Source organism: Clarias gariepinus, chromosome 9 (genome assembly GCF_024256425.1).
Source record: "Clarias gariepinus isolate MV-2021 ecotype Netherlands chromosome 9, CGAR_prim_01v2, whole genome shotgun sequence".
NCBI lineage: Eukaryota > Metazoa > Chordata > Actinopteri > Siluriformes > Clariidae > Clarias > Clarias gariepinus.
In genome coordinates this window covers 8467050-8747351 of record NC_071108.1, presented here as the reverse complement: position 1 = coordinate 8747351, position 280302 = coordinate 8467050, and the positions used below count along the sequence as shown (strand labels likewise).

At 38.8% G+C, this 280302-nt stretch overlaps 8 protein-coding genes and 1 long non-coding RNA gene across 20 annotated transcripts; 5 read left to right on the top strand and 4 right to left on the bottom strand.

The window, feature by feature from the left end:
* Nucleotides 1-49446: 49446 nt before the first annotated feature.
* On the top strand, nt 49447-84145 carry pde4d (phosphodiesterase 4D, cAMP-specific; the record flags this gene model as incomplete). Its single annotated transcript, XM_053504516.1, has 15 exons — nt 49447-49528; nt 60652-60843; nt 61269-61305; nt 61548-61624; nt 62031-62080; nt 66761-66873; nt 75981-76074; nt 76234-76409; nt 76888-76986; nt 77121-77285; nt 79074-79173; nt 81298-81452; nt 81550-81672; nt 83198-83380; nt 83666-84145. Coding segments are annotated over exons 1-15 (2103 nt in total), but the record flags the coding sequence as incomplete, so codon positions are not given.
* A 5159-nt stretch (nt 84146-89304) lies between these two features.
* On the bottom strand, nt 89305-97092 carry rab3c (RAB3C, member RAS oncogene family). Of its 3 annotated transcripts, none has more exons than XM_053504452.1 (5): nt 97083-97092; nt 94055-94276; nt 92583-92701; nt 91927-92051; nt 89305-89857 (listed from the first exon to the last, which is right to left on the bottom strand). In XM_053504452.1, the coding sequence occupies exons 2-5, from the start codon at nt 94274-94276 to the stop codon at nt 89667-89669; spliced, it is 657 nt and encodes a 218-aa protein (XP_053360427.1). In that variant the 5' UTR covers nt 97083-97092; the 3' UTR covers nt 89305-89666. The 3 variants fall into 3 exon arrangements, with proteins under 3 accessions (XP_053360427.1, XP_053360426.1, XP_053360428.1); XM_053504451.1 differs by lacking the exon at nt 97083-97092 and adding an exon at nt 95438-95551; XM_053504453.1 differs by lacking the exon at nt 97083-97092 and adding an exon at nt 94686-94708.
* Nucleotides 97093-97317: 225 nt separating this feature from the next.
* anapc7 (anaphase promoting complex subunit 7) lies at nt 97318-105644 on the top strand. Its single transcript, XM_053503378.1, has 11 exons — nt 97318-97577; nt 97901-98087; nt 99173-99292; nt 99388-99499; nt 99616-99769; nt 99960-100102; nt 100218-100335; nt 102951-103147; nt 103278-103502; nt 103639-103789; nt 104461-105644. The coding sequence occupies exons 1-11, from the start codon at nt 97477-97479 to the stop codon at nt 104648-104650; spliced, it is 1698 nt and encodes a 565-aa protein (XP_053359353.1). The 5' UTR covers nt 97318-97476; the 3' UTR covers nt 104651-105644.
* Nucleotides 105645-105831: 187 nt separating this feature from the next.
* Nucleotides 105832-142632, bottom strand: atp2a2a (ATPase sarcoplasmic/endoplasmic reticulum Ca2+ transporting 2a). Of its 2 annotated transcripts, XM_053503377.1 has the most exons (21): nt 142116-142632; nt 137192-137209; nt 136999-137081; nt 133424-133528; nt 132488-132626; nt 121555-121635; nt 121324-121409; nt 120627-121091; nt 117273-117361; nt 117064-117166; nt 116370-116501; nt 116127-116246; nt 115793-116011; nt 115301-115636; nt 114898-115118; nt 114479-114681; nt 113192-113277; nt 112894-113027; nt 111567-111684; nt 109312-109432; nt 105832-106454 (listed from the first exon to the last, which is right to left on the bottom strand). In XM_053503377.1, exons 1-21 carry the CDS (start codon nt 142231-142233, stop codon nt 106441-106443), a joined length of 2991 nt encoding a protein of 996 aa, XP_053359352.1. In that variant the 5' UTR covers nt 142234-142632; the 3' UTR covers nt 105832-106440. The 2 variants fall into 2 exon arrangements, with proteins under 2 accessions (XP_053359352.1, XP_053359351.1); XM_053503376.1 differs by having other exon boundaries at nt 105832-109432.
* A 1782-nt stretch (nt 142633-144414) lies between these two features.
* Nucleotides 144415-169373, bottom strand: ift81 (intraflagellar transport 81 homolog). Its single transcript, XM_053504931.1, has 18 exons — nt 168890-169373; nt 166635-166738; nt 165525-165705; nt 164851-164940; nt 164310-164375; nt 164065-164175; nt 163794-163878; nt 163274-163437; nt 161819-161911; nt 160652-160795; nt 154770-154919; nt 150348-150476; nt 149288-149377; nt 148426-148512; nt 148241-148312; nt 148052-148137; nt 146704-146749; nt 144415-146047 (listed from the first exon to the last, which is right to left on the bottom strand). Exons 1-18 carry the CDS (start codon nt 169031-169033, stop codon nt 145865-145867), a joined length of 2025 nt encoding a protein of 674 aa, XP_053360906.1. The 5' UTR covers nt 169034-169373; the 3' UTR covers nt 144415-145864.
* A 574-nt stretch (nt 169374-169947) lies between these two features.
* On the top strand, nt 169948-204977 carry fnbp1a (formin binding protein 1a). 6 transcript variants are annotated; one of them, XM_053504868.1, is made up of 18 exons: nt 169948-170176; nt 173734-173849; nt 179008-179064; nt 179641-179788; nt 183978-184040; nt 184589-184693; nt 185411-185425; nt 188821-188949; nt 189037-189183; nt 191387-191566; nt 195270-195452; nt 196279-196299; nt 197120-197229; nt 197370-197502; nt 198282-198409; nt 198569-198708; nt 200681-200839; nt 202535-204977. In XM_053504868.1, the coding sequence occupies exons 1-18, from the start codon at nt 170102-170104 to the stop codon at nt 202540-202542; spliced, it is 1917 nt and encodes a 638-aa protein (XP_053360843.1). In that variant the 5' UTR covers nt 169948-170101; the 3' UTR covers nt 202543-204977. The 6 variants fall into 6 exon arrangements, with proteins under 6 accessions (XP_053360843.1, XP_053360842.1, XP_053360841.1 ...); XM_053504867.1 differs by lacking the exon at nt 202535-204977 and having other exon boundaries at nt 196279-196293; nt 200681-200970; XM_053504866.1 differs by lacking the exon at nt 202535-204977 and having other exon boundaries at nt 200681-200970.
* An 8061-nt stretch (nt 204978-213038) lies between these two features.
* On the top strand, nt 213039-214745 carry LOC128530610 (uncharacterized). The gene is made up of 2 exons (XR_008361139.1): nt 213039-213123; nt 213811-214745. It is a non-coding gene; the product is annotated as an uncharacterized LOC128530610 (long non-coding RNA).
* Nucleotides 214746-215096: 351 nt separating this feature from the next.
* Nucleotides 215097-217791, top strand: pierce1 (piercer of microtubule wall 1). The gene is made up of 3 exons (XM_053503312.1): nt 215097-215332; nt 217312-217387; nt 217472-217791. The coding sequence occupies exons 1-3, from the start codon at nt 215175-215177 to the stop codon at nt 217655-217657; spliced, it is 420 nt and encodes a 139-aa protein (XP_053359287.1). The 5' UTR covers nt 215097-215174; the 3' UTR covers nt 217658-217791.
* A 2686-nt stretch (nt 217792-220477) lies between these two features.
* LOC128529788 (tight junction protein ZO-2) lies at nt 220478-279646 on the bottom strand. Of its 4 annotated transcripts, none has more exons than XM_053503309.1 (23): nt 279420-279646; nt 247007-247060; nt 244003-244127; nt 243766-243868; nt 243131-243665; nt 242073-242176; nt 240185-240338; nt 236431-236542; nt 235220-235335; nt 234214-234277; nt 232442-232592; nt 231962-232070; nt 230248-230467; nt 229413-229591; nt 228432-228527; nt 227501-227580; nt 227075-227285; nt 224769-224869; nt 224196-224420; nt 223097-223249; nt 222457-222795; nt 222285-222370; nt 220478-221858 (listed from the first exon to the last, which is right to left on the bottom strand). In XM_053503309.1, the coding sequence occupies exons 1-23, from the start codon at nt 279474-279476 to the stop codon at nt 221681-221683; spliced, it is 3552 nt and encodes a 1183-aa protein (XP_053359284.1). In that variant the 5' UTR covers nt 279477-279646; the 3' UTR covers nt 220478-221680. The 4 variants fall into 4 exon arrangements, with proteins under 4 accessions (XP_053359284.1, XP_053359285.1, XP_053359283.1 ...); XM_053503310.1 differs by lacking the exon at nt 279420-279646 and adding an exon at nt 268486-268507; XM_053503308.1 differs by lacking the exon at nt 279420-279646 and adding an exon at nt 256747-256841.
* Nucleotides 279647-280302: the final 656 nt, after the last annotated feature.

The following is a 280302-nucleotide window of genomic DNA, read 5'->3' as shown; positions in this document are numbered from 1 at the left end:
TCCCCTCCTTTCCAAGTACGTGTTCAGTTGTTTTATTAAGAACATTTTTTATGACACGGCACATTCTCTCAGCAGTGCTACCTTTTTCCAGCGACTCCAAAAAACTAAATTCATTTTCCATCTCCACCTGGTATCGTTCCTGTTTATACAAGCTTACCCAAAATTAGTTTTATACCGAGTTCATCATGATGTTTCTTCATATGTCACAGCGGAAAAAGAGTCGACGGGATCATTCTCGTCTGCCGACCGCGGTCCAGGAGAACTGCTGTGTCAGATAGTGCTATTGACCGGGCGCACTGTTCATCTGTCATAGATACAGGCAGCATGTAAAAGAATTATGGCTAATGGGATATGAATCTTTTTAGGTTTATTATTTGAGTTACTGTAGATTTGCCTGATTCTTTTTTTTCCCCAAATTATTTCTAGATCCACGATTTCCAGGCCCTGCTCCAAGTACCATCTATCAGTGAAATTATGCATGGAACATATAATAGATGTCACATTTTAGGCCACAGCACCACTAGTCACCAAGGCAGTTTTCTCAGCAGTGAATTAATTACAACATCCTCTTAGAGTGCCAGTAGCATTGACATTTCTGTGATAAATGCCGTGGTGGTGGTGGTGGTGGTGGCATTCCAGCAAAATGAAGCTTGTTTAATCTACATTTGTATTTGTTAGCGGTACATTAAAATGATTTTTGTCGTAATTCTTAGTTTTTTGGCAGGGGTGGTTTACTCTGGCTGGCGTAGCGTGGCATGAGGAGCACTGCTGGATTTGAAGGAGAACGTTTTGCACACTATAAAGATTTTAAATGTTACTGCAGGTCCAGGTCACATCAGATCACTTTTATTTAACGTACATGGTTTATTTAAGGTCAGTCAGTATTAAAGGAAGTGCGCAGTAACATCATGTTATTCCTGTTTGCAGTTACATAAAATATTATGTAAGTCAGAAATATATAAAAAATATAAAAAATAAAAAAAACAGTAAAAGAGAAACATTTATTTTCGGGGCGGTTTGATCCACAGACTTGCTTTCCTAGTATTAATAGGCAAGTCATTAACTAAAGTGGCTTTTTAATAATCATAATTTACCCCTTTTGTTCAAGGTCTAGTTGGACGGTTCCATAAGCGTACTCTGTGGCAGATTGCTGTCTCGAGACATTACACACTCCGTCTGATAGGATAGCTTTATGTGCATACTGGCCATTGAGGGACAGTAGATCAATACACACCCGGGCAACAGATCGATAGTCAGCAGTGCTTCAAATTCCCTTTTGACATTTTTGTCTTCTCCATGTGGATCAAGGGATTTTTATTGTCTACTTCAGCATTACATTCTGAGAGCCCTGTGGAAGTTCAGTATCAGGCTAGCCTGTGGTTTTGTCCTTATCTAGCCTGGTGGGGGGAATCCCATGGATTTTGCTTGTTATTCAGCAAGATCTGTAAGAATTTTGTAATGACGATGTTGCAATGAACAACAACATAATGAATGTACAGTAGCCTTCAGGTTTCTTTTAGTTCATTATTCTCACCATCTGTTAATTATCATATTTAAACCCAGTGTTTTTAATTTTCAGACTTTTGATATTTTCAAAATCTGGTTTAAACATTATACCAATCAAAGCAGTTGATCAAACAACCTGCTCAACTACTAACTAGCGTGTGACCAGTAGTTACGAGGGTTAGTCAAAACCTCATAAACCTCCTGCCAAAAGAGTGTTATCTAAATGATTTTGGGTTATATTCAACTCTTTCAATGTTAGAGATGTTGTTGCACATCTCTTTGTTTAGGTCCTGTTGAATAGAGGTTTGATGAGATTTTTGGAAATCATTTGATCTCATTATCATCCATATTCTATTTCACCTACAAATAACTCTATAAAACTACAACAGGCTCTCAATCACGTACACTTTGTCTTACTACTCTCTTCTAGGAAAAAAGAGTGATTTGCATAAGCTTACTCAAGGTCGATGATGATGATGATGGGGATTTTTATTTTTTTTGTACTGTACATGGTTATTGTTTGTCAGAGAACAAGCTCATATTACTGAATTTTTTGCTCTAATGGCCTGAAAAATTACATTTTTACAATTAAATAGAGTGATATTTTTCATGCCCTGGCTTGCTGTGCAAAATCTCGCTGGTATATTATGTCTTCTAAGTTTATGATTAACATACCAAAGTGTTATCAAGCCTTTAGGAAAACTTTCCCGACTGCAGTAATGAAAAAGCAACAGAACTTTTGATTTGTTTGTGTATATCAAGTGCACGAGTTAAATAAGCCTTGATGGTCCCGTGATCATCACCTCTTATGTTGTTACTTCACAAACGCTTTTTAATCAAGTCTCTTTCAGCTCCACTGGGCCTAAGGTCTCTGTTAGTTTGTTATGTGGTTTGTAATTGAATTTTCGCTGCCCTTGATTCTGCTGATGGTGCCCTGTGCGAAGGCCACAGCTCTTAGAGGGGAGGGGGGACAAAAGTGGAGAAAAGAAAGTGGCCTTTCAGATAAGAGATTATAAGAAGAGAGGATGTGATTAATAGCTACTAAATGAGAGGAAGAGAGTGAAGGAAAATAGCCACCTCTCATCCTCATCATGTGCTTGTAGTGTCGGATTCATTAGATCTGGCTCTTATCAGAACAGCACAGAGCACTGAGAGGAACCTGCTTCCCCATATGAGCTCTCTCTCTTTCTATCTCTCTCTCCTCTCTCTCTCCTGGGGTTTTGGAGCAGGTGTTGGAAATGTTATCTGAAGACTGTAGACTGTGGACGTGGCCATGCATTTCTTATTCTCTGGAGTCATATTATTATAAACATGTGGCACTAAACTGCATACCACAGTTTAAGCCAAACCAGCAAAAAAAAAAAAAAAAGATATGAAATAATGGAATAGACTTTAACATGTGGATACTTTTGATTTCGCTTCAGGGTAGGGTTAAGGTCGGGATTTTTGGTGCAGAGCTTCATTAAGAGGTGTTACAACCAGAAACAAATGATGGATTCTCTGGTTTCCTCAAACTCTGAAACACCCTCATTAGCTGGATTGATTGCTGTAAATTGCCTCTAGGTGTGGACGAGCCTGTGGATGTGTGTGTGTGTGTTTGTGTGTTGCACAGTTCTGGCGTTCTGTCTTGCATCCAGTGTTTTAAGGATTGGAAGGAATGTTATACCTCTTCTGCATACATGATCTTACAGATGCCCACCACTGGCCTAGTGTTGACGTGATGGATGGATAGATACTTTATTGATCCTGAAAAATAATTTCAAACATCCAGTAGCAAGGATAGTAACACAGTAGGCATACAGTCACAATTGCAAATCTCTAGTCATATACAGTGTAAAGTCAACCAAAAAGAAAACAAATAATAAGTATGCATGTGGGAGCTGACCCATGCTTTAGTAGAAATGTCGTTGTGGGTCTTTCGGCTGCTCCAGACAAGGGGTTGCTACAGCGGAACATCCGATCCGCACATACATGTTTCGGCCGGATGCCCTTCCTGATGCAACCCTCCCATTTTATCCGGGTTTGGGACCGGCACTGCATTCAGCGGCTGGGGTTTGGGCACTGGCTGGGAATCGAACCTGGGCTTTTCGCAAGGCAGGCGAAACACCTACAGTACCACTGAGCCCCCATTGCCCCCATGCTTTAATAGAATGATTAAAAGGAAATAATATATAAAATATATAGGAAAAATATAGACGAATATGTTCAAATATTGGCAGTCATGTAAACGTAAATAAGAAAGAATATTGGCAGTGGAGAGCATAGTGCAAATTAAGATGTAAAACTGAGTTATAGTAAATAAAAGTGACAGTAGTGCAAAAAGTGAGTGTGCAAGACTGGGGAAATAAAAGTCAATGCAGATTAGGGTGTGATGAAATATGACCGAAAAGTGAGTCTGTTACGATGGAGAGCTCCATGTCTAACCATAGATGAGTAGATGTTGAGGTACCATCACGACCAAGAATCCCAGTCATGTCCCCAGGCACCGTAAAGAGGTGTTAACCCCGCATATGTCCCTGGGAACAAAGGATTTCCTGAGTCTGTCAGTAGAGCAGCTCTGTGAAAGAAAAGTCTGTCACTGTACATGCTCTTCTGCTTGGCCAAAGCTCCATATAGTGGGTGACTGCCAGGGGACATGGAGAATGCCAGCCCATACAACCAGAGAGACCACAACCAGTTCGGTTCTCTTGGACTCTCAGCATAATATGGATTGGAACTTGTGACCTACTGTATAGATGACATGGTAAAAGTGTTTCTGTTCTCTACATTAAACATAAAGAAGCCAAAAACAAAACACGATGGCTAAAAAAACGTTCTTGCAGGGCGTGTCGCCAGTTGCTGTCCCTCATGAAAAATCAATTATTCTCTCCTCTTCTCCGTCTGCCTGCCCGGCATGAACGTATGAGAGTGCAGGTGATGACATCAGACCCGTCATACATCAGTGAACATTTCACAAGCACTCTTCTTATGGACACGCACTCCGGTATTCTCGTGCTCTGTCCACAGTGAACATACTCGAATGGCGACAAGCAGTTGAATTACAAACCAACAGGAGTGATCAATTTAACACTTAATTTGCTCGTATTTTTTTATTGGCAGCTTTCAAAAGTCACCCAGTGTCATGCTACTGTAACTAATGACTGTGACTTAGTCGGCTTTCTAAACAAATTTAGGTTTAGGATTAAGATTAAATTATTTGTCAAATTTACCTTACAGTACAGTGAAATGATTTTGCTAACGTTAGTGAAGGAACATCGACAAATGACACAAAAGTTAAACGTTCAAAAATCTCTCGTGTCCGTTCAAACCTGCCTCTTCTACCGTACATCACATGCCTCCGATACAAAGACTGAGTTGTTTCAGTCGGGTGTTCAGTCATCGTTGTTAGGTAACACAAGCAAAGTGCAGCTCAGTAGGTTCTTGTACTTATGACTCTATTTTAAAACCGCACGGCTACATGAGTTCACCTGGTTGCGTAAAAAAAAAAAAAAAAAATTTGGCTCATGAAAAGACTTTATTTGGCTTCTTATTATTTTGAGTTTAGGATCCAAATTCTCCTAAAGATTTATGTTTCTGAAGAGCCCTGTCTTATATAAAATGTTCCTTTGTTAGTCAGAAACACAGTAATGAAATGGCAGAAGAACAAACCCTGGCCAAATGTGCACAGAAATCACAATTATATGATTAGATAATTATATAAATATCACATCTACATATTTACTTGTCACATCTTCACATTTAGTTTTCTCTTGTTGTTTATTAGCGCAGTCATTGCTTTATAATTAGTCACTATCGTTATTTCGACATAACAGCTGAACATGGAGCAGTTACAGAATAGAAGGTTGATCGTCTGCCAGTGGGAGACGAGCATTTCTGGCAAAGTGACACTACACGCTCGGAGAAAAGATTCCATGTTGTTCTCTTCTGCAAATAAAACACGAAAATACCTCAACACTCTCAACTACAGGAGAGAGAACGAGAGAGAGAGAGAGTGATAAGCGAGCAAGCGAGAGCACATATAAGAGCTGTGTGGAGGAGGAAGAGCAAGCGGGTGGCTTTTGCCCTGTTCTCTCTCTCATACCTCAGATCCAGCAGGCAACGATTCAGTGATGTTATTGCACCCCTGCTCTCTACCTGCACCCAAACCTCCAAAAACCTTCGCTTCTGTTCTTCTGGGTTACGCAACACTGCTATTTTTAATGCCTCAACTAAATCTCTGCTTTGGTTGTTGGTTGTTTTTTTTTGTTGTTGTTGTTTTTTTCTCCTTCCCTATGGGAGAATGGCGCTTGGTAAAAAAAAAAAAAAAAAAAAGGCAGAAATAAGAAATGATTGATTTTACACATGCAGTGACACGGTGGCTCAGTGGTTAGCACTGTCGCCTTGAACCTCTGAGTTCGATTCCTAGCCAGGTTTGATTTCTGTGGTCATGGAGTTTGCATGGAGTCTGCACAGTCCAAGGACATGCAGATTAGGCTACTAGCCGTTTCCAAATTGCTCGTCGTAGGTGTGTGTGCTCTGCGATGGATTGACACCTCATCCAGACTGTACTTGGCCTCGTACCCCAAGTCTCCAGGGATAGGCTCCAGGCCCCCTGCAACCCTGTATACAAGATTAAGTGGTATAGATGATGAGTGAGTGAGTGATTCACACACACACACACACAAAAAGAATTGGTTGTGTATGTGGTCCAAGTGTTTTTTTTGTTTGTTTGTTTTTTTCTTGACATAATAATAAGTTAAAGATAAAAATCACACGGGTGATGTACAGTATTATTTTTCTGCTTCTGTTCGGGAGGTGGATTGTGGGCGGATTATATATACATGACTTTCTTGAGTGTTTATCTGCTAGTGTGTTTTTCACTTTCAGCCTTTTTTGTTGTTGTTGTTTTTATGATTTGGTTTTGTGCGTTATATAAATATAAAAAACACTGCACTGCCTTTTGCTCTAAATTAGTTTGCACCACTTCTCTCACACTAGTGTTCACGCTACTAGGGGCAAGGATAGTGCCGATTCGTCGTCCATGTACTGCACAAGCACAACGCAGGACCCTGATTTCAGCAAAATTGGCACACGACAATGTGACAACAAAACAAGCCATATTTTTTTCTTAAGCGTTAACAGTTAACAGGGCTGTTATTCGTTTAAGGCTCTCGATATTGAATTACAACTTCAGCATCCTGACATCACAGTTTCTCCTCACTGTTTCTCTTTATTAGTGCCTGATAACTATGAAGTTGGCGTCTTTAAACAGGAAGATGTTTGGCAGATAGATTATACTGTCCTCATATTAGGATCATACAAGGATATACAGTACCAGTCAAAAGTCTGGACACACATTTTAATTGTTTGGTAATATTTTTTTCTTCATTTTGGAACAATACTGGAGATTTCCAAACTATGAAGTTCAGGGTACAACGTAATTAATTAACACAACAAAAGCAAGTCAGGTGTTATTTTGGGACAATAAGGTCTGCTGTTCTGGGACAGTTCTTGCAAGAACCGTACTGTCAAGTGCATTTGCAAAAACCATCAAAGTTTGTCCAAACTTCACATCAAGGTGTGTGAAGGTACCAGTACTACGTATATACTCTCATATGAAGGTCAGGGGTTAAAGCCCCAGCATCGCCAAGTTGCCACTGTTGAGCCCTTAAGCAAGGCCCTTAACCCTGTCTGCTCCAGGTGGCGCTGTATCCTGGCTGACCCTGTGCTCTGACCCCAGCTTCCTAACTGGTATATGTGGAAAAAAAAATTATTTCACTGTGCTGTAAGGTACATGTGACAAATAATATTAATAACTGTTTTACAGTGTAGACGATGGAATTAGAAGGTGCGTCCAAACTTTTGACTGGTGTATAAACCATGTAGTTGAGAGAAAATGTCCTGTTTTTTTTTTTTTTTACTACAAGGGTCTCAGGAGGTTAAATACTGATATAAAGAAATAATCATATAAAATTGTTTAAAATTAACGAAATTTATTATTCTGATGCAACAAAGTGCAAGGACAACTGACGTGGGATGACGTGTTAGTATCAGCGAGCGTGGTCATTAAAATGAGTGCACGATTCTGTACCTCAAATCACAGATGAAATGTCGACCCTGACAAGTGTAGGTGCTTTAGTGCTCAAAGAAATCCATTGCTTCTTTGCATGCCGACTTTACTGCTCCACACACATGAATTTTTAATGACCAAGCTTGCTGATGCTATCTGTCTTCTAGCTTTGTGAGTCGCTGATTTGATTAGATTTTTGGCCATTCCGATTTTTAATGCAAGATATAAAAATAAAGTATTTTGTGTCCACCAGAAAGTTTTTAGTGCGCAGCAGATAATTGTATGTTGTTTTTTAACACTAGTCCCTTTAGGGGATCTGTATCAAACAGCTGCTTCTTACAGGTAGTAAATCTTTTTAGCATTTAATAAATATTAAAATGCTGTTTTTCTTGTGTTGTTCAGTGTTTAAAAGATCCGTCTCGTACAAAGTGATAATCTACGTAAAAAAAAATATATATATATAATATATATATTCTATTACGTCTTTGCTCCAAACTCCAGTCCAGTGGTTGGTATTACAACTTAAACCAAGTAATATTTGCAGAAGATGCACATGGGTTGTTTTTTCTGTAAAAGCTGCATTATATTTTTAAGGAACATATCAATTTTTAACTATTTAATCTCTCCGTTAAAGATACAGTTTAAAGACTTTGCAGAGGTTGTATCAGGGTTCCTGTGCTGAAGGAAGATGCTGTAGTTCCTTCCTTTGATATTGTGATGAAACAATAATTCAGTGCAGTCTATTTCGCTTTGTGATATATCACACGAACATATATCAGGCTTCCAGCACGTAGTATCACACAGTATTCAATTTCATTATCCAACTAATTCCCAAAACCTGGATGTGTTTGTATCCATAGCAACTACTCTGGAATCGTAATAATCGCTGGTCAGGACCGGTATCTCTCATTTATAGCGTGATTACCTCAAACCCTGTGGAGACCACACAAAGGTTCATGATCCAAAGGGAAATACAGGGAGCAATCCAATGTTAGTTGATTTCTCAGATTAAGCATCTTTAATATTAGAAATTCTCTTCGGATTGCATTTTCAGCAGACATCATTCAAAAGTCTGTAAAAGAACCGGACACGGACGAGCTTTTTTCAAAGTTTGCTCATCAAGTTGCTGTTATTATTAGTAACGGTTGCATCAGGCTGTGTTGTAAATCATTTGCTGCAGTTCACAGCCTCACAGTTTAAGTGCCACTTAAGCTTCCATGACTACTTCTTGTTTCAGCCTGTACCTGTAGACCCCAATGCTCCAACCGCCAGTTAATCCATCAAGCACAGGAGAAGGGATGATTGCTCCGTGACACTAATTGCGCCTTCTTGCGACCGTGTCACGGCTCGCTTTCTCACAGCACTGACACCTGAGGTGTGACACAGTTTGTTTTGGTCACTCTCGGCCCCTCGGCTAATGCGATCTATTGCTTAACTTCGTTCTATTAACTATAAACATCCTTGCTGTTTGTTTGCACGCTAATGATGTTAAAGATTTGCTAACAAAAAAAAGCGAAAGCTGTAATGGATTGATTAAGGCCTTTAGGGGGTAAATCTGATGTTGTCTGTTAATCGTTACAACTTAGTGTTGCATACGGAAGATATTTCGATATAATTTAGCCTTACAGTGTGACAGCACAGCTACTCATTCGATGGCTTGTTGCTGGGGTTTGCTTGCCTGAAGGACTTGATGAATGTGTTGTTCCTCTTCAGAGCTTATTTTCCCGAATGCTTTTTAACCACTTCGAGCAGGCGTTTAAAGTGAAATCTGCTGTATAATTTTCAAATGATCTTCGCCGCACATTGAAGAGCTTCTGTCCATGTTTAAATCTTCTGCTAAAACGAAAACACACCATAGCTTTTTATGATTTTTCAGCGACTGTTAAACAGTCACGTGAAAGTTTTTTTTTTTATCTTATAGAAAGGCACATAGCCAGTGATTCTATTATTAGGCTGACTTTATTTACCTCGTATTTGACAGGATAAAATAGATTATTTAAAAAAAAATAAGTTCTTAATATTCATTGCAGTAGTCATGCAATATTCTGCATCACTGTTTATTTTTTCTGCTTCAGAACCCAGAAAATCTAAATGTTTGTGTAAATGTTTCAATGCTTGCTGTAATTATTTCTGCCTGCTTAAAACCAAATTTGATTTAATTAAGTAGGATTTTTTTTTTATGGAGTTCTAAAAGTAACCAGCAGGGGAACTGATTAGATATTTTGGAAATGATCCAAGCAGAGTTAAGGTCGCAGTAAGGTCAGATGTCTAAAATGTTTTTTCTCTCTTATTTTATTAGGATGGGACTCACCAGTCACCTCCCAATATGATATCATGTTACCTCGGAGTAAATTCAATTAAAATTATGATTCTGTAATTATTGTGATTTTATAAAGTCGATATTACATTTTCCTGTGATTTTGTTACAATTTTAAACCTTTAAAATGTTTAATGATCAAATACAAGAGTTTAACATTTTACTGGGCAGCACATATGTCTATTATTATTTCTATAATGGCGACGTTTTATCACCTCAAATGCCTCCAGAGTTTAAAACTCAACTTGCCAGTGAGCGTGCAGGGTGAGTGGCTGCAGGCATGCAGCGATTGTCGTGATTTTCAACTAATTCACTTGTGGTGTTTTGAGGCTTGTGTAATAAGTGGGTATGAGACAAATTTGCTCACAAAATTTGAAGAAAAATGCAGATTGATGGTGTTTTAATGTGCATGATTTTATATAATGCCATGCCATAAAAACGTGTTTCTGTTGCGCCTCTCAGAAGCTTCTGCACTCGGTTATACTGTATCTGAGGCTGAATGGCCGATCACCAGTCATAGCCTTTCAAACTGCAAACCAGACCAAGACATCCCTATCTCTGATTCAATGCCATTTCTGGCACATATTTGCAATGAGAAAGACTACACGTGTTGGTGGCACAGGCGCCTGGCAGTACATCAGTATCAAGTACGACTTTTTGACTTTTTTTTTTATCCTGTAAATTTCACGAGTTAAGAAATATCCTGGTTGTGTATTATTATTTTTTATTTTGTTACAGTTGTAAACAAACTTGTAGGATCCTGTAGAATTCTAGAGGAACTGCGTCTTTTTACTACCTTAAATTTAATCATTCAAACAGAATAAAAACATGCTAAATATCAATTTTGCAGTCCATGTGGTGGTACATGAATTGCCACACGAAAGTGTTTTGTTCCACCCATCTCTACTGATCTGATCATCCACATGTTAAGCAAATGATCACATGATCTATTGTGTTTACATGCAGTAAAAGTGAAAATACTTGGACAACAGGTCTACAAGTGAACAAAATTAGGACGTATTAATCCTTAGTACATCAGGAATTAATTAAGTGTATGGATAATATGGTGTAGATAGTATGGCGCCAAAACATACAGTATTGAAACTTGCGCGTGTTGAACGCGCATGTGCGGTGGTCGACGGGGCATAGCTCTAGCCGCACGTGTTCCCAGTAGTGAAAAGGAAGTTATGCTGTGTAGTTATATTCTGCAAATGGGTCTCTCGACGAAGGAAAGAGTATTCATAGTTGAATATTATTTCCGCTCATATGGAAGTGATCATGAATGGGGACCAAGTTCGAAAAAGGTGGCAGAACAATTTTCAGAGAGATTCAATAACACTGCACCAAGTAATACAGTTATGCTGTCTATTTTTTGGGAATTTCGCCATCCTGGTTACGTACTGTACTGTGTCAACATTATGCGAGTCTCCTTTAGCAGAAGTTTGCAGCAACCTTGTTGTCGGCGCACACACACTTTGAACATTTACAGGTATGTTATTAGGTACCATATCATGGTAAATCAACACGCTAATAGTGTGTATTTTTTTTTATTGAGTAATAAAATCACAGATGACAAGGTAATATTGTTTGTCTTTTCATTTCAGTACTGTATATTTTGGCGCATGCTGGGTATGAATAATGATTAATAACGATGGTGGATATCCTGTTATTTCTTTTCTGCTCATTGATGTATCCTGTCTTTGAAAATCCAAATAAACATCATTTACTGTACATTTTGTTTTTGTATACCATGTTATTTAGCATTCACAGCTTCAGCGCTATTATTAACTCTTCCATAAGTAAGTTAGCTAGTTTTTTTTTCTGAATAGAAAATATTGCCAATGCAGTCACTGCCAAACCCTTGAAGCTATGCAGCTCCGGCAGCTGCTTGTTCACTCATTCATCATCCGCCATTCCTCCACAAATAAGCCGTCTTTATCTTCGTCTGTCTCTTTCAGAGCTCGTAAACAATGTGCGGTGGAAGGCAAATGCCACAACAGATACGCAGTCTGTCACACACAACAGCTGGAGTAACGATGCTCTGTAGGGCCATTGTGCTAAAGTCTTTCGTTTACAGACAGCATTTGTTTCCTACTCTGGCTCTACCTGAAATCTCAACGACACCTGTGAGACCCTTATGATAAGGACATGAAGTGCAACCTGTGCCTGTAAATGAAACTAGTGCCAGCAGCAAGGAAACCATAAGCATTGGAGACAGATAGGGAGCACTGGTGCAATGCAGACAGTCTATTTCAGGAAGCCGGTAGACTGGCGAGTGACGGAGGGAGTGAGTGAGATCAAAACCCAGTGGGATTCTTATTCTGAACTTCTAAACTCGCTTGCATTAGCTTCCCTGCTGATTTCTCATCAAGTCTTATCTCCATATCAAAGGTTTGTAGTTTTGTCATGACGGAATAGAGGTAACGCCTGTCCTCATCGGTGAAGTACACAGTGGAAACAGCTGGCTTTTTTGGTCTTAATAACTGCTAGAAATGAAAAAAAAAAGAAGAGGTTGGTTAGGGGAAAGACTATAGCATTTATAATGTAACAGGAATGAACTGGTTGCTGATGTTGCACAACCTTAAATGTAACTATAAATGGACACGTATATATTTGTTTATAATTATAGTATAAGTGTGATGTTTTTTCAATCATTCATATAAATTTAAATGTTTGTTCAAAAGGAAAAAATACTGATTGTTTTCCTATAGGATCATATGGCATTTTGTTATACTACAGAATTTCTGCACTTAAAACTGTTATACAAAGTAGGTAGTAAATCGCACATTGTGATCCTGTTGATCGCGCAGCCACCAATATCCAGGAGCGAAAGTCATTTTGGCCGTGCATGGCATACTCACTTGCTTTTGACAATAGAAATAGAACTCATTGTTGTATGACAGCATGAAAGGAATAAACTCAGCAGAAGTCTGTGAGGTTTCTCAATCACCACTGAATATATAAAACAGTAAAATATGATATAGAATATTTTTTTATTATCAGCCTCCATTGAAAGAACTGAACAATCCATCCTGCATTTCAATGAAAAACCAGCCTGATGCAAGAGACCATAAATGCTGATTAAGCAGCACAATACAGGATACACTTCAGTTTGATCTGGCAAAATAACATGAATATCCTAAGTTGCTGAGAAACTTTTAAAGCTGCATTAACGCTAATGAGAACTGAGTAACACTTCTCAGGCGAGTCTGAGGTGGGTAACTGCTGGTCGGAGGCGGGTAAACACTGGTCGGGGGTAGGTTACTGCTAGTCGGAGGTGGGTTACTGCTAGTTGGGGGTGGATAACTGCTAGTTGGGGGTGGATAACTGCTGGTCGGGGTGGGTAACTGCTGGTCAGAGGTGGGTAACTGCTGGTCAGGGTAACATTTACCCATGTTGGTCAGAGGTGGGTAACACTGGTCAGAGGTGGTAACTGACATTTCAGAAATGTAGGTAATGTGGAAATGCTGTTTACGTGTTTAGCCTCCACTACAGCCCAGCTTGGAAACATAACTGAGATTTGGGATAGGGCAATTTCAGGCCATTAAACCCCTGTGCTCTCAGCCTCAATACACACACACACACACACACACACACACACATACTAAATAATCCATATTTTATTAACAAGCTGAGTCACTCGACCTAAATGCATTTATGTTTGCATTATTTGAGAAATTAAACTTATTTATTGAAATTCCTAGATGTCAAAACATTATTAAATAAAGGATTTTAACTTAAAAAAAAAAATTATATTACAGCCTCTACTGTACTATACGTGATTGCACATCCATGCATGCTGCAGCCTGAGCTGCTTCCTACCGACCCTCGCTTGCTTTGGCTCGTGCCCCAGCGACTTAATGTGCAAAGCAGAGCGTACTGAGGGCTGACCGAAATCGCCTGCAGTTGCGGATCATTGATATTTTAAATCTCCATCTGCTGAGTTCTGCTTTGGGGAAACAGCATTATGTGAAGAAGGATTCGGCTAATGCTGTAGGCTCTGCATTTATGCGCCAATGAAATTATCCTTTTTGCCAAATCCGTTTGCGGCAGACGAGTGGATAATGCTCGTCTGTCAAAATCACTATATATCTGACTTGGAGGATCATCGATGGTGTGATGGGAAGGCAACGTTTAATTACTTGTGATAAAAAATGGCTGCCAAGTACTCTAACTGGCACAAGTCAAGAGATGTTTATACAGTATAGTATAGAGTCCTTGACTAAGACTTTTCCTCCAAACGTTGGTTTAGTTAAACGAGTCACCAGGTCACAGTTCTCAATAATGGAAATGAACGCTCATGTGGTTCAAACTATTTGCCCCCGAACAGAGTTATTACATCTTAAACATGGGATTTTACCATGCTGGTGGTTTATAAACATCCACCATGTATTTCTTTCAGAAATGTGATCTCTGATGCCAGCCATCCTTCTTGCTAACTGCAGGTCAGTGCTGTCTCTGAAAACAAATCATCGTCTCTTTAGAAATAGCAGAATGTGATATTACAGCTTATGTCCCAGTGTTCTTTAATGGAATGTCTAAGGGACGTGAGAGTACGCATTAATATTTATTGCTCATATCCGTCTACACGAACCAGATGCCCAGGTGGTGTTAAAAAGAGTGGAAATGAAAAGATGGACGATCAGATGAAATGAAAGATTAAGGTCTGGTGAAGAGAACGGGGGATGTTTCTGCCCCCTGAGATGAATCGTCTGATAGATTTCAGAGGTCTACAAGACTAGAAAATGGGCGATAAGAGGCGGAGGTTTGGGAAAGGGGGATTAAACACATCCTGCATGGGCCTGCCATGTTCTTGGAGATGTCTTTGCTGAGGTAAGAGCAGAATCCGGAGAGAGGATCAGCAATCCAAAAGAGCCAGAGTTCAACATTCAGTCTCTTTAGCAGGTCAAAAGGTTGACGGCATGACGCCAGGGAAAGCGAAGCGAGCTCTTTTTCCTGGCCTCGCTAAGCCCTGCGGTTTGTTTACCTCGTATGCCGTGCACGTAAAGGCACGCACACACACACTGGTAGACAGGGAAGGAGGAGGCCGAGTGGAGGAAGTGCTTCGTCATGGCCCTGGTGAACTCGCGTGTCTGCTCTCGGGGCCGCGAGGGGGAAAATGACTGGCGACAGGAAAAAACAAAGCGGTGTTATCGTCACTGGGACATGCGGCAGGAATCCGGCAGGGTTTCCGCCAAAACAGCGGCATAGAAACCGTGTTACGGGGACCTCTAGTTTACGTCATATGATAGCGTAGTTCTGGTCAGTGATTTGTTATTTGATTTGATTGTGGTTTATGGGAGGAGGAAGGTGTCGAGATTCGCAGCGGATCGACTTTTTAGGAAAATCAACTCAAGTGTAATGAGTTTTCCATGGTGTGGATGTGTGGCGTTGAGCTGCACCCTGCTGCATGATTTTCAGAGCAGGGAATCTGACAGCGAGAGGCATTTCCCTCAGGTCACACAGATCTCTACCACCTGTGACCTTATGAAGCGTGGCAGCCCTTGCAGGGTGAGAGAGAGGAGGATGATACACTTGAGTGATTTCCCATTCAGAAGACATTCCTGGATTTGGTGAGAGAGAGTGTGTGAATGTGTGTGTGAGAGAGAGGAAAATCTGTCGAATTTCTCAGTATCCTCATGCATGATGAACAGAAGTTTCAATCGTATTTCTCGAGATGTTTAAGTGGGCAGTTATATAGTGGTAAGGGTTATACAAGTAAGAACTTTTTATTTTTTTGACCTTGTGGGAACATTTGTCTCGTCCTCATAAAGAAACCCTTTTTTTAAAATGCAAAAATAAAAGATGCAAGCAGGTTTGTTTTTGTTGCTGGGGTTAAGCTGTTTTTTAGATATAGGTGTGGCATACCATTAATTAGACTCATTAATGATCAGGTCAAAAAGTCCTCACAATGCTAGTTGAAGCATGCGTGAGTGTGTCTGCCTAGAGCTCGATGTTTGCCATGCAGCGTATATTTACCGTTTAATGCTGAAGTGATTTCCTGCCATCGTGATTTCGCTGCAGCATTAAACGCTGAGCGGCTTTTGCAGCCCGAGTGTAAATCAAACACAGATTAGTACGGCTGATTAGCATTTCATCAGTACGCGGCTCCTCGCAGCACCTCTGTAACGCTCTTTGCGTAAGCCTGCATAGGAAAGCCGGTCTGTCCCTGCCCAGATTTTAACATCTGTGTTTTGGAAACATTTCATTCCTATGCTTGACATTCTGTTGTGATTTAGGAGGGCATGTTACTGGTTTCCACGTCGGTCTCCATATGTGTGTATTCACACACTTTTCCAGACTCATAGGTAATGATATAAATGATGCATCGATTTATTCATTACAACAAATTGATACATTGATTAGTTGGCATTTCTGACATGACCTCAATACGAAAGCTTTGGATATCATTCAATATCTGACACTGCCGCATTACTGATGTCTGCACAGCAGCCAAACAGAACATAAATATGTAATCCTGTGTTTATAATTTTTTTTCTCTCCACAAAACACTGGATATTAAAATGATAAGCATTTGACTTCCATTTTCACAGTTGGTTAAAATATTTGGGTCAGCATTTAAAATGGATTTTGTTTGTGGGCGGGGCTTATAATTCAAGCTTTGCATTTGTATTAGTGAAATTTCATCTGAACTGTACAATGGAACTTTGGATTACGAGCATAAATCAATCTGGAAGTAAGCTTGTATTTCAAAACACTCGTAAATCAAAGAAAATAAAGCAAAAATTTCCATAAGAAATAATGAAAACTCAAATTATTCGTTCCACAATCCAAAAAAATAAATACATAAAAAATAATTATTACAAAATAAAAAGTACAAATAAAATAAATAGACATGCACTTTACCTTAAAAAAAAAAAATAATAATCTCGCTTGTAAGGGCGAGAGTGTGTGTGTGGAGGGGCATGTGTCAAATTACGCACACGCACACATAACGACAGGCTGAAACAGAGAGGAAGAAAATGAATCTTTAACCTCACTAATAAGACTTTCTTTTGCTTTACATGTGCACACACGTGTGTTATAAGAAACAGTACACGCACGCTGTACACACGCGCTTGCAAACACAAAATAAAATATGTTTCACGCGCACACAGGTGGTCACAGTGTTATAGTAAACATACACGCGTGCACGGATGTTGATTATACCAGTGAGAGTAGTGCACTAAGACCCAGCAGGGAAAATGATTAGCCACAATTTCACAGCGTAAGAGAGAGAAAAATCGTTGGCTCAGTTGTGATCCCGCGATGCTCGGGTCAAAACAAGAAGCGCATGCGTGCTACATGATACTCGGTACTCGTAAACCAAGACTTGCTTGTTTTCAAGGCAAAATTGATTTAAAAAAATCTTTGCTCGTCTTGCAGAACACTCGCAAACCGCGTTACTCACAATCCGAGGTTCCACTGTAATTTGTTTCGGCAACAATGTAACACCTAGGTAGCTATAAGGTTCATCCATGTAGTTGTTTTTATTCTTTCTTCATGGTGACAGCTCTTGATAGTGGAACAGTAAAAAAGTAGGCTATTTGCCGGTATGACGTCTAATGGTGCAGGAATGCAGATTTTTTTTAGCCACACCCGCATAAAGTCATAAGTCACTGCAGTCAACTATTAGCTAACAATGAAATTTGGTTTCATACTGTATGTCAATAATACAGCCCTGTTCCTGGCAGCATGTAGTAAGAATAAGTAAGAATAATGACGGATGCGCATTGCATTCACAGAAAAACAAATGGAGAAACTGTCATAATTTTGACTTACTAACTCATAATAGTTAGTCATAAGTCATAATTATTAGTTAATAAGTCATAATTATGAGATGTTCTCAGATTGTGCTTCTGTAGTGACGGAACAAAAATGAACTAATCACATGCTACAGTTTACAAGTTTGCTAGACCGGACAGGGCATCAGCTCTCCTTTTCACACTTCTCTAATCGAACCACTAGAAAAAAAATAAAATATGACTTCAAAGTAGAGCTTGATTGTCGCATACCTATTCTTCTTTATATCTTTATGCACGTGTACTTTACTTGTCAACCCAGATCTCAGGGTTTAGTTGGGTTCAGTTTCAGAGACGCATGTTAAACACTTTGTCTAAAGCTGCAATTACTGCCAAGGCTGAACCTCGTGCCAGAAGCCATCAGCTTTGGGTTCGAAATATCTTAGTACTAGCGGAATTTGAGGCGCCATAAGTTTTCCCATGAGCCCTTGAAACACCAGGCACAAAACAACAACAACAAAGTTTTTATACCGACCCTTGACCATATAACATGTTGTGGCCTGTCACGGTTCTTGTCCTTATCTGCACTTCTCTTTCGTTACCAAAGATGCTCATGGTGTATATACGAAAAAAGCTAGTTGTGGTTCTCTTCTTTCCAGAACCAGCAAAGCAGACCTTAGTTTTGTCGATGCATGGGTATGTTTATGTCCTGTGTTTTTGGCCAATGCTCTTAGAAAGGAATTTTTTCTTGCAAGCTTTGTTGTTATGAAAGTGGTGTTTAATAGTTGATTTTGCAACTTGGCAACCGCAAAAATCAATAAAACTGTGAACTTTGGGCTCCTTTTCCCTCCTTCAACATTCTGAATCATCCTCCTAAGGTCATCCATGCCTTGTTTCTCTTGTGATGTGTTTTAAGTATCTTTGATGCAAAAGCAGGTTAGAGTCCCGGGTTTAAAATGCTAAAATGTTAAACGCTATGAGTCCTGTTTGTGATCCACAGCGGTCACCAGTTGTAACATAAAGGTTTGTGTACTAGAGAGCGGTTTGGATGTTATATATTTACTTTTATATAATGATTACATAATGATCTTTTCTCATTTTCATTATTAGACTGCAAAAAATGACATTAGCAAGTACAATATTTCCAAACCCAAATCTCTCTCTCTCTCTCTCTCTCTCTCTCTCTCTCTATATATATATATATATATATATATATACTCAGCAAAAAAAGCAACGTTCCTTTTTCAGGATTGTGTAGTTCAACAATAATGTTGTAAAAATCTAAATAACTTTACAGATCTTCATTGTAAAGGGTTAACACAATGTTTTCCATGCATGTTCAATTAACCATAATCAATTAATTAACATGCACCTGTGGAATGGTCGTTAAGACATTAACAGCTTACAGAAAGTAGGCATTTAAGGTCACAGTTCTAAAAACTAGAGACTTGTCCACCGACTGTGAAAAACACCCAAAGAAAGATGCCCAGGGTCCCTGCTCATCTGCGTGAACGTGCATTAGGCATGCTGCGGGGAGGCATGAGGACTGCTGATGTGGCTAGGGAGATAAATCGCCATGTCCGCACTGTGAGACGCCTAAGACAGCGATACAGGGAGACAGGAAGGACAGCTGATCATCCTCGCAGTGGAAGACCACGTGTAACAACACCTGCACAGGATCGGTACATCCGAATATCACACCTGCGTGACAGGTACAGGATGGCCACAACAACTGCCCCGTGTTAAATACTTTAAATTTCATACAAATATTCGACAACAATTTCCAAACTTGTGGCACTTCTTTAGCACTTAATATATTATGATGCACATTGTTTATCCTTATCTGCACCAGTGCTGCACCATTTCATATTTTTTTTCATCTCTGTGTGCTTCTTTGCATTTGTGATCATTTAGGACTTGTCTTCACCCGTGCCCTCTAATTTCGTATGTTCTCCAATTGTGTTCATCTGCCTTCAATCCATCCTTGATTAGTTTGCCTGTTTATACCCTCTGGTGTCTTTGTTTTTCACAAAGTCTTATCTTTGCATTTAGTCTTGTTCCTGCATTTTTGTTCCTGCTTTCTTTCTCTCTCTCTCTCTTGTTTGTTCTTCAGTTAATGGTTATGGATGATTTTTATTGACTTTGCCTGTCTGTGTTTTATTAGAAATGCTAATAATTATGACACCATTTGGTGGATTTGCCCTCAATAAACAAGCCGCTGCGCATGTGCCCTTGTGCCTTGCCTTACATCTGTGCTTGTTAGAATAATAGAATATGTGTTATCTTGTTGCTGTATCTTCTTCCCATGTATTTATTCTTTGCACACGGTCATTTGGTAGATGCTTTTATTTTCAAAGCATCTTACACTTCAGATACAGTCCAAGCAGTTTAAAGTAACCAGTAGGGGCGGGTAACAGTTAGTGCTGCGACTCATAGATGGACTGTAGATTTGGTTAGAATATTTTTTTTGACATTGATTTTTTTTGTTTTGTTAACACTAACTTTTATTATAAAAATGACAAAAAATGTCCAATATGCATTGAAATATTGTGTAACTTGTATTGTGTTTTTAAATGTCATGTCTCATACAAAGCAATATTTTTCCCCCTCTGCCAGTCATCTGCTTCACACTCCAGTCCTATAGGTGGCAGTATTGTACTAACTGCACATAAACTTAGAAGTAGAATATTCTCTAAATATGCAAAAGCAATTTTTTTTTGACAAACATTTAAAAAAATATATTATTACCAATATTGTTCTGCATGGTTTATGATTCAGAAATTAAAAAAAAAAGCTCATCAGTCATTATTTTTCTATTTAATCTATATTTTGTTAAATTGCATTTTAGGCAGACAATTTCAAAGAATTCATCAGGTTTAGAGAATTTCACACGTAAAAAATTGACCTAAATAGTTCAGAAAGTGTGAATCAATTCTGAATCTTAAGATAAATGAGTCCATTTATCAAAATATAGATTAAATATAAAAATAATGACTGTGCAGTCATTTATTTTCAAATCATAAACAATGCAGAACAATATCTGTAATAATTTTTTTTACAAATAATTTTTTTTTTAAATTGCTACAACCAGAAGTTTGAATATTTTAATACATTCGCTTTAAAGTCTCTGACCTGGAAGACCTTATTGATTTAAGCATAATAAGCTCTAAAGCAGCCCGAGGCATCACTTTAACAGAAACAGAGCTCCAATGTCAGCTGAAATGTTAGAGTTCCACGACTTCCTCCTTGTGGATGGTTGTTAGCAGCAGTGTGTGTGTGTGTGTGTGTGTGTGTGTGTGTGTGTGAGGCGTACCACGGCATATCTCACTCAAAGCATCATCACGTCCCCTTTTCCCAGCATCGGGAGGCTGATGCTGCTACTGAACTGATCAGAAACAGAAAGATCTGGTTCTGTCTAGGTGTAGAACAGAACTGCTGTGTACATGTATACAATCGTCTCTTCCTGCCCTTTTCACCGTTTCATCGAAAAAAAGTGTATAACGATCGTTGGTTAGGCCCCTCGGGTCGCTTCTGTTCTGCTGTTAATAAGAGCACGGACCTCTAACCTACTCATTATACTGTTGTTCAGGCTTGACGATTAACGAATAGTTGATTTGACTTGATTTAAATAAAAAACAATTCATTATATACAAGGGCAAAAGCTACAATAATAAATACTCTATGCTGTATTTCTCAACTAATTTTAAACTGAATTATCTCTTATATATATTTTATTTTATAATTCTGCACATAATTCAAACTTATAGCATTCCTCTAATCTGTCCAAAAAAGCAGCAGCCTATTTTTCCCTCTCTGTAATGCACTTAAACCGCGGTATGTAATCCCCTGGCTGTGGATTTGCAGAAATGCTGATTCCATCGAAAATATTGGAACACAGCACTGCCAGGCCTGCTGCTTCTCCCCCTCTCTCTCTCTGCGCCGAGAAAGGGGGCTCGGCTGCCGATTGATGCTTTATTGAAACTGCCGCTTCCCTTCTTGACAGCGCAGTGGGCAGATGGAGTGGGTGTAGTGCTGTTAGCTGTGCTCACAATAGGAACATGGTGTCAGCACAAATCTGCAGGCAACAATCACTCCTGTCCAGTGCTGCCATGCTTTAGAAAGATGGAGGAGAGGTAAAGACTGGAGATGCTCCCGTTTTACCCCTGAAAGGTTTCACCATTAAGATTAAGACATCATTAAAATTTCATCTTGTCCAGCAGCTTTATAATGCCTGCAGGCTCGGTTGTGGCTGGTGCAGCGCTCGGCGTCCTGTTACTAGAGATAACGACGAAACAGGCAAATGTGGCATCGGCGCTCCGGAGAGTGCGAGTAATTAAACCAGATTAGATGCTGCTCCAGTCAGCGCAGGCGTCAGCGTGAGATGGAATTAGTATTCCCCGTCTCCTCTCTGCCCTTTCTCTGCAGTTGTGTAAAGCTCAGTATCTCGTTAAATCTCTCCAAACAAGCAGGAGCATTTTAATTTGCAGACACACGGGGCTCATTTTTGCACACCCCTATGACGGAGACACCAAAGGAATCTTTGTCAAAACTTTTCCAAGTTGTTCACAGACTAGTGTGCTGTGTGAATTTGGATGCTTTTTTTTTTTTTTTTTTTTAAATCAGCTCCTGTGTATTGAACTTATTAATGGAAGCTTTAATGACACACGTCTTTGTGATAAACCCCCCCACAGGAGTGAATTAGCCCGGAGCCTGTGTGACCTTTTCAGGATAATCGCACTGGTGCTGCTTGACTCTTTGGACAAAAGGAAAAACGTTAAGAACTTTTTGCAGGATGGTTTGTGTGGAGTCTCAAAGCAGCTTGTCATACTGTAAGCTGCATGGATACAACATTAGGCGCATCCACCAATAAGAAACTGGTTATTGTACTGAATCGGGTACACTGAACAGTTTGATGGACGTGAAGTGGTCCGTCGTTGGCCAGACAGGTATTGTGAAGGCCGACATTCACACACAGAGTCTAAAGCAAGAGAGCATGAAGAATTATTCGCTCGGTTGTGATCACGTGATCCTCGGCAGACAATGCGTATACGTACTACAGTGTTGTGTATAGCGCGTTATAATAAAGTAACGCGTTAGGGTACTTGGATTACTTTTTTGATGTAACCTAACGCATTAGCATTACGCATTAGGGCCGCCAATTAAATATACTATATACTATTCAAGGTACTCAGTTTTTTAGTTATATTTTTTTTTATTGTAATCCGTTATTCTAACAATTTATGTAATTCGTGACCCAGGCAGCAGTGATTCCATTACTGTGTGTGTGTGTGTGTGTGTGTGTGTGTGTGTGAAAGTTATCCTACAAGCCCCGCCCCCCCCAGTAGCCCACCCCCTCTCTGTTATTCCTGCTGTTAGTAGTTAACAGATTATTGGCCAAACTTTGAGTGATGATGGTAGAATAATTATAAAGATCTTGACTAAAACAACAAGTATAAGGAATCACAAAAGAGTTTTCATTTTCTGCAATAGAAAAGTACCCGAACTAGTTACTTTTATCAGAAGGTAATGCTGTAATGTAACTGATTACCTTTTAATGACAGTAATTTTGTAATCTTATTAGTTACTTTAAAAAGTAACATCCCCCAACACTGACGTACTACTCGTATTGGATGACCTCGCTTGTTTATCAAGTTTTAAAAAAATATCGTTTTTTTGTGCCTCTTGCAAAACATTTACTTGCAGTCCAAGGTTTTACTGTACTCAGTTCAATGCACAGAAATACTTTGGTCTGTCAGGTGGCAACTCCACCTAGAGAAATGTGTAGGGTTATTTGAAGCAGCAGACAAAGCACCCACAAGCTGCATACTCAGTTGATGTGAGGGTGAGCTAGATTTGACAGGAACAAGACATCGGTGGCGTCTTTGATTGACACGGTAATTTGAATGACCTGGTTGGGAAGGAAATGACGCATGGGAATGAACAACTCCTGTCAGTTGTGATGGGCATAATGCCACAAGTTATTCAAGGGTATCATGGTGAATTAGTTTCTCCCGACTGCCTTACCACGGAAACAGACACGTAAAAGGTTCTGCGGAAGGAGGCGAGAATCCCCCGTCTCCAGTTCATCTGAAGCACCAATTGCATCAAATACCTTTGCTGAGATTGAGTGGCGCTTGTAATTGAGCTTTAGGTCGAGCATGAGAGAGCTGCTGGGACTCAGCAGGATGTAGGAAAGCAGGTTGATTGCTCTGGGTTCTCAGACTAGCAGAAGTCCACTAAAGGTCTGTTACCTCATGTGGGACGTACAGCATTGCACTTTAGCCATATCCTGCTGAGTGAGCTGAACTCACCACACTCAACAAGGCTTAAACTTCAACCTGTAAGTAATGTTTCAGGGTACGAATGAGACATGAAGGAATGTTCTTTAGATTTGACCGGGTTTGTGTACAGCTCTGCTTTTCTTGAGTAGTCTAAAGGAACTAACCATAAAAAACAGACTACTGTTAAAAATACTCCAAATTATTACAACAAATAAAAAATAAAAAAACAATATCCAAAGGTAATTTATGTTCTGTTTTTCTTTATTTTGTTAAAAATGTCTCCTGGCTTTTTAAGCACACATGAGACTGTTATTAGGTAAGAGAGTGTTAAAGAAGTACCAAACCAATAAAACAATATACAGTAAATCGCTGGCATTAGTGAATGTGGAAAGATTAACTTGCATCCTACACATCATCTGGTTATGCATGGACCAGACAGCTAAATGTAAAAATATGACTAATATCTGTAACTTGAGGAAAATGAAGGTATAAGGGCTTGTTTAGGCTAATTGATGTGCCCAAATTGCCTGTTCTGGAGTTAATAGCATGTGTGTCCTTGACAGCTTTAAGTTCAACACACTGAGTTTTTGGCTTTAACCTCGATTGAGTGATTAAAATTTGAGCTTGAGTCGTGACACAACAGAAAGCCACTTGGTCTAAGTGTAGTGATGCCACAGCCAAATGTGCTTGGAAGCCAACAGAGGAAAAAATGTCCTGCGCTCTCTTAGTGGGAAGGGTGACATTCACTTTCTCCCGTCAATCATAGCTAGGCCATTGTGAGCCTATGTGTGTAGAGAAGGATAGATATAACCTTCCTTCAAGTGTTTTCCCTGCCCTGTGATGCAGCATGAGCTCGACGCTGCGACAGACTTTACGTCCCTGAGGAAAATTACTTCGACTCTGCCCAAGATTAAAAACAAGCCGCTACCTCCTGCGCAGATGGAGAAGCCGGACAACACCGAAGATTATATTCCCACGCCGCATTAACACACCGTTTCTGTTCATCACTTCTTCCTCAATGCTTCTTCATGCTCATTTTACTTCCAAAGATTAATATACAGAAGATAGAGGCATGCAGGTGGCTGCTACTGGTGTGGAATTGTGGGTAGTGATGAAGGAGTAGTAGTTGAAAGAGATGAAGCAGTGGAGAGCGGCAGTGGATTTGAGAGAGCTTTTATGTTCTAATTACAATTTTCCTGATGATTAGTAATTACCAGTCGCTGAGTCACTAATAACTGAATGTGACCTGTGATAATGTTTTTTTGAGCTGTTCTTCTAGAGCCTTGTGGATTTTAGCTTGATACACCAGCACAGATCACATTGCTGTTATTAGTCATGATGGAAGGATGTCGCTGGTGTGATTCTTTTGGCTTTGACCCAGAAGTCATGTAGTTAAGCATAGTGAAGCAAGTTAATGAAAGTTAATCAATCACTTCACAGCCTTCACACAGCGTGAGTTAAACGCTATAATCCCTGGATATTAGTGATGGGAATCGGTAACCATTTCTCAATTGACAGTCGAATAATAATCAGTTTGAGCGCACAGTACAATGCTTTTTGCACCCGCCGTGTTTGCTGCAAATCTTGCCGATTTTGCACATCAAGCTCTTTTTGTTAAGGGTTTCCTTCATTCATGGTTCACTTGTGTCATTTGTCTATAAAACCAAAGAACGGCCACATCCAGGAGAAAATCTAATAACAGGACACCTTGAGACACACCGTCCACTATTTAACGCAACCAAGTTGTGAGCAGGTATAAGCATGCAGTTACATATCAGTTGCCTGGGTAAGCAAAAAAACATGGTGCAGTTTATGATTAAAATTAAGATTTAAATCGTTCGCTTGAAGTACACAGGAAATTGGCTGATCAAAATGTATGATCATCCCATCAATAATGGTCATAGTAACTGCCATCACTTATTCGCCATTGAATATATAAACAAATAGTTTCTTGGGAAACAACATACATTGCTGGTAAAATATTAGGAACCCCAGCCCTCGAGCTGATTTTAAACCTAAATGAAAAGCATGCTTAATTAACTTGGCCTATTCTTACTCTTGGGACTTGTTAAATCTTGTTAAAGCTTTCATGATCCTTAATCGTTCATGCAATTATCAAACCAGCCAGTCACTGTCAGCAGTGCATGCATAACATTGTACAGAAACCAGTCATGAGTTTGTGTTCATATTTATATACACAAAGAGAGTATTAAAAAAATTACTAAGATTACTATTAAAAGTACTTATTTGAGTTTCTGTAGGTTTTTTGTCTGTTTAAACCAGCTTTAGATTTTTTTTATAAGGTGTAGACACTGGAAAGGTGAAAATCCCTGGAGATTAATTGCATTGGTATAATAGCCTTTCTGCCACCATTAAGCATGTGATAGTCAGACACTTTAGTCAGTTTTTTAAATTCTGGAATTTGACATGGATATTGTACAATTTACTGATTCCACATGGTAACAGAATAATTAATAAATATGATAATTTCATGCATTAATGGACATGATATTCCTAATCATGGGTCAGGCTGCTTTGTATCCTGGAAGTAGTCTAGCTTTTAAGGCTACTGAGAAAAATGCATAAATATTCCAATGCATTTGGAATAAAAGTGTTGTTCTGCACAATGCATAAAATAAAATATTTTTAATTCACCTTTCGGGCGTTTTATGGACAAAAGAACGAAACATTAAAGCAGTAGAATTTATCTTACGGAAAGTAACAGAAAATAAATTAGCTCAAATCTAATATAGTAAGATGCCGGGCTTCTCATTTTCTTTTCTTTACACTGTAATTTTCTTTAAAGGCCATGAAACTCATCCATCACACTAGACATTTGGCAAAATTACATTGTGTTTCCTTATGATGCTGTTCATTTAATCAGCTAGAGACGACTGACATTTGAGCTACCTTATCCAGTTTTATGTAGGCTTTTTTCTTTCTAAAGCATTTAGTCTCCATTTAAAATAAAAACAACATTGTGCAATCAAAGTGTTTTGACCTTGCAATGATATTCTTTAATTTCCTGTAAAGCTACTGTAATGCGTTAAAATGATAAAACAAAATATTCCAAAATATTTAATAGAGGTGGTCTAACGTCTAAAGTCAGAAACGCTTTAAACTGTTCACACAGTGGCAGGCAGCACAGCATCTGTTTGGTTGGAGCACATTTACTATTTACTGTTTTAAGTTTGTTTAGAATTGTAACAAAACCTAAAAAAAAAACAAAGTAAATATCGAATCAGGATATTTATGAAATTGGGATAATAAAAGAACCGCAATACAGATTGAATCGGAGCCTACAGTGGGCATCATGATAATATCATATTGGGTGGCCCTTAGTGATTCTCATCACTAACATTTTATAAAAAGTTATAAAATATATATAATCTATATTTCAGCATTAACATACTATGTTGTACTAAGTTATTCCAACTGTTGCATTAATACATTTTTTTCATGATCATAACGTAGCATGCCATTGTTTTGCTTTTTTAGCGAACTGCCTTGTAGTGTATGCGTCACTCTTACTTCAAAACAGTGGCTTATCAGGTCACATCACACTGCTCCCTTCCTGTTTCTGAAAAAAAAAAAAATTCATAAGGTTAGTATCAGGTTCGTTATGCAGTAAAGATACATTTCACCATTTATTATATAAATAACATGTGATTACATTTATCCCATGCATTTTCTTTAACGAGATCTGTCGAAAAATGTGAACCAAGTGACTTCATTTTCTGCTTTTTCTGCTGAACGATACAGTACCTTACTGAAAAATTACAGCGGTTAGTTTGAATCCCACTGCAACCCAGGTGTCTCTGCTGGACCTGGGAAACATTTAATGTAAATTTGATAAAACAGAAGAACAGTTCATTGTATCTAACATAACTGAAGTGACTTGTTTATGCCTGTGCCTCGGTCACATGACTGTAAATCCAGTCTGGCAGCTTACACTTTTCCAACATACACCAATGACGGAGTGATCCGTTCATGGCCAAATGCATGCTGTGATATCCCCTTCTCAATCTTGTTGCTCTGTGAATCCTGTCACGTTGCTTTAATGGTTCCATTTCCAAAAGGCTGAACTTCAATCTCCTGTGCCGTCGTAAGCCGATCTGTCCGAGGTGATATCCTTGTGTCAAAGCCTGGAGCTGTCTGTGCCAATACCCTTAGTTACCTCCCGTAGCTTCCTGTGTATATTACAGAAGCTCTGTTATTGTGGTAATGACGATGACTGTAACTATGACTAGGCAGTATGATTTACTAAGATCCCAAATAAATGAACAATTTGCATGCACAGATAAGTCTGCAGTTTATAGACACGATGCATTAGGAAGAATAATTGACTTTAAAGTCCAATGCAAATTAGGGGATAATATTTAAATGTGGTCTTTGTGAGTGATTAATGTTCTCGAGTTGCTATAATATTACCTCTCTACTGTATAAAAGCCAATGATCTGAATACAATATGGTGTACTGTACATGCGAATGAAAAGAACAAAACGCTTTCCTGTAAATATGGTTTGGAGAAGCGAAATTAAAACAAACTATACTGTAATATCAAGGCAGCATTTTGAGAAACTGTTAAGATACTAAAACATGAGTTTAGAATTTTAACCAAGTTGTGATTTGTAACACTTGCCTTTTGTATATACTTTAAGCCTTAATAAATCATACTGTGAGTGGTAAAGCAGTATATTTGCATAGCCACCCACTGCGTTTTGCACATTTAGGAAGAAACACCCCAAAGTGAATATCTATTAAGGGACATGTTATTTTTCTCACATTAAAGATGCAATTTGTGTAGCCATGTTTAGTAACTCGGCTTACACAATCCTTTATATATATATTTAGAGCAGCAAAAGGAAAGCCCTATAAAAAGCAGTCAGACATTCATATTTATATTTATCTCTTCACAGTTACATATATGAAAAATAATTTATATATAAAATAATGATATAAATGCTGGGTATAAACTGTAATAAAAGGAACATAAAGGAGAAAACGAAACTGATTAAAAACGACAGCTCGAGACTCACATCATTCTATACCGCTTAATCCTGTATTGAGGGTCGTGGGGGCCTGGAGCCTCTCCCAGGAGACTTGGGGCACGAGGCAGGATACACCCTGGACAGGGTGCCAATACATCAGTGCATAACAAGCAATTTGGAAAAGCCAGTTAGCCTAATCTGCAGGTTTTTGAACTGTGGGAGGAAACCGGAGTACCCGGAGGAAACCCAGCAAGGGGAGAACATATGAACTCAATTCACATAAACAGGAATCGAGCCTGGCCGGGAATCAAACCCAGACCCTAGAGGTACAAGGTGACAGTGCTAACCGCTACACCACCGTGCCACCTAGCTCCAGGCTTTTATCCAAAAATAATAATAACAGGTAAAACTATAGCTTTTGCGCTGTTATTTTCTGCGGCTGGTGAAAACCCTTTGGGAATATTCTTTTATGGTCCAAAGTGTGTGTTAGTGTTCACATGCGTCTCTTGTCAGTCATTTTATAGGTGCTGTTTTGAATTTCCTGAGCATCCCTTCACTTTGCCACAACTCACCCTTGGGGGGGGAAAGTGTCCCTAGGAAACTATTTAAGAGCAATAAAAGGAATAAAGTCAGAGTAAATGCTGGCGGTGCTTTTTCATAATGGAGTATTTATTTCCGATTTAGGGGATGCAAGATCTGGGCTGTTTAAATGGCTTGCTTTACATCATGTCTTTTTTTTCTTCTTTTTTTTTCTTTTTTTTTAAATTCATTATTAAATCAGTGAAGTGACCATCCTTAAAATCTGTACAGGCTGAATTTTGATGGGATTTTTTTTTTTTTTTTTTTTTGCATTTTACTTGTTTTTCAAGCTGGTGTCTGTATGCGCCTGAGTCATGAGTCATGACTGTCCTGATTAATGTCGCCTCCTCGTTAGCATGCTAAGCCTAGTTGAACCAACAGAGGTTTAGGATGCACATGGATATACATAGGTGGGTGTATCTTGATACATTTTGACAAATCCTGAATAATACTGTTTTAAAGTTTACAAAAATGCTGAGATCTAAGCATATTGCTTTTCACTGTATACGCATTGCTACAACTTTCGGCTGCTCCCATTAGGAGTCACAACAGTGAAAATTCCTTTGTTCGCATTTGATTTGACGCAGGTTTTACACCACAGCACTCCCAGTGCACTAACTTGCACAACCCCAGTGGCTTGGTGTATGGTGCATTGGTTTGGAACCGAACCCAGACATATGGTCAAGCACTGAACCACCAATGCGAAGTTTACATAGTGCTAAATATTTAAAATAATTTACCTATCAGCACAAAAAGTACAAATTATTTCGTTTTGCTGGTTGTAAATTCTTTTATTGTTATTTTGTCTGTGTTTAACAAAGCCTTCTTTGGATATATGTTATTTTTTTTTATTTACTATTTGTTTTTTTCCAATATTAAAGATTGATATACCATTAATAGGATAATAACTTTTTTATACTGTTTTGAATTTATATTGGTTTAGCCTTTTTTACACAGTCAAGTGTCGCACATAAAATTACAAGACAAATAACAGCTAAATAAATACCCGATATATATATAAAGTTAGAAAGCCTTATTTATCAAAAAGCACCAAAAGTAAGTTAGACCTCTCTGAATTAAAATTCGGTGAATCTATGACATGTACCGAATCTTATCCAAGAAACAAATCATATGGATGGGACTTGTTTGTCCAGCGCATCCCATTGGTGCTTGATTGGATAAATCCTTGATTGGATTTGCTGAGGTGCACTGGTGTTCTGGTGCCTTTGTGTTGTGGCCAGCATTAACCTTTTTAGCGATTTGTGCTGCCTTGGTTTTTCTGTGGGATTGGACAGGTCTGACTAGCCTTTGGTCCAGGCATGGGTGAGCCTTGAGTGCCCATGCTCCTGTCACCAGTTTATACTGGTATATAGCTGGTAATTGCTGTTGTTTAGTTTGCCTGGTGGTGGTGTTCATGTTTTGGCGGATTGGAATAGATGTAAGTCTTGATTTTATTAGATATAGCATGAAAAACCTGGAAGCTTACTCTAATATACTCCAAGGTATTCCTCCTCCCTTCTCTCTCTTTATCATCCCCTTATTGTTTGTAGACCTTTTCATACTTTCTTATGCCACAGATTCATGTCGCCATTAAAAAAAAAAAACGTGAGTAGCCTTGGCAACAACTGAACAGCATTTGACCACGCTTGTTGCTTAAATTCTTCTTTGTGAAAAGATTATGGAAGAAGCCTTGCTACAGACATGAAAAACATTTGCTTCTGAATTCATTCCCGTGGCAGCCATGGACACCATTTGGCTATTATGTGACTGGAGAGTAAGGGAAAAAAAACAGCATTTGTCAATTATATGTCTGGATAACAAGAAAAAAAACATGACTTTACGTTTGAGGGACAAAGTGTGAACATTCTGTTTGCTTTCAGTTCACGACTTCTTGCGTCATGGTTTTTAACTAGAATAGATCGAGACAAGGGTTTTGAGACTTTTTTTTTTCCCTCTTACATCTTATGTGTCATTGCCTTGTCAAAAAGAACAGGTTTTTGGTACAGTTAAGAAATAGCTCGATTTCAAGTGCGCTTCGAAAAACTTCATCCGTATTGAATTCATTGTTTTGTCTCAGTAGAATTCTTGCCATACACGATGCATGCATTTACTGGTGGTAAAGAGGTTGCTTTTGAAAAAACAAGCATTTCACAATGCATTTGCAGTTATTCATACAAATGAAGCTTTAGCTAATTAAGCATGCATACATTTGCATTTGTTATCGCCCCAAAAATAGTCTTTTGATGTTATTAGAACTGAATATCCTTCTAATCAGGGATAGGTGTGAAAAAGATTTTTTTTTTTTTTAAATAGGTTGAGATAATGTGTTGGTTGTCAGTGGGGGGAAAAAGTAAATACACATTTTTCTGATTACATTATATTTTTTCATTACTATGGTTTAAGACAGTAAAGATCTGTAAAGCTCTTTATACAGTATAACAATTGCCTCTTTTATGTTAAGACTGATCTGCCTTAATCAGAAAAAAACTGGTGACTCTGCTGTGTTTACTGTAAATCAATGCAGAGTTTTATTGATTGATCTTCTTTATCCTATGACGAAACCTTTCTCTCCTGAAAAGCGTGCTCGCTATCAGGATAATTCCTTCCTCATCCAAAGGGCACAAAAATCCCTGCTTCGACTGGTATGGATGCAAATGGAAATAGTGTAAATTATATGCTAGCGCCTTCAATTCATTAGAGCTGTCAATCATACCTGTAGCTTGACTATCGGTTGTCGAAATGTCATCAAATATAAAAATAAAAAACATAACCTGTTTTCCCTGTTAAGGGTTTAAATCGGTTTAGTCCAGTTCAGTAGGTGGCAGTATTACACCTAAACTCAAAAGCACACATAAGCTCAAAAAAAGAAGAAGTTATACTCTCGCAAAATATGAGTATTTGCGGAAGATGCACGAGATGGGAAATCTTGTCACTTTTAGAATATTTAAAATTTGTTCTTAAATAAATAAGTTATAAGGTGGAAATAGATTGTAATCAGAAAACTGCTCAAAAGGTTAAAAACAAACAACAACAACAACAATAACAAAGGTTAGAATAAATTGCATCATTAATTAAATAGCACAGCTCTACAAGTCGTTAGGCCTGAACCCAATTTACCAAATGACAAGTCTGGCAACTTGTCCAGGCCCTGCCTTTATACGCACCTGTTTAAAGCTGTTTTTTTTTTCATGCCTTTGTGCTTATTGTAGGACATTTAAAACTCGCAGGTTTTGCAACAGTGCCTGGTGCTGCTCTGGTGAACCCTGAATAATCTAGCTGGCAGCCAGTATAATTAAGTCACGTTGGTCTATTAAATTTTTTCTTCTCCGAGTGAATATTGCTTCCTGTCTGGTCAGCTCTTGCTTTTCTATTGCATCAGAAAAGGAAAATAAAGTGAATCATTTTCTTCTGTTTTATTTGAATAATCATGCTCTTGCCATGATGAATGGTGTGCCCTTTAGGGCATCCCAAAATCTCCCGAGTTTACATCCATTCTGCAGCCGAAAGTCGTAAAATCCGGCTTACCGGATACGTTTGAATTTTCTCTCCGCGTTAATTCTCAAGTGGTTAGTGCAATTATGCATGCGAGGAAGCAAACTGCCTCACTTTGATCTTCTTCAACTCAGAGTAGAAGGTAAGAAGTTACCTTTTTAATTATATCTTTGCAATTTATGGGGCCCTGAAATAGATTCATAATGGCTGTTATTATCCCCGATGTTTCTGTCTTATTAACCTTAAAAAGCGTATTAAAAATGCACATTTAGAATATATCATAAATATCCAGAGATCTATTAATGATGTGTCGAATGCAAATCGGAATGACCGTCTTTTATAATGATTATTTAGCCTATTATGAATGTATCTCATTTTGCTTCGCTCAAGGACATAATGGAAGAAGCGCAGGGATATCAGTCGCTGCTTGACCTATGACCCAATTGTTTTGAGCTATGATGTTTAGATGGTTATGAGCTAGTAAGTTCATCTTCAGGGAAGTGGGAAACAGTTGTATTCAGTAGAAATGGGGCGTCTCTTATGGTAGCATCGCTTTTATGATACTGAATATAATCTTAAAGACAAAATGTGTTGACACGTTTGTTTTCACACTGTATGTTGGTAAACAACTGATATGATATGGTCCATAGCACTGGTTGAGACTTTGTGTTAAGGAAGCATTACCACATCTTGCCTTCTAGATGGAATAAGACAGCAGTGAGGTCACTGTATTGGAACATGTACAAACAGATCTGACAGTGGATTCTGTTATACTAATTGAATCCTAACCACTGCTGTCCAGGGAATTGTTTTGCTCTGTGTGACACGCTTTAAGCCAGAGAGAGAATTAGGTGGATACTCAGGCAAATGAGAACGCACATACACACAAAGACAAGGGAGTAATCAGATCCAGATGAATCCTGGCTATAGACCAGCATGTTGGCCACGTCATCAGGCCATCAGGTGCACAGCACATGCTCTCCTCCAGACTAATTATGCATTCCTTCTGCCTGGGCAGGCCCGCACATAGCTGCCTCATGCAAACCTCACAAAGGTCAAAAATAAACATCTTCTATCTCACGTAAGGTGTCGGATGTACAGTATGTTAAACACACCAGTTATCATCCTCAGGAGTGGGTAATTGAGAAGTCAAAAAAAAAAAACAAGTTTGTTTTGACTGAGTAATTAATGCCTAAAGCTGCCAGTAGAGACTCTCTGACATGATGCCAGCTGGCTGATCTTGAAAACCTTGTGTGCACCTGGTGCCGAGCCCTGGGGTTTGGACTTTGAGGCTTTTGAAATAACCAAATTAATCATGCTGCATTATTAATACTGTGATTTTTTTTTTTTTTTTTTACTCTTATCTGTCAGGATGGTGTATGCATGCGTGTGTGGCTGTAAGAGGTGACTGATGATGATGTTGATGGCGTACTTTCTAGCCAAAGTAGTCAAGCTGGCCTAAGGACAGATCTAATTTATGACCTGACCAAAGGGCTCCTTTAGGGCATCTTGCATCGAGAGCGAGAGGAGTGTTGTATAAAGCAGATAAGCCATCCGATGTCTCATCCCTGGCTGAAGCTGTGAGATTACCTGTCGCTTCTCCTCCAGCTGCTCCTGATCAGTGATGGATAAATTCATCCAGCTCTCAAAACATGCATTTCATCTTCAAGGAAGAGCAGGATACCCCTGAAAATGTGCTCCTGCACATGTGTAAGCCACACTGAACACCGCGTGAGCTATGATTAATTCTGGTGGTTGCTTGGCCGGTTTGCTGATCAGAGTATTATATATATATATATATATTATACTGTATGATGAAGATTATTTTTAGTTCTTAATTGTGATTTGTTGTAAGGAATCATTACGTGGTGTAAGGAGTTAATTTAATATTTTTGGAAGGACTTTTCAGTGTAAGCTTAAAAACACCATGTCTAAGTGTATTTGACTTAATGCCTGTTTAAGGACCAATTGTTTATATCTACCACATCATACAGGATAACAGGTATTAAATGTACATTTTGTCCCTGAAGTTGATTCTCCCAAAGTTTTGTCCCGGATGCAGCAAATATGAGTAAGCATAAGAATTTAAACAACTTTGACTAGAAGAACAGGGACAGAGCCAAAGTCCAAACCCCAATGTGATGCTTTGGGCAATGTTCCGTTGGGAAACCTTGCTTTCTGCTATTCATGTGGATGTTACTTGGACACATACAATACAGTACCACCTACCTAAACATTGTTTCAGACCAAGTACACCCCGTGATGGAAACGGTATTCCCTCATGGCAGTGGCCTCGTTCAGCAGGATAATGCACCCTGACACAATGCAACAATGGTTCATGGATGGTTGTTATAGTATGACAATGAGTTCAACATGGTGGCTCTGCCTCCACATTCTCCAGATCTCAATCCAATCAGTATCGGATGGATTGATGGATTGAAGTTGATAGCACCTTAGTTTTACAGAGTGCTTAACTAATTGGTTGTTTATTCAGTTTTTTTTATTTTTATAAAATCATTCTGTTTTTTGTTACTTGTGTATTATTAGTCTTAGATTATTATTATTATTAGAAGAGCTGTTACTATAGAAACAATAACCTCTTATTATAAGTGCATTAATGTACAGCTATCATTTACAGTGTTACAGCCAAACCTACTGTCAGAGTCATGCTGTTTTGGGGAAACAATCAGCACCTTCTGATTTGAGAATTTAACATTGATTGCCCTGGACTCCTCCTTCTGTATGCTCCAAATACTGAGACTCAAAACGTGGAATACAAACCTTTTTCTTTCTGTCTTTCTTTCTTGCATTTCTGAGCATGTGTCCAGAGTCCAGTTATTACACCTGATCATATTTTTCACCAATCGTCAAGTCGAGCCACAGAGCAACACTCTCAGCTGGTGACAGATTGCTCTCTAGTGGTGATAAAAAGAGTGGCTGTATAGAATCTTGTATAAAATAACATGCATAATGCCTTGTGCTCGAAGCCTTGATAGCATCACTTATCTCTACAGGGAGTCAGTTTCTACTTCTGCTCGCATGGTGGATATCAGATTTCATATGGCTGTTTGGGCTGTCTTCAGAGTGGAGTATATTTGGTTGCATTTCCATATTAATCTTGCTATTTTAATAAGACATACAGTACAGCAGATGAGATTATTGCTCAGGTAATATGTGGCATGGTCATGTTTAATGAATTGAGCGTGAAAAAAAGTGTGAAAAAAGTGACACCATTTGCTTTTATGGTATGTTGAAAATGTGAATTCATTCAGAAAGTACATGTTAATGAAGTTATTACGGAAAGTGCCAAATTTCCACCACAAGGCAATTCTGCAATGCCGGTGGGGGTTAAACCAGAGTACCCTGAGGAAACCCACTAAACACAGGGAGAACATGTAAATGTAAATGCATGGGTCAAAAACTTTACCAAAGTGACACACTCTCTCAGATCAGACTTCAGACAGATCAGGCTAGCAAGATTTCTACAGATTTTGGTAGCCTGACTGTTTTTTCCTTTTTACTGCATTGCTGTTTCATGGAGGTGTCAGAACTGTATCAGGTTTAATGTCACAGTAGAAGAGTTTTATTGAGATCAAAGGCCAAAATACTACATTTTTACTCCGTATATCAAAATTCCATGACCTTGCTTTGACTAACCCTCTTGCTAGTGCTCTTTGTAATACCTTGTTGAGTTTCCCAGTACAAACATATTCTATATTCCTCATATTCCGTATGTATGAACTAGACAGTAGAGCGGCACTTAAAATGTATCCAGAAACTGGTCTACTCTGAACTCACAGGTGGTTTGAAATATATAATGAGATATCGTCCAGCTGAAAGTGGCCCCGCCATCTCCGACTGGCCCCCTGCAGAGGTAATTAAGGTTGTGTGAGCCTCAGGCATGAAGTACGATGGGCACTCTTATTAAAGAGCCTCCACTTGAGAGCTATCTGTCACCAGCTGAGAGTGTTTCTCTGTAGGGGTTCTTAAAGATTCCAATAACCTGAGTGCAATATAACAAAAAAAAAACTTGTTTTCTATTTAAAGTTTTGAGCAATGTTTATTTAAAATTGCTGTTTATCACAGCGCTGAGTACAGAACCTGTTGTCCGTAAACTGCGATGTGGATGATGCTTTGGAAATTAAGTTTAAGGCATGCTGTTGTAGTCTGTCCCTGTGCACTGCTCTACTGCTCTCTGGTGGTAATGTAGAGAAATGCATGTTCTGTGTAAATGATGGTGAAACTAAGATTGAGAGGTTTATTCTCTTTTTAAGATTGAGCTAGAACATCAACTGGGAAAATGCGAGGATGGTGCAAAATGAGCTGAAGGTTCAACTGCATTTTCATAATATAATGTGTATTGAGTCGTACAGACCTTTCATCGTTATAAATATAAGGCATCGTCAGAAATGTGCAGATCTTGCAAAAGCATGACCTTATGGTAAATAGTGACTTTATAACCTGCCATCATGAATATAATGAGGATCCTTCAAGTCAAACCATGACTTTTGATGACATTTGTCATGAATTTACATTTACAGCATTTGGCAGACGCCCTTATCTAGAACGACTTTTTTTTTAATCTCCTTATACAGTTGAGACAGTTGAGGTTAAGATCCTTGCTCAAGGGCCCAAAAGTGGCAACTTGGTGGTGCTGGGGTTTGACCCTTCACCCCCCAACCCATATGTTGTGAATTGATATTTAAATAAGATTTCATGCACAGTAAGGTGATTAGACTCACCCACAAGTAAAATTAATGACGATCCTGGGCGATGGTGGTTCAGAGCCACTGCAGTCGTCATTCCCATGAGCATTTAACAAGTCCAAACCCGTAATTCTTGCAAATCAACAGATCAGAACAACAGAAATCAACTTTTCGCCAGAAGAGACGTATCTGTCTGTGTAAACTGTACACACAGTCATTCATGAACACCACTTGCACATTACAGGAACTAAGCTGGGAGTTATTGCTTCATCTCCCATTTAGTCCTGACCTTGGAGTTTCCCAGGGTCCATGATCCCACTGCTTGCTTCAGGGAGGCAGTGGGATCATGGCTCGAGCATAGTAAGACAACGTTCTACCTTTGATGGTATCCAAGCTTTAGTGAAAAGCTGTGATGAGATCATTAGTGTAGCAGGGGATTATTTAGAGAAATAAAGGTAGTTTTAACTGTGTTCTGCACAATTAAAAGTCCAGGTTTGAATTGAACACCGCTTGTATATCCTTTGCTTAACTAAAAAAAGCTGGAGATTAGTCATGGTTTTAGCAGCTATTAGTGCCAACAGAACTGACACACAAGTGAACACGGTAGTGAAAGTGAGGAAATATTAAACAAATAAAGAGAATAATTATTTAACATCGGAACACTTTGGTTATACACACCTATTGGTTCATATGAGTCCTTAGATAGACAAAAAAAAAAGCCTGCTTAGCATTTATTTTTCCAAAAAAATAGTATTTAATTAGGTGCATAATTTGTTGAATAAAGTCAGATTATATTAAGGAGAAATATCCATAAACCCGGTGTTCCTGCAACAAGATGCTGAAGCAATTATCTATAGTGCTGAGGTGAGCTGTGTTCACGTCTTTGCCCTGGAAATCGCCCCAAAGGTCATCTAAGTTCCAATTATCATCCCCGCTAGCGCTGCTGCATTCTGAGGGCGAAAGAGCATCAATTCAAGTCCTGCCTAGAAGTCCGTGTCCGTGTTGGTGTCTAGATGATGTGCGCATAAAACATGAGCCTACAGAGCTAATAGCAGACTCGCTGCGGTGTTCCTTAAGAGCCTTTCCCCTGCCCAGATTAAAACCCACTTCTGATGCGTCCTCATTATTTAAGACGTGATAAATTCACGCACAGCTACACGCAGCGCAATCCATCATGATCCAGAATGTATAATTCAATGTTTTTGATGCCAAAAAGCCACCGGACTGCTTTTTGTACACTAAATTGACTCTAAACAGAATTGAAGTGGCAGCAGGATCGGGCACGCTGGATTGATAATGTTCCCCGTGTACGTCACTCTCGCCTCTCTTATTAGACGCAAGGACTTGCGGATATAAAAGCCTTTAACAGATTGCTGTAAATCAAGTTCCAAGAACATGAAGTAGTGCTGCTCACACACCTAGATGCAGATGCAGGGCCACACACACCCTTAAACTGCCTGCCATCTCTTCATTAAGTCCCTAATTGTTATTAGTGCTCTAAAACTTGGCAATTTACACTCTCTTATAGACTCTCATGATGCTGTGCGCTCTCTCTCTCTCTCTCTCTCTCTCTCTCTCTCTCACACACACACAAACACACACCCTCCCTCCATCCGCCTGCATTTTCTCCTGCTCTTTCTCCCACCCCCAGTCTGCCTGGAAGAGACGCAGCCTTTGTCGCCTGGGAGCCTGTATCCATCCGGTCGTTCATCACTCACAGTCCTGTCGTCAGCCAGCGATGAGTCTGCCGGTGAGCTCGGAACTCTGTTCCCTGGAGAGAGTCGCCCGCTACCGCAGCGCCTGCATCAATGGCTCTCCATATGCCATTAACAAGCCCATTGACATCAAGGGCCGAAGAAGATGGTAAAGATGACTTCTACAAAGTAGACTGAGTGGCTTGAGTGATGTGCTGCGTTACTCAGGGGTGTTTAGTGGCATGTACAGTAGTATGTATCCGAGGGTTCATTTCTATCCTTTAGAACTTGATGTGGACTTTTTGGGTTTCCCAAATGTCCGGTTTTCTTGCATCGTTGCTGCGTGAGCTTTGCCTGGCGCCAGGTTCTAGTGCCGTCCTCACTGGGCGGATTTATCGGACCTCTCAGCTAGAAGCGCGGCTTCCTGGTCGGCTGATTTACGACCCACTTTGATCAGCGACAGACGGCGCATTAATTTGAACGGAACGCGAAACTCCGTTCGAAAGGCGATATCAGTTCTGCCACAGAGCTGTCAATAATCGTTCTCAGATTCCAGTTTAAATAAAGTGCTCGTGGCGGTATTGATTTCCAGGAGGCTTTTTTTAGCCTTGCTTCATGCTCAACACCGTCTTGTCTCTGCTCATGAGGGGTTGGACATAATGTCACCAGGGGTAATAATCACCGTTGCTCCACTGATATTGGACTTCGTTATATTGGAGTTGGAAATGTGGGTCATGGGTTTGGTGCCACGATCGTGTTATAATAGCGCCGTCTCAGAAACTGTTCAGTTGTTTGCATGGGGAAAAAAAAGGCATGGGTCAATATCGGAGGTGCACACTGAAAGACGATTTGTGCGTGTATGTGTGTGTGTGTGCTTAAGCAATGTCCAATTGAATGCTGGGCAACAGTGCAGATATCAGATATGTATCCAATGCTACCGTTATTAAAATACACACATTGCCAGTCCAGTTATCGGGCTATTTTTCAGCGGTTTTATTTGAATTATTTGTTGTTTGCATTTTGACGAGCGGCTGAGTACAAGCATGATTCTTGACCATCTATTACTTTTGGTGCACATTTTAGTCATCGCATAGTGTATATCCAGCTCCTGTTAGTAGTGTAATCAATAATAGGAAGCAGGGAGCTATTAGCCTGTGAGGAAAGCCAGTGTGTATCGTGCTGCTGTCACACAGATATGAGCTGAACATATATGTAGTATGAAGATAAGCCATACATTACTAATGTACACCATCTGTTCTTTGTAAGGTAAAGCCAGAGATGAGTAGGTGTTACTTAACTTAAATAATTAAACTATAAATCTTTGCTATGTTGCATTATTAATAATTATTCGATTTTGCATATTTTGCAAATGAAAAAATTGTTGTGCATTACCATTTACAGAGTAAGGAGGCAGATACGACACAGTGCTGGAATAATCCAGTACTAGAGCTGCGGAGCCGGATTGGATGGAAGGATTTCCATCGTTGAATCAAAAGTGTGGTTTTAAGCTTAGTTCGCTGTAGCCATGCTTTTATTAATCAGCGCTGCGCAATATACCATATGTTCATGATTATTGAAAATCAAATCCTCCTCCGTAATACAACAGCCGGTATAATGCATTTCATTTAGGAGTCCACATGAATGTTGAATGTGTTATTTCCAGGTCGAGGCCGGACGAGCTTACGCCTAAGGCGATGGGACCATTTTTAAAAATGTCAGAGGTTAGACAGGTCACTGAGAGAACGCTCGCTCGCTCAAGTGGGGATGTTCTACAGAGGGTGTGTAGGCGAGTTAAGGCAAAGAGGTTAGCGCGTGTCCTTCGCTCAGCTTCTGTTCATTACGCGGCCGCTTGTTGATCTGACACAGTTATTCCTTCTGAGCCGTGCTGATTTCTCGCCCCTCGTTTGCCGGCTGTACTGACGAGAACCGGAGCTAGAGAACATCGAGAAGGGTGGAAAACACCAGGGTGGGGGTGCGAACCGACAAACTGACAACAGGATGCGACAGTATATACTGCTAGTCAGACCTTTTATTTAGAATTAACAACTGTATCCTGGTCAGGGTTTCTTTAACAGAAGGACTCGCTGTGAGGCCGGACACCATGTGCACACACATTTACACACTCATTAACACCTGGGGCAATTTAGCGGAACTAAGCTATATATAAGAGGTGAAATAAATCAGGAGAAAACTCACACAGACGGGGGAGAAACAAACAAACCTCTATGCAGTATTAAAACCGTGGACCTGGGACGTGTGAGATGATATAGCTAAGAAGATTCCCATATTTGAACCAAAAAAAAAAATACACATAATGCAGATAATGCTTATAATTATAGGCAAAGGTCGTAAGCAGAAACGTATGTAAATCCATAACAATACAACTATCTTGAACTATCTATGACAGCACTGTCTTTATGACTGTAAGAGATTTGTTATGCGTGTGCTTTCCAGCTGTTACATGCACAGTGTATCTAGTAAATGCAGAAATAACAGCAAAAGTGTAATCCTGTTTCCATTGATTAATCTTTACTAACTGCTTTATCCCGGTCAGGGTTGCAATCGATCCGGAGCCTATCCCAGGAATACTGAGCATGAGGCAGGAATACACCCTGGATAGATGCCAGTCTGTGTCATCGATTTTTGCCTATTTTATGTGCTTTAAAGCCCCTTTGATTAATAATCTACTTTAAATTAATTTTCTGTGTTTAGAAACAGAAAAATAGAAATAAAAATAAAAGAATAGTTTGAGAATTGAGAAATTCAAGCACAATTAATCGCACAATGATCTAAATCGTCAGACCAGTCCTTGTTCTACAGAGATGATGTTTTGGAGTGGAAGTAAAGAAGAATATAAATCCTAAGATACACATGTATTTGATTATGGGAGCAAATCACATGTAGGTGGAAAAATATCAGCAAGGAAAGAAAAAAAGTCTCTTTAAGTACATGAGATCTGTCAGATCCCCATAATAAACAGACATTTTGCTAGTGAGATGATGGAGTGGTTTTTGTTTTCATCTCCTGGGGTCACACGAGTGCTGTTCACTGTGGTACTCTATGTACTGTACCTGCACTAATCTGAGTCGACTGGCTTATTTCAAGCTCACACAGGTTCAACAGGTACCTTCCAGAGGTGCACAGGTTGTTCTGATCAACCAGGTCACTGTCTAACCTTTACACTAAAGTCCTGAAAAGGATCAAGTTACTGAAGCCATCTCGCTTTCACTTTTCAGCTCAGGCTCCTGTTTCATATTCTAATCCAGCAGGAACATTAGGTCAGGCAGCCGGACGGTTGCCTTGTGCTTGGTTCTGAGCGATGAGCTCCGGGCCGCATCAGTGAGACAGTCAGTCATAGTAGCGGGTAGGTTTTGGTTCTGTTGACGTGAAGACACCTTGTCCTTAATGACTAATGATGTGTTTGTGGTGCATTCTAAGAGGTCATCCATTGATTCAGAAGATGTAAAACGAAGATGTCACACTTTTATAAGAACAGCACTGGAGTCCTGCAACAGTGCAGTAGTGTTAGCTACTTGTGCAGGTATATATTTAGACACTGTATTTACATTGCAATATTAATCAAAACGTCACCTATGTATCGGGATATCATATCGGCTGGTAACTGGTGATTCCCATCACTAATGCTAACCAGTGTTACTATTAGCAAGGACTTTTATGATGCACTTGGATGTTTAACTGCTTGAATTCTAGAAATTCTTCTTATAATAGCTGATGAAGAAAAGGATGAAGGTGAAGAAGCACTGGGGGCGTGTCTATAAAATGATTGACAGAACCAGCTACAGCAACACTTGTTCTAAAACAATGATCTAAATTATATATATATATATATTTTAAATAATTTTTAGATACAATGTCTTAAGTAAATATTCAATGCTTTCTGTTTTGTTAGATTTTTTTTTGTTATTGTAACGCATGATATCACAAATAATAATAATCAAATTAAAGAAACTTAAATGTTAAATGTGCATAAGTATCCTTACCCCCTTCTATTAGCTTTGCATATAATCTAGCCACTGTAATGTCATGCAACAGATCCTTAACTGGATTGGGGTCTGGGACTTGACTAAGCCGTTCCATGAATTTTTCTTTAAGCCGCTCGAGTGTGGCCTCAGCTGTATGATCGGGGCATCGTCCTGCTGGTTGGTGATCCTTCATCACAGTATTAAATCTCTGGCAGAGGCTGGAAAAAACTATTCGGTATTGAAGGAAAGATGGATTGCCCGAAATCCAGGGCTATTCTTCAGGGAAAACCTGTTTCACTCTGCCACTGAAAAGCGTCCCTATAGCACGATCATGTTAAAACCGTGCACGCTGTGGAACGGAGCTCTCGGGGTGATGGAAAGTGTAGGGTTTACCATGATGTAGAATTAGTTAAATGTTAGATTCATCCAACCACAGAACCTCCTTCCATGTGCTTGGGGAGTCTGCAACATGCTGTGTGGGGAACATCGAATATGCTCTTATTTTTTATTTTACTGGCCACTTTGTTGAATCGCTTCCCTTTTTGCCCGGTCTGTGAGTACTCTTTTCACTCTTTGGTGCCATGTTCTTGAAATTGTATGTTTGTATTTTTTTATTTTTGTGAAATGTTCAGAGTTTAAGGTTTTTATAACCCAACCCTGACCTATACCTCTCCACAACTGTATCTCTGACCTGTTTCTAGAGCTCTTGGTCTTCATGATGCTTAGTAAGTGGCGTTGCAGACTGCTGAATGCCGGCCAATTAATTAGCAAATTAATGAAACTGACATTCAGAATCTCTAATCGGCGCAATCATTCCCATGTCAATTATTATAATACTGTCCGCACTGTGTATGTACCATCCTTTAAAAAACATACTATTACATGTGCAGTCACATGACTCCGCCATGTCCCGGAAAACTCTTTCAATAAAAATAAAATATCCCAGTTTTAGTATTTTTTTTTTTTACAGTTTACAGTTCAAATCTTGTAAAAAAAAAGAAAATAATAATAATAATAATAATTGTAATTAAGATAAAATGTTTAATTAATCATGCACATGATTTTTTTTACTGACATCATGTGATGGATCATGTGACACTACAGTGGTGTAGTGTTTAGTACTGTTACCTTGCACCTTTAGGGACAAGGTTCGATTCGTTTGTATGTTCTCACCGTGCTTGGTGGGTTTCCTCCCACAGTTCAAAGATATGCAGCTTAGGCTACCTGGTGTTCCCAGATCACCTGTAGTGTGTGAATGAGCATGTGAGTGAGTGTATGTGTGTGTGTCCTGTAATGGATTGGTACCTTATTCAGGGTGTGCCCGCCTCGTGCCCTAAGTCTCCTGGGATAGGCTCCAGGCCCTTTTAGGGTTTCATTGCGAAAGGATGTGAATACATATACATTAAAAAAAAAAATTTATTCCACTTAACCAATTAAACAATCTGAATAAAAAATCCATTAAAATCTTTTGGTATAATGCAACAACAGCAAAAAAAAAAAAAAAAAAAACACTGAAGGAGTGTGTGTGTGTGAACATTTTTGCAAGATACAGTGCTTTTCACCATATGTATTAGTAATAACTTAACTTACATAAGGAAGAACTTAATATATTCATTAGATTTTACAATCACATTCAGTTTTTCCGCAGGTTGTTTAGTGCGTCACTGAGCTCTTGCTGGTCGTTTGATTTGTCATCAAAAAGCTAATGTCTTAAAAATCCTAATGTCGATATGATCCTTTTATCATTTCACCAACCCCTTGTTTTAAACAATAAAACTGGTGGTTCATTCATTCTTTCTCAGTAATCCCTTTATCCCGATGCGAGTGGCTCTGGATCTTATCCATACTGTACCTATTAATGGTGTTACACTAATGATGTGACACACCTTTAAATGGTGCTCACTGTTGTACATAGTGTTGTAATGTTTATTGCATTGCTTTGTGTGAGTCTGGCGTTTCTTCCCTCCAACCAAACCCGACACACTTTTTAAAAATAAAATAAATACTCCTGTAATCCCGAAGGGAAATAAGTGTGCACGTAATCCGCCATCTTTAGGCTTCTAATGCAGAGAATTCTTTTTAGTACAGTTTCAATTCTGCTGTATTTACAAGCTTATTGATCTGTTAATGATGCATGTACAGAGGAATAGTGACTAGGATAAAGCTGAGATGGGAGAGCCCATTGTGTTCACTAGAGTCTACACTAGACCATATAAGGACACTGGGATTTGATGGGATTATAGCGAGAGGTCAGGGGATAGTGACGTGCATGGCTCTGTCACACAAACGTGGAGTTAGGTCAGAGGATTTTAGTGCAAATCTAGTCCAGAAGCTCAGGCAGTCTCTCTTTCGCTCTCACTGTTAGACTGATGGCAACTAGCTTTAAAAATGAGCTCTCCTAAAGGCAAGAAGAGGAAACGCTACTTCAAGTCCCACAGGTACGCCCGGCTCCGTCACGCATTCACATGCTGCGTTACATTTCATTTCTGTATACAGTATTTCTCTGTCTGCTTTCGGAACGGGTTTATTCGAGTTGAAATCTCTCTGATGAGGTTTACATATGGACAGAAGATAAGATACGAAATAGATGTTGAAACATTTAAAGTATCTTTTTTTTTTTTAATGTTGTGCATTTTTAGTTGGTCTTTAATTTAAAAGTTATTGTTTAGCTGTTTTATTGTTGTGAAGCTATTCCTAGTTTTCAACACAAGAGGGCAGTGTCACACGGCAGCTATAGTAAAGGCTTCTTTCCTTCAGTGTTTTGCAGATTCCTGTTAATAGAGTCTGTGGAAACTTTGAGTCTTTCACAGGATTCAGTATATCAGAGCAGTGTCCGCGTCAGTGTCTGATCTGAACAGGGTCCGTGTGGCGGCAGGTTTGGATAAGCAGTATATCATTTTAAGAAGAAAAAAAAAATACAGGAGGACAGATAGGCCTAGGCGTCTGGTTCTGCCGGATTTTGTAACAAGGCGTAAAAAAAGATATACTTATTTAATTTGGTATTAGAATAATGAGTTAATTTAGTCAGTTTGAGATGTAGTGTGTTTATTAGGGTGACGTTAATATTATTAATCTGTAAAAACAAGGAAAATAATATGTTGGCCTTGTCATTGTTCTATTTACGTTTGAAAACTTTGAAACTGCAGCAAATTTTCAAAGGCATTCATTAAACATTACTCACCGAGCCATTTCACCCACATCATAAGTGAATCCGGGCGTGTTTACGATCAGCGTTCCCAGGATCCACCAAGATCCTGACCGGGATAAAGCGATTAAACAAGGTGTGACTGCTGCTTGGGTGGAATAATCGTAACTGTGTGTGTGTGTGTGTGTGTGTGTGAATAAGCCTGAACATCCTTGACATCGTAGTTGGCAGTAATGATTTCTGCTCATTAAGTCACTTTTTAAATTGTTTATATGATTTTATTATAAATAGTTGATATGTGTGTTTTAGTGCGCTTTATCATAACTTATCACAAATACATGTACTGAAAAGTATTGTTCATTAATACTGAAGTATTGGCACCATGGAGGTTGTTTGCTTGTACTGGTTTGCAGACCTAAAGCTGGTTATCTAACCTCTGATAGACTTGTGTTAAGCTCAGATCCTGGACAAACCCCCATATCGTAGTTACAGACGCCTCTCTTATCCGCAGCTTATTTCCCCAGACTCAGCATTGTACGCGTCAAAGAGCCCTGTAAACACCACCACATGCTCGTCATCAACTGACTGACGCATGTTGCTAACAGATGAGAGTTCCTTTAATGGATCTGCGTCACCATGAAGGACTCCTACTGGTTCCTGAGGTTTATTCGGGGTGACAGGTGGAGATGAGGTTGAAGAGCATAACTAGATCATGCAAGAGGTCGAGCAGATTTAAAACTAAGGACGGTTTGTGTCCCTATGTGGTACAGTAGTGTGAAAATAACATGTTACTGTAGACTACAGTATAACCTTGTATTAGATTCCACTTTTTATGCTGAAAACTTTTCGGGTGGATTTTAAGAACCGCAAATGCACACGCATAAGCAAGTTTTAAAAAATGTAAAATGTCATCTGTTGAATTTTAACATGAATTAATGTTTTTTTCATGGTAATTTTTTTTATGATATAAGTAGCTTCTCTTCCTGGTCCGATAGCGATGAAACAAAACCTATACTTTACTTCAAGCTCGGCCGAGTACAAGTTTGCTGTGAAAACCCCATTAGAATTCGTTCAGTGTTTTTCACATGATATGTGCACAAACAAACAGATACAGGGCACAGAGGTAAAGAAGGTGCAGGACTTTAAGTACTTAAGGTCAACGGTCCAGAGCAACGGAGAGTGTTCAAAGGAGGTGAAGAGGCGGGTACAGGCAGGTTGGAATGGGTGGAGAAAAGTGTCAGGTGTGTTGTGCGATAAAAGAGTATCAACGAGAATGAAAGAAAGGTGTACAGGACAGTGATGAGACCAGCGATGCTCTACGGCTTAGAGACAGTATCGCTGAAGAAAAGACAGGAAGCAGAGTTGGAGGTAGCAGAGCTGAAGATGTTGAGGTTCCTTTGGGAGTGACAAGGATGGATAGGATCAAGAATGAGTTTATCAGAGGGACAACCCACGTTAGATGTTTTGGAGATAAAGTCAGAGAGGCCAGATTGAGGTGATTTGGACATGTTCAGAGGAGAGATTGTGAATATATCGGTAGAAGGATGCTGAGGTTGGAACTGCCAGGCAGGAGGTCTAGAGGAAGACCTAAGAGGAGATTTATGGATGCAGTGAGAGAGGACATGAAGTTAGTTGGTGTGAGAGAAGAGAATGCAGAGGATAGGGTTAGATGGAGGCAGATGATTCGCTGTGGCGACCCCTGAAAGGGAACAGCCGAAAGACAAAGATGATGTACACAAACAGACGAACAGCCAAAAATGATAAAAACCATCACCACGTGCTCTATCACTAATCCTGCGTCTCTGCATTTGTTTAGTTTTTTAAATAGTTTCATGGTGATGAATAAAAACGTTGGCAATGAAAACATTAATAAGCTCATTTGTCCAGTTATTCGCTGTTAGATAATTAGCTGAAAATGGTAAAATTACAAAATTAAATCATGCAGTTGTAGTCGCTATAGTTGCTAAAGTTGTGTAATACAGCTTTATTTACACAGAGCAGGGTTAATCTGGGGAGGAGAATAAAGATTTGTGTCATGTTTAGACAAGAGATTTATTATGAACCCCTTTAATCCCTGGCTTTGTTTACACAGCAGGGCAAATCAGAGTTATTTCCTAAATACCATTATACAACAGCCCTGCCGAATGGGTCAGAAGGTGGTGTTTAATGTTTATAATAAAAGTCATTATTTGAATAATGGAATAATTATAATAATGGAATTTCCTTCAGAATCAGTAAGGTATATATTCTTTATCCCTCTATCTACAGTTTGTGTGTGTGAGTGTGTGTGTGTGAATATGCCTTGTGGTTCCCAGTAGCCTGACGTCTGTTTTTTTTCCCCCTAATTATTATTAATTTATCAATAGATCTGTTCATTTGGTTGTCTCATTCATTACAAAGAGATAAAGGCAGGCAAAATCTGTCAAGAATGTCCAGGAATCTACATTCAAATATTATTTCATTTATTCACTTATTTTATTTTACTTCATGCCGCTTGAGTCATCTATAACAAAACTTTTTTTTAAACAGTATTCATGAGAAAGCTCTGATGCGCTGCAGGCTATTATTCTGGGATTCCTTGTCACCCGAGAGGAGCTCAGGGGTCCTGCGGCACGCGTGCTCGGCTCGTGTTTCTACAACACTCTACAGAACAACAGTGTTCACTGCAGTCATCTGGGGGAGAGGCAGAGAAAGACAGAAGGAAGGGTAGGAGTGGGTAGGAGTGAGTAAGAGATACCAGAGGTGGGAGAGAGACAGATAGAATGATGGGCGGGAGAGAGAGAGAGAGAGACCTGGGAGAGAGTTAGAGGGAGGGGAGAGAGAGCACAGATTGGACGGGTTCTCACACACTGTAGTAACACTGGGCGGAGAGAAAACACCGTAGTTCAATGAGACAGGGGTGGTAGGTAGAAGTGTGTGTATGAACAGACGAGTGTGTGGAGGCGCTGGGAGTTAGGAACGAGGAGCAGAGACGTCCGGGCAACATGAGCATTGTTATGAAGCCTCGCTCGCGCTCCACCAGCTCACTGAAATGCATTGAATGGTAAACTTTTCCTCTTGATGTGGGGTTTTGCCTTCGATTGGATTATTTCTCGCTCCGCTGTCTCAGCATGCTGTCTCAGCCCTTCTCTTATCTCCTCTCTCTGTCTTTTTTTTTCTCTTTTTTAACCAGTTGTCTAAATTTCCTTGTGTTGTAATTGTCTGTCTGCTTCCTCCGGTTTCATCCCCTATTCGTAAAAACATAACCTTTTTCCTGGGATTTTCACATTCCTGGCATTGTAAACCCCCCCCCTCGCTTTGAAACACTCTCAGTGTCACACACTCACGCGCTCAAACACAACACTGCCTTTGGCTGCTCACCGAGTGTTGAGTGTCATATTAGCTAGTTTTATAGGCGAACTGCGGAATTAACAGTCACTTCTCTCTCCAGTTAATTAAGTCCGTGCCGTGCGGTTAATTACACTTAAGTGCTCAGCTGCTCCCGGTGTTCTGTGTGTGTGGTAGCGTTCGCAGACGTGTGGTCCGCGCTGCGTTTTCGACATCACTCCGGGGTGCGAGATGTTTCTGTGTTAGCACACTGGGACCGCCGAGTGCTGTTTACACGCTGGAGGCCAGATAGCTCGGCCTCTTTCCTCCTGCCCCATCTTGTTCCTTATCTCCTTGTGCTTATTATAGACTCGGCAGGAGTGCTTGTTGGCATAGCGGAGTTTATCTTTTGTGATTGCCGTCGTGTCTGAATGAATTGTTATTCACTTAGGCTCGCGATAACAGGCAAATAAAGGGTTTCGTGCTGTTACGGAAAAGCATTGTTGTCAGGCTGTTCTCCTTACAGACATCCAAGCGCATGTTTTTTTTATTTTTATTATTAGATATTCGCAGACGAATCGTAGATTGTTATGTCTGCATGGTTTGCGTTTATGTGTACGGACGACACGCGCGGAATGGGGAATGCTGCTTGTGGAATGCAGAATGTCGTCACTATTAATGAAGTCTTTAAGCTATGTAAACTTTGGGCAGGATGTGTTTGATGGAAGAGTGTGCGTGCGTCTGTGTTATTCATGCATGTGCAAAGGTCACGAGGTTATGAGGGAGGGGTGACTCCCTGGGATAGTTTGGCAAGGCGCTGCGGTGGAATTAATTTCGGACGTCTGCTGTGTTAAATTCTTTTGTCTTGTGCTGTCGGACATTCTTGGCAACGTCGTGCAAACAACAACAAACAATCATAAAGACTGAGCAGAGATTATTTTGGCTTGATATTAAAGCTTTAAAAATGTTACTGTAGTGCCTAGTAACTTATTGTTTACACTGCAGTTGAGGCATATTTGTCCCAGTAATACTTTAAAAGTCATAAGAAAACTCATAAAGAGTTATTTTTATGGCTACAGTGAATATAATGCCAGTCGAAAACTTTATATTTGCGTCAAAGTTGTAGCTAATCGAATGCAGACTCGATACATCAATATTTAGGCTTGAAAAGCTACGCATATTCAGAGTGGGGTTGTGTATTCACTTAATTAGATTTTCCAGGCTTCTTGATCAGATTATGCAAATCACCTGCATGCACTTCATGCCCCTGTGGTTGCCAGATGTTTCTTAAGCAGAAGTCACGGAGATGTATTTATTTTCAGCGTCTAGACCACCATGATTAAAAACAAGCACATGCCTTTAAGCCGGACAGATCAAGGGCAGAAAACGCCGACTTAAGAAGGTATTGTTCTCTTTGTTGTAAAATGCGAAGTGGTCCAAAAATAAAAGGAAAAAGAGGAGACAATCGGAAAATACAGCAAAATAAAGACAGAAGAAGGTTATAGCAACAAAATAGAGTTGTTGAAAGTCACATCATTGACTGGAAACCTCGCTGTGTCACTCACAATCGCTTGAATTGCCCTAAACAGGTTTAAATATTAAATATGCATTCAATTCTCACTACATACTCTATGCATGCTCAATATGCATGCTATTCTGTATTCAGTTCTCACACCATACTGTATGCACGCTCAACTCCAAAGATGGCTCGTGTTTAATTACAAGACATAGTGGAGTGTCTAAAAAGTTTTAGACACTTATAGACACATTTAGGCTCTTAAAAAAAAAAAGTAAGGACTAAGGAAAAAAAGAAAGCTGATTAGTAACGTCTAAAGCCACGCTACTGTACATTGTATATCATTTCATGAGCAGTGAGTATGTTTTATCAGTTTATCTCACGGTACAATACTCCTAGATACGCAGATATTGTACTCATGCTTTTATTGTGGCACGAGCGCTCGTCAGACGTCTGCCTCTGCTTGTGACTTGGCATCGGACAATCTTCTCAAACAGCTATTAGTCACTTGCTTTATTACTACAGTGACGTAAGATTGTGTTGAGGTATTGAGTCTATCTGTGTGCCAAAACAGAATAAAACCCAAAACATTGTGTATCTACTGTACTGTATATACGCATTTATTGATTCTAAAGGACAGTATATGATGGGAAGCTGATTAGCATCTGGCTCCAAATTTCCTCCAAATACTATGTGTGCAAGCGTTAAACACTGCTAAAGAGTTAAGCTGTGGCTGTCTATGATCTGGGATCCTGATTGGGTTTTTCCTGACAGGATGTGACCAAACCCATTCCCTCCTGGAAGAGATTAGGTTACGACGCTCTTAGAAAATTGTTCTGAGATTTGTATCAGAAAAGGAGGAGTTTTTTTTTTCCTTTCACAAGATCAGATCGTGAGTGTTGTGCTGTCAAGGATTTTCAGAATAAAAACGTGAAATAAAAAAGTGGAAAAACTTTCTCATGTTTTGGAGTTAGGCTTACCGTATTACCTTGATGAGATTTGATTCCAAAATATTTTTTGGAATTGTTTGTGATTTTTTTTGCCAGCGTCAGCAAACTAAACCGCACTGAATTCCTTTCGTGATTTTATCGTTTATTTCGGCGTCATCCATGAGGTTAAATGCGCAACATAGCATTTTCCAGTAGTGAACACATGCCTGAAAAATCTTCAGGAATAGCTAACCGATGCCATATGTGTGATTTCTGTTTTATTGGGTATTTATCTTTTGCAGAAGGCACATTTTTCGCAACGATTGTCACAAAAGAAAAGAATAGACGAGAACAGAACACAATAGATCTCTGCATGCAGGCATTACAGTATATTTATATTTGTAATACTCATTCTCAATATCTTCACCCCAATGCAAATGTGGGTGAAGAATATTTATATATGGGTGTACAAACTTTTGCACTTTGTGCCCTTTAGTGTTTTATATTTTGCTTTCAAAGCTTCGGACCTTCCCATATTTTTTATGCAGTTTTGTGGAATATTTCTCCAGACTTCATGAAGGAATTTTTTATTTATTTATTTATTTATTTTATGGCTGTTGTGTTGTGTTTGTGTTTGGCTTTTAATTTCCGTCCAGTTCCTGTACCTAACCGTTTTGTGTAAGTCATACAGCGATCTATGCATCAATCAATATAAGAAAACCTTTCTACCTTTAAGTACCAATAAAGAACCAGTAAGAAACAGGTACAGACGATAAAAGATACTGGTGATGCTGATTGCTGAGTGGTTAGAACTGACGAGAGGGGAAAAAAGGTTGCTGCTGAGGTTGTTATGTAAATAACCAATTTTTAAATTGTATCTTTTTGTGTGTATATATATATATATATATATATATATATATATATATATATATATATATATATATACGGGGCAAAGTGTTGACATCAGTTATTAGCCAGGGAAGTTGCTTTTACAGCACCTCTTAACTGTTAAGTTATAGTGTGCACATAAAGATACTTAAAGGCGTAGGAAGCGATTCTAATCTAATACACCTTTTGGCAAATTCAGTGAATGACTCCTTAACTGTCTGCTAGCATTTTTGTTAAAGCCTGTGCAACACTACACTGTTCCAGCCAATCAGCAACAGGGGGCAGTCGTGCTCCTGCACAGGGCGGGGGAGGGGAAAGGGCGGGGGAGGTGTTGGTGTTGCTGCCTTGGGTGTGTTGAGTTCAAATGTCAACAGTCTTTCTCCAATATGGCCGACTTCTCCTCTAATGCATGCTTAATGTCATCTCTAGACTCTAACGTTCCAGTCTCTATCCAACAATATTTGTAAAAATGTTAAAGTGTACAAGTTAAGACAGGAAAGTCTGAATCTTTTAAAACTTTTATAACATTCAGATTCATTTGAACTAAAACTGTGTGTTAAGTTGAATTATTACAAATGCATCAGTCTTTTCGAGCTGTTTTTCTCAGTGTGAAGTCTGAGAATTAGGCCACAAGAGAATCTAAAGCCACTGAGAAGTTTCTTTAAAGACGAGCTGGGCGATCTGTGGTTTTCTAATTGTGTAACAGTTATGGAACCCAAAACCCCCTGTTATCAAATGTATCATGTCTATATATAATAACAACTGGGATGTTATGACACATTTCATTTAAATGGTTTTGTGGGTGGAAAGTTTATCATAGAGATTTTTTTTAATTATAATATTTCGTAAGGTTTATTTTTATACTGAGAGAGTGCATATAAAAAAAAGCAAACAAAGGTTTCTATATTTAGAACTTTTACAACTTCTATCTTTTATAGTCTTTCTGTTTTATTTAATGTTTTTGTCCATGTAGAACAGTATAATACACCACCTAGCCAAAAAAAGTCACCCCCTCTCATATTCATTTGGCACACTACTGTATGTGGTGGTCATTCGGTACATTCAGGTCGTCAGCTGACTTCATTTTATTGCCACATAACATTGCTGGATCTAGACCTGACCACCTGAAGCAACCGCAGATCATAACACTGCCTCCAGAGGCTTTACACTGGACAGTGTTGCATGATTTTGCGTTGCTTCATACGTTTCTCTCCTTACCCTGACACGCCCATTACTCTGGAATATGGTCATCTTGACTCATCAGACCTCATGATCGTATTCCATTGCTCCAGAGTCCAATCTCCAATCCCTAGCAAACAGAAGGCTTTTTTCCCTGATGAGTCTCACTAACAAGTGGTTTTCTTCTGGCCACACAACAGTTTAGTCCCAATCATATGAGCTCCTGTTGCCTTGTTTGAGTGAAAAAGTGTTTACTTCTCTATTAAGCATAGCTCTTTATAGATTTATACTGTTTTTTTTTTTAAACACAAAGTATTTAAGCTCGTAAGTCTCTATTCACTTTTTTTTTTCAACCACATTTCTTTGGGGAAGTTCCAAAGAATCCACTATCCTTACAGATTATAATAATGTGTTGGATGGTTATTAACCCAATTCCAGTCGTTTCAAGTCTGAAATGGTGAGGGTTATTTTTTTATTATTATTTTATAATAATGATAATAATGCAGAATGTGCTCATACCTGTGTCAGGGCCATTCCATTCCTTTGCTGTTAATTCTAATTCCGATCTGTTAGGCGGGAGGTCAGGGTCAGGCTGCACTGTAATCAAATGGAGAAGACGTTTCACTCGGTGTGCGCTCCTATCAGGATTCGGAGCTCTCAAGGTGAAGACACTGAAAGAACAAACAGTGCCACGTTTTAAGCCGGTCCAATTATTTATGTGCGTTTATGTGTAACAGAACCCAGAATGAAATCTGAAGTAATTCTTGTTTGAGGAACATGCAGAGGCCATCACTTCACTTTTCACAGTGATGAAGTGCAATAAAACGGAGAGAAGGAAAAGGAGGCCGAGATAGACAGAAGGAACAGTGTGTTACTTTTCTCCTCCTCATATTTTTTTTTTTTTTTTTTTTTGCAAAGTTGCAACTATTAGTTTTAAAGGTCATTGTGGTATTGTCTGTGGAAAAACTGCAACGTCTCTGAGATCATTCTGGTTTCAGTGCTGCTCCTGAGGAACTCTTGCTTGATTTGTGTGTTAGTGAAGACATGAACGTTGTCAGTTAGATATATTAACGATGATTAGTGTAATGTTTTTTGTATGATTATAAGGAATTGAACATAACAGGCAACAGGGAAGTGTGCTGCATACAGTATCAACCCCAAAGTAAAGTTATCATTTAGTAAGAGCATAACTTAAAGGATTTTGTTCGTCTTACATCACAGCAGTTTGTGAAGGATTACTGTGATAGAAAATGACTCAACACGGTCTAATAAGTCAGGCTTGAGAGTTCGGCAGCCCTGTGGTATAATTTAGCAATATCACACGAGAGAAGGTGCTGTTGTACTGAATATCAGAACAGCTGATACATTTTGTACACCAGTTCTACAAACATCAACTAATAATAATTAGCTTTTTTAATTTAATCAGTTATCTGAATCTATAGTTCTATATAGTGTAGCGTTAAAGCTGTTGAAGGACAGTTAACAGTCCTTAGGACAAACATCCCAGTGCTGTCCTTCTCATGGAATGGTTGTATAAAAGATTATATAGGGTTATAATGTTATATAGACTGTTTTATTGAAATAAAAATATCACACATGCATTCTCAGGTTACATCACCACAGATTTGTGATATAGACCTAATTTCATGTCTGTCTTCTATACCACTTTTGTCATCAGTATGTGAATCGTATGAATTTACTGTACTTTTACAGCATATACTGTACAGCAAAGTCAGCTTTTTATATCGACTTTACTGCTTTGTTATTTGGGGCGCTAGAGACCCCAATGTTAGAATGAAAAATAAATGCATTGAATAAAAAAAAAGTAAAGGTTTTGTATTTTATCTGAAAAACTATCTGAAAAAATATGTGTGTGTAAAAGAAAGTCAGCTTTACTCTCACATCCAGACACATCTAAATGTACTTCTGTTTTAGATTTAGGTTCTCTAAGCCCTTAAACAGAAGTTATGCATAAATCTTTATAAGGAGTTTCTGGAGCACAGTATGATTCCAAAATTGTTGTTTACTGGCAGATCAGTCATTAAATATCAGTCTGACAAAACTATGTTCAGTATGTTTTTGTAGCTGGTAAAGGCTCTCTGGGGTCTCAGGGATATGCAGGGTAAATAGAAATGTGTGTTTGTACAACACAAGTCAAGAAAGCTAATGGATGCCAGTTTAGCAATGCAACCCCTGTCACACTTGCCGCAAAGGCAACAATAGGGCCTAGAAAGTAATGCCATCGGTACGTTAATTGTTTAATAAATGATCAGTCTGTTTCCGCCAAAAAGGACACAAAACTAAATCAGAACTATGTTGTCATCCAGATTACTTCTATTGTAGCAATCCACTTTTTATTTTAGCTTTTCTTCGGTATAACGCAGGAGCAAACTTCAGGTACTAAGAACCTCTTGCCTGAACATGTACGTTTCATTTTACTGCTAAAGCAATTCCATAAACACTGCTCATTGAAGAAGAACAACCAGCGCCAGCTCAGGCATAACGCATGCAGAAGGATGTGGTTGTGTAAGCAGATAAGTCTCTGCTGCATGCCTCATAGTAGACTTAAGCTTAATTGTTTTTAGCGAATTTTTCACTGAGCTCAGTCGTACCGCTCGTTAAGCCTGCCGTCATCCCCGTAGTAGTGACGTCCACAGAGGACCCCTGCACGTGACCACATTTTTGTTCTCTCAGCACTCAGGCCCATTGTTTTGCTGTGTCTCAACACATCCGACTGAGCGGATTAGTCAGTATTATCCAACAGTAGCCTGAACTGCGCCCGTTTGTGTAATCACGGTGACTACAGGCCTGAGGTCTGCCAATGAGGTAAGCGAAAGACGGAGAGACGTCCTGCCACATCACGCTCTACGTCAAGCCAGAGGGAATCCCAGGAGCTTTGGGATTGTACTAATGCTCTCTGGGTGTTCTGGGTCAGCCCAGGTAGCTCCGGTACAGCTGGTTACCAAGGAGACGAGCACCGGTTACGAGGAAGTGCGTCTTAGGAAGATAAGCCCAACTATTAAAAAGCAGTAAACTTCACAGGTCTGACATGTCCTGCAGTGTTTGATTACACAGGAACTTCACTGGAGCAGTGATAACCCTTTTAATTATTTATCACTGAGAATGTCAATAGTGTTATTGTCCCCCAAGTGTACTGCATGTGGCATGTTCGTGACTGCTTTTGAGAAAGCCAGAGCAGCGGTTTTTTATATATATATACATATATATATATATACAGTACCGTACTGTGCGAAAGTCTTAGACACCATATTATATGCTGTACCAATTTAGTTATATATGTTTATCATTTCTGCATTATGAGCAAAATCATTCATTAATTTCATATATAACTTAAAAATTCATAAATAAATAACATTACAGGAGAATATATGCATGGCTGTAAAGAAATAAATATAGTACAAGACAGACCAGTTTTCAGATGGAAACAAAAAACCTAATGTACGCTATTTTAATTAAAATAGAAAGTCATCATTTTTAAGTTATATAGGGAAATACTGAATGATTTGTACATAATTATGCAGACATCATAAACATATATAACAAAATTGGTACATCATATAATATGTTGTCCAAGACTTGTGTGTGTGTGTGTATGTATGTGTGTGTGTATATATATATATATATATATATATATATATATATATATAGAGTTGGTTTTATATTGTTTTAAAAAATCTGACTCAAAATATATTTATTAATAAAACTTAAAATGATAAAATATTTTAATACTATAATTACATAAATCAAAATTGAATGTTTTGTTTATATGGACATAAGTAACCAATTTAAGTTTCTATTTTATCAATATTAAATGAAGAGGAAATAGACAGGATACAGTTTTTATTTCTTTAGATGTTTACTTCCTGATAAAAAAAAAAAAAACTCCTTAGCCACACTGCTGCTTAATGCTTAATTGTTTGAAATATTAAAGCGTCAAAAGTTTGGACACAGCTCAAGATCAAGTGTTTGGATTTTTTTTCTCCATGCTAAAACAATACTGAAAATTTCAAAACTATGAAATAACACTTGTGGCATTACGTAGGTAATCGAGTAAACATTCTAATGATTAAGTTCTTGCAAGAACAGTATTGTCATCCTCATGTCCTTATGAAGACCTTCCCAGGAAAGCAAGACCAAAAGCAAGACCTACCTCTGCATACCTTCTATCTATCTATCTATCTATCTATCTATCTATCTATCTATCTATCTATCTATCTATCTATCTATCTATCTATCTATCCATCCATCCATCCATCCATCCATCTATCTATCTATCTGTGAGACCTGTCTTTTCTCGATTGATCACTACAGCTGTGAAGGTATTACTGAATTGCTTGTGACTGATGTATTTGTTAACATCATCCTGTAACTCCACGATTAGGCACTGAAGGTGCTGTCAGACGGCCATTACAATGAGAGCCAGTCATGCATGTTTAGGTCTCAGAATGTTACAATCGCTCATTTTTTTGAAATGCAACTAAATTCTACTCATCGTTTATTGGTGTAATTTTTGAGGCCATGTTTTGGTGGTGTTTAGTGACTTAAGCTTTCTTGTGCTCGAACTTGGACTTAAAGTATACAGAGTGTTTTGCCACTGCACCTCATTGGATCTCTAACAGGTTTTATAAATAGTTTTTTAAAAATATATAAATGCGGAGATGATCATACTGCTTTTAAGCCAACACATTTATCTAACGCAAATCTGTACCGTGGAGAAAACACTTATCTGTAGCTCATGCTGTCGATGATTCTTCCTGAGAACTGACGTTTTACGTACATTTGTTATAGCTCTTCTATTATGATTTAGTTTTTGTGAAATAGTCCACTTCAGTATATCTCAGGTATAAATGTTGAATATGTGGTAAGCACATTGCACACATGCACAGCATGGTTTAAAAAATAACAAAAAAAATAATATTGTTTAAGAAAACTTACTGAATTACAGATTGAGACTTTCCGTATTTAATAATGGTGTCTAGGGGAAGGCAAAAGTCACCGAGAAAACGTGATGCGTGCACAAAAACCTCATTGTTGAGTCGAAGATAAAACAGAAATGCTGGATAAAGATGGTTTATTCAAAGTTTCAGCTCCTTAGTGTCTGTTTGTATCTGTTCGCTTATAGAAAACAAGGGGAAAATTCCCACACATAATATTGACCTCTGGGATGTCTTTTGATTATTTTATCAAGACATTTCTCATGGTAAAACTGAATAAGAGGGATGAAGAGGAACGACAGTCATTTGTTTTCTGCCAGTGGTTTATGAGAACGTGGAAATTTCAGACGAGTTTGCTATGTCCCGCATTTTACTGTAAATATGTGGTGCACTGGCCGGGTCTTGGAATTAACTCTTGTCTCGGTCATGACTTTACTAATAATTCATCATCTGCTGTATCATCGCAACCGAATTCACAATATTGAAATATGCTATTGTGAACACACTGTACGTGTTGCATCCACTAATTGTTATTGTATCGGCGTATTGTACAATGACAACACCCGGAAGGACGGATCTTGGCCTCAAACAGGATCACGAGTTGTTGCTCAGGCTCGGAGGTTGCCTCAAGTAGTCTCGGTCTTGAGACCAGTCTTTTTCAGAGGGCACGGTAGACTGAATTTTTACTCTGACAGAGTGGACTCTGGATTTTATTTTTAGGCCTGTGAAGGTACAGTATCATTAACTCGCCTGTGCATTGACCGGTTTATTTAACATCATTATTGAGACTCCACACTTTGGCAGTGACGCTGCTGTTTCTTCACAATCGCCGGTAGTGAAAACAAAACACCGTACGTGTTGTTAGCAACTAATTGTTATTCTATCTGCGTATTGGCGATGACGACACCTGGATGGATGGAACTTGACTTCACACAGGGTCATGGGTTTGTTAGCCAGAGTCTGAGGTTGCCTTTTGTGTCTCTTATCCAAACACTCCACTGACACACTCGCATTCCTCAATGACAAACAGCCCTGCAAAGTCACCAGATCTCAATCCCATAGCAAAACCAGTGGGTTTATTTGGAGCATAAAGTATGAGCAAAGAAGAATGCATGATTTATTTATTTTTCCCATGACATGCAGTTTTTTGTTTGTTTTGCTTCCTGGTAGGTTATGTAAGGAATAAAACTCAACAGGACAGGCTGTTACTGGTACATTCTGTCAGTGAATCTTTGTCCACACTTACTGTACATTAATGCAGCTACAAGTAGTCACTTTATTACCGGCCCTTCTTCCTCCCTATTGCACTTCTCAAGACAAACAATGCATGTTAAGAATTTTTATGCAAACCAAAGATCTTTATTTAAAGTCTATCTCCGATGTGTTTTCACAGTTTCGACGTGGATAATGGCACATCGTCAGGACGCAGCCCATTGGACCCGATGGCCAGCCCCGGGTCGGGTCTCATCCTGCAGGCCAACTTCGTGCACAGCCAGAGGAGGGAGTCATTTCTGTACCGCTCCGACAGTGACTATGACCTCTCGCCAAAGTCCATGTCGAGAAACTCCTCCATCGCTAGCGACATGTAAGTGGAAATGCTAAAGATACTCAGCATGGTGATATAGTGCGTCCCATATAGCGGTGGGTCCCAAATAATAAGTATTTACCTTAAATGAAATGCGCTTGATCCAAACGTGTAAATAACATGATGTACGGTATAAGCCTCAGGAATAAATATCTCCAGGAAATAACCTGAACATTGTTGTGCACATGTAAATAGGAGCTCATATTTGAATATTATGCTTACTAGTAATAAAGTCCTATCCCTGGCTGTGAAATGTTTGAGAACCCAAGCTGTATAGTGCGTAGGATTTGTTTGATTCTGTCGTTATTTCAATGGAATATCAACCTTTTCCATTTAAAACACTGGATCTTACAGCAATTATTGGATAAAAATGTTTGTTGGTGTAAACTGCTATTTACTTATGAAACCCTTTTTTCACCTTGTAGACATGGAGATGACATGATTGTTACTCCTTTTGCACAGGTAAGTCAATGCCGTATGCTGTTTTAGGGATTTTCCTCTCTTTTTTTTCAATCTCCAGTCTGAATTTAGCTCAGAAGTCTACTCCTGCACATTAATAACTGCTGAATGTTATTATTTCTTCAAACTTAAAGTTGGCTGAAAGGTTAATAATAGTGTGTTTTTTGTATCTTTTAACTATGTACAGTACAGTATGCATGTACTTTGAATACTTGCATCATGTTTCGTCATGTTCTTCCCATCAGGTCCTGGCTAGCTTAAGAACTGTACGGAATAATTTTTCAGCACTGACAAATGTGCAGCAAGAAAGAACCTCCAATAAGTAAGCAAGCAGACACCTCATTGATTTATTAACTACACCCCATTCCTGGATTAACCAGATCTACTGCTTTTTTGTGCCAGAATAAATATAACAGTGATTCCACTTGAACTTTTGATAATGACTCAATAGATGAAATGTGGAAGGAAAAATATTTATACCAAAGTTGCCGCCTTGGAGCAAGTTCCTCATTGTTAGCACATCACTCCGATAAACAAAGCTTTAGGAACTTTGACTCTCTTGAAGCGCTTTCCTCACATAAACTGATATTAGTGCAAACAAGAAGCAGCTTAGAGTTTTCCTGATTTGTAGAATTTAATGTTCAGCCATGAAGTGTTTTGTTGTTGTTGTTGTTGTTGTGTTTTTTGGTCTGTTGCACCCTCTTACATGTGCCATTTCTTTCCATCAGGAGATCACCTATGTGTAACCCTCCTCCCATCACAAAGACCACATACACAGGTGCGGTATCTTCAACCATTCTTTTAAGATGTCATGTTTCCTGCCTGCATGTGTGCGTCTGTAAGAAATTCGCAAAAACAAATCTGCTGTGATGATGAATAGCATGCATGGTTTCCTGGCCAGATGTGTCGTCTGAAACTTTAATTCAAGAGGAAGTGTGAAAGCACAACGTTCTTAGTATGAATACAGCAGGGCCACCCAAAGTTTATCACACCTGCATGCTCTCCTTATGACAGCACTCCGTGTCACCTGGTGCTACAGCATTTCACACTTTTCTTCTCACTGCTTGGACTTTCTTCATTCAACTCTTTGTAAAACTGAGAATAATCCTGCTGCTGCTGCTGGAAAAGCACTTTAATACCACGCTTATTACGGTATAAAAAATGCGTTCTAAAACCAAAGGGAGGAAAAAAACATTCATAATCTGTGGATTACATTAACGAATAAAGCATGACAGGCATTTCCTTGTTATGGGAAATTAAACCAACAACAGGAAGGTGTTTTACAAACCATTTTCCAGTTAATGCACTGACGCCGGTGTCTCCCTCTATTCTAAAAAAGAAAAATTTTTCTTAAAGAAATATTTGTCACAGCAAGGTCAATACTCGCTGGTTTTGTTATAAGACAATAAATCTGTCTGCTATTTAAGGCACTGTAAATGAGCTGTTACTGTGGAAACGATACGATATTAGTACAAGCACCTAAATAGAAACGTGAGATTTGACATGCAGCCAGAACTATTGTAGAGGCTGCCGTTATTGAAAATTAATCAACCCTTTACGAGAATTCTGCAGTACTAGGAAATTACATTATTTACTGCTTTAGTAAGTATTAACTTACCATCATGGAGTTATGCAGAGATTAAGTGTATTAATGGAGTTATGCAGAGATTAAGGGTTCGATTCCTGCCTGAGGTCTGTGTGCCTGGAGTTTGCATGTTCTCCCCGTGCTTAGTGGGTTTCTTCTGGGTGATCTGGTTTCCTCCCACAGTCCAAAATACATGCTGAGTAGGTTATTTGGTGTAACCAAATTCCCTGTAGTGTGTGTGTGTGTGTGTGTGTGTGTGCTATGTGATGGATGAGCACCCAGTCCCAAGTGCACTCTGCCTCGTGTCCCGGATCCCCTGGGATTGGCTCCAGGCCTCCCACAACACTGTACAGGACGAGCGATTTAGAGAATGAGTAAGATGACCCAAATATATTCGGATCTTTTAGTTATTTCCATTTAAGCATTTGGAAAAAAAAATACTTAAGAGATTAGTAGACTAGTTGAGAACAGTTTTTACTCACAAATGGAATAAATATAGGTTAACATAGGTGATTTATTTAGCTTATTTGATTTATTTTAACCAATATAAACTAAAAAGATGTTGATATTTTAAGGTTAAGGGCAATGATTGTTTATGTAAGCATAATTTATTGTAAATTGAAATAAAATATCTAAAAATTAGAATTATGTACAACTCGAATTTCCCAAAAATTATCCCTTAATTGTCCGGTTTTGATTTTCCCTGTACGACATTGACATCACTGTCAGGAAGTGATTGAGTGAGTGATGATGCACAGACTGCGGTGTTTTAATGTATTTCAAATAAAGAGCAGATACAACCAGCGCAAATCAACTTGTCTAGAAAAGAAATCTAACTAAAAGTAAATATATGTAGATCTGTATAAAAACATCAAGATGTAAAGAAATTGATCAATAATAGTTAAAGATATATTTTTTAATGATCCTGAATTTCACTTGAAAATGGAAAATAATTTAAAAATATTATTTTTTATTATTATTATTAATTATTTAAAATCCAATGATTGTGGGCTAGTTTTGAGGATTTCTGTAAAGAGAAACTGTGATTTTAGTCTAAAGCCGTTTTTATATTCGGTATGAGACTCACTCAGCTACGTCAAATATATAAGTGAAGGGTCATGCCATTAATGCACCAGGAGTGGGATAAATATCCTAATGGATTACAAGCGAGTGTTGAAGCAGGTATTACCCTTGATATCTGGCAATAATCGATCAACAACTTTCTTAAAAGCAATAAAAGTGCCTATTTTTGGACATACCCCTAAAGTAACTGCTGTAAAATCTCTCCGACACCAGAAGCCAGACAGAGGCAGTGATAAGAAACGCCTCTTCACTGACTGATGGACTCATCGATTTATGACGGACCTGGCATTGTATTGATTAGCTCATGTTCCTAAGGCTATTTATAGCACATTTAAAATAGGATCCTGGAGTAAAGATGATGACCGATATCTGGTTGAATATGCATCGAGCAACAATCGAATCTCAGCATTCTCTGCTTGTATGAGCACAACGATTAGGTCAGGGGTGTCATGATCCGAGTCCGACTGTGTCCACCTGAGGACAGTTGGCTTTAGGAAAATTGTTCCTTTGAAAAAAATATATATATGACTATCAGATTGCAAAATGCATAACCAGATATGTTATTCGTTCAGTTCAAATGACTTTTATTTGTGTATTGCGTTAAACAATGGGAATTGTCTCAATGCAGCTTTACAGAAATAAAAATGTATGGATCTCTCTCTCTCTCTCTATATATATATATATATATATATATTATGTAAGGGAAAAAAGTCTAAACTATTATTATCAGGTGGTACAGTGACGTAGTGGTTAGTTACAGCTCCAAGGTCATGGGTTGGATTCCCGCCTCAGATCTGTGTGTGTGTGTGTGTGTGTGGAGTCGGCCTGTTCTCCAAGTGCTTGGTGGGTTCCTCCCACAGTCCAAAGACATGCAGATTAAGTTAACTGCCGTTCCCAAATTGCCCACAGTGTGTGAACGAGTGTGTGCCCTGCAGTTAAGTAGTTAGACGTACTTCGTTAGATTTGTTAGAAAGAAGTGTTTAAGTTGTTAGTGACACATTATTCTGTCTAGACCCCAAAAAAAAAAGTCGAGTAGTTACCGCAATTTTTCTCTTGTTCTGACTGAACATGGACAAATGAAGAGGAAATGTTCGATTCCAGTACATGCTCCCTTAGTTTTACACCAGAGCTACCAGCAAGAAAGTCTATCTGAACTAAACTCCTGCTTAAGGACATTAGCAAAAACGTCAGGTGCCACACTGTGTTTCAGGGAAATTGAATGAAATCTCATTTCTGAGCAGCTTTGGTGTCGTTACCTTGATGAACTCTGAGCCAGTAGTGCGGTATATTCAGAGTCCCTGATCCGGATTGTCGTGATCCAGTCCTGAATATAGTAGCGGCCGTGCTGTCCACGGAGCCAGTGGCCTCGCTCGCGCTGGTGTCTGGTGTCGCACTAAGCATGAGAAGAATGCCATTGACGTCAGTGCAGTCCCTTTCAGATTGTGGCACCCCAGTCCTGCGTAACAGAGAGAGAGAGAGAGACAAAAAGAAAGGAAGGAAAGAAAGTGACGGGGATAATCTGAGCTTTGTTAGATCAGTGAACATGTGCTATACTCGTCAGTCCCAAGACCATATACTGCATACTGTAGCTAACTAATTAGATTACATTTTTCTGATTCTTTTTAAAATAAAATTAATTAGGATTGTCTGTTCAGTCATGTGTGCAGAATTCTCCTTACCATGAATCCACATTTGAAACTGAAACACCTAGGGTGTGTTCTTCATTCTTACTGCATTATGTTTAGAGAAGATGGGTTCGGTTTTAATTATCTGGACATGATTATAGGACGCTATCCTCTGTACTGTACGCAGCAGATTCCTCCTCCCGTTCCCTCCTCACGGAATCCTGTAGACTCCAAGCCATAGTTTGGTTTCAGCTTGCTCTCTCCTTCCACGGCGCAGCACTGGCAGCCTTCAGGCTCCTGTTTTAGAGGGAAGCTCTGCTCACGTTCGGCTAGCGACGCGCCACGGCCGCCCCCCGCACACACAGGGCATCCGCTGTGCTAGGACACACACACACACAGCTGACAGACTTTCCGTTTCCCCCCCCCCCCCCCACCCCTCGTCTCTGATGCTTCATCCCTTATTGCAGCTGGAAGACTAGAGACAGAAGAGACCGCTCATCTGTTGGTGTCAGCCTTTCATACACTGTGTGTGTGTGAATGTATGGATGTACGTCCGTGTGTCTTGCTCAGACATCATGTTTTAGCCGTTGTCGTGGGCTGGTCCTTGTGAATGTAAAGCTTGTGGATGTGAAGCAGGAGCTGCTGGGCAGAGATGGGCCTGCTCACAAGCAGCAAGCAACTCCAGCATTGGGACACTCGCTCTGCGCTTAACAGCACGTTGGACCTTAGATCCCTGGATACATCGCTGTGTGTGTGAGTGAGTGAGTGCGTGCGTGTGTGTGAGAATGTGTGTATCAGTTTTGCCCTATGTCTTTGTGTGGCCCCTTTTTGTGTTTTCCTTAGGGATATACTGTTCCCTTCACCTCATGAGATTCGACCGTGTCCTGTGGCTTCACTTTGCCACTTGAGGATTACCATTCTGACTGAGATATATTCTGTATATTTTTACTTGGGATTTTTTTTTCTTGTTTTTTTTTTTTGGCTCAAATTGGGAGCCTTGACGTTCACCGTGGAGGGTCTGAGCACAGCATGAAGAACCACCCATGCGTCCGGCCGGGACACCCCACCATGACGCTGTATGGCCGTTTGGGCCCTCTGCTGGGAGCCTCAGCTAGTCCACTGAAGGGCCTCAGAACTGACCCCTCACTCCCCTCTCTCCCTGCAGAAGAGGCCTACCAGAAGCTGGCCACCGAGACGCTGGAGGAGCTTGACTGGTGCCTAGACCAGCTGGAGACCCTGCAGACCCGGCACTCGGTCAGCGAGATGGCCTCTAACAAGGTAAGCCTGGCACCTTTGTTGCTTTATTTGCTTTATTTCAGCTGGGCTTTAATTGGCTTTGGTTATGGGTTTTAATGCCACAGAGTGCTGCAGGTGTCACAGAACAGTTCTTGTGAGTTTTTCATGTCTCTGACTCTCAATAAAACCATTAACAGGTTCAGTCACATTATCCTTTACGTTCAGATCGCTGCCCGGTTTGTGACCTTCCTAATGCACGGCGGTCGCCTGGTCACCACATTTTTTTGGACCCACCACTATTACCTGTCAGTAACCTCATTTCCCCACAGCACACACAATCAGTTCAAGGCCTGGTCGCTGCATCTGTGAGTGTTTACCTGCGTGTGTGTGTTTTCATCTGTGTCGTGCCACTTCGCATAGTGAAGCCCTTGTTTCTGTAAGCCCAAGCCTTGCTCGAAGTGTTTACAACAGGGGAAACGAAAATCGCTTGTCTGCTGCACTGAGCATGCTCACACTCTCCATCAGGGTTTAAGCACACATGCAGCATGCTAATCAGCCCGAGCCAGTCAGCTGCGCCACAAAACCACCGCTCCAAATCCCAGCGTTTAATCATGCCAACGATGGTGCACATACTGTATATACGGGCAAGTATCTTACAGAAGTGGTCACCCATTAGTGTAAGGACACCTAGCATTCACGTCTTGTTGTTTCCACTTCGGCTGCCTGTACCACCCCCCCCCCCCCCACATCACGTATCCATGGTAACGCACAAGGCCTGTCGGGTTGCTTTGTTGCTCAAGCCCGCCAGCAGCAGCAGCAGCACTACATAAATCCAGTATACAATACAGTACCGATAACGGTGTCAGCTTTAATTGGTGCTTTATTTTTTTCAATCAGATACTGTTTGGGAAGTGACAAACTGCATGAGCATTTAGCATTTTCCAGTTAAATGGATGCATATGTGTGTGTTATGTACATGTATGTTGTTAGGGCCCATATTAACTAATTCAGTAATGATGGAGGGTTGGAATGTATATACTGTACTGGACTGAGAGTGTTTTTTTTTTTTTTTTTGTTCTGAGCAATAAACAGTGGGGGAATGTGGGATACAAAAGGGTGAGTGTTTTGTGATCCTAGTAAGAGGTTTCCATTCATTTACAGTATTTATTCATTCATACATTCATTCACGTATATTCTATATCAAATTTAATGCCAGTCAGGGTTGCTGTGAATCCAGAGCTTATTCCCGGAACAAAGCCTGAGTCAGGAATACATGTAAGTGTGATGTTGTGGGGCAACATGGACACACACATTCACTTTTGTAGGTAATTTATCACCGCTTTTTTTTTTAACCAGCTGACATGTTTTTGGGAACTCAGGGGAGAACATGTGAAGAACATGTGAAACTCCACAGACAGTAACTAGAGCTTAGGATTAATGAGTTTGCTTTGAAACTGTAGACATGAGTGGCATTTGTGAAAAGTCCTGAACTGTTTAGTTGCTACCGTGTATTTATGAGATTAGTTCATAAAGTCATTATTTTGCACAAAAGGTTGTATTTACAGGCCATCTTATTGAATAAGAATTATTGGCACGGTTACAGGAGGTGACCACCTATAGGAGATTTTGAAGCAGTGTGTTCTACAACTTTACATATCCTGAGGGAATATTGTCTTTAGAAAGAGTCTGTGCACTGAAGATGGTGACTCAACTTAGTAAAAAGCTTTACATTGTTGTCGATTTGCATCTGATAACCATCTATATGTACAGTCCCTTGTAAAAGCATTGGTTTTGCAATTAACTGAAAATTAATGATGTATATGAATATTCAGACAAAACAACAATTTGCAAAGTCTTGAAAAAGCTAGAAACCATTGGTGTACTAACGAGCAGACCTCGAACAGGACGGCGATACGTTTTAAGAGCCTAAAAACAACTGTCAGTGACATCAACAGCATCCTCCACAGGGCGGGGGTGAAGATTTTACAATCCACTCGAGGGCAGTGTTATAGACCACAAGAGGCAAACCACTCATCAGTAGGAAGGATCAGAAGGCTAAACTGACATTCAGAAAAAAATAAAGAGGAGCTGCAAAAGTTAAGGAACTAAAATTAATCTCCATTGAACGTACAAACCCTTTTGGTCAGGCCCAGTAGAGATAGCTTCATAATAAGGCTTTCATGGGATGGGCTGCTTCTAGGACAGGCTAGCTAATCTTTACTGATGATGGATGATCTCATGATGAGAGCAGCAGAAGAACATTCCGAATGCCAGGTTACAGAGACATACATGCAGTCTAATTGGGGGGAAGTTGAAATCATGCAGCAAGAAGACGAAAACACTGCCAACACAACTACAGACTTCATCAGGAGGAAAAGTGGAAGGTTTTAGAACGACTTACCATGAAGGATTGACTTGCCGAGTCAGTCATTAGATCTTAAACTAAAGGAGCAGCATTTCTTCTCCTGAAGAGGAAACTGAAGCGAGAGAACCCTAAAAATCAAGCATGCAACGGAAAGAAGCTGCTGTACAAGCCCTGGAAGAGCATCACAAGAAGAATGCAATAGTTTCGTGATGTTACTGGGTATCTGATGTGGTGCAGTTATGTGTTGATGGTGCAGTAATGTATTCTTATTTACTCTAATATAGGACTCTGCAATGTTTAATATGTTTTTCTATTATTTAAGGTGTCATGTTATGAGTTGTTTAACACAGCTTCTTTAGATGTAAATATCAGGGAATTTGTCTTATGTTGATCTTTGAATATTACAAGTTTCCAATATATAGTAAAAGCAAAAACATTGACGTTGTTGTTCCAATACTTTTGGAGAGACTGTGTGTATACATGGGTGACTTTTGGCTTATGCATGTGTGACTGATGTATAATACCCTCCACGTAGTGGTTAGCACAGTGGCCTCGCATCTTTAGGGTTGAGGTCTCGATTCTCGTCTCAGGTCTGTGTGCATGAAATTCCTCCAGTCCCACAGTCCAAAGATATGTAGATTAGGTTAATTGGCGTTCCCAAATTGCCCATGTGGGTGTGCGTTAATGTACATACCATGTGATGGATTGACACCCTGTCCACCATGACCATGTATACTAAATTAGCAGAAGAATGAAATGAATTACTATATAGAAGCACTCTTGTTTGGATTTGGACTATCCTTTACATCAGGATGGTTGTGGGATGATTGATGCGACATGGGGTAAAACAAAATGCTTCTCGTTCGAACTTCAAGAAACAGCTGAACTGTTGCGCTGTGAGATTTGGTCTTTTCCCTCATTGATTCCCTCATTTTGATGTAATGGTCTACTGTTCCAGATTTTGGAATATTGCTTTAATTGTAAGTTTGGAATTGTAATTTTTAAGCTTATTTATATTTTTATATAAATTGATATTTGATTTTTTCCATTATGATGAATGAAAAGCAAACTTGCATGTGTGCAGCCTCATATTTATATGCCATGGAAATACAGTAGATAATGAACAAAGACACTGAAAAGATTCTTGAAGCCTGAAAGCTAATTTAACAGATGGAATAACTGTTTGCGTTATTTAAAATATTCTTTAAGGATATCAGAAATGTTGTCACATACTGTATAAGAGAAACAGAATCAAAGCTGTTTATTAGAAAGAGAAGTTAATATAAACATATAGTGTATAATGTTTATTCATTTCGCTCATTAAGAATGTCAGTACTTGTGGGGTTGACTGTAGTGTGTGAGTGTAAGAGAGAGAGAAAGAGAGAGATTGTGTATGAGCATGTATACGTGCGCTATAGAAGTCAGGCTTTTAGACACTGACATTTATACTAAACAGATTCCATACACATTTCCTGTCAGTGGAAAAGCGTTCCGTTAGGAAAGTAATATTTCATTGACATTATTACATAAAGTCTCTATCTCTGGACTTTGACTTGTTTATGGAGTTTATTTTTAAATCAATGCCACACATTCAAAATAGAGTTGCTATTTAGATCTCAGTCTACAGGAAAAACATTTACAGAGAAATCACAGCTAAGAATTGGCTCACTTGTGGGTTCTTTTTTCCCCCCTTCGCCACCAAGAGTGAGTGTTTTAACACCTTGCAGATATTTCGACAATAGAAACAACACACACACACACACACACACACACATGCACTTGTCCGCATGAGCCCACACCGCCCGATTATGACTGGCTCATCTGCTCCGGGAAAGTTGTAAATGAGGCAGCGTTCTATTGCCATCTCCGAGGGAGCCGAAGTGTGAAACAATCCCACGTCACCCTGTTCGGCTCATCCTCTTCCTTTACTGTCCACACTATTGGAAGGAACTATTCTGGGACCACCGAAAGGCCGTAGCCGATCATTACAGGATTTGCTTTTACAGTATAATCTCTAAACTCTCAAAATCCAGCTTTTTTATTTAGTTATTCCTCTTGAAGCATATTGTTCTGCAACTACAGTGAAACATATGAAAACAATATTTGTAGTTTTGAGAGTGAAGATTAAAGCTAAATCTTGAATTGCTATTGGTTCCTGTTAGTGTAATGATGGATTTGAGCTCCAGGTTCAGTCCAGAGTGTTCACACTAAGGTTTAAATGTACTCCCTGTGTCTGTCTGGGTTGACTCTGGGTTTTCCAGTTTCATCCCGTATGCTAAAAAACATGCTCATCAGTACTTTGACAAGTTGCCCCTAGGTGTGAATTTGAGGTGTGAATGTATAGGTGTAGGTACATGTCCGTGATGGAATCACAACCTATTCCCACTTCAATCCCAGGATAGGCTCTGCATCCACCGTAAAGGATAAAGCACTTATTTAAAAAAAATATTATTATTTTTTCTTTTTTTTAGGTAACTTTAACATTTCCATCTATTTGTATCTTACATTCCTCTTTTGAAATTTCCCTGCTGTGGGACAAATAAAGGGATATCTTAAAAAATTCCAGAAAGAACTTCAGTTCATTGTATATACTCCATTTTATCTATATCAAATGTCTTCTTTACTCAATAGCTTGTTATATTTATAATAATATACTGTATGTGCTTACATAATTCTCCTTCCTTGGACCATTTTTGGGGGAGGAAATAAGTGCATCACAGCAACACTCCACAAGAAATCACCATCACACTTTGGCCCTCGTCAGAGTCGAATCCTTACTCATGCTTTGAGAACTGACTATTCTTCATATTAAATTAAATGATGTGGATTAAGTTTAAGACGTGGAAAGAAATGCTTTACTTTACTTTAATGCTTTAAAGTGCCTAAATAAGCTATTTAAAAACTGGTTGTTTATGTAACAACCTCAGCAGCAAGCTCATTTCTCCTCTCGTCTGTTCCAGCCACTCGGCGTTCAGCATCAGCAGTACTGTACACTAATCACAGGCCTTATCATCTGTCATACTCCGCACCTGTTTCTTCATCTTATATCTATTTGCTTGAATGATTTCCAAGTCACTGTGTGGCTTAACAAATAAAATAGATTAATCTGAGACGGGTCAGGTACAAGGAGTAGACTGAAAATGAGAACCAAAGTCCTTCAGGAAGCCGGGAGAAATATTCCTAAATACTACATAAAAATACGGGAAAGTCTGACTCTTTGGTGGCAAAATAAAAAAGAAATAAGGGGTAGCTCGAGAAAAGCATACTGTATATCTATCCCATTTATGTAGATGCCATTGTGTTGAGAAAATCAGTGTTATTTATTTCACCTTTCAGTGGTTTCAGTGTTATGGCTTATTTATATATTTAGTGTTAGCCAAAAAAATAGAACCCGAGGCTATAAAATTAAGACTAAAAGAAGACCAGGCATTTTTCTTATTATTAGTGTTTATATTATTCTATTTATTTATTCTGGTCCATGCCCATGATAGCCTCACTCTTCTGTTCTTAGATGACCAGATTGAAACCTGACGTGTCCTCCTGCTATTGTAGCCCATTCACTTAATTTATTTACTTTATTTAATTACGTAAATGTAATTAGTATTTGCAGATATATGCGGTCAATTCCTAAATATGTTAAGTAAAAACTTAAATTACAAAATGCCACTGATATTAGCACTCTGTCCTGGATTTGTGGCTCTAGTGAGCATGTAATTGCTGGTTTTGGATTACATACAGTAGGAAAAAGCAAAGCTGTCCAAATTCTAAATTGTTTATGAGGTTTATGGAGTTGTGCATCTAAACTAAACATGATCGTAATTGTCAGTTAATTATAACATCTGAGTTGAAGAGGATTAAAAAAAACCTTGCTTTGTTTTGATTTTAATTCCAAATTCCCAATTGTAGCTCCAACATCACGTCTGACTTTATGGAGACAAGCTAGTTCTGTTTCTAGTGCCTTCGTGTTATCACAGAACAGAACAAGTCTCATTTAGTGACGTCATCATAATAGCTTCTCACATATGCTCTCTGACTCCCCACATGAGCGAGACTTGTGAATCTTCCTCCTCTCGCTGAATATTTAATACCCTAGGATGAAACAATACCTACGTTTCAGTTCTGTCGTGCTGATTACTGACACTTACACACACACACACACAAAGCATCATCGCACTATTGCACCGTCTCCAGTACTCCATGTTCATTTGCTCATTAGCAGGTATCATGGGGTTTGCTTGGAGCGCTCCGCTTTGAGCTGCACAGCTCCAGGGAAGAGGGACAGGGCTGGACCGAGAGAGAGAGATCCCGCCTCTCAGATTTGCATAGCCCTCAGCCTGTCCAATAAGCTCGAGCAGCTTCCACAGCCTCATACTCGGAGTGTGCGTGATTGGCAGCCGAGCCGAGCGGAGGCTGCAGCCTGAGCTGCTCTCACCTGAATGATGATGGTGTGAAACAGAGCCTTATTTGGAAGATGTTGACGGAGGGTCCTCTGCCTCTCAGGCATGAGCATCTCTGAGTTCACTGTGTGCTTTAGAAAGATGCTTTCGGCTCACACGATTGTCTGTATTACCTGGAATCCGGCCCAGCTGTATACGGGATGAATGCAGGATTCTTGTGTTTTCATGATGATTGGAGAAATGTCTGGACCGTGCTGCTGTTCTAGCTTGTTGTGGACGCCCGAGAAGGAATATTCTAGTCACAACGCGTTGATCAAATTGTTGTTTTATTGTAATTTTCATCTCTCCAGCTAAGCTGTGCTATTTTTATCTATTATCCGGACAAGCTTGCTTCTCAAAATGCCTGAGGCAAATTACTTGCTTACCGTTTCTTGGGGATACATAAAGGTAAGCTGGTCATTGACACGTCGTTTCATAATGAGAAGAATCTATTTTTAATTCCTAATGATTCTATAGACTTGTTATATCAAACGCGGATGATTGTTTTTTTTCTGCTTTGTATTTACACCATCGTCAAGCGCTAGCTGCATAAACATTTCATAACAGATGGACCAATAGAAATGAATTCTCGTTAAGTTCATCAGATTTGAGTCCTTCAGTCCTTTCGGTCGTGACTTAGGCATGTGCATGTCATCACTGATGCTTATCGTAGTCCATGTTTTTGCTTCTGATTCAATTTTAATACTGTACAGATGAAAACTTGATATTTACATCAACAAAATGCATATAATAAAAAAATAAATAAGTATATTAATAATAAGACATTGTAGATTGCAGTGTTTCTGACTCACGACCTGGTTAAATTTCCCAAGAAGCATTGATAAGGGAATAATAATGTACTAATAATTCATTTATACTGTGTGGATATATTATTTTATACAGCTAAATAAACTGATTTATTGATGGAGAATTAATCTCGCTTGCTGCTACTTATGTTGGGATGTGAATGTACGACACCTTTTTTAAATCATGTTATTCAGTGATTACTCAGGAGAGTAACAAATAAGGGAAAATAGGCGCTACAGAAAAGAGTAAGGAATGTCAGGGAAAGATGTAGCGGGCCAAATCTTTAAGTCTCGTCATAAAAAAAAAAGAATGAAAGCGAGATCCATGGAGAGGAACTGGAATTTACTCCGAAGTCGTGATCCACCATCAGGCCCTGAGAGTTACGAATAAATTGAGTGTTTTTCCCCCCTTTTGTCTATTAATTTGTACCTTTTGAGAGACAAAGTTTGTTTTATGACAGAGACACTCTCAGAACTATATGGTCCTGATATGTGGATGTGTGAGACACTGATTTGATCAATTTAGTGAAACGTTTATACCCAGCATTAGAGGGTTTGTTCGTTTTCCTGTAAATTAGTTCCTCTGAGATAAAAGTTTTTTTTTTTATGATAACAAAAAAGATACAGAGATCCCCGGGTGTGTAAAGGAATCTTGACCCAGTGTTACACTGTAAATTGAAATGGTGTGTATACAGTATACTGTATGAAGTAGTAGCTCAGACCTGAAAGGTTTTCTTATGAAAATGAAAAGTATAGCACAGACAGAAAGCAAGGTGAATGTGTAAACGAGCTGATTTATTGATTGATTGCCGCCTGTTATGTATGTACAGTACTGTTTTAAATGTTCGAGCCCTTTTTATTCGCTTTTCACACAACTGCTGTTGTTTCTCAAATAATGATTCTAAATGAACAACCAAATGTTGTTGTTTATCTTGCTAGTCTCTAGCTGAGTCCTCACTGCTGCCATTTCTATATCGCACTTCCCACACAGTTTTTTTTTTTTTTCCTGTCATGTAAATTGTTTGTAATGGTTCTCATTCCTCTGTGCCTAAAAATTATTTGAAGCTGTCGTTCATTTTATTTTGCTTTTCTCTATTGGTGCCCATGTAGTCTTGCATTGCTGCGTGTTTTTTTTTTTTTTTTTTTTACACAAGGCCTGCTACCCCGTGATGGAGCGTGTCACTGTGACCTCGTTTTTTTTATTTGTTTTGTTTTTTACGTCTGAGATAGTGCAGATTCCATCTTCTTGTGTTTTGGCTCGTCTGAGGAACTCGGCCTTGAGTATCCAGACCATCTGGAGCCTAACAAGTCTTTGAAAATAAGAACAGCACAAGATTATGTTTTGGTCCTTATCTTGCTTTTGGTGGACTGGGAGCAACAAATACCTTTCCATGTGATTTAATAAGATGTCAGTTTTATTCATATCAAAATTCACCTGCCATTTCAATAGGAATTTAAATAAGTTTGTAGTTCATGTGGAAAATGTTTGGAATAACTGTGTATGTGGCAATGTTTAACCCTGCGTGTCATGTGCCATCACAGTTCAAGAGGATGTTGAACCGAGAGCTGACCCACCTGTCCGAAATGAGCCGCTCTGGAAACCAGGTGTCCGAGTACATCTCTAATACTTTTTTAGGTAAGTGTGGTGACTAGGGTCATGCGCATGTTCATAACCTTGTCATGATGCCGTGAGCCATAGTGTAAGGAGCAAGCAAAGCTTACAATAATATATGCTATTTTTAGCTTTACTTTTACACTTGTGTGTGTATGCGCATATATTTGCGTGCCTTCACAGACAAGCAGCACGAAGTGGAAATGCCGTCTCCACAGTCACAGAAGGACAAGGAGAAGAAGAAGCGGCCGATGTCCCAGATCAGCGGCGTAAAGAAGCTCACTCACAGTTCCAGCCTCACGAATTCCAACATCCCTCGCTTCGGAGTCAAGACCGACACAGAAGAAGCACTGGCCAAGGTGTGTGTGTCTGTGCCACTCGGCAGAAAAATGATGGATGCAGTGGCGTCTAGTGGAATGAAACCTTACTTTAGACTAATCATTTTTGTCATTCCTCAACTGGGGGTGTTTTTTTTTTTTTTTTTTTTTTAAATAGGTGGCCAACCTCAGCCCTTGAGAGCTGCAGCCATGTATGTTTTTTAGTTACTCACTTCTAAGTACCTGGATCAGGTGTGTTCAGTCAATCGAAAGCAGGAAGGAGTGGGCCAGACAATGTGAATGGGTATCTATCAGCTTTAGCACCTGATCCAGGCTTCTGGTCTTGAGGACCAGGGTTGGCCATCCATGTGTTGTTTAATCTGTATGGAAAATAGTGGATAATCCCGTCTACTTCAGGGATTTGAGGAAATTATCGACAATAGATCAGCAGATGCGCTCACTTTTTTGTTTTTCTTCTCTACAAGTATAAAACATCACGTTTGTTGTGTTTCCATTGCAGGAGCTTGAAGATGTGAACAAATGGGGCCTTAATGTTTTTAAAGTCACCGAGTTCTCTGGCAACAGGCCTTTAACAGTTATGATGCACACAATATTCCAGGTGTGTACCTTTTATTTTATTTGTTGTTTCATTTGTTTGAGTTTCTCAGTTGGCATTGGCGATAGTTACTGCTTGTGGTTCAGTTTTTTAGTTCATCTTCATGTTTTTTTTCCCCTCTGTCTGCTACGTTACAGGAAAGAGACTTATTAAAAACGTTCAAAATTCCACTCGACACTTTTATAACGTATCTGATGACGTTAGAAGACCATTACCATAGCGATGTTGCCTACCACAACAACATCCATGCTGCCGATGTGACTCAGTCCACTCATGTGCTGCTCTCCAGCCCTGCTCTCGAGGTACTACACAACACTCTCCAGCCCTGCTTCAGTTCATCTGGTTTAAGATACCAACTTAGATGAAGAAAGTTAAGACTTATTTAATGGGTTTCCAGCAGCAGTTATTCACCAAACGCTTAAATAAAAAAGAAAAAATCAGGAAATTGATTACGTTTATTTGAATAAATCTATATTGTATCTAAAATATAACTCCACACTTGGTTTACTTAGCACACTTATGATGCTTATCTGGTATCTTTTGTTTTTCTACCTTATTGCATGTGTGGAAAAAGGAACAGATGATTTTAGGAAAAAGCATCTCTTTGTATGAACAGCAATGTTGCTCGAAGAATAGAATAACGTATAATTTGCAAAAAATAAATTTTTCAGGTAAATGGTTTCATACAAAGTGGCATGAGTACCACTCATTAACAGCCAGTAACCTTTAGTCCAAACAAGCAAATAATATAAGTCATTATGGATTACAATGATGTGAAACACTAATTAGGTTTACACGGACAATATTTCCTCAATCTGAAATCGAATTGAAATCATTCTAATTAGAGACTTAACTGGTTACAGGGACTCTGATCCAATAATCCACAAAGCATTTAATCAGAATATATATTTTTGGAGATGCGCCAAGCTTTTGATCTGCTATAAATATAGCAGAAGAACAAGATTTTTTGAACAAGGTTCCCATTTTTTTCCACTAAATTCAGTCTCATCTGTGGTTGATTAAAGGATTTACTACATGTGTAATGGTCAGCCAATCAGTGAGTCCCAGCGGATGGAAGAGAGATGTTCTCAAAGACTTTGTGGATCAGGAATGGAAGCTTAATTTTTGTCCCCAAAAAATGTATTATATCACCTAATGGTGCTTCCTTATAGGGCAAACATCCGCAGTAAGAATCTGTTAAGAGAAAAAACGGGTGACATGTTTACATGACTATTATTTACCTATTGAGCAGATTGTGAGTGGTTTACTGTACAAAACCCTTGTCATTCTGATTGAAAATTCATTCCGATCAGACCAGATTGGGTCAGACTGTTCCGACCGCTGTGTGTACGTGATGCAGTTTTATTCTGATTGGATCTGATTCTTAGTGGAATATTAGAGTCCATGTAAATCCACCTGTTGTGGAATTTATTACTAATATTATACAATGCAGACAAATTGTTTGTAAGTAGCTTCTGTAATCTTTAACGCTGTCCTGTCCTCATTATGTCTCATCAGAATATCATTCTGAAGGTTGTTCCAGCCATTAGTAATTAGTAAACTGTTTCACTTTAAAGTATACAGTTGTAGAAGAGGAATAATTTATTATCGCACTATCCAAGAAGAGGATGGGTTATTTTAAGGATAGAAATCTGGATTATCTGGAAAGCTGCTTTCTCGTTTCTATTCTTGAAAACATATATATACTATACACACGCAATTGAACAGAATAAAACTACAAGGAAAAAGCATTTCAGTTAATAGATTGTGTATGAAAAGAAATCCAACTGTCATGTCATGTGAACCTTCTCAAGTGATTTTTTTATTTTTTTATTGTCGGATTACTTAAGTAGGTTTTGCAAGGTAGCGCTTATTTCTGTGCATGTGCACACACTTAGAGTTGGTTAAAGTAGCTTCATTATACTATGCTGTAATAACACACTATTGTGCCGATTATCTGCTGGTTGCATTTCTCTGTCTTAGTCTTCGAAATGTGGTTGTGTTGTGTTCTTTTGTAATTTTTTCATTTTAGTGAAGTGAACAAACTCTTTTTTTTTTTCTTCTCCTCTTCTCTCTGTTTCGTTCAATAGGCTGTTTTCACAGATTTAGAGATTCTTGCTGCCATATTTGCCAGCGCAATACATGATGTCGATCATCCTGGCGTCTCCAACCAGTTCCTCATTAACACTAGTAAGTTGTATGCTGTCCCCTGCCCGCAGCGCAGCGCATCAAGCTGACAGAGTGAGAACAGGCTTATCAGTCCAGATATTGTCACCATGACCCACTATCTATTTGTGTCTCTGCCTCTGTCCTCTAAAAATAAACCTAGTATGGACTCCAAGCTGCCGCTCTTAGAATATAACCGCTCTAAAATTGCACTTTTGTCAAATGTTCCATGCCTTTTTTGGCCTACATAGAGTGTGTGAAATATTGCAGCTTCTAAGATGAGTTCGTTTTTCACGTGCGCCAGCTGTGTCATTAAGTCAAACAGCTGTCGGTACACGTGACCAACATGATGAAGATGGCTGACGAGAGTGACAAGTCTCACGTGTTATGCCATTACACAGGGTCCTTTTGCTCTGAGCCAAGCACAACGCACTGTACTCAGCTTAGCAGCTTTTATTATGTAAAGGTCAACGATGGCGAAGATGGTGTGGTCATCGCTTGAGAACATGTTGAGTATTAACGTTGTACAGAGGAAGAGTTACACTACCAACATGTACGTGTTTGCGCACGTTCTCCTTTAGTGGTTTTTCTCTGTACATCAATACAAAAGACGTCTAAACTATGAACATACGTGTGGATTTTTATAGCAAAAAAAAAAAACCAACAACCCATAATATGTTTTGTATTTCAGATTGTCCAAAGTAGCTACACTTAGCTTTGATGATAGCTTGGGACCCCCGTGATATTCCTTCATCAGATTTACAAATGTTTTCCAGTTTACAGGATGTCTTATCAAGAGCTCATTTGTGATATTTCTTACCTTCTTAATGTGCATCAGACAATCTGTTAGTGCTACTACAACTACTATACAAATCCATATTATGGCAAGAAACTCAATTAAGTGAAGAGAAAAGACAGTCCATCATTACTTTAAGAAATAAAGGTCGGTCAATCCAAAAAATCACAAGAACTTTGTATGTATCCCCAAGTGCAGTCATGGAAACTGGCTCTCATGAGGACTATCCCATGAAATGAAGACCAAGAACTATCTCTGTTGCAGAGGATAAGTTTATTAGAATGACCAGCCTCAGAAAGCGATGATTTACAGCACCTCAGATTAGAGGCCCCTTAAATGCTTTTTAAAGTTCAAGCAGCAGACATACTGTATTTCAACATGCACTGTCCAGAGGAGACTGCAGAAGTCAGACTTTTATGGTTAAATTGTAGCAAAGAAGAACAAGCAGAAGAGATTTCCTTGGGCCAAAAAACATAACAAATGGACATTAGATGTGGGAAACTGTGGAAAACTGTCCTTTGGTCAGATGGGTCCAAATATGAATTTTTTGGTTCTAACCACCATGTCTTTGTTAGATATACGTAGAGAAGGTGAACAGCTGGTTCCTGAATGTGAAGCATGAAGGAGGTGTGATAGCATGGGGGGGTGCTTTGCCAGTGACACTGTTGGTGACTGTTGGTATCCGGCATGGCAACCGCAGCATTTTGTAGCGAAATGCCATGCCATCTGGTGGAACCATCATTTTTTCCAACAGGACAATGAACTCAAACACGCCTCTAGGTTGTAAGAGCTGTTTGTTCAAGAAGGAGAGTGATGAAGTGCTGTATTAGATGACCTGACCAAGAAAGACACAATCTCGCCATCTAATTCCAACTGAGGTGGTTTGGGATAAGTTGGACTGGAAGGTAAGTGAAAGGCAGCCAACAAGTACTCAACACCACTGGGAACTCCTTCAGGGTTGTTGGAAAACCATTCCAGGTGACCCCATGTGGCTGCCTGATAGAACGCCATGAGAGTGCCAAGCTGACATCAAAGCTAAATGTAGCTGCTTTGAAGATTACTTTGTTCTGGGTTATTTAACACATTTTTGTCGACTACATAATTCCATATTTGTTCTGTTATAATGTCAATGTCTTCAGTATTAGAATAAAAAGTTGAAAAAAAAAGACAAAACACTGAATAAGAGTGTGTTTCCTGGTACTGTTTGTCTGTTAATAAAAAAAAAAGTTATGCCCATATTTGCATTATTTTTGGGAGAGCTACAAAATACGCATACACTGGATGATAACATAAATGTTTCTAAAATGTGTCATTTATGTGTCATGGTTTATATGTTTGTTTGTTTTTCTCAGATTCCGAGCTGGCTCTTATGTATAACGACTCGTCTGTGTTGGAGAACCATCACCTGGCTGTGGGCTTTAAGCTTCTGCAGGAGGAGAACTGTGACATCTTCCAGAACCTCACCAAGAAACAGAGACAGTCGCTACGCAAGATGGTCATCGACATTGTGAGTCACACACTATTTATCTGCACTCTATCTCGTTATTAGTGCTGTCATTACAGCCGAAGGGCTTTTTAATGAGTGTCCTTTGGGTCATGTGCAGGTTCTGGCGACAGACATGTCGAAACATATGAATTTACTGGCAGATCTGAAAACCATGGTGGAGACAAAAAAAGTGACCAGCTCTGGAGTTCTTCTGCTGGATAATTATTCAGACAGGATACAGGTTAGTTATATACACAACACTGGCAGTGTTATATACATGATAGGAGTGTGATGGATTACGATTTCAAATAACATCTTCAACTCTCAGGAGGCATAAGCAAGGCCAGACAGCATTTCTGCATTTCTCACTCTCATAGCTACAGACATGTCCTATTAGCTTTACTGTAGTTAATAAATAATTTCAAGTGGTTAGATAGAAAAGAGTTACAGTGGAGCCTTGGATGAAGAGCATAATTCGTTCCGGGAGTGGGCTCGTATTCCAAAACACTCGTAAACCAAATTGAATTTTCTCATAAGAAATTAGGGAGAATTATAGAAATTCTAGTGGTTAGCACTGTTGCCTTGCACCTCCAGGGTTCGGGTTTGATTCGCACCTTGGGTCTGTGTGCATGGAGTTTACATGTTCTCCCCATGCTTAGTGGGATTCTTTGCAAAGTTTTATTCCGGCTAACTGCTGTTTCCAAATTACCCATAGTGTGTAAAATAAGTGTTTGCATGTGTGTGCCCTGCGATGGATTGGCACCCCATCCAGGGTATTCCCTGCCTCATGCCCTAAGTTTCTTGGAATAAGCTTATGAAACATTTTAATTCAATTTAAGTCCATTTTGTTTATATAACACTTTGTGACATTGTACAGCAATAAAAATTCCAGTTACAGTACGAAAAAATGCAAAAATGATTTATTTAGATTTATAAGTTCATCATTTACGATAAGGAAGAAACATCAAGACTCAAAAGTGAACCCGCTGTCATTCGTGTGATACCAAACAGTGTGACCATAAACAGTGTGACCCCTCTATAACTACATACTAAAAGCTATAAAGCTATAACCACTTTGTTGAGGTTTTTGACCAGCTGTTCGCTTATCGAGACTCTGGGAAACAAAACTGTTCACAGCAATTTCAGTCCTTAGTGACTACAGTCATAAGTCGTCACCATGCGATATCCAAGGCCATAATTATGAACATTACAATAGGTGGAACTATGTTCAGTTATACGGTACAGACCATATGGGGACATCCTTAGCAGCAGTCTGCATGTGATGAAACTCAAAACCTGAAATAGGGCATCAGGATGGATCAGGCACTTCTGGAGGGCAAAAAAGGTCAGGATTACTGGGAACTCAGGAGTGCCCTGTGTAACTTGACCTGAGAGAGGTAAAAGAGATGTGCAGTCAGGGGGGAGGAAAGGGAAGAAACCATGACGACAGTCTTTTCCTTAGACGGTCCTTCCCTCACCATCCTCTTTTTGTCCTCTTTCTTGAAATTAATAAGATAAAAGGTCACAGCTTGTCATGTCACAAGAAAAGGCACAAAGTCCTGTGTTCTGAAGACTTCCCTGTGTCAAAACCCTACAGCTTTTCTTCAGACCGCTATGAAGCTCTACCACTGGAAACTTACTAAAAATAGCTAACCACTTTCTGACCAATCAGTATAGTGAATTCAACAGCACTGAGAAACCTAAGGGACAGTACAGAAGCATCATTTGAGTTTGATCGTCTCGTTTTTGGACTGCTTGTGACTCAGGTGCTACAGAACATGGTGCACTGTGCAGACCTCAGTAACCCCACCAAGCCCCTGCAGCTGTACCGGCAGTGGACAGACCGCATCATGGAGGAGTTCTTCAGCCAGGGAGACCGCGAGAGGGAACGTGGCATGGAGATCAGCCCCATGTGTGACAAACACAATGCTTCAGTTGAAAAATCCCAGGTAAGAGGCCAATGACCTGTAGAATTTTATACCCAATTTTGACCACAAGGTGGCGAAGTCATTATGTTTCTGGGACATCTGTTTGCCACAAGATTTTTTTTCCTAGCATCATATCTCAGGAGCGCACATTCCAGGCAGTCATCATAGAGTTATATATGATTATGTAATGTTGGCAATTTCTACCAGCTAGTCAGTTCAGTAATCTTCACAAAGTCTATATAGGTGTAAAAATTTGTTAAATTAAGCTTTTAGGGTTCCCACTGAATTGTGTTCATTCTCCTCCAGGTGGGCTTCATCGACTACATCGTGCACCCGCTGTGGGAGACGTGGGCAGACCTAGTGCACCCCGATGCCCAGGACATCTTGGACACGCTGGAGGACAACAGGGAGTGGTATCAGAGCACTATCCCACAAAGCCCGTCCCCCGCACTGGACACAAATTCAGAGGGACGGCGCACCACCACCCACGACAAGTTCCAGTTCGAGCTCACGCTGGAGGAGGACGGCGAATCGGACACTGAGAAGGACAGCGGCAGCCCTCCAGATGAGGATGAGGATGAGGAGGAAGAGGATGAAAACAGCTGCAGTGACTCTAAAACCCTTTGCACACAGGACTCGGAGTGTACCGAGATTCCTCTGGATGAACAGGTGACTGAGGGCGAGGAGGTAGGAGAGGAGCAGAGAGAGGAAGAGGCGGAGATATCAGAACCCTGTGTTTTAGTGGAACGGGAAGAGGAGGAGGAAGATGAGGAGGAGGAGGAGGAAGAGGAGGTGTTAGAAGAAGAAGAGGAGGAGGAGGAGGAGGAGGCGGAAGAACAGGACACTGCCAATACGTAACACAGTATGAGACAGCATCCGGACTTCTTTTATACTAGACATGAGAGCCACTTATTTATGGATAAGCTGTAGGGTTTTTCATATTTTTATGTTTTATTTTTGTGTACGTGTGTACTGTACATCCTTATCCGAAAATGTATATTCATTTTCCTGTCGTCATCACTGACATCATGCATATGGTCCTCGTTTTTATTTTTATTTTTTTACCTTTATCCATGACTAGTGTATTACCCGTTTTTGTACTCAGGAAAGTCTTTTCCACGCACACATTAGAAACAAAAACGTTTTTTTTTTGTTTGGTTTTTTTTTGTAATTTGTGAATATTTCTGTTTTTAAATAGGGTGGTATTCAGAAAACAGATTCATGTAGTTTTCATGTTTATTTGCCAAAAACAAAAAATCCATCCATCAAACTATCTGTTTTTTTTTACTTGTCGTTTGATGGGAGCTTCATTGCATGGAGACACATGCGGCTGGTAGACGTTCACTACACAATTTGAATGTTATTTCTTCCTCAAAGTCTAGATCTACTTTATTTGCAGTGCTTAGTGTAGATAGACTTTCATTACCAAAGCTAATAGAAATGACTCATGGCACAAGGAAATCTAAAAAAAAAAAAAATTACAATCGGCAACTGCCAAAGATTTTTTTTTTTTTTTTTTTTTTTTATTGTACGTGTGTGAGAGACGTCTTTGTAAAATCACCTATTTGTTCCTAATTCCATGGAAAGAATGCTCGATTTGGTACCGTTACATAGTAACTGACACAAATTGTGTTTTTTTTTTTTTAATTAGTTTTTTTCCCTTCATTGTTGCATAGACAAGCCTTAAAATTTTGTTGCGTGTCAAAACATGAACAAGCTTCCTGTTTCTTCATCTCTAACGGAAATTTTTAATTAATTAAAGTTGATTTATAAACATACCGATAAGACGGCACATCCAAAAAAAAAAAAAAAAGGTTTTCACTCTTAGGTCTTAGGTCAGGGTTGTTTGTTTGTATGACGATTTTCTGTTCAGATGTCGCTGGTGCCGAAACAAAACTTGCTTCTAAATGTCTCTCTGTTGCTCTGTTTTATATCCATTAACCGGACCCTGTATTAGGAACACCTGCACACGTTGCTTGTTCGTGCGAGAATCCCATCAGACAATCATGCAGCAGCAGCACAATGCATAAAATCATGCAGACACGGATCAAGCGCTTTAGTTAACAATCAGATTAAACATCAGATCTGATTTCAGCAACTTTAACCGTTGCTGGTGCCAGAAGGTCCAGGTTTCTTTTTTTTTTCTTTTTTTTTTAAGAAACTGCTGATCTTTTCAGAAACAAAAAAACATCCAATAGTGTTCTTTGTTTTACACACCATTCAAGATGAAACTAACCTTAACTTAAGCATAGTTTCTAGCTTTTTCCGACGACTTCTGGGTCGGATCGAAAGCCTGCACCCACATGGGCCTCTTTTTGGATCCAGTTTGACATCCCTGGTTTAGATGATTGTGGGGGAACGAGTCTGAGCAGAAGCACTGATGTTCGGCATGTAAATCATACTCAAAAGTGTTGAGTGTTCAGTGCTCAGTGTGTTATAAACACTCATTAGTTTGAGATTCAGCAGGAACCTTCACAGCAGTGTGCGTTAATGTTTATAGCTGGTTTAGATGAGCCTTAGGCTGAAGGCCAGCAGGTTGTCATTGTCAACGCCGTCGTCGTCCTCTTCGCTCCTAATGTGACTTTCTGCTCAAACATGCACTCATCTGCTGCACCTTGAAACCTTTTTTTTTTTTTTTTTTTTTTACATTAGTTTGCGATTATGAGCCTCTAATTTCTGTTATTTTGATTTCTACGCCTGTAGCATGGCGAGATCAAATCCAACCGTAGCAGCAGAACGCTGACGAGCGAGCACATGTGAGTTTATTTTGATTCAAATGCAGTAACTATAATGTCATCATTTGTTTTTCTTTCTTTTTTTTTTTTTACAAATAAGACAAAATGTATAGACACCCTGCATTTAGGAACAGCCCGTCCTTGAACTTTAGATTTCGTGTCTCATTGCCAAATGATTTCTCTCTCTCTCTCTCTCTCTCTATCTGCTAATCCTCAGCCAGGTTCCTTGCTTTCAGTGGTTTCTCATTTCTGTCTGTTTACATGTATTTATTGTGCTGTACAGTACATACTATTGTTCTTACCATGTTGTAAATGATTCTATCATCCCTAATGGTGATGGTGTTGCTGTATTACAGAACTCTTATTGAGAGAATGTTTTATTCTTATTCAGTATATTAAGGACCCATCTATAAACATCTCCTTTGAGATTGTTTTGCGTGGAAGAGTGAAGAAATCCAATGTTTTTGATGTGTTTTCTTTCTTTAGAGAAACAGCAGTCCCTTGGCCAGAGGGTTGTGCCTTAATAAACTTTTTTATTTAAGTTTCTAATCTTCTTGCTGCACTAAAGGAAAAAAATACACATACTGGCTGGAAATTGACCTTAATGTATTTTAATATTCTTTATTTTTCCCTTATTTTAAGTGTAAGAGATTAATATTTTTTTTTTGTGAGTTGATGAAAAAAGGCCAGTATGGAGGAACATTTGGTGTCTAAAAGTATATCACCACATTTGGCAGCACACTGTAATGCTGGGTTTTTTTTGTTTGTTTTTTAACAGATCGGATTGATGTGTTTTTATAAGCTGTCAACATATTATTATGTGCTTAATTATGGAAATATGTGATTTTTATATATATATATATATATATATATATATATATATATATATATATATATATATATAAAACTATACAGATCCTCTGGAAGTATTAGAAAAGAAAAGCTCATATTTTTATTATTATTATTTTTTTGTTTTGTTTTTGCTACACGCTGAAATTTGAGTGTAAAGCAAGAGATCAAAGTTTGAGCTTTCATTTCCTTGTATTTACATCTAGATGTGTTAAAGCATGACACCTTTGGCGCCAGACCATCATTTTTATGTAAGCAAAAGTATTGGAACATACAGTCGTCAAGTATAGAACACTTAACATTCGGGTGCATATCGTTTGCTTTGCAAAAACTGCGAGTTAATCAAGCCGGTCTCACCGACTTCACCAAACTGTTGGGTTCTTCTTTCGTGATGTTTGTTTTGGAGGTTTTCTCTCTTCAATCTCCTCTTCAGCATGTGAAACTGGTTTAATATCCGTTGGCCAGTCTAAAATCTTCCAGTTTTTCCACCCTGATGAAGTCATAAGTCCCTTGCGGAATGATAAAGTTCTTCAAGATTAGATCGAATGCATTTATCTCAGAACTGTCTGACAAAATGTTTCTGTTCATGTCCGCAGGCCTCAGTAAAGCTTAGCGAGCCTTCTCTGGTAGCAGTCATAAAATCCCAAGCCATGACGAGACTCATATGGTTTGAGCGGAATCTTTCGGAATCTTTACGCAGCTCATCTCTGTATTTCTTTTGAGAATTCCAATCTGTCCTTTTAGTTCTAACTGCTAATGCGTGATTTTTATGCGTTCCAATTTTTGTTTTTTTTGTTTTTTAAAAAAAAAGGGATTTTGATATCTTGGTTATTGGTGATGTCACTGACTGTTTTGGGGGGTTTTCCTTCACTGGCTGTCGCAATGAGTCTGTCATCTTCTTATTTTCTGTTTTTTTCCATAATGGAGATCCGGTTGTCATTGCACCAGTGTTTTTTGTTTTTTTTTCAATACATTCCAGACTGTTGTATTGCCTATGTTCGGTGCTTGTACGATGGCTCTGATGGATTGATTGTTTTTCCTTTTTTTCCTCACCTATAAATGGCTTGATTTTCTCCCACAGACCGCTCAATCCATTTAGAGCTCAAAACCAGAGCTCAATCCATTTAATTAAAACCTTTAATAAAACAATCAAGCTAACAGGGCACATCTGGGCAACAAGAAACACCTGTCAGACATATGTTTTAATGTTTGTGATTACTTGAAAAATAGGAAGGTCCAAAGAGAAGTTTAACACATGTAGACGTAAATATAAGGAAATGAAAGATGTGTGTGTGTGTTTTATATATATATATATATTGTTTATTGGATTCCTTATTTATGACATTATATATATATATATATATATATGTTATTCCAATACTTTCAGAGGGACTGGATGAATGTGTGCCAAAGCAGAATTGGAAAGCTCTAACTCTGTCAAAATATCTTTGTTTTTGTTTGTTTGTTTGTTTCAGTGAGACTGACTGGATTTTCAGTCTCCGCTAATAATTCATTTTACCTGAAAACTAGTTCATTACAAAATACAGTTTTGATGACATCTGTGTAACATGCAATATGAAAGCAAACACTTTGCATTTCCATTGGGGACATTTAGTCTTTTTAATTTTGGAAAAGGATGGAATGTCTATATAAACTCCAATCCTTGGGTGGAGACTAATTTTGACACATATACTGTAGATTCCTAATTGCCCTAAATGGATAGAATCAGTGGCTCCTTTCCTTTTTTGTCTCATGCCATCTTTTTACATCATCAGAATAATAATAAAAAAAAAACGTTAAAAAAATTAGGGATAACTATTTTTTGTTATGTGACTTGAATGCCAACTTATCTGGAGGTTTCACAAGACAATGTAGTTGTTTAATGGATTCCTTATTTATGACAGTCTATTGGATAGAACTGTAGAAGTTAAACTTGTAAAAAAAAAATAAAAGTTAAAAATGAATAAAAATGTTTTATATGCACCAGAATAAATGAAAGCATGGGTTGACTGCATACGTCTGTGCTGCCTCTTTTTGTTCTGAAATCGTGCTCTGATGTGTAGGGTGGTGTGTAATGAAACGCAAACGTCAGAAAGTGGAAGGGAATCAGTTCTCTTTAAGCTTTATACTGAATATCTTAAGGCCACATTTATTCATGTATAATGACACAGCTTTTAAATACATATACGTACAGTAGTAATAGATTTCAATCGACAAAACACTTGTTAGTTAGAATATAACAAAGGCTTACCAATTATATATGTACATTAGGTAGAAAGAAAGCAACACGCGCACGCACACACACAAGTAATTCCCCTGAGGCGAGTGGGAATAAGCACAGCTGCTATTTCAGTTCATGGCTTCTTTTCATCTTACATGACAAACAGCATATTCCACTGTTGTCGATCTGCAATTAGCTAAACCTCAATGCATAAGATAAGGCTTTTACAGTGATAGAATCACACATCTCTCGCTTTCTCACCGTCATAGTTTGGCACCTTTAGTCTTTTGAGCAATAGTAATTTAAACCGCAAGTTCCATATTGATAGTCCTAATCTAGCGTTCGAGATTAGAGACAGTAAAAAGTTCTGCAAATCTTCTACCCAGTCTACAATTTGGCCTTTAGGTTTGGTGATATATTTTTGTCTTTGAAAGATTGGCAACAGCACAGAAATCCAACACACACACACACACAAACGTACACACAGCCTAAGCAGGTATCACTAGCAGCTGCACTCGGACTGCTGGGGCGGTACAGCGTTGTCAGTCAGTTTGGTTGTAGGGGTTCCGGTGGTTTCAGCCGGGTTGCTCTCAAGGCTGTCGGCCATTTTATCGCAGATGACGTCCACCAGGTACTCGAAAGTCTGCTTGACGTTAATATTGTCCTTTGCGCTCGTCTCAAAGAACCCAAAACCTTCAGAAAGAAAGAAAGCAGTACAAGGAATAAATCATGGTTTGTCAATCTGATCTAACCCCCATCTCTATTTATTTTCTACCTCACTTGGATTAGGCAGCTTTCACCCACTAATGTAATAGTGAAGTCTAACACATGCACCCTCCAATTCACATGAAGCCAACCAATCACGTGTCTTCCAACTGCCGGGTCACAAGGCGCAACACTTTGTACACATACTGGGAAAGCACAATCCACCCTCATCGAACTCACATGAACTACCAGAGGTTGAGTTGCCGACCTAATTTATAAAGGAATGTTCAGTATTTAAAGTCACACTACACATGTGATTAACTTAACTTCCTGTCTGGCCCATCCTGATTAAAATGTCCGGTCTGCAGTTCACATCATATAGGTGGGTAAATTTCCTTTTATGTAAAGAGGTCATGGCATAGGCTTTTCAGTAATGTAATGTATAAAGCTAGAGATACATTGCATGACTTTCACACTCCCAAAGGTTTTTGAAAGACCTGAAGTATACACCAACTGACTGGCTTCTTCAGAACAAACAAGCGAACATGTATGCAAGACAGGCAGCAGCAGTTGAATTTTTTCCCATCTTGTATGGCCGTGATAGGACCTTGGGTCAACATTCACATGCGCATTTACACACTACCGGCAATTTGCAAACACCACTTAGGCTAATCTCTATGTCTTTGGACTGTGGGAGGAAACCAGAGAACCCGGAGGAAACCCACCAAGCACGAGAAGGACATGCAAACTCTATGCACACAGACCCGACACAGGATTCAAACCTAGGACCTGGAGGTGCAAAGTGCCACCATCTGTGATGAGAAAATAAGAAAACTAAAAAATACATTTGGGTAGATGTGGATGGGTCCGCATTTCCTTTACTTCCTGTATCCTGCCCATGATCCCGCCTTCACTATGTTTATTGGCTGTTGATACTATGCATTCGCCAGTCGAGTCACTGTACACTCTGTCCAGAGTCAGCTCTGAAAAAACACCCATTTTATATCCTCTGATCTCAGGAGGAGTCTGTTCTTATTCTGTTCTTCTCACACACTTGACGATTCAAGTCTATACCCCGCCTACACTTACAGATTTCTGTGCCAACGTACTACAGCAAGTTCCCCCAACTAGTGCCGACTGGTGCAGACTAGGACGACCAAGCCTCACCCAGTGCTAAAGTGGGGTTTAAGGGACCTTCGAGCAAGGATGCGGGAAGCAGCGTACTGCAACAACTCATTGAGACCAACTTTGAACTTTGTAGAAATATTAAAATTTACCACATTTGAAACTGTCAGAACATACCATGCAAGAGGGTATAAGTTATACCCCTGGGGTGCAAGAGGTGCCCAAATTTGACCCATTGACATATTATGGTGAAGGTACCCCACACTGAAACAGGAAGTGCTCACAGTTGCGTTCCCTGCTATGGTACTGTAACTTCCATAGCAACTTTAAAACAGAACCCAGTTGTGGATCCCATTGTCATAGAGATGACATGGAGGTGGGCTCATTTTACTCAGGCAACTAATCAGTCTCTCAGGATCATTATGAAGCTGTCAAGCCATGCCCTAGCAACCACCTTAGCAACTGATCTCACAGACCCAGTTTTATAGACTATCATTATAAAAGTTTTTCCACAGCGAGCACCACTCACATTTTTTTTCAGAAAATAAACCTGTCTAGTGATTTTTTTTTTAATTATTATTATTAATTTTATTATTAAAAGATAGATACCTTACATGTATGGAGTTTAGATTTCCAGCACCTGTTTTGCAAATACTTACCCAACGTCCCTTCCCTCAAGTTTCGATGAAACATTGTCATACCTCATAATTGATATCGTACTGTAGATAGGTACACCTAGGTAATATTTATCAAACATCTGTTTTTCTTCAGGTGTTATTCTTGTGTATATGCTTGTATAAATCCACTTCTAAATCTACTTTTGGTGTTTCAATAGGTTTATCCAGGTTTCGCATCCTCTATTTTAGCTGCTTCAGAGCTCTTTTTGCCCCAGTTACCTTACACAGCACACTGATCAGGACTGTTTCTCTCACCCAGCTGTTCTGCCAGGAGTCTTCCACTGTCCACAGACACTATCCTCTCCTCCTCCATGTCACATTTGTTTCCAACTAGGATCACCTGGGCATTGTCCCATGAGTAAGTCTTAATCTGAGTCGACCTAAGAGCACACAAAAGACAGCGACGCATTATTTGTAGGACTTGTGTATGTCCCAGCATCAGAGAATTAGCAGATTAGCAGCTGTGCATTGATTCATTTTTTTTTTCTGACTGTAATTTGATCATAATATTCTATGCTAAAAAAAATAATAACTCACTCACTCACTCACTCGTACCGCTTATCCAGTACAGGGTTACGAGTCTCTGGCAATCTCTATACGATGACTTAAGACACAGCTGTTTTTTCAATATTTGGGTTAATTTGCTAAAAAAAAAAAAACTTTCCAACAGTGTTCGGTACTTAGCTAGTAATCTAGTTACCCAGTATAAAGATGTATCCAATAAGAGAAACTTCAAAGCATTTTCGTAAGTCGCTTTGGATAAGAGCCTAAATGTAATGTAATATAATGAGTGGTTAGGTAGATGGATGGGTGGATGAACTGATGGTATAGTGGGTCTGGGGAGGGTGGACAGAAAAATGGATGGGTAAATAAACTAAACCTTTCTGGACTCTTCAGAAGTCTTAACCCACCAGTCTTGCACAGCAGCGAAGGACTCCTCATTAGTGATATCGTACATCAGGATGAATCCCATGGCTCCACGATAGTAAGCTGTAGTGATGGTCCTGTAGCGTTCCTGGCCCGCTGTGTCCTGCACAAAAGACACAGTCACTATTAGTGCTTCTTCATTTCTCATTGTGTTTACCATTCAATGTAGGAAACTGATCTGAGGTACTTAGGGTAAGATATTATAGGCTAGTAAACCTGCAGCACAATGTTACCGTATGAGATCTAGAGAATTTGGAAATTAATTCACCACCCTAAACTCATTGCTGTGTTCCTAAAACTATTCTCAAACAGAGTGGCAGGACACAATGTCCTCCTGAAATACAGTAGATCACTGTCGCGTAGCATCCACATGAAAGGCAGGTCCCAAGATTTCCCAGCAGAACATTGCCCAAAGCATCACACTGCCTCTGCCAGCTCACCTTCTTCCCATAGGGCATCCTGGTGCTTTTTCTCTCCCAGGTAAGCAAAGCACATACACCCAGCCATCCACATGAATTAAAAGAAATTATTAAAAGAATTCATCAGGCTAGGTCACCTTCTACTATTGTTCTCCAATTTGTTCAGTTCTGATTCTTATGTGCCTATTGTAGGCATTTTGGGTGGTGTGCAAAGGTCCCACAAGGACTGCGGTTTTGAACTTGCTCAGATCCAGATGTCTAGCCATCACAATACGGCACATGTCAAAGTCAATAAAATCCTTACGCTTGCCCATTTTTCTGCTTCCAACACATCAATCTCAGGGATAAAATAATCACTTGCTGTTTAATATATTCTACCCACTTGTAGGTGCCTTTATAACAAGCTAATCAGTGTTACTCACGGTACATATACATAATGTTGAACACGTACATACAGATTGCATAATTAAGTAAATTTATCTGAGAGAAATAATTTTAAAAGAAAATAACCCAGATTCATTATCTTATTTGAACAGATGGACACCCTAGCACTTATTGTAAAACTAAAACTCAGGTCATTACAGTGGCACTTGTCTGTCTTCAACAGTGAAAAGGCTAAAAAGAAGACAAACTGCTGTGATCTGGCCCACCAGGCGCTTTGCATACACTATGACTGATAACAAGATGTGAGGCCAGGATATGGCCATCTGCAGTAGATCCTTATCTCTGTTTTCATAAGCCATGTTTTCCTTGACGTAGCCCATACGGCCCCTGTGGTTAATTTTATATTTAATATGTTCCTTGCTTACAAATTGTTCTTATGTTCAGCTTATTTTCATTAGTATATAAGTATTTCATATATATATATATATATATATATATATATATATACTTTAATTTAATAGATGGATGGACAAGTTTTGGTGGCTTTGTTTGGATAAAATTACCAACACATCCAGTCTAGTCGGTCTTAATAGAAGTATTAAATAATTCTAGATGTGTTTCTAAGGTGAAGAGATGTAACCCTGGTACTTTACCCAGATTTGCAACTTGATGCTTTTGTCGTTCCTGTACACGGTTTTGACCCTGAAGTCGATCCCCACTGTGCTGACGAACGCTGATGTGAATGAATCATCGGCGTAGCGAAACAGGAACGACGTTTTACCGACGCTGCTGTTCCCGATGATTAACAGTTTAAACATGTAGTCAAAGTTCTGATCCGAGTTATCCTTCTGTTTGCTGTCTTGAGTGGCAGCCATCTTTAAGAACAAAGAGAAAACAAAGGAAATGTGGTCATGGCTGACAAGAGACACAAAAGCAAGACTCTGGTAATGGTTTCATTTGGTAACAATGATGATCCTGTACATTCACTGATATAAAAATACAATTACTGCAGCACAAAGGACCCTTTATTCATTAATCCTCAGGAATTGTTTTTTTCTGGTTGCTGTCTGAACCAAAATCCAGAGACTTTGGGATCATTTGAGATGGGAATACACCTTGGTTGGAAATTTTGTATTTTGCAATGCACCACCATGTACACACACACACACACACACACACACTTAATCACATTCAAGAGCAATGTAGGCCTTTAAACACTGCAGAAAAAGTGATCCTATTATCCTGGATTGGGTCTAACTTTCTGAAGTAATATAACAACCAAACCTTTCCAAAAGTTAATCGTAGTGAACCTTATCGGTTTGTGGTAATCTGCTGCTTAAATACGTTTTAATGTTACCCTTAAAACGCACGACTTTAACCGCATTTTTTAATGTTCGTTACTCAAGTATCGCGATATTCCACGGTATCGCACGCGGACCAAACCGGAAATGCGTTAACGCTTCTCCCCATTTATTGACTTGGTGTTGTATTTCAAACCCACATGATAATATGAAGAAATCGATTAAATTATTTAGACACATCTTCTCACATGCGTTTTACTGAACAACAGTTAATAGTGTAGTGACGGAACTCTCTCAGGCAGATGAGGAAGTCGAGTTAAACCCCGCTGAGCGCTGGCCGGAGATTCAGCACCGGGAGCTGTCCGCGTTATTACCAGCAACAGCTCGAATAATTAACCGTAAAACAGTCAAAATCCCAGACTTTTACTAAACATACCAGATTTCTCTACTGCAATCGCCAGGCGGTGTTTCACTCTGGGGATTTATAGACCTTTTTAATAAAGGTATCTTGAATCATAGAGAAATCCTTTGTGTTTCTATTGAGCACTGTATTCTCTCAGGTTAGAATAAATAATTTGATTGCACAGACTACATCTCATGTACTAAGTAAAATCAGCATGCGTATACTATTTCTTTATATAATTACATACATAATTCACTGTGTTTATCTCCTATTTACAAAAAGCTACCGCCTCCCAGTTTCGACAAAAAAGACATCATATTCATCCTCCTTACCTTCCCATATAAATCCATCTCCAGGTTTAGACAGAAGCTGAAAAAACAGATGTTTCAGTTTAACACTGCTGCTTTTTTTGGAGCAGGTGGAGTCGGTCTCTGGAATAGATCTTAAATGCAGACTGATCCTCGCCTCGCACGTCACTAGCCCTCTCTCCCTCCCTCTCTCTCTCTCTCTCTCTCTCTCTCCACCCAAACCCATTCAAGCCAGCGCTTTACAGGAGGAAATGGGTGCTGTCCCCAGCTCGAGTTGCGTGTTCTGCACTGCGTTTGCGCACCGATTTGCCAGAGACTAACCACAGGAGCGCACTTCCGCTGATAACTGGGTGGCAACTTTCCCTGTAGGCGGAATTTATTTATATTTTACAGTTCTCTCTATAAAAAGGCAACCTCCTAAGATGTAAACTTGTATATATTTGGCACACTTTTCTCAGTAATCCGAGTATCCATGCATCCATCCGTCGATCAAGGAATCTCTTAAATCTAACTACTGTAATAGAGTGAGTGTTCACCTATCCACTAGATGGCAGTAGTGAGTAATACTAAGGATAGGCATGTTAAGAATAAAGCTGAGAGCAAGCGGCTGAATGAGAGAAGCAGAGTGCGCGTGTGATTATTATTATTTTTTTTTTTGTGATAACGTTTCCATGGTTTTATCTTTGCCAATAAAGACAGAATTTACAGAACTGTCGGCTCGGAGTTACTACAACTACCATGCTGCACTAGAGAGTACAATTAAACTAAAACTTTTTTTTTTCAATATAATAAAAAGGGGGAGGCTAGGCTAGGCAACATAAAATATAATATAAAATTATACAGGATTGTACTGAAGTTGTTATGCACTTATGTAAATATGTAGTTATTTATATTATCCCTAATTATTATATAATAATCTAAAAAAAATCTAAAGTCAAACTAAAATATTTTGTAGAATCTTTCATTTTTTTCTTCTACATCAAGAGTAGATGCTTTAAACAGCAGGTTTGGAGCCGCCTAGTGGACAAACACAGTAAACGCTTAGTGGTGTAATTTTAAAAATGACTATAGGACAAACGTCAAATAGAAAAAAATGCACAGTGCAGCCAGTTCTTTTTGTGGCAATTCTCGTTTTGCAACGCTGACTTCTAAAATAGATTTTAAAAACCGTTTTACATTTATAATAGAGATGAATCGGTCGATCAGCCAGAGACTACAATTGTCTGACTAGTCTCAAAACACTGCGAGGGCTAATTAGTCAAAAAATCACTACTCAATCCTGCAGGTGGCGCACTCTGACCTATTCACACATTTCCTAGGAGTGAATTATTTGTGATTTTTATTTAGAAATAATAATTATGGCAGATGACATGTATATGTGTAGTGTGTGTGTGCTGCTCAGTAAAAATGTAGCTTTTAATTTAAATGATTGTTATTTAAAATTATAAGTAATTAAAATTGTTTAAACTTGTATTTGAAGTTAATTGTACTGTTTAAATGCTTCGCTTGGTTTTTAACTGGGAAAACCCATTGTTATAAGGGACTGGCTGCATCTAATTAATTAATTAATTAATCAAATAATTAAACTTTTTTAAAGGTTTAGAATTGTTACAAAATCGGAGGGAAATGTAATATTGAATCGGCATATGTATAAAATTGTGATACTTACCGAATCAGAATCAGAATCAGTATTTTCCATCGAATCGACACCTGGGTCTCGTGATGACATCGTGCCGGTGATTCTCACTCCCTAGTTTACTCCCACATTATATAGAACAAGCTCTCTTTTAAGATGTTTTTTTTTTCCTCGTACTTGCTGATTAAAAGCGAGCCACGCTCTCGTCTGGTAGGTGGCGGTACTGCGCCTGAAGCTGGCTTTCGACCCGCCATTAAATAAAAGAAGAAGAAGAAAAAGAACCAGAAGAAGAAGTTTCCTGTTCATAAATATCAACGTCGCTGCCATTTTGAAAGTGTCGTGTTTATGTTCCCGCTTTGCGATTAGCCTAGCCGCTCGATTACATCTTTAAACAACTTTAGCCGTTAAGTCAGTGAGAGATTTCAGGATGAACGTTATTGATCATGTGCGGGACATGGCGGCCGCGGGCCTTCACTCTAACGTGCGGCTCCTGAGCAGCCTGCTGCTGACCATGAGCACCAACAACCCGTAAGTGTTCGGGCTGAACCGTCCGCCAGCCGCTGCATCTGCTAGGAAAAAGCTTCTGCGTTTAAATGTCGCGTAGTGTTTAGTTTTATCAGAACAGCGAGCCAGTAACCTGCTAGCTAAGTTAGCTGTCATTAGCGTAACCTGCTAGCTAGCAGTAAAATGTTTACAGTTTGTTTCCTGTTTTAGTTTAAACACTTAGTGGAAGCTGAACTTAAGGAACAGTTAATATCTTGATTTTAAAAAATGGACACTTTTGGACACTTTGAGAATCTAGCATTAGAGCTAGTGTGTGAGTGTGTGTGACGTGTGTTTTTGTCCCACAGGGAGCTCCTCTCTCCTGCACAGAAGTACCAGCTGTTGGTTTACCACGCAGACTCCATATTCCATGATAAAGAGTACAGAAATGCAGCCTGCAAGTACAACATGGCCCTGCAGCAGAAGAAGGTCCTCAGTAAAACCTCCAAAGTGCGTCCATCCAGCACAGGAGGCTCCTCTTCTGTCCAAACCCAGGTGAGCTGCTCACTGCTGCTGGTTAGACCAGTGTCTCCTCATCCTGCACCACACACACACACACGCGCACACACCGAAGTATTTTAAATCTCATCGTCAGCTCATGAGTTTGCAGTCAACAGGCAATAATACCAAAACCTGGATTAATATTTAGTTAGATGAACAAACATCGCTTGGTCTGTCCGCTGTGCTTCGATAAGATTACTGATAGGAGAGACATTCTTATAAAAAAGTTTCTATTTATTAACTGTGAAAGACTTTTTACATGTTTGGAAAACACCTGTTATCTGTTACTACAAAGAACATAAACTGTTTGAAGACGTCCTCATAAAATCCAGACGAACAGAGAGTGGAAGTTGTATAGATGTCTGTCCGGGAAGTGTTAGCTCAAGAGAGGGGGAGAGGATAAGAGTGAGATGGTGAGCATGGGAGAGTTAATGCTTACTTACTTTTTCTCTCTCTTGCTCATCGTCTATACTGCTTTTTCCTGTATACAAGGTTACAGGGACCTAGAGCCTGTCCCAGGAGACTTAGGACACGAGGCGGGGTACAACCTGGACAGGGTACCAATCCATCGCAGGGCACACACATACAGGCAAACAATCACAAGCTCATTCATACATTACAGGCAATTTGGAAACACCAATTAGTCTAAACTTTGGACTGTGGGAAGAAACCAGAGCACCCGGAGGAAACCCAAAAGGCACAGGGAGAACATGCAAACTCCATCCACACAGACCCCAAGGTGGGAATCGAACCTAAACCCCGGAGGTGCAAGGCAACAGTGCTAACCACTAAGTCACCGTGCTGCCAGAATTAACACCTTAATGTCAAATCCAAATTGACATAATGTAGCATGGACAATTTAACACATTAATATCAGATAAGAGATGAAAAACAAATACACTCTACTAGTCAAATGTTTGGATGCACCTTCTAATTCCATGGTCTTTCCCGATTTTTATTTCTGTCTACATGGTAAAACAAGAGTAGCATACAGTAGAAAATGCATTGTGTTTTATTACATGATGAATAGAATCTCTCAAGTTGTTGTATTTGTAGAATATTTTGTTTTTCTTTTGTAGAACTTGCCTTCAGAGATTGAAGTGAAGTACAAGATTGCAGAGTGCTACACCATTTTGAAGCTGGACAAAGATGCTATCTCTGTTTTGGACGGGATTCCCTCAAGGCAGAGGACTCCCAAGGTGTTTCTGCATTTTCTTTAATAAACCTAATAATGCTCAGTGTTTCACTATGCAGTTTACTCACCTCATTATGTTTGATGCTTAAATTCAAATAGATCAATATGATGCTGGCGAACCTGTACAGAAAGGCTGGACAGGAACGATCAGCGGTCACAAGCTACAAGGAAGTCCTGAGGCAGTGTCCTCTCGCACTCGATGCTATTATTGGTGTGTGACTATAAGTTTCTTTTACAGACAGTGTTAATGACATAAACTTGGGAGTCTGTAGGTCTAAGTATTAAATACTTCAGTAAGATGAGCTGTGTGTATTGGGATTTCTGCAGGGCTGCTGTCCCTGTCTGTGAAGGGAGCCGAGGTGGCCTCCATGACCATGGATGTGATTCAGACTATTCCCAATCTGGACTGGCTTTCTGTTTGGATCAAAGCATACGCCTTCATCCATGGAGGAGATAATCACAGAGCTATCAATACCATCTGGTGAGGATATAGACTTTATCCAGCTTCTAAAAGGTTATCTTAAAGAAAACTCTTAATGACTAGGATGTTACACTTCCTGTTTTTTTTTTTTTTGTTTGTTTGTTTGTTTGTTTTTGGGACAATAATATATTGCATTTGGGCAGAGTTAAAATTGTGAGTTTTTGCTTTAAATATTGACGTTTTCCTGCAGCTCCCTGGAGAAAAAGTCTCTTCTGAGGGATAACGTGGATCTGTTGGTGAGCCTCGCAGACGTGTACTTCCGAGCCGGAGACACCAAGAACGCCATCCTGAAATTCGAGCAGGCTCAGATGCTTGACCCATATCTCATTAAAGGTAGTGTACCTTTGTAATGTCTATGCCGTGGCTCTGTGTAAATCATTCTGCTTTACATCAATCGTGCTATGGCAGCTGAATACTGATGAAAGCGACATGTCGTGCTGGCTGTTAGGTATGGATGTATACGGCTACCTCATGGCTCGAGAAGGACATTTGGAAGATGTGGAGGTTCTTGGCGGTCGACTGTTTAACATCTCGGATCAGCATGCGGAACCCTGGGTGATATCTGGGTGAGTAACAGCTGACCTCTCCAAACATCCTCCCATCCTATGAGACATTAAGACATTTCAAGGTAAAAGTGAGTTTAATCCCTTTACATCATGACTTGTGTGAGTACCCAAACGTGGAGTCTACTTGGTGAAAGGGACATTGTGATTTAACGTTATTTGTTATGGAACATATTTGGTTATATTGTACCCAGTGACATAACTGTATGTATTGATTTACCTCCAAAATATTAGGAATGAATAATTGAGGTGGTCTCATAAGGTAGAACGTTGTCAAATAGGATTAAATCGACATACTTGTGTGTGAGAGTTTCTGCCAGAGTTTACATTACCACGGTGAACAGGAGCCTCTCTGAATTGGAAGTCTTTGAGAATTTTTTTAAGATAAACTGTTTGTAAAGCCATAGCTGACGGAATAGAATAAAAAAAAAATCTAATTAGTTGATTAACTTTTTCACCACTAGAAACTGAAATCTCCATTCAAGTATCTTATTAAATATGTTCACTATGTAAAGGGATATAATGGCAGATCTATAGTCTCCATTTACAGTCAAGTAGTGTATATAATTTAATAATGTATGTTATTTGAACCACATCAGGACTTGCTAAAACTAGTTTGATCTGGTGTAATGGTCTTAAGTAAATTTAACTCAGAATGACAGGCTAACACTTTGGCCACTATTTTGAGGTCTATGTGAATAAAGTGATTAGATGATATGATGCAGAATTAAATTTTTCCAATAATCTGACTAATAGAGGTGTTCTGGAAAGAATTAGGCATGAGGTTATTTTCAAAATGACTATTCATTACCACCATAAAGATGGGAGCGAGTTCAGACCAATAAACCAGTCTGTCAAAAAAACTGTTAATTTTTTATAATGCACAGATGGCGGTATAAAGGTTTGCATAGAAATTGTTCAAACCAATATATGTAACTGGATCATATGAAATTGTTCCCTCAGCAGTCTTAAGTCTTAATAGACCTTCCAGCTTGATCACAGTTCTGCGTGGGTGCACATTTTCTAAGCTTTTGTCTAAGCTCTTGTGTCTCTGGCTATTGTGTCTAATTCTTTTATTTCTTTTTTTGTCTATTATTATTATCAATTATATTGATGTATAGATTTTTTTTATTTCTTTATAAAAACAATTCTTTTCTTTATAGGAACAATTAAAAAGCATATACCTTGATACCTGGATGCTGTTCTGTTCGTGTGACACTCTTCTTAAACTCCATGAAGAGAGAATGCTGTTTTTATAGTGAAGGACCTGTCCAAGTTACCATTCATCATTCAGTTAAAATCTTTCATAAATTAATTTAGTTTCTTCTGTAGTTGTACTGTAGCTACAGTACATTTTCCTTCTCGATTTTTCTTGTGTGTGCTATCATTCACTTTAGGGCGGCCATGAGGTTGGCACCGTGCCGTCTTTTCTCCCTTCATTGCGTATACCTGCTTCCTGTTACATGCGATTCCTTTAATTGGGTTGGACATGTAAAAGTAAAGAGATGGATAACACTGATTGCTGAGAGTAAAGAAAAATTAGGTTATGACTATAGATCCTCCTGGCTCTGTAATACACCATAACCCCTCAGAACCCTCGATTAATCCAAGAGATGGGGTCCTTGTATTATATGCTCCAGAGCATAACCATAATTTGACGCCACGCTGTCGAATAGAAGAATCCTCCCTGTGTAAGCAGTAGAGTTTCCCTGGATAGCCGAAGCCCTTGTACATGCCAAAGTTTTGATCACTGCTACAAATTGTTGCTGTTTCCTAAGTATTTCCACTGACATGTCTGAGAAGAAGCCAGATGTGGTCTGTGTTTTCTTAGCAGCTTTTAAAACAATCTCCTTCACAAGGAATATAAAGAACCTGAGCAATAACACTCCTTGGTGTTTTTCGGTGGTGGAAGAATGAGAATCATAGTGCACTGTCACTTTCAATTGCAGGGATGTGTGCGAAAAAGGCAGCATGGTTTGTAGGTATTTAATCAAAATACTTTTTTTTTTTTTTTTTTTTTTTCTTTTTCAACAATCTTTTGTTGTTGTTGCCTCAGTTTTTCGCATGCTGTGGGTCTTGGCTTAAATAAAGCTTTAAAAGGCTGCAGTTTTTTATAATTATCCATCTGGTTGTTGAAAGAATTTCCTTGTTTCTTTCTTGAACAGATTGTTGGTGACCCTTCCAGTTAGAGAAAACTGTTCATTTATGGTTTTAATTTGTTGTCTTAGCTAGTTTTGTTAATTTATGTTGGATGTAGCACCTTTTGTCCTGTAGGAATGTTTTGTTTCACTGTGTGCTAAACTACTACTTGAAAGCCTACTTAACTTGACAATTTTGTGAGACATAATTTCAATCTGCCCATCGATGTTATCTAAAGAATAGTATGTACCGTTAGTCTTCTCCCCCTCATGCTGCACTGGAGTGTTGGTGGTGGTGCTCTCTTTATTTGTCTGGGAACATGGGGAGGAAATTCTTCTTCTCTTCCACTCTCCACTGTTTGTTTTGTTGGACCATAAAAAGAAAAAAAAATGTATATAATTCAGACCAGATAAACGCAGTTTATTTTGTTTAGTTTTTTTAAATCATCTCTCATGCTCTTTTTGTGTTTTGCCCTGCAGCTGCCACAGTTTTTACAGTAAGCGCTACTCTCGTGCACTGTACCTGGGGGCCAAAGCCATTCAGCTGAACAGTAACAGCGTGCAGGCTCTGCTTTTGAAGGGTGCCGCCCTGCGTAATATGGGCCGAGTACAGGAAGCGATCATTCACTTTAGGGAGGCAATGAGGCTGGCGCCGTGCCGCCTGGACTGCTACGAAGGTAAGCTCTTCACTTGCTGAGATTATATAGAATAAAATGGATGATCCTTTGTTTTCCCGCAATAAACGCAGCACATCTGTCGGATCCATATCTGATGTGGTTTGTTTACATTTTTGACCTGGGTTTTTAGGACTGATTGACTGCTATCTGGCATCCAATGGTATCCGTGAGGCAATGGGAATGGCCAATAACATCTATAAGACTCTCGGTGCCAACGCCCAGACACTCACTATCCTGGCCACTGTGTGTCTGGAGGACCCCATGACCCAGGAGAAGGCCAAGACCCTGCTGGACAAAGCCCTCGCCCAGCGGCCAGACTACATCAAGGCCGTCGTGAAGAAAGCAGAGCTCCTCAGTGCGTGATAACTTGATATGAAATATCTATAATATCATTGGTTCATGTGTGTAATGCTTCCAAACGGAATAAACACTAGTGGGCATGCTGTTGTAGGAAAATAGTTAATGACATTCTGTGTGTTTGTTTTATTAAGGTCGAGAACAGAAATACGAAGAAGGCATAGCACTTTTGCGAAATACACTTGCCAATCAAAGTGACTGCATGCTGCACAGAATGCTTGGAGATTTTCTGGTCGCTGTTAATGAGTACCAGGAGGCCATGGACCAGTACAGCATAGCACTGAGGTAATCTTATCTTCTTTTACAAACATTATAGATTTTTTATTCATTTTGTTTAAAAAAAAATTAATAAATAAATAAATTCATATACCTCTTCCTTTATCCAGTCTGTTAATCACGTGTCAGCAGCATCGACATTTAGATACAGGCCAAGAGCGTTGTTCATATTAAGCATTAAAATAGAATAGAGATCGAATGTTTCTTTGTTTTTGTGTTTTTTTGTTTTTTTAACTGGTGGTTGATGCCAGACAGGCTTGGCTTGAGGATTTCAGAAAAAAAAGAGTTTTTTTTTTTTTTCCCCCTCCAACTTAAGAGTGGCACAAAATGGTGTGAAACACAAACAACATCCAGAGAGCAGGATGGAAATGCCTCGTTAAGAGAGGACAGAGGAGATCTGCTAGTTCGAGCCAGTCTGGTTAAACACCACATTAAGTAAATATGTGGCAGAAAAAGGCAGATGGGCTAAGACAGAACAGAAAAGCAGAAGACCGTATCAGTTTCCACTCTCATCAGTAAAATAAAAAAAATCTTCAGCTTTTTAGGATTTTTTTATTAATAATATTAATTATACATCTTATGTATGCAGGAAATGTTTGCTTAGGGTTTTCATACAAAACACAGATATGTACTCAAAAGCATCTTTTTTTTTTTTTTTTTTTGTATTCCCCCTCCCATAGCCTGGATCCAAATGACCAGAAGTCCCTAGAAGGTATGCAAAAGATGGAAAAAGAGGAAAGCCCTACAGACGCCACAGTGGAGATTGACGGTGACGACATGGAGGGCAGCGGAGAGGAAGGCGACCTCGAGGGCAGTGACAGCGAGGCAGCGCAGTGGGCCGACCAGGAGCAGTGGTTCGGTATGCAGTGAGCGGCAGCACTGATCTTGGATCAGCCTCTTCCTGCCTCGTTTCATCACTCAGCAGGATTTACAAAAAAACTGATCCTAGATCAACGCTTAACTCTGGTGGAGTTTGAAATATCTTTAGGAGTCTGGTCTACAGAAAGTGTTGCAGCGCCTCCTGCAGGCTGGGAGCCATATCTGCACACCCCAGAGCACTGGAAAGCCTGATGTATATCCGTGCGTAAACATGGACAATACGGGAGATGGTGCAGAATTGTAAAGAACAGATCTGACGCTTGGGAACGTTTGAACCGCTGTGTATCAAAAGCAATGCCTTGCATCAGGTTTGTCTTTTGTCCTTACACTGGTCATGTGACTGTACACGACTCTGCTCTGCATCAGTGCTTCAGATTAGAATCTAATGTCCATACTTCTGTTTTGAGCACCTCGGTCACTTTTCTAGTTCTGCCATAGCAAGATCTCTCAACCTTAAACCACACAGCTTTTGCTGTTGGGGGTTACAGCAAAGCTTAAGTGTTATCACTTATATTTGAGCTCATTGATATATATTTTTTTTTAATAAAATGCATTCTAACTGCTCTGGCAATATTGCCCTATGACATCATACTCGGATTCATCTGCTAACAACTTATGTGATTTATACAACAAACTAGCACCAGATTATAAACCTGCATACATACATATATTTAGTGTAAACGTATTTACTGTGGACCTTTCCTTTATCTTGTGCTAATTTTGACAGCCTTTTTCAGCCACAAACAGCATTTTTTTTTTAACATCCATGTTTCCTGATGTCATCAAGTAAAGAACCATACAGAAGAACAAACCGCTCCACAAAGAGGAAACATTTGAGTCAGCATATTAATCAAGTTAAGGTCATGTAGCCTAAAGTGCTCTTTGTGGTGTTACTTTTTTATTGTAATGTTTATAACAATATTGTGAACTGTGAATAATACTATTTTTCAATGTTAATGAATAAATCATGACCGATTCGTAAGTAGCTGACACTCCTTTTTAAAAAACAAACAAACAAAAAAAAAACATTAACTTGTGTAATCAGTTTCCTTTAAATTTTCTATAGAGCGGTTTTGAAGCTCAACTGTGGGTGCTGGCAGGATAAAGTAAGATTTGCACTGTTCATGTATTCATTTATTGTTGATCCTGATAAAAAAAAAAAAGACTTGTGCTTTCATTTATTATTTTATTAACCACAAATCCTTATGATAATTACAATATTAGACACTGGTTAAACAGTGTCATGCCGTCATGTAGTCGTCACAGGAACAAAAACCCCCATCACGCTCCTTCATGCCGAAACTTATCCGGTCTAAAACAGGACGCAGATCACTGTGACTTGTAAGGCTTATCCCCTTCGCACAATCATTTGGTTGATCTACACATCTCGCAAAATAAAATAAGTCCTTTTGCAAAAAAACAACAAAAAAAAAATAACAGGTGCCTGTCACTAATGACAATTGGTATTTAAATACATACATTTAAATTAAGTATTGCTGTGCTATACAGAAGCATTTCACCAGCATCATGTTTGAATAGCTTAAAGGGACATGCACCCTGATTTCCCTTAATATTTCACTCATTTTAGTCTCTTTTCCATAGAACCTTTCACTCCAATTAACAATTAAAAAATGAAAATAAAAAAATAACTATTTTTTTTTCTTTAGCACTTGGCACAGTTGGCATGCAGGTCATGAGCGATGTGGTTTTGCTTAAAATACTCAGCTAAACTAACAAAACCTTTACAGCTTCTGCAAGGATTACTGAGAACCAGGCCAGGCTTACAGGGCCCGTGCTGAGGAGGGGGAGAGAGAGAGAAAAGGAAAGATTAAAAAGGATGATCAAATGATAAATGAAAAGAAAGAATGTTTTGTTACAAAAGCTTTAGTGAAAGACTGAAGAATGGAATCATTTAAAGATGTATCATATGCATTGCTGATTAAAATACATCATTCTTTTACATCATAGCGCTTTAAAATGTAATGTTCTCTACAAAGGTTGCCAGGTCTGCAATGTTCCTCTGGAACTTAAAATTAAGCACGTGATTTATTTTTCCATAGTGCTTTTGAATTCTTAAATATAACTATATGAAGCCCAATGCTTCATTTCTTATGAAATAAAATAGAAAGGTGTAGTTTTTTAAGGGAAAAGTTACTGACCTCCATTATGATGAGGATTAATAGGGATGTTTATAAAAACACCAATTTGAGATACGATTTATTTTTTTAAAAATATGGTGTAACTTTATAAGTACTACATATGGAGTCGTAATACGGAGTCTAGTATAGACTTTGTAATGCGTCAAATTCTGTGTCTGGGAATAGTTACATTAAGATCTGGCAACCCTGTCTCTCAAGTCTGTGCAACTAGATAGTATTTTAAATAATGAAAATGCAGGCTCAGGATTAATAAGAGTATAGTGGTGAGGAGGTGCAGGAGCAAAAAGTTAGAAGAGTTATGTTCTTACACTCAGTATGGCAAAGCAACGGGAGAAAAATCAACTTTATCACGAAGCATGCTTATAAATTGAGAGCCAATGGGGGAAAAAGCAAAATCTATCAAAAACTATCTCAAGTAACACATCTAGCTGACCTTTTCTAATGGCAGGATTCTCAGAATTCTCTAAATCCCTAGAGACGTTTGTGCTGTGGGTATTTGTTTCAAACTTTTTTTTTCATTTACATAACATGTACATAGAAACACAGCATTTTTTACCTACAAGTAAAGCCACAGTATTGTGCACGTTTTCCACAACCTCGAAAGGTCATGGAATAAAATACTCAAAATACAGAAAAAAAAATCCTACTTGCAAGTGATATTCTTCATCCTTCTAAATAACTAAGTTAAAGCTTGGAAAAAGAGCTTTTCCGAACTTTAAAGGTTTAGGCTGTAATATCTAAGTGTTGACACACGGTGCCTTATTAAGAAAAAAAAGGAAGATCAAATTATTGGCCAAGCAAAGAAAACATTAAAATGATGGTAAAGGACTGTCCAACACCTGAAAGATAGTGCTGAACTATTAACTGCTTAGAAACCAATAATAAAGGGCCTGATTTAGAGATCACTTAACGCTTGGTGAAGTAGAAAAAAAAAACAGTGAAAGGTAGAGCATTTTCATTCTCCACACAATGTGGAGGGCTCACAGGATTTGGACTAAACAGTTGTATGGCCATAAGAAAACCAATGTTATTCAAAAAATAATTTAAAAAAAATGGCATTTGGTAGAAAGCATAAAAATTTTCACTTTGAAACAATGGAAAAAGGTCATGTGGTCTGATGAGTCCAAATTGACCCTCTTCCAGAGCGATGGGCATGTCAGGGATAGAAGGGAAGCACATGAAGTGATGCATAGTGCACAATGTAGAAGCCTCTGGAGGCAGTGTTCTGGGGTCCGGTCTAGACTCAGCAACGTTATGTGACAATAAAATCAAGTCAGCCGACGACCTGAATGTACTGAATCACCAGGTTACCACATCTATAGTTTTTATTCCCTGATGGCACGGGCATATCAAAGTTACAGGCGGTTCAACAAGGTATTAGTGTAAGTTTGTTTGTTTGTTTGTTTGTTTGTTTGTTTTTTGGGGGGGGCAGTGTAGAATAATAAACAGCATTTTCATAGCTGTTTTAAATGAAAATATAATTCTGATACTGTCATGGAAATAAAATGACATGTTTCTAAATTACACCATTCTCTTTATAGATAGTCCAGAAATGAGCTCCACCCCGAGTCAGAACAGAGCTACTCTTCTTAAAGAAGCAATCCACAAGGTTTAAAGTAAGAGGGTGGGGTATGCTGGGTACGGAAAAGGCATATCAGGGTTTTCAGTGCAAGTGCCATTTGCATCTTCAGGGTTAAAAAAATTACAAAGTGCCCCTTTAAAGATAATGAGTTATGCTGGTTTTCTGAGGGGAAAACTAACAAGAATCTAACGAAAATCTGAGTAAAAGTTAACTAGAAGGAAGTGGAACTGAGGTAGCTGAATTCTGCCAAATGCAGAAAGTAACATTTTGTTTTTTAAAAAAAGTACCGTGATTGTACTTCAAAATCTCATAAATTAGACAGGGGCGATTAAAAAGAAAAAAAACAAAACAATATAATCTAGTATATATAGATATATGTTTTTTTACTGTACAGGATTAAGTCATGAAAACACACACTGTCCCAGTCCATCTTGTGGAAAGCAAGGACGTCCGATGGGTCCTTACCCTTTCTGAAAACTAGCTAATAAATATATTAATCCACTGGTTACTTCTAACATCTCATAATAATATAGCTGTAATATATTTATATATAAAAAGAATTCATGTGTGTTTTTAATGCAACAGTTACAGCAATGAATAATAAGTCACTCTTAGAGCTAATTATAAAAACACCAAACATACAGTATGCAGATTCCTGTGCAAACATTCTCTTGGATTAGATTAATCGTGTTTCTGGGTTAATGTGTAGTGGTCGTGTGTTAGCGTCACCGCAGACCTCAGTCAGTGATCGGTCAGTCAGGAATACCGCAGCGAGCGGCCGGCATTAGTGTCCGTGCTGTACAGCCACACCACCAGGGGGAGACAGATAGCTATAAAGGGCCAGGAGATGCCCTGGACACATGCAGACACACTCCAGCTCTCTTGCTGTGCCCCCACAGCTAAATCTTTACCCGGCTCTAGGTAGTTCCTCGCCACAAACTTGAGCAACTCGTCCAACAGGATGACGGGCACGGAGATCTTCAGCACCATCAGCCACTGGGTCAAGTTCAGAGGGGTGATCTGGAAGATGACCTGAAATGAAGAGGAGCACAAGAGAAGCATCTTTCACAATGGTCTCTATGTTTATCAAAACACTTCACTAACATTGCACAGCCTTAGTTAAAGCATAATGCCTTGAAACAGTATGTTTTATAGGCTAACTTATATTTATGTTACTATTTAACATGTTAATAATTAGTTTATGGCTACTGATATTTTGCAGGCTACCATGACGTCAGTTACAACAGTGGACTGCAGGAGCGGCGTTAACCAACATTAGGCTACTATGTTTTTTTTTATTGATAATTCCATTCGAGATGTATTTCAGAGCCAATCAAATTACAGAAAGATGGTCTGATGAATACCTGATCATATATGGGGTTAGCTGTGGTGGATTTTGAAACTTATTCAAAAGAGAAACAAGCATGTGAATGGATGAAGAAGGTAATAAGGATGTTAATGTGCAGAAGTTTGAATTGTTATAATAACATGATTACCTCAGACGGTGTAAAAAATATGTGATTCCTCATGGATTTGATGGCGTTCGGTATCTTTAGCAATAGCTCATTCAGTCTTTCTACTGCAAACGAGACAATGCTCTGGAATATGCTGTGCTTTACACTTCATAGAACGATTTGCGGTAACGTTATTGTTTCAAGCTTTCTCATTAACAGCTAAGTAACTGTTTTTGGGTTGAATCGCAAATGATGTGAAATGGAAAGCTAGTGCGCTATATGTAGAGGGTACAATCCCTTGTTCCACACACCAAATAATGCACTTGATCAGGAGTGAGAGAGGGATTTGGGATTCAGCCTTGTATTAGAAGCTAATTAGCCGTGAACCACAACACGGATAATTCACAGGCATTTTGGAATGACATGAAGCGATAACACAGGAGACTGAAGTGTTGATTAAGATGACATAACGTTATCAGATGTGTTCTTGCTGAAAGTTCTGTGACTGGGTGTGTATGTGGGTTTTGGAACTAGCCTCAAATAAGTATCATCCCTTTTGCCATCCAGAAATAGACACGACCATGGTGGACAATCACATCGAAAAGCCATGCTAAAAATGTCAATAAAGACATAAAATAAGATAATTTGATGTGGTTACAGTTTGTAGTTGTACTTCCTGATTCCACTTTTTATAACCGCTACAGACTCTGAAGACAGGAGAAGCTGTTTCAATGTTAACACAAAGATTTAATGTTGTTCATGTTTTTTTTCTCTATATTATTTTCTTCTTTTTTTAAGTCAGATCTCCAGTTAAAACCAAGAAAGGGTAAATAAAATGCAATGATCTGTAGATCATTTTAGAGGACAATGTCTCTACAGGACTGTTTAAATGCATGCCTGGAAGGCCAGTGTCCAGTACAGTTTAGTGATTCTTCTGCTCAAACACAGCCGATTTCAACAAATCTGTAAATTAGCAGGTTCACTGAGTGGGTTTTGGTGCTGGTGAATTACAAAATGTGCAGTAAACTGGTCCTCCAGTAATGGATTTGAACAGGCCTGATCTAATGTATCTACCCTGTAGCTAGTTATTACTCGGATGTGCTGGCTTTAGCTTAATAATTGACATAAGTGCTTATGATTGGTCATAGAGCATAGGGCATAGAGCATCTGGTACAGTACATTTTGGTGAAAATAAATACTTTCCTGGTCTGAATCAGGCCCACAGCCCTGCAGTTGATGACTAATGCCATATTTATTATAACCATAGCAAACTAATGTCATGGTCAATTCCCCTTTCATGCCTCATTGACTCAGAATTTCTTACTGTGTGTATATTGGATGTGATGTCAACCATATCCTTTAAAGGTATAAAAGCTAAAACTAAGTTAATTCAAATGTATGGCATTTAAAAAATAAATAAATAAAGACATTTAAAGATGTATATAAACCTTAAAACTCTGCTGTGAAGGGGTTTGTTTCTGTCTTATAAATATATAGGATACGGGATGTAGATTTTATATAGATAAAATATATATATTTAGTACATGCGTCTTATAATTTTTTTAATATATACACATATGTATAAACTGTATATATAGTACATGTGTCCTATAATATAATAAAACAATATAACCCTGCCTGAGCTAGACTCAAATCAGTCATGCTGTCGATCCCCTCAATTTTCTGTTTGTTCTGTCCACCATCGTTCTTACCGGCAGAGGCTCGACGTAGAGGATGAGGAAGTGCAGGGACATGGAGAGGCAAATGGCTCCCAGCAGCCACACGTTCTCCCATGGAGGCATGCGAATCAGAGACTGGTTCTCCGACAGACTGGACACCAATGCAAAGATTTATTATGGTGATTAAAAAAAAGCACTATTATTTTTGTAGTAACAAATGAGACTGACAGGTAAAAAGACTGGCACAAAATCGGTGACTCGGTTTGTGCTGTACAGAAAAATCACACAAGCTTAAGCCTTATGCATCGAATAGATGTAGTACACTACAGAGCAAAAATAAAAGACATCTTTCAAACATTCTCTCAGTGAGCCTGTCACTGATTCACTCACCCCTACACCAACTAGTGATTTCTAATGAGTCTCCCGAACAACTTCACCAGTTAGTGCTTTTTGATATGTGATGCACTGTTGGGAACAAAAGCCAACACAGTGCCTGTTTGTGGGTCTGGTGAGCCGTTTTTAAAAAGAAAACTGTGGTTTCAGCTGCTTTAAGAGCACGGACAGAATATTACAAATTGTGAACGTTTTCTAAAGACCGTGTGGGCGTTTTTTTTTTTTTTTTTTTTTTTTTACAAGCTTTACCTTTTCTGTTTTTTAAAAAATACTTTCCCTTCCAAAATCAAAACCTCCAGTATCCTCACCAGTCTAGTGTCAGAAAACAATACTGTGCAACACATGAGATAAAATGTGGAATTGATTTTCCTCTTTATACCAATTCAATAGATGCTATAAGAACATTTTGTCCGCATTAATATTTGAAATATAGTGAGCTACAGTGCCTTGCAAAAGTATTCATACAAAATGTATTTTGTACACTCGTAAAAAAAAATTGAAAACTTTTTTATTATTTTCCTTCCACTTCACAATGATGTGCCACTTTGTGTTGGTTTATCACATAAAATCCCAATAAAATGCATTTACGTCTGTAGTTGTAACATGACAAAATGGAACATGGAAAAGTTAAAGGGGTATAAAAACTTTTGCAATGCACCGTACCTGTTAAACGGCTATAAAAAATGTTATCATTAATATAAACGCTCTCAATTTTTATAGATTTTTTGTTTCCAAACTCTTGCCCTGCAGTAACCTTATTTACACAATCATTATGAAACTGACTTGCTCGCTGTAATAACAGTGATAATATACGACACTCCTACTTCCCTGATATCACAGATTCTTGATGGTACTAATCAGAACTGTCCGTTTTGCTAAACATGAAAAAGTGCAAAGCTCTGTCCAAATAAACTTGCAATTCATTACGCCTTTTCTGTGCGTTTGTGTGATTCTTCGTGCGACAGACCTGTTGAGAGCGTTGCACATCTCGATGGTGACGAGTACAGACAGCGCCATGGTCATGGGGTACGGCGATTCGAACACGTGACACTCCAAATCTTGAAAGTCAGGATGGTCAGGAGAACACTGCAGGAAGTGACTCTGATAAAAAAAAAAGAGAGAAAGAATGAAACACAACACACGGACAGGAAGCATGCCATTTAAAATGAAAAGAAAGTCGAAAAATTCACACTTGAACAAATGAGCTGTTATTGTTAACAGTTCCACTTCCCACGTGCAGCCCTGACGCCTGCCCGAACACTCACCAGCTGGTAGAGGGTGACCTGAGGGCCGTCATCAGCCACAGTGAACCACCAGGCTGCAGCTCCCACTGTAGCAGCTCCCACATAGCCTATGAGACACAGCACAGACACACTGCAATTACCACCTACAGCCCGCTACATCACAGTTCCTCAATCCCACTCCTGAGGGACCGCCACACTGCGGATCAGAATCGGAGGACTGCATTACGATACAACCGAAGCAGATATGTTACGGGAGAAATGTAAATATATAAATTTATACTTATATAGAAGAAGAAAACAGTAAACAGACTGGATATTTAGACATAGTTAGACCCTTTTATTAAATGGTTTAACTTTTGAACTTTACCGCTCAAGAGAGTACGGCAAACAAACAGTGTTTTTAATCATGATATTATTATCACTGGGCTAAATTCGCGGTAAAATTGTAGAATCAATACACAGTTCTGGGATCATTAAAGGTTTTTCTTCTGTTAAAATGATCAACTTTTTGTCTTTTGTCAACTTTTTTGTCTTTCTGGAAATTTTTAAGTGAAAAAGAAAGAAAAAATACATCTGGATAAAACAAAATCTGTTTAATAAATATACTGAACTGCTATTAACTATGTCCGCCGTTGCACGTTCATCAGCCATCCATCCATCCATTCTCCAACTCACTTAGGCTTTGTAGGGTCTTGGAGCCAGAAAACTCCGGGCACAAGGTGGGGGACGCCCTGGATGGGGTCCCAACCCATCACACTGCCCAAGCATGCACTCACACACACACAGTCATAAAATATGGACAATTTGGAAACATCAATCAGTCTACATTGCATGGCTTTGGACTGAGGGAGGAAACCTGAGCGCCTGGAGTAAACCCACCTACACTGGGATGACGTGAACTTCATACATACAGACAGGAGATGGGATTTGAACCACAACCCTGAAGGTTTCATCAATAATGAACTAATACATTTATAGAGAATCATTAAAGAACAATGGATGCCATTTTAATATGGGAGTGGTTAAAATATGCAAGCTGTTAATCATCATTTCTTACTCAACTGGATCATCATCATTATTAAGGGGGAAAAGTTTGGATTCCTATCTTTGTTTCTATGCTAATTTGGTCCTTTAACTTCTGGCTGATTCAAAACAATGAAAATCCAAGACATATTTCTTTAAAAGTTCTAGTGAAGCAAGCTTTGGCTTTGACAGGAAGAACTCAGTCTCGTTGAATTTGCCCTAATATAGTCTATTAACACATCACGGCATGTTTTAGGATCTCGATTAAGAAGCAGGTTAACTCACAGCCGATGGCGAGATATCTAAAGAAGAGCCAGCCGGAAATCAGGGGCTCCTTGGCGTTGCGGGGAGGTTTTTCCATAATGTCCAGGTCAGGGGGATTGAAGCCAAGCGCGGTGGCAGGCAAGCCGTCTGTCACCAGGTTAACCCACAGCAGCTGCACTGGGATCAGAGCCTCTGGGAAGCCCAATGCTGCAGTCAGAAAGATACTGCGGAGCAAAAAAAAATAATCATTACACACAGCACTCAGGAACCCAGAGGTCCATGTGTTATATCTAATGTGTCCATTTTATTCTGTAATATATCTAGGGAATTGGCGAGGAACACATGACTAAACGAAATGCCACATTTTTGTTTATATAATAAATTAATTATACATCACAAACACAAATCAGCACAAAGAAACTGCATGGGCAGTGACTGACCAGACGACCTCGCCCACATTGGAAGAGATGAGGTAGCGGATGAACTGCTTCATGTTGTTGTAGATGGCTCGACCTTCTTCAACAGCGGCTACGATGGTGGAAAAGTTGTCGTCAGCGAGGACCATTTCCGAGGCTGTCTTGGCCACAGCAGTGCCAGAGCCCATAGCAATGCCAATCTCTGCCTTTTTCAGGGCAGGGGCATCATTCACCCCGTCTCCCGTCTGTGGAGGAAGTGATCGAGACAGCCATTGATAATGATCAATTTTATTTCGTACAGGATTTTATTATAATGCCTAGGAACTGGTTTATTGACTATGGATTTGATGTTTACAGTTAAATTTATCCAACCAGTACAATATTTTACATTTACATAACGTTACAGGTTCGGTTCTGATGTCGTTACCATGGCAGTGATCTCATCTAAGCCCTGGAGGAATTCCACGATCTTAGATTTGTGAGAAGGTTCGACACGAGCAAAGCAGCGGGCAGCCACTACAGCGTCGCGCTGCGCCTCGGGGGAAAGGTCATCAAACTCACGGCCCGTGAAGGCCATGCAATTAACGTCATCGTCCTCGGAGAAGATGCCGATGCGCCTGCAGATGGCCACCGCTGTGCCTTTGTTATCACCTGTGATCATGATGACGCGGATACCGGCATAACGACAGAGCTTGATGGAGGCGGCCACCTCGGTCCTGGGAGGATCCAGCATGCCCACACAGCCCACAAACGTCAGGTCAGACTGCACACAACAGAGTGTTAGTAAACAATCGAAGCATTGATGAAATATTAAAAGTATTAAGTAGGAAAATTTAAGAATTCATGTAAACAGGAAAAGAAAGGGGTAGGTCTCATTTCTGGACTGGAACAATGTAAGCTAAAGATCTATAAGCAGTACCTCGTACTCGCCGAAGCGTGCCGTGTCAGACAGAACCATCTCGTCCTTTCTGAGCGGGCTGTCCCGGGTGGCTAGTGCCAGGCAACGGAGCGTGTCACGTCCAGTGCCATAATCCCGGATTACAGACATGATCTTATCCTTAATGCCCTGAGTCATGGGCACGCGGGTTGCGCCCACACGTACATATGTACATCTGTCAATCACTCCCTCTGGGGCTCCCTGCAAACGGCAGTTGCACGATAGTGGAGGCAGGTTAAGAAGCAAATTCCATGGTCTAAAAAACTGAATTTAATAGACATAATTCGATATTCTGCTGCAGAATATATCTAGTCACCTTAATAAACATCTTGCTGGTGGTGGACTTGCCCTTGCTGGGGGTGCAGTACACAGACATTGACTTTCTGTCCCGAGAAAACTCCAGTGTAAACTCCTTCCTCATGAGCTGCTTGATCACCTGAGACACACAGGCAGACAGGCAGACACACACACGTGCGTTTATGTCACTTAGATTTATACACAGTAAATCTGTCCATAATTGTGACTTTTATAATTTACTTAATTAACTGTAGATGTTTACCGAGTTGCAGGCATTGGCTTTCTCGACCCTGGACAGGTTCCTGACATCTGTATCAAACACGTTCATCTTCTCCACCAGGCAGGTCAGAGCAGTCTCGGTGGCTTCTCCCACCTTCTCATACACACCTTTAGCCTACAGACACGCCCGATATTTTAGCTTTACATACAAGTCAAAAGCTCTGTTTAGCCTTTTATATCATTTACGAATTACTCCCAAATTAAAGAAGCATTTTGTTATATTAATTGACTTTTCTTTCCTCCATCCAATCACAGTTTAACTCATCATGCTTTCAAATGATCCTGTGTTCCCATATATAGTATACTGTATGTTTCTAAAAATCCGAGCCAAACAGATGTGTTCCAGATGCTGCTGGAGCTAGTTTTTGGGTAAGAAATATGTAAAAAGATGTCATAAACAAATATATCAACCAAAACAATAACTGAATGCCAAAATTTCAATTCATAACATAGATTAATGTTAATCTAATCTAACAGTTTAATAAAATGAACATGTTTAATTAATTCAATACAAAGTACATTTGAAAACATTTGTAAGAAATGTTCTTTAATATTCCAAACCGCACTATTAACACAAAGTCGTTGATGCTGCATTTTTCTTTGAACTGTAAATGTGTGTGCGTTTTTTTTTTTTTTTTTTTTCATGTCCAGTTATATTTGTGCGTATGTGATGGTACCTCGTTAAAGTCCAGGGAGGAGTCATTACACAAAGCACAGATCGTAGCAATCTCCACCAGAGCATCATAGCCAGAGCACTTAATTGGTCGGTTATCCAGGTATCTGCGAGGAGACACAATATGAGTTTCATCAGACAGTTCACAAGCGGGAAAAAAGAAAAATAGTTTTGAAACGTTATGTATACAGTATGATGTAATGAGAGACTTACACATCTCCTTCAGGGGCATAGGTCGATCCAGAGATAGTGAACTCAGTCAGAGAACAGTTCTCACCTTCTGCTTTGTCCAAGATGAACATCTAGAGGGAAAAAAAATGTCTTGTTAAGGCTACAGGAAGGAAGATTTGTAATGTAATGCTTTAACCGAGGCATGGTTTGTGTTCTTCAGAAACTGCTGATCTTCTGGAATGCTTATGCACAAAATCCTCATGAGCAACCATTCCCAAACTTAGAAAGGCAACGGGCCAGTTTGAAATTCTTTTGCGTTTGAAATGGGAAAATCTCTTGTGTTTCTCTCTAACTAGATATTTTTATTTCATAAACAGAACACCTATTCCTAAGACAATGCAGTGCAAGGTACCAATCCATCCACATACTGTACATAATGTGTAAAGCAACAAATGTAATCTAATAACAGCTTTCCTTGTACTGTAGCACTATTATGATTTTGAATTCTGATGCCTTCGCTAATGACGACAATAAGAACCTTGCATTCCACCTTCAGCGTCTGGGTTCGATTCCCGTCTGTATGCATGTTCTTCTTGTGCTTTGTGGGTTTCCACCCACAGTCCAAAGACATGCAGAAGAGACTAATTTTCCAAAATGCCCATAGTGTGTGAATGAGCGTGTGAGTGTGTGTGTATATACAATATGTGTGTGTGCCCTGGAATGGATTGACACCCCGTGCAGGGTGTACACTGCTTCGTACCCTAAAGGATAGACTCCAGGCCCCCAGCGACCCTGTATATGGAATAAAGTAGAACAGACGAAAAAAAAGTGAGTGCTTCACATGGCCCACCAGAAGTTAAACTGACCTGTATAACTGACACAGTTGTGTTTAGGATTAACTCCACCTCTCGCACTGAACTCACACTGAACTGTCTAAGCTTTGCTCACGTCTGTAGTAACGTCTGAGGTCTGGATACCCACGTGCACACTTTCTGCATGGATCAAACCACTGATGTGTATTATAAAGTGCTATTGAATCTATTTGGATTATTACACCATATCTTTCTTCTGCTAGGATGGGATATCTCGTACAGTATGTGTCATCACATTCACGTGGCTTTTCACAGGATGTCTTCCCAATCTTTCAAAACCCCAGCTGCCATCTTTCTCAGTTTTTGAAACCATTTAGTGCCTAATTCGGGCATACTCTACACGTGTATTATATCTAAGAGGCACAATTTTCTTTTTCTTTTTTTTTTCTGGGAAAGAGTCCCATGTTAAATGGCAGGTTAAGAAAACTAGTTAAGAAGATCTTCGGCTCATATAATAGACTGCATTTATGCAGAGGAAATTATCCCAACACAAATAGTGAATCTGAGCCATTCAGAGATGTTCTGGTTAAACCACAGTAATCACAGGCCTTTTTATGTACAAATACATAATCGGATATGTTAAACAGTTCTTCCTGATTTGGAATCAAACCATTCCTAGAGCCCATCAAGATTCTACACCGGTTCTGATCTGCAGCTTTTCCTGCGACTGCTGTTTCTCTAACTGTTTGTGAAGTTGTAGTTCTTATTCCAAGTGTTCTTTAGACACTACATTCCTTCTACTGATCTGACACTTGTGTTTTTGCCAATCTCCATCCTCACAGGAAGCAGAACAGCGCTCCTGGGCCAGAGAGTGGGAGAACACCAAACAGAGCTGCAGAATGCACACACACACACACACACACACACACTGGCTGCTTGCGTTAGAAGAAGAACAGCAGATAGCATTCAGACTGCTAAGATACGAACTACAGCACATCATAGATATTTGAGAAAAACCTTAAACTTCTTCTCGAAGCCTTTCTTTCTGACCTTTTTCGTGTTTATACCGCAGCACGGACAATTTCTTGATTCTGACTGTTCAGAAGGTGCTGAATAATTTTCTACGACAGCAGCTCTGACTGTAGCGCCAGCTGCAATTTGAATCACAGGTTTATATTAAAGTGCTGGCTGGAATATATCAGTATGTATCGTTACATTCATGTTGCTTTGCACAGGGTGTCTTCACAATCTTTTAAAAGCCCAGCTGCCACCTTTCTCACACTGCTGCAGAGTTTTGAATATATATCAGTATCGTTTCTACAGTAACAGCTCACATATGGACGGTGGGAGCTCCATGTAAACACGTTTTCAGAATGTGTGTAATTGCTGAGACGGTAAAGATTTCTATAAGCATTTGTAAAAGAATTCTCTAGCGTCAATGTCTTGTAACGGTCAGTGGAAGGGAACCCTTCCCACATTCCCAAAATTGACCCTAAATTAGTGCAATATTGAGATAATAGAAAATCATATGGAGATCGTCAGGAGCTCGTGGGAGATTATGATATAGTGCGTCACAGTTTAAGAGAAAAGCGAGACTGCAAGGGAGTTACTGCTCATACCCATCCATAAGTGATAACAAATATTAAACACCATTACAAATATCTATAAATTTATTAAAATGATGACGTCACATTATATCATTTATGAAAATGATTGAAAAATTGCTGTGGTTTACTAATAAAACACTCCATGTTATGATGTTATGGGGGGAAAAATCTGATCAGTTATGTGATGTGTGGTGATTCATACTGTATATTGCCACACTGTCTCCAAAATCGATTTTTTAAAATAGATATCCTTAGACGAGAAATGTCCGTTTTTCAGTTTGATTGTCCATGACCAGTGATCGGCCAATCGGCTTTGCATATAACCAGTTCTGTCCCGAGCACAGAAGCTTCCAGTTGCGCAACAAAAACTTTTTTTATGCTGTTACATTAATAAAATTTACCGGACTCTGTGAACGACTTAAGTCTCAAACACGCTCATTACATAAAGTCACAAAATACCGCTAAGTAATTGAAAATCCAGAAAAAATTGTGACGCCCCAGGTCCTTGCGTTAGAAGCCAGCCACGCCGGCCTGCTCGCCCGTGCGCTTGCTGTCAAGTTGAGTTTTGAGACTTAATAAATGATAGGAGACGGTAAAATGACGCCGATTCTTTATAATCCTACAGGTGGCGCACTCTGAACTATTTACATATTTTCATCCCATGTGTTAGGAATTAATTATTTGCCAAGTTTGTTTAGAAATAATAATTATGATGGATGATCATACATATTTCTCATATTGTGATACTTATAGAATCACAATATTAATCAAATCTGCACCTAGGTATCGCAGTAATATTGTATTGGGAGGTGACTGTTTAATCTTCACTTTACTTTGGGTAGCATCACACCACCTGGTCACTGATTGTTTTCCTATAAGAACATGGCACCAAGTGCTTTATTTCATACCTAATCACATTTCAATCACATATTTTTAATGGAAAATTAATTCTCTGCCACATAAAGACACACACTCACCCTGCAGACAGACATTTGGTTGGTGGTCAGGGTGCCAGTCTTATCAGAGCAGATGACTGAGGTGCATCCCAGTGTCTCCACAGAGGGCAGTGAACGCACAATGGCATTTTTCTTGGCCATGCGGCGTGTGCCCAATGCCAGGCAGGTGGTGATGACAGCGGGCAGACCCTCAGGGATTGCAGCCACAGCCAAAGCCACAGCGATTTTGAAGTAGTAGATGGCGCCGCGAATCCACGAGCCTCCGTGCACTGGGTCGTTGAAGTGGCCGATGTTGATGATCCAGACGGCGATGCAGATGAGCGAGATGACTTTGGAAAGCTGCTCCCCGAACTCATCCAGCTTCTGCTGCAGTGGTGTCTTCTCCTGCTCCGTGGATGCCATCTCATCACGGATCTTGCCAATCTCGGTACTCACACCTGTAGCCACCACCACGCCCACGGCTTTACCTGCTGCAATGTTAGTACCCTAAATGAACAAAATATATACATATCAAATGAGTTATGTGAAACTAATTTTCAGAAGAGTTACAATATTCAAAAGATGATTTATTTTATTGTTTATGTTTTGGTTACTCCAAAGGTCAGTTAGCCAGCTTTTACATTTTTTTCTGTACCACCTAGTAATGCAAAGAAGTGACAGGGCTGCACCGGTAACTAGCCAAAAAAAATCAGCACAGCCACCATGTGATGGCACTCACAGAGAACAGCATGTTCTTCTTGTCCTGATTGACAGCTCGAGGGTCAGGAACAGGGTCAGTGTGTTTAATGACGGAGACAGACTCGCCTGTACGCACAGACAGACAAAGATAGCAAGTGTCAATATATAGCTTGCTAACGTGCACACGTCATTCCGAATCAGTGTGCTAACTGGTGTGCTTGTTTATGAGCACGTTGATGTGTTAGTTTGTGTGTTTTTTGCTTTAAGTTACCCGTGAGGATGGACTGGTCCACTCTCAGCGTGGTGGACTTGATGGAACAAATACGGATGTCTGCAGGCACTTTGTCTCCCACTGGACAGATGAAAAAAAACATAAGAGAGGGACAAATTAAGTCAAACATCAGATTGTGTGTGTTTGTGTGTGTGTGTGTGAGAGAGAGAGAGAGAGAAAGAGAGAGAGAGAGAGAGTAAAGCACAAAAAAGATTAGTTAAAACCTTCAATTACTTAGAAAAATTGTTTATTGATTGCATTTTTTTAAACTGATAATGTAATTGTTCGATACAGACTAGGGACAGTTTTGAATGTGTGTACGAGCTTTATTAGTGTATGAGCTTCCTTATTTTTCTTCTTAAGCACAACATTCTACCTTTAACAAACCCTTGAAAAAATATATATTTTTGGAACAATGCTCTATAAAGCTCTCGTTTAGAACTAAATACATGATACCAAGCATTGTAAACAATATACAGTCCAGTGTGAAGGTTCCACAGTCGGTGATGATTTTAGAGCACTTCATGCTTCTGTCTGCTCACCACAAGCTTTATGGAGCTGTTGATTTTCTTTTTTTAGCACTCGCCCACAGTGCCAAAACTACCACTAACTGGTTTGCTGACTATGATATTAGTGAGCTTGATTTGCCAGCCAACTTGCCTAACTTAAATATCTTCGATATTAATATCAAGAAGAAGATGAGAAACAATACAGATGAGGTAAAGGCTGCTATCAAAGCAACCTGGTCTTCAATAATGCCTAAGCAGTGCCACTGGCTGATCACCTCCGTGCCATGCCGCTTTGATGAATACAGAGTGTATACATTTTCAAACCTTCGTTTTTTTTTTTAGATTGCTCCTAGAAAATATTTAAATATTTTGAGATAATGCATTTTAATGAGCTGTAATTGAAATTATTAAGACTAGGAATATTTTAGTTTGAATAAAAATACATTGTATAAAATGTATTTAAATGCACTGTATACTGAGTAATTCAGATTATTTAGAAATGTAGACATAATGAGTGCATATAAAAGAGCCCTCAAGGGGAAAGATCAACTATATTCAAAGCCCAAGCATACTCTTTCATGCATGAATTATTTCCACAACTAACAATGAAAAAGGACAAGATCCTTGCCAAAGACAAAACATTCCCTCCTCTGGACAAAACAAACAAACAAACAAACAAACAAAACAGTCTTATCATCACACGCAATTCCCTTTAGCATGAGAGAAAAGAATAGCATGGGAGCAACAATACACCGGGCCAAACATGGAAAAACAATTTTGATCTGTTCCCTGATGTACCGATGATCAGGTTTAAATGTGGACGCACGAGAACAGCTGCCTGAAACAGGAAGAGCTGCAGGAGGTCAGAGCGTTTGGCTGTCAGTTAAAACAAATCAAACCGGATTGAAACTCTCCCAAAACCTCAATCTTATTGAAGATAAGTAGCAGACTGGGATCATGTTTGTAAATTACTGATACAGTACTTTTCAGGCCTTCAGGGTTCCATTGCATTGTATTTTTTTAAAAATAAAATCGATCAAAATATTATATTATTATATTATTGTGATGTTGCAGAGCTATTCACCATGTTGTTTTCTGCCCAACATTATATCAATTCCATTTAGGCTACTGCTGAGTACTGTGATGTGAAAAATGACAGACAACAACAATGGCTGCCTCGCGGCCTTGGCGCTGGCCAGAACATAGGCACGTGCAACTCGATCTTAGCGTAGGGGATTTGCGCACAGGCCGCGATACGCATCAGCTGGAGCTACAGAGGTGAGGGCATATAGCAGCAGTCTGGCAGCTCTCTTCTTAGAAAGACATAATACTGCTCAGGCACTTGTTTCAGCCTGCTAAATGAGGAACAATGTACTGAATGAAGGGTGCCACACTTCTCTGAAGGTCAGCCGGCATTGTTTGCAGGCAAAGCGATTCCATTTCAGCAAGCAAATAAGGATGAGCGAATCGCAGAGGTCAAACAGGCACTGTCGTTCCTGAGCGATGTGAAGTAGACCTGGGAACATACTGTTCAGCGGCTTACTTGGTTTATGGACATGATCCAAAGACAAGAAATTTCAACAAAACTGAAACACAACATGGTGCTGTTTCTGTAGAGATGTCTGTCTCCTAATAGACTTAAGGACTTATATTGTACAAACAATTTAGCTACAAACCTCTCCAATTAATTACACAATGCCAAAGGTTGTGAATGATTTATAACCACGTTAAGGAGAGCAAAATGCTGTCTTAGTCAGGTTCCATTACACAGCAACATCTCAGCGCTCTATTTACATGTAATATGTTGGGTTTTGCTTTGGGAAAAATAAAATCTTATAAAAAGATAAAGGTCCTGCTTACGCAGTATTTTCATTTATCTCTAGATGAATCATTTGCTAATAATAATAATAATAATAATTATAATGCACACGTGAATAGACTTAAAATAAATTGGATGACTTAAACCCTGTAGTGGTCTGTTTCTCCAACTATAAATAAATGCAACTATAAATATAATTTAGAAAATGAGTAATTCTTTAATTAACAAAAATTTTTATTTGTTGGCAGATTAAGTTAAACGTTGTGTTGGTCTGCATCCCACCACCCATCTTCCTTATTACTAGTTACTTATTCCTTATATAACACAAGTGATGTATAACCGACTTATAAAAAAAACCTAAACATTTTATGCAAGTGTTATGAGTCGCTTTGATTTCGTTGCTCTGGTTCGCCAAAAATGCATTTAACTATAATGGTTTATGCTTGAAGTGAAATCTTATCGGCATACAGTACAATCACACACATGCTGCATGACCTGACATAGTGTACCTGTGGGCTACAGTAAGTAGTAAAGCACAAGAGTCATGCTGTTATACAAAAATAATCCACTAATAATGAGAGAACCTACTGCTAAAACCCAAAAGTATATTCCTTTCTGTTAAAGCTCATGCCACATGTTTTCTTCCTCTTTATACCACAGCAGATCATATACCATATCTTATAATATAGAATATTAATAAAAAAACATGTTGTGCTTTTTTAACTATTTATAGGTAACATTTAATGTTACGGGACACCCACAAGTCAAGTTAGTTCCTGCTGTTAGTTACGTTATAGCATCTATAAACAGTCGCCCCTTACCAGCGCTCCTTTATTATTCTTTTTTTTTTCTCACTAAGACAAAATGCAGCTTGTCATGTAATTAAGAAACCAAAATACGCAATAATATCTGTATCTTTCCTAAAGACTTTCAAGGGTTAAACTTGCTGTTACAAAACAGTTGAGCAGAAGACTCCTTTTATATCTTTCATGTGGATCATGTGATGCGAATATCTTCCTACTAAAGAAATGTATTAGAAAAATTATAGACAATCTCTGAGACTATGGAAAGTTAATCAACACCTTTCTAATCAGCTAGATTAAGGCATTCAACATTGTAAAAAACAGTTAAAAGAAAGAGAGAAAGAATGAATGAATGAATGAAAGAAAGCATTCTTTCTGAGACATTATTTCCCTCTAATCACTGATCTTTCCAACTGAAGTACCACATGCAGGAATAATACCATGACCTGAAATACATCAGTGGTAAATTGTGTGATTGATTCAGCGAGAGCTGGCTGGAGCTTATTCCAGCATTTTTAACCGATCTTGCATTCCCTGAGATAAGTCCTTTTTCAGAAGTTACAGGAGCAGCTTCAAAGCCCAGCCTAGCACTGTTACTTGCAAAGTGGCCTACAGGTACGTGTTTGTCCTCCTCTCTCCTCTGCTTGCTGTTTAGCTGCTTATCCTTCCTCTTCACTCGTATATCCGCCTCCTCTCGGCTCGACCGGGCAGTTTGAGAGCGTTGCACCCTCTAGAACACCTACACACGACACACGGCGTACCCAGAACCAGCACAATACTAAACACATGAGTCACAGCCAGGTGCTGGAGAGAGGAGTGGGAGAAAAGAGGCCAAAGAAGTTCATAGCTCCTGTCGCACCGATCGATCACATACATGCTAACAAAGAAAAAACATGATGTCGGTAACAGAATGGAGACATGGTAGCCAGTCATAACCCGCTGTGTGAGTTTGTACAGAGTTCCCAGCACTTTGGCTTTTATAAACAGTCACATGGATCTTGTTAAGTGGCCTCATCTATACAGCGAGAATGAGCACTGAGGTTAAATAAACATGGCCGGCACCATCTGCAGCGCTCTGAGTGGGAACTGAAGCTAAAGAGCTAAAACATGTACAGCAGAATAGGTTATGAAACATGTGGACGTAGGTAAATGGCAAGGGTTGTGAACAAGTGCAACGTTATGTTTACTAATAGCTTTAGATTAGACTGATCATGATATATACGTTAATAATATACAAGGGCTGTACCCAAAGTAAAGCAAAAGTGTAAAAAGTGTCAAATGTAATGCATAAATTTTTATTTATGCACAAATAGGTTGTTTAAATTGCATATGTTGCTTGTGTATCTCTTTCTCTATAAAAAGGTACTACTTAACATAGTCTCCATCACCAGCGTCATCATTGAACACAACTTTTGAAACCTCTTAGAAAATCCCCTTTGTCGCAGTTAATGACTGTGCTACAGAATGTTTACAGGGACAACATTATTGACAAGAGAATGAAGGTTCACAAATTAATAAAGAAGTGTAAAGAAGGGAAAAGCAACAGTGCAGTAGGAGACCGTCAACTGCAACAAAGGCGATTTCCAAAGAGGATTCAAGAGTTGAGTTTAACGGTAATGCATCGCACTACCTGCATGTGCAGTTTCAATGGTCGACATTAATAAAAAAAAGTATGCAAATGTTGCATTACTTTTGGTACAGGCTTTGTAAAAAAAAAAAAAAAACATTAGAGTTTTTAAAATTATTACAAGTTACTGATGGTCAACAAGTTTCCGATTGTACTTCTTAAGTCTGTAGAAGAGTCTGTTTTGTAGCTTGTTTAATGATAAAGGCTGTGTGGCAGTTTAAACAAGTGATTTAAATTGAACAATAAAATAATTATTTTCCCAGAATGTTTTTAAACCTTTAATAAAAATGGTGTTTTAGTTTTTAGGTGCAGCTTTGCAGGTACAAAAACTTGGTGCAAAAACTAATTACTGTATTATTATAATTGTAAGTATGTTCGAGTGGAAACATGGTTTAGCAGTTTTTATTGTCCACTCAGACCTCCAGGGATGGGGTTTCGAATCTCGCCTCCAGTCTTTGTGCATGGAGTTTGCACTTTCCTCCCACAGTCCATAGGAATGTAGGTTGATTGATGTTTCCAAATTGCCCGTACTATGTGCTTGGGTGTGTGTGAGTGTGTGCTTGTGCCCTGCGATGTGTTGGTACCCCATCCATGATGTACCCTGACCTCTGCTCAGTGTTCTCTGCGACACCACACGACCCTACACAGGGTAAGTTGTATGGCCAGAAGATGTATGAATTTTTATTTTAATTATTCCTTAATCGTTTGTGTATCAAAAAACACTTTTTACAAAAAAAAAATTTAACCTATGATGGAAAACATTTTTCCCCAAATCCCAACCCAATGTTTAAAAAAAATCATGAAAAAAATGAGAACTTGGGTCTCCAAATGTTCATGTTGATTCATTTTACCTTTTTGTTAGCTATTATATAAAGCTGCCTTGTGATACTCGTAAGTACAAAAGAAGGTGCTGTATAAATAGCCTGAGGTGAGAACTATGCTGATACCACAGTGCAGTAGAAAGTTACTACTTTCGTTACTTCCCTAGAGAAATCCGTACATCACGAACAGTTTGAGATAACATCTAAACACCAGACAGTGTCATGTTCCTACCCTCTGAACCTAAGCCACTGGATCTGACTGATTAGAATCAGAAGAACGGAAGAAGACATCTGCTACTTAGATACTTGTTCTGATGCTTGTGATGAACAGAAAACTGCACACTAGGCACCTGTTCCCTTCATGTCAGTGTGAATGCACAATCCACCTGACAGCAGCCCCGTTCCTCTTCGCGAGCCCCCTCGGTGATGGGAGATGATTGCCAGCTCTGGAGCAATCCTGCATGCTGGCCGGCATGTTTGAAATTGCAGCACTCTTGAGGACAGTGGGTTGGGCCGGTTGAGGAGGAGCAAGAGGAGGTACCTTAGGAGCGCTTCCTTTTACGGTCATCTCTTTGGGAGCCAACAATAGGAGAACTCAGTGCTGTTATCAATCACAGGCTACAATGTGTATCCCTCCCGGCTTGATGTGAGGGGGATTTCCTTCCATTCAACAGCTGATAAAAGGTATAAATCACACACTTATAACATTTCCATTACATATTATCTGGTGTTGTATGACATATGGCCTTTCAAATGCAATGGAAAGATGAGAAGAAGGAGTCGGGCGGTTAGGACTGGACATCCTCGGCTGTAGCCATTTTGCGCTTTACAACCACAATCAGGATTGCTGCAGCAGGAAAACAATCAGTGATGGTGACATGTGGAGTTGCACAGTAAACCGTTATTGATAAGGTACTAAAGTACTAGAGATTTTTTGGGGAAAAAAAGCAATATATTTTATTATGCCCATGGTTATATGATCAGGCACAACACTGGTGGTGGTAATCATATGCTAGTGGTGTACATGTGATGTGGTTTGTACTATGAGCCTCAACAAACATCAAAGTGAATCGAGAGCAATGGAAGAGACAAAGGACCACTTTTTGGTTTTGTTCAGAAACTAGATTTGAAGAGCGTGCACCTGCTTAAACAACGTGTATATTATGTGTATGCTTCAAGCTATCAAGCAAGTCATCACAAGCTCTAAGCTAAAGCACACGTACATGTTAATATATCAAAGTTACACATGAGATTTCATACAGAGCTTTGGCCATTGCCCATTTGATGTTTCATATATATTGTATAAATATTTGAGATCGGGGGAAAGCAATTCAGTTACATATGCTTCTTTACTATGGGAATTCCCATATCGCCATACTGATGTTAGCGCATGATTTTTTTATTCATTTGTAATTTATGAATTTTGCAGCTGAATGCGTAAAATAGGTATTGTGATAATATTGTATCATCAGGTCCTGATTCCCATTTCTAATAAATACAGCATTGAAACTCTTTTTTGTGATATATTAGTCCATAATATGACAAAACCTTGTCCTGGATTATGATATATCTAATTAGTCACATCGAAATGTCTTCTAGGAATGGTGTCTTACAAACTAATTAGGCCCTCTGCTATGACAAATTTGTCACCATAATTATTCTTATCCATTTTTTTACGGACAGAGGTAAGAGAGAGAGACTCTGAAAGCCCACCCCGGAGTATCAATGTGTTCAAATGCATCAATGGTATCTGTATTTAATTTTGGGACGGTGTATTCATACATTAGCATGAAGCTACTTGGAAATGAAGCACATCACAGTGTGCTAAGTGTTATATTCCTCTTAAACCACAGTTTTCAATAAAAAAAAAAATACGTCATACTTTTTAAAAATGCTTGTTATTTACACCACCATCAAAAGTTTCTACACAGCTTCTAGTTCCATAATCCTTCCTGATTTTAATTTCCTTCTACACTGTATAACAATTCTGTGTCCAACATATGCAATAATATAATTTGATATTGAGGTGTATCTGCTACTTATGCTCCGTAGGACCTTTATAACGCCTCTAATCTGACATGCTGTTTGTTAACTGCTGATTTCTGATGATGGTAACTCTAAATGAACATCTCTGCAGCACCGGTAAATTTTGGTCTTGCTTTCCTGGAAAGGTCTTCATGAGAACCAGTTTCATTATGGTGCTTAATGGGTTTTGCAAATGCACTTGAAAATACTGTTCTTGCAAAAACTATTACAGAAAGGCTGACCTTCGTGTCTGTTGCTGTTGTTACTTAATTACATCATTCCATAGGTGGTATATCCTCGTTTTTAAATCTCCAGTATTGTTCTGGAATGTAGAAAATAAATCACTAAACAATTTAATTGGAAGGTGTGTCCAAACCTTTGACTGGTACTGTACGTGTAAAGTCTTGGAGCATCCACAAAGCACTTTTTTTCTCTCTTGAAGTTAAATAAGAAAAAAACATAGCCATGGTTACTCAGATAAAAAAAAAAGTCCAACATCCTCTTCTTCCACTTTAAAAACACAAAAATGCTGAGATCGGAGGCGCCTTCTAAAAATATACATCACCTAAAAGGAAACGGCACCGTATCAACTATTATAACTGTTGTTTTTAAAACCCATTTGGAGCATCAGCCATACAAGTTCTTGCGCAACTTGCTATTATTAAAACAAACGCATTATTAAACCTTGCAGCTATAACTACTGTCAGATATGCTCTTAAAATATTAATCAACACCTTCTGAACAATATGAACAGTGGTATAAATATAAATGATCTTCCATACCAGAGTATGAAGTCTGTGCAATTTGTTTATTACCCAAAATGCACATGGCAGGCCACATGATGACAATAAGACTTAGACTGAAATGCACACAACGCTGTTAGGTGCTGACCAGCAGGACGGATTGTACTGTTTGCAATTCTGTTCGTGGCCAAATCTGTTACAATACATAATCCCTTTCTAGACTGCATGCTGAGAGAGCTAGAACATAAAAAGACACATGAGGTTATGAAATCTTCTCCAGACTCGGGCCACATAAGGCCAGTCTTTTTCAACAGTGGCGCTTACGCGAGCGCAGCTTTATTCTGATTGTTAGCGAAATATTAGGATCCATGTAAACTTAGTGACTGTTGTTCATTATCCATATGGAAAATAGAGAGTAAGTGAGAGAAAATCCATAAATGACACATCACATATCAGGTACTAAAACTTTATATCCCTGAGAAAGAGAGAACTAACAATCAGATCTTTTCTCGGCCTCACTCGGTTGAGAACGCCTGTCTCCTCGGCTAAGGACATGATGGTCTTTACTCCCCGATCTAACGTTCCCATGATCATCACTCTACTCTCTGTCTATGGTCATCGCTCCGTACATATGGTGTTGCCCCCAACATAGCCAACGTCACTCCTACTCTGGCCTCATCGCGGTTGTCTCCCTCCTTACTATGGGTAGGGATTGTTGCTAACTACTCTGGCCTTGCCGTAGCTCCTTACTCTTGCCTTGCCGTGGACCTCATTCCTTACTCTGGCCTCACCGTAATCATTGCTTCCTACTCTGGCCTCACCGTAATCATTGCTCCCTACTCTGGCCTCACCATGTCCGTCAAACCCTACTTTGGCCTCAACGTGGTTGTTGCTCCCTACTCTGGCTCCCTACAAGAGGGCACCCGCACTCACATTTTTGGAAAACTCTTCTTTTGTGGTCCGCCCCACTCACTTCCTTCTTTGCTTGTGCTTCCTCCTAATAAGTTACCTACCTTAAATTCTCATAAGAAATAAGCATTCCCCTGTTATGCTTTTCCTGTCATTGCCTCGTCCTTATATTGATTTGTTTTTATTTAGCTACTGGTTGTTTTTCAGCCTTTTGGATGTTGATTAGCCATTTATTTAACAAACCTATCTGCACTTGGCGTCTGTCTCCATGGATATCCTCACACTAATAGTTTTATAAAATAACAAAATTCATCAAACCATTACAAATTGAAAAGTATGTGAATTATGTATGTTTAAGTATGTGAATTAAGTATGTGAAAAGTATGTGGGCAGGGGTAGCTCAGTGGTTAAGGCATTGGACTACGGTTCGGAAGATCCCAGGTTCAAACCCCACAACCACCAAGTTGCCAATGTTGGGCCCTTGAGCAAGGCCCTTAACCCTCAATTGCTCAGATGTATAATGAGATAAAAATGTAAGTCGCTCTGGATAAGAGCGTCTGCCAAATGCGTAAATGTAAATGAATTACTCTGATTGTGCTTTATTAAATAAATTCCTTTTTCTAATAACTGATCGGCTCTTCACCAAGCAGCACGGCAGCAGATCCCTGTCACGCTGCCTCATTCACACAGCTGAATGCCTGAATGTTCCATCACTCTAACAACCAGCTCAGATGTTGAAAAGAGGTTTCCATGGAAGCATTTTGATTAAATTTCACTCCAAGTTTAACCGCTTAAAAAAAGGTTTATATATGTTATTCGTTGCTCAATCAATGTTTACCTAAAATGTTCATGTCATTTCATGTCTGCTACTGAAATTAACATAAAATGAAACTTTCAGTGGCATTGTCAAGATGATGCTGACATTCGTGTGGACATCGTACACATCACACACAGCGATACTCCAGTACAGCAATGAGGATAAAGGACACGGGGTGGTGGAGCCTCCATGAAGAACTTAACACCTGTCATGTTCACTATTGCCAGTGTTAGCTATACATAGCACATTCCATAATCTCGCCAAGCAGATAAAAATAAAACCGACCACCACTCTAGAACAAAAGGAAAAAAAATCCATTACAACCTACACCATCATCCCACACTCGTACTCCAAAATTTCTATGACTTTCAGCCTGGTTTAACAGGTTTGTAAAAAAATATATATAGCCCATGGCACGGTGAATGTAAAAGCTATCGTGCATCAACACACAACAAAATTTAACAGCATCTTCCTAAAACTTCCAGAAGTTGCAGGGGTGAAATAAATCAACGCCCTAATCTTTTTTTTTTGTGAGCTGATCGTGAGCTCTTTTGCATTTCTGCACATGTGGAGAGTGCAGTGTGTGCCTATATGTGTGTAAGCAAGACAGGGAAAAAGAGAAAGGGAGGAAAGATCTTCTCTGAGAACTCCTAGGAAGGACAAAAGCTTTACTAGAGGCATGTGATGTGGGGGTGCACGTGAGTGTGTGTATGTGTATGTGGGTATGCGTGGGTGGTGGTTCTCATAGTAGTTAATCAAAGCACAGAGAGATACACGGCAGCCTTTATTCAGAGCATCATTACATAATGGTTCATTTAGTAGCATGTTTGAGCTGTTGTGCTAAGTGTTCCCAGTCTTACCAGCTACTTCCACGATGTCCCCCGGTACGATGTCTTTGGCCTTGATCCTCTGCACAGACTTCCTGTCCTGCCTGTAGACTTTCCCCATCTCCGGCTCGTACTCTTTAAGTGCCTCGATGGCATTTTCCGCGTTACGCTCCTGTCAATTTTTTTAAGTGGAGAAAAAAAAACACAGAGGACGCTTACAGGCAGGAAAAATGCCGTCTGCACTAAATCTGCGTAGCCACTACAATATCTGCGTGAGTGATTCATGTTTACGAATACAACCCCACATTTTTTTGGAAGTGAAAGGATATTACATGTTAACCATGCATGAATTTTCTTGTCGCACTGTTTTGCGGAAGAGAAGAGCTTTTTTGGCAAGATTTAAAGCTTAGACACTTTATTTAGCTTATAGAGGCAAGAGCAAGAGTAAGATCTCGATTTATTATAAATACAATCAGTCTGGGAAGAAAAAATAAAACATTTAAAAATGGAGCCATTTGTAAGTGTGGACGTTTTCCAAGTATACGGGTAAAAGTAGATATTTTTAGTCCAAGCATTTTGTTGAAGGTTTAGTTATATTTCTAGCTAAAAAAAAAAAAAAAAAAAAAAGTCTGCAAGAGTACTTTCAAATAGTGCTCATTAAAAAAAATTCTCTTTCACAAGCAAGTACGTGAACACTTCTTCAAGGTGCAGCTGTAATTTTAGGTTAGGATTTTTACCATTTTAAAGATATAAAATATTTCCTGGTAAAGGGTTAACCTAATTTCTTCATATGGAGATCTTCTTACTCAGGATCATGCCAATTAAACACACTTTTTTTTTTTTAAATCATGCTTGGGGTGAAGGCTTCACGGTATCTTCAAAGGGCCCTAAATATTACAAACTGCTCCTTTAGGAAGCGTGCAGAAGGGTGCGACTTTAAAAACCAAGTACATGCCAATATTAACTCACCTGCCACACACCAACGATGGCGTTGGCTATAAGAATAAGCAGGATTACGAACGGCTCCACGAAGGCTGTTATTGTTTCTTCGCCTTCCTCAAACCAGGCTAAAACCTAGAGAGAAAGACAGAGATACCGTATTCATATTAACATGAATCGAATGACTAAAGTTTACTTGAGACTGTGTAATTAATGCATAAAACAAAATCTTGGCTGTACTGCATAGCACATAACAGACTGCATGATGTTGAGGTGCGGATGAAGTAATATGAATTTCTTTGCTTTTTTTTCCTCCATTAGCATGCATAATTTACATTTCGTATCTGTCTAGAGAGTTGGGTAATCTCTTGCTGATTTTAGATGCATGATGTAGCAGCGACCTCCAGTCTCTGGTCCTCTAACGTAAAACCAGCTTCTAGTCAGCTTCCAGTTATTATTAAACATTCCAAACCCGCCAATCATGCTGTATTTCCTATGATTTGGAAGTCTATAGTGTCTTAACACTGCAGAGATTTGTTTTTTTTTTCCCTCTCTTTCCACCATCCCAAATTCAGCCTGTGAATCTCCGGCTAATTAGCCGCAGAGTTTAATAAGGCCTGTTAAATAAAGAAATTAGGTCAAATGCTAAACTCTGCAGTACTGAGACTCCTCCAGGACGGAAGTCTGATATGGAATCTATAAAGCCATGAAAGCATTGATACAGCATGCACACACATACACACACAACCTATAATCAAGAGCCGTCATAATTTACGAACTGAAAAACACTGTCTGATGTTATGAGCAATAACGCCACTGTGAATAAGTGTCCCTGTGCTGTTTACACGCCCGTCTTGTTATTGGACGCTGATACAGTATAAAGCACCAGACTAAGTACATACAGTTTAGGTTTAGTAATCGTGTTGTTTGTTTCAAAGGTGCCAGACAGTAAAGCCGAGCAGAGCAAACCTTCACCACTCATTTGAGTGACTGCGCGCCTGAACAGTGCCTGTTTCTCGAAAGCCTTTTTTGTTGCTGTTTTATATGCATAAAGCCACCATCTGCAGTGATTCGCCTGACAAGTCACACAAAGCAGCATCAAAATTCTGGAGCGCAGAAACACTGTGCTACACACGAGAATGCCACTGCTGCAGTCTGGCTTCCTTCACCGTCCTAATGTAATAAAATCATGGGCAGACTCTCTAGGCTTCTGGCTTACTTGCAGATGAAATAGTTAGACAAAAACAAAAATTTAAATCTCATGAATTATATTTTATATATATATATATGCAAAACAAAAGTAGCATTATATTATGTATGCCATGGCGCTTATAAATGATCGATTCTGGTCTAAAGGTGTTGATTAATTTTCTATGAATTCAGCCCTAACATTAGTTCAATCTACTGTACATTGTTGATATTAACATGTTACACTTTCTATAGTAACAGCTTACACAGGAACTTGTATGGCGAAAACACGGCAAAAACTTGTGGATATAAACTTTTCTTAAATAAGGTGGTGTGTGTGTGCGTGAGTGCGAGTGACTGTTTGGAGTGACTACAGGAACTAGTTGTGCTGATAATCCACAATATTAAATGCAACTATAAACAGATAGAGATGATGTTCCAGCAGCAAAGTGCTGTGGTATAAGAGAAATGAAACACTTCTGGACTTGAGTTTAGGGGAAAATAATCTATTTTGGGATGATACAAATAAAATAGCTTTGCATCGCACCACACGGTATTGAGGTCATTCCTTTACCAACACACCCCCAAGTATTTTATTGCTTACTTTTGGGGGCCATTAAATTTTTTTCTGATTCAAGTTGCCATTACTTATACTTTTCTTCAGTTTTATATACTAAGTTTTGGAATCCATTTAACGGAAAAGACAAGTCAATTAGCATATAATAACTAAATAAAAAGTGTAATAATTACGAGGTGGTATCAAAAAGAAGGTTCAAGACTAGTTTTGTAACATGGCAACAGATGGCTTCATAAGTCAGTGTGCCAAAAGACATTGTGTCCTGTGTAAATCCAGAGCTGTGAAACCGGTGCTATTCTGACCATGTGCGTTACCACTTCTGCTACTTCATCATGGACAGCAAGTTAGAACAAAGAGCGAACGTGAAATTCTGGACAAATCCGCCACTGAGGTGTTTGACATGTTTTAGCAATTTAATGGTGTTGCTGCAATGAATCGTTCGAGGTGCTGAGTGGCTTCAAGAGCGGAAGGACATTTAACTAATGATCATCTGAGAAATTCCGCAACCTCCTCACTCACTAGATAACACTAAAGTATTAATAAGTAAGTAATAAATAATAAAGTTCTTTCTTGTAAACAAAGCTAACCTTGAAAATGTTTTGATAGCACCTTGTATAACATTGTTGTCTGTGATCTAGACTAAGGTATATGAATTCCAACTCAAACACACCAGTGTTACATTTACAGTTACATTTCTAATACTGGTAGAGGCCAATAAATAGAACTAGCCAATGGATAATGCTCCTACCGCTGGACAATTACCCCAGCTGCTGGAACACCCAACATCCTACTGAAGGTCAGGAGCTAAATTTGTCCTGCAGCGATGCCCTCTGGCCTAATGCATTCCAGGAGAACTGTGACACAGCCAAGCCCGACACCTTGCTATCTTTACACTGCCAGGTGGGCATTTGGCTCTCATGCCTCTGCCTGCTGTGTTGTAGCAAGCTGCCCACGCAGCCATGTGGTTCAGAGTTCACGACACCATACGCACTTACAGACTTAACGGCTTAACCGACCGCTGACTTCATTCAGACCACAAGATACACTCTCTCAAGGGTCAGTGACTGCAAACCATCACCTAACCTGAGGATTTGTACAAAAGAAAGATAGGGGGGAAAAAGGAAGATAAAGAAAGAAAGAAAGATAGACATAAAAGGGAGAAACAAAAGGGCAAAATTTAAAACAAAAAGGAAAGCAGTTAATAGGGAGAAAATAAAATATGAATGTGAATACGATAAAGAAAGAAAAGAATAACAATAACCACAACATGAAAAAAATATTAAAAACAGTAACAAATAGAAATGAAAAAGAATAAGAGCAAAAAGAGAGTGACGGAAAATACATACTGACAGACAAAAATCCCAAAAGAAAGAAAGACAGAGAGAACAACACACATCAAAGGGAAACAAAGAAACAAAGATAGACGGAAAGGAAAGTGGCTTTACACCACTTCCTCCAGGAGCATTTCAGGCTAATGAAAGGAGTGTAAACATGTCGGAGTGAGACAGAAGTATCCTGCCCAGACGTCTTGCTCGGTAGATAGCGACAGACACTTGATCGCAATGAATGTTGTTCTCACCATTCCTGTGCGGGAGCAGCTTTCTCAGCTGCTTAACCTCCTGATCTCTGAGCAACTCAAGACACGACAAAGACAAACACACACACATGCAAACAAGGACTCATCCACACACTTGCACAGCATACACACCCCACGAGGCTGTTTAAGTTAAATTGATACACACTATTTCATTTAGTTTTTTTTGTTGCTGGAATTAAATACTTTAATATGTGGATGCCTTTAACATGCATATTCTTATTCTTTTTCCTTAATTGTACTTACAAATGATATACAAGCTGCAAGCAGGAGAATCCGCACGAGTAAATCCTCAAACTGCTCAACGACCAGCTCCCATAATGACTTTCCTATAGGACAGAAAAAAACAGGTATCTATTATAATACATTAGAATGCAATGCAGTTTATTTAATGCTTTTTCAAATAAATGCACTGGTAAATGATAAAAATAATAATTACCTTCTTCAGCGGGCAATTCTGCACACACAAGCAAGAAGAGAAAAAAAGAGAAAAGGTAATTACGATATAGAAAATTCCATCATCATAATATTTACATTAGGCTTAAACAAATAGGGAGTATTGATTACATTTACTAGGTAATGAATAAACACAATGGGGTCTGGTTTTCCAGGAAAATCATTAGCAACAGGTTGGGGTTATAGCTATGAATGTGTCAAACTTACAAAGTTATATTGAACTAGAGACTTGCGAATTTTAATTCTATTTTTTTTTATATTAAATTAAGCCCATGTACTGTATATACCAATCAGCCATAAAAACAACACCACATAACATTAACGTATTAACATTGATTTTTAATTATGTATCAGTATACAGTACATAAGAACAGTAGGGACCCCGGTCCGATCCCAAAGAAAAAGCCAATGTAGTACAAATCAGGAAAAAGGTCAATGCTGGACACGAAAGGAAGACACCAGAACACCCAGTGTACCACAGCCTGCCACACACAGGGCCTGGCAGGCAAAGAGCCCAATACCACCAACCCGGCTTCCAAATTCCAAAGATACCAATACATGGAGATCCCCACAACATCCAAAAGATTCGCTGCCAATGTCCTGGTGACAGAAACCACAGCACACCGACAGTAAGAACTCTTTTGGTGTCATGCTCCAAAGGGCCAAAGCTGCTCTGGTGGCACAAAAGTAACCCACATAAAACCGGGCATAATCTTTTTAATTGTAACGTTATGGCTGATTGGTGTATTTTGTTACGAAGTTACGCAGAAGTTATACTGTATTAAAATAAGTGCACTGTTGGCTCCCAAGTGATGTAAAGGAAACAAGTTCACCCTATCATCCGAAGGTCATGAGTTTGATTCCCGGGTGATGCTACTGTACAGCCATAAATAGCCTGAAGTCTAGAGAGCAGATTGGCTGTGATCTCTTGATTGGCATACCTGTTACGTAAATCATGGAGACACTGACCATTCATGGGCGTCTTTGAGCTTGCATAAGCATAAGGGACTGATAACGTCTTCCTCTGAGTGTGCTATGTTGTCCTGAACATTGCATGTGCAGCAGTACGAAAACATGCGGTTAGCTGGCATCACGTAACTCAGAGAAGGCCCATGAGAATTTTTGGTTGGTAGTGAGAGAGTTCCCTTACACTAAGACGGGAAGGTATTGGGTACAGGAAATTGGGGGAAAATATCCCCTCCCAAAAGGAAAAAAAAGGAATGAGTACATTAATATTATTCTCTGATTTCATTCATAGCAGGAAAGCTCAGCTGCCGTTATAGAAAAACACCTTATAACCAATAAGAATCCCAAATTGAATGTCGCTGTAGGATAAACTGAAGTAATGGCCCATCAAAAATATTCTCGATGGAGATCCATTCTACTGATACGTCTCTATAATGTTATTTATCAGCCTCAGAAAACACTTTAAGGTAGAAAACCTTCAAGACCTTAAACATAATAAAGTATTGTTTAACACATAACACATTGTCTAAAACATAATAAACTACCTGTTATTACATTATTATTATAATTATTATGGAATTCTGAGAAATTATCCTTAAAATATTAATATTGCAATGGTTTTTGCATTGTTATTTTACCAAATTACCCAAAGCGACTCAACACAAGTAGCGCAAACACCACCATACTCCTTCCTTTACAGCTTACATATATTTACATTTGCCCTACCTACTATGAAATATGGTACAGTCTGAGTACGAGTCAGAGGACATTGAGGACACCAGCAGGGACAAAGAAAGCAGAACAGTCCAAAGTCAATGAAAATGTGTTAGTTCAATCAGTTCTGGCATTAACGGCAACTAAAAAATGGCACTTCTTCAACAATTCAACATTTCTGAACACGATACACTCATGATAAATTTCCACGCCAAGTAAATTCCTGCAATCAGTTCTTCCTGAGGCTTTATGGGCTACCTCTGGGTTCTCTGGTTTCCTGGTACATCAAAAAAAGACAGTATGTGGACTGGCTAAAATAAATTTGGCGATGTGTCAATGATGGTGTGTACGTGTCTGTGTGCCCATGGTGCCCTGCGGTTGATTGGTATCCCATCCCGGGTGTATTCCCGGCTTGTTCCCAATGTTCCCAGAATAGGCTGTGTCCACTAGGACCCTGCCCAAGATAAAGCAGTTACTGAAAGTGAATGAGTGTTAGGGTCACTTTATTAGTTTGTCTATTATTATAGTTGTTTAGGACAAAGGACTTGACAGGTAACATGACATGCTGTGATTTTTTTTCGTTTTGTTTTATTAAATTTAAGCCATAAAAATCCAGACACATTTCTCATTTATAGGATAATCACTGATCAAAATGATCACATGGAAGACATTTTGCAAGGCATAACGTGGCATTTCCCCTGACAATTTTAGGGTTAAAAGCCTTATGTGACATGCACTATCATATTGGAAATCATGTCATGGGTACACAAATTTACAGACTGTAACATGACAGCACCAGGATGATGATTAGCTTTTGGAAAAACCTCTGGGTGGAAAGGATAACACTATTTTTTGCCTTTCTTTTTTTCTCTTCTTCGTGGTACAATATACAGTGACTTTACCACATCCAATCAAATGTAATGACTGGTTATATGTCAGAAGTTACGTTTTTTTTTCTTTAAGATTCCAGAAATTTTTGGCAACATTGTCTAACTGTACCTAATAACATTTGGCACCATACAGAAACTGAAAGTCAGATTTGGCACCATACAAAAACTGAAAGTCAGATGGTAAGCTAATGGATGGGGTGGCAGCTGCCCACCCTGTCATTGTAAAGCCACCCCTAGTCAGGAAACATGTAGAGATTTATTTGTCGTTTGGATAACAAAATAAACTGTTGTCTTTGTGTTAAATCCATTGTGCCCCCTATTTTCTACTAAGCACTGCAAAGAAATCTAACTTGGTAAAAAAATTGTAAGTGACTATTTCATTAAATTTTCACTAGATATGGGAATCACGGAACCACGCATTACAATAATATTATCACGATAAATACGTTCCGATTTGTATTTGTATTGCTATTTTGTAAGTACCGGTATTTTATAAATACCCCGATTTAATATTAATTTTTCTTCTGATTTTGTTACAATTCTAAAGTGATTTATTTGAAAATTCTGAAATGTGTTAAAATGTAGATTTAAGGATGTTAACAGGGTTATTTATAGGACATGGTAAATGTTGCAGCTGACTGTGAATTTATTTTTGGATACAAATTTGGCCAAACATGCTTACTTACATAAACATTTAGCATTCGTAAAATTCTCCCACCATTTGCAGTTCATGACCCCCTGTAGAACAATTTGTCAAAAAAGATAAAGAACTACAGTACGAATAAAGCTCCCGAGTGGCACAGCGGTAATGTGCTCATTCACCCCATCATCTGGGGATTACGAGTTCAAGTCCCAAATGATGCTCCAGCTATCCATAGCCAGTCTAGAGTCTAGAAAGCAGATTGGCCACGCTCTCTCGAGGAGGTGGCATACACACACTGTCACATCAATCATAGTGACACTAGCCAATCATGGGCATCTGTGCGCTCATTCAAGCGGAAAGGCCAGATAGCGCTTTCCTTTGAGTGTGTTACACCATCCCAGACGTTGTATGAACAGCAGTTCAAAAAAATGCAGTCAGAGTAAGCATGTGATAGTCTTTGCCCTCCTAGTTGGAATTGGACATGACTAAAAATTAGGGAGAAATCCATATAAAATAGGAACTATAAATTTGATAAATTTCTTGATCTTTTCTTTCCTTATTGTATAGACACAACTCAGCTATTCAACTATTAATGTAGTAAATTTTCAGATTTTGTTACAATTCAAAACAAACTTAATATAGTAAGTAATTTGCTGAATTTTTGTAAAGAGCATATGAAGACATTCCCATCTCTGTTACTTCCCATGCAGAAATCCCATGTGAATTGATTATAATAACTACAGACATCCTATGGAAACATTACTTAAAAAGGAGATGTCCAGAAAATTCTATCTTAATATTATTTATGACGTAGACAGAATGTTCATCTAATAAGCAGTCAAACATAAAAACAAACCTTAGACAAAAAAGGATCAAAGAAGACTCAATATGTCTTTGGGGTTTCATTCAGAGTTTGTTGGACAACTTGGGTAAAAAGTTTGTAAGTTAAAAAAAAAAAGCAGAAAAAGAGGCAGTCGCCTATGATAGGACAGGCTTCCTTACGTGCAGAAAAGAAACCTCTCAAATAGTCATGAATTTTAAATTCTCTTACTTTGACATTATCTTGTATTATTGTATATTTTTGGAAAAATGTTTATTACTATTGCATTGATCATACATGTTTACTGTGTATATTTAGTGTCTAGGCTGCAAAGGGACATCCAAGCAAGAACTTATGAATTATGCTGTATCGTGCATATAATATTAAAGCTTCAAATTCGAATGAATTATATATGCATTGGGTTGCGAACTGGTTAGTCACTTTGTGAACCATCCATCCCCAAAACAAAAAAAAAGAGAGGATGTTTTATGATTAGTAGAGAAAACAAGCCAAGTGTCATGTTAAAAAAAAATCAATAATTCAAAAATACACTTTATCCTGTATACAAGGTCGCAAAGGACCTGAAGCCTATCCCAGGAGACTGAGAGCATGAGCTGGGGTACACCCTGGATGAGGTGCCAATCCCTTACAGAGCACACACACACACACTGACACACTATGGGTAATTCGGAAAACCAGTTAGCATAATCTGCACGCCTTTTTATTGCAATGAGACAAAATGTTATGACGTCACTGCATTCAATGGTTTTGCGTGCGGACGCAAAAGTCGGGACGTTGATGTTGAGCATCTCATTGTAGCTACTGTCTAAGTGTAAAATGACTCTGAAAGCGGGGTCTGAAAGCACCTACGTACCGTTTGGACCCCACTTCTCTCTTTGGCGTTTGACTTGGTCCAGCGTCAGACCCGTGCTCTCGTTCACGCTGAAATAGCTGTAAACTTCCTCCACGCTCTTCGTGTGAGCGTTCTCCATGGCTGAGATGGGTCAGGACTCGGAGCGGAGCAGAGAAGAGCAGACAGAATCCTTTTCCTCCAGCAGAGAGTCAGAAGGCGCTGTGTGTCTCCGCGTGCACCCAAAACATTTAGGTTGGCACGAGTTGAGAGACAAAGCACGCGAGGGAGGAAGTTGTGCAGAGGCAGAGATGCAGAGGAGGATTTCCTGGGGATCTTATCCACTGGAGAAGAACGAGGGGGGAAAGGGATTCGTGGGATGTGTTTTTCCGCAATTCGGTATGAGAGCAGAGAGAAAGCGAGAGAGAGAGAGATATAGGGAGAAAGACAGAGAGGTGGATAGACGTCCTCGCTCAGTACATCACATCCACTCAGCCCGAGTGTGCGCGCGCTCCGCTGAGTCCCGCTGGTCAAAGGCGACCGGGTGCCGCGTTTACTCTTGTTTTATTGCGCGAGCGTCGCCGCTGCCGCCCATCGTCACCGCACGCGCCGCACACCGAGCCCGCTGATTGGACAAGGGGGGGCGTTCAGGGAGCTCGTGCGACCAGCCTTCAAGTCACTACCTCACGCACACGCGGCCACCTTCTGAAGGCACACACATTAATTCTCAATTTTGTATGGAATCTTTTTAAAAAATATATATAATTTACCAGTTTCAGCCTGATCACAGAATGCTTTGATAGTGAGTTGAAATTCATAAGCCCTATTCAGATGGCATTGGTTTTACACGTGTTGGGGAACTACTGTAATTTGTTCAATTGTAAACAAATGTTAGGTGGGGTCACCACAGTGGGTCATTCGTCATAGGAATACGCATGGATTTTTTTTTTTATACCAGATACCCTTCCTGATGCAATCCTCCAGTGTGATCTCTTAATAAAGTGGGGCATTAAAGACTTTTAAAATGACCTTAGGTTGCATGGTGGCGTAGTGGTTAGTGCTATAGACTTAAGGGTTCGAGTCTTGCTCAGGTCTGTGTGCATGCATGTTCTCCCTGTAGTTGGTGGGTTTAGATGTGCAGTTTAGGCTAATTGCCCGTAGTGTGTGTGCACTGCGTCGGATTAGCACCCTTTTCAGCCTTATCCTCTACAAGGTGGCGGGGACTGAAGCCTATCTCAGGGGACTTTGAGCACTAGGCGGGTTTCCCGGCATAGGATCCAGGCCCCTACATTCCTGTATAGGATAAGCAGAATAGAAGACGAATGAATAAATAAAATGACCTTCTTTAAAATGTCCAGGTAACATACATGTATAGTTAAAAGTGAATGTTTTACAGACATTCATCATGAAAGTAACTTTTATGGCAATATTTGGCTCTCAGTTATGTCATTATTTGAATTAGTCTTTTTTCATAAGACCATCATGATTGGACATCTTTAATTAATGGGGAAAAAATTTTACATTACAATTTTGTGACTTTGATCTTATGGCCATAAAGAATTAACTTACAAGCACAATTTACACAGATAAGCCACAACATTAAAACCACCTGCTTAATAGTGTGTAGATACCGTATTGTGCCACCAAAACAGTTCTGAACCATTGAGGCACATATTCCACAAAACTTCTTAAGTGCTGTGGCATCTGGCAGCAAGACAATACAGTAGGAGCAGATACTTTGAGTCCTGCAAATTGCAAGGTGGGACCTCCATGGATCGGACTTGTTTGTCCAGGACACCACGTGGATGTACAATCAAATTGAGTTATGAGGAATTTGGAGGCAAAGTCAACACCTTGAACTCTTTGTCATGTACCTCAAACCATTCCTAAACAATTTTGGCAGGGTGCTTTATCCTGCTTTCATTAGGGAATACTCTTGCAAAAAGGGGGTTACTTTTTCTGTAATAATGTTTAGGTAGATGGTACATGTTAAAGTAACATCCGCATGAATGCCAGGATGCAAGTTTTCCCAGGAGAACATTGCACAGAAAAATCACACTGTGCCATCTCTTCCCCAGGTAATAATAAGGTCCACTAAATGTCAGGAGATTCCCTGGACACCCCCCACATGGTGACTGCTTTGATGACGGACTTTTTGGGGACTTTTTCACTTTCAATTAAGTGTAGACAATATTAAGCACTTTAGTAAAAACACATTCTATTATAGCATTACATAACGATTACAATTTAGACATTTTCATTATCTCTACCATGTGGTCAGTCTATTTGAAAGTATAAGAAAAATAAATTAAAGTACATCCAGTATATAAGTTTATTTATTTGAAAAATAATAAAATACAATAAACATTTCACTGATGTTCACCCTATAGCATTGGTTTAGCAAACTCCGTGATATCTCCGCTTATATTATTTTAGTATATCAGAGCATTTAATTTTTTAAAAGAGTGAAACACTTTGACTTTGGCCCAGTCCACATCCCACACAAGATCTGACATTGTTTTCCGAAAACATGAATCCATATTATGTTAAGATGATATGAATTTAGTTTTTTTTACTTTAAAAAAGGGGGAAATAAGAGAACCTGGTGAGGCAGTGACTGTTTATGTCTGCTAGAATCTAAGTAGTAAAAGAACTAACTAATCTCATAAACGTTTCACATAAAAATTAACTATAAATAAGCATTATTAATGGAAATGGATGACATCTGTTAATAAATGAAAAACTAATTGTTGGCAAACAGTCATGTTATAAGGGGAGTAAAACCTTTAATTTATCCACTTCATATCAGACCACCATCATGGGATACAGTATTTGGCTTTATTTTCCTATGCAATGTTTTACTCCTTACTCACGGTCAGTTAACTGTAATAGTTAAATGTTTGTGTTAATTGAGTGTAGATACAAAAAGGTCATGTGTAGACACTGCAACAGCTTGTGTTTACTTACTGCTCGTTTTTACAAAATCCTCTAAACTAAAAATGCATACAACAGAACAAATTGGTTGGTTTTGTGTACAATATACTTAATTTATTTGATTATTTAAGCAGTTAAAGAGCTCTTGTTACATTATACAAATGTCCCAAGGCAGTGTGCACTAACAGGTAGGGGAGGAGTTGTAGATGTTGCTCTGCTGATTACCTCTGCCCCTCAGTGACGGAAACAAAAGAAGGACCAGCCGAATTCCTAAATTGGACAGCTCTTCTGCCCAAGGTCATGACTGCTGCTTCCCAAAATAACTGTGTGCAGGCACGTTCAAAGTGTAACACTTTGTTCACTGCTATCTCGCAACACATGGATTGTTGGGCTATTCTTAAAGACGCGTCGAAATGGAGACGATGGACTTGTTTGAATTTTTTTAAACCCCTTATCCATGGAACACTACTGTGAACATGTGTTCCATCTCTCTCACTCTCTCACACACTCTCTCTCTCTCTCTCTCTCACTCACACACACACACACACACACACACACAGTTTCAATGTGCACCACTGGTTATCTCCATGAAAAATCTCCCAACTCCCACTAATTATGTCCAAAAAAGGACATTTTGCTCCATTTTGTAAAACAAGACCAAATGTCCTCAGCATTGTACTGATGGGGAGAAGGACAGAGAGAAACATTTGATAGCATAATCATTATACTTTTCTATAGACTCTGAACACACATTGCTGTATCATAGCTGAAAAGTAACCCTTGATATGACGAAACGAACACAAAAATAACTTGAATCGTTGACGTGCTGTGCAGCTCAGTTAGAGGACCAGACGGTCCTCACCACTCTCCTGGATCACCTGACCAATGGATGCCTGGCTCCGAGCTCGCAGGTTGCACTGCTTCTTACACTCCAGCAGCTGTTCAAGATCTTTCCACATATGCATCTGCTTCATGTTGGGGCCGTGACTCTCCTTCACCTGTTTCTGCTCCTCACGGAGCTTCTGTTAGTGCGCAGAAGAAAACAACAGCATTGTTAGCATGTCTCTAATTGACCTTTTAGCCTATTTTATTGCTAAACATTTCTCCCCTGGTGTCATCCCACTTTGTTTCCTCAGATTTTACTATGTAATCCTACTTGCTTAAGACGATCACTCTTAAAATATGAATATCTTTTAGGAATACCAGAAATACTTATGACTTTTTTATGACTTCATGATTAATGATCTGTAATTGCTACTACATTACAATACACTATTATGTTGGAAATTAGATGCAAAATCCAAAATGTCTGGATGTTGGAAATTTCCATTGGGATCAATAAAGTATCTATTTATCTCTCTATCTATAATACGATAGTTTAAATAAATCAACAAAATACACCATAACTCATGTCAGTGTAATGTCAGGAGGTCCTCCTTCTAAGTAAGGCCGAGCAGTAATGTTGTTCATCATTGCCATATAATTCACATGCTTTGGTGTAAGTGAGGAATGATGCAGAGTGACAGGACAGCATGCTCCAAAATCTTTGGCAGAATTATAGCTGAGGACAAGCCCCTGCTGTCGCCTATCATTAACCTGCTATAAGCACACAAGATGGAACAGGGAGGATACCATGCTAAGGGATATGACAGACAACTTACGAAGCCAAAAAGTTTACCTTTCCCAAAGATTCCTGCTCTGCAATGTTCTTCATGTATTGTTCCCTGAAAAGTAGAATAGTTAAAGTTCTTACATCCGTATACGAATTGATTAACTTTATATAAAAGCAGTTCTGACAATAGTTCTAAAACGCAAAAAATGCAATAGTTCTAAAACTAAAAGGCAACCCACAGGTTTAAATTAATGTATTTGTTCTAAAAATTCACCATCTTCCTAACGTTGATTGGAGAAAAAGATGACTGAGGTATAAATCAGTGAGAGAAATATTTTTGAAGGTGTCAACTGAGGAAGAATGCGTTTGAGTTGGGGAATGTGATGTCATTTATTATAGTTGTGGACAGGGTAGTGTGCTTTACTTAAGTTACAGATTAGGTAGTGTGCTTTAGTGGAGGTGTGGATTGGGTTAAGTGTTGTATTTGAGTGAATTTGGTGATGTGGTGTATTTGAGTTGTAGACTGGGTGACATGTATTTAAGTTATAAATGGGGTGATGTGGTGGGTATTGTGTTGTATTCAATTTGTTCATATGATAATGTAGCCGAGTTGTCGACTGGGTGATGTGCTGTTTTCGAGTTGTGGATTGGGTAATGTTGTGCACTCAAGTTGTGGATTAGTTGATGTGGTGTATTCAAGTTATGGGCTGAGTGATGTGTATTACAGCTGTGGTCAGGGTGTTGTGCATCATTTGAGTTGTGGATTGAACAGTGCATTATATTTGGGGTGTGAATTTAAAATATTAGTGTCAACTGATATAAATATTAGAAAGCTAGATAGCTAATTAATTATTTTACACACAGAAATTAAAAGCAACCCTGGTTCACCTTCTCCATGTTGTAAAATAAATATTTGGCTTTAAATAAATTTTTAAGCTGTGACACATTTTATTGCAATAATATTCATGTTATTTAACCAATTTAAATTAAGTTGTCTTTAGGGCTTCAATACTATCTAATACGTTTAGTAGCGTAATATATTTGATAAAGTCTGACTCCGTCATAGGATGTGATTCTAGGCCACTCTTTTTCGTGCCAGACTCATACCTTTGAGGTTAATTATTTCCTCAAAGAAAATATACTTCTATAAGAAAAGACCTCTTTTGTCCTCTAATGACTGCCTGACTGAAAGTAATGAAGAAACCAAGAATAGGACACGGTAGTGGAGCACCTCTAAGCACCACTAAAATAAGAGGCACAGAAAACTGTCCCACATTTCTATGTTAAAAAAAGCAAGAGGATATGGGGAGCATTTTACTTAAAATAATCTCAGACAGAGTGGCTTTGTTCGGATACACATTCAGAGAATGTAAATATGAATGAGTAAAGAGTGAGCAGTGAAGCTTTTGGATACCTGATTGACTTTTTCCTTGTCTGCGGGTCAGAGGACACATAGATCTTCATTTCGTCTGCTGCCCGCTGCATTTGAATCTCAGCGATCTGCAAATGTATGGATGGTGGGGAGAGGGGTAGTAGAATAAGAGAACAGCAGGATTTTAAGGACAGGTTTTTTTTTTTTTAATTTAAGAAAGGTGCATATTACCTCTTTCATGCAGTTGATTTGGTGATATCGGTTTTCCCCCTGTGATGTCTCCTCCCTTAAGGACCTGACCTCCTAGATGACATTAGCACATTGAAAGACTTAAAGTGCTATTTAGGCAAGACTCTACACACTTAGACTACTGCATGGGCAAAAGCTGTGTGTGCAACTCCAACAGACCACTTTACCTGCTCCTGTTTTGATCTTTTGCTTTCCAATCCAGCAGCACAAGTGTCATACAGAGCTTTTTTTTCTTCATACTCCTGAGAAAGCTCCTGATGTATAGTTTACACAAGTTTACAGTTAGTATAATAAACTTTTACAGATCCAGGTGAAGGTTAATGTTAGTATTGTGAAAACCCAATAAGCATAAACAAATCATGGATAAATGTAAAAAATTCATTGATGATAAATTAAAGAAACCTAAAGAGGCAAAGTGAACTAGTTAGGCAAAGCTAAACTAGCAAACATTACACCAAGATAGTTTTGAGATTGGCCTTTTGGTTTTGAATCTTAAAAAAAGTCCGCTGAACCACAGAGAGGTCTAGGATGGAGATGTTTATTAACTGAATTATGGTGCATTTAAGTAAAAGAAAAATTTTGATAATCATCAGTAATTGCTTATCATGGTAGAGGCAGCTCAGTGGTTAGGTCTGAGAAGGTAATCAAACATAATTGTCAGTTTAAATCTCAGACTGGTTAATGACCCACTGTTGGACCTCTGATTAAGATTTTCAGCTGCAACTTATTTTATATTTAAAAATTCTGCCAGATAAACAATACTGCAGTGAAAAAGCAATTGTATCTCCAATCCTCTCAAGTTCTACTGCTTTGCTGTGGTTGCTATGGTGACATGACCATCTTTTTAAATGCCTGAGCAGCACACTGTGGTCCAGCTAAACAATACTTGCCTAGCCTTGATTTTATTTAAACTTTGCCGAAGGTTTAATAAAACACCTACATATTATATAATGTTCAGTTTTACTTTATGTTCTCAGGGGCAGTGTTGTAAAGTGTGTTGTAAAGTGTCCTGTAGTTTTAGTCTTCTACCTGGCACTCCTGGCGAAGAGGCCTCAGCTCCTTTATTAATGGAGATAGAGCTGATTTCTTCTCTGATATTGCTAAATTGATCTTCTTCACCTAAAACACAAATGGCCACAATTATGTGTAATATTTGGCATTATGATTCTAGTTCTAGTTTTGGAGACCCTTGTGCAGGACAGTGAGAATGTTTCTCTACTCACCTGGCCCATGCTTTATTATGGATCTAAATCACAGTGTTGTTGAATTCTTAATCTGAAGATGCTGATTTATTTTTTTAATGGCAGCTTGACAATAGTTGTATTTCTACAAATAGCTATTTTAAGGCATGTGTTTTAAGATGTTTCTTATACATATACATACAGTAACAACTTAGTAAAAATTGAAAAAAATTACATGTAAAAAGTCCAATAATAAACTGAATAAAAATTGTTGATTCAGTATGGATTGGATTCTAAAATGACCGTAAAATATATTTCTTCCGTTTAACCCAAATTGCGCGCACACACACACACACACAAATGTATATATACGGTAAATAATAAACATAAATGCAAACAAACTGGCAACAGTTGGTACAGCTTTGTGCAAGGACAGATTGCAAGTACGCAACCTCACGTACCTAAGCAAGTACAAAAACTGCAGCAGTTATGTATTAACTTCAAAATGTAGCATTAACATTTAATTTTAACCAGAACTGTTTCCTTATATACAACTTGACGGGTTTGATGCAACTTGAAACCCCAACATTGGATTTAAGAAGTTCTATTCTTCTAGTTTCTGTAGCAACCCGAAGCAAGCAAAGTGCCAGGGCAGTTACAGAACTCATCAGGGGAGCAGCATTTTCCCATAAGCCCAAAGCGCTCATTAATGAACAAAAACATGAAGCAAGGGAACACCACACAAACTGATGCAATAAACAGCGTATGTGACAATGTCAAGGTTTCAAAATTTTACCCTTGATTTAAATTTCAACAGCCTTGATAGAGTGTAAAGAAAAAGGAAAACAAGGAAAATAGAAACTGCACATGGGTTTTTTTTTTGTTAGTTTTTTTTTTAATCAGCTCACCATCTCAGACATATTGTCCAACCTGCGTCCCTTCAGCTCATCCAATTCACTTTTGATGGCAGAAACTCTTTCCAGCTCCTCTTGGGTCTCACTGAAGCCCGAGATCCCTTTCTGAGCCTCCAGGGATTGCTGAAAACCAAAAAAAAAAAAAAAGCAATGGTTACATTAGAGTGTAGATCCAAGGTCCCATGAGGGACTAATTTAAGTCTCATTTGCACGTATAATCAGTGCTCATGTGCTAAAAGCAAAAAGGTATGATGCTGCTGAAAGGCTGGGAACACAATAGGCCTCTGAGTGTGTTAAGCACTCTGTGAAGAGTCATGTCTACACAGTCAGCCCTCACCTCTTCACCACACAGACAGATACTATTTGTAATATGAGCCAAAGAGTCTGGGATACATCAATGCATATTTGGTTATGTTTGATGCAAGAATTAAAACACAGAAGTTTTAATAGCACGTCGCCAGTGTTTTATTCTTCTTATATCATGGATATTTGCCAATCATAAAAATGTACTTATTAAAAACACATAATATAATTATTAATTTTTATTTACATTTAATGTTGTCAATCACGAGTTCAGAACCTGATGATGCTAAAAACATCCATGGACAGAAGCAAAACTAGGGAGGGGAGATTCCATACTATTTTCCCTTGTCAATTACAGTGAAATTACACAGTTGGGACATGAGTGAGCTCAAAAATAAGGAAAGACTAACAGAATGAAAAATTACCTAAAAGCATTTTAAGCTGTTCTTAGATGCAGCAAGCATGAGTAGAATCTTTGAAAATATTAAGTTGGCTAGAGTCACACAGGTCAACAGTGGTTGACAGAGGAGAGCTGGATGGTGAGTAGAAATTGAAAGGTGAACAACTTTTGTGAGAAAGGTGTAGAGCAAGGGGGCATTGATAATCATAGGTAAGGTCATTAAAACATATTTGTACTAATTAAAAGAATAGAAAACCTACTAAGATCTAATGAAAATCCAAGACCAGTTGTTATACTTGAATTAAAACCCTATATTACACTCCAGCAACAAATGTTCTTAGGATAAGACAGACATGGGTTTTACCAATGTATTTTTCTAAAAACTTGCATGGTATTGTTAAAGACCAACCACACAATTGCTCATATTTCAAATATAAGTGAAAAGGGTTTCTGTAATTTTTTTCCTGGAAATGTGTTGATCTTATAGTGGTGGTAATGACACGTACACAACATTACTATCTGGGTTCAAAAGTTCAGGGATCTTTGGATATGTCTCTAAGGAGAGATGTACTGTATATCTCACTGCACTTCCCCTCATTATAGCCTAGATATAGACAGGCGGATGACCTGCTGCTTCTTATACACATCACCTAAAGCAAAAACAGGTCACATGTGTTTCATGTGACCTGCTTTATGATTTTGCAGCACTGCCTTCGAGAATGGCATGAAGATATTGTTGGTGATCTGTATGAAAGTAAGGATGGATCATATGTATATGTAAGTGTGATTAGCTTTCCAGAGAGAGTAGGGAAACAGGCGCACAGTTGCCAGGAGGGTTGGTGGCGATAGTCCAGGCTCGCACAACCCACCACAAAACTCTCCCACCCGCCTAAGCGCAGCCTTTCACGTAGCCAGAGAGCAAATGCTGCTCTCACAAATAGCCCTGGCTCAGATCTCCTGCGTCAAAAGGGCTATCAGCAGGTCCGTGGCTGGGAGGGTTCAAAGGTGTGAAGTCATTTCCAGGAAGGTGCTGTAACTTCATATGAACACAGTGAAATCTGAATGGGGATGGATGCTTCTGTGGGACAGGGTCAGGGACAGAAGTTGGACAAAGGCATCAGATGAAAGAATCACAAATTCTTGCTAAATGCTAAATGTTCTTAAATAAAAAGAAAAGAGCAAAAAAAAGCATTTATCAGTTTGTGCTTGGTTTATTTGTAATTTAATAGGCTAGTAGCTCAAATAGTTTTTTTTTTTGACCGAAAAGTTTGAATCTCACAGCTGTTGGGTGCTTAAAGGACTGATGTCTGAACTCATTCACAGCTTAATAAACAGCATGTAATAATAATTTAATTCAATTCAATTCAATTCAATTTTATTTATATAGCGCTTTTATTAATGGTCATTGTCTCAAAGCAGCTTCACAAAAATGAAAGAATTTTTTAGAAAAGAAAATGTGTCTAGATAATAATGAGATGAATGAATGATGAATGAATTGTCTCTGATGAGCAAGACAAGGGTGACGATGGTGGCAAGGAAAAACTCCCTGAGATGGCCATAGGAAGAAACCTTGATAGGAACCAGACTCAATCAGGGAACCCATCCTCATTTGGGTTATAACATCATGTGTGTTGTGCAGGTGAAAGTCCAATATAATAGAAGTTTTTTAAATTAACATGAAGTGGTCCAGTTCAGCACAGGGAGTCAGTAGGTGCAGAGGGCAGATGGGGTAAAGAAGGGTCACTGGAAGCACAGGAGCAGCATGCGTAGCTCCAACCATCATAAAGCAGAAGTAATAACACAGTCCAAACAATGCAATTGTATATATATATATATATATATATATATACACTCACATACACACTTATACTTACTTACATACATACATTTTGTTTGTGTGTGTGGGTACATGCAGTATTTAAAAGCCACATCTGGTAAGTGTGAGAGGCACTAGCCGAGTATTAGCACTCTAGTAACATTTTTGGATTACTTTTAACACATCACAAGTATGGACGGCCTGCAGTCATATTAACAAATAGGCACGCACAAGCTTATGGGATACTGAAATACTGATGTCATTACATATATTGGGCCTACCAATCCCAGACAGTCTCGGAGAAGACACTTGAAAAGCTTGAAGTTATGCTGCTAGACTGTCAGGATTGGTAGACCCACTATATGTAATGACGTCCTACATTAGTATAAACTTGTGTGTGCCTATTTTCAAATACGATTGTAGGCCGTTCATACTTGCGCTTTGTTAAAAGTGTAAATGTTACTAGAGTGCTGGGCTTTGTGCCGTTTTACCATGTTGGGCTAGAAAATGTGTGGGTAACAAAAAATGTCAAACACACGTTTAACAGGTAGTTTTTTTTTTAGCACTACCCAGGAAGGGTTTTGTCAGTCTGATCTGGCAACACTGGCTGCTACCTAATCCCAAACATGGTTTGGTTTGTTGGACTCTAGTGCAAAAGCAAACACAAAAATATTTTAAAAAATGGTCTGGCCTTCTTACAGGTACTTTATGTACTGTAGAGTCATTAGAATATGGCAAGTTGTGTGTGTGTGACTCTTTCTGTCATGAAGGTATTGTTGAATGAAGATGTGGGGACAAATAACATAAAGGTGCCCCATTTCTGAATGACAAAAAGCTTTAGCTTTAACAGATTAATGGAGTCGGCAATTTCACATATTCCATGTCCAAAAAGAGCTTTGGATTTAATGCAGTGAATCCTCTAAGAAACAATGTACGACAGCGTCAGTGTAATCCCGCAAGCTATATATTTTTTTACTTATGGCTACTCTATGATACAATAAAATTGCAAAAAGTATTTGAACATCTGACCGTCACACCCATAAGTGGTCCATCCTCAGAGCTGGATGGCCAATGTCTAGTTAGGTAATTCTTCTGCACAAACAAAGCTACTTCAACTAGTCTGTTAATTATCAGGGTGAGTGGGTGTATTTAGGTGTTGGTGAATTATAAACTGTGCTAGACACTGGCCCTCCAGGAATGGAGTTGAAGAGCCCTAAATGTTGATCTAATTACTGTCAAAAAGCACTCATAATTTTAGGATGTCTTTGCATTCTGTAGCATTATTTCCTTTTATTGCTATTACTTCATTAACACAATCTCCACTTGACTATAATGGAATATCCTGCCATATATTACTCAACTGCTTACCTAACAATTGTTTAAAGTACGACTTTATAAGAGAAATTTAAATGTACACTTGAACAGAGATTAATTTACACACAAAGCAAGGCGCCTGAGGATTTCATGAATGTGTTTAACAAAAATAAAAGTTTTCCTCCAAAACTACCTATAAACTTTCATTTTAAGGGTGGTTCAAAGAAACTGATTTACCTTCATTTTCAGGAAAGTGCCTAAAATGTACTGTCTTGACTTATAGCACAGATGAAAAGTGCTTTAAAAAAAAAAAAAAAAAGTGTGTGGTGTGCGGGCGGATTGTGATAATCCTTTCTCACCCTTTTAGGCTGATATTCAGACATACTTTAAGCAAATGTAATTAAATTCCAACTTTTCATAAATTAATATATAGAATTAAACATGACGGAAGGAAAAAGAGAGAAAAAAGGAAGAGCTAGGAATAAAATAAGGTTTGTATAAAAGTGATGTAAAAAAAATATTGATATTGATGGAGCTGATGGATGTGGAATTGTAAGGAACAAGCAAAAGTCAATGGTCATACCAGGTGCTGTTGTAGAGCAGTGTGGCGCTGGCGAAGGACTTCCTCTGTCCTCTGTAGAACACCAAACTCAGCCTTAACCTCTGCTATCTCTTGCCGCTTCTTCTTATATACAATGTTCTTGCCCCGCATCTTGGCAACGTACCTCTTGAACTGTGATCAACACAGATGATAAATCAAGAAATCAAAAACCATAAGGGACAATGAACTAAGTTTAGATTTGAAAAGCATTTATTAAAAAAATTATAATAATTGGCAAATAAATTCCACCATGTCATATGTAAAAGTGCTGTGCTATAAGTAATAAGCAGGTAGCCACAAGAGAAACATTCCAATGAGAATAAACATCAGGCTCACACATATGCATGCACGCATCCTATATGAGAGTCTTTACTTATAAAGACTGGAATGTAGGATTAAACCCTTATTGTCTTTTTGGAAAATACCCCAACATATTTTACAGCACTGTTAAATTCTCAAAACTGATTGGTTGAAAATATAAATTAATTGTCTTTAATAAGGTTATATTAATGCAGTTGTCCTAAAATGTCATCATTTCTAAAGTCATATAAGGACAATAATTCCCAGATACACCAACATCTTGTTATTCAACCGAGGAAGTTACTTTATATACACTGAACTTTTCCATAAGAAAACATTTATGTAATATTCAGGGCAGGAATCGCTTCGTGTGCACTTTACAATAGTCAGTAAGGCTTAACTAGTGAAAGGACAGAAGATCTTCTGTTTGCTCTCTAACGTGACAAGATAAATCTGTCAAAATGTTGTGGTATAAGCAAAATAAAACATTTTAGGTGGGACTGACATTGTGTTATATTCTTTACATAGCTAGAATGGAGCTTTAAAAATACAGACTAAATGAAATCAGATTTGTGCTGGTGGTAGGGGATTGGGGATAGGAGTTTATTTTTATGTTTTTTTTAGTATCTGGCAGTGAAGTTGTGTCCCTAAGGGATGTCTCCTCAGTTTGTGACCAAAGTAACTTGATACTGTAGGCACATGGCCAGGGGTACAAAGCGCCTTCGTCATCGTTCAGTTCCTGCTAAAGAACATCGCTTGGACCACCCTGCTGTCACTACTGCCAGCTATACATGTATAAAGCAACCTGAGAAAAATCACAGTGTGTCGTGTGTCGCTCAGAGAATGTGGAGCTTGTGTGTCAGAGTTTACCCTTTGTGTATTTCGGGACATCAAGGGCAGACAAGGTTGGAGGGATTATAGGCAACAATTGTGCTGGGTAGTGTTCCCTTGTTTTCTCTCATTACAAATGGCCATCAAGTGACAGTGGCTAAATTAGTCACCACATGCGTTGGTAGGTAATCATCACAGTGAAATGGAAAAAAAAAATGTAGAGGCATTAAGGGCAAATAAATCATTGTTAGCAAGTGCTGCATTCAAAAGTGAACAAACATACAAAGCGGGGTTACTTTTTCAGCCTAATGCAGAAAATACAGAAGAAACAAATGGGCCTACAGTTGTAACTGAATCAGCTGTTAGGCAAGGTGAACAGTGACGATAGTGTCAGAAAAGTTATAGTGAGAGTCAAATGTTTTATCATCATAAATTTTACCACCTGCTTTAACTCTGACATTCTCTTAAATGTGAAAATTAAAGTATAAAAATAATTTAAAGTATTTTTTCCTGTTTTATCACAAAGCAACATAACAGAGTACGCAAAAAGTGATTTCCGTACTCTTTCACATATACAGTATGAGCTCACAGACAGCTGCGATTAGCTAGTGTCCATGGGGCAGACAGGGCAGAGTATCTCATTCCTCCCACAAAGGGAGCATGGGCAATCCTGCTCCCTTAGCTCCTACCACCAATAGCAGCAGCATTGTCGACATTTGAACACAAGATCTCTCAATAATAGGATGAACACTGTTATGTGGAATTGAAAAAAAAAAAAAAGAAAAAAAAAAGCTAACTCCTTGTTCTTCCACTTTAAAGCAAGCATGAATGAATGCTTCATTTATTTATTAATTCACAACAATTCTTCATCTTTTTGTTTCGTCCATATAACTAATAATGCTTGACCTGTGTTAAAACAAAAAAATAAAAGAATATTCTGCTTTAAAGTGGCATAAAATAAAAATGTACAATTTAATAAAATTTTTCATCTGATTAAATCAAAACCCTTAAAAGATTAGATTTCAAGATGCTTAAAAGTTGAAACAAAGCACAGCTCCTTCCCTTTCACAATTTATTGTTACTATGTGAGCCGAAAAAAAAAAAGAAAAAAAAGGGGGACCGGAAAATGCAGAGCACTCACATTCACACACACTGATTTTAGGATATGGACCAGCTGCTGTTTGAAAGGCTTGCTCTATTTACACTGATCTATTAAATGTCGGTTTCATTACAACAGCTATTAGCTACGAACCCCATGTGCTGCGCTCTCTCCTTTTTTAAATCAGTGCTGTGCCATTGTATGACCATACAAGGGCATAATCTATTCCAGAGCTCTTTCTTAAACATCCTCCACAGATGCACACACTGACAAACACCGATTCTGTGAGGTGTGTTCATTGAAAAGTGAAGCAATCAATTTTGGGCTGTTTTTTTCAAAAGCTATATGGTTTTGGGGAAATAAAACACTTTGTGTTGGTGGGAAATTTTTTGAGAATGATATGGTAAAAAAAAAAACAAAAAAAAACACACAGGAACTAGAGTACCTCCCAGTTTCTGATTATCTTTTGTCACTTATGCATGGCTAGTGTGCCCTTGCACCCATCCTTGGGTTGAAGAAGCCACATGCAGAAGAGTTTCTTATCAAACAGGGATGACAGGACTGAAGCAAGTGGAAAGACAAGGTGGGGCTATTTTGGCCTGTGTGCCTCTCTATCTCTTCAGTATCCCATCCCACTGCACAAGGCCATGCTGGAATCTACCAGCCACCCAGACAGACAGACAAACCAAAAGACCAGCAGCATGAGAGGATATAGACAAAAAGCAGAGACAGGAATATTAACACCACAATGCTATTTAGGATGATGTGCAGATTCCATATCAGACATCCAGTATAGTACAGAGCACATATAACAGCAGTGTGATATCGGTAACATTGTAACCTTTAGACTAAATGGAGTGCAGTTAGGATAAAAGTTTAATCTTACTCTAGAATTCACAGCTCTTTTTTCTGTTTAGCACACTTTTTGATTTAAAAGTCCTGTTAAACACATTCAAATTTGCATTTTTTTGTTAAACCAATTTTAGGAACAAAAACGTTTCCCTTTAGTAACACATTTTTATAATAATGCAGATTTTTTTTAAAAAAGGCACTCAATATTTCAAAATTTTTCAAAAGGCACTCAATATTTCAGTAATTTTCAGCATTTTGGTACAATGACAACACAAGTATTTAACAAAGTTCAAGAAAACTTGCAGAGGGATCTTGGACTTCCCATCCATTCAGAAAATTTCCAACCAATCAAGAATCATAGGGTTACCTCTTTATTTGAGAAGGCCATTGTGATTTTGTGTTGCTGCAACAATTTGCAGTATTATTTAGTTTTGACAGGTGCTTCTAATCATGTCTTGTTGGACATTCTAATCATGTCATGTGTCATGTCATGTCTTGTGCTTCTAATCATGTCTTGCCACTGACCGTAACTAAAGTCCCAGACTACTGGCAATAAAACAAAGACAAAACATGAAAGAACTACAAGGGTATTTTACCTATTGTATGTGGTGCTGACTTTTGTATGCAATCCATATTATTATTATTTTTTTCACCAAAAATTACAGCCAAAAAGCTAAACGTTTTTAACTCAATTTGACCCCGACAGACATTTCCAGTTGTAATCCCAATGTTCCTTGGCAAATTCCAGATGAAATCCAGATGAGATGTGTTTTTTGGTCTCAAGAGAAGTTTCTTTTGTGGACCTTGTCCAAAAAGGTTCTATTAATAGAGCTGGTGTCTCACTGTTGATCTTAAAATGGTGAAACCACAAGATTTAACTAAAGTTTGCCGTTTTGAAACTGTAATCTTTGGACTCCTTTCAGTATGAGGGAGGGGAATATGAGAATGTGAAACTTCTCTACTAAGGCCCTGATAGTACTGCTGAATATTACATTTGTTTGTTTTTGTTTTGTAGTCACTCTACAATCCATGCAGCTCAGCAGCATTTTTTCTCATTAGAGTGTTGATAAATGGCAGTTTTTTTTAATTGTGTTACCTAGATGCAAATTTCTTTGGTTGTAATTATGGTATTCAAGTGTGGCAATAATGTCACCACTATTTCAAGGAGCTATTATTATTGACTCTTCTTCTTCTTTGTCTTTCGGCTGTTCCCTTTCAGGGGTCGCCACAGCGAATCATCTGCCTCCATCTAACCCTATCCTCTGCATCCTCTTCTCTCACACCAACTAACTTCATGTCCTCTCTCACTGCATCCATAAATCTCCTCTTTGGTCTTCCTCTAGACCTCCTGCCTGGCAGTTCCAACCTCAGCATCCTTCTACCGATATATTCACCATCTCTCCTCTGAACATGCCCAAACCACCTCAATCTGGCCTCTCTGACTTTATCTCCAAAACATCTAACGTGGGTTGTCCCTCTGATAAACTCATTCTTAATCCTATCCATCCTTGTCACTCCCAAAGAGAACCTTAACATCTTCAGCTCTGCTACCTCCAACTCTGCCTCCTGTCTTTTCTTCAGCGCCACTGTCTCTAAGCCGTAGAGCATCGCTGGTCTCACCACTGTCCTGTACACCTTTCCTTTCATTCTCGCTGATACTCTTTTATCGCACAACACACCTGACACTTTTCTCCACCCATTCCAACCTGCCTGTACCCGCCTCTTCACCTCCTTTCCACACTCTCCGTTGCTCTGGACCGTTGACCCCAAGTACTTAAAATCCTGCACCTTCTTTACCTCTGCTCCCTGTAGCCTCACCGATCCTCCTGGGTCCCTCTCATTCACACACATGTATTCCGTCTTGCTGCGGCTAACCTTCATTCCTCTGCTTTCCAGAGCATACCTCCACCTCTCCAAATTTTCCTCCACCTGTTCCCTGCTCTCGCTACAGAGCACAATGTCATCTGCAAACATCATAGTCCATGGGGACTCCTGTCTTACCTCATCTGTCATCCTGTCCATCACCAGAGCAAACAAAAAGGGGCTTAGAGCCGATCCTTGATGCAGACCCACCTCCACCTTAAACTCTTCTGTCACACCTACAGCACATCTTACCACTGTCTTACAGCTCTCATACATGTCCTGCACCACTCTAACATACTTCTCTGCCACTCCAGACTTCCTCATACAATACCACAGCTCCTCTCTTGGCACCCTGTCATACGCTTTCTCTAAATCTAAAAAGACACAATGCAACTCCCTGTTACCTTCTCTGTACTTCTCTGCCAGCATCCTCAAAGCTATTATTATTGACTAAACAGTTAATATCATTATACTGTATTATACTATACACTGACTATTATTACGTTGATTACATTGATTATGCTATCTAAATTTGACAGTATGCTTAAACTTCTGCTCTTGTATCTAGAAATTAAGAATTGTACTACCATGTTTAGTTCCAGTACCAAGACTAGCATAAGCACCCTTGGCAAGAGTAATTCTGAAGTGTAATTCGTAGAGTCTATCTTGTATTTATACGTTAATTCTGTAAATTATTGCAATTCCAAAACAATAAAAGATTGAAAGAACAAAAGTAATTCTAGTTTTAACTGAAAGAGGGCAAGGCCACAGAGCTGAAGCAGACCAGAAGGGGGAAAATCTTTCAAATTAACTAAAGTGTAAAAACAAAAAGAAAACTTTTCTGTTGGTCTACATTTTGGTCTGCTTTAAGAGGAGTGAGTTTAGTTTGTTTAAAATTTACTGTATTTAAAAAACATACCTCATCTAAGCGGATGATCTCAACTCCTCCCTGCCCCACAGCTTGACTCTTAGCGCTCAGCTCTCTTGTTATGGCAGCCATCTCCTCCCTGGACTCCTGCAGTTCCTCTGCCTTTGCCTCCTTCTTGCGTGCTATGATGGAGGCCTATTAAACAGTACATTTTTAAGTGTTTCCACCGATGACACTGATGAGTGTGGTATCATCTATTTATTTAACAACATTTTTGCCAATCGAAAAAAAATTAACACATTATGCAGTCATAATAAGCTATTTGGCTATTATGAAAAAAAAAAAAATTGTCAATCTGAAGTACGTTTTAAGGCAACATTACAATTAAAATGTGTATCAACCGAATCTCAGCAAAATGACATCTATAGTGTATCTGCAAATAACAAGAAAAAGAAATAACATTTCCCAGCACAGGAACAAAACTCAAAACACTTATTTTTACACGTAGTGGACACTTTATAAGAAACACCTCCAGCCACCCAAAACTGGAGTCTAAGGCTATAGTGAGGACAGGCTCTCCAAAACAAGACAGTTCAGATCCTCTTCAACATGCAGATGATGGGTCAGAATTTGGGATTAAGTGAATTATATGAATTTATAGCCTAAAACTGCCTAGTTTTACCTGTTCAGGCTGGTGATGTAATAGTAAGCTGATTTTTTTGAGGGGCAAACGTTACATTCCTTATTGGACACTACCCGCGAATAAGTTGAATGCCACAGCTTATTTTATTACTGTTGCACCCATTTACTACCACAGTTTAACACTTGAATCTTAAAAGGCTACTTGCATAATAATCTGCCATTTAATGAAGCACAAATCTCAAACCAGTACCTTGAACATAACCGTGAGCTCAGTTTACAATAGTGGCCTCAGCTTGCACCAAACCTGAATCCAACAGAGCGCTTTTAAGATGAAAGAAATGCTTCCGTGGGAATCCATCCCATGGACAATTGAGACTGTTTGGAGAGCAAAGAGGAGCTCAGACACAGTATTAGTATGGTGTTACATATAAAGTATCCAGTGACTGCGTATTTTGACAGAATCTATCAACCACCCTTATACCTCTATTAAAAGTTCTTTAGGTAAAAGGGTTTCACACAGCTGTTGTTTGCATTAGTTCCTTTTCAGATAGTAATGAGAGACACAAATGTTCATACCTGCTGTCTGTACAAAGTAAGGTTATCATCCATTGGGTCAGACCTGGACATCTTTTTCTCCATCTCCTGGTTCATCCGATTTAGCTCTTTTATCTGATCAGCAGAAGAAACAAAAATAATTTGGTCTAAGGCCCAATGGAAAAAAATAAGAAAACTAAAAGAAGTAAAACTGACTAATAGGAAATTAAATGACTTGGAGAACACTGGGAAATTAACCATACGCAGTTAGGTCCATAAATATTTGAACAAGGACACAATTTCTGTAATTTCGCTGCTGTACACCTCCACAATGGATTTGAAATGAGCAATCAATCTATTGCAATAGCTGATTAAGAATTAAAGCAAGACAAATTAATAAAGAAAATTCGTGGCCATTCCAAGTGGTTGGTACTGTAGCAACAAGGGAATGTTTTATATGCAGGTCATTAATGAGGGAGGAGCTGAAAAAAAGGCTTTTCAGAGAGAAAGTGGAAACATTACAATTGGTAAAAATTTATGACAATGAACCCAACGGCATGCTCAGCAACACCAAAGGGCCTTAAAAACCACATACTGTAAGAAAACTAAAGTGGATAATAGATTAAAGTGGGAAAAGTCAAAAGCACTCTGAACACCATCATTTTCAAAGAGATGCTTACATAAATGTAAATACAGACAGTTAACCTCAAGAACATTAGGATAGGATTAGACTTTGAAAGAAAACATTTAAAATACCTGCCCAGTCATGGAACAAGATTACCTTGTATTATCATAATGGGACGAGAAGAATACAGTATGGAAAAATGGTGAGTGCAATGTTATGGTATAGGCAAGTTTGGCTTCGAATGGAACTGCGTCACTGTTGTTTATTGATGTTGTGACAGCTGAAAGAAGTAGATGAATTCCGAAATGTATACAGCTGTACTTTTGGTCACATTCAGTCAGACTATTCAAAACTGATACAGTAGGACGGACCTTCACAGTAGATGGATAATGATGAACCACACATGCAACCAAAGAGCTTTATAAGGCAAATAAAGATAAATATTTTTTAAAAATGCTTGAGTCAGTCACCTGGCCTCATCCCCATTGATCAAGCTCGTCACTTACTGGTGATAAAACTGAAACCCCAAAACATCCAGCAAACTGCAAACAACTGCAGCAAAGAAGGCCTGGCAAAACGTTACAAAAGAGGAAACAGTTGAAGTCTGAGTTCCAGACTTTAGGCAGTCATTGACTGGAAGTTTATCCAATTACTTTTGAGCCTGTGAAAAAGGAGAAGCTTTGTTGAAAAAATAGATAATTTTGTTAATCACTTGGGTCACATCTTGTTTGCCTCATTTCAAATACACTGTGGTGGTATAAAGAGGGAAAGTTAAGAAACTGTACACTGCTATGTTCTGTGTGTGAATGGCAGTAGGTATTGTGCTGAGATCTGAACTAAACGCGGGGATAAAACATGCAGTGAAATGTGACCTTTTCCTCCAGCTCGTCTAGCTCGGCGTGACCCATGGCTGGCTTGGACTCCACCTTCTGCAGGTAGTGCACTTTGCTGCGGATGCGCTCCAGCTCTTTGGGCAGCTTGTCTGAAGCCATGTAGGAGTTGAACTTAATTTCCTCCTCCAGTCTCTTCACCAGGCCTGCAATAGAAAAGTCTTTTGCCACTAAGCCCTCACAACACACTCCCACATGCCACACTATGTAAGCAGTGCAGACAGTTCATTTGCAAAATAACACTTCTGCTAATTTTAGAGATAAATATTATCACAGACAAACTGCTGGGGGAAAAAAATCCAAATAAGAAAATCTAGTGATCTGGAAAATTACAATTCACACCGGAGAATTAAAATGTGTGTGATAGCTATAAAAACATCATATGAGGGCTTGACATGTTTAAAAGGAGTATTCTGTTTAATAGGATGCCTGTGCACATGACGTTTATTTGACCTCTGTCATGCACTACCAGGACACACAGATTTTTCCATGGTCCACTCACTCTCAGGCTTGGCATCTGCTGCTGCCTGTCGCAAGTCTTTCAGCTGGAGTTGACACCTCTGCCTCCTCTGTTCAGCCTGGAATAGCTGAAATACATAACGAACATATTGCATGTGTAATACACTTTCAAAAATTGGCTTGGAAAGATGCACCTATTAATCTATATAGGTGACTTTATTTAATGTTCCACATAAACACTGAAAGCTTTGATTTTTAAAAAATTTAGAATTAGAACTGTTTGTAAGAGGAAAAAATGAGGAGCCCTTAGTTACCTGGTTCTTTTGCTCCTGTTTTTGATGAGCCAAAGATTCCTCTCTCTCTTTTTCCACCCGAAGCTGCCTGGCCACCTCTAGCATGCGCTGATGGTTAGACACACACTCCACCTTGTGGACAAATAAAGTCATACACACTTCTTAAGGTTGAACGCAGTCTCAAAGCCTGTCTCACGTTGAATATAATCGAATTTATTCCTTATAGAGACACAAAATTTATAACTGGTACAAATCGGAAATTTTACCCGCTTTCTTAGACGCTCCACTCTTTTAATCAGCTGATCCTTCTCATCTTCCATATCTGATATGTCCTGCAGTAACAAATTCCATTATTGTTTTTTTCCCCAATAAGATACAACTTCTTTAGTTATAAAAGTTCTTTAAATGGGCCACGGGGAAGAAGGTGTATGAAAAATAAATAAATAAACTTTCTTTCTTTTTTTTACAAAAATGTTAAACATTAAGTTCAACTAGACTACCAGAAATGCAGCACATTGAAATATGAATTGGTGTAAAAAATAACCAGTTAAAATGAAAGATGACTGTAGGATTATTCATAAAAATTACAGAATAAAACAGTAACCTCGTTAAATTATTATTCTATATCTCTATTTGCTATTCTAGTAACAAGAAGGCAGGGGTGTTTATTTAAAACACTATTCAAATGGTATTATTTTATTCCCTACAGGAAATAAAAGTTTCCTTTATTTTACATTACATTACCGCTGTTAAACTGTATAAATGGTACTATGAATAAGTAGTAAAAAAAGGGTAAATGTCTCTTACCCTTCGAATCTCCGCTGCAGAAAATCCAAAGTTCCTTAGCTGTTCACACTCTTTATGGAAGTTCTTAAATCCTTCTACCAACTCTTCATACTATACAGATAATAGGAAAGATTCACACAGAATATGTGTGAAATATCAAAAAAATATAAGACAGCTAAAAAAACTACAATATGAGGACAAAAATAATGCCATCAATTTATTATTTTATAAAAAAAAGTTTAAACAGTTTGCTGTCATATAAACTGTAATACACTTAATGCTGGTGATTTTATTTAGCACAAATTAGATCTTAGAATTAGCCAAACACTATCTGCGGTTACATGGACCATTCATTCTGATTAAAGATTTCAACTTGGACTTGGACACTAATCTGACAAGATGTGCACTTACATCTTCAATGAATGAAATAAAAAGAATGAAAAAAAAACATTTTAATGCCTCTTTATTCACTCTCCTTGAACCTTGTCAAGTCAAGTGGGGCAAACATGGACAGAAAAATTATTTTTAGTAAAGTTTTACATGACTAATGTTGTCCCACTAAACAGACTATCAAAAGTTTACACTGGTTGGATGATGATAAAAAAAAAAAAAAAAAATATATATATATATATATATCTGACTGGCATATTATTCCGATTATTAATGTAATATTAGACCCCAAAATAAACACAGACCTGGTGGTAGACCTCAGCAATGACCTCATCAGCCAGGAACTCTGTGGGCACGTCCAGCTTGACAAGGAAGCGGGCAAGATAGGCCCTTTTCTTTAACTCAGGAACTCTTTGGAGCAGCGAGTGCAGGATGGGGTGCACCACCGGTTTACTGCCCGTCACCAGTCCCTGACGAAAACTGCTCCTGGGAAGCAGAGATGAACAGAAACTCAGGCTCAGTGAAAAGAGAAGCAAAATCTGGCCTATTTACATTTACACTCTCCTCTGTTTAGGTCAAGTTAGAGTATAGAGTTATAAACATTTTTACTTTATGTTCTGCTGGCATTTGTATGAAACATTGAATGATATTTTCTCAATGGCAGCATGTCCCAAAGTGTTTTATTTTACTAGTCATAAATCAATTGGTAAAATCAATTTACCATGATCTAATTATTTATAAAAGAACCGTCAATCATACTGCAATTAATTGCATCAAATTCTAAATCGCAATATAAACCTTTGTGTGATAAATTACATTTAATTTTATATTTTTTTATGTGATAAATAAATATCGGCAAACATTCAATTCAATTCAACTTTATTTGTATAGTGCTTTTAACAATTTACATTGTCGCAAAGCAGCTAAGTTTGTATGAAATGTGAGTGTGTATAAAACATCCACTTAACGAGATCATTTGTGCGGTTTTTGCTGTTAGCCTAGATAAATACGTTTAAACAAAAAAAAAAGATACATTTACTGTAGTAGTCAATATGACCCTTTTAATCGCAATCTGTGTGATTTATCAAATCGTTCAGCCCTACTTTTAATGCATTTATAACCACCTAATAACCGGTTACCCACTTAAATTATGGCAGCGATTAAACAGTTTCCCCCTCAACAACTACCCTATTGATGTTAAGACAGAAAAAAATGCAGCTTGTCACAATACTGAAAAACTACTTCTTCCAAACGACTTTGTTGCATCAGAAAACTTCCAAGGAACTTCTGACTGTTGCAAAGCACTGACACTGAAGACACCTACAAAACATGCTATCCTGTGATACTGAGAAATGCTTATCCCTTACCATATTTACACATTATAACAGGGTTAGGGCTTTTGTTCCTTAACTTACACATCAAATGAGCCACCAGGTGGTTTGTATTTCAGCATCCCCAACAAGGTGAACATCCTTTTGACAGTCTGCTCAGGCATTTCTTCTCGGATATCAAGTGATGGCTGAAATATAGAACAATAAATACAAAGAGTAGAACAAAAGAACAAATAAATAATATGTCATTCTTAAATGTGGATATTGTGGAAAGAAAATCGTGGATGTCAAAAGTTTGGGGTGGTACAATAGATAGCGTTGCATTCTCCCAGCAATGGTCCGATCCTGAGCTCAGGTTGCTGTCTGTCTGCACAGTTGTGAGAATGTGTGCATGGTGCCATTTGATATACTGTACAGTAATGCCACCCCATTACATCTGTTACTGAAGATAAACAAGTTCTCCCATATTGCCGTATATAAATAAGGGAGAAAAAAATTTATTTATCTATTTGATTTATCTATTTATTTTTTGCATTATGGGTATGCTACTGTATTACAAAAAACTGAGATCCACCAGCATAACTGATGATGCTCAGCAAAAATATATGTCTCTCCTCCTCCCTGTGTTTAAATAACATGGTAAATTATAACTGGGTGAAATGAGTGATGCATGAAAGGTTCAGAAAGTTAAAAGCAGTATTAAAGGCAATATCTAAATATGTATTAACTGTGATTAACCTACAGTCCATACACTACCGTTCAAAAGTTTGGGGTCACTTTCTAACTTCATGATTGTTTCTGATTTTTATTTCTTTCTACATTGTAAAAGAATGCTGAAGCTGTCCAAAAAATGCATTAATCTCATTTGAACAGTTCATATTGAGATGTGTCTGCTACTTATGCTCTGTAAAGACTTCATAACGCCTCTAATCTGAGGTGTTGTTAATTGGTCATTTTTCAGGCTGATAACTCTAAATGAACTTCTCGTCTGCGGCAAAGGTAGGTTTTAGTCTCTTCCTCCTGGGATGGGCTTCATTAGAGCCAGTTTCATTATGGTGCGTGACGGATTTTGCAAATGCACTTGACAATACTGTTCTTGCAAGAACTATTACAGAAAGGCTGACCTCAGTGTATTAAAATAACAACTGTTGTTGTTATGTAATTACCTAATTCCATATGTGTTATTTTATAGTTTTAAAATTCCCAGTATTGTTGTAGAATGTAGAAAATAAATCACTAAACAAAAACAAAGAAATTAGCAAGTGACCCCAAACTTTTGAACGGTAGTGTATATCAAGTATACAGTAGGATCTCATGGCCATGCTTTATATTATTTTGCCCCCACAACATAGTATCTCGTTCCCATGCCTTAGTAGGTTTTGGCCACAGAATATTTTTTCCCCCCAATGTCACCAGAGAGGCTCAGTAGACACTAACATTTTCCAGTTAGGTAAAAGGGTTTCAGCTTAAATTAGCTGTTTGTAGGTATATTCATGGATATTGGAATGCCTTAAAGGAAGTGTTCCCATGCTGCAATGAGGGGGTTGTTTTACGGGCATAAAGGCATGGCAACGTTCAAATAACATGAGAAAAACTTAGTGCCCCCTTAAATTCTAATCAATGAAACTGACAATAAATAAACAGTCAACAGCGGACTATCATCCAGACAACACCCCTTTTTTTTTTTACAGATTTTACAACAGATTCCCTTCCAGACACAACCCTCCCATTTTATCCAGGCTTAAGACTGGCACTGCATCCAGTGGCTGGGGTCTTCCTTGGGTGGGATACAAACTCTGGCCTTTCACAAGGCGAGCCACTTTCCACTGATCCACCAGGGATTGGCATAGAATTAAGAAAAGATGCCCCTTTTTGCAGTGTCCTCATGGAGCATGTTGTTCTATTAAGATACAGGAACCAATAATGAACTTTGACAATTCTTTCACTTCTGCAGACTGAGGCCTGAACTCCAAACCCCCACTCAAGAGTTCAGCAGGCCATCTCCAGTCTTTCCGGTTTCTTATCAATTAAGTCCATTTAAAACTAGTTCCCCAAACTGTGAAGCCAAACATCTCTCCACACTTGACTAGAAAAATTAAAAGACTTCAGGTCTGACTAATCTACCTGTGCTTCAGGTATATAGCTTAGCCAACCACAATCCATCATGCATGCACTATATTTTTTCTGTGTGTATTAATGTTAACCTAATGTTCAGTATATGTTTATGTGAAGAAGAAGAAAAAAGTCCAAACATCAAAGTCTTTATCCATCCCGTTGTTCACATAATATGAAATAACCTTACACTAATGCAACAGCGTATTTACGTAAAGCTGTCTCACCTTAGACTCAATCTCAGCCAAAACATCATTGAGAACCTGCAGAAGCTGCATCGGCTCCAGAGAGTCAAAAGTGATTAAGTTAAAGTTCTTCTTAAATGGCTCTCTGTTCAGCTGTTCCACGATGAACTTAAGTTGCTCACTCATTTTTAAAATGTTATTTATGTGGTTATTTATTAATGGTTCTATTTATACTAAACGCTCTGCCCTCTACAAACCTCTTTTCTGCTAATCTTCTTGCTAACCCGTTAGCTTGTTAACAAACACAGCTGTCGCGAGGCAACCGCTAACCATGTACAGTAGCTACGGCTAAAAACGTAGTTTACACATATAAAGTAGTTAACATAATTATATCGAAAATGTGATATATTTAAATACAAATACAGTAAACGAGCAAACGTGACATTCTTTCAGTTTTCTAAAAAAAAAAAAAAAATCAAACGGCCTACGGCGTCATAAAAACTGCCTAGAAACCGAAAAACTGTTGCTGGTTACCAAGAGGAAATTCTCCTCAGCCTTTCGTACGCACCCTTTATTTGGAATGCGTTCCAAATTGCGCCGTGTTAAATCTATACGCGCACTATTCAGGATGTGAAACGCGAATTTTTCAGACGTAATATAGTGTACTTTGTTTTACAGTGAGATCTATTTGGAACACAACTGCGCATGATGTCAAAATAAAGGCATGGAGAAATAATGTAATATGTAAACATTTCGATTAAATGTTTTAAATAAAATAAAAATATTTATTAAATGTTGTTTTTTGTAACAAAATGTTTTAACGTATATTGATGATAGTCTAAATTCTAAAATATTTTACCAAATATAAAGGAAAACCAAAAAAAAAAAAAAGAAAACCGTTAAAGAAGTTAGAAACAGTTAAAACCGTTGCGCTTATGCTGGTGCTTTACACTATTTTTTGTGAGTTTATTGAATAACTCGATCAGCATCATTCGGGAGCGTGTGTGTGTGTGTGTGCTTGTGCGCGCTGTCCCAAGCGGTTGACTGAATGAATGCAGGGTGCAGAGAGTGAGAGAGGGAGAGAGAGAGACGGCCGAGGCTGATCGCCTGGAACTGGCAGCATGCGGAGGTGAAAGCGGATCTCTCATAACCGATCGAGGTTTACACCCTTGACGGTATATTTTTAAAACCTCGGGATCAGTATTTTTTTTCTTTAAACATTACATTAGTGATATCTTCAGAAGCCACCACGCCATGCATTCGAGCAGAGGATTATCACGAAGGAATTGCCCCGAATCCCTGAGCTGCAGCTGGGGCACCGAGCTCTGGGTACGTGCCAAATATCTGTCAAAGATCATCATGCATCATGACAGGGGTCAGAAATCTTAAAAATCAACGCGTGCATCAGTAATCAGCAGGTGTGTCAGGAGTCCGTGCTAATGCTGGGTCAGTCAGCGCTCCGCCCATTTTTACAGGATTCGTGCGTGCGTGTATGCGGCGCGCGCGGTTCCGTCCGTTTTGTCCACCTGCGTCGAAACAAAATGCTTGTTACGAGTAGTTTACACGCAGTCAAATCTTTCGTGTCCGGTCCTTTTTTTATACACGTATTAGCCATCGCGCAGGCTCACCCCACTGTACAGTAATCCGCCGTTAATGCTGGTCCTGACCGCCTGCAAAGGGCACGAGACATTTCTATACGTACTGCTCATACTGTAGTTCTGGCACGTGCATGCCATTTTCTATCAGCTATTTATTCTGCATCACATCAGCTGATTATCTAGGGAAAGGTCTGATCCATTGCAACACTGCAATGTCTGATATCAGTGCAGGGCATATTTGTGATTAATCAACTCACAAGCTCTGCATTTAGATCATAGTGGTTAGCCCTGCTGCCTTACACCTCCAAGGTAGTGGTTTGATTCCCGCCTCTTGGTCTGTGTGCATGGGGTATGCATGGTCTTCCCATGTTTGATGGAGTTCCTTCAGGTACTCTGGTTTCCTCTCACAGTCCAAAGGCATGCAGATTAGGCTAATTGGCGTTCCAGTTGTGTGTGTGTGTGCTGAGATGGATTGGCACCCCGTCCAGAGTACACCCCGCCACGTGCCCTAAGTCTCCTCAGATGGACTTCAGGCCCCCTGCAAACCTATATACAGGAGAAAGTGGTATAGATGATGAGTGTGTGATCATCAGGATCACAAAATCTGCATGAGTTTTAAGATAGAAGAGAATCAAGCTTATGGTCTTTTTATGATAATGTGACAAGCATGATAGTACAATATGATAATAGTATGGTCTTTGGGAACACAGGCTCCCTTGTCAGTCCTATCATTCTTCTTTCAGTCAATACTATTCTGACTAGTATATTGACAAGGATTCAGGAGAGTTTCTGCATCTTTCTGCATCTTCTTTAGGCCACATGTTGGCATTGGTGGCTCAGTGGTAGGTTTCTCACCTACCATTCAGAAGGCCGAGGTTCAATCCCCAGCCACTGGGCTTGAGTGGGCATCCGAAATAAAACCTGTGCGGAAGTTGTTGTGTTGATTGGATGGTCCAACTCATGTGGTGACCCATCGACGGGAGCTGCCGAAAGACAAACAACAACAACTATGGGCTACATGTTGTCTCTGTTTACATTTAGTCCAAAATCCTAGCATTCCCCCAACCTCAGATATGAGACACACTGCGATGGTATGCAAGAATTGGACATTGTTTCTCAAAGTCTTTTTTTTTTTGCAATTGAAAAACATTAAATGTCTTTCAGGGCTTTTGGGAGTATAATACTGTGTACCAATGGAAACATTGTTCCTGAAAGCTACAGACTAGACAGCATTGGTACGCACTGTATCTAAGCTGAGGATAGTCCAAACCTGCATCACTTCTAAATAAGAAGACCTTGGAAAAGTTTATGGGACAGATTTACCGGAATTGGTTCCTGAGAAGTGTTCCTTTGTAGAATGTAGCTTATCTGATAATTGTTTCTTTTGTCTAAAAACATGCTTTAAAAAAAAAAAAAACATGAAGTCTATTGGTTCTCTGCTTTATTGCTTTTGGGAAACCATTGTTCTGAGTCTACATCAGTGTCTACTCTCTACCCGAAGCCCATTCAGAACCATACGAGCCCAACAATATGATGTTTCTCTCACGGCGATTGTTCCAAAGTTCAATCTATTAAAAAATCGAAGTACTTCAAACTATCTTACAAACCAGAGAAAAACTTTTAATTTTCACTCAGATCATATCCAAGGTAAAGATAAGCGTTTTTTTTTTTTTTAATCAGAAGGCGATTTATTTTCCAGAAACTATCCAATGTATTTTATTATATTTATTTCTCTCTAATATATATTGGGATGGCGGCATGGTGGCTTTGTGGTTAGAACTGTTGCCTTGCACCTCCAGGGTTCGGATTAGATTTTCACCTTGGGGTCTGTGTCCATGGAGTTTGCGTGTTCTCCTTGTGCTTGGTGGGTTTCCTCTGGGTACTCTGGTTTCCTCCCACAGTCCACAGACAATAGGGTTAACTGGTGTTCCCAAATTTCTTGTTGTGTGTGTTTATTTGTGTATTTGTGTTATATGTGCTCTGCAATAAATTGGCACCCTCATTACAGGATAAATTGATATAGCGGCATATTAAATACATTAAATTTAATACGATTTTCTTTTTAATTAATTTTTTTTTTTATTCAACATGGAACCGTCTGTTCTACATAGACACTTTAAGGTTTACCTCCAAGGGCCTAGCTGAATGGGTTGTCAAAATATTTCAAGCGGAGTGTTTAATTTGTCTGTAAAGTCTTTTTTCCTATACTGTTTTATGTATATTGTGTAATGATCTCTGTCCCATTACGTCCTGCTTTAGCAAACAGCCTCAGTTTTATCTAATTGCTTCTTCTGATATGTGCTGAAGTTGCAAAACACTTAGCTGATTCAAAATCTGGTGTACAGAATCAACTATGGGATGAACAGTAAAAAGTGTGCTTCGTTGCTATTTAACTGTCTTAGCTGTCTAGTGTGCACCATTGAGCCTTATTGGGCAACTGCATGATCTGGAGTGAGCACTTAGCACACTAGTCATGCTGAGAAATGATGAGGTGGCGGCTTTCACACACAACAGCGAACACATTTACTCATGTCCACACTCACACACACACACACACACACACACACAGGCTGGTGGTTTATTCGTGTAATAGCACAGACTCGGCCATTCATTTTAGTAAATGATTTATCCTGGTCATGGTCGCAGTGAATCCTGAGCCTGTCCTGTGTAAGCACAGGGTACGAGGTGGAAGGACACGTTTTCTGAGATGGCAATCCATTGCAAAGCACCATACACACACAGTATGTTGTTGGACCATACGAGGGGTTCATACGAAACACGCCAACTGTTGTACCTTTTCGCCGCTCTAATAGCACACATGATACTGTTATTATATTATATTATAGTGAGGCGGTCAAACTTTGGGCAGAGAATAATCATTTAGCTTAATATAATATGACTACACTGTGGAGTAGACCTAAAAAGAGAGCCATGACCTAATACCCTTTTCAAGCAAGCTGAACCAAAGCTTGTTGATTTTTCTCATACTTTCGAATTAGGAAATAGTGGTACTGAAAAAAAATTCAATGTAAACTTAAATTTCTTATTTTCCTAGAATTATATGCAGTAATACTCAACCTTTTATTGAGATAACTGACCTTCTACAGTGCAATTTTTTTACCGCAGTGTATTTCTTCACTTAAAAATGTTTATAAACAAAGTTCATCTAGGTTAATCATACAGTAGGTTCTTATCCATTTTTCATGCATTTTTAGTTTGTGTGTAATATTCTTGGATGAGGGGAATCTTCAGCTGTCAGACATTCTTCTCTCTTTTCCTCTTCCTCAGGATCAGTTTGATAACTTGGAGAAGCACACACAGTGGGGCATCGAGTTTGTGGAGCGCTACACCAAGTTTGTCAAGGAGAGATCCGAAATCGAGCTGAGCTATGCCAAGCAAATAAGGTATTGGAATATCGTATGTCACTGCAAACACTTTTTCTCAGCATGCAAGATTTCATTTTTCAGCTTGCCGAGTGAGGACATGAAAAATCTGACAGCCACGGGGAAACTAAAAACTACTACTAAACCTTTCGTTGTAAAAAGTTGTAATAAAGAGAAATACTAACCAAAAAAAAAATGGTACCTTGACATTTAATCTGTTTCAGAGGTAAAAAAAATTCATATTGCGAAACACATTTTCTCATAGGAAATAATGTAAATGCAGTTCCAGCCATCCAAATACAGTATATTACCAATATTAACAATTATGTCCAACACTATAATCATATTTTTGCATTGAAAAATGTTTTTAATAGACATGTAAATAATGTAAATAAATAGACATTTAACCTTAATTTATGATTCCTCTAGGCATCAGCTGCTTTAAAAACAAAACTAAAAGCTGCTCCTTATTCTTCTTGCTGCCGTAATTCCTAACATTGTTGCACTAATTGCAAAAAAAACCCAAAACATGTAAAATCTCTTTGCATTTTCTACAGCTCCCGGACGTACAATTTAGCCGGAGTTAATATCGCTCGTATTGCAAAAATGCTTCGTGTTCCAAGGCAAATTTCCTGCAATATTTCAGTCCTTAAGGTGAAAATTTGTGAAGTGGCACGTTCGTATGCCAAGGTACCAGTACAATACCCAGTTACCGAAAAAAGGGTTTGTTTAATTTAGTGCACAGCAAATTTCCCAGCAATAAATTATCACCCAGAGTGTTAAATTAACATTTTACAGTGCTTATAGAGTTCCAGATGGACTCACATGAACTCTGAAAGTGTCAAATCAACACCGGGAATTGTGCCATGTAGCTTATGCATTGCATCACGTTTTTCCCCCTCATGATTATGCTTAGACGGATCAGAGTTCAGAAACTGGGTGCTTTAAACTATTAGAATTCCCAAAGACAATGTCCAAACAATCAGAATTCCCAATGAGGGTGTTCTAAATGACCAGATTTGCTAAAGCTGGTGCTCTGACCAAACAGAAGTTCTAATGTTGGTGCTCTGACCAATGAGCATTCTCATCCTCAGAGGTTGCTCTGAACAATCATAGTAAATAACAAGGGGGCTTTGCATAATCAGGATTCCTAGGAAGGTTGCTCTGAACAATCGGAATTCCAAACGAGGATGTTTTGAATGCTATAGCCATTTAAAATTCCCAGTGTTGATGCATTAATCATAACTCAAACAAGGGTGACAGGAATAATCAGACATTCCCCTGAGGGTGCTCTCAACTATTATAATTCCCACTGAGATTGGTTTAACCAATCCGAATTCCTTGGTGTATGGTGGAGCAATCTGAATTCCCAATCAGATTTCTCTGACTTATCAGTATTTCCACTGAGGGTGCTCTAAAGATTTTTTAACAAAAGTGCCCTGTCCAATCAGGGGCTCTAATGGTAACATAACTAGTTCAAAACCACAATAACTGATGTACCATTGTTGACTGAGTGTTAATGGTTTTGGTCAAAGCTTTGCCTTTTGCTTGATACTAATTATCTAAGTCCTTGTTTTTTTAGTTTGAAAACTTGGAAATGCTCTGGTACACTTAACAAGTTTTTAGTCAGGGCTGCACGACATCTAATTGAATTTAAGATTCTTATTGGATAGCACTTTTAACAACAGACAAAGCTTTAAGGAAATCTTAATATAGGTTCATGTCTCTAATGAGCCAGAAGCAACGAGGCCCAGAGGAAAAAAAAAAGTTAATTGAGTTATAACCAGAGACAAAAGTGATCCTGTTCTTTTCTGGACAACCAGCATGATTATTATATATCATTACTCTTATGTAAAGTATAAAGTCAAACAGAACTAACCCGCCTGGCAAAAAAGTTTAATTTCAGAAGAGTCATTGTTGAAGTTGTTGTACTTGGGTTAAGAACAGGTCAGGACATTATTAAAACCTTGAAGGATAATGGTCAACTTTTTGGAAGCAGTGCGGTCAGAAAAAAAAAAAACATGACTCACTCATCATCTATACATACCGCCTTATCCTGTATTCAGGGTCGCGGGGACCTGGAGCCTATCCCAGGAGGCTTAGGGCACGAGGCAGGATACACCCTGGACAGGGTGCCAATCCATCGCAGGGCACACACACATACACACACATATACACTCATTCACAGCGTCTTTGGACTGTGGGAGGAAACCAGGGCACCCAGAGGAAACCCACCAAGCACGGAGAGAACATGCAAACTCCATGCACACAGAGACGGGAATCAAACACAGGCCCTGGAGGTGCAAGGTGACAGTGCTAACCACTACACGGAATGTCTAAGCAGTTAAGTTTAATAGTGAATGTAGGAGTGTCTCCTACCTGCACAATGAGAGGACTGAATTGGGATTAAACAACAGTGTGGTCATAAAAAAAGAACTTGTCACTGAAGCTAATTAGGACACATCTGTTTGATCTAATGAGTCCAGACTGACTTTACTCCAGAGCGATTGTTCCGACTCCACACACCGCTGGAGGCGGTTTTATGATCTGGGGTTTCTTCAGCTGGTCAGGTCTAGGCTCAGCGAAATTATGTGGCAATAAATTGAAGTCAACTGACTACCAATGTACTGAATGAAGAGGTTTTCACATCTATTGATTTTTCTTCATTTCTTTTTTAGCTGACGGCAAATTTTGAAAGAGTGGCTCTGAGAGCATGACTTACCATGTTCATATTTGAATTGGCCATTATATGTTGAACAAAATATTAGACTGGCTAACTTTTTTGGGCCAGTGTACAGTATACTGTATGTGTGAATCAGTGAATAAGTATCCTGAGGAGTGCCTGTGGAAGTCTTTATGATTACTTGCACTTCCAGGGTCCGGGTTCGATTCCCACCTCGGGTCTGTGTGCATGGAGTTTGCATTCTCTCCCTTGCTTGAAAGGTTTCCTCCCACAGTCCAAAGACATCCAGGCTCGGCTAATTGACGTTCCAAAATTGCCAATAGTGTGAATGACAATCTGGCAACTCGCCCCATTAAGTAACTGCCACAGAAATGATGGCTATACCTCCAGGGTGCCGAGTGTCCTATGTGCTGGATGGCACGTAGATGGACCAGAATGACATCTGTACAATACAGTATATCTAAGTCTGATTGGTGTTAGTCAACTATTTACACACTTGCTATTGCATCTTTAAATAAGTATTACTTGCTTATTATTTACTTTTCATGGCACATATTTACCCAGATACGTATATACAGCATCACCGTGGTTACATGGGTTGCTACCGTCCTGACCCATATCCTGATTGTCCTTTGCTGGTTTTGTAGGTATGGTCCTGTCTGTAGTTGTTCGGGGCTGTGTTAGCCAATGAAGAAACACACACACACGTGTGCACACAAGAAAATCTGCTTTTTATAGCTGCCTGTCAGTCAGCGCTTTGTTATTTCTATGAAGTCTGCCAGAGTGTATTTGTGCATGCCTTCTGTTGAGAGAAAGGCTTAATTCACAACGCCTCCCTCAAGCCTTTTATTCAGCTCCCTAAATGAGTGGAGATTTATCTGACACAATGCGCTTGTTAGCAGACAAACGGCATCGACCTGCCTCCAGCTCAGGAATAATGGCTGTTTAAAAGGCCACAGGATAGTTCTTATTATTCTGAGGGTCTGTATGTTTCAATTGCGTTGTTTTTTTTGTTTTTTGTTTTTTTTTTCGTCCTGTCGATCCACTGAACACCTGCAGAACACCGAGAATGCTTTTGGGTCCTTGGTTGAGGTGGTAAGGAGACAATAAGCGGCAGTATCCGCATGGCTTTGACAAGGAGCTGCAAGATGGCGATCTGCCTAGCAACACGTCAGCCTACAGGGAGGTACAGCTGGGTGTGTGTGTGCGAAGAGAGAGAGGGAGAGAGAGAGGGACGCAGCGATAGAGAGCAAGCCAGACGAGGGTGGGGATGGGGGGTTGAAGATAGACAGAACCGCAGACGAGAGGAGCGAGTGAGGGACAGGGCGGCACCAGGAACACACTTTATTATGTCCATGAGTGCTTTGTATCCCTTTTCACATTTACCAGAATTAATGTCACAGTACTGGTGTGTGTGTGTGTGTGTGTGTGTGTGTGTGTGACTCGAATCACCACACTGACAAATGCCAGCTTTATGAATTAGAGCTCTCACATGATAAAGGCATCATTATGGTTAGGACACTACAGGGCTTTGTTTGTTTCTTAGGACACGATTGCTTTAATTGATCTGTCTTTCATAAATAAAAAATGCAGAGGGTGAAAGAAAAAGCCAACATATAAGGAAAGACAAAAAGCCATTCTCTGTGTTAAGTCACATTACACCACAGCACTGTTTAATAATAAATTGGATAATTTCCTTTAACAGCAGCCAGATAAGAGCAAGGGTTAGGTTTATATTACTGTGCTTATTCTAATATTGTCATTATTTCTGTAGTACAGTAGGATGCACAGTGGCCTATTGGTTATGCAGTCGCCTCGTAGCTCCAGGGTTAGGGGTTCGAATCTTGCCCTTGGGTCTGTGTGCATGGAGTTTCATGTTCCTTGCCAAAGACATGTAGGTGTAAGTTAAGCGGTGTTTCTAAATTGCCTGTAGTGTGTGTGCACCTTTTACCCTAAACAAGATAAGTGGTACAGATGATGGATGGATGTAAGAACTTGCTCAGAGTCTTGTATGAAACACAACCCCATTTAAACTTTTTATTTTTTTCTTAATTCTGTATATGGGGAAGTTTTTAGCAAGGAATTTTGGAAGGAGTCTCCAGTGTCAGCACTTTGTAACAGTCAGTTTCAAATTTCCCACAATCCAAAGTCTCCAGAATGAAGAGCTTTGCAGTTACTCTGTAATATAACATCTTATTAACAAGAGAAAAAAGAAGGAATGAATCACTTGAGCTCATACTGTTTTTGGAAAATAATGAACTCCATGGTGGTAACAGTAAGCCTGCGCATCAGGCCATGTCACAACATCTCATTAGTCATTGTTTTCATATAACCACACTTTCTGTCATTTTCTTCCTAATTGAAATTAAAGTGTTCCTTTTTATTTTGGCAAACGACGTCTTTAATGAACTATTTCATATTTTAAGCATTACTATGTAATTATGTTGTTATAAAATTGATATTGATTCCTGTCTAAAGGTTTCGCTTTCATTTCAGAAATCTCTCTAAGAAATATCAGCCCAAGAAGAACTCCAGAGAAGAGGACGAATACAAGTACGTATTATACCGTCAGTTCGCTTTTATTTACTTTCTATAATACAGTGATATAATGCATCTCTGTTCACCAGCACTGTAACTAAGTCCATAGTAGGCATCAGAAATGGAATCTGTGTAATATTATTCACCACTTAATTGTTTTTTTTCCCTTTTGGCTGATGAGCTCGCTAGTGTGTTAGGAACAGTGTTGGGTGTAACGCGTTACAAAGTAGAGCGTTAGAGTACTTGCTTGGATTTTTTATGATGTAACGAGTAATCTAACGCGTTAGGTCCGCCATTTAAGTACTCAGTTTTTTTCAAAAATGTAATCCGTTATTCCGAAAATGTATGCAATCCGTGAGCCAGACAGCAGTATTATTTTCTGCAATGAAAAAGTACTCTAACTAGTTACTTTTATCAGAAGGTAATGCTGTAATTTAACTGATTACTTTTTAATTACACAAATTTTGTAATGTAATTAGTTACTTTAAAAAGTATTGTCCCCCAACACTGGTTAGGAAGGCTAAAAACATGTTGCTTTTTAAATAATAATCAGTGTAATGCTTGTTCTCTTGTGTTTGCCCATATGGTCAGGTACACCTCATGCAGAGCGTTTTTGATGACACTGAACGAGCTGAACGACTACGCCGGGCAGCACGAGGTCATCGCAGAGAACCTCTCGACACAGATCATCTCGGAGCTGGTGCGCTACATCCAGGAGCTGAAAGCGGAACGGAAAGCGGTGCGTGCACAGAAACTTGAAAATGAAAAATTCTGTGGTGTTATTGTAAATGTGCATATTTTACAAAATTAAAAGCTGCTTTTTTGTTGTTGAAACAACCAAATCCAACAATTTATTATCTGGTGAAAATGGAAAAATAATAAGCCTGGGCTCCCAGTGCAACCGGATTTCATATCCAGGCTATTTGTTATCTTTTTGTAGTTGGTCAGTGAATAAGTATTTATTCTGTAGCTATGGTTAAACTTATCATTGTGAGAATTGGGGACATGAAGAGGAAGCGATTGATGGGAAAAAAATAGACAAGGTGTCATAAAACTCTTTTGCCTCATACTTGCAATACACCTTGCAGTTAAACAAATGGAAATGAGAACTCAAGCCTCCCTGGACTAACAAGGAGTAGAATGTGACATTTCCTTGTTGGCCAATAATTTACATACTGTACCTTTTGTTTTGCCCGACTTTACATTTACATTTTACGTTTACAGCATTTCTAATATGCTCTATCCAGAGTGACCTACTGTACAAAAGTGCTTTTCAGTCTCCATTAATTAATATATCCTTACACTTTAGGTTAAACCTCACCTTTAAAATACTGAATTGTTCATTTTGGGGAGATGATTCCTATATGCATGCATGCTGTCATATGTAAAAATGAAAAAGGGATAAGATGAGAAATGAAAAAGTTGACAGACAGAAATCTAGCATATTGCTGCATGAATATTCCTTAATAATGACCTTATTAATGTCTTATAAGAACGTCAGGCGTTAGAAATACTACAAAGCTAACATACCTGTTTTATGTAAACTCCACCTGGCATTTCAGTTTTTATTTGCATAGTGCCTTTAACAGTATGCCTTGTCACAAAGCAGCTTTACAGAAACAAAAAAATATGGATATAAATTATATCAGCTGATCCCTGGTGAGCAAGCCGGGGTGATGAGTAAAATCTTTCAGAGATGACAAGAGGAAGAATAGTGTTAGATACCATAGTGCAACCATAAATAAGTGCCTGCGATATCTGTGTGCAATAAGGTTGAAAGCTAATTCATATAAAGTCCACTTTCGCTGATGGAGATTCGGGTGCAAAACTGCTCGTGGCAATTTCAGTAAAAGTGCTGACATCAGCAGAGTCCAAGACCATTTTCATGGTCATTGAGTGGAACTGTTCTCAGTCACCACATGTCACGCCCAAGCAGACCATATGGGGTCATCCTCGGCAGCAGCAATATGCCTATATTCGACATTAACTCTGACCAGAAGCAGGGCTCCAGATGTGTCAGACAGGACACATGGAGTGGCGAGCAGAAGGGTTGGGATCACTGGTAACTCAGGGGGAAGTGTTCTTTATGAAAGAGAGAGAAAAAACAGCATTACTAAAAGGGAGAGCCAGATGGAAACACAGCCATGAGGCTCATTGGGAAGTAAAGCAACCAGTCACTCCGCTGTCAACAAACTCGAGTGATCAATGAGAATAAGGAAGACAGCATCCAAACATAACAGTTTACCATAATACTCTATGTCCATGAGTGCCCCAGATCTGCACCTATACCTAAGACAAATCTATTCACAAAAGGCTTGACTAAATGTATAGATTTTCAGCCTAGACTTAAACACGGAGAATGTGTCTTGAACATTAATTGGAATGCTATTTCATAACTTTGAGGCTTTGTAAGAAAAAGCTCTACCCCCTGTGTACTGTAGTTTGCATTACACAAGGTACCAACAAGCAGCCTCATCTTTTAAGTGATGTAAACGTGTAGCTGATCCTAAAACACCATCCGTTCACCCAGGTAACGTGGCACGAGACCATTTAATGCTTCATAGGTCAAATAATAGTATTATAAAATGAATGTAAAAATTAATAGGGAGACAATGCAGTGTGGTCAAGATAGGGGTGACCTGCTCATATTTTCTGATTCGAGTAATGACATTTTTGTTTACGGACCTAACTTTCAGACAGTAAGACATTACAGTAGTCCAACCTAGAGTTAGCAAAGGCATGGGCTATTTTCTTTGCATCATGTAGTATTAATATGTTCTAATTCTTATCTTAACAATACTTCTGATATGAAAGAATGCTATCCTAATAATATTATCTACATGAGCTTTAAGTGAAAGACTCCAAGGTCTCTACTGCTGGACTTTATGAAACAGAAAGGCCATCCAGGATTATTGTGAGCTCAGAAAGCTTACTTCTACTTGCATGTGGTCAATTGAAATTCTTAATAGTGCCAAAGTCCATAGCTAAACCTTAGAACTATTACATTCTCACTGCATGGGTTTGAACCAACTCTAAATTAGCACAAAATCACTTTTGTTCTTCTAAAACAGAGATTTTCTCTGTACCTCCATATAGGCTGACTCAGAGAGCATTACATGTGGGCTTTACATAAGCTCACTGACTAAACACACACCATGTCTTCAATGTATGACATCTAATATTTGTAGATGGTGTTTTCTTGTGGATAATGGGAACTTTCAGCGACATGCATTTTAAGGAATTAAAGAATTTGTTTCTGTTTTTGAGACAGACAAAATCACTGATTATCAAAAAAAAAAAAAAAAAAAACTCCCCCCATCCCCCGTAAATCCTTGGATAAAGAATGTGAAATATGTTTTTACGCTGTTGATGATTTTATGGTAGCGCAGGCTAGAGCTGAATGTGGGTCATGTATTGGGGTCAGTGGAGTGGGTGCAGGAATAAGATGCTCCTCCTCCTTAACTAGGCCTGCGAGTCCTCTGTCACAGCCAAATGACTGGAACTAACACAGTAGGAGCAGACATGACCACGCATGAGTTGAACAAAATGTCGAGCAGATCGTTTTTTTCCGCCCTGATGAGCTTTCATCTGGCTTTCATTTGTGAAAGAAAGTGTTCTTTATGTATATTTTATGCTGCATGTAATGGCATCCTGTGAGTGGGAGTGAGTCGGTCATGACGCGGATTTTCACGTCACCGTAACCTTGGGTGACCTAAGCAAATGTTATTTGATACAATGAGAAGTTTGTGAGTGGTGAGCATTTTGTTTTGGGAGGAATAATGTACATTCTTCTGGCTATTCTGTCTTAAATGATTTAACAAGGTTCATATTTCATCTTATCAGCTTTGTTTTTGAAAGACTGCAGTCAGTTTTGTTGCTGTGTCATGAAATACTGTATGAGACTTTTTTTAAAGGAAATATTTACTGTGCATGATTTCATATGGCAATAACCTTTAATATGACAGAAACAATCTTCATGTGATTTATTAACTATAAGGTGAATTATGCAGTTTAAACCTCCAAACATAAAGGTAAATTACCCACAATGCTACTCAACTACCTGCAGATATATTGGTGCCAGTGGCGCTTCATCTACTAGAGGACATTTCTGTATGGCCAGCTCTCTCGTCTTTTTATTTACACTCAGCTCAAAGATATAAGGTTCCAAGGTTCAACTATTTATATTAAAACCTCCATCAACCACAATTGTTTGTTATCTGGTAGATTGCTAACTGGCTGAGCCGTGTGTCTGGTGTTCTAACAATTTGTTCTACCTCCGACTGTACAGTGCACTATAACTATTGTTTTTTCTTAACTTATCAGAAAACCCTACCTGTATATACTAATGTCACATTTTGGGGCTTTATCTAAGACCACAATTCTTTAAGATTTTATTTACATAAAAACATTTAAATCTCTTTCGAAATCTACTTATATGTTGGCAAATAAATAAATAAAATGGAAAATAAAATCACATAAATGAAACTTTCAATACAAACTGTAATCCCACAAGCCGATGCAAGTAGTAGCATGAATTTATGGGTGTGCTGCTAAATCTTTGGTGTGACTCTATACACTGAGTTTAGGTAGGACAGATTTATGTTAATTATGTTAATTTTTAATCCTAAATTAATGTTAATGATGTCATCAGTAACAAAGGAGAAGTACTTTGCTACTGTAATTATTAGTATACATTATATATTATGTATTAGTATTAGTATATGTTAGTATTTCTTCAGATTTTTTTGTGTCCTATAGAAGTAAACGTTTCATACTTCCCATTTCCATTTTGAAATTTATATATGGATTAAATTACACCGTTAACGACCAATGTTTTTTTCTGAAATGTGAATAAAAGCGATTTATCATTGTACACTTTTGATGCTGCTGATGTCTCCATGCTCACATTTATGATTCCCTTTTTGCAGCATTTCCACGATGGCCGCAGAGCTCAGCAGCACATTGAGAACTCCTGGAAACAACTGGAGTCGGTGAGTCAAAACTAGTTCAACACGTTTCCAGTGCAGAATAATTACTACTTAATATTAGACCAGGACTGTGCATAATCGAGGTTACCCAGGATAATAAATGGGTTTTTCGGTTAAAGATTCATGCTCCCTGAGCCTTATTGTTAATGTTTCTGTGAATATTTTATATTTGTTGATAGTGATTTATCACTGACAATTAATTTTAGTCCAGGGTGTGATTTATTTTGGTTTAATGGTGCTATTTGTATTTTTTAACTAATTCTTTATTTAGTCTCTAATAAACATGCACTTTTAAAGATACCATATGAAAACTGTAACTAGCAGGATTGCAGTCCAGTTGTTATAATGTTTTTTGAAATTATTATTTTATTTTGTTTTATTTCGGGTCTGAATGCCAGAGTCATGGTAGAATACCGTAGCTTCACTGTTTTTGCAAAAAGGCAGCTTAAGAAGCATTTACAGTAGGGATTGAGGTCAATTGCGAGAAACATTAATGCATGGCTGTTGCAATTGCAAACTAGTCCTTTAATCTTGTTACCGGTCTGTTGCAGAGTAAACGTCGGTTTGAGAGAGACTGCAAAGAAGCCGACCGTGCCCAGCATTATTTTGACAAGATGGATGCTGACATTAACGTGACCAAGGCTGATGTGGAGAAGGTATGTCCAGTTCAGGTTTATCTCTTTTTTTTTTTCTTTCCTGCTTGTTCTCTGCGTCTCAGCCCTGGGTCTCCGCAGTTCATTTGGGATGGATGCGTGTCAGTGATGTGCTCAGCATTTTATAAGACCCCTTCCACTGCATCCAAAAGAGTCTTGTGCCTCCACCCACTAGCCACAGCGTCTCCTCTGGAAGTTTGCCATACTTTCCTGCAGGGAAATTGGACAGTTGTTGGAGCCTAATGAGCTGTGGACAGTTTTACGGCCCGTGTCATGATTCCTTTTGATTCATACGACTGAACTGATTCACACTGGCAGTAAATACCAAGACACTCAACCGTGTAGCTTTAAATAAACTGCCTGTTCGGTCCATTGCATTTTATAGGGGTTTATGAAATGGAACAACTAAGGTACCTAAAATGTAACCCATTATGAATATGAAATTATTTTGCTGTATTGCAATTAGCTTGCAATTATATTAACCATCTGCCATTTTGCTGCCTTTAATTAAATCCTGGACAGCTACAATGTTATAGGCATAATTTATTACAAAAAAAATTTGAATGTGCAATCTAGCTGTGATCTGTGACCAGGCAGAATCCCGGGTGTAGTCCATGCCATTTGGCTGACCCATGCGCATATATCTGACATTCTGCTCTACGCCACAAAGTGCTTTGACACTAATCGACTCTGTTTTTGTCTTTTTAACATGGCTCAAAGCGGTGTTCACTCAAGGTAGGTTTATAACCACGAGTCGTCTCTGTCTGTGGGGAATTGTTAATCTGTTTAGTGTACGCCCATAGACCTCAACGTCTACATAAAATGTCTGTCGCAAAATTATTTCTGTTTGTCCAAATCTCTGGCCCTGTTGCTGTATTCTGTCCCTCTGGCCATTGGTGCAAGCAAACAAATGCCTATGTGGTTATTATAACCACTGTTTAGCACACATTACATTTGTCTAATATACAATTTTATCAAATTAAGTCACCTAAATGGTACATAATGCGGAAAGCCTAGAGTTGCTCTGAGAACAGACGGCCAATTCCTGTCCATTTTCTGTGCTGTGTGCCTCGGTGTTTGTGTTCTGTTAGTGTGCATGCTGAATGAATCTATGTGCTGAAATATGTAAAAGTGATTCGTTTCTTGACTACCGTATTGAATTTGTCTTATTGGTGTGTATGTGTTCTGTGTATGTTATAATGAACACAGGTACAATGTTTCTCTTTTTTTGCAGTCCTTAACTGCTCCTAATTCAATGCCTTCTTTTTTCTGCTGCTATACTTTGTGCTGCTACTTTTAAAAGGTTCTCTAGAGGTTTAAAGAATTGGGTCTGTAAAGTTAGATCCTTTAGACATTCTCTCTCTATGCCTGAGTATCCTCACTGACAAAGATTTACGTATGTATAAACACTATATGGAAGTATTTGGCCAAACCTGTTAATTATTGAATTTAGGTGTTTCAATCAGGCCCCTTATCCCCAGTGAAGGCCAATCTTAATGCTTCACCAAACCAACACATCTTGGACAATGCTACTGGGCCAAGGGTAGCTCAGTGGTTAAGGCATTGGACTACGCTTTGGAAGGTCCCAGGTTCAAACCCCACAACCACCATGTTGCCACTGTTGGGGCCTTGGGGTCAGATGTGTAATGAGATAAAAATGTAGGTTGCTCTGGATAAGAGCGTCTGCCAAATGCCTAAATGTAAATGTACTGTTTGCTTCCAACTCTTTAGCAACAGTTTGGGGAAGGCCCTTTTTAATTTCAAAATGACTGTGCCTCAGTGCACAAAGCAAGGACTATAAAGATATGGTTTGATGTGTTCTGTGTAAAATAACTTGACTGGCCCGCACAGAGCCCTGACCTTAGCCCCATCAAACGCTTCATAGCATTTTGGATGAACTATAACGGAGATTGTGAGCCATGCCTTCTCATCCAGTGCCTGACCTCATAAATGCTCTTCAGAATAAATGGACATGAGTTCCCAAAGAAACACTCCAAAATCTTGTAGACAGCCTTTTAAGAAGAGCGGAAGCTGTTACAGCTGCAAAAGGGGGAACAAATCGATATTGAAGTTTCATTCCGGGGGCATGTTCGTAAGTCGGATTCGTTCGTAAATAAGACAAAGTGAGTCTTATACACCTTTGTCACAATTATACAATGTAAAGCATAAAAAAAACAAACACACAGGTTTGGCGTTAGGGATTTTCAAAAAATTGAATTATTCAGTTATTTACAGGACAGCCATTTTCCATCACTGTTCTCCCTGACTGATTCATTGAAACCGGTGAGGCCAACTCATTTCTCCTGCACCCCCGCATGCACACACATACAATATACCGGACTTTTTATATTCACTTACACATTGAAAATATTGTATATAATTGTAAATTTTGGTATCTGGTGCACTGCAGTGTCTATTTTTTTGTACAATACATGTAAGCTACTTTTTTTTTGCATCTGCGAATGTAGATCTGTAGTCTGTTTGTATCTGCGGAAATTCTAAACTTGAATGTTTGTAACGGGACTACCCGTAATGTAATTAGGTACAATGTCATTGCAGGTTTGGCCATTTACTTTTGTCCATATAGTGTGAGTAATAAAGAGCACAGATTAATGAAAAAAGGCACACTGCCAGTGTAACTACTATTCAGTAATATCATGTCCTTGTTTTAATGAATTATTTCAGAAGGAAGTTATTTTCAGGATCAGTTTCTAGGGATGTCGCTGATGGCAGCCAACGTCTCATTTATGTTGTTGGTTAAATAAATAACATGTCAACTGAGAATGAGATCAATCTACTTAATTTTGTCGATGGCTTGATGCAGCCCTAGTATGGATTACAGCAGTGGTTTGACATAAATAAATTTTACACAGTTTGCACCCCTTACCTCAAATGTAGTCGGCCAGACCAAACATGTTTGGCGCCTAATCTTGCTTAGTTTTGCCCTGAAGCTACGAGGTTATCATAGCTAACTAGTAATGGAAGATTACAGCTTGTGCCTGTTTATTAACAGGCTATCATTTATAACACATTCTAGCATTATTAGACCAAATAATCGAGCACTGTATGTCTGAACTTTACTAAGGAGACGAGGACACAATGTAATTCTTGACACAGAACCATGTCTGTTTATTGTCATAGCTACAGCACACAGCTAGACAGCTAGTTAAATGTTATCAAACTGGCTTGCATTTAAAGTTTTAATATTAAATGTCAAATTACATTTTAGTTATCTTAGTAATGGAAGCTATTAAAATACAGGTTTCCAGAACATCCAGGATTTTGTTCATAACTAACATATAGCTAGCTTGTTAAGCTAAGTTAGCAGGATGACTAGCTTAGCATAAAAGTAATGTAGCTAAATCTTCTGGTTACCAGCTAATTATCTTTTCACCAGACGTGAGACTCTCTTGTTTTAAAATTGTCAAAATTGTGAACTTAGTTTTGTGACATATTTGTCCCAAACTCTTTTTTTTTTTTATCACTGGAGCCTAAGGTAAACATACAGTAGTAAACTCAAATAATCTAGCTGTAGCCCTACTTGTTAGCAACATTAGCCTCATAGCTCTAGTGCACAACTAACTACATTTGAGGTAAGAGGAAAATTAACTCTGTATATATTTTCAAATCAAATATTTAATTTAATTTAATGTGCCCTTGCTGGAACATTTTTCTTTGTAAAATAGCCTTGTTAATCAACATACAGTAGGCTGCATGAGGTAATGTGATACTGTGTGATTCTTTTTTTAAGCCAGTGGGTTTGTGTCTGGCGTGTTAAAGCCTTTTTCAGTTTCCACACATTTGGACAGATCTGTGGATGAAGCCCCGTGAGAGACGTCTCTGTCTGTGCAGCTGCACTCATCCTGTCTGGTAGATCAGCATCAGTCCGTGTTTTTATGCCACAACGGACGTCACGTGGTATTACGTGCTGTTGGATATCAGCGCACATATTTAGATTTTTTTGTGTTTTTGTTTGTACTGTATGTGGCTTTTTATTTTACTTTACAGCGTGACCCTGCAGTAGCACAAAGGATGCTGGACTTTTTGGGCGAACGTTCTTATAGCACTAACCTCTCTCTCTCTCTCTCTCTCTCTCTGTCTCTCTGTCTCTTTCGCTCTCTCTTGCTTAGGCTAAACAGCAGGCTCAAATAAGGCATCAAATAGCTGATGACAGTAAGAACGAATATCTGTCCTACCTGCAGAAGTTTAATAAAGACCAACATGAGCACTACTACACCCTCATCCCTCACATCTTTCAAGTAGGATATTTAGTAGATCGAAAAAACTATAACTTGTGATCGTAGCTACCAACAACGTCTAAGTTTAACTTCGTTGTTGCATTACAGAGGATCCAGGAGATGGAGGAGAGACGGATTGAGAGACTAGGAGAAAGCATGAGGTGCTATTCCGAGGTAGAGCGCAAAGTGCTACCCATTGTTAATAAGTGTCTGGATGGCATGACCAAGGCAGCTGAGTCCATCGAGCCCAAAATGGTATGTGTACAGTCTTTCCTCTATTTATAGAATTTTTTTTCTCTTTTTTTTTTGGTCCGTTCATTCGGCACATTGGGAGATACACTGTATTCTCCCCATCCTGGAATTATATCCATCGTTTTTTAAGAGGTCGGGTCGCCAGGTCGACACCCGTTTGTCATTCACACATTATGGGCAATTTGAGAAAGGTAGCCTAACCTACATGTCTTTGGAATGTTGGGGAACATGCAAGCTTTATGCACACAGACCCGAGGCAAAAGTCAAGCCTCTGCAAACCTCACCTTGGAGGTGCAAGGCGACAGTGCTAATCACTAAGCCACCATGCCGCCATAGGCTCATTATACTAATGGAAATAGTGGATTATGAAATGTATTTGGCGTTTATGTATACATTTGCACATTTTCTTCAATATTAGTACTGCAGAGTCCAATATTGATCTAGTAATATGTATAATGATTTTTCTCACAGTGCTACTGAATGCTTGATTCTGATTGGTCAAATGGCATTAATTAATTTTCTGTGAGAGTGGCTCTGACAGTCTTTTTAGCTGCTAGACAAATCAAATGCTCAGATTAATGGATGTTTTCTTAGATGTTCTAATACACTAACATTTCTGTGAAATAATAAATTATAATTCACACAAGAACTTCTAAGGCATAAATAAGAGTAATAGTAAACATTTTATTGATATTTTTTTAGCAAAAAATAATGGCATTTTTAGACATTTTATTTATGATTTATTAGAGGAGATTCTGAAGTTAACACTGTCAGAAAGTTTTTCATTTTTCATAAATTAAATTAGGATTGAGATCATGCTTCATGAAATATTTAGTTGAATTAGAGAAAAGAAAAAAAGAAGAGCATGGTAAGGGACCAATTATTTAAAATGGCAATTTATAACGTATGTGATAACATCATGCATGTCTCACAACATTACGCGTAACTATTGGTGGATAAAAGTTATAAAGCTATCCTTGTTTAATAGTGATAACAGTCCTCCCGTTTGCGTTTTATTCTCTTATTCTAGGACACATCTGTAGTCCATATAGAAATAATGCAGTATATTAAGAAAACTGAGTAAGGCAGCATGTTGCAGTAATATTAAGGATGAAGGAATTTTCACTTTATTCAACAACAGGACTTAAGTCATCTATATTTAGCAGACATATGAATAATGTATCACTGAAAAGTGCTGACTTCATTACTCTAAATGCCCCTGCCCCACTTTTAAGCTAATGAGCGATGATCATGATGCCCAGCTTTTTTACCAGCTGTGGCTAGTAGCCATGGAGATGATGTGTATGGTGTGTGTGTGTGTGTGTGTGTTGTGTGTGTGTGTATGTGTGTATGTGTGTGTGTGTGTGTGTGTATTTTTAGCTGTCCTGAACTATCGCTCAAATGTATGCAGTTCATCCAAGTGTTACAGATGATAAGAGGCCTCTCAGGGGGCTTACAGGCTGTGATTGGACTTAAGTTCCTTTGTGGATGCATGTGACTCAAGATGACACCTTAAGTTTAGCTTTAAAAGCTCAACAGAAACACACTTTAGACCATGTTCTTCCCCATTGCCTTTTCTCTTAACATTTCCAAATTCGGATTGTAGACCTAACCAAAGTTTAAGAACTGAGATTTCCAGATTACTTATACCGCATTGATATTTTGTGGTTATGCGGTTACTATGACATTAATCACAACAGTGGACACCTTTATCCGACATTAATTACCATCCAGGGTGTACACCGTCTCTTGCTCTAAGTGTCCTGGAATAGGCCTCAGGCTCCCCGCCACCCTGTATACAGGATAAAGTGGTATAAATGATAAGTGAGTGAATCAGGGTGTAGCTATCTGGAAGTGCGCAGGATGAAGACAGACAGAGGACTTAAAAAAAATTGAAAATGTGTCATTGTTAAGATGATTAAACTATAACTGGCAAGGTAATGTTTAACCTCATTATAGGATTTGTGACCCAAAAATGTATTCTCCATACTGGTCTTAGACTTCATATAATCCCGGTTCAGAAAATCAAGGCTATTTAACATAATGCAATCAGCTAGACTTACTCTCACACCCTTGCACCTTATACTTCAGACTTTTCCCAGTAAAGATATAATACAGTAATTGGTATGTTCATTATACAAATGGATATCATGGAATGTTCAGCAAACTAAAATTTGTTTCTGCCCATCCGTGTTTTCAACCTCAGGACACCAAGCAGGTGGTAGAGACGTACAAGTCAGGCTTTGAGCCTCCAGGTGACGTAGAGTTCGAGGACTACAGTGTTTCCATGAAGAGAGCCGTGTCTGAGTCCAGCTTCCTGAACGCACGTGGAGAGAGTCGGCGCAGAAGCCGGAGCAGGCTGTGGCCTTTAATTAAGAGGAATAAGGTAGGGATCATGGCTGAATGCCCTGGTGATTGGGTTCTGAAGAGGTGTAGAATTGACGAAGACCAGAATCCAGCAGCTGAATAAACATTAACAAGGGGGAAACAAAATTTATTGCTATTGACTATTAAGCTCCACCTGTTCACACCTCCAGCCCTGCAATGACATAATCTGTCATTCACAAAATCATAAAGGGCTGTTTGTTCTACCATATCACTGAAGAACATCCATTTTTTTTTCTCAAAAAAAATTCAGTTATTTGTTATGAGCATTGTTAAAGGAAAAAAAAAATCAGCAAGATTCTTCTGTAAAAATAAGTGGATGTAAAGGTTTGTCTAATTTTCTAATCTATAGGACACTGACCAAAAAAATAAAGCAAAATAAAAAAGTAATTTAGTTCTCTGTAGAAGCTCTGTAATATATCATTTTAAGAGCATGCATGCAGTGTATGCTGATCAGCCACAACATTAACACCTCCACCAGGTGAATACCAGTAAGCTGTTGATAGGATTATGGGCACCCAAGGCTCATCTCCTGTATGCCTGTGTGGACCAAAGGCTAAATCGTCTGATTGCTGATCTGGCCTCTAAAATCATCAGACCTCAATACAACCGTACATCGACAAAATGCGCTGGACAAAATGCCTATGCATGGAGACCCCGCTTTACAAACCACAGCACCCAAAGGATTTGCTGCTAACTTCCTGGTGCCAGACACCACAGCACACTCCCAGAGGTCTTGTGGAGTCATGCCCAGAGGGGCCAGAGCTTCCCCAGTGGACCTGCACAATACTGGGCATAATGATTTGATTTTTAATGTTATGGCTGATTGGTGTATATTGTACTCTTACTTCATATAATCACAGTATCACTGCATTTCAACTTTAAAGCACAAGTTAAAAAAATGTCAAACTGGTGTTTTTGAAATGAAATTTGCTGAAAATCAGTCCTTTAACTGATAGACAGATGTCATCCAAAGTAGCTCAACTCATTAGTTTTCTGGAAAATGTCTCTATCTGGTGAAAGAAAGGCATCTACGTTACAGTACATGTCAACAATCATCAACTATCTTTGTAAAATCATAATACTACACGTTTAATTAATAGTACATTAATACTGTATGTACTTATTTTGCACAAAATTTTCCCCAGAATTATTTAAAATGTAATTACATGAATAGAGTTCTTTTCCGTCACCTTACATCAGTGGTTCTCAAAGTGTGGGGCGCGCCCCACTAGTGGGGAATACAGATATGACAGGTGGGGCGCAATGAACGGTATGGGAATTAGTGGAAAATAATACGAAAGTATACTTTTCTTTATTGATTTATTTAATCTTTATTTTCTTTATCAGACACTAGAAACTAAATAATGACACAGAAAGAAATGGATCATTAATACAAGTAAATTAAAATAACATCAGAGAAAAAGTGGAACCATAGTGCAACAATAACGGTTTAACGTCGGCATGTTAATTGCAGAGGAACAATATATAAGGAAACATTCGGTATTATATATATGTCATTTCATTTATTCCAATGTGTATGCTGATGTTTCTGTATTTTTGTTAAAAATTACTATTTTATCAGGCAGTACTAGTCTGGCATTTCTAGTTTCCACTGAGGCAACAAAGTTGCTTTTTGATCCTTCAGGCGCTGAACAGAAGGGAAGATCAATATCGTTCTACGCTTTTTGTTGGTGTGCGGCATTTTGTGATGATCCCTAAATCATTCGTTGCGTCGTAGAGAATAATGGTGTTTATGCTTTTAAACATGTATAATTAAAGGCAGATGTAGCTTAAAGACAATGTAGAGAGGAAATATATGTGGGTATCTTATTTGCGGGTTTATTTACGCAGCTATTGAATTCGGAGATGCGAATATCAAACTAACTTTACCGCCGACACAAACAGGTGTTATGCGCTTAAATTTCCCCCCTGCCACGGATTGCCCAAACCCCTTTCCCCCTCCCCCAACACATACACACGTAATCTCTATCAAATATTATATTAGGACATACATTCAAAGGTTTATTATTATCGAATATATTATTACTATTATAATTAACCCTAGGCACGTGACAGCCGTCGAGACGATTAATACAAATCCCCCAAAATGATTATTTTATGGCACATTTATTTTGCAGGGGTTTGTCAATGTACAAATAACAAATTATTTATTACAAATTAAACTAAATTAATATTGTTTGTGGTAAAAAATTACGGTGGTGAAAAGAAATGATTTTTATTATGAAATAAGCAATATAAAAATATACATGTGGTTTATAAATATATATATATATATATTTATATACCACATGTATATTTTTATATTGCTTATTTCATAATAAAAATCGTTTCTTTTCACCACCGTATTTTTTTTTTAAATATATTAATTATATATATATAATTAATATATTTTTCTCCCTATACAACCTTTTTTTATATATATTGCTTACTTTATAATTAAATTCATTTATTATAATTTGTCATTTGTAAACCATAAACCTATGAATTTAGGTGGGCAATCCGTGGCCTAGGTCGGGGGCATTTTAGACCATAACACAGTAGCATACTGTATGTAGTGAGCATAATAACATCAATGGATACATTTGTTACATGGACCACAAATAAGCATGTGATTCAGCACTTTCAGCCCAATCAACCAAAAAGCCAGCCGAAAGGAAAACATGATGAAGCCTATGTTGCGCTTGGATTCATGGTGGGGATGGGGGCAGAGGAGAGACCTCTGTGTGTGTTGTGTCTTAAACCGCTGGCAGCAGACAGCATGAGACAAAGTAGGAAGACACTTATCGACAACACACCCCAGTCACGTTAATAAGCCACTTAACTTCTTTGAAAGAAAGCTCTAGATAAGTAACAAAGTAAGCCTGTTATAACAATTGCACGTGTATTTTATCTGTTTTGAACTTGGTGTTATTTGATCTTACTGGTTTAAAAATAGATTTTTCAATAAATAGTACACATAGCCGTTTTCGTTATCATTTTGTTGACAAGTGGGGCTTGAAAACTCGCCCACCACCTTAAGTGGGGAATGACAGAAAATGTTTGAGAACCACTGCCTTACATTAACCTGAAAATTACAAAATATAAAAAAGATCTTACAGTTAAAATGCTATTTTTACTACAGGCAGAAACCCTTTTTGACATTAAAAGCACACTTTAAAATTTATTTTAAATGAATTGTTAAAGATTTCTTTTTTAGTTATAATAAATGTTGTTGTTTTTAGACTTGTTATCAAAACCATTCTCAAGTTTTTTTTCAATATTTCCTAATAATGTATTCACTTACTACAGTGTAGAGTATATTTTATCCTTATATTTAAAAAAAAAACATCTTCTCCATTGTAAATATTATAAGGATTATTCATTTCAAATTGATTCTAATAAAATTTGAGCTGCCTAAGAAGTCTCTCTATAATATAAAAAAATGTTATATATTTATCAACTGTTAATTTACAATGTAATATGATGGCGTTTGACAGAATAGTAAACATTCTTAACGACGCTTAAAATTAGCACCGGCCTTTGATATTGGACTCTGACTTTTTCGTCAGCGCTCCTGCTGTCTGCTTGTTGCTGGGCTCCTCTGATGTTTCTCTCCGTCCTTATGTCTCCATCTCTCTCTCCTTCTGTGTTTCATCACTCCTCCATCTGTGACCGTGGCTCCATGGCTCTCTCACGGGCAGCTTATGTCATTGCTAGCGTCACCCCGTCAGCCCCCTCCACCTCCCCCCACATCGCCCTCTCCAGAAGGCCTGGCCAACGGGCCGCACTCGCCTCCGCACAGCAAGGAGCCGCTCGGACAGCGCCTCAATGACTTCATGAGCTCCAAACACAAGATGCAGTGCCTGAGGAGCCTCAAGCGTGGGGTAAGCACCCGAGGGAACCGCTGCATGATAGAGTTGCGAGCTGTGAATTAAGTAGAAAGTGTGGCATAAAACAATAAAAAATATAAATGAAAGTGAACCATGCTTCCAAATAGGCAACACTCTTCAACTAGGTTAACAGGAACAGTATGTATGTACAGTACTGATAGCTAGTAGTTTCTTATAGTTGCCTTGTGGGTAGGTAGGCTCAGTCAACTCAGCAACCAAGGACAGAAAAAGATCCTACTCTTCATAAAAAGCACTTTACAGTCGTGTGACACACATCAGCGCTGTACCTGTAGTGCAGTCTATTCATTTAAAATCCCACCACCTGCTTCTCTACACATAGCAGCTTTTACTATTCAGATTAATTAGCTCGCGCAGATGACATTTTCAGAAAATAAAGTGTGTTGTAAAGCTGTCTCAGAGTAAGTCGAGGATAAATAAAGACTCTAGCCAGGATCTGATAAATGAAAAAAACTTTTTTGTGTGACGAGAAGAGAAAATATCACATATATTATAAATATTACAAAAACATTTCATTTAATTAATATCTAATAATGAAATTATTTACTTTTTTATTATATTTATAATATAATTATAATAATATTTATAATATTATTTTTATAATTATTTTATATTTATAAAAATATTTACTAAATATGTCCTTTCATTGTAAGAATAAGATTATGGTCATAAAATAAATGTTGGCTGGTATCGTTAAAGGGATTTGTAAGGATTACATCAGGGTTTCTGCCTGTAAAAAGTGCTGAATTGATTTGAATGTTTTTTTCTGTTGTCTTTTGTTTTTGCATCCCTTTGCATACAGCTCTCCCTAAAGCTGGTAAGTGTAAGTGTCTACTTTCACCAGTTTTACTAGTTTTAAGATTTAAAAAAAAGGGGGGGCATTATAATAGGAGTAACAATACGGTAGGTGTTTCAGAGATGATTTAATAAACTTGCTTGGGTATTATAGTCTGTCGTACGTATGATTTCATAACGTGCGGAATTTCCCCAAAATCAGAGGAGAAGCTTTTATAAAAGTTAGCTTTAGAAAACAAAATCTAAGTAACTATGTGGGACCTACGAATGGATATTATGTAATTACTTTTCCTAAAATGTACGCTGAAACCTGCATTTAATAACAATAAATGTGACACTACATAACTATCCAGTTGTTTTTGCCTGTAGTTTAAACTCTATCCAGCAGGTGGCACTGTGTTATTATTATTATTTTTTCTACAGTCTGCTTACTTCACAGAGATTTGGCAGCTTTTTTTCAGCCTTTTTAACTTTAATGGAATTTATTGAAAAAGAAACCAGACTTTGTTGTGATGGGCATCATTGCTCTCCCAGCTTCATTGTCCCAGATACTACTGATTTATTATTATTATTATTATTATTATTATTATATGAATAATAATTATTATTATTATGCATCCATTTTCCCCATAGTAGCTAAAGACCCTTGCTGATGGAATAAATGCATTGTAGATTAACTTACAGGTTTTGTATCTTTAAAGTAAGGAAAAAACGTTGAATACTTAATAGAGAAAAAACAGGTTGTCATGCCTGCCAGCTCCAATCTCTCTTTCTCTCTCTCTCTCTCTCTCTCTCTCTCTCTCTCTCTCTCTCTCTTTCTCTCCATCTTTCTCTCTCTGTATGTTTAGGGAACAATCCAGGAGGACTACAGTCATTTACCCCCAGAGCAAAGGCGAAAGAAACTGCAGGCCAAGCTTAATGACATAAGCAAAGATATCCAGAAAGAGATGGATCAGAGGTACTGTATGTCTACACACACACTTTCCACAAAAGCATACTTATTACAACAATCCACTCCAGATTTAATGTAGAATCCCATCCAGTGTTTTGATAAACCATAAATCCAGCGCATCATGTTTTTCTTCTCGCTGACCGCAGGGACGCGCTGAATAAAATGAAGGAAGTGTACATTAAGAACCCTCACATGGGTGACCCCAACAGTGTGGACCCACGTTTAGAGGAGGTGCGGCAGAGCATCGAAAAGCTGCAGCTCGAGGCACATAAATATGAGGTGAGAAGGAAATAAAACCCGTCCAGGAGCCACCGAATCCATGCAAATGTTATTTTTTTATGTACTGTTTTTATGCAAAGATAATTTGCGTGATCATTAAATACTTGTTTGAATTGCTGTGATGTTGGAGTCTTTGTCCTGGTACTGTAGTTCCGTAGAGGTGCTATCTTTTATCAGCCCCAGCACGTCACATGACCCTGATCACGTTCAGCTGGGTCGGCCGGCTGTGTATTTAAGTGCCAGTTTCCTGTGTCTCGGGGTCACGCTTTTCTTGTGCTTACTGTTCTGAAATGCATTTTCTTAAGTATTGCTCAGAGTCTTATGACTATGCTTGTACAGTACTGTAGTTAGTTTTTTGTTGCCATGTGCATTTTGTGTTGTTTGTCTGAACTTCATCTAATTAAAGAATATCTGCACTTGTATCCGCTACGGCTCAAATCTTAGAAAGGTTTTCTTGGCTAGTCTTAAATGATCTCTGATTTAGAATCAAAAGCCAACCTGATTATCTAATTACTCTAATACTAAAGAAATTGGATGTCTTTATTTTAAAAAGTTTTTAAAATCTAGCTAAGTCTTTAATAAGCTGCTAAGAATCGTTATTCCAGTGCCAGAAATTCAATGTAGGCGTAAATATCAATGTCTTCACAAGTGATCTACAGTATGTGGAAACCCCGCCCTAAACAGGAACTCTGGATAATAGAAAAAATGATATAACTCAAACAGCCAAAAAAAACGTATTAGCTTTGACTAAGTTCCATGTTCTTCTTGTCTCCTCACAGACCTGGCTAACAGACCTGGAGAGGAAGCTGCTGGAGAAGGACAGCACCCTGAGGAGACAAAGCGCCCCTTTTGATTCGCAGGGCAACCCGGCCAACGTTGCTAACAGCTGTGCCCAGAACAGGGAGAGGTACTCCTGAAGCACACACACCACACTTATACTGTACACACACACACAGACAAACCTCTACACACCCTGCATGGCTCCCTATGGTTTACTTTCACCTCGCCCTTATTAACTTTGTATTCATTTAGACTGTTGTATGTATTACATGTCTTCTGTGCACAGTCCGGACGGCAGCTATACGGAGGACCCCAGCACGGAGACGGTGCAGTTCAAGTCCCGCAGCACCGAGTTCGATGATGAGTTTGATGATGAAGAACCTTTACCCACAATAGGAACCTGCAAGGCTCTCTACCCTTTCGAAGGTAGCGGCAGAAATGTCCTAGATTACGGAGTGCACAATTTGATCACTTTTGGTGATTTATTTATTTTTTTTACCAAAAAAACTTTTCTAACTTGTTTAATGAGCGATGCATGAGTGAGTTACAGCTAAAGGAGAGTCAGTTAACTTGATGGTGCTTGACTTTAATTAGCTTTTATGATCCTGATAATTAAATAAGAAATGTGAAAATTTAACTACTACCAATACTTCCCCAGACGGCACGGTGGCATAGTGGTTAGCGTTGTAGCTGCACAACTCCAGACTTGCAGGTTCGATTCCCGCCTCGAGTCTTGTTTGCATGTTCTCCCCGTGCTTGACGGGATTCCCCTAGGTTCCTCCTGCAGTCCAAAGACTGGCATTCCCAAAATTGTCCACTGTGTGTGTGTAGTGCGATGGATGGCACGCTGTCCAGGGTGTGCCCCGGCTTGTACTCAGTATCTTCTGGGATACTGTAGGCTCCAGGCCCCTGTGACCCTGTACAGGATAAGCATTATAGAAGATGAATGATTGATGAATACAGTACCTCCCCATTCCTCACATGAAACATGTAACTTTTCTATTGTAGTTGATGTATTTTTATGTATAATTAAATATATAGTTTATGTTTAGTCAGATCAGGCCATTCATTATAGAAAATATGGACTGGGGATCAATATTTTTCCCAGTTTGGAATACATATACCTAGTGTGATTTTAAAACACAGGGAAAGAATACTTTCAGTTCAATCTATAACAGTTACTTTAAAACAAAGCTGCTAACCAAAAGTTTAGGTCTAAATACAAGTCTTTGGACCACACACACACACAGCCTTGTAAAAAGATATTGCAAGATATCAAGTCCCATACTTATGCATCCCATTTCAAAACCATGTTGCGTTCCTTTTTTTACTAGTATAACAACCTTCCTGTTATAACTTTCAATCAGCTGAGATGCTTTTTCATTCGACTTTAGAACATGTCCATGAGGATGTGTGCTCAGTCAGGAAAATTATTAGGGATTAGTGAGGTCAGGCACTGATGATGACTCAGGAGGCCTGGGATTCGGTTGGCATTCCAGTTCATCCCAAAAGTACTGAGTTGGGTCGAGGTCACGGCTTTTTGCAGGAAACACCAGTCGGGGCTGACCATATCTTTACCGACTGCACTTGTTATTGTTGCGCTGGATCGTGTTTTGGCCTGTTACTTCCAGTGAAGTGAACTCTTAATGCTACAGCATACAAACTCATTGTAGGTAACTGTTGGCTTCCAGTGTTGTGGCAACAGTTTGGAAACGATCCAGAAATGGGCGAGAAGGTCAGGTTTCCACATGATTTTGGACATGTGTTGTAAACTGTTACAGCACTGCTTCTGGATTTTATGGGGATTTGACAAGTGGGAAAGCAGGAACTATTTTTTACTGGATTTTTTCCCCTGATTTTCTCCCTAATTTAGTCGTATCCAAATCCTCCCTGTCACTAGGGGGCTCCCACATTAAGCTACAACTACCACTCAGTGGGGAGGGCCTAAGACCCCGGGGGGGCAGCGTAACACATTCGGAGGACAGCGCTATCTGCTCGCGCGAGCTCACAGAGCTGTAGAGCCGTAAATAATGTGGGAGCACTAAGTACCTCTCATCCCTCCCCTCTGAGAGAGCTCGGCCAATCAGCTCCCTCTAGACCTCCGGCTGCAAGAGGTTACAGCATCACTCGCGATCTCCGGATGATAGGGCGAGTGCTTTACCACTGCGCCACTCGGAGGCCGTAGCAGGAACTATTTTAAAGCTGTTGTCTAGCTCCGACAAATTTATTACTAAGGACAAGTTTGTATTTTTTCTCCATTCCAGTAACTTTTAATTGTTTTGCCTGCGTCATGTATTGCTAGGTAGTGAACAGGATGTGAGGGTTCAGTATGACATTCGTACTGTGGGTATATTCCTAAAACAGAACTCTAACTTTCTCATCTCTTCTCACGCTTTAGGCCAGAACGAGGGCACCATCCCGATGGTGGAAGGCGAGATGCTGTACGTAATCGAAGAGGACAAAGGAGACGGCTGGACTCGAGTGCGTAGGAACGAGGACGAAGAGGGATACGTGCCCACGTCCTACATCAAGCTCTGCTTCGACGCCAACTCCAAAGGTGCCATGACCTATATTTAACCCCTCAGAGCTAAACCGACATGCGTAGCATCAGCGCCTTCTTCTGACTGTCCTTGTCCTCTGGCCATTTTTATAGGCCCTGACGATGGTGTATAATGTTCACATTAGGTCATTTTTGCTTTTTAAAAAAAAAAAAAAAAAAAAGTTTTTCTGTTGCTTAGAAGAATGCAAGAGAGCGCGAGAGAGAGAGAGCTATAGGACAGGAAGTGGACTGAACTATTGTGTCAGTATTAATCGGCTCTTTTATTAAACACCTCTCTCTCTCAATGCAAGAAAGAGGGAAAAAACTTTTATGAGGATGAGAAGGCAATAGAGCCGCCCCTGAGGTGTGCTAGTAGAAAACGCTGCTTAATCTACATTTCAAATCATATCTTTGGGTATTGTGGTTGTTTTTGTATTTAAAAAAAAAAAAGATTCATGTATGTTTATATGTCTGTCTATGGCTGCGCCACAGGTAATACTTGTTTTCAAGCTAAGAATCAAATTCTTTCAATTTGGTGAAGAGATTGAGACTCAGCAATAATGATATTGTGAGAAAAAAAAAAACAATAGACATTTTCAATTTTTACAGTAAATCACACTTTCTGTACGTCAGTGTTTCAAATCCTAAAATATATGATTGTAAATATTGTACAAGTGAGCATGAACGAACAAACGTCTAGTCCAACGTTTACTCAGGTACTTATTTCTTTTTATTTCTCTGACTAACAAATATACAATTTTTCTTCCCAAGCAGTTCAAGCTAAATGTGTATAATCCTAATAAAAAAAAAAAAAATAAAAAAATAAAAAATAGCTACATTAATTCATGCATGCTCATAACAAATTTAGCGTTGACCAGCTTTCCATATTCCATGATCTCTGATTTGAGACCCAGCTAGAGTAGTTAAAGAGCTTCGAGCAGAATCAATTTTGCGACGTTGTGAGAATATTAAGAGGCCACCATCACCATTCTGCATGCAGTTCTTGTCACGAGCGGCAAGGCAAAACCAGTTGATGACATTTCGACATTTCCATGAGGATTTAAATGAGGCAAAGAAAAAAAAATACAACACATTTTAGTGATCTATGATGCTAATAGTATTAATAAGATTGCATCTGCTTCTGCATGCTTTTTAATGTCGCTGTAAAATGAAAGCTTTCCCGTTGTTGTTGTTGTTGTTTCTTTTTTTCCCTCCTGTAAAGCAATATTAGCTGTAAATTCTGCCTCACTACTTTCTAGTCCGGTACAGCAGGAAATATTAACACTGACACTTTTTCGATCACCTGCTACTGTAGGTGACGAATTGACGTACGCTTGCGAATGAATGTAGGATAATGGTGACGAAGTATTGTCATGGGTTAGTGCAGTATTTTTGGACTGTTAGGCATAATTTGAGTAGAAGACTCTCCCATCTGGGTGTGGATAAGGTTGAGTCCTTCAGACAAAGTCATATAGTGACATCGAAGGCTGCATTAGCAATAAATCCTGCTGTCGTAGAAAGAAGAATTTAGGACGATCACAGCATATAATAACCTGTCAAAGTCACATCACCTGCTTGCGGGCAAATAAAAGTGTCTTATAGTCCAGAAATTACACTATTCCAATGTCACATGTCTAACATCTTGTGTGATTTTTTTTGTTTGTTTGTTTTTCTTTGCTTTTTTATTTTTATTTTTTGTTCTTTTCTTTGCAGATCCCTAAAAGCGTTTGGCTGGCACAGGAGTGGCAGGGCAAGCGTCCTTGCGTGAAACATCCCTCTTCTTTAATGCGTAGTCAGAGAGGTGCTGTGTGAGGCCGTCTGACAGGCCGATCCTTTTTTAACACAAACTCTGAATCTCCTCTTCTTCGGGCCAGAGGCTCGGAAATAATGTCTGAGATCTTATTTTATTATTTTTTTTGCTTGTTTTTTTGTTTTCTTTTAAATGACTCGTGTGCTAATGATTTGCAGAGCTTGCTTCTCGTGTGAGCCTAGCCTTTTCCGCCTTGTGCAGTAGCTGCTTGCTGTCGGACCAGAGGTCTAAACTCTGTCCCTGAGAATCAGATACAGGACCGCGATGTGCTTCTAGTCAAGCCGGCCAAGCTTTTCATAATAGTCCTGATCTAGTAGCTGCTGTCTTTCTCTGGCTTCAAAAGGTTCTTGAAGATCCCTAGGGAAACTACTTTCATGGACTTTTTTTAAAAATGTTAGGGCGGGTTATGTGGGCGGGAAAGGTGCTCGAGTTTGTTTTTTTCTAGAGGTATATCATATACAATGATTCAATATGGTGTTTTTTGTGACCAAATCTGAAAGTGAAGTTGTTGAAGCAGGCAGCTTTAGTGTTGCAGTCCTTCAGTCGGTGACTCTTTCTTCACGGAGACGAAAGCAGTACCGCCTCACTCACTCGCTTACCCGCTCATGTTCACTTTCTTCCTTGTTATATGTGTATACATCACATTTCCTCTCTTTCTCTCGCTTTGATCTTTCTCTCTCGCACTGATAGCGTTTTTGCACTGGACACTGTGGTACCGTATGCAGCAGTACAGGTACTAATCTAAATCCAAACCTACTGGTTGAGTAAACTGGATTAGTGTTAGGTAGTGTTAAATAGCAGAACACTAGCCCTAAAACTATGAGTAGGACAGATAAAGTAGGAATTTCTGTATGGTTTCAGTCAATTTGTTGTAGGCATGTCGTGAATAATAAAAGACTTGAGGGCATGCTCTCCGAGGAACACGTCCCGCGTAATAACACGTCCTGCAAATAATAAAATAATTTTGATGTCACTGTAAATGGAAAGTCGTCTTAATAACTGTTACCAAGCCCTGACACTGGAGACTCCTTCTGTAAATAACATTATCAGAATCATGGATCATGCATTGAAGAAAATTGGTGAATTTGGTGAACAAATGAATTAATATAAACATGCAAGTTGCTTTTGGTTAGCACTGTCGCCATGCATCTCCAGGATTCGGGTTCGATTCCCACCTCGTGTCTGTGTACATGTTCTTCCCGTGCCTGGTGTGTTATCTCCCACACATGCGGATTACGTTAATTGGCGTTCCCAAATTGCCATTTATTTGCTATTTTTTTTTGGATTTTTTGGCATAAAAATTCGCATAAATGAATTTTTCTTTACCGTACCCCACTATACAGTGAAAAAGCGCTAAAGTCCTTTGAAGTTTCCCGTCTCTTTCTTTCTGTCTTCCTCTTCCTGTCTTTTACGTTTCCTCACTTTAAATCTGTTTCCTGGTCAAGTTCTTTCTTTCTCTTCCTCCATCTTTTCCTCTTTCATTGTGTCTTTTTTTACTTTTCCTTCGTTTTGTATCTTCTCCCCCCACCCCTCTCTCTGTGGGCTCAGTGGCTTTGGCCATAGCCGTGTGTCGTGTAGCTGTAGTAGTGCGTTCACTCGATGTTGATGATGTTCTCCAGCTGGTGCTGTGTTTCTGCGCATGCATGCTTGCCCCGTCTCTTTGTCTGTGCCAGTCTTAAGGGTCCAGCAAGTTCTTGCCTTCACTTCCTGATGGGTGAACTTGCTTCTTAAGTTGTGTTCGTGCCTGTGGTTTACTTATTTAATTTATTTATTCATTTTCTATGGATCTGAAAGGTTTTATTTTTTTCGCCACCTGTGCATGGCCACTTGCTTCATGCTTCCTAGGTTCTTATTTTTACTTTTTTTCTTTCTTTATATTTTTTTTTTACGAAAAATCGAGATGCTTCTTTTTGATCATCATTTCGCAGTAATTTGAGCTGATGTTAAAAACAAATAGTTACCTCATTTTTGATGGATTTTGGGCTGCTCTTTGAATCAGCTCTGAATGACTAACATTGTGGTTTATCTCCATTTATAAAGAAAGAGTAATGCAGTGCTGAGTGTGTGTGTGTGTGTGTGTGTGTGTGTGTGTGTGTAAGAGAGAGAGAGAGAGTGTGTGTGCATTCTCAGTATTGTGTTTTAGATTTTCTGACTCTCTCTTTCCCTCAAGACTTTATCATAAACACCAGACTGCCAAGATATCAGAGCCTTGTAATGTCAGTGTTGATCCCAGCTGCTCCCTGTTTATTAGTAATAATAGAGCTTAATTCTACTTCAATTTTCAAAACAGAACCATTGTAAAAGGCATCAAATTTTTATGTGCAAATAATCAAATTAAAGGCCATTGTGAAATATGCTGCTGTGTCTCAATATTGGGTGTCAGATACTTTTTTAACATTTATTTATTATCAGTCATTAAAATTATTAAAGTTATCATGTTTAATATATTCTTTTTCAGAAAAAAAGTCTATCTATTATAGATCTCTATTATCTTTAATTAAATTTTTTACACTACTGTTTCTTTTTTCTTTGGCCAGTAGATGGCAGCACATGGCAGTTGAAGGTACACATGGCATAAATACCCAAGCCTGACCCAGGACTGCTTTCTGAGACCAAAAACCAGTCATAACCAAATGTCTAATGTAATCGTCATGTATCAAAGCCCTTGATGTATTGACATGTGTATTGAAAAAGTCATAAATACTATGTCATAACATACTGTCAAGATTTTAATATAATACATTTACTCATGAGAGACCCTTTCATAATTTTACTAAAAAGACACTAAGTTATAATTATGAGATGCCAAATCATAATTTGTTATCTCTTTCTGACATATTGAAACTCAAAGTCAGAATTTTGATTTATGAGATACCAAGTCATAATTATAAAATGCAAAGTCTAAGATATTTCTAAGATGCTATCACATCAAGAAATTTTTTTGAATCCTGTAAGATTTTTCTACAGTTTTTTAACATATAAAATATACAGTATGTAAATATAATGATCATTAACACCCTTTACAAAAAGATTAGGCCACACAAGGTGCGATAGGAAAAGATGCACAAGCAACAGGGATGAATGCAGACTTAAAGGTTGTCTCAAGCAAAAAGAAATTCAAGATTTGCGAGAGTGAGACTGAAAGTTAATGTATCGAGAGCCATCACGCATCACCACTGTTGTTGGATTCCTGGTATCAAGCCACTCCTGGACCAGAGACATCATCAGAAGCGTCTTACCTGGGCTTAGAAGGAGAAGAACTGGACTATTAGTCATTGGTCCAAAGTCCTATTTTGAGATGAAAGTAAATTTCGCATTTCATTTGGAAGTCAGTGTGAGAGTCTGGAGATAGAGAGGCACGGAAATCCAAGTCCAGGAAATCCAGCGGGAAGTTTCCACATTCTGTGCTTCTTTGGGGTGCCATGTCATCTGATGTGTTTGTCTATAGTTTAAGTCCAAAGTCAATGCAGCTGTCTACCAGAAAATTTTAGGGCACTTTAGGCTTTCATCTGTTGACAAGCTTTATAGAGATGCTGATTTCTTTTTCCAGCAGGACTTACATAATAAAGGTTTTAACGCTCCTGATTAGCAGAGATCCTGCGGGCACTGAATTTTATATTACACATAGCACATCTATTAATTATATTCATAATGCTTTTTCAGGTGTACAAAGGGGCCTATTAAAGTTCAAATGTTTAAAAAAAAAAAAAAAGAAGTGATGTAAGTTGGTTTAAAAATGGACTCTAACAGAACTTGCGTTCAAGTGGTGCATTAACTGAAGCAGGATCAGATATTTTTGAGAGCGCTGCCAGGATTGGATCTATATTATTACAAAGTGGGTGGGATTGATCAGAGTTTTTTGGGGAGTGAGCAGGATTGGTCAAATGTTTTGTGGAATCAGACAGGAGTTTTTTAGGGAGTACAAGTACAGTATTTTGTGGGAGTGGACTTGACTGGTTTAGCTTTATTTGAAGGAGATGGGATTGTTCATATCATTTGAATTAGTGGGTGGGATTGTTTTAATGTTTTTATGGAAGTTCCAATGGTTGTTTTCGTGGAAGTTGCCTGGATCAGTCAGACTTTTTTATGGAAATGGGCTGGATTTGACAAAACTTTAAAAGAAGCAGATAGAAACAGTTAAGCTTTTGTCGGAGTGGGTGGGATTGGTGGAAGACTTTGCGGGAGTTCTTGTAATTTGTTAAACTTTTCGTAGAAGTGGGCGGGATTGATCAGAATTTTTTATAGAATTGGGCAGGATTGGCACCTTTTATGCAAGGTTGGGTGGTATTCATTTTTACATTTTGAGGAAGGGACTAATATTAGTGAGTTTTTTTGTCGGTGTTGTGTGTTTGTACAAAATTTTTGTGCAAGTTGTTGGGATTAGTTGAACATTGTGGTAGGATTGTTTTTTTTTTTTTTTTTTTTTTTTTAGCAAAAGGTGAATTCTTTTATTGAGGCAGACAGGATAGATCAGACTTTCAGGGGGATTAACCAGATTGGTCAAACATTTTGTGGTAGTAGCTGTGATTGATCCAGGTTTGTTTGTTTTTTTTGGAGGAGTGGGCAAAATTGGAAAACTTTTTAAAATCCGACCTCCCACTTAATCCCATTTGTCAAAATACTTAGTTTGATTTGGTGGGAGTACGATTTTTCAAATGTGCCTGGAAAATTGTCTAGTGTGCTCACAAAGACACTTCTGATTATTTGATCTAAATATTCACATCAGCAATCATGGTGTTCTATCCTTTTACCACCTACATAAATTTTTTTTTTAAAAGAAACACATTTGTTAAATGACGCATGGTTACACTTAAAATGATTATTTCCCTTTTAAATACCGTCCATAAAAAATGTATATACCAGTGTATCACACAAACACAGGCACACCTTGACTTGCTCTGTATGACAGACACATAGACGAATGTTTTCCTCCTGCAGAGGTCTACAGTTGAGGGGGGGGATTTGGAGGGATGTAATTAGTTCAGCAGGTGAAGACTGGGAATGGCAGATAAAGAGGAGAACTTCTTACATCACTTCCTGTATTTGTCTTGAGCTTTATTTTCTAACGGTGGAATGCAATGCCTCTCAGAAGCCGAGGAATTTCAAAACAAGTCCATCAAGTTTGAATAGCTTTGTTTCTTTTTATACTTTTTTTTTTTCAAAGATATGTTTTGCAACCCCACCCAAATATCACAAGACTTTTGTATCCCTCCCTAACCCCCTCCATTCCCCCCTGTGTTCTCCTAGAATTCATTTCCTGCCTAATTGTGGGAGTTTCTGTTCATCAGGCCAGAGAACACTTGGCCTAGAACGGTTTTAGCAGTATGGGCTTATAATAAGTTATAAAAGAGTTTAATTTTAAAAATGTTGTTCATGCAACTATAAGGATAGATATAGCTAGAATATATCAGGCATTGGTGTACTGATATATGTTAGATATACTTGTTGCAGCTGCAGATCCATTGGTATGCAATGTTTAGACAGTTATGGGCCTCTGATGAAGGAAATTTGCTTAATTTGCTGTCTACCAAAAAATGTGTAAGATATTCCCAAGTTTACCGGTCATACACTAGGATTTTTGTACCTATAAAAACTAACATGTCAGTATTGCATCACACAACGGAATGCAATCACTGTTAGAAAATATTAAAGTAACTTTAAATAAATAAATAAATAAATAAATAAATACTGTCTGTGTCATCCATGTCCGAGCTGAGCTCGTGTGCTTGCAAGACTCGCTCATTCCAGCTCGCCCTGAAGAGGTCAGGAAGTGTTTCTGCAAGATAATAATCTGGTGTTACATTTAGGGGGAAAAAAAAAAAAAGAAAGAAATCAACCCAAATTACTACCATTTAAATAATGCAAAAGGCATAAACATGTTATATCATGACTTTGATGATGCTCTCTAGCATTAATGTAAGTTTTTTTTTTAAAGGCAATAAATAAATAATAAATAATGAAGAAGCATCCTGTGTGGACCATGCCTGGCCTGAGGCAACTTCAGTGTAATGACTTTTTGTTGAGGATGGGTCACGGTCGGGTTGCCCGAATATGTCCGCGCCTGATTAATGCATTTATTTGAGTAATAATTTGCAGTAAACAGATGAATTCATCTCAATGCCTGTGAGCAGGGGAGTCACTTTCCTGGAACCATGACATTGTGGAAGTCTGACACTTCTCAATTGAGCACAACTCCTCCCACAATCTCTCAGAGACACACTGCTTTAGTCTATCTGTAGAGTTTGTCTTTCTGAGAGAACTTTGCATCATGATTACAATAGCAGCGTCCCAACGAACGAAAAAGAAATGAAAAGTAAGGAGCAACACACTCGCTGGACTTTGCAAGAAACTGTGATTTTCTCAGGCCTCTGCGGGTTTGGCACTGCTTGGCCTTTCTAAAATCTGTCAGTCAGAGCTGACGCAGATCCGCTTCCTGACTCGGTAAGATTTGTATTGTTCGGACTGTGCACGCTCCTGTATCTCCATCCACCAGCCACTTCCTGCTTCCTCTTTGACAGGAAATGCTGCGCTGCTTTCCTTCACTCCTTGTGCAGCACTCTGGACATAAATTTAACTTTCCTGCTCTGTTATTCCAAAAAGGCACATTTCTTCCACATTAGATGATGACTTGTTAAGCATAGTTTGTGATGGAAACAAGCACGTACAGTAAGATTAGCACTCTGTCCGCCATATTGTCATGAGTGTCATTCGCTCTGACTCTCACTTTATAATGCGAAAAGTTATTATAATTTAATGCAACTTTATGAATTATACGGAAATGTTATGTTTGACAAAAAAATGGCATGGTCAGTAATGTCTTTTTCCCTTTTTTATATAATGTGACTGAATTGCATACTTTGTAAAGTACTAAATAAACAATAAAAGGCTTTATATGCTTCACTTATATGCTTCCTGCCTAATTATTTCCCTCATCAGAAAATTCCTGTAAACCTGTAGGCGAGTTAACCTCTTACCTTTAGTTTTGTCATAGCAACGTAAGGTACCTTGTCTTTGATGGATCCTACAGTAAGTTATCTGATCTCCCCTTGTTTTGTTTTTTTTACAGTCCATGTGAACTCTTCTGCCAGTGCCGTAGTTAAACCTCCTTTCTATTCATTTATTATTCGGGAACCACTTGCAAATGCATATGGTGTTTATGCATGGAGCATTACCACATAGAAGCAACCTACCATAATGAACACACCTAACAGCATGTTTCATGGGCCAGGAGAACCCAGAGAACCTGGGGAAAAAAACACATGGAGAGAACATGCAAAGGAACCTAACCCTGAGAGAATCCCAAGTTCAGGATCTGGCACTGCTACACCTGTTTTGTACACCTAAAGGGCTGATTTAAGATCTGTTAAGCTTTCTTCAGGTGTCGTTTATGCAATCTCACCCTATAAGAAGTTACAGGCTAAAAGTCTTAACTATCCAAAGAAACCTTTAAATAACATTTAAAGTACTATTTTTTAACTGTGTATCCATACTTATTAAACTTGAGTGTCAGTTACTCACTGGAACCCATCTGTTGCTTTGCACAATGAGTCAGCCTTTATCTCATCCATCAGTGAAAAGGAACCACCACACGACCACCACTGACCAGATGGTCTTTGGGTGATGGACTATCCTCAGATCAACAGTGATAGTGCAGTGGGAGTGACACAGTAGTGTGGGTGCTGTGATCTCCCCAGACAAATATCTCCAGCTATCAGTCGTCATGTGGTCAGAACCTGACACTGATAAAAGGCTTTAGTTTCAGAATGTACCACCAAATATACACCACATACTGTACACACCACCAACTCAGTGTTAGTGATAATAGAAATAATATTAAATCAGCAGTGTGCCGACCAGTTAGCAAATACAGTTTTTAACTGTAAACCAGAAACGTGCCTCTGTGTGGATGGTGCAAATGATGAAGTGTATATGTTTGCACATACGTAAATATACATGAGAAACAGTCATGTTTTAAGATTATAATCCAAAACTTTTTAAAGCTGAAATAAATGATGAGACATAAAAGATGGACATGTTTTAGAATTATGGATAAATCCATAATGGTTTCTATCTATTCTTATTCCAGAATCCTGCTGTATTCTCAGTTCTGAGTAATTAGATGGTTTTGATTCAATTTCTTTATAACCAGTTCAAGTTCCAGTTCTAATTTAAATTACAAGTTTTCCTCAAGTGGTTGTTCCAAAATGTTCTAAAAGGTCACCGTTTTAACATCTACAGTACAACTGTAGAGATTTACATTTGCTGGAATAACGTTAAAGCTAAACCTGTCCAGTACATTATTAAAACCTGGAAGAAAAACCGTTAGCTTTCTAGAAGAAATGTGGTCGGGATAAAAACATGAATGGAAAGCACTTAAACGATTTGTGAAGGTGCATTGTACAAAACTTCAACATTAAGAAATCACTGCTATGTTTAATAGTAAACGTAAGAGCATTTCCACAAATGCAATGAGAAAACGCAGGATTGGGACAGAGCGATGGGAGCACTAGGGTCAGAAAGGAAGCACATGAAACGATGCACCCATCATGCATGCAGTACAAGCCATGTTATAATTTGGGGTTGCTTCAATTGGTCAGGTCTAGACTCAGCAATGTTATTTGGCAATAAAATGAAGTCAGCTGATGACCTGAATGATCAGGTTATCACATCAATGCACATTTTCTTCCCTCACGGCATGGCCATATTCAAGGATTCAGATTGTGAAAGAGTACGTAGTTCTGGAAGCATGAGAAATAATTTCCACAAATAAACTGGTCACCACATTGCACACTGTAATCAAAGCTAAAGGCCATTAAGTGAATCCTAGGGTGTTGCCCTATTTCGGCCATGATGTGGTGATAGACATCTATTTAAGATCTATGGAAAGAGTCTCTGGTGTCACTACTTCATAATGTATAAAAGTTTTTTTTTTTATCTTCTTACGTTTAAGACAAACAGACAGAAAAAATAGAGTCTGGTGAGGAAATGGCTGTTTATAGCTGCAAAATCACATAAGTGGTAACAGGAACTGACCTTTTTCACGGGCGCTTCACAACATTAAACGTTACTTTAACTAAACATAAATCATGAGGTGGCATGCTCTAATAATGAGTCAGTTTGAGGTGATATAAGAGATAAAATACTTTAGGATGCTGTTATTGGAAAATATACATTTTATACCAAGCGGTCTAAATTCTTAATTCCTTACATGTTTAACTACTTCAGCTTTTATTAATGAATTACACATTTGAGAAAGAACTGGGAAGTGGGATGAGATTTAACATCTTGAGATGCTGCTGTTTCTCTACTGCACTGGGTATACCCTTGTAAAATCCTCATATGAGGATCGTTGTGTATTACTCTTTTGCCAGGCTTTTTCTTATTTGAGACATTGATCACTCACTCACTCATCATCGTCTATATCGCTTTATCCTGTATATGGTGTCTCGGGGGCCTGGAATATATTCTGGGAGACTTAAGGCATGAAGCAGGGTACACCCTGGAGTAGGTGACAGTCTAACGCAGGGAACACACACATGCTTATTCACACACTACCGGCAATTTGGGACCGCCAATTAGACTAATCTGCATGTTTTTGGACTGTGGGAGGAAACCGGAGCACTCGGAGGAAACCCACAAAGCACAGGGAGAACATGCAAACTCTGAGCACACAGACCTGGGACGGGAATCGAACCCAGACCCTGAAGATGCTCAGAACAAATTACAAGACACAGAACTTTAGAGTTGAACAAAAATATTGATATACTGTGTGTGTGTATCGTTTGGAATATGGATTGATATACTGTGTGTGTGTGTGTGTGTGTGCAGTTAAATACATATTAAATACTACTGCTGCTAGTTAATTTTATACTTCATGTTTCACTCATACTGCAGCATATTTTTACCCTAGTTTAAATTACACTTTGCACATTCTGCATATTGTGTTGTTGATATATTTATATTTTTAATGATATTTTATTGTAACTAGATAGATAGATAGATAGATAGATAGATAGATACTACCACTAATAATAATAATTACTCCACATATACTTCAGGAGCTTTTTCTGGAGGTATTTTTCCTGTGCTAGGGTAAAGCCTGTGCTTTAACCAAAAAAAAAAAAAATGTTCACAAATCATTTCAGGGAATAAAAAAAAGTTCTTAGAAATCCTCCTCTACGTGTTCTTCTAAGGCTACTTTACACACACACACACACACACACTGCTGTGTGGATTAAAACTGTGTGTGAGGTGCTTCAGGCAGGATGGAGCCTGTTCTCCACACTGGGTTTATCAGTCCCAAACACACACAGGAATTCCGGTTTGGGAATGACCGTCCGATTCCCAGCTTCCACAGGAAGGCAGAATAAAAAGCAGCTCATCGTTGGGAAAGGCGAGTCATTTTCCTGCAGTCCAGCTCCAGGCTCACAGCTCACAGCTCTCCTCTCCACCTCCAGCCTCACTGGCCTCGGACATTACACAGCTAGAACAGGTAAAGTAACCACACACACACTCACACACATTACACACACACACTGGGGTTCATTTTTCACACTGTAGTTTGTAGCTTTTAGACGAAAACGCAGGCTTAACGAGAGAAGATGTAGCGATTTACTAATGACACCAGGATTTAACTGACTTTTATAAATTATAATAAGCCATATTTTAAAAAATTCTGCCGTTTTTTGTACTTTTCTATCGCGCAATCACTGTTAAAATAAAAGAAATGTATTTTACGTGAACTAGTACAAGTTCTGGGCGGAAAGTTTGAAAGCGTTCATGGAAGCAGTAATTCGGGTTTCGCCATCTCGTGGCGAATGTTAGTACTGCACAACAGCTGGCGATTTAGCTGTTTAATAACTGATGTTCGTTTTTCCAATTGTCACGTTTGCAAGTTTTTGCAAATTTTTTGTAAAAAAGAGAAATTAAATATACTGACTGCAGTTTGCTTTAGATATATATAAATGTTCAGGACATTTTAGTATAGCAGTTTTGTATTTTATAATAATAACAATAACAACAACAACAATAATAATAATTATTATTATTATTACTATTATTGTTGTTTTTTAATAATAATAATAATAATAATATATTGAATGCTTTATTTTCATTTTGATTAACATATCTACCATTCTTCTCTTCTTTTTTTTTTTCTTTCTTTCCTTTTTTTGTACAGGAGGTCCCTAAGCCACTAAGCAGATGAAGTGTGATCTAATATCAGAGAAACTGGCCTGCTTCCCAGCTCATTATTACTTTTGGTACGCGCTAGGCCTGCCTCAAACTCGTACCGTGAGTAATAATGCACTGTGGCAGGCATTAAGCTACCTGACAGTAAAAGATGAGCAACTTGAAGACCATCAGCTTACTGTTCTATTGTTATTGCTTTTTTTCACTATTTGCATTTTTTTTTTTATAAACAAGTGCGTGAAATAGTTTTTTAAAGCTCAGTTTTGTTTGCTGGTAAAGTGCTTTTAATGTGTAGCTTTTTTTTTTTTTTTTTTACAAACTCTTATTATTATTATTATTATTATTATTATTTGTACAGTGTTATGTAAAGGTTTTTGCTTACACACCCATGTCTTAATATTTGAGGTACAGTATAGGAAAAGTCATGTATTTTCATAAATATTTTTTATTAATTATTTGGACTTGGAATATGGATTGATATACTGTGTGTGTGTGTGTGTGTGTGTGTGTGTGTGTGTGTGCAGTAAAATACATATTAAATATATAGAACACGGACTATATGGACAATAATACTGCTGCTAGTTCATTTTCTACTCGTACGGTGACATTTTTTTTAACCCTATTTAATTTTTTTGTAAAAAATACATTTTACTTTAATATTACACTTTGCACATTCTGCATATTATGTTATTTGTATATTTCTATTTTTTATTATAGCTTTGTAAATCTGTAAATTTGTTGATGTGTACATTTCATCATAAATTTTTATATTATACATTTTTCTTAGTGCAATGTTCCTTTTGTTGCAGGAACAATCTTCCTACTCTATCCTATCCTTTTCTTTTTAGGTCATGTCAGCATTTCACTGCATATTATACAGTGTATGGTTGTGTACCTGGCAAATAAAATCTTAATTTAAATGTATCTGTTTTACAAATGTTTTTTTAATGGAACAGATGTCCCCCTATCTAAACACTAGTCCTGGTATTACTAGGAACTGCATGGAAATGAACATATCTGACACAGCACGTTATGATGTTTTTTCTTTCACTTTTATCATATATCTTACTGATTTAGTCATTCATATTAGCAACTTATTATTAAAACATAATTTAGAGCATTATGTTATTTTTCCAGTAGACGAGGTCATAAATAATGCCTCTAATTCGCAAACCCAGTTATAAAACATACAGTAGCACTACAGTTATTCTGAAACACTACCGAGAAGGCGAGTGGGTTAGTGTAGAGGCTTCCGTAGTTATGACGTCACCTGGTTACACTGTTGATAGCAACCAGGAGAGAAAATGAAGCCGCGCGGTTCTGCAGGTTCACTCGTTTAACCCCAGACTGAACATGGACGCTGAGGGTCCGGACGCGGGGAAGGACATGGGGAAGGACATGGAGCAGGACCAGCCGGGGGACAACCGAGACCTGAGGACAAGCGACGTTTACAGGGTGGATGAGAATCTGCCGAAACGGTTCAACAATCCTGATCACTTTAAAGGCTACAGGTGAGGTGAAGCAGCTTTAAGTTAGCTGGCTTAAGTTATCCGGCTAACCAGGACTGATCCGTTTTATTAATGATTAGTGTTCATCAACTTAATTATATATATTCATGGAGAATGGTGTAAGAAATTACAATTAACAAAGCTTAGATAATGTGAAATAAAAAAATACACAAGGTAACAAGTCCAAATGTAGTCATGTAGCCTATAATAAAAAAAATATATATTTGATCCAATTAAATTAGTCATGCTCTCATAGGGTAAATAAACTTTCAAATATATCTATCTAAAACTGATTTTGGGTTTGTGGTTATCACTGTGCTCTTGCACCACCGGGGTCTGGGTTCGATTCCCGATTTGGGTTCGATTCAGGTCCGTGTGCATAGATGCACATAGGTTGCAGATTATCTGTGCTTTGTGGGCTTCCTCCGGGTTACTCAAGTTTCCTCTCCTAGTCCAAAGCCATGCAGGTTAGACTAATGAGTCCATAGTGTGTGTGTTTAAGCGTGTCTGTACGCTGTATGTGTGTCTCAAGTCCTCCTGGGATAGACTCCAGGCCCACTGGTATACAGGAATAAAGCTGTGTAGATGATGAGATAATGATAATGATGATGATGATGATACTGTAAATCTGATTTGGACTGAAAACATAATTCATAATCTATAAATGTGCAATATTACACAATACTATGTGACTTGATTTCTAACCATTATTAGGTTAGTTAGCATTGTCACGAAGATAAAGATGATTTTGTTTATGCCTCCTAAAAGGGCAGAAGAGAAATCTGATTTTACTGTATATGAGTTTTTGATTAATTACTTCAGCATACTGAAGTTCGCTCATCCCCAGGTTTAACACTGCAAAACTACTGATGGTTGGTGACAAATTCTCCTGATTCATAATATTCTTTTCCATTTATGAATGAACATGCTGGAGGTCAATCAAGTGATGTATAGTACACATTCATTGGATAGAAGAGAGAAAAGAGTAAAGAGAAAAAATAGGTTTGTTTGTAATATATGTAATATACATATTTTTTCAATTCAAAATATACATCAATTTTCAATTCAATAAATATGCCAAGATAATCCTCGAGTATAGTAACAACATACATAACATGTTATTCACTGTTGAAATGCCTTTGCATCACAATTGCCTGAAGGTGAGACACATTTTTTATATACATTGATATTACCTTAAGCTACCATTATGGACAAATCACATACATTTCATATTCAATCATGTCAAGGTTATATCATTGGACATGACATATCATGACAATATATAAAGAATGTTTAATGCTTAGGCAACACGGTGAAGCGGGTCAAGGGTTTGATTCCTGCCTCGGTACTTTTGTACGCTGGTATCCTCCTACAGTTAAAAGTGTGTGCGTGTGTGTGTGTGCGTGCTTGTGTCCTATGATGGACTGGCACCATGTCTATAGGGTTCCGAGTCACCTGAGCTGGGCTCCAGGCCTCCGACGGCCCTGTATAGAACGAGTAAGTGAGTGATTAATGGTTGTGTGAAAAAACTCAAATGTTAAAGAAAAACGAATACGTAGAAATAAAAGCATTACATATAAAAAAATAAACATAATGTCTGGATTAATAAAGCAGTCAATTTAGTGAGAATTAAAATTAAGCCCTGATAATAACATTCTCATGTCATCTGTTTCTTAGTTATCTTTGGACTTCCAAGAGAATTCACCCCATCACTGGTCCTGATAATAGCCCGGGGCCCGATTGAGCAAAACTTGCTTTTCTTGTCTGTGTTTGAGGAGCTTAACCCTGTTTGTCACCCATCATGCATGTCCGTGTGCGGGAAAATTGTAGTTAGCACTTGCGTGGTCAGCTGTCCTATGATCCATGTCTTAACGTTAAATGCTCCTGGATGCAAATTCTTACCTTCAGGTGTGAAAGGTGGGTGGATATTATAGAAATTAGTTATCTTATGACTTCTTCACTTCTTCAATTTTCCCTTGCAGTAAGAAGAGCCACCCACTGTACCAAACAACCAACCAGCTCTACGGCAGCAAAAAACCTACAGTTCATGAAATGCCGGTAACTATCTTGTGTGTACTAAAAAGTTTTTGTCCTAATTATAAACAAGTGTGTCACACTTCTGTTGTCCATCTTTTATTTCAGACGAGCTTCCATGGAAGTCGGAGCAAGTTTTCCGACCTCATCCTGAAAACTGGAACATATCGAGATAACGGCTTCAACACGTCGGTGGAAAAGAGCTGGATCACCGGGCCAAATGACCTGAGCATGCGCCAGGACAGAATCATCTTTCATCATTCATACCACACTGGAGGAAATGATCAAACATAGACTAATACATTTTGATACAATTTTTCTCTGATATGATTAAAAAATGCATTGTAATGAATTTAATTTGCACACAAAACAATGCCAGCCAGTTTGTAAAGCAGAACATTAAATAGATATAGTTGCCTGCCTTATTATGAATGTGTCAGTAAAGTGAGTTTAAAAAATTAGTCTTAGGCTACGTTTACACTGCAGATCTCGATGCCCAATTCTGATTTGTTGCCTATATCAGATTTTTTTGACCGTCTGTTTACACGTTCTTTCAACTATGACTCATATCCGATACACGTGTTTACACTTGCCATACCATCTGAAACATCGCGCATACTTAGAGGGAGGTTCTTGCGCTACACACTAGCCAAGATAGACGAAGGTCACATATCTGATTTATTTCCACATATGAAGGAGGCCTGAAAACGATCTCGAAATATTGGAATGCATGCATTTTTTTTTTCCTGTTTACACGGACATAGAACATATCCAATATGTGTCACATATGAGCAAAAAATCGGAATTGGGTCACGTTTACCTGACAGTGTACAAACTGTATTACTCCTAAGGTCACATACTGTATTTAGTGTACTTCTACGTACAACCACTAGTGGTGCTGTTGTAATTTATTTTAAAAGATCACCCTAATAACAAACATTCCATCCACTGTAATTGAGTAGAGTTGTTTTATTTGGTGTTAAAGTCCAGTCAGTGCACGCATTTACTGTATAATATGTACACAGACTGGAGGCCATCAAAACATTGTTCATGAATTATAAAAGCACTTTTCAACCCACATGTGAAGGTACACCAGACCAACACAGAATGAAATACAGAAACTAAATAAAATGTTGTGAGAAATCAAACAATGTATAGCAACGGATACAACCCCTGGCAAAAATAATGTAACTTTTTTTTACTTCTTTACAATTACATCACATCACAGGTATGAGAAACAAATTTTTGATTAATAGATGGAAATTATAACTCTGGAGAAACATTTCTAAAACAAATGAAATTTTATCATTTTAATAAATGGTATAAAAATGGAATCGTCAATATTAAGGAAAAAATAATGAAATCACCTTGTAATTGCATTTCCAAGCCAATTACAGACACAAGTCTTAAAGTGCTAATGAGTCTGCAGTTCACAGACGTTAACAAGCTGTTGGTCTTGACTAACTGAAAGGAAAGGCTCTCAGGCTCCAGCATGAGAGCTGCCAGTTAAAACAATGGAAGGCATTATGAAAAGAAATATATGAAAAGAAAAACAATCTAAAACAGTTTGATGCAAGATGTCAGTAGTTCCCAGTATAAAAGTAAAACATACATAGAGAAGAAAACTTCTTAGCAGGTCATGTTAATTTGGCAACATTATGGACACTGGGACACCATAAGGACACCTTTGGTATTGGGTTGTTTTTGAAAGTTGGCATTATATGTTGGCCAACGTTGACTTCATGACATTGAGGTAACCTTGAACAAATGACTCCAATGTAATCTGGCAAATACATCAAAACAATATTTTTATCTAGCATTCATGTTCATCTCTCAACTTAAATATAGTAATGTAATGTCATAATTTATTTTCGTTGCCAACTTGATGGGGTTTTTTTTCTTAAAAAAATAACAAATGACTAATGTCAGTTCCTGCTATTATACTGTACCTCCATGGCAGTTGCTATGCAAATCCTGTGTGCTGGCGTCATCAATATGCAAATTAACCCATGATGTCTTTTTGCGACGACACTGAGCCGATGACATGAGAAGGTTTTAAACTTTCAGTCACTGTGGACTTACTACGGCACCACTAAACCAACGAATACATGCACATATAGTATATTGCTTTGTTCAACAAAAAGTGCCACAAAATATTCCCTCCAAGTCAAAAAAGACTTGCAACTTGCCAAAATATCAAATCAGAATTCAGCCAATAAGGGAAAAACCCACTTAAGGTTTCTTCCTATTGCCATCTCAGGAAGTTTTTCCTTCCCTCGGCTTGCTCATCAGGGACAATCTCACAATCGCATTATTATCCAAACACATTTTTTACTTACTCATAGACACTTCCATAAATTTCCAAAATCTGTTCTGTGAAACCAGATATGATGTATTCTAGGCCTTGTGCACACATCACATCATTTATCCCGATAAGATTTTGTCAGGATTTTGCTGTCAAATGTTGTGCGTATGGACTTTAGGCGACATAGATTTCGTTGTTTTGAGGTTGTATTTCCAATATTGTTTTGGGGTCTTTCATTTAATGTTATGTCAATGTCAATTCATTAAAGTCATTCTAACTTTCAAAAACCATGTTGCCCCGATGTTGCATGACATTGCAGCATAATTACAACTATGAGACAACAATCATGTTAGTGTTCCTGTTGGGGCAAAAAAAAAAATACTTGGAAAAATTGCACAACCAAACAAATGAAAAACAAATAAGCACAAACAGGAGTCACTGTGATAAATCTGTAAGAAACTAGCCAAATTGAAAAAGCCCCCCCCCCAAAAAAAGGAAGAACAGAAGAAAACAATGTAACAGTCGACTAAAGGAAAACAGTGATAGAGTGTTTATGATTGGAAGAAAGTGTCATTCAGTGATTGATCAAATATCTGCATTGACCAGGGAAAGGATGCTGGAACTTTCTTTACATTTAAAGCTGAGTGTTTTCTTCTGATTTAATTTCCAGACACGTGTACAGTATAATATGTGGTTGACCAGTGAAAACAACAATCATTGCAGTCAATGCATATGTGCATAATACATTAAAATGTTGGACATTTTCCTGTTCCACTGATAGTGAATAAGTCATTTTTACAATAATAATAATAATAATAATAATAATAATGATGCTTTTCACAGAGCAAAGAGTACAGTATTAAATACTTCCTTTAGGAAAGGCATATGAACTCAATGACTTTTGATTTCAACCTGAATGAAAAAAAAATGAAAAACTGACCCTTCAACTGTTGTTTGAGAAAGTATTCTTGATGGAGAAAATTTAGATGTTTTTTATTAGTGAAGTCCATGCGTCAACGAATTCAAGACGCCATAAATCCCAGAGGAAGAGCAAAAATGTCATTAGATTTTTTTTTTTTTTTTTTTTTAAGATTGAGTGATTCCATATTTTGTCCTACTTGATCTGGAAAAATAATTATACCACTAATTACAATAATTGAATTAAATTGTTACATGTTATACCTGTGATGTGTTTATTTGCTACGAAGTATTTCTTACCAGGGGTTGTATCAAATACTCTAGACAAACCCTCTCTCTCTCTTATACACATACTCACACACAAACCTGTGGGAAACATGACTCTGAGCAGACTTCATCACTCCTAGCTGTTGCTAACAGTAAAGACAGGGGTGGCAGGTGAACAGTAGTACAGTATTAAGGGTTTTGGTGTCGTCTCTTTTTTCCTGTTTGCCCTTGAAGCTTGTGAGCAGCAAAATAATATTTATTGTCCAGCGGTCTGGATTGTCAAGTCCCCACACCCCCGTATTAGTCAGAAAGTAAAAGGCACTTTAAAACATCGTAACAAAATCCAGTGTATTGTATTATATAATCATACACTCAGGTGATCAGAAATGACGGAATGCAAAGGCTGAGGAGTGTATACTCCAAAGAGTGGCATTTTTCAGACCATTCTTCAGGCATTTTGCTTCTTCTGGCTCACAAAAAAACAAACTGAAAAAAAGAAAGGGAAAAAAAAGCTGACCGGTGGCGTGCGCCAGGCTTAAGGTTGTCATGAAGCAAAAATCAAAGAGTCATGGCAAGAAGTTTCTGTAGCTCAGAATAAAAACTGACTTAGTTGCATAGGCAAGAAAGTGGCTCCTTCCTTCCACACAAAGGAAAAAAATTAACTGGCATAAATATATATATGTATATATATAGAATTTTTTATAAACAAATAGGCCTTTTTGTCCACATGGAGTTAAATCAGAAATCTAAAGATCAGGAAAGGCTTGGGCGTGAGCAGCTGTTGAAAGCCCTGGTGGTGGAATGGTGGTGGAACAGTGTGTGGAGCTCTACAGCTCTGTGTCCTGATATTCTTGTGTGTTATGATAGTAGCCGTGTTTGGTTGGGTCTCCTAACCGTTGTCGGTATTCTTCCTCACACATGTCCTCTTTGTAGGGGCAGGCAGAGATGCTGTCCAAGTAGGGCACTTTGGAGGGAGGGGTTTGAGGTTCTGGTTTCGCGCTGGATCTGTGAACAGGGATAAAGGATTAGTCATGGCGACACTGTACAATATGATATATGAAAATGGTGATATTGTATGATTACATGCAAAAATGCCACTTTTTACATATCCTGTCGCTTAAATAAGTTGAAAACATACACAAAGTTCTCCAGAGTGACAAAATCTACGTCCTCCAAAAAGATAAAGTTGGGCTTTAATTATTTACATTGATATTGTCAGTTTCATGTTTATCTATGTTTTTTATTTCATTTTCGGATGTCAGATGTCTTGGTGAATGCAGCCTTAGCCTAGCATTCAACACACCACTGTTGCCAATGAATCAAGGACAGGGACTGGAATAAGTGGACATGACACCACAGTCCCAAAGCTGCATTCTTTATTTGGGTCATGGAAACATTTCTTACTCCAGAGAGGAAACTCAGTGCTCTTACCCAATAGGCTGTGGTCTGCTGTGGTCCAGTTTGGGGGACTTTACAGGGACGGCGTAGATGTCTGGGTGCTTCTGAGCAATCTCCAACTAACAAATAGTTAGTTATTCATAATTCATATTAGTATTTACCTTTTAAAAAGTAAATTTACTTAACTTTCACACATGATCCTTACCCTGGCATCCTGAGCCTGCTGTAGCTCCATCACCCTTTGTGCTCTTGCGAATTGGTCCATCTTCTCGAAGGCTTTCAGCTTGCCCAGGAACGACCTTTGTGAAGGGTCGTCAGGGCTCGGTTCTGGAGGCTCGCGGTCCTTGATGGGGCTGTCCATAAGAACTCTGGGGGCTCTGGGGACAGAAGTGGGCTTCAGTGCTTTGGGAGGTGGAACAGGTTTTGTGATGCTGGGGGAATTTTGGACGTGATGGTGCTCGATGTTTTCAGGATTGCTGGCATTTGGTTCTCGTGGCTGGTTGAAGTGTCCGTGTGGGGATTCACCTTGGGCCAGTGGTTTCACCTGAGTAATAAACGAGCACCGCTTTAGGGTCAGTAAAATCTTGGTAAGCCTTTTCTTAAAAAAAAAAAATCTGAATATTTACCTTTTACCAGAAGGACCAGTTAATGTAGTACTGTGGATTTTATAAATATTCTAAAGCTTTGTCATTCATTACCCCAACAGATGACCTTACATATGCTATTGTAGCAAAGAGTGCATACAGTAGGCTTTAACACCTTCTTTACTTTTGGAGAGAGTGTAAACTAAGTAAGCACTTCCCCCTTTATTTTGGTCTGCCTGCTCTACGGGACACACAGCTCACCTGGATGACTGCAGGGCTGGCTGACCGGCTGACCTTGGGTGGATCTGGAAGGAAGGTGGACAGTACAGGAGGGCTGGTCTCAACCGGCGACTCTCTGCTCACCACACCCATGCGGGAGTTGAAGCGAATCTCTGGGCTGGACTTCCTGAAGAGCTACAGGGCAAGCAGAAGATCACACATTACTCAGGGATGGTCTGTTTCAAGAGTTTCGGGAGACTCTTTCTCTCTTTTTCTCACACACACACACACACACACACACCACATGATGACTGCACAGCCGGGGTCATCAACTGCAGTCCAAATTAAACCCAGGAATTTTTTGTCACCGGGCCAAACTTTAAAAAATACTTGAGCAGAGCAAAATCCCTCAGTTTTCTAAACTTGCCTTTATGAAGTCTGGAGACTAGAGTAGAAACATTAGCTCAGAAAGAGGAGAGTTTTCAGATTTCCATAGCTTTTTCATATTTTTCTTTACCCTTTTCTGGTCCAATTAGAGACCTGACAACATAATTTTGCTTAACAAAATATTTTCCTTGCTTCACATTCATAACCTTTTCCATCTCTTGAGAATCCATGGCGCTAGTCAAAGTGAGTTAAAGCTGTAAAACCAAACAATCACTTCAAATTCCTTTAATTAGTAGCTGTTTTTTACATTTAAGCATTACTATTGTCACTGGTAATGATGTATGTTTCTCCAGAAGTTTTGTAAGTTTTGAAAATTTTTCTGTGAATGCTTTGACTGTCAATCAGGAATGGTGTAATTACAACCATTAAACAGGAGGGGGCAGAAGAGCCTGTGTTACTCTATATTACACTAGAGTTTAATATACTAAGTGAGTTAGGTATTCCACTGATTTCATGATCATAATGTTTACAATGATCTAAACAAACGGTAAGAAAAACACAGTGAAACCAAGTATGTGTGTCTCAAATTTGTGCTTGTATTATTTGTTTTGTAGAATGTTTGTGAGTGGTGTGTTTATACTGTAAAACTGTAGGGAATTGATAGCCTTAGTGCCTTTAAACCTTTTTTTTCAACCTTATGTGTTCAGTATAGCTGTGTGTGTGTGTGTGTGTGTGTGTGTGTGTGCTTTCAGACCTCCTCTGGCATGACCGGTTCGGAGGATCTGCTGATAGCTGACACACGCTGACGCTCTAGCGAGTCATCAGGCTCGTTATCCGTATAGGCTCCTCCCTCGTCAGGAGTGTCATCGTAGTCGCTGGTCACACGGTTGTCGATGCTCAGATAGTCAGCACTCATCGCCGATAGATATGACATGCGGTCGTCGTGGAGATCAAGGTCTCCCTCTGCCATCCCGTCCAGCTAAAAGAGACACATGATGGATCTTGGGTACAGACAGGAGTGCAAACAAGAAAACAAGCCACACACACACACACACACACACACCCATACACAGACAGAAACACACACAACAAAAGCAAAGCTGTAGAGAACAATCAAAGAAAAATGAACAGTAAACAGGAAGAAACAAAAGAGGTCTAAATATGACTAACGAATACTAAGAAGGAAAGCAAATGCATGAAATGATGATGAAAATATACTAATACTAGTGATTTTCGAAAGTAAGTTAATGAAATAGATGAAGGAAAGAATACTGAAAGTAGAATATGAAGTGAAGGATGATGGAGAAAAACAATGTCTGGTGTTTACCTTGCCCTCTGAGACCCACACAGCCTGAGTCTGCTGCTGCCGAATGCAGTCTTTCACACTGCCGTACCATGCATCATTGGCTGCGTTCAGATCAATAACAACTAGCACAGTAAAGAAACAAGGGGGAGTAGATAGATAGAGAGAGAGAGAGAGAGAGAGAGAGAGAGAGAGAGAAGAAATTAAGATGTTCGATCTGAGCACCTTGTTCTGCAGATTCACCTATTGACCTGTTTAGTTAACCACATTTACACTGACTGCTAAAATCACTAATTTTCCAGAAGCATGCTGAGCATGAATATCAGACACAAGCTAATATCAAATGTAGGAACTCTATTCAGTACCATCTTTAAATATACATTGCTTAGCCAGAAGACCATTGCTTAGACCATTTCAGAAGGGTCAAATTTTTGTTCCACATCAAGCAAAGAAAATAACTAAAGATCTGAAATTACTGGAACATTGTTTAAGAACCCTGAAATCTGCAAGGGTAATTCTGAACTGTCAACTTTGTGGAAAAAACGTGGTCATAAATTAAGATCACTCTAAGACTACATGAAGTTGCATGTAAAAAAATTAAGTGGTGTGACTAAACATCTGTGTGGGCATAAGAACACCATCTGTTATTGAGATTAATCAGAAAATGGGATTCAATTTGTTAGAAAGCATAAGGATTTCGACTTTGGAGCGATGGAAAACCGTCATGTGATTTGATGAGTGCAGACTGACCCTGTTCCAGAGTGTTGGGTGCATCAGGGTAAGAAGGGAAATGCATGAAGCGATCATGCATAGTGCCCACTGTACAAGCGTCTGGATGCGGTGTTATAATCTGGGTTTTTTTCTAAAGTTGGACAGGTCTAGGCTCAGCAAGATTATACAGTGGGGCAACATGGATTTTCAACTGCCTCCAAAGATTTTCTATGGGGTTAAGATCTGAAGACTGGCTAGGCTACTCCAGAACCCTGAAATGCTTTTTACGAAGCCACTCCTGCGTTGCCTGGGCTATTTGGGATTATTGTTATGCTGAAAGACCCAGCCATGCTTCATCTTTAATGCACTTGCTGATGAAAAGAGGTTTTCACTCTAAATCTCACGATACATGGCCCCATTCATTCTCTCCTTTACACGGATCAGTCGTCCTGGTCCCTTCGCAAAAAAACAGCCCCAAAGCATGATGTTTCCACCCCCATGCTTCACAGTAGGTATGGTGTTCTTTGGATGCAACTCAGCATTCTTTCTCCTCCAAACACGACAAGTTGAGTTTTTACCAAAATGTTCTATTTTGGTTCATCTGACCATATGACATTCTCCCAATCCACTTCTGGATCATCCACATGTTCTCTGGCGAACTTCAGACAGGCCTGGACATGTACTGACTTAAGCAGGGGGACACGTCTGGCACTGCAGGATTTGAGTGTTACTTATGGTAGCCTTTGTTACTTTGGTCCCAGCTCTCTGCAGGTCATTCACTAGGTGCCCCCGTGTGGTTCTGGGATTTTTGCTCACAGTTCTTGTGATCATTTTGACCCCACGGGGTGAGATCTTGCGTGGAGCCCCAGATGGAGGGAGAGTCTTGTATGTCTTCCATTTTCTAATAATTGGTCCCACAGGTGATTTCTTCACACCAAGCTGCTTACCTATTGCAGATTCATTCTTCTCAGCCTGGTGCAGGTCTACAATTTTGTTTCTGGTGTCCTTTGACAGCTCTTTGGTCTTGGCCATAGTGGAGTTTGGAGTGTGACTGTTTGAGGTTGTGGACTGGTGTCTTTTATACAGATAACAAGTTCAAACAGATGCCATTAATACGGGTAATGAGAGGAGGACAGATGAGCCTCTTAAAGAAGTTGTTACGGGTCTGTGAGAGCCAGAAATCTTGCTTGTTTGTACAGTAGGTGACAAATACAATGTGATTTTCTGGATCTGGAAGATGGGTCATCATTTTCACACATGATTTGGCCACCACATGGCACCCCATAATCAAAGCTAAGGAAAGGTAAACAAATTAGCCTAATTTGCATGTCTTTGGACTGTGGAAGGAACCCAGAGCACCTGGAGAAAACCCACCAAGCACAGGGAGAACATGCAGTCCCAAGGCGGGGAATCAAACCCAGGTCTTGTAAACGTGATGCCTTTTCTGGGACAATATTATCTAATCTTCTATACATCTGATAAAACTGTAAAGTTGGCGTGTCTGTACTGTTTATATAAATAGCTACTTCTGAAATATTTACCAGATGACGCACATAAACACATAAGGTAAATACATAATACATACTGTATATCTCTATCTCTATATTTCTGGGACTCACCGGTAAAGAGGTGTGAGCAGTTTTTCCTGAGCTTCATAGCCTGGTCATAGAGTTTGCGGGCACTGCGGTTTGAGTTAGGGATTATCCTCTGCCTTATAGTCTTCACCCCATGCTTACTGTCTGGATTAAAGAAAACGACGATGGGGTACCATTGTGTGTAATTTAATGTGTCCACGGCCTTCGGGGTCACATCCAGCAGCGCATGTTTATCCTGGGGAGAGCAGGAACCAGAGGAAAAGGGAAAGACTACACACTTATATTTAAATACAGGAGTAATAAACAGTTAATTTTGTTATGAATTTGAGATTCTTTAATGCAATGTGCATTTTTTTAAGAAGCATAAAGATGGTGGGAATACTCTAAACATAACTTGGCGAGTTTACGCTTAAGGTGCATGTGGTACAAGGTGAATATGATTGGTGTTACCTGTTCGATGATCTGTCGGATGGTGTTGAGACGCACCACCCCGGAAGACTTCTCTGACCCTGCATCTTTAGGCTCTGTTTCTAAAGAGCGGGCATCACAGAAAAGAGTAATGATTAGAAATGATTTTCCCTGAATAAAAGTGACTGATGGAGGAGTCACTGAAATATCACTAGCTGGCTTTACAATGAAACTAAATCTTGTGTATGAAATATTTATGGGAGTGATATTTTCCCCTAAAACTTAAAGGTGCAGTTTAACAGTAATGTTAAATATTTTATACAGTACTAGTCAAAAGTTTGGACACAGCTTCTAATGCAGTGATTTATTTTCTACATTCTAGAACAATACTGAAGATTTAAAATTTTAGAATTATGTAACTATAACAGCCGGAATAACAACAACCGTCAGTAGTTATTTTAAGACAGGAAGGTCAGCTGTCCTTGAACAGTTGCAAGAACAGTATTGTCAAGTGCATTTGCAAAACCCATCAAGCACCATGATGAAACTGGCTCTCATGAAGACCTTCCCAGGACAAAAAGACCAAAACCTACATCTGCTGCAGAAGAGAAGTTCATTTATCGTTACCAGCCTCAGAAATCAATTAACAGCACCTCAAATTAGAGGCTTTATGAAGGTTTTACAGAGCATAAATAACAAACATCTCAATATTAACTGTTCAAAGGTGATTAATGTACATTTCGGATGCTTTAGCATTGTTTTACAGTGTATGAAGAAAGAAAAAAAAAGACCATGCAATTAGAAGGAGTGTCCCAACTTTTAACTGGTAGTGTATATCCGTGATAATCAGTGTGTATCTATAGAACCAACGTGTCGCCTCTATTCTGAAGGAATGCCCTCTATCAGTTGATTATGATCAATTATGTCATACTAAGGAAGGTTTTTTAGATCTATTGTATGTGCCACTACTTACTGGCAATGACAAACTCCTCTGGCAGCTCGGTGGCAAGTTTAGTAGCAACAGCATCAGCTATAGGACCGAACAGGACCACGGGCCTCCTGAAACCAGCTGCAGGACAGATGGAGAGAAGTTAGAGAAATTAGAAACTAAACAGCATTATAAGATATTTTAAACCTGACCTCTATGCATACATACAGTGGATCTAGTGCAATTACTTATCTCAATATCATCTTAATAAATTCTCTGTTAAAATAAAAATCTATAAAAAAACAAAAGAAGAATATGCCTGAAACCACACATTAATTATAGTAAATGTAACTTTTAATCAAGGAACCAGTGTTACCTAAGGCTAACTAAGAGACTTATTAAAACACTAGCTAAATTTAAATAATATTGTCACTATCACAATAAGAATGAAGATGAAGTGAAGAGTAGATTTTTTTTCTTTTGAGATCTATCATGTCAAACTCAAAACTGAAATATGTAAAAACAGACTTGAGTACAGCAACAAAGTGACTGTACAGCTGAAATTCTAATTGTAAAGGTCTCAATGATGAAGGACTGTTAACCTTTATTAATGAATAAATCATGCTTATTGCAGTTTGTGTATACTTTTTATGCCGTGGATTTGTGTATCCAGTGATGTCCCCATGTTCAGATCCTAATCTTTAAATAAGTCATTTTCTTTCTCTCTCTTTCTCATTCCCTACATTAGCGTATTGATAATGGGGAAAATGAGATATGCTCTGTGCATCAGTTCTGCCCTCAGGGTTTGTCAGTGAATGGTTCTCACTGTAACGAGATTGTAAATGTTTAATCAGCACCTGCTCCTGCGCCTACTGCCTCACGAATGCCACTTTGTACCAGTCTTTCACAGTTTAATCATTTTCCACAGACCTGTGAGCTATTTACATCTTCCGATATTCTACTCTTAATGCATGTCTCTGTTTCTTCATGGCTACCTCACTTTTTGGCTCTCTCTGAAAGTCCTACCCTCTCTGAGCACCACCCGCTCATAGGCAGGGAAGCGAGTCGAGACGAGGCTCATATCCTCTCGGTTCTTGCGTAAGTCCTTCTTTTTAGCTGCTCGCTGGCCCCGAAGCCTCCAAAAGTCAGCTCTGTCACTGCTGGAGGCTTTAGGAGTGTGCTGGACATTAGTCATCTGTTCAGCTCTGAAAGCAGAAATGCAGGAAAAGGTGAGTGAAGGGGTTAAAGGGGCTTTCCTATTCTAATTCAAATTCAAATTTTATTTGTCACATACACAGTCATACACAGTACGATATGCAGTGAAATGTTTAGACAACTGCTCGTGTCCTAAAAATAGACTATAAATAGTAATAGGAAATAAATATGAAAATTAAAATAAAGGGTAAATATTATTCTAACACAAACCCATTTCTCATTGATCAGCCATAACTTTGGGTTTGTTGTTCTGGTGCGTCTCATAGATTCCTGATCGGATTTGGATCTGGGGAATCTGAAGGCCCGAACAACAACCTTGATTGTCTTGCCTGCTGGGCTCTGTGAGTGGCAGGCTGTGTTGCACAGTGTGTTCTGGTGCCCTACTATCATGGTCACTTTTTACTTTATTTCGCCATCATGTGTTTTACTGGCTTTTCTGCGAGATCAGGCCAAGCTGGTAGGCCAGGCTGATTGGCTTTTTAGTCCCTGCACGAATGGATGAGTCTTGGGTTCGCACGATCCTGTCACCAGTTTATTGGTATATAAATAATAATAAATGTTATTCAATTCACCTGGCGGTGGTGTTAATGTCATGGTTGATCAGTGTACACTGGTAGTCTCTGTGTTTTTCTATCACATGGCCCACCTGCTCTTGTTGGGTATAATGCCCTTCTCCAGCAGCTGGTTATCCTTGCCCACACGGATAGCTAGCCAGTTTCCCAACTTGCCATCGTACAGTGTGTCCACCACTTTGAAGATGTCCCCTCTAGAAAAGGCCAGGCACTGCGGCTGCTCCTTCTCATAGTCATAGTGAGTCCGAATGAAGAAGGAGTCTCCCCGTCCGGACATGAGGATGTCTTCGTAAACTATGACACAAATTGTTTTACAAATCCCATGTTTTGGTGACTAAAAGGAGAACATGTAATCTTGACATTTGTAACTGTGTGAAAAACCCTTAACCCATTTTCTTAAACATAAGTGTGTTATTGGTGGAAAATCTAAGTTTTTGCCAAAAACCCAACTGGCTGTTTACCAAAATCAGACATCTGACGATTTTCCCCAGGCATGGATATTTTGCTTTAGAAAATATGTAAATTTCATTTCATTTACAGTGAAATTTATTTTAAGAGCCCTGACGTACATTGCAAAGCAATGCAGAACTAAAGCAAAGCAAAGCTCTGACAGTAAAGGTCAGTGCTGTTCATCCTGGCAGGATACTGTGAGGCAGGACGAGATTCTGGTTGGTCTCCAAATCCAATAACTCACCATGATCCATACAGCCATTACACAGGGGTGACTACACACCTGATTAGATATTAAAAAACTGCCTGGGCTGCTCTTAAATCTGTCATGCTTGCTTAAGCATTTCTCACCTAAACACGTACACTACTATACTGAGGGAGCAATACACACAAGCAGAAACCGTAATTGTTAAACGTTTTACTACTGGTGATTAGGGTATGTACTGTATCTGAAAGCATGTACGAAAGGCTGAAAAGAGAATCGACCGCCCACGCATATTAGACATGGCCTCTTAAAGGGCAGTTTTGAATACAGGGGAATAAGCTGGTGGTCTTGTTGAGTGTAGACAATTATTTTATAAGGAATGAAATAAGTGTCTACAAAAACACAAAACTGAGATATAAAACAAGACTAATATGATGATCTATAAATGAAAGAATGGCAAACATTTATTTATAATAACGTATATGGCTATCATATTGCTATCAGAATACTCCTTTTTTAAATCATTACATTAATCGCTGGTAAACTGGATTCATTTAACAATTATTGCACTGAACTTAATCAAGTATTTGATCCAGTACGCCCTACTACTTTGCATAATTTTTAAAAAAATCACGCATCTACAGTTAATTACATCCTCATGATGACTCAATACAGTAAACTTAGGTCATGGGGTCACAATATATGTGGGCTTCTGGCTATTTAATTATGCCTTTTGCTATTGTGAGTTGTGAACATGAATGAATCAGTGGCTTTTTTGTTGTTAGAATGTTTTTTAATTAAATGTGCTCTTTTGTAAAAAACACATGGTGACATAAGTCCTACTGAATGTCCATCCGCTACGCTTACACTTAAATTAAGTTAACTTTAATTTAATTTAGAATGTTACAGTGAACAATGCTTAATTCTGTAGTAAAGTAAATAAATCTCATAAATCTGTGAAATATGTCCTTTCAAAGAGGAAACTATTGATCATGCATTACGAATGTAGTGGGTCACATTGTACAGGGATTCCCCTAAGGCTTAAAGAAAGTGTAAAAACTGTCCTATGTCAGTCTTAATGTCTTTATTGTTATTGTTTAACAGTGTCTACATGAGGAAGGCAGAAGACTTACCATCTGCTTTGCTCTGTGCCAGTATAGTGATGTTTTCTCCTTTGGGGAGCTCCAACAGGAACAACACCGCCTCTTCACGTATGATTCCTCGAAAGTCTACATTATTCACCTGCAAGTGACAATCACAACTAGTTTTATAACAACATGCATCTGAAGTTCGTGTCAAAGGATGCTTTACGGTATGTTTATTGCTTTATAGTGTCAGGCGAGGTCAGGGGTAGCTCAATGGTTAAGTCCTTAGGATAGTGATCAGAAGGTCCCAGGTTCAAACACCAGCACTATCAAGCTACCACTGTTGGGCCCTTGAGCAAGGCCCTTACCCCTCAACTGCTCAGATGTACAGTATAATAAGACAACGTGAGTCGCTCTGGATAAGGGCGTCTGCCAAATGCCTCAATGTAAATGTAGACTGACTGGATGGCCAACAATGTCTGATTTAGACTCTAATATGTATTTCACTTGCTTATATAAAGCCTGCACCTTCACAATTTGGTCCCCAACATGAAGGCCCTCCTCTTCTGCAGGGCTGCCCTCCTGAACGCCGGCAATGAAGATGCCCACGTCGTTTCCCCCTGCAAGCCGCAAGCCAACGCTCTCTCCTTTCTGGAAGCTCACCATGATAGTATTTGGCCTGAAAGTAGTTGAAAGAGAGAGAGACAGTGACAAAGGTTGTAAGATTATGACGTTATCAAGGACTTTATCATGTGCCTCCATTAAGTCCTTTACATGACCATGTGCCCAGAAGACTGTAAATCTAGTTGTAGATTATCTATATGCAATAGTCCTTATGATCAAGAGGATGAATACCTAAAATTGAACATTTTTTACAATCAAGTGGGTACACTCCTATCGGTCCAGTACCAAGTTTCTTGGGTTTCTTATCTGTATAGCAACTAAAACCTATTAGTATGTTTAGTATAGTATGTTTGACGATAGCACACTGAGCTGGCCTGTGAAACTGAACAGAAATGCTTTCATTCATAATCATAGTAAAACAGCAGTCAAATCTGAAGTACTGCATCTTATAACACATTAAACATCCCTCGACATGGATCTGTTTTTACTGCTGCACATGCTGTTGCAATAGCTCCTAGCTAACAGGGTTTATCTTAAGGCTATTCTTAGACCCTAACATTTTGTACCATCATGGGACTTTTTAATGGAGCTTAAATGGGCAGTAGTAGCTCAGTGGGTTAAAGCCCTGGATTATTGATCGGAAGGTTGGTGGTTCAAGCCACAGCTCCACCAATCTGCAGCTGTTGGGCCCCTGATTAAGGCCCTTAACCCTGTCTGCTCCAGGGACACGGTATCATGGTTGACCCTGTGCTCTGAATGTGAAGAAAAGTATTTCACTGAGCAGTATACTGTATGTGACAAAAAGGCTTAATTAAAAAAAAACTAAATTGGGAAACCCTTATTAAACTTAACAATGGTGTCACTAGGTTCGGTAATAATATTTGATTGTGTACTTAAAAAAAAACATGTCCTGTTAGTTTGTTTTCGTGCCAGTTCTTGATCCTGTGTCATGAATAAAAAATTGCAATGTTAGCATGTGTTAAATACGTGTACCGGGTAGAAACTCATTAAATGTAAAGAGCTTTGACACAAAGGTTTTTAATCAGCAAGCATAAACAACAACGATAAACCTTCACATGCATAGGTTTAGCCTTGTGCATGGTGTGATAAGGAGAGGATAAGAATATTTGTTAAACTCCATGTCAATGTCTTTTTTAATTTTTTTTTTTATTTGCAGTACTTGCGGAATTGTTGAGTGTCTGCTTACACCATGCACGCTGCTGAACCTATGCATGTAAGGTTTATCGTTGTTAACCCAAACACAAACACTGGAACAAAAAGGATCCAAAAGGAAAAGTGATTATTACAGAAGATAGTCACACCATAGGCCTTACTGTTATTTTAGTTACAAAAGAATGATAAAATGTTTACAGAAGGGTTTCCTGATTCAGTTTTTTTTAGTAAAGCCCTTTTGCTACATACAGCATGCATTACTGCACAGTGAAATACTTTTCTTAACATCCAGAGCGCAGGGTCAGCCATGGTATAGCGTCCCTGGAGCAGGCCTTGCACAAGGGTGGGATTGCTCACATATTACTTAGGGAATGAGCATGATCAGGGAGGATTAGAACTGGATTGGGAGCAGGGGGGAAGCAGATGGGATGATTTAAAAAACAAACAAACTGCAAACTTGTATATGAGTCAGTAAATCTATACAGTAAACCTACAGTACTCACCCGTACAGCTCTTCATCCTCAGGACTTGGCCGCAGCAGAATTCTGGGTGTTTTTCTGATCGGTGCTGGAAAGCAATAAACAAGATGATGCCAATAGTTTTGGTTTAACATCTCTTCTTCTGTCCTCTATATATGATTAGGGTCTGGGATTCATATATGCAAAGCCACACTTTAAAATCTTAAGTAACGTCAGGAGAGTCTAAAATGGTTTACCCAGCCTGGTCAAAAAGTACTGCCCCTGAAATTACTGCAATTGGTTTAAGAACCATCCAGTGCATTATTAAAATTTTATTATGAAAACCACTTGTTAGTGAGACTAATTGGAAACGAAGGCTTTAATTTAATAAAACAGCAGAAACATTGGACTTTGGAGCAATGGAAAAAGATTGTGTGGTCTCATGAGTGCCGACTGACCCTGAAAGGGAACACCAGGGTAAGAAGGAAAGTGCATGAAGCGATGCACCATCATGCATAGTGGCCACTGTACAAGCCTCTGGAGGCAGTGTTATGATCTGGGGTTAAATCATCTGCTCAGGTCTAGGCTCAGGAATAGTATGTGGCAATAGAATTTAGTCAGCTGATGACCTCATGTACAAAATGACCAGGTTTTCATATCCATGGATTTATTCTTTCCTGTTGGCGCAGGTATATTCCAGGACTCAAATTGTGCAACATGGACTGGCCACTGTGCATAACGCAGGCTGTAACCATAGCTTAATGCTTTTTTTTGTATATTCTTTGGGTATAATGTATGTCTCATTGTACTGAACTGTACATGTGTGTGTCAGATTGCATGAAAATGGCATCTCAGGGAAAAAGGTAAAAAAAAAAACTACAACAAACAATTGTGGGAAACGTACAGAAATGAAACAAGAGAATGTTTCTTTTAATATCTAATATAAAGTTTTTTTGTTAATGCCAGCAATATCTGCAGCTTCAGAGTGTTAAATAAGCATTGTTGTACATTGTCCATTGTCCTGTATTTACAGAAACAGACTGTACTGTACCTGGAGGCTCCTCTGGTGGATCTTCTTTCTCTACCTGCACTGCAGGTGGCTCGTTTCTGACTTTGTAAGGAGACAATGGTGGACCCACCTTAGCCAGTCTGTTCGTGGGCTCGTCTCTGGAAACAAGAGCAACAAGACTTTAATGGAAGGTTAATCTCCTGAGTAATCAGAAGAGTTTCAGGCACAGTAAGTTTAATTGAGAAAAAGGGTTGAAATTGATTTCAGACCAGCCTCAGATTTTTTTTTCTATTAACTGGTGTAATAGGTCAAAATTCCCTTGCGCTTATGATACATTTAGAAGCTAATTGTACTGTAATTTAACATTATTTCATTAAGTTACATGCATGTGTGACTAAATACCCAGGAGGTGTACAGAAAAGCTGAAGCACAGCAGCATGAAAATCAATTCATGTGAACGTCAGACCATTTTAAACTGTAGAGTTTTAATAATTCTGTTTATTTTGTCTCACTGGGAGGAAATATCACAATCATGCTATCAGGGAAACGTTCAGCATACTGTAACAGCACAAATTCAGGTGTGATATTGCTTCAGTTCCACATAGACCATTAATTATCAAAAGATTATAATTGGTTTGTCTATTGATTATTGTTTGGTGTTGATTCACTTTATATTTCCACTTTGGAATATCAGGTAACATCTGGGATTCCCATGTTGAACCCCAAATAGCGTTAAGTAGAAAGCCCCACACTTATTCCTCATGCTGTTAATCAGGAGTTAGAGAAGGATATAGGATCCAGACTTGAGAGACAGGCAGCATAATGTTTTAGTTGGCAGACGTAGCAGAAAGTGCTTTCGTGACTGGTTTTAAATGTGAGTTTTGGCAAGCAGCTGCTCTCCCCTCTTTCGGGTACCGTGAATGGTACCGACCTACTTTTACTCACGCTGTGACCGACAGTTAGTGTAATTAACGACAGTTAGATCACCTGTGACATGGAGTGATACATATAGTTAAACATCCCAATTCTGTTACCATCTATCTATCTGTTACCGTGGAATGCCTCTTGTCCAATCAGATTACTCGGTCATAACTAACTTTATAAGATATCATATAATATCCTATGCTGTAATCACAATTATATAATAAAAACACTCACTCAGTCACTCACTTACTCACAGGAGTGAAAAATAGCTTGGGTAAATTTTGTATTGTTTTGTAAGAATAAATTGTGAATCTCAGCACTGAGCATACCTGGCACTCTCGCGTGGCAGATCGTTGGAGGAATGGGAAGAAATGTCTGACTGCCGTGACTTTCGGTCATCTTGTGGTGAATATGATCTGTATGATTCCATCTCGGACATATCTGAAATCAAACGCATACAAGAGAGTGAAATTCCTTCTTATGAATGCTAGCCTTTTAAATCCCTCCACCAGACGGCCCCCCGAGAGAGAGAGAGACAGAGAGAGAGTTTAGCGTTCCCGCTCCCACACGCAGCTTTTAGAGTTATTAACTTTGTGTTAATGTGTCAAGATCTGCCTCGTCATAACACACTGGAAGATGAGGAACCAGGGCGGCAGCTTCGCCAGCACATCCTTTGCCACTGGTGATGTTTTGGGGTAAGAATAATCCAAAAAGAAAAAAAAGTGGATAATGCCTGTAATGTTTTTGTCAGGACCGAACCTTAAATGAGTTACAAAGAGGCAGAACAGAAAAAGTGTGTGTATGTTTGAGAGAGAGAGAGAGAGAGAGAGAGAAGTGTGTGTAAGATAGGCAGGTCTGATGAAACAGGACACCCGTTACCCCTGTGAGGAGATGTGCGAGAGACACAGACGGATACAGTGAACTGTCTTGGACAGCAGAGCTATTTTGTTCCAGGCAATCACCACAGAAAACAGTATCGTATTGTACAGCTCTACTTTTTCCAGGTTAGTTCAGAAAAAAAACAAAAAAACAATCCTGTTAATTAGAGACGGGTTAACAAACAGCACCGATATGAAGCGGATATTTGCACCAGAGGAGTTACGTATGAGATTCAATCGAGAAATACAACAAGCAAGGTAAGAATGATGGCATGACACACAGAAACACAAGGACACTTATCAGATAATAGAGAAGGATAAGAGGCAGAGAAAGAGAGAGAGGGAGGAAGTTACTGTGTGGCTGGGTGCTGCTGGTGAACCTAAGAGCATGTCCGGTGCTTCAGCTCGTCACAGTGCCAGTGGTGGCCAGTGCAGCGTGCCTAAAACACACTCTGTTACTTGGCACAAGACACACACACACACACACACACACACACACACACACACGTACACAGCCAAAGATACCAGCCAAGAGCATGTGCAGGCCTAAGTGGAGCACTAAATAAGAAAATACAGAAATAGAAAATAAAGAGTCCACTAGTAGCAGTGATTATTTGTGACTTCAGGGATGCACCGCTCTGATATCGAGTGTGAACATACAGTACAGTAGATATTGTACTTTAATGGCAGATTTGAAACGTTCCAACATGATACACTGATTGATTTTTACTGTTCATCCTTTTAACACACTAACTAGAGACCTAACCCTGAATAGGATGGGCGGTTCCACTTAAAGTTTCTTCCTCTGGCCATTGTTTGCTCATTAGGGATCTAAATCTATATCCAGATTTCTGTAAAACTCAAGTCTCAGTTCTGTTAAAAGGTATATGTTTGGTATGTTCGTTAGCATTTCATACATTCCAAACAAACATAAACCCTGTTCAAATGTTTGACCTCTAACCACACCATATTCCCATATTTACCCAGTAAAACTGGCACGTCACCATCAGGGAAAAAAAAAAGGGAAAAGAAAAAATAGGAGCGGTGCATCCCTAAACCTGTAAACGGCTTAACTTAACAGTTTAAGTGTCGTCGTTGCATTAAGCTCCAAAACAAAAGTACCTATATGTGAGAGAACACGTTTTTTTTAATCAAAGATATGTAAATCTTTACGTCTCACCCATTTGTCGAGTGGAAATGTAATTACAGCTTTTAATGCACGCAAGAACAGAACAAAACAAAGTGAAGATAAGAGAGCAGGACAATCAGACCAAAACAAAACCATCTCTACTGTCATGTCTGTCTATTTACAACACACCACTACTGTGTGTATAAACATGGACATATCCTTTACATACACACACACACCACAGGCATACACACTCAATGATAATTTATAAAAATAAAACCGAAAATGCAGGACACCAAAGCGGATAGAAAACATGCACACACACTCACGCATAGAAAGAGAGAGAGAGAGAGAGAGAGAGAGAGAGAGAGAGAGAGAGGATGATTAATCCAATCATGTGATCAGATGTAGTCTCGTAATTAGGGATTACATACTGAGAGGCTTACAACAAGTACACACACTGCTGGAAGTCATCTGGCAAAGGTCAGGGGTTAAAACCTGCCTGAAATCCTCATAAATAGTTACCCATACAAGGTTAATTTTATAACCCTGGAAACATGCCTGGCCCCTAAAACAAACACGACCTCTGAGTAGGGTGGCAAAAACCACAGTCTGATCCAAACGCCAGGCACACAGCTAAAGCTTGGATATTGAACTGGCGCAAACCGCACTGTAAACGCAAAAATATGGCAGTATGATACTCACAACAGCGTGAGACCATGAGAGTATGCTTATTATCTGTGCTGCTAATAATTACAGCAGTAATAACATTACAAAAAATAAAAATAAAAAAGATACAGAATACTCCCCTATTGGCTTTTATAAACCAAAATATTAATAATAAAAAAAGTCTCCACACAGAATCAACAATGAATAAAATACTTTATTGATTACAATGGATATTAAAAGCTGAAGTTAGCAAAAAGAAAAAAAAAATGTATGTGCACAAATGTAAAAGTTCCACAAATATATTAACTGTGTGAGCTTGAAAGCTTTACAGTTCGGTTAAGGCACAGTCAATAATAAAGATTAATTAATAGCAACCAGACAGTGTGTGCTGCAGTGTCTCTGACGTCCTTCTGCTAAAAGTATGACATATTATCTGTAAAATAAAAAGAACAGATATAGGATTGCTCTTGTAAACCCGATACATTCTCACATCAGTGCAGCTCTCTGGCTATCAACCTGCTCAGGGGGTCCAAGAATCATGAACCAAATGATAACCAGAACCATAAAACAGTTGGGACGATATGGAGAACCCTTGAATACACACATGTCGGAGTCATCTATTTCAAGAAATATTGAATATGGAGCATATAACACACACACATGATATTTCCCTGATCTAATTAACCTGATGCTCTTTTGTATATTGAATCATAATGCAGCAGGCTGAACAGATCAAACATTCCCAGGCTAAGAATGCTGATTTAAATTTATTTAAACAGACTTATTAGAATATCAAAGGCATGGGCCGATTAGAATTAGCATTAGTGCTGTGATATAATCAGACCCTGGAGCTTTGAATGCTATGTTAAACTGTTCTTTGACAGGGTACTTTATAGCGGTGAGGAAAAAAAGATTCTTCATTGCACCTTGATTCTCTCTTTATAAATTCTGTAAGACGTCCTTAATTGAATTTTTAACAAAAAAGGTAAAAAGTGTCATAATAAAGGTGTACCAAGCTTTAAACAAGTAAAAGCATTAAAAAAAAAACAGGCTAAAATAATCTACGATTTGGTTAATAATATAAATAATAATAATAATAATAATAATAAAATATTTTAATAAATCTGCCCATATTAAAATCATTGTCTCCTGCAAACATACATTTTTAATTCATATTTAAATCATGGCACATTAAATTAAAATCACTTCAAATGCTTGTATTTCTATTGTGCAGACATCTTTAAATATTATAGCTCTATTCCATGTATTTAATGGGCTAAATGAATAAAAGTTTATTATAATTATGCTAATGAAGCTGTATTCATGAGCTACTGAGAACGCTGGTCCAGTACAAGCTAGTGCCAAATGGATCACATCAATCAATGCTCAGCTTTAGGCTCTACTCACCGTCAGGCTCGGAGTCGCTGTCTGCCAGGGCTGGGATGCGCACCAGGATCTGCCTGTGGTCCCTCTGCACCACCAGCTGCAATTTCCCCCGAGACTTCTCGATCAGCTTCCCCGCATCACTCAGAGACAGATTCTCTGTCACGGTCCCGTTAATCTGTCCCACAGCAAAGAAACTAGTTAAATACAGACAGTATTCCTGTTTGCTGAAGAGCTTCAAACTGTACATTGTTTTTACAAGAGCTTAAAGAAATCTATAAAATCTATAATAGACCCAAATTAAAGAAAACTTTATTTATCTGTTTTATTAAGAAACAGATATTGCCAGTGATTTAAAGAAAACACTATCTATCTTGTAATGAATTAAATTGAGTCAGTAAGTGATTATTCATATCCGATGATAATTTATATCTGGAAGCTGAAAAAATGGTCTTTGACAAGAGCCAAATTGTGATGAATAGATGACTGGGTCTCTCCAAAACTGCCAAAAGAAGGAAAACCGGGGAGAGGGTGATGGGCGGCCAAGGCTAATTAATGCATGTGGGGAGGGAAGAGCTACTGTAGCTCGAATGACTGAAAAAGTTAATGCTGCTTCCAACAGAACAGTGTCAACACACAGCACATCACAGTTTGTTGTGTATCAAGCTGCATAGCCACAGACTGGTCAGGGTGTCCATGCTGTTCTGTCTCCAATGGTAGAACTTGGCCTGGTCTGATGGACCACATTCTCTTTTAGCTGGGTGCGTGTGTCTCACTTAGTTGAGCAATAGATGGCTTCATAATTCATTATGGGAGAAGGTGGTGTGATGCTCTGGGCAATGTCTACTGAAAAAAAAAACCTAGGTCTTGGCATTCACATGGGTGCTTTACTTCGACACAAAACACCACCCAAAAAGTGTTGCTGACCAAATATTCCCTGAGTGCAGTGGCCACTTTCAGCAGAATAATGCACCCTGCTGCACTGCAAAAATGGTTAGGAATGTTTGAAGTACATGAGAAAGAGTTCAATGTGTTCAATGTGTTTGGCCTCCAGATTTCCCAGATCTCATTCTGATGAAGCATCTGTGTGATGTGCTGGACTAACAAGTCTGATCCATGAATGCATGTTATAGGGCTTAAAGGATCTGCTGTTAACAGCTTGACGCCAGATACCACAGCAGACCTTCAGCAGATTTATGGAGTTTATGCCTTGATGGTTCCGTGTAATTATGGTAAAGCAAGAAGGACCAACACAATATAAGGCAGGTGATTTTCTCTTGACTGACCAGTGTGTGTGTGTGTGTGCGTGCATAAATTTCATATTCCCAGATAACTTAACAGGTGTAATTTTATCAGTATATGTGTGTGTGATCTTGTGCCAATCAATATTTACACAATCAGGTCATACTTTTTATCTCTTGTTACAGATGTTACATCCAGAGCTCTAACACTTGAATCATATTTATGTTAAATCCGTGGATCTTAGCTTATTATTACAGGCTACATTCACATCAGCAGATTGAAGTGACACAAAACCCCTTTTTTACCCTAGATACAGATGATTTATTTTAGTACTGTGTGCTCACAAATCATGGTCTACAACCTCATCCACATTTTGGAGTGGCCCTAGATTGGACACAAAGCTAAAAAGTGTGGAATGAGAATAGTCAGATCAAAGTTTATATAGTAAATTATATATATTCTCTTTAATATTAATAAAGTAGTTCATGGTTTATGGAGTTTTGCCTTCAAAATATTACATTAATCATGTGTTTTCAGACAAAAACCACTGATTTGTATATTTATTATAAAAGTTGCTTGTTTTTTTTTTGTACACACACAAAGAACTGCACCAAGAATGATGTGAAGACAGAAAAATGACTCTACAGGTCTAATAGGTACAGTACTATACCTTGAGGATGATGTCACCCTCCTGGAGGTTCCCATCTTTGGCAGCCAGTCCAGTCCGGGTCATCTCTTTAATGAAAATCTGGCTGCCTAAACGAAGACCATACTCTGTAAGAAAAGACTGAAAATTTAGTTACTCACGGTTTGGTTCAACCTGACCTCAACCTCACTAAGGACTTAACGTGTCCACAACACAGCAAACCCTGAGGCAAAAGCCATCACAGTCCAGCAGACAGCCGGGGACTGAAAGCCAATCAAATCAAGCCAAAATGCATGTACCGCCTCAATAAACCTATAACAAAATGTTAGGAAGCTGTTGTTAACAATTCAGCTATGACAGTTCATGTCCTGCTTTTAAATCACACATAAAAGATATTATAGAGTCTGGGTGCTTTATTTCCTTTATTGGTGCGAAGTGTCTCTTATTCGAATTAACGTGACTTTGCATGTGTTTAATTTACACAACCTTCAGAGTTCTTTTAGAGTCCATGTGAGGGTTGAAAAATCAGTAGCCTTTTCTACAGCCATAATGAGTTGGAGTAATGCTGAGTATCTGGCCAGTGGCTCAGCCTACATGCTGTGAACCACTGATAAAAAGATGAACGAAGACAGAGGTGTTATAAGCAGAATCATAAGATGAGATCTCCTTTTGCCAATCGCTCAGCCAAAAATAAATCACATTAAAATATCCTCATTTCCAGCTGAGATAAAAATCACTACCCAGATGCGAGGGACACCAGAGCGAGTACTTGCGTAATAACCACCTTTGCAAAACCTACTCCTTGAAACTGTTCCTCATAAATAAAAGACCCAGTTCCCTAGGGACATATGACTGCATAGCTCAGCATATCCTCTGCTATAACACACCTGATCCAGCATACAAAGAGTCTGAAGTTTAGCTCCTGCTAAGTCTTAGAAGCATCAAACGCCAAACTGCCACTAGAAGCCTGATAAAAAGAAGACTACTTTCATTATAGTCATAATCCACATCCTTAGCTAATTAGTTGCCATTCACAGGACGTCAAGACTAGACCCAAGTTAAATATTAAGGTGAAGTCTCACCTTCACTGGGCCTGTTTTTCACAAGCAGGACACTGACTGGAGGATCCAACGGCTCGTGGTAGCTAGGATCTTTCCCACGCCCCCTACTAGGTGACGGCGAGTCCTCATGCAACTGATCTCTGCTGTAACTCCTTATCATCTTCGTGTCATATCCTGGCACAGGACTGCCCCCTCCTCTGTAACCAGTCCCGTGGCCACGGCCTTGCTGCCCATGGTAGCGTGGTTCAGGGCTGACGCTGCGGTCCAAGCTCCGTCCCCGGCTCCCGTCCCTGTGGTGGGTCCTATCTGGGCTGGGTGATCTATCTGTGCTGCGCCCCCTGCTGCGGTACTCCTGCTCCAAAGTGCCGCGCTGACGCTCTGGTCCACGAGGGTAGCCCAGTCCACCATTACCCCTGGAGTAATCCAAATCTGTGTCACTGTGTGTGCTGCGGTTGTCTTCCGGGTAATAGCTGGACTGTAGGTTGTAGTCCCGGCTGTCCCTGTCCGGGGAAGGGGGGCGCTTGAGTACAGCAACTTTGCGAGGCCTTTTCACTGTCTGTAAGAAACCAAAGAAGATAATTCAATATAAAACACATTCAAACAATATGTTCGAAAGATTAGAAGTCAAAAGCCAAGTTTTTTAAAAGTGAACTCACTATTTTAGCCACTTTTCCACATTTTCGAAGTTGCTGTACAGCAAAGGAATGAGACACGCTGTCCATGGGAATGGTGTTGACCTGTATAACCCGGTCATTTTCACTGCCAAACAGCACAAAAACATGCAATCAAATTATTTTAAAGCAAACAGAAACTACCAGGCTAAAGTTGCCCAGGTCTAAAAGGTAAGACTAATGTTACTAATGTGTAAAAGAAAGAGTGAGAAGGTGACGTACAACAGTAAGCCATCAGCCGGGCCTCCCTGCAGGACATCGGACACGATGATGGATGTCTCACCGCTGTCTACGTTGGGATTGTCTCTGCCACCAGACACAGCAATTCCAAACCCCATCTTGGAGTCCTGAGAGACAGAGAGGAAATATGAGGAGAAGAAAATTGCTCTCAGGTTTAAAGCTCTCCTAATGTCCCTACCCCCGATCAAGTGCTAGATCACAGATATTAAGACAGTGAGAAAGGAAGACGTTACAGTTCTAATAAACAGAAATGGTGGGGCAGTTAGGCAGTGTGATGGTCAAGCAGACAAGATTTATGCTTTAGGCAATATCTGGACACATCAGCTGCATTAATCTCCTGTTTAAACCCACAGCAAGGTGGCATCGATAAAAAATCCAGCTCTGGCCTGCGTTCAATCACTGCCTTGCTTCTAACAAACAGCCTCTTTCCTACAGCAAGCTAATTGTGGTATAATTTTAGAGCTGTACGCTGGAAAATACAGCATAATGACTGTCTATTAGTCTCAGCCAGACCCAAACTTATCTCTCCAAGCTTAATTAGGTCACAGAAAACATGACGGGGAGATTTGGAGGACGGTAAATAGTGCAATCGTGTTAGACCTTTTACAGTAGCTAGAAAATTCAATGCTCTTGTGTACAAAATGTCAGTGGGTAAATATGAGGTTCATGATTTTGAATGAAAGTTTTCCTCGTATTTAAACAACCAGCAACAAAATATTCGCTCAGGGAAGAAATCCTTGTACATTGATGTTGAAGAGAACGCTGGGATTTTATTGCTTTGAAATTTAAGTTTTAAACCAGGTAGCCTATAAGAGCCCACAGTGACACAGGTGTCACAAACTGTTTAAATATGTTTAGGAAAGTTCCTTATTCGGCTTTATCTTCGAAATTAAGGCCTTGTTCACACGGGCGTTAAAATAGAGCGTTTTTCTTGCGTTCGTAGCGTCCGGTGAGCGCGGATCAAGCGACGAGTGTTTTCTACATGTAGGAGTCAATGAGAGTGTTCACACGGGCTTTGGTGACGTGCGTTTGTCCGGCTGCGCGTTTATACGGCATTAAAAAAAAACGTTGCATGCAGCTTCAAAACCCAACGAACGCAAGGAAACCGCTTATAGTTCATTTTCTTCGCGTTTATTTTACGCTTCAGAGAACCGGATATATCCCATGATCCTACATGCTATACATAGGGAAATGCGGAAAAGGGCAAAATAAAAAAATTTAATTGTTGAAAAACTTACGCGGAAAGCGAAGCATTTCTTAATAAATCACAATAAAAAAACATCCTTTATGCTTTATCCTTTTATCCTTTGTGCAGTCAGAGAGTTAACCCAGTAGCGGCGGGCTTTCATATCCAGTTCCCGACACACTGCCCCCACAGGGTAACACACAAACAATTTGGGCTGCAGGCTGACGTTAGACAGAGACAAACGAACGCCGGTGTAGAAGTCAATCAAGCGCCACAACAAAACGCAACATAAACGTCTAGGACGTTCAGAGCACGTTCGTTTATCCAAAAACTTAACGCCCGTGTGAACAAGGCCTAACTTATGGAGTCCCTAAGATAATTTTAAAAGGCTTTTTTTTTTTTGTTACTGAAAATAAGTTTTATACTATTTAACAATTATAATGGTTTATATTTTATATTTACCTGCTCTGACTGAACGAAATAAAAAAACATATGTCACATACAGCTTTTAACCCTTAAAAGTCGTCAGGGGAAAATGCCAAATGACTTCCTTTAAAATGTTGTCTATTTGGTCTGTGTTATAGCCCTCATAATGTCCCTTAAAGGAGAAATCGGTCTGGGCTCTCATGGGCTACTGAGAGGCCAAGCATACTGTACATATACCACTCTTCTCCTAAAGAATCATGGTCCAGTACTGTTTGGCAGTTTCCTTGCAGTAGCACCCATGATTTAATTAAGGGTGGCATGCTGGGACAGCAAGTGTCTCCTTCTCACCCTTCCATGTTTTCTTGTTTGCATTCTGCATGTTCTCGGCATATCTCTTTTATTATATGGATATTCAAGTTTCCACCCACCTCCCAAAAAAGTTTCTAAAAAACGCCCTGCAATGGACTGGCATTTCATCCAAGGTATTAAACCCAGGTCCTGGCCTAATCTCCTGATTCAACACAACCCTGGTTACTAAACATGAATGAATGCTGAATAAACTTAGTAGAAGTGTTAAATCAGAAAATTATCTATTTAACTAAGCTACTGATATAAGTCCAAACTTTGCTCCACAGCAAAGTACCCAAGTAGCTGTGGTTATAGAGCACCCGATTGTTCCTCCATCATGTCCTTGATCAAGGCATTTATGTATGTGTTTACAGTATGGAAGGAGACAAATTTTTCATAGGTCAATTAAATGAGAGCAAGTGTAGAGTTGGTTTTAGAGGAGCAGAATTTGGCAGTCCAGCAACACCATGGTAAGTGCAGACTATTGATTGGTCAGATAAATAGGGGTTTTAAAAGCTGCCGTGGGAAATCACTGTGAACTCTGCCAGCTTCCTGCTCGGTCCGAACCTCACCAACGTCAAACTACATCCTGTGACTGCTTCCTCCCCATGCACTGGTCAACAAAATCCCTCTTGATGTGGCACACCCGCTGCACATGTCAACACGCTTAACCACTTCCTCTATATACTATACATGAAGATAGCAGGAAATAGTCTGCCAGGAAATGGATGTATTTGCATGTGTCTCTGTGAGTGTGTGTGTGTGTATGTGTTTGGAAAAGCTATTGGCTAGCTGGGTGATTTCTCATGCTCATGAAGATGAGAGGAGCTTTTCCTGTGTGGTGAGAGGACGCACAAATGGAGCTGAATCTCTGAGACAGCCAGGAAGAGGAAAGCAGAAACTCTCACCATGTCTGCAGGACATGTAAACTGATAAGAGATTTACAACTGAGGAAACGGAGTAGACGAAATATACAAAAATAAAGCATGGTGAGGCTTAGATAACCGAATGGACGTAAGGACATACCCGCTGTAGAGTCACAGTGTACTGCTCCCACACCGTCTCCTCCATTCCTGAGGTCTGTGGAGAAACATAAACATATTAATATCACCTTAATGTTTTATCAAACAGAATATTATTTGAGTAGTATGGTTGTGAATACATGAGTGACAGCACATAAGGTGTAGGTGCATTAAGCTGGACCAGCTGCTTTGGTCTCATTGTGACATTTTTTTACTCCACAAAGATTTTGTTTAGTAACTTATTTAGCAAGAAATACTAAACAGATTTAATATAACTATAATCTATCACTGTTAAATTAAAAGGTAAATGTTTTGTTGTTTTGTCCCACTACTTTAGCATTTTTAGAACTAATATTATCATATTATAGATACATCGATCTAAAAAATAGATAGATCAAAAAAATCTGGACATAATGGATCTGGATACTATAGATCTTTGTTCAATCCTTTATCCTGTTTGCATTTACCAGTCCAGGATATTACCATCTCACTTATTTTATAGAACTCTAATTTGAACAATATTTATACCTATAATGGGTGTCACAAAGGAATAACAATCTTATCATTGAAGCTTATCATTGAAGCTGCTTTATAACTAACTGGTAGATACAGTACATGTAGTACAGACTAGACCCTAGTAAGAAAAAAATGGTAGACACGGGTTAACAATTCTATAGACTAACATAAGACACAAACCACGGGAAAGGCCCCAGAACCAAACACACAAGTTTAGTATTAGAATGTAGATTTAATTATTAAAGATAAAGGCCTTTGAGCACTACGAGAGTGATTGATTGGTCCTCTCGGTTTATGTGTAACAAGGATATGATTTTTATATGATATATCAAACAGACATTTTTACTATGCTCATATCAGCACTGTACTTTTACTTCCTAGTTATGGTTTCACTGAGAATCAAATATTGAAACGAGATTGAAATAACAAAAACAGCAAAATTCCAGCATTTTTCTATTTATATAAATTCTTCTTTATATAGAAATAATTTGATATTACTCAAACAGGGCACTTGTTAAATATTGTACTATATTAAACAAAGCAGTGCAGATGAAAGGAAAAGTGATGTACTATTGGTAGCGGTACAGTCGGGTGGATGGTCCTGCTGTCTCCTTGTTTTACAAATAGTTTATGGACATTTTTATGTATTTAATGGAATCAATGTGGTACAGAGAGAAAGAGAGATAAAGAGAGATAGAGGCAGAGATAGAGAGAGAAAGAGAGACGGAACACTCTACAATGATTCCATGTGAACTCATTTGACTGTACTGCTGCCCTTGTGTCCTCTGTGAACAAAACTACAGTTCTCAAATCAAAAACTATCCATACACACAACATACACACGCACATGCGCGGCTCGAGGGTGTGAATGTATCCAGATAAACAGTCAGACATCTGTGTCAATTTGATGACCCGGCAGACAATTATAAACCCAGTAAAACCGCAAATCTCTATCTCCACAATCAAACCCACACCTAAAACATGATCTCTGGGCCTGTCCACACGGAGACGCGTTTCGCTGTATACGTATACATTTTTTATCGTATTGGCGTTTCGTCCACACGGATCCGGCGTTTTAGGAGACTGAAACCGCTATTTTTTGAAACCGGGTCCCAAAGTGGATAAATCTGAAAACGCCACCCTTGCGGTTTCATGTGTACGGCCAATCCGTATATTTTGTGAAACGATGATGTCATCACATCACGTGTCGGCTGCGTCACACATGACAGCAACAATAATAATGGCGGACCACATGATTGTGTTCGTGTTGCTACAAAGCCTACTAGCTTTATTACAGCAAAATCTATTGCTTCTATGAAACTGTTATGAGCAACAAGCGATAATGGACAACACCATTTTGGTTCGTATACAGCGCGCAAGGTTATGCGCATGCTCAAAGTCTTCTTCTCCGTGTATAGTTTATCTCTATGGCAGAATTACAGCGCCCCATACTGGTCTGGCATATATACTACACTGTTTTCAGTGGTTTCATGTGTACGCAATTTTTTTTTAGAACGAGGGAAAAAAATTATCGGATAGGGAACGCACCGGCTTCGTGTCTACGATCAAACCTGCAATCAGACCACTAGTCTGGTCATGATACCAAATTTTGTCTTTCAATCAACATTATACTGAATTTCAGTATGTGTATAAATTAATCCCCTAAACAAAACACTCCACAGATATTTCCACATACATCATGTCTGAACTTCTACATACAAACTCTACAACTTCCTCAAACTGCATAGACATCATTTCAGAACTTCCTCAAATTCCATATACATCATCTCAGAACTTCCTCAAACTCCATGGACATCATCTCAAAACTCGTTCAAACTTTATAGTCATCATCTCAAATTCAATTAAGGCATTAAGCATAATCACGCCATGATTTTACCAAACACCACTCCAACACCAACATTCCACAAGATCTCAACTACTCTGCTATCATTCCACAATTCCCTTAAGCATCACAAACCCCAACCAATCGTCGTACATTCAACCTATGCATCAGAAGAAAGAAATAAAGGTTACCCAGTAAATAATCTTAAAGGAAATATTTATAGATTTTAATATATCTTAGCTTCTTTATCTGGAACGAACAAACAAACCTTTTCTCAGAACTGAGCATGTGACACAATTGGTTATGTAATAAGCCCCCTCCTTTTAAGTGCGGCAAGAATACACCGGATTACCACAATGTTCTAGAGGGAAACCCTGTGGGAATTAACACATATATATATATATATATTTTATATATAGAAACTTTTAGATATGCAAAGTTTTAGATAATAAACTTCAGATTTGGGATTCCATTTCTAAAACACACTCACCCTCAGAATTAATATTAAAAGGCTCTAAAGTATAAATTATGCATTTATTAAAGCATAAATATGCGATGCTTTTATGCTATATTGTGTTTTAATATAAAACTTTAAATACTTCTCATACCTAATGCAGTGATTTAGAGAAAAAGAACCATATGGACTAATCTGTATGGTTGACCATTTTTAATGTGGTGTCTCAAAAGACATATTATTTTTTTTTTGTTTTGTTTTTTTAAATGGCTCAGCTTGTGTCAAAAGTTTGTACTTCATATGTTGTTTCTCTCTCTCTCTTTCTCTACACACAGCATATTGAGACGTAACCCAGAAACCCCGGTGCCCAAGAGCACAGCTCTCAGGTCTCACTTAAGGAAAGTAATCAGAATAAGGTCAGGACTCTGGCCTTCAGCATGACGCTCAGGCTGCTAGGATCCCTGCAGCGCTCACTAAAACACGTGTGTGGCTTTTAACTCACTTGCTGACTGGTGTTCTTGTTGCTTCCTAATTTTTAACAATACAATGGTCCGATATACACGTCATAGCGTACACCTGCATGTTCACGGAGCTATCCATAAAGCCGATAATGTGACAGCAGCACACTGCAAAATGTCATTCAGATTACAATGATGTTTCATTTAAAATCCACTACATATCCTTCTTTTAGAATCCTTGAACTTCCATGTTTTAGGCATCATAAAATCCTAAAAATCCCGTTTCAAGTTCCCAACGTGTCCTCAAAATCTAATCACACCACTCCTTTCGGTCACCTGATCAGTAAAGTGAAACTACTTGCAGTGCAAGACAGCGGCTGCGGTGAGCAAACTACATGTGTTTAATAGACTTTTGGAAAATGGTAAAAACCAAGACAAATGACGTTAACACACTGCTAGTGGCAGCATTACCCCAGCATTAATGTACTACAGGTATGTGTCGCTAAGTGTATACTGTATGATACATTGTGTGAAATAGGACATCAGTGATTGGTGTGTAACATAATGACATACAAAAATCAGTCATAATGTTAATATTACAGAACATTAATACATTAATGCTGATTATCAATTGTATATTTCAGTAAACCAGATGACAGGATCATGGGTATCCAAGGTTCATTACTAAGTGTGGGGACCAAAAGTTACCCTGTCTTGTCTGATCCCATAAAAAGAGCCAATGCTGACCATGACAGAAAGGAACCAGAACACCCTGTGCATCACAGCCTCCTGCGCACTGTGTCCGGCAGGCAATGAGCTCAAGGCCGCTGACTGGGTCTCCAAACTTTCCAGATCCCAATCTGATCAAATACACATGGGATGCTCTTAAAAAAAACGTCTGATCCACAGGATCCACTGCCAGAGACCACGATACACCCCCCAGAGGTCTTGTGGAGTCACGCCCCAAAGGACCAGAGCTTCCCAGGTGGCACAAGGGGAACCTAGACAATACTGGGCATAATGATTTATGTTGTAATGTATTGGCTGATCAATGTATACTTAACAAAACTAACAAAAATGTGGAAAACTGTATTGTAACCTTCTGTTTACCCTCTAAATTAACACTTCTCTTTTTTCTCTTGCTCCTGCCATCACTTACACTGGTTTGGTGCAACAAAGTGCCAAAGTGCACATTATGATAATATTTTCCTGCCATCTGGCAACCGAAACATTCGATCCACACTGTCATACTGTGTAACAGTTTATTTCCACAATCCATCAGACTCCACAACATCTAGGGACTGGACTGACACCAACACACAAAACTGAAAACCACACACTATCTGCAATTCTGGCTATTTTTTTTCTCTGTTGATTTAAAAAAACAAAACAAAAAAAAAAACACTGTATTGTATTAGTACTGAATACTGTATGACCTGTAATATGGCTGCAGCCAAGCAGTGTGTAATGTCAATACTTATTGCATTCATATTGTATTACAACAAACCTGTTTTTTTTTTTTTTACTTTATCATAGGACTCTGTACTGGTCAGCGCTAATTTTTTTGTGGAATTGTATTGTGTATCTTTCACTTTTATTAGTTTTATTTAACATAATATTGATACTAAAATGCATACTTGAATGTTTTTTAAATTTTAAATTACTGGAACTGGGCTGAGAAGCCTTCAACACATCAAATCCTGGAAGGATGGTGCTGAACTGTCAACTTTGTGGAAGAAATGTGATCGCAAAGTAAAAAATCATGCATGGACAGGGGCGGACTGGCCATCGGGAGGACCGGGACATTTCCCGGTGGCCTGACGGTCGTTCTGGCCTGCCGGCTGCCGCTGTGCAGACGATCAGCCTGGCATGTGATAGGCTGGTGTATAACTACGAATTAATTAACCAATCTCTCAATTTACGAATCTGGCAATGGAAAGGGAGGGGAAGATTAGAAGATCAGGAGGGAAAATTACACTCCCACATCACATGTCAGCGACGCACTGCCTAATATCTGACTAAATCGTTCAAAAATTGCAGAGCAACTAGATGTGCAGAGTGAGAGAGAGAGAAGGATTCAGTGAAAGCCTTTATATCTCTTTTGATTATTTTGCCTGTCCACAGTCTAAGGATTTAGATTTTTTTTTAAGTATCAAGTTTTATTAAGTATCACCCAATTCAAACGCCTACTGGTGTACTAGTAGTGCTAATTACTTACTGTTTACTCTTACTGGTCTGTTCTACATAATGCCATAATTGAGTAAACATTGTTATCTGTTACTTACGCTGTCATAGGTTTTGTTAAGTTTATTTGTGTTTGTGTTTCTGATGCATTTGATATACTAGAGTTTTGAGCACTGAAAATACATAAAATGTAAATATTTCAAACATGTGTCTCTTATTATCTCTTTTAAAAAGCCAATTTTCTATTTGTCATTGGTTTGGTAGTATAAATGGTGTATTCCTAGTGAGTTGTTAAGGGCTATTTTTTATTCATTTATATTGCATCTGGTAGTCTACCTGTTACAATAATAGGGTTAGCCTACAAGTTTATCAGTCCAGTAGATTACATGAATAGGGTGGTGGTGACTGCAGCAGCAGAGGTGGCCTGGGAGTGGAGTCAAATTCCCGGCCTGAATTACTGTCCCAGTCCGCCACTGTGCATGGAGATCACTTAAACGCTTGGTGAAGTTTCATGGTAAAAAAAAAAAATCAACAGTAAAAGTCATAGCTGTGTTTAATAGTGAAAGTAAGAGCATTTCCATACGCACACACACACACACACACACACACACACACACCATGTGATGAGAACTCACAGGATTAGGTCTAAACAGCTGTGCGGCCATAAGAAAACCACTTAGTGAAAGTAATCAAGAGAAAAGGCATCTCTTTGCTCAAGAGCATAAAGATTGGATATATATATATATATATATATATATATATATATATATATATAAATATATATATATAGTAAATACAGTATATACATTATATACTGTGACAAAACCATGGCAGATGTAGTTACAGCTTTTTGCAAAATCACAAAAAAATTTACACTCATATGACCTAAACAATTTTGACAAAATATTTAGGGCTTTTGTTTTTTTACCCCCTTGTGTCTCTAAGATATCATGCACAAAATTCTCTTTGTCAGTGTGCAATACTTCTTGCAAAAAAAAAAAAAAAAAAAATCCTAAATCTGTTATAATTTTTCCTATCAAACTGTGCATAGCAAGCAACCTAGAAACCTGAAACGTTCTCACCCACTCATACACACACCCATTACAGCTGCTATCACCCATGGCTCTAGTCATAACTAACCACACACCTGAAGTACAACCAGAGCAGCTCTTTGTCAGCGTTAGTGGAAAAGCTGTGAGACTGAAGGAAGAGTGAGAGCATGCGGGTGTTGATGCTGATCAAGCAGTAAACATGGATCTCTCAGCAAACATCACATAAATAACATGTCAAGGCTAGTGTAAGGCCATAAAAAAAGCTACAACACACAAACACACACACACACACACATATATACAGCTGGGAAAGCTAAAAATTCACCTTCCACATGAGGGAATCGGGGCTGGAAACACCTGCTTCCCTGCTCTTACGCAATGGAAATGCAGTGCAATATACTGCAACATACCAGCCAATATATACAGGATTTACTGGGATCAGGGTCATTCCTAATATTTGTTATACCTTTTAAATCCTTGAAGAGAACAATTTCATATTTTTAATGAAACATTTTCAATTGTTTTCGTTATACGGTATATAAAAACATGGCATTTTTTTGCCACTCTTGTCACTGCACAGGACATCGTACATCAGCCATAACAAAACAAAGCATTTAAAAAGTAAATACAAGAGCTCAATTTCCTACTTAAAACTTTTTCACGTTAATGAACTTTTTATTTCATTTACCTGTGTTTTATAATAACATTATTCAGTAGCTTTGTTAACACCGACCATGTTTTTTAATGCGATTGAGATCTTCCTGATAAAAGATCACAACGTAACTGTACTGTACATGGACGCTGATGCGATAAAATGTGACTACACAGCTCCATAAACAACGAAATGTCACGCACTGTCGCCTTTCCATTAGGACCAGCAATTTGATCTACAGTGGCTCTTCTGTTGGATCTAACTACACGTGCCAACCATCACTCCGTACGTGCATCACTGAGCCTGTTGACCCTATTGTCGGTTAAATGGTTTTCCTTCCTTGGACCACTTTTGGTTGGTCCTGACCACAACAGACTGGGAACATCCCATAAGACATGGAGTTTTGGAATTGCTCCAACCCAGTCGTCTAGCTATCAAAATTTGTCCTTTGTCAAAGTCGCTCAAATCCTTACGCTTGCCCATTTTTTTCTACTTCCAACAAATCAACTTCAGGGACAAAAATGTTCCCTTGCTGCCTAATAGATCTCGTCCCAACTCCAGGTGAAACAGCAATAAGATAATTAATATTACCCACATCACCTGCAGTCAAAATGTTATGTCTGATCAGTGTAATCTACAATGTGACTGTGTGATATGAACTAGGGTTTTAAAACACATTGTATTTTTTATCTATTTATAGTTACATTTAATCTGGTCCACAAAACGGTCCTGTTATCAGTAACATTCCAGCAACTATAAACTCCAGAACTCACTGAGAAACAAAAAAGTACAGTTTGTTGATGAGGAACCACAAAGGACAACGTTGTCCATCCTTAAACAAAGTGCTGAGCATAAACTGCTAAATTTGCAGATATGAGAGATAATTTTGTGCCTTTAATTTCCATCTTGCTATGTTTGATCGTGTCCCTATGCTTCCTAACAGAATGGAATAAAGGTGCAATTAATTTTTTTCATAGGAATAGAATAAACACCTGCCTGTTTCTGCAGTTATCTAATCAGCCATGTGGCAGCAGCACAATGTGTGAAATTATGCAGGCATACATAAAGAACTACAGATAACAGATAATGCTCACACTGAACATCAGAATCGAAAACCACAGTATCTTTAACTTTAACCATGGCGTTATTGATGGTTTTAGATAGGTCGATTTAAGTATTTCTCAGACAGAATGGTGAGAAAAACAAAAACCACAGTGAGTAAGAGTTATGTCAGTGATAAGTTGTTAAGCACCCCCAAAATGCACAACAAACCAAATCTTGAGACGGATGGATTACAACAGGAGCAGATCACATTGCTGCATAAATGACCCGGTGTACAGGTGTTCCTATTAAAGTGACCACAAAAAGTGCATGCCCCATAACCAATATAATAACCAAAAGGCCACAAATACAGTATAAGGAACGACCCTGATCTCAGTGTATACCCTTCTTCACTATACTGCTTGGCAAATCTTTGCCTGCATCTGCATCAACATCTGCATCAGCACACACAGGTACAATACACACAGGACAAGATTTATTTATGACTGCCATGATATTATCATTGCATCCTTAATTGTAATAAAGTAAATCTGTCTGCAAAGTGGAGCAGTGAGCGAACGCTTTTATACACTGATCATACAGACACAACATGGAGACTCGCGCTTGGAATCACTTTACACAACTGCAGCACCTGAATGGCAGTGAGAGTACAGTCACGTTACAGAGACACACAGCAGTGCGGTGCAGAGTTTCAGTTCAAACTCACTGTATAAAGTACACTACACGCACACACACGCACACACACACGCGACACTGATGGATGGCAGAGCCAGAGTACAGGAGCTGCAGAGGCAGAGTATTACAGTGTCAGAGTTCAAATCCTACACACACACACACAGACACACATACACACACACATACACACACACATATACAGAGCATCACGGCAGAGGAAGAATCTGACTGTGCGCTATGCGACAGGAGTCTACACACATACACATACTGTATACGCACACTCTGACATGCATAAAGTCAAGCTCATTTTGTATTCCAGCATCATCACCATGACTGCTGCTCCATGCTACACACACATTGATCTCTCCCACAGGACTCCCGCAATATACACACATGCTTGAGTCATTTCTGTCCTCACTCGCGGCCCGGTTTCCATTCCAACACGGCAAACAACCAGAAGCTGCATGCAGAACAACGCAACTAAGTTTAACAGCGGTTAAACAAGCAATCTCTTTGCCTTCTTTTACTTTTCCAATGCACACGTAACCCGACACACAGACACTCGTGGCAAACTCCAGAGCGGCATTGACTAGCACATCAAAAAGCACTTTCCGCACAAATCAACTTGCTATGAGGGGGAGGGGAGAGGAGGAGACGCTGCCTGAGGAGGGTTTTATCATCCCCGGAGGATGGAGCACGCGATTCTCTCTCTCTCTCTCTCTCTTGATCTCTCTCTCTCTCTCTCTGTTTCTCTACGCCCCCACCAGTCTGAACAGGCATGGTGGCGCCCGACTGGGGGCATAGAGGATGATGGAGTCGTCTCTGAGCGGCCGGCTGTCGGCCCGCACCTCCACACGCACTCTCCGGCCGCCCGTGGCTCTCCGTAAACACACGCAGCAGTTCCATGGCAGCCAGTCCACGTTCATCTCTCCCCATGGCCGCCCGTGCTCCAATCTCATTAGGAGCTGTGGCGGAGCCGATCCGGAGCTCGAGATAGACGGGAGAGGGAGGAGGGAGGAAGAAAGGGAGGGTGAGATCGGCAAGGAGAGGGAGGGAAGGAGGGAGGCGGGGAGGCTAAAAATAAAACTCACAGAGCCTTGGCGAGTCCTGAGTGATCGGACGGCGCGCGCCCACTTTCGGCACAGCGCCGTTTTCATGGCTTGGTCCGAGAGCCAAGCTCAGCCGTCTGTCGGCTGCTGGCCTGACTCACACAAACGCACACACTCACACACACAAACCCACCCGCACGCACACAGCGTGGAGAGGACTCTTATCTCCGATCGGCATCCGTCTCTCCCTCTCCTCTTTCTGCTCCCGACTGTTATGTAATCTAAATACAATAATGGCCTACATACTTGTACACAAACACACACACATGTCTTCACTTACTCAGGCTCACACAGACATACACAATTCACACATTTTCTCTCTGTCCCTCTCTCTCTCCCTACACTCTATCTCCCACTGATCTGCAGTAGATGCCGTATGTAGATGCCGTTATCTGCATTACACTACTGTACACTCTAATATTTCCACATTGCACCTACTCTTTAAAGTGTCCCGCTGTTTTAAAGCTTTTACAGTAGCTGTCACTATTTAGAACAGAAATAAAGAATGCGGACGAAATATTGTTTGGGCGAGACACCAGCATTTCATCTGCTGGTGTCTCAAAAAAATCATCTATTCTTAGAGTTGCACTCAAGATTTTTGCTCTTTTTAACAACCAGTCTATACCACGTGTAATAAATCCTTACAGAAGCAATATTACTGGGATTTCATTGAATCCTGAACTGTCCTGAATGACACAAACAGATGGATGATAAACTGGGTTCAGGAATCTGATGCACATGAGGGCAAATACTGTATCTCTCAATGACTGGTGCGCATGGTTTTACTTCGTTGTAGACACTCATGTTCAGCTTATTGGCAGGTTGGATTAGGCGTGATCCCTTTAAAACCTGGCAATATTAACGTGATCCCTTTAAAATCTGGCAATATTAACGTGATCCCTTTAAAATCTGGCAATATTAACGTGATCCCTTTAAAATCTGGCAATATTAACGTGATCCCTTTAAAATTTAAAAAGAGTAGTCAAATTTTCCACACATAGTGGGAGTGGTTAGTCAAATTCTACATTTTCCACAGAAAGTGGGAGGGGTAAGTCAAATTTCCCGCTGGATTGGGGAATTAAAAAACCTCCTGCAGAACTGAGAGAAATTAGTAAAACTTTCCTTAGAGAGTGGGAGGGATTAGTTAAATTTTTCAAGAACAGTGGGAGGGATTAGTCAAAAATTTAACAGATACTGGGAGTAGTTGTAAAATTTTCCACAAAGAGTGGGAGGGGTTAGTCACATTTTCCATGGGCAATGGGAGGGGTTAGTCAAAATTTTCACATAGTGGGAGTGGTTAGTCAAATTTTCCACAGAAAGCGGAAGGGATTAGTCAAATTTTCCACTGGATTGGGGGGAATTAAACAAACCTTCTGCAGGACTGGGAGAAATTAGTCGGACTTCTTACAGATAGCGGAAGGGATTAGTCAAATTTTCCACTGGAGTGGGAGGGATTAGTTAAATCGCCCATTGGATTGGGGCGGGGGGTTAAAAAAAAAACCTTAGTAAAACTTCCCTCAGAGAGTGGAAGGACTTAGTAAAAAATTTTCACAAAGAGTGGGATGGATTAGTCAGATTTCCCATGGGTAATGATAGGGATTGGTCAAATTTTCCACACATAGTGGGGGTGGTTAGTCAAATTGTCCACAGAGAGTGGGAGGGATTAGTCAGACTGGGAAAAATTAGTCAAACTTTCTACAGATAGTGGGAGGGATTAGTCAAACTTTATATAGGGGCAGGCGGGGCTAGTCAAACTCTGTCTTATAGTGGGTGGGATTAGTCATACTTTCTATACGAGTGGGTGGGGCTAGGTAAACTTTCTACAAGAGATAGTGGGAATTCCTTTGTGAGTAATTAGTTATGTTTTCTGTAAAAAAAGGAGGGATTAGAAAAAACCTTGTACTAGACATGGAGGGATTAATCAAACTTTTTATAGAAGTAGATAGGGCTAGTCAAACTTCCCATAGGAGTGGGTGGGACTAGTCAAACTTCATATAAGAGTATTATTCCAACTTCCCGTCAAAAAGGATGACTGGACAGGGTCCCTTTGGACTTTGGACCCTTTGGAAAAAAAAAAAAACAAGCAGAACTCAAGCATGTCAAAAGGGACACCAAGTCTAGTTCTTCTTGGTATTAATTCATATGAGAGAATATCTTTAAAATATACGTCAAATAGAACGGAAGCTATTGAAGAAAACTATTTCAGACATTCGAACTTGCTGTGACCTTGACCCTGTTTGGATCAATTTTTAAATCGAATGGGTTTATCTGCTGGTTACGGTGATAACATCATATAAACCCTACAAACATCAAACAACACATTTTTGAGATAAGGGCACCAGTGAGAATCTTAGATACAAAAACATAATGCTTCCTCTACTCAAAAAAAAAAAGAAAAAGGATAGTTTCTTTCCCAAGCTTGGGGTTTCTTATCAGTTGAGATAAGAAAGCATAGTGCAACAAATGAAAGACTGAACAGCAGTCACACAAATGCTTACTGATCTACACTCCTTTTAAAGATCCTTTCAGTTGATGATATATTACTAAACAATCCTTTGAACTGCAAATAGTCAAAGCATTTAATCATAAGCTTCTTTATAAAACCAAAAATCAATAAATAAATCTACAACATTGCACATACACAATGTGGGGTGAGAGGTCAAGTAGCATAAAAGTAGCATTTTATGTGTCCAATGAAGAATAACGGTTAAATGCTTTGAGTAAGTGTAGTGTTGTGTAAAAATCAGCTCACCATCCAACCAAGAGAGCACTGAAAATTAGCCGTAAGGCAACAAACACCCATTTATGTCACTGCCAGCACCACATTGCCTGGAATGCACGCGTGCCAAAAGGGACACGGAGAGGTCAGAATCTGGTACTGATATAGTAGATAAAGTGGTGTTTACGGGTGTGTTTATGTGTGCATCAGTTGTTATTAATCACACATCACACTTATTACAATGTAGCATTACTTCCAAGCTACAGATATGATTGTTTTATGACCTTAGTTCAATTCAAAGTTCAAAGTTCTTGTTTGAATAGAATGTAAATCTAAAAACTGCTCATGTCCCTTTAACACATTTCAGCACTGGGATACAAACAGAAGTCTGGGGCAACTGATGACTTCCTGACTTCCTGCATCAGGGCTGAATCACACTGCCATGAGGACTAATCAGGAAATGAAGTATCTGCCACAAAATCTCATTTAATTTATTCTAGAGGCTTTTAATTAGCGGGCTAATGCGCATGCTATAGGGAGCAAAATGTCAATCCGCTTCAGAAGAAGGAAATCAAATGGATGTGATTGACTAGAAACTGCACACAGATGATTTTTTTATGGTGTACACCTAAATATTTCAAGTCCACAACCCCACCCGACTCACACGCCCTGTATTCAAAAAAATACACACTCCCCTAATTGTCTTTTTCCCAGAAACTGAAAACACACACACACACACACACTCATGCATAAATATAATAGGCCCTATTTCCCTGTAATGCAAAGTTCCTGGTCAGGGTGAGTCATTGTGTCTGACCTCACTCACAGATGATGACATAGGACTCATTCATGACCCCATGACTGTCCAGATGTGTGTGTGTGTGTGTGCTAGTTAGAGTTCAACTGAATGCTTCTGTAAAAAAAAAATGGCTAAATAATTCGAATCATTCTATACGGATAAAGATTTAAGGCTTAGATTACATATACTGGACATATTTAACCAACAGAAAGGTATTCCCTACTAAAAAATTATGGCACAGCTATCCAAGAGAGGAAAATTGCCCATGCTCTCTAGAAGCAATGTATGACCCCTGACCTCTACTAATGCCAATAACACTACCCGTCCATGTTTCTGTACTCATGTATAAAGAAGAGGGAGGATAGCGCTTTCCTTCAAATGTCTTACCCTATACATGTACTGTATAACACTGCATTTAAAAAGATGCAACTGATTGGCTTTACCTGATTGCCCTCACCCTCCCCAGTCGGTGGCTGTTGTATGATAAAGGGAATCTGGCTTGTGGGAAAGAATAGGCAGATTATGGAGAAAATACAGAAATACAAAGGATTCACAAATTGAAAAGCATTTCGTTACAAAGCAGAATAAATACAGGAGAGATAAAGTACACTAAAATGTGCAGAATGGACAAAACACATCCATTAAATCGGATTAAAAGGCATGCCTATTTAACATACTCCTGTAGTCACCAGACATGAGTTAAAATTTTATATCAATTCTTTTTGCTCACCAAGCAAAGCGAGCTTAGCTTGTCATCGCAAAAGACATGCCAAGAAGTAGAGAAAGCCTTCACACTGGCAAAAAAACAATGGGTGACAATCACACAAACATGGCCTTTGTTTTGTTCCCTTAAACAGGGACGCCTCCAAATAAAGGCTTCACTATCGTGCGCAGAATGCAATAAGAAGCCATGACGAAAGAGAATGATGAGCTTTGCCAACTAGTGACACACACACACAGACACACACACACACCGCTCTCTCACAGAACACAGACGTGCTCACTGGCTTATAGAGGTTAAGCAGAAACATACACTGTGCTTCAGTGGAGATTAATGCAAGGATTAACCTGAGCTAATGCGATTTGGAACAGATATTAATAACCATTATTACCCAATATACATAAATTGTTTGTACAACACATTACCTACAGCTTTGCTCAACTTCGATTGGGTCTCTACAGGCACATCGTTGTCCTGAGTCTACACAAGAAACTCCCTAGTGCTGATGTAACACCTACAGTACTTGAATACTTGGAAATGAATTTTAAAAGAGTTTATCTTCAAGCGTTCACTGTAGCTGCTTTGTGACATTTCTGTAGCGGGCTGCTGTTAATTAATTGTGGATGAGCATCAGACTCGTCTCTGCTGCTTCTGCATTATTTTTTCATTTGTCATGGAAAGCGAAGGGTAATATTTTAGGATAGCAGGGAAGATCTTTAATAAGATACGGATTCAGTGGTGACTCTTTTTAATTGCCAGCTCCCGAGAATTCCCACCATGACTGAAATTGTTTAATTACATTTTTGCATAAGAATCTTGAACTAATTGTAATTAAAAATTTCATAACCTAAATGAATGTTGGCCTTGCTTTTTGAACACAACGCAAATGAATCATAGATACTCCGACACAGTAAGATACAATATTAAATTAAAGCACTATCTATAACAAATAGTTAAAGGATATTTTTAAAACATTATATGCATTATTTGCTATTGATGGTGAACTCTTTATTTTCTTTATTAATAGAGTAAATGGGGAGTGTGTCTGAAATTATAAATTACATTAAAGAAATGGGAACACAACGTGCCAAAAGATTCAATTTAAAAATTGTTTACGTAACAACTTCAGCAGCGACCTCAGTTCCCCCCTCGATTGTTCCAACCACTCAGCATTCAGCATCACCAGTATACTAATCACTGGCCTGATCATCTGTCATCATCTGCACCTGTTTCTCACTGGTTCATGCCTTAAGTTAGGTGATTTTTTTAATGCGATTTATACAGTAGGTCACTGTGTGGCTTAACAAACAAAAAAAATGGCTCTGAAACTGGTCAGGTACAAAGACCCAGAAGCGAAAACCTGAAATGCAAAAATGAGAGCCAAAAAAGGTCCTTCAGGAATCCCGGTGCGCTATTCCTCAAGACTAGATTAAAAATACAGAAAAGGTGAGAGGTGACGCAGAACCTTTGCACAGCACTGTATATATGAACATGTACAAATCTAGATTAGATTTAGATATAATAATTTAGATTTAGCCTTAGATATAAAACTATCTGACTGTCATGCTGTATTTTTTTCAAACAGATGACTTTTTTTTCTGTAGCATGGTTTTGTTATCGGTACTGAATTCAAAATGATGATGTGCTTATTATTATTATTATAGTACAGACTGACTGACGTCCTAGGAGTCTATGTCTAGATAAAGAAGGGATACCTGGCACATTTAATCCACTGACGGGGATAAATCTTTATCTGGAGGTGCGGACGGATGTGTGTCAGCTTTGGCGCAGCCTAATTACCTCCACATTGATTCAGACTGCTGACACACACTGTGTCGATCATGAGAGAGGGTCAGTCAGGACTACCGATGTGGATAGCTCTTCTACAGTGTGTATAAACAGCTCGAGTAGACACATCCACATTCCTTATCCACTACTCTTCTCGCTAATAATACCTCTCCTCTACAAGCGCCTGCAGATCAGAGATCGGAATCACAGGGCAGACACACTGCTTAGGCAGCCTGTCACAGGGGCACTCCAGCAATGTCACGTAAATGATATCGTGAACAGGTTCCTGCTAGCACATGTTATAATTTAGAAAGGTGTTAACGTTACACATACTCACCCGTCTCTTTTTAAAATAGTAGTGCAATGATAGCTGATAAAAGCTTCCCTTATCTGATTTAAAGTGAATTAATGGAATGGAATTATTATTATTATTATTATTATTATTATTATTTTAAAAAAGCTAAATTAACTTTAACAAAGAATTCTCTTTAAAATTGACTTTACTTAAAATAAATTAAAATAAATTGTAAATCAGAGGAATGGGTGCACAAATATTTGGAAAGCCTGAGACAGGAAAAAATGAGAAGCTGAACTACTATCAGATAAGGTCAGGAGAAATTCCAGGAATCTACAAGACAATTTTTAAGAAGATTAGGTTGGAAGGTTATATAAACAATGTTTATGGTGTAATACTTAATTGTGTTACATAATGTCCTTAGAAAAACATTCCTAACATTTTTTCCAGTTTGATAAAATAAAGTCGTTACTTCAAATAGAACTTGTGAATATGCGCTTTGCAACATTGATAGGCGAAAACAACATGATTATAGTTCAAGTGGGTTAGATCATGAGAACACGGTAGATAAGGATTTAAAGGGAGCAATGGATATTTGGTGTCATACTTTTACAAATAATCAGAAAAATATGTAGAACCTGATAAATAAAAACGGTTTGAGTCATACCTTCAGCAACAGTTGGAATAAGTGGCTAAGGAAACCTTTTTATTTTTTTTGATAAGCAGTCTATTCTACAGGTCGTAGATCCTGGGGCTGTAGCTTTGAAAACATGGAGGGGTGTAAGGATGGGCTCAGAAGTTTAAAAAAGAAAGGAAAAAAACCCTAACTAACGGAAAAACATTGAAATGTTAAATTCACATACTGTACAGTATGTAACCTTTACATATGTCATCATGAAAAATGTAATAATCCTACCTCACCTTTAAAAATACCACATATAACTCGGTCCAAAAATGAATGGAGTACAAAATAACTGTGCATTGTAAAAAATCTGAATCTAACACGTTAAATGCAGATTTTCTCTTTCTACAGTGCAGTACAGTGCGCTAAAAAATATTTACCCCTTACCAAGTTTTTGACCATATTCAGCTAAAATAAATTTATTTATTTATTTACTTACTTATTTTCGAATATACCAAGATGTTGACTTATGTTACTTTGACAGTTAGCTGTGCAATTGCAAAACCGACACAGAGTGAAGTTAATATCCGAGGCTGATGATATGCTACAAAAGCACACAGTCATTTAATTATCTATATGGACAACGTAAAAGCACAGTGACAATGCAAACAAGAGGAAAAATGTTTGGAGTAAAAGATGCACCAATCCATCGGCCCATGACCATAATCAGCCAGGTTTCTAGCGAGCCTAGCAGTCCTCCTGCTACTTGTATCAGTACGTACTATACCAGCCTAAAGTTTGGGCACCTTCTAATTTAGTAGCCTTTCCAGATTTTTATTTCTTTCTTCATTGTAAAACAATGCATCCAAGATGTGCAATAATCTACTTTGAACTGGTAATCTACTTCCTTTGATTTCTAAAGCTGGTAAATGAACTTCTCCTTGGCAGCAAAAGTAAGTTTTGGTCTTGCTTTTTTTGGGATGTTTTTTATTAGAGCCAGTTTATAAACTGACTGTTGTCGTTGTTGTTGTTGTTTAATTACTTAATTCCATATGTTATTTCACAGTTTAAAAAAAACAGTATTATTCTAGAATGTCGAAAATTAATAAAAACTTTTGATTGGCACTTTTTTTCGTTTAACCGTCACATCCCTACAGCTAAAAGTTCTACAACATAGTTGTAGAAATTTCAATAAGTGTGTAAAACTGTTTATTTCATGAAGTAATGCTCTCCAAACATTTAAAATGCAAAGAAGTTAAAAAATGTACAAAAATGTAAACACATTCAGAATCTCGCTGTGAAAAAAATGAGCCGATTGAAAGTCTAAAGATGTTTGGCACATGATGTAAACTTTCCCTTTCTAACAGGCCTGATATATTCCACTTGGTGCCCTAGTAGCTTCTCACACCAGTGTTGAGATGTGAAACCCACCTGACAACACTTCTCAAATACCACGAAAACAACTCAAATTTCTACAGTAAACAAATAAAATGACTCAGCTATATGCAGGTCTGATGGCCGAATGCTCATTCAGTCTGACAGTGTGTGTGTGTGTGTGTGTGTGTGTGTGTGTGTGTGTGTGTGTGTGGTTGAGGGGCTGTTATTATGATGGAAATGGAGAAGCTTTGGGGTGGTGCCGGAGCAGGAGCTAGTATTTTTAGGGCATTCCGGGCCAACACACGCCTAGTGATGAAGGCTGCCATTACTCTTCTCACCTATCACAGACTCGTCACATGGACATCCCACTGCTGCACTTTTCACACAGCAAATGTCTACCGCTTGTGTGTATATCACTTACATCCAGACAGTAAAAATATATGGCCTACACAAGCGGCTGAAACTGCAGAATGCTTTATCGCACTCAGGACATGTCTGGATATAATAACTCTTGGAATGGTGGGGATTTAAAAAATTATACAAGCAACCAAAGACCGGGGCTCATCGGTAAAGGTTCTGCGCTTGAGACAGGAAGGTTATGAGCTCAAACCAAAGAACGCCAGAAAGCCGAAAGCAAGGTCTTTAACTATTAATTGTATGCTGAAAGTTACTACAGTGGAGGTCCCAAGTGCAGACCTTCAATCGTCCGGATATTGAGCTCAAATCCCAAAGATAGCACAGTGATCCATGGCTAGAAGCAAAAGTGACCATGCTATCTGTGTGGGAGGGATGGAATACTCTCAGTTTCCTATCAATCACAGCAAATCGTGAGTGTTTGTAAGCTCATGTATGTGAAAGAGGACAGCTAGCACCTTCAACTGAGCTGGTATCTTACACTTCCTTGTCGTTCAAAAAGTGCCAGGCTCCAACTGCGCTACAGAATGTTTATGGAGATGACCCCACTGACAAGAGCACAGATAGATGAAGAAGTTTAAAGAAGGGAAACCCAACACTGGCGACAAACCAGGCAGTGGGAGACCATCAAGTGCGACAAAGAGGATTTCCAAATACCCCTTCCACCAAGTTGAAAATCCACCAAGACCCAATTTCGAACCAGTCCTTTTTTTTTAGACAGCCAAAGCACTGGCCCTTACACAGGAATACCTGTTCCAAGGCAGTATTAACACTTTGCTGGGCTAAAACAAAGAATCGTTTATGTCCTGGGCTGTGGGAGGCCGGCGAAGGGGGGGATTTCTATGACCAACTTGAAGTTTGTGACCGCCATTTTTTTTTAAAGAACTCAGTATGCAATGGGTAGGTCATGTGCTTTCTAGTAATAAGGCCAGGAGAACTGCTTGCAAAGCCATGTTAAAGTTCGCCATTGTTGTTGTTCTTGCCGCAAACATTTTTTGGTGCCAGCATTTTCTTAAGCTAGTTCTTTGGAGGTTCGCTACTAAGCCGGCTCTGAACTAGTACCTGCTTCATTTTGGTAAAAAAGGGGTCAAAGAAAATTAGAGAGTTGGGTTCAACAATTAACAATCACGCAAATGCATCTCTTGTGATGGAGACCATATTGAGTACTACCTTTGTAGAGAACAGGAGTTACTTAAAAAGTTATTTCCTCTTTTGTATTACTTGTACATGGTCTTACATTGTAAAGGGACAAATCTCAGATGCTTTGATCTGACAGGAGTTCAAGATCTTTTCTAGGACAGAGAAGTTTTTCAATCTCACAGTACGTAGATCTCACAATCCCTACAGCCACTGGATGGAAATCACTCTTCTTTATTTTTTTTAACATATTAATGGCTGTTTCAATTCTAGAAACACCATCTAGAACAGATTTCATACACAGAACTGTATAAGGTCCAGAAACACGACCAGACGAATGCTGGTCATGTGATTAGTCCCTCGCTCTAATTATGCTGACGCAGTGGCTGCCACTTTACTGCATGATTAGTCTTGCCCTAACTAAAATAACTCCCCATACTGAGAAATAGGTCAGGCCTTAAACTCTAAACAATGCTACGGGAACAATAGCGCCATGGCTCTGCCTTATACGGATAAGAAGAAGAAGAGGATGTAACGTGATGTTCCTCATCAAAACAGATTGTGATTAGGAAGCTGTGGGTGATGCGTACAAAAGCTTGCATTCGTCACAAGCTTCATCTACTTCCCATGCATTAAGACTTTTCTACTATATTATGACTTCAAACCATGGTCTTAAATTAATACGTAGTCTAATAGTCTATAGATCAATTCTTTGTAGGTCACGAGAAAAGAAAAAAACAGTGTGTCATAGAGTTGTCAAACTTTCTTGCTCACGATAACATTTTATATATAAAAAAAAAATTATCTTATTTCACTCAAAATAAAGAATCAGTCCCTATGAATTCAAAAGCTGTACGTTTCAACTGTAGTGTTCATTCAGCACCCATGAAATGAACACAAAGGTTTTTTTTCTTTTCTTTTTTTTATACATCAGCATGTTTGCATTTCAGTTCAGTTTTATTTGCACGGCGCTTTTCTTTTCACAGATATTACATCCAGGCTGCTTTACAAAGCTCCAGGGCCAGGCCTTACTGATTAAACCAATAAAGAGGGAATAAAGAAAAGCGTTTTTTTTTTTTTTCATCTAAACCTGGCCATCTCTGGAAAATGATTGTAAGAATTCACATCAGTGTCTTAGGTTCTTTGAGCTTGGAATGTACCTTGGACGTGCCAATAAACCAACAAGAAGCTAAACTAAATCTTCAACTCAGGTATGAGTCAGAACAACAGAAGGAACTTCTGCTCTCTCTGATACACTACAAGAATAGTTCTTGTTTATGGCAGACCGCTGAGACAGAACATGGAGTGGTGAAGCACAGCAGGTCTCTTTTACATAAGCCAGTTTGCATCCCGATACTTCAGTAACCTGATTCACCAAACCTCCTTACTCTCAGTATACAGTATACATGCCTGTGTGTGTGTGTTCTGCAGCAAAGGTGGAGCACTATTTCAGGATTAAAGTCCAGCTATGAAAAGACTATTTCTTCCTTCCACCCTGTCCAAACTCACAGATCTGTAATGAGTTTTCACACACACATTTTATTTCGCTTCAGGTATCAGGTGGAGGTTAATAATCTCTCCCTAGTGCACGCCATAGTGATCTTACCTGCAGCAGGAACTGAACAGCCATAATGCTCCCTTCTCATTCTCCTTCACATCCCATCAGCGTTAGTAAAACAAACAAAAAAAAAAACATATCAGATGGTAGTGACAGTTCCTTCACCTGCTTTTCCCCCACAGTGAACTGGAACAAAATAAAACAAAAAGCACTTGCGAGGACAAATAGTGTGTCTTGTGCTCTGCCCACTGAGCTCCCCAGTGGCCAATCAGGTAAAGGGTATCAGTTGTGAGCTGTAAGGTAATCTGATGGACACCGGACACTCTCTGTACGTGTAGCACACACTACCTTATGCCCCGTGGGGCAATCGTTTCCTCCTGGATAATAACCCACAGAGTGAGCGGGCCCAGCGGACAGGCACGAGTCTTTCCATTGTCCTTCACAGCTTTTATGTCTATGACTGTGTAGGTGCTTTTATTTCAAACAGGGGCTCCTTTCAAAAGACTTCTGGTTAAAAAGAAAAGATCTGAACTGGAGCTCAGCCAGCTCCCAGCAATCTTGAAGCCCAGGAGTTTGGGATGCTTCCAGTTAGACGGCACACAAGAGGTGCAACATAGTGCGTTTTAAACCTCAGCCCTAGTGAGAGACCAGACAGACTGCTTTGGTTCAGTAAAAAAGGGCTGAGTGAGAATGTAGCACTGGGTATTTTCAAATCAACACCCCAACAACACCAATGTTTCTAATGACATCAAAACATACTGTACTGTAAGTCACATGTTTGCTGTGAGGTAATAAAATGTTCAAATGGCATATACTGCTAAGCAGTCAGGGCTCAAAGTGCACTTGAGATGTAAAGAATATTATATAATAGCAGTGTGAAGGTGTGCATTATATCTGCTCGGACAGAACGAAAGATTTCAATTTTAATATCCTTAAAGCATGTTCTGTTTCATTATTGTTTCTATAGTACTAGCTCATAAACAGTAAACAGAATGGTGGATGTATTAACAAATGAATGTTAAAATTAGAGGATCAGTTCCAAAACTGCTTAAACCTACTATGCATAAATCCATAATGAGCCAAGATGTGCGTTTTCTCACATCTTCTTTAAATAATGATTACTTATTGTACTACATTTACATGTACTTGTAAATTTAAAAAACCTTTCCCCACATCCGATAAAGACAAAAAAACAAACAAATAAAACAAGCAATCAAAGCATGTCAAACCAGAAGGTGTTAATATAAGTGCAGCTTCAAAGTTATCACTAAGTAGGTCATGCTGATGTCAAGCACAAGAGATGATCAATAACGGTGGTTGAGCATGGGCAAAATGATGATCTCTCAAAAATACGATCTCTGTTTCCAAGCATGTCTTGAGGCCACATCATCGCTTCAGCTTTGCTGTAAAAATAAAAATCATTTGTATATTTTGCCTACCTTTAAAATGAGCAAAGCACAAAATGCTGATTATCTTTAGGCGGCATTAGAAAGTGTTTGTTGAAGGCGTCTCCGGTATCAGCACTTTGTAACAAGCAGAGTTAAAGCTATACCCTAACAGTGTTTCAGAAACAGGCTGATTTTGGTGTCTTATTCCTTTTAAAACGAACATGGCAAGTGGAAAACCCGGGTTAGTGTCCAAGGCATAGGCCCACATTCAGCGACTGTGTTTGTGCCAGTCCCAAGGCCGAGAAAAAAAAAAATAAAAAATTAAAGAGTGTCTGGTGTAAATTCTATGCCAAAGTTGAAAACTAGGCAGATTAGACTATCTAATGTACAGATAAAAACCTGTACAGGCAAGGTTCAGATTTCATAGAGTACACACCATTTTTAGAGAATGCATTGGAGTAAGCCATGATGAGTTTTGCTGTTACAACACATAATCAAATGACATGATACACTTGTAAGTCTAAAAAGCTTTAAAGAATCAGTTATTGCTAAAAGGATTTATTTGCAGCTACACGCCTTCTTAAGAAAAGTCCATTAAACCAGTCAGAAAATGTGCATGTTTGAGTTTGATAAAAGTTTTAAAAGTGCTCCAGCTCTCTCCCTCCTCCACACAGCTGCTCCCCTCTCAGACACCCTCACTGTTCATGCTTGGCCTGTGTTCTGGTTTTATTAAAGGACAATGGATGCTATTGAGTAAAAGCATCGCAGAGAGCCTCAAATAAACAATCTCTTATTCATATTCCTGATCCCTCAAGATCACAGTGATTCAATTCTATCTTCCTCTTCATTCTCCCCATCCTCCTCCTCCCAGCTCTCTGCCTGAGATCAGACTCACTAAATAAGATTTTGATTTGCTCACAAGTTTGGAATTCCTCATGGATTGTGGAATGTTCAGAAATAGATAGAATCAGGGCCATGTTTGTGTGACGGGAAAACGGAAAAAATGTCTAAATCAGGATAAGAAAAAAAACATCAAACATGGAATTTGAAGATGAATCGCAAAAAAGGGGTCCTGTTTATGCACTGGCTGAAGTTTGTGCACCCTTAAGACAAGATAAGGATATTTCACAGCTGTTAGGTTTTATCATAAGAGATAAAAATAGTGATGTTTTGTATGTTAAATTTTTTTTTATTATTAAATATTAGATAATTATTTTGTAACAGATAGATAGAACATTATTGTCATTGCATAGTACACGTCCTTAGGAGCGAAACAGCAGTTTACATTTACATTTACATTTAGGCATTTTGGCAGACGCTCTTATCCAGAGCGACTTACATTTTTATCTCATTACACATCTGAGCAGTTGAGGGTTAAGGGCCTTGCTCAAGCATTTACCAGAAGTGCAAATATTAGTGCATATACAGTACATCAGTGCAAATATTGGCACTGTGCGACTTCTAAGGTGCGGGTTAAATAAATGTGTAGTAACTATAGAATAGACAATGCTATGAAGTGAAAAAGGGGCGTAAGCAGGCAATATTCTTAATAACCATAAGTCGCAGGCCAAGCTCTTATAATTACCTCCAAGCACTTTCATATCCTTTCAAATAAGGTGCAGAGGCCAAGCAGATCTGTTGTTTTTTTTTAAACAAATATAACACTTGCATTTCAAAGAAAAGTGATACGTGCAATGAAATGGCAGATCATCATTAAGCGAACCTTAAATTTGTACGTAGCACATTCAGCATCAGTGGACACCCTCTTGGGACTTCACTATCAGCTCTGCTATCAAATGTTTGCTATCCGTTCATTGTTCCTCCAGGAATCTGCAGGAAGTCACATACTTTCTAGAGGTGATACAGAACACCATGGCCCAATGAGTTACCAACATGCTGCACTGAAATACATAGTCATTATGGGAACTATCTTAAATTCACCATGGTTCAAATGTTAGCCAAAAACAGTATGTACGTGCGTTTTTAAAGGCCAGATCTGTAACAACAGTTGTATACCAAAACTGTTTAACACGAATAGATAATAACAAATAATAAATGATAATACATAATCAATCCACAATTAAAATGCTTCCCAGGGGAAATCAAAATATTGAAACCTTAAAACCGATGCCTGCCGGCTTTAACAAACATCCTGTTATTGCAAAGTAGTGGGAGTGTGCCGAATATAAACGGACTTAATTTACTCAAATTAACACGCAGATTAAAAAGACAGAGAACACGCCCTGACGAAATGAGTCATGAACAAAAAAGAAAACACTTTGGCATTTAGTTTCACCCTGTCAGACGTGAAGCGATCAGGAGGGTGAGTCTAAATCTTCCCAGATATCTCGACCATTATCTCTCTGACAGGGTTCGCTCTTGATTGCACAATCTCATCAGGGATCGACGTTGGAGCTTAAAGGCGTAGCAAAGATCAGAGAGGAAAAACAAACTGCACGAGGAGTAGTCTGTAAACTTTCCTCATCCTGTGGGGTTACAGATAAGTCACTGAGGTCATTTGTCATGCTCTGGAAAGGAAATAACAACTTTGGAACGCCACAAAATATTTTTAAGAGGGAAAGAAAAAAAAGCTTTAATTTTTACCTAGTATGAACATTCACTTGGTAAACAAGACCAGTATGACGGCTGGTGGAAGTTCTGACACTGATCATAATTTGTTTTTTAATTCTACTCGTTTTTACATTTCATCAAGTTCATAAATGAAGACAAGCAGTATACAGCGCAAAGGTCTAAAAGACAAAAATAGACCTCATGTGGGTTTTGCCTTGTGAGGAGTTAACTGCCAGCTGTGGTGAGAATGATCATCCTCCCACAAGCCCATCATAACAAGCAGAAAGGGAAAAAAACTACAGATGAATTTCAGTCTTTTAATAGCTTTGTTCAAACACCTTTTGTCATTTTTTTTTAACACGCAGGGACACAAACGGGGCGTCAACTTACAGCCAAGCTTCAATTAGAATATGTACTCATGTATAAAAAAGCTGCAGATTGTCTAAGGTTTTGTTTAGATAGACCACACATTATGTTAGCTGGCATTCCACTGCAACAAGACAGCACAGTACTGACTGAAGGTGTAACAATTATTCTTTTTGCGCTATTAAGTACTGCGCTATTTACTACGTATTTATCCTAATTATTCCCCCACTAGAAAAACATGTTCAGAGGTGTGGTGACAAACAGATGTGATCAGAACATTCAGTAATACATATACAGCTAAAAGTACTTATGTGGCTCATTTGGAGGTTTTGCATAATTACAATTTCCCCTCACTGGCCCCCCAAAGATTTTACTGACCTTTTAAGATTAAGATTGAATTATTTGTCAATTGTACTCTACAGCACAGTGACATTATTTTTTTTTTTACATATCTCAGTTTGGACGCCGGTGTCAGAGCACATGGTCAGCCAGGATACATCACCGCTGGAGCAGATAAGATTAAGATAAGAGTCTTGCTCAAGCGCTTAACAGTGGAAGCCTGCCGGTGGTGGGGTTTGAACCCCCGACCTTCCGATGAGTAACCCACAGCCTTAACCAACTGAGCCGCCACTGCCCCAGACACTTCATGAGATCTGTCCACCATGTCCCCGCCCACTTCTGGATGACAAAAGGAATGTTATTTAGCGGATGCTAAAACCCACATTCTAAACCAGTCACAGAAGCATTTTCGGCAAAGAAAACACATCTGATAATGTTGTGTTTCTCTTAAACAACTCTTTGCCTAACCTTTAGTAATTGCTTCATTCTGAATTGCCTCTGAATCGCCTATGTACAGCCTACATAGCGCACAAGAAACCAAATCCAAGAGGAATTACATGTGTACACCACCTGAGGTAATCATGTTATGATAACCAATCAAACATTGGAAAATTAATATCCTTTTTACCTTCTACACCCATTTTTACCTGCTTGTTTCTCTTTTAAAGTCCACTACAACATACTGCATATGAAAATAACCAGCAGAACAGAAGATAACAGTTGCTAGGTTATTCTTTTATCTGAGATAGATTAGCAGGTAATCCGTAGGTAATCAGGTAATACTCAGGTAATCTTTCTGTCTAATTTAATTTTTTTTGCTCCAAAACACACATTGAATGTAATTATCAATGAATATACATAGTAGCCTAATGTCACTTAACGATGCTTCTGCAGACTGGCTTTGTGACTGGCGTCATGGTAGTCATGTGACTGTAAAAGCTCAAAACTGAACAAACCCTCCATAACATAACCCATAAAAAAGAGCGGTTTTGAACCTCAACTATAGGAGCGCTGTTCGACACCATTTTGGCAGGAGCTGATTCCACCTAAGCCACTGGATTAATTAATAAATGGGCAAATGGGTGAAACAAAAGAAGGCTGGCTGCTTTTTGAAACTCCTACATTTCTTGTAGTAATTTAAACTACAATGAATCCAGTCGGCTGGTTAGCTGTCAATCAAATACAGCTGTTTAATCAAATTGGCCATGCACCTAATTATGCATAATTTTATAGCTTAAAGTAATTTTCACTGATGAGTTACATGCTGTTGTCAGGAATGGGGAATCTAGCTATGGAGACAAAAGCGAATCCAATTTTATCCATAAAAATATATAGTGGCACTTTCTAGTGTGGTCTAGCCACCCCGAGATCTCAAAACCAAGAGCCAGACAAAAACAGCGAAGCTTTTAAGTTAATTATATGTAATTTAGCAAACACTGCAACCAATTATTTGACTATACTGCTTGAGACTGCCAAAAAAACAAGACTGAAAGCTTTATGATACATGATTTCTGTAAAAAAAAAAAAAAAAATGAAGAACCTACGCTATGTCAAACCTGTTGAGTTCTCTATCTGTGGTTTTGATCAGAAAGGTGTAGCAAAGGCAGGAGACAAACATGCAAACACAACAAATGCAAACAGAGACTTCATGTGCCTGGAACAAACCAAGCTGCACCACGGGCAGTCACTGCTTCCTTTACGAACACTCACGCCAAAACCAACTTCTCCCTACAAGTACACTATGATTCATACTTTCTAAAGCACAGACCAGAATGTTTTGAAGGCAAAAAAATAAATATAAATAGAGAACACCAGTATAACATTCAAAACTAGGATCACAACAGGAAATAAAAGAGCAAAACTGCCACTGGGAAGATGAAAGGAAACTGGTGGGAGAGATCAAGCCATTTGGAAGATTAGGCCTAATTAAGTGTCCTCCACATGCTTCCTTATGGGCGACTGCGAGGTTATATCCCAGCTGCTCCAAAACCGCACAGTCAGATGTCACATGTCTCCTACTAAGCGAAGACCTAGTGGTTTAGCATCTCCCACCAGCTGTCCATGTAACAGGAACCACTAGGATGTAAAAGGTTAAAAACTGACCCAAGAGGAGAACTCTGAGCTGCTATAAATATCAAAATCAAAATCAGGTTTATTGGCCAAGTATATTGACACACACAAGGAATTTGATTCCGGCTGCTGGTTACAGACGTACATAACAACACTACATTTGTCTATAAACAATGCAAGACAGTATCTACAAAAAGTACACAACACTCAGAAGCTATAAAGATTAAATAAAGATTATAAATGAACGTAACAGGACAGTTATGTATATAAAGTGTGTTTATCTATCTAGTAAAGCATTTGCAATGCCCCAATGAGTAAAAATTTTAATTTTTATAGAGAATGACATGTATGTTTTAATCTGTTTTTAATGACATTTTAACACTGTGAAAAATGAGATGTTCACAAAATTAGTTAGTTCCTGAGGTCATTTATATTTGAATGGCTATAAACCTTCCTTCCTTCAACAGCATCCCTATTTTTCTCTCTGGAAATTAATAAGCCAATAAAAATGTAGTTTTTCATTTTACGGTATAACTGAAAATCCCACGATCTTAAATACTTTCTCTTGTTCGAAACTATAAAGAGGACCTACATTATTATGTAAAATTTACGTTTGGGTCACTTTTTGATATTTAGGTGGGTCATTGGGTATGTGTACAAACAAAAATCAAGTCAAAGAGATTATAATTTATTTATTTTTTTTACCTTCTCTATTTTTGTTCTGGCCGTGGCTTAAAAAAAAGCCAACTAGATTTTTCCCCTATTGTGCCCTCATCACATAAGAAGACACCCTCCCCCAACCTGTTGCTCTGCCGATATCTGGGGGGGATTGGCTCAGCACTTACTGTACATAAACAATGAAACATCACATTTGAAAGAGGAGGAGTCAAATAAAGGGAGTTAAAAGTATGAAATATGCATTATCTGAGAATATTTTAGCTGAAATATTAACACACACACACAGACTATTGGGCGTGTTAACTTGTTACAGAAAAAGTAAAAATATGGGCTCTTTAAAGTTAAAGCTGTTACAAAGTGCTGACACTGGAGACTCCTTCTACGTAATCCTACATTAACTATAATCTCTTCACAGAAAACCTATCGACTGAAAAGTTTCTGTGGAGCGTCAGCCGCACATGGGTACCTGGTTACTTTAGAAATAATAACATATTAGACTGAGCACATTAATATAGACTTTTGCATTCAAGGAAATTATATTAGCTTCTGACTCATTTTAAATTTGAGTATTAAACAGCAGCCTGGTATACTCTGCTTTATTAATTGCTGATCCATAAACAGTGTCTTAGAGCTCAACAACATACATACATATATAGGGAAGTTTTTTTTCTTGATGCAGCTTGATCTGTTCACGCATCGTTAAATTTAACATCTAAAAAATAAATTATTTAACTTAAAAATGATGGAATTAAATAGTCAATAGAAAAACATATTTTAAATGTTCAAGCAGGTGGTGACTGACAGCCAATGTTATTCAAGTCTTAACAAAACACGTTATGGTCTATGGAAAGCTAAATAAACTAGTATATCACAATAACTAATATTACATCATACAATTGCCCAGCTCTAATATGTTTAGCTGCTGTAAACATACTGACATGTTTCTTGCTGTGATTATTTGACAATCTCATCCGGACATACATACCCTGCTCTTGCACTGATAAATAATGGGGCCCTTAATCCCTAGCGTAAGCCGTTCCCCCCACGCCAAGACAGGCAATAATGAGCTCGAAGAGTATCCACTGTGTGTAACACACACACACACACACCCACACACATTATTACAGCTGCCCTAAAGGAAGAGTAAACTCCATCCAATAATACTTGCTTAAGCCCTGGGCCCCAATATTATTAGAAATTGTAATGGTCAGGTTTACCAGGGCCTAAAAATAAGGGGCGTGGCCACAGGGATGTCACTGGATGGCAGAATCCATGCTTAAAACATGCCTCTCATTTACCATAATATTTTTCTAAAAAGATTTAATTAAAAAGATTTTTAAAAATCTGTTTATAGCAGATTCAAAGATTCAATTCCTTATGTAGCAGTGTAGATAAAGTCAGCTCCAGAATTATTGGCACCACTTGTAAAATGGGTGGGGGGAAAATAAACCTTTATTTGTTGCTTTGATTACCCTAATTAAATGTTCGGCTTTGATTAAACCAAACATAAAATTGTAAAGCATATAACAACCTAGTTGTGTCTACATTTTTGCCATCCTGTTATATCAAACTTTGTGCCAAAAAATGCTTGGAGAGATCAAGGAATGGCCTGGTCTTCTCTTTTGGCCTCTTTCTTTCAGCTCAACCAAGAGACTTAAGATCAAAGGAGCCTGGGATGGTCACGTCAAAATTTGGATTCAGTGGACATTGAACCATTTTTATCTGGATGTAAATGTTTATTTTGGATCATCCTCCAACAGGGAGATCCAGCCATGACCCAGTTATAACGTCTGAACGATTTTCATTTTAAATCTCCATGTACTTCATGAAGTCCGTAATGCCATGTATCCTAAAACGTTTCTCAAGGACTTAAACGATCACAGCTCTTCCAACATACTTAGTCCATACAACAATCCATCTCCTTATGCCAAACCTACTCTAAATGCTTCCCAGGAATCATTCAGGGAATGTTTAGCCAGGAAACTCTATTTTGACCAAGAAATATCTCTATATATATATATATATATATATATATATATATATATATATATATAAACCTTTATCTTTAACTTCCTGTTTTACTGTGGATTCATTGTAAGGGGACACAGGGCTGTTCATCATCTTATCATCTTATATATATATATAGATAGATAAATAGATAGATATAGATATTATATATATATATATATATATATATATATATATATATATATATATATAATTTATGAGCTTTTAAGATCCTTTTATTTTTTATTCCCTAATTATCCCCAAGATGATGAACAGCCCTGTGTCCCCTTACAATGAATCCACAGTGAAACAGGAAGTTAAAGATAAAGGTTTAAGAGATCCCAAAAATACAGGTGACCTTAAAAAAAGTTACATATTAATAGCAACATGGTTCAGTTATACAGGGTGTGTTAAAAATATCCATGCCACGGAAATTCACACTTTTAAGCAAAAAAAATATTCCAATTTTTTTTTATACTTAGTTTATAGAAATATTTGTGAGATAAGATTTTCTGATGCCTAGTTGAATCAGAAGATTTGTATAGAGACTTTTGGGATTTTTTTTTTTTTTTTAGGTACCATGTCTTGTATTTGTCCTTGAGGTGACTGATATTGCACCAAAGAACAAATCTAGACAATGCAATTTTGCCCTTAACATAATTAGCTAATGCCACTCTGCAATGTCTTCTTGGCATTGTCATTTTTTCCCCCCATCTTCATCATCTTCTATACTGCCTATCCTATACAGGATCGCAGGAAGCCCGGAGCCTCTACCAGGAAACTTCAGGTACAAGGTGGCGTACACCCTTGCAGGGAAAACACACTCATTTACACTTCCCAGGGCAATTTGAGCAGACCAATTAGCTTTCGGACTGGGGAAGGAAAACCACCAAGCACAGTGGAAACGTGCAAACTCTACACACACAGACTCAATTAAACCGGGAATCGAACCCAAACCCTCAAGGTGCAAAGGCCACAGTGTTTGAATTTAAAATTCAAGAAGAACCTTTTAACACAAAGAGGAACTGTTCAGTTATGAACCTCACATGACTAATTAGAATATCAGCCTAGGATGGCCTGTAATGTATATTCCTTAAAAAGGTGTAACATGTTAAACAGTTTGAAGCAGGTCGAAAGTAATTATTTATATATAAAACTATATCAGTGTGTGATGATGGTAAAGGATAAAGCAGTTAACTAAGAGAGAAAACCACTGAAACAGGTGAATAGCTGGACCAAAGAGGAAAAATGCAACAGGTGGACAAGGCACACATTGAAGACCGAATACATCCCTATTAAACGTATAGGCCACTTCATAGTGTATACGCTTCATCCTTATCCTGTTCGATATAGTGCACTTATGTAGGGAATACAACGCGGTTTGGGATTCAAGCCATGCCCGAACATTCCACTGTCAGGAGCAAAGTTTTTCACATAGCTTAAGGTCATTTCCAGTTCACAAATGGACTTAGTTAGACACTTAAACACCTTAATATTTTTACCAATACATTTAAATAGTTTTAATTCCATTAACGTAAATAAATAAACTACGAGTCTACTTACTCCTCCATTCTGGTTTTTATTCGCATACGCACTTCTTCCTCCTCCTTTGACGGGCATCCTTCGCTCTTCGGGACAAAAATATATAGCTATATATTCAGTCTGAAATTAGGTCAAGTGCAAGATAATTTTCCTTATCTTGTTGAACTACGCATGGCAACTGTCACACGGTCCTTCAAACACCCCTGCCGTCACTACAGTCTCGGGCTCGCACTTTCTCCAATGTAAAGCCTGAGTAACATTTTTACAGCAAGAGACTTTCAACCGAGCCAACCCACTTCGCGACTATACTGTCAAGCGAAACGGCACGGGGGGGTTTTCTTTTACCTTTACATACAATTGTTGATAAAACAACGAAATTTCAAAAAAAAAATCCAAAACTGCAGTGATAATATAAAACGAGACGTTTACCCTTAGACTTCAAACAAAAAAGCGGATACATATAACGAGTACGGGCTTTTTAAATGCCTTTGTCACACCCCTACATCTTAGAATGGACTCGTCCAGCTGGCAGCGTTGATTTAACTGTTCTGTGAAACTTACATGATAACAAACAGAACTGAGTGTGTTGAAAGATTTATAGCCTGAAAAAATGCCACAAACACACCAAAGAAATTCTTTTTTACTCGTTTTATTATAAAAATTTTTGTTTTAAATTATAATTTACATTTTATAAATATAAAGCACTGACAGGAATCTTATAGCCTGCAGGGTGCTTTTTCCAAACCAGCTAAACAAGTTCTTACTCTAAAGCCACAAACTGTAATTGATACAGTAAATTTTTATATCAGTATCGCAGTAAACAGCTTCTTAGTGGGTTTCAAATGGTTACTCCAGTTTACTCTCACAGTCCCAAGACATGCAGGTGAGGCTAACTGCCATTCCT

Bases quoted from the DNA above. Each gene is read 5' to 3' on its own strand.
- rab3c (XM_053504451.1), bottom strand. The intron at 92,702-94,054 runs GTAAAGTACCAG...TCTTTTGTGCAG, and splicing joins GCATCAAGTTGCAAATCTGG to GACACAGCGGGCCAGGAACG. The intron at 89,858-91,926 runs GTGAGAGAAACA...TTCTTTCTGAAG, and splicing joins ACTCCTGGCAGAACAGCTGG to GTTTTGGGTTCTTTGAGACG.
- anapc7 (XM_053503378.1), top strand. From the start codon at position 97,477: ATGAACGTTATTGATCATGTGCGGGACATGGCGGCCGCGGGCCTTCAC. The intron at 100,103-100,217 runs GTAGTGTACCTT...GCTGGCTGTTAG, and splicing joins TGACCCATATCTCATTAAAG to GTATGGATGTATACGGCTAC. The intron at 103,503-103,638 runs GTGCGTGATAAC...TGTTTTATTAAG, and splicing joins GAAGAAAGCAGAGCTCCTCA to GTCGAGAACAGAAATACGAA.
- atp2a2a (XM_053503376.1), bottom strand. From the start codon at position 142,233: ATGGAGAACGCTCACACGAAGAGCGTGGAGGAAGTTTACAGCTATTTC. The intron at 117,362-120,626 runs GTGAGTGTGTGT...TTTTCCCTCTAG, and splicing joins ACCAAATGTCTGTCTGCAGG to ATGTTCATCTTGGACAAAGC. The intron at 113,278-114,478 runs GTGAGTTAACCT...TGTGTCTCATAG, and splicing joins TAGATATCTCGCCATCGGCT to GCTATGTGGGAGCTGCTACA.
- ift81 (XM_053504931.1), bottom strand. From the start codon at position 169,033: ATGAGTGAGCAACTTAAGTTCATCGTGGAACAGCTGAACAGAGAGCCA. The intron at 164,376-164,850 runs GTAAGAGACATT...TTGTTACTGCAG, and splicing joins CTGCAGCGGAGATTCGAAGG to GACATATCAGATATGGAAGA. The intron at 154,920-160,651 runs GTATGTTTTTTA...TGTTGATCACAG, and splicing joins AGATCATCCGCTTAGATGAG to TTCAAGAGGTACGTTGCCAA.
- fnbp1a (XM_053504866.1), top strand. From the start codon at position 170,102: ATGCATTCGAGCAGAGGATTATCACGAAGGAATTGCCCCGAATCCCTG. The intron at 188,950-189,036 runs GTAGGATATTTA...GTTGCATTACAG, and splicing joins TCATCCCTCACATCTTTCAA to AGGATCCAGGAGATGGAGGA. The intron at 197,503-198,281 runs GTGAGAAGGAAA...GTCTCCTCACAG, and splicing joins TCGAGGCACATAAATATGAG to ACCTGGCTAACAGACCTGGA.
- pierce1 (XM_053503312.1), top strand. From the start codon at position 215,175: ATGGACGCTGAGGGTCCGGACGCGGGGAAGGACATGGGGAAGGACATG. The intron at 215,333-217,311 runs GTGAGGTGAAGC...TTTCCCTTGCAG, and splicing joins GATCACTTTAAAGGCTACAG to TAAGAAGAGCCACCCACTGT. The intron at 217,388-217,471 runs GTAACTATCTTG...CTTTTATTTCAG, and splicing joins CTACAGTTCATGAAATGCCG to ACGAGCTTCCATGGAAGTCG.
- LOC128529788 (XM_053503308.1), bottom strand. From the start codon at position 256,824: ATGAACGTGGACTGGCTGCCATGGAACTGCTGCGTGTGTTTACGGAGA. The intron at 232,593-234,213 runs GTGAGTACTGTA...AACTACTTTCAG, and splicing joins GAGGATGAAGAGCTGTACGG to GCCAAATACTATCATGGTGA. The intron at 228,528-229,412 runs GTAGGACTTTCA...TCTGTCCTGCAG, and splicing joins GCGGGTGGTGCTCAGAGAGG to CTGGTTTCAGGAGGCCCGTG.